A 253475-nucleotide genomic window follows, 5' to 3' on the forward strand; every position below is an offset into this window, starting at 1 on the left:
ATGTATTCTGGATACAAGTATTTTCATAAGTGTATGTATTGCAGATATTTCTTCTATTATGTGGCTTGCCTTTTAATTTTCTTAACAGTACTTAGAGAAGAACTGAAATTTTTAACTTTGATAAAGGCCAATTTATAAATATTTTTATTTTCAGATTAGTGCTTTCTGTGGCCTTTTAAGGAAATATTTGCCTACCCCAAAGTTATCAAGATATTATCCTATACTTTCTTCTACAAGCTTTATAGTTTTAGTTTTTATATTTAGGTCTATGATTCATGTCAAATTAATGTTTGTGCATAGCGTGGGGTAATAGTCCAAGTTTCTTTTTTTCCCACATTATCCTATATTTTCTTCTACAAGCTTTATAGTTTTAGTTTTTATATTTAGGTCTATGATTCATCTCAAATTAATGTCTGGTGTGCTGTGGGGCAATAGTCAAAGTTGATTTTTTCCCCATATGTTTATCCAGTTGTTCTAGCACCATTTGTTGAAAGACTGCCTTTTGAGGGGAGTAGGGCACTGGAGAAGCCCACAAGCAGGGGAGGGGTACAGGGAGAGGATGGGAGAGAATCTTAAGCAGGCTCTACACCCAGCATGGAGCTGGTCTTGGGGCTGGATGTCACAAGCCTGAGATCATGTTATAAACTGAGAGAAATCTCAGTTATAAACTGAAAGAAACATTACTAAGAGTCAGTTACAGCTGACATATAGTATGAAATAAAATAAGAGAACCAGGCGACAGACACACAGAGTCATTTTTTTCTTAAAACTTTTTAATTTTTTTGGTTATTTATTTATTTTGAGAAAGAGAGCATGAGTGGGGGAGGTGCAGAGAGAGAGGGGGGGAGAGAGAATCCCAAGTAGGATCCACACTATCAGTGCAGAGCCCAATGTGGGGCTCAATCTCACAACCCTGGGATTATGACCTGAGCCGAAATCAAGAGTTGGGTGCTTAACTGACTAAGCCACCTAGGCTCCCCTTGACTTTGTCTTTTTTATAATCGTTTTGGCCACACTAGTTACTTTGAATATCCATATAAATTTTAAAATTGATTTTTCAATTTTTACACAAAGAAACTGTTAAGATTTTTATTTGGGCTGAGTTGAACTGTAGATCAATTTGGGGAGAATTGGCATCTTAGCAATATCGTTTCTTTTTATATATGAATAAGACATATCTATACTTTTATTTAGAGCTGTCTTAAATTTTCTGTCATGATTTACAGTTAGTTGTTGGTGTAGAAGTCTCTCATATCCTTTGTTAAATGTATTCCTAACTACTTTATAGGTGTTTTTATATTACTGTAAATGGAGTTTTCAGACCTATTATTTTCCAATTGTTTGTGGCTACAGTATAGAAATCCAATAGATTTTTCAATAGTGACTTTGTAGTCTATGACCCTGCTTTTGGTTCTAGTAGGTTTGTTTGTATTTCCTCTCTTGAACATTAAAAAAAAAATTAATGTTTATTTATATTTGAGAAAGTGCACAAGCAGGGGAGGGGCAGAGAGAGAGACGGAGACAGAATATGAAGCAGGCTCCAAGCTCTGAGCTGTCAGCACAGAGCCTGATGCGGGGCTCGAACCCACGAACCGGGAGATCTGACCTGAGCCAAAGTTGGATGCTTAACTGTCTGAGCCACCCAGGCGCCCCATATTTTCCTTATTTCTAAATTAAGGGTAGGGGCGCCTGGGTGGGGCAGTCGGTTAAGCGTCCGACTTCAGCCAGGTCACGATCTCGCGGTCCGTGAGTTCGAGCCCCGCGTCAGGCTCTGGGCTGATGGCTCGGAGCCTGGAGCCTGTTTCCGATTCTGTGTCTCCCTCTCTCTCTGCCCCTCCCCCGTTCATGCTCTGTCTCTCTCTGTCCCAAAAAAAAAAAAAAAAAAAAAAAAAAAAAATTTAAATTAAGGGTAATAATTCCAACCTTAGGGTTGTACTGATGATTAAATTTAATGCATAGGTGCATAGTTGGTGCTCAACATTACTAATGTCTTTCTCCTTTATTCAAAATATTAGTATTTTCTCAGCTTATTGTGCCCACCATTGCCCCGATTTTACAAGTTCTGTTATTCAAAAGCCAAATTCAAAATGTTTGTTCTTCCAAAATGCTTGTGATAGACATCATGTACCATATCTGCAATTAGAAACTCAAATTTCCTTAATCTCTTTCCCCAGGTCTGATGGCATTTCCTATCTTCATATTATGGCTCCATCTAATATCTCCTTCTAGACCCTGACATATATAAGGGCAGAATGTGTGGCTGATTCATCTTTGCATCTTTCATAGCAGCTAAGAGTGCTTATATCTGTTTGGTGCAAGACATTTAATCTGTACCTATATCTCTATCTCTGTCTACGTATGTATGTATATGTATATTTGTGCATATGTATGTCTTCCTTTGTCCTCTGGCTTCCTCTTCAATATAGCCAATGTATACATACAAAGAGTGAAAATAGAGTTTCTTCTTTTTTAAATCTACGTTTTGATTTTATAAAATACTTTTAACATAAGGGATGCCTGGGTGGCTCTGTGAGTTAAGTGTCAGACTTCAGCTCAGGTCATGATGTCACCGTTCATGAGTTTGAGCCCTGCATCAGTCTCTCTGCTGTCAGTGCAGAACCTGCTTCAGATCCTGTGTCCCTTCCCACCCCCCCACCCCCACCCCCCCGTTTCTCCCCTGCTTGTGCTCTCTCAAAAATAAACATAAAAAAATACTTTTAACATAAGTTATCCAATTAAAAATAGCTTTAAAAGTTAAATTATAGAAAAGATTTTTTATGCTCAAAGTATTTGTAATAGTTGTGAACCTGTGACTAAAATAAGGCTCAGGTGAGCTACAAAAGAATGAATTGACAGAGGACTTCTGGTTAGTGGTATGCCCAATGGACTTTCTTATTTTCATGAATATCATTCATATCCTTTTTTTTAGATTAAAAAACCTTAAATATTTGAGTATAAATCATAACCAGCTAGCCAGCATTCCTAAAGAACTTTGTTTTCTTAAGAATCTTTTTGAACTTCACCTTAACTACAATCAGCTCATTTGCATACCTGAAGAGATTAAGTTCTTGAAGGAGCTCCAGAAGCTTCTTCTGGTCAGGAACAATATTGAAGTTCTGCCAAAGGTAAGCAAAACGTGGAACTAAATTTTCATGGGTAAGAACTCATTGCCACATGTTGGGGAGTGGCTATGGAATAGATTTGGACATCTCAATACAAGCCATCATTTGCTTTCCCTCCAATTAGACATAGTTAGTTCCCAAAGACCTATGACATAGGAGGGTAATAACTTGGATTATTCTACATAGTAGGGGTGCCAAATTTAATAAATAGGGATGCAGGATGCTCCCTTAAATTTGAATTTCAGATAAAGAATGAATAATTTTTTAGTATAAATATGTTCCAAATATTGCATGGGACATACTTATACTAAACAAAATTGTTCTCTGAAATTTCTATTTAAGTGAACCTTTTGTGATTTATCGGGCAACCCTGTGTATGGCATAATATGTAAGTACACTTTAGGTTTGGAATATGTGCTATCTGTCTTCCATTTTTCCTACACAGCTACTCTTCATCCTCTTCCAAACTGTTCTGTGCCTGGGAGACTGACCTCATGGGCATCAGTAAGCTTCTTTGTCCTCTGACTTCCTCTTGGATGTGGCCAATGATAGCCCCTAGTAGGATGTGAAAGGGAGGAGGAGAGTGTGTACCAGATGGTATTCCCCTGGTACCCTCCCTGATAGGATGTTGTAAGTTGCCTGCACACAATTTCCTGGAAGACCGTAGTTAGTAAGTATAAGGTGATCCTCATATGGACCATTACCGCCTCCCTTGGCTCTTCAGGCCTGTGGCAGTAAAGAACTCCCTGCTGTTTGGGGGAACTTTGTCAGAACCTTGCCAAACTTTTATACATGGTGGTTTTATTAAACTCTCCTCAAATTTCCCATTTTGAGAGTACTGTTTCTTGCTGGGAACCTGTCAATGGGTTTACTTTCCTTCCTTATGCAAATTAAAATTAATTTGATAGGAGGGAATGCATGTCATACAGTAAATTGAGGAATACAAAAGGTAGATCCATTCCTACTGTTTCATTTTTCTCTCAAGAGGATAATATTCCCTTTAAAAATTCTGTGCACACTGTAACGTGATAAATATAGCAAGGTGTATGGGGCACCTGGGTGGCTTAGTCAGTTAAGTGTCCAACTTCAGCTCAGGTCATGGTCTCACAGTTCGTGAGTTCGAGCCCTGCATTGGGCTCTGTGTTGATATCGTGGAGCCTGGAGCCTGCTTCGGATTCCATGTCTCCCTCTCTCTCTGCCCCTCACCTGCCCATACTGTGTGTGTCTCTCTCTCTCAAATGTAAACATTAAAAAATTTTTAAAAAATATAGCAAGGTGTAGGCTTTAAATAGGTATATTTCAAAAATGTTATTCTTGGGGTGCCTGGGTGGCTCAGTTGGTTAAGTGTGCAACTCTTGGTTTCAGCTCCGGTCATGATCTTGTGGCTTCATGAGTTCAAGCCCCTCGTCGGGTTCTGTGCTGAGAGCACAGGGCCTGCTTGAGATTCTCTCCCCCTCTCTCTGTCCTTCCTCGACTCATGCTGTCTATCTCAAAATGAATAAATAAACTTTAAAAAATTAAATTTTTTCTTAAGTTCCTTAAAAATCCTAATTTCTATAAATAAGAATATTTCCTGAAAGTACAAAGTAAATCTGTTAGAAGTGTAACTCCTTTCTTTGAGGGAAAAATAGTAACAGTAGTAACAGGATCATGGTCATGAAGTATTATATTATTAGTGTTCATAACTCTGGTATGTTGCTCTTCTTATTTACCCACTCTAAAATAAGGAACAGAGAGGTTAGACGACGTAAACACACTTTACAAAGGTCAGAGAAAGGGCTCAAATCCATGTCTGTCTGACTTAAAAGTCTGGACTTCCCATCAATACTCCTACTACAATTATTTTTTTAATCCCGAGGAGTTTGGACTCTAAAAATTTAAATCCTAGTAAGTCCTGTCCTAAGTTATTATGTAAAGAATGTCTATGATTATTTATGTCTTTGTACATTTAATCTGATTCAGTCTATCATTGTGCTTTTTGGTCTGCATTATACGTAAGGTATTCTAGAAAAACTAGTTTGTTTTGGTAATGAGCAAATTATGAATCATTTTCTGGTACATTATAAATTATGTGTGTGTCTGCACATGTGTGTGAATGTATATGCCTATTCAGTCACATTGGACATGTAGATAGAGACACTAATAAGTTTAATTTTTTTTGTATAAGGAAAGGATTGAGTGAGCACAGAGCTACGCCAAAGGTAGATGTGAAATAAATGCCTTTGGAATTGTTGATAGACCTTTTACATATGTTTTTCTGTTTCTCTAAGGTTCTATTTTAGTTTTAGTATGTTTACTGAGTTCTCTCACTATAAGGCCTTTCAGTAAGCACTTACTGATTAGTAACTTATTTAATCCATTCAATAACCATATCAAAGTAAGGGCTTCCATTACCATTTTCATTTTACAAATGGAGAAAATGAAGTACAAAGAGATTGAGAAATTTGTCTGTAGTTACATAGTGTTGGAGATCTGAGCCTACAAATAGTCTAACTCTTGGCCACCATGTTATGTTGCCCTGGAGTGGTCAGAGGTAATGGAGACCTTAGAGAATCTGGGACCCCAGGACATAGTAACTCCTCAGGGAGGATGTACTGAAGAACCGATCAGGTAATTAGGAAAGATGGTCCGTCCTATCAAGTTTGAATTTAGGAGAAATATTTATGATTCTACATACTAGATTTTTAAAAATCTCTCTTGTTTTCTGACCCAGGGAGTTTGTCGTCTTAAAAACCTAAGAATCCTAGACATAGCTGGAAATATTATTCAGACATTTCCATCAGGAGTAAGTAGAGCCTACTTCTATTATAACTAGAACATGACTTCACTTATGCTATTGAGATTAGAGAAATACACATAGTCTTAAAACCTGTAGTAACTGGAACCTTGGATTATACAAATGACTCAAAGATTTGCTTCGTTCTAGAATTTCAAAACCTGTTCTCTTCCATTCCTTCCTGTGTGTTCTCTGCCTAATGAAACTGTTTGAACTAAGTGAACTCTGATTGCTATCATAAATATTTTAATATATCAGTTACAGTTAAGTGTTTTTTGTTATATACTGCTTTTAGTCACCTCAGACTTTTTGAAAATATGACTTTTCAAAGCGTAAATTGTTATCCTTTGTAATTTATCCAAGGTGACACTTTTGTTAGTTGTTTTTGAGCCATAAACAATGAAAAAATATTTTTTTCCCATTTATAAATGAATTTTGACTTTACCGTATTTCAAAGAACTGAGAAACAGTTGGTCTCGACAAGTTTTGAATTTTGGGAAAGAAATGGCAGTTTTTGATATCACATTTTATATCTGAGCAAGTATGATTCCACATGCAAGGTAATAATTAGAAGCCCATCAATCCAGAAGGAGTACAATAAATAGTTTTTGATCTATTAAATCCTTTTCTGATCAAGTCCAAATTGAAATTTCAATGCTTTTTACCCTTAGAGAAATTGTTTGTACCGAAGGTGACTCAAATATGAAAAATAAGTATAAAGTCTATTTTAGAAAAAATGTAGCTATTGTTGTGTTAAAATATACATAACACAAAATTGATCATTTTAACCATTTTTAAGTATTTAGTTCTATGGCACTAGATGTACTCAAAATGTTGTACAACCATCATCATCTATCTCCAGAAGTGTTTTATCATCTCCGACTAAAACCTTGTTTCCCTTAAACACTACCGCCCCGGATAGCTGCCATTTTCTGTGTCTACACATTTGACAACTCTGGCCACCTCCTTGAAGAACAATATACATCATACAAACATACCATAATTTGTCTTCTTGTGACCATATTTCACTTTTAACATGTCTTCACGGTTCATCTATGTTATAGCCTTTGTCAGAATTTACTTTCTTTTTTAGGGCTGAATAATATTCCATTGGATGTATTCATCACATTTTGTTTATTCATTCATCTGAAGCACTTGGGTTGCTTCACCTTTTGGCTTTTGAGACTAATGCTGCTATGATCCTGAACATAGAAATATCTGTTTGATTTTCTGTTTTCATTTCTTTTGGGTATATACCTAGAAGTGGGATTGCTGAATCGTATGGTAATTGCACGTTTACTTCTTTTTTTTTTTTTTTTAAAGTTTTTATTTAAATTCTGGTTAGTTAACAGTGTAACATTAATTCCAGGTGTACAGTATAGTGATTTAACACCTCCATACAAAACCTGATGCTCATCATAACAGGTGCACTCCTTAGGAATTGCCAATCTGTCTTTCAAAAATACACAGTTTCGAATGTTTAATAATAATTGGATGTTGTTAATATTGACCTGGTAAAGGCTACCAAGTTTTTATCATCTTACAAGTCTTAGTTCAACTCTGTCTCTGCCCTGTGATGCCTTCCCTGTTTCCCAAAGCACCATTATAGTTTGTACCACTAGTAGAATAATCCTTTTCAAGTCTGTCTTGAAAAGCTACCATTAGGCTGTAAGCTAATTAAATTGCTGAGTATTTTAGTTCCTTGAAACAAATATTTTTAATATTTTAATTTTTATAATTTTAATATTTAATAACAAATATTTTTAAACTAAAAAAAATCTTTTAAGCAAAAATCTTTCTGTAACTCCTCTCTCCCTTAAGAGCACAGTTATTTTTCAAACTTCATTTATTTGAAGAAAAAGTTGACCTGATAAAACTGAGATAAAGTTTTAATGATCATCACCAGGGGGCATCAGGACATTTGTCTTTGATATGAAGTTTGTAACAAAATATCGTCTATAAAACATTTGCAGACCTAACAGAAAACTTCACATTTCTGTAACACTCTTGATCAGAACCCTCCATTAGCAATCTAAAACTCCCTGAACTATCATAACTGTACTTTTCAGATTGAGAAGTGGTGCTAAAAGTTGTATTTCTTTTTTTTATTTCTTTTTATTTTTTTAAATTTTATTTTTTATTTTTTTAAAATTTACATCCAAATTAGTTAGCATTAGTGCAACAGTGATTTCAGGAGTACATTCCTTAGTTCCCCTTACCCATTTAGCTCATTCCCCCTCCCACAACCCCTCCAGTAACCGTCAGTTTGTTCTCCATATTTATGAGTCTCTTCTGTTTTGTCCCCCTCCCTGTTTTTATATTATTTTTGCTTCACTTCCCTTATGTTCATCTGTTTTGTCTCTTAAAGTCCTCATATGAGTGAAGTCATATGATTTTTGTCTTTCTCTGACTGACTAATTTCACTTAGCATAATACCCTCCAGTTCCATCCACATAGTTGCAAATGGCAAGATTTCATTCTTTTTGATTGCTGAGTAAGACTCCATTGTCTATATATACCACATCTTCTTTATCCATTCATCCATCAGTGGACATTTGGGCTCTTTCCATACTTTGGCTTTTGTTGATAGTGCTGCTATAAAAATGGGGGTGCATGTGTCCCTTCAAAACAGCACATCTGTATCCCTTGGATAAATGCCTAGTAGTGCAATTGCTGGGGCGTAGGGTAGTTCTATTTTTAGTTTTTTGAGGAACCTCCATACTGTTTTCCAGAGTGGCTGCACCAGTTTGCATTCCCAAAAAGTTATATTTCTAAAGCAGTTCTTTGCAGTTATTAGTAATTTGCAGATTTGCAAAGCAATTTTGCATGTTATCAAATATTTGTAACAATTTGATATTGAATAGCCCATTGAAGAAGACAGATCTGGTATTATTAATCCTGTTCAGCACTCTGGAGAATTAATTTGGCTTCAGCAGTTGCCCTTTGACTTGAGAGGGCATCAGAGTCCCTGGGTGATTTGTGAAAAGGCAGAGGGCTGGGCCACACTTGTAGAATTTCTGATTCAGTAGGTTGGGGAGCCCAAGAATTTGCATTCCTGGTAAGTTCTCCGGTGATATTGATGCAAGTCTGGGGACCACACCTGGAGCACCACTGGCCTGAAGTATAGAGCAGTGAGAGAGTTTGAACTTGCACTCTGGATTTTCAGCTGCAAGCCCAGGGCTCTTCCCATAATAGAATGCTGCCTCTGAGAAAAAAAGAAATGCTGAGGAATAAATTCTTTGTCTCAGGAGTGACAGGCAGGGCCGTCTCTGTTATGCTACACAAATAAATGAGACATTTCTTTCATCTCACTGGGAGTTTGGGTTCTGAGAGTTTCCCTGTGCCCTCCACAAGGAACATGCCTTGAACAATACAATTCTTGTATATTCTGGAAGACACAAGCAATGCCTGCAAAGTTGGAAGCTGAGTTTTGTATGTTACTTACTCCTCATCAGCCACCCCGTGGATGTATTTGGAGCATGTGTGCCGTTGACGTAACTTCCTAAACGGTTATTCATCAGCCAATCTACACATCAAAGAGATTTTTAGCATGTGACTTTAAACACTAAATTTTATTTTTGGAGAAAGTTTGGTCAAACCATCATCATGTAACTTTTAATTGTTTCTGTGGTTTGTCTTTATAAAGTTTCCCATTTACATCAGGTGGTTGTATTTGGAAGTGAGGCTCAGGTCTAGCTACAATATTTACAAGGACACATATAAATATGAAACTTATGGGAAGGTGCTTTGCTGAGCATAGACATTGAACAAATATGCTTTAAAAGATATAAACCATAGCCAATGCTACATTTTCCACAGTTGCTGATTGCTTTCAGTTTCAAATTCATCATATTAGCATTCATTTGAAGCTGTGGCCTCCATAAACAGATTCTGTGTTGGAGTTAAGAATCTTGAGTATTTGTATATCCCTAAAGTCTGTAGACATATAGTGTTTTTATAAGAAAAAAATACAAGGAGAAAGAGCTTCATGCAGCAGTGTTGTCATGAGAAAAATATGCTTGGACTATTTATGGGATGGATAATAGTTATAGCACCTATTCCATTTTATCAGTGCCCCCCTTTTTTCCTTGAAGAATTTTTTGGTTGTCATAAATCATATTTGAGAACAGTGCTAACACTTTCCCCTTTCACAGTATGAGAAACATAGGAGGGAAAAAAAATGTAAGTAACTTTCCCAGAAACACAAATCATTTGAATGGCAAAGGGACTATTCAAATCCACTGTTCCCAAACAAAAATTAAATATGCCCAAGTTAGTAATTTATCAGTTGTGTGACCTTGAGCACATAACTCAATCACTTAGTGTTACATTTTTTTTTTCCCCTATGGAAGTTGGGCATATTAATAACGCTTACAACATTGTTGGGAAAGGGGTGACACAACACTTGGTGTTCAGCAAATATAGAATGAGTGAATGATTAAATGAGATAATACATATAAATCTTTTACTAGTGCTTGGCACATGATAGATAGCAAATGTTATTTTCTTTTTATTTTAAAGTTGGGTCTGAGCTACATGCCACTGAATCCATCCCAGATATAGGGACATTTTTGCAAGCCTTTATTTTATTTATTTATTTATTATTTTAAAAATTTTTTAATGTTTATTTATTTTTGAGAGAGAGAACAGGCACACATGCAAGTGGGGGAGGGACAGGGAGAGAGGGAGACACAGAATCTGAAGCAGGCTCCAGGCTCTGAGCTGTCGGCACAGAGCCTGACATGGGACTCAAACTCCTGAACCGTGAGATCATGACCTGAGCCGAGTCAGACGCTTAACCGACTGAGCAGCCCAGGTGCCCCTACATGCTTTTAAAGTCCTGAGAGCACCTGATGATTTTAACTATTTCAGATAGCAGGGTAATGGTTGATCTGTATGTGTGGGTATACTAGGGGGATACAGGTTTATTAGCAGTTTACTGTGCTTCCTGTTCTCCGTGTGTTCTTTACCTGAATAGCTGTTCCAAGTTATTTTCCTCTGTAGACCCATTTACAGTCTTCTGACCTACCTTGTTGAAGCAGTAAAACATAACCAACAGATGATTTCCCTGAAGATGGTCCTTCTTTCCCTCGATCTTCACTTGTGATTCTGTTTATTTCTGTCTCATCCTTTCACCCTATCTCTTGGCTCACTTGCTTTCTGATTGTCACACCGGATTACGCTGAAAATAGGACCCCTCATCACTGAACTCCCTTTTTCTAAGACCCTTTTCTCAAATTGTTGTCTATTACTTATCCTGAGGTCTTTTCTTTCCTCAAATACTTTCAGTTTAAAATGGTATCTCTAGAGGTGCCTGGGTGGCTCAGTCAGTTAGGCATCTCTTGATTTCAGCTCAGGTCATGATCTCCCAGTTCCCAGATCGAGTTCTTGCATCAGGCTCCACCCTGAGTGTGGAGCCTGCTTGGGTTCTCTCTCTCTCTCTCTCTCTCTCTGCCAGCTCTCTTTGTCTCTCTCAAAAACAGAAAAACAACAAAACAAAACAAAACAAAACAAAACAAAACAAACTTTCTCTACATATAGCCAATGCTGATTGATTTTGATCCATGCCAGTCTAAGCATGTCTTGCTGTAGTGTTCTTGATTCCAGACACTTGCCTTACATCTAACATGGCACAGATCCTGGCTTAGTGTCATTTCAGCCTCATATTTGTCTAACCCATAAAGCCTAAATATTTCACAAATGCTTCCACTGTCTTTTGTTTTACTTTTCTGTGGTTAATTCAATATCAAGTGAAGAAAGCCATGTTATTTTTTTTAAAGATATTTTTTAATGGTTATTTTTATTTTTGAGAGGCACAAAGCATGAAGGGGGAGGGACAGAGAAAGAGGAAGACACAGAATCCGAAGCAGGCTCTAGGCTCTGAGTTGTCAGCACAGAGCCCAGCACGGGGCTCGAACTCACAGACCGTGAGATCATGACCTGAGCTAAAGTCGAACACTCAACGGACTGAGTCATCCAGGCTCCCCGAAAGCCATGTTATTGTTGAATGACTTTCATCGTTTATAAATAAGATCACCTGCCTTCAGGAGAATGATTTCTGTATATGAGCAGTTGCATACACATATGTGCACTACACATAGGCCATTTAGCTTTGGATAAAGAGAAATATTTCTGTGAAACTGACCGAACATGTGGAGAACGGTTATATAAAATTTCAAAATGTCCATGATCAAAAGTGTCCTTGAGTGGTCAGAAGTGCGGTGCAATCGTGGGAAAGGAGATGCTTGGGAAAATGAAATTGTGATGTTTCCTTAAATCAAAACTTCTATCCAAACTTGTGGAACTCTGTTGCAAGATGATTAGAAAACAGCCTAAAAGTTTAAAACTGATAATCAGGGAAATATCCATGAAGCTGTGTTCAAGGACACTTCCAAATGTCTCCACCATCTAGTGTTTTGGTTTGAGGTATTCACTTTGTTCAATAGCCCATGAGAAATTTCAATCGTCTACCTTATCCTCTTTGCTTTTCTGCCTCTTGAACAGCAACATTAGAGACCTGCTTTGTTCTTGTTGCCGTATCTGTAGTTTATTTTCTGTCTCTGTTGAATATTAAGGAAAGGTCTACCGTATCCTTGAAGCTCATTAAATCCTCTTTAAAATTTGACCTTAATTTGAAAATAGTATATTTTCTTTGGTTGTTGGTGCTGCCTGCAGTGGCTCAGTTTATTAGGAGATATACATTTAAAACAACATTCAGTGACCTTTAAAAAAATGGGATATGGGCCAACGCTTGCCTAATGAAAACCCCTTGTGGCCTCTGTGGTTTTATGTAAGTGATGTAAGCTTAGCTAATAGAGAATTAGTGAGTTCCAAAACTTGACTAAATGCCTTGCCTGTCACTACTTTTACGAGAATGAGATCATGTTTTCTGCTCTTATATGGGGGAAGGCAAAAAGGAGGGTGTCGAATTATATGGTATTCTTCTTTCACCATTCTAATTCTAAAATTTCATGAGATAGACTTTTTGAAATGAAAAGCTTAGAGAAAATTCATAAAATATTGCCCTGGAAGCAGTGAGGGTTTTGTGAAAACTCTGGTTCAAAAATCGAGGGCTCAATTAAGTTATAGGTATAACTGATATTCCCTGCTTAGCTAAAGTAAATAACCTGAGTTCTGCCTTTTTACTTCTGTACGTGCGCGTATCAGAATTCAAGACGGGCTGGCCTTGGATTCCTGTAAGTGCCACAGAGTACCCTGTTCCACATGGTGGGGGTGGTTGGTGGACAAGGTTTAACTCTCATTTGTTACTCTTGGAAATTTTCTTGTTCTACCCCTGTAGCTAAAGACACTGAGGAGACAAAAGGGATGCTGTTTAACTTTGAAATGGAGATCCCCAAATTTAAGTAACACCCACCTCATGTGTTGAGAGAAAGGGAGCATAGGGTTATTTGCTCATAGAGTCAGAGTGAGAGGTACTATTTTTTTGCCTTGTGATAAAAGCTGATTTTAAATGATTTCAAAATGAGGGCCAGTACTTTTCAAGGGTAGTAAAAAATGAGAAAAATTTTAAAGAGAGACTTTGATTGACATTCAGTAATGCAGCCTATTTAAGCATTGATTTTTATTTAGATGATGACTTTTTTTCCACCCCCTATCCCCACTCCCAAATGTAAGCTCTTTGAAAGCAGGGATTGTTGTGTCTTTTCAATGATGTATTCCCAACACCTAGAACAGTGCCTCTAATGCAAACTAGGCACCCAGTGGATACTTGCTAAATAGACAGATGGTGGATAGGAGGATGGATTGGGTGGATATGGACTTTACCTAACAAACATATCTGCTTTGTGTTGCCCGAAAAATCAAAACTCCTGTGTGAGAATGAGTAACCAAAAAGTTGCACTAAGGCAGTAATTTTCAACCAGAGAAGACTGTGCCCTTCGGGGACTTTTGGCAATATCTGGAGGTGTTTTTGGTTGTCACCACTGAGGAATTGTGGTGGTACGATTAGCTAGCATCTAGTAGGTAGAGGCCAGAGATCCTGCTAAACATTCTGTCAAGTACGGGGCAGTCTCCTGTAACAAAGTACTGTCTGGTCTAAAATGTTGGTGTCTTGGTTTGGAAACCCTGGTTTTAAGAATTTACTGTTTATTCCTCTATGGTTTCCGGCTCATACTCCTTAGAAAGTGTGTAGCCTTATCACATGGATTTTAGAGTGCATGGGAATCATTAATGGTGCTTCTTACAATTTTGATGTCTTGGCTTCATGCCTATGTATTCTGAATTATGGCTAATAATGCTCTTTTTGCTTTAAAGTTGGATTTTCTCATATTAATGTGGCCGTATCAGCTACATCTATTTTGATTCATGTTTGCAGAATATATCTATTATAATTCCTTGCTTTCAGCCTTTCTATATCCTTAGGTTTTAGATACGTTTCTTATAAATAGCACATGACTCTTTATTTTAAAAAGCCCAATATGATAATCTTTGTCTTTAAATTGCAGCATTTAGTTCATCTAAATTTAATGTAGTTGCTGATTTATTTGGGACCGAGTCAGTATCTTCCTGTATATTTGTAATGTGTTCCTTTTTCTCTCCTTCCCTTCTTTGAAATGATTGGAGATTGTTTTTTTTATTTAAAAAAAGTTTTTAAATATTTATTTATTCTTTGAGAGAGGGAGAGAGAGCACGAGCAGGGGGAGGGGCAGAAAGAGAGGGTGACACAGAATCTGAAGCAGGCTCCAGGCTCTAAGCTGTCAGCACAGAGCCCAATGCAGGGGTTGAAATCACCAATCATGAAATCATGACCTGAAGCTGAAGTCAGACGCTTAACCTACTGAACCACCCAGGCGCCCCAATTGGAGATTTTTATGATTCCATTTTTTAAAAATTCTTTGCAAAGAGTTTGTATACAATTTTGTTATTCTTTTGATTTACTACCTTAAAAAAAAATCCTACTTGCTTTATGAAAGTGTATTATTAATACTTACACCCTACTCTTAGACAATAGGCAAAGAATTGTGCAAAAACTTTAGGATACTTTAAATCTATTTATTGACCTCCATTCTTAGATATTTTGTATGTATTATAATTTTGTATATTAAATAAAATAGTATTTTGCGGTGCCTGTGTGGCTCAGTCAGTTAAGCATCTGACTCCTGATTTTGGCTCAGGTCATGATCTCATGGTCGTTGAGATTGAGTCCTGAGTCAGGCTTAGCATGGAGTGTAGAGCCTGCTTGTGACTGTTTCCTTCTCTACCCCTCCCCTACTTGTGTCTGTGCGTATTTCTCTCTCTCTCTCTCTCTCTCTCTCTCTGGATAACTTTACAAATAAATACATAAATACAATCGTATTTTAAATGTAACTTTCTAGTTTAAAAGGTTTTATTATTATTTTACACGGATAGTATTCATTTAGATTTTTTTGCAGGTTTCACATTTTTGTTGTTCATTTCCCCACGTATCTTGCATCTTCCTTTGGGATTCTATATTTGCTTCCAGCTTCAAATCACAGTTTTTAGTCTTCTTTGAGAATGAGTCTACTTGTTCAGTTTCCCAGTTTTTGATAGTTTGAGTTAAACTATCATTCTTTTAACTTTATTTTTGACGAATAACTTTTACTGGGTATAGAATTTTAAGTTGACAGTATTGTATTTCATTACTTTCAAAATGTCCTTCCACCAGTTTCTAGCGTCTATTGTTGCTGCTTAGAGGTCTGGGAAAACTGTAGCTGTTGTTCCCCCTCAGGCAATCTGTTTTTCTTTTCCTGGCAGCTTTAAACATTGTCTCATTGTCTTTCATATTCTGCATTTCAAATATGATGTGTCTAGGTGTGAACTTCATTTAATTTGTCCGACCTGGAATTTATTTGGCTTCCTAAGTATGTAAATTACTATCTTTCATTGTTTTTTGAAAAATTCTTAGTTATTGTCTTTTTCAATACTGCTTCTGTCTCCCCCTTCTTTGGTAACTCTAATTTCCTATATGTCACAACCTCTCACTTTATGTTTTTTTTGTCTTACCCTGTTTTCTCTCCTTTTGTCTCTCTGTGCTTCATTCTAGATATTTCTTCCTATTGTATTTTGTATTTTACAATGTGATAATTTACTCTTCAGTTGTGTCTAATGTACTTTTAAACCCATCCATTAGGTTATTTCCATTTTATTCAGTGGCACAATTTTTGGTTCGTTCTTTTTCAAATCTACCATGTTATTTTCCATATTTTTCAGTTGTCTACTAAAAATTTTAAGTTTAGCTTTTATTTCCTGGAACGTGTTAAGTAGGGTTGTTTTAATGTCTGAGTCTGGTAAACTCAATGTTGGGAAGTACTTTTGGGTTGATTTCTGTTGTTTGTGTAGTTTATCTGTATCACTCAGAGTTCTCCAGAGAGATGCTGTTCAACCCAATGTACTATCTTTTCTTCTTCTGTGCTTAGTGATATATAGATATGGATCAATACTCTCTCTCTAAGTGTACACACACACACACACACACACACACACACACACATTTAATATTGCATTAGTTTCAGGTATATAACATAGTGATATGACAACTGTATATACAATGCTTGGTTATATTTGATTATATCCAGGACATCATATTTGAAAAATTATTTTTGAAATAGCTTGAGGTCCAGATGATGTAACTTCCTGGAGAAGTTTTGTTTTCTTTTTTCTTTCTTTTTTTTTTTTTTTTTTTTGGCCACTTTTACAGTAATGTAATGGCATCACTGTAATACAGTGGAAATAATAGTACGGTACCACTTTAGTTTCAATGCTTAAGAGTTACCTAGAATATTCAAAGTAGGGCTGCTATCTATATGGGGTGGATATTTTTTTTATTTACCCTTATTCAAATATGAAAATTTCTTTCTGGTGTCAGGGAACAAAAGTGGTTTTAAATGTGGGACTCATTTCTTTCAATATCTATCTGCTCCTAGATCATGTCTTGGTTTTTCTATTGGTCATATTAGTTCTTTGATACCTTGAAGATTTCTAATATATATTTATGTTTATTGAGATATTTTGTCTGAATTACCTTATTTTCTATTACTGGATTTGGAAGTTTTTGATAGATTTCATTAAGACAGTGAGAAAACTTGAGTGACTTTATTCTGAAAACCTCATTTGCCTTCTTCAGCAAGCAACACATTTCCTTTTCTTTAATGAACATTCACCTCTGCTCATTTCTAGGTAGCAGACTATGAAACAACAAAGCACTCTAACTGTGACTCAGTCAGATCATTCTCTTGCTGATGCATAGATACTAGATCTGGTTCTCTGGTTAAGTAGTATTTATGGTCTCCTTATTTCCTGCCTTTCTGAGGAAATAGTCTTCCCTCACCTCCCCATGCCTGGCTCTTTTGTATCATTATAGGTCTCTGGGTAGATATCAACTTCTCAGGAAATCCTTCCCTGGACACCTGATCAAAGTAGCCATCTCATTGTTATGTCAATTTAAAAAAAAATTTCTTTATGGTACTTACCACTGTTATAAACATTTATTTATTTGTTTACCTGCTTTTTGTCTGTCTTTATCTACTCTCCATTCTTTTATGCCCAAGGGAATATAAATTCCCATGACAGCAGGATACTTGTCTGTTTATTCATTGTTATGCTCTTATTGCCCAAGGGAGTGCTTGGCAGGTAGTAAGCTTTCAGTATGAATTTGTTGAATGAATGAATGGCCGATGGCCTGATCGTAGCCATCCTTTGATTTCCCTACTCCCTACTCTTCATCTGATGCCCATAAGTCACAAGCATTGGGAGGGTCTCAAGATTCTTCTCTGACTTTGAAGTCTGTCCCTACTTCCTACATCTTCCACTTTATTTACTTGGTCATATATTGCTTTCCTGCTCCATTTTCTTTAGAGGACTCTGTGTTCCTTAGTCTTACAAGACAACTCTAAGGTAAATGTCTGTTTAATAGCTGTGTTACTTTTCTTTTATAGTTATACTTGCTTTTTAACTTTAAGAGATAATTAAAGTTATACAAGCTCTAGTCTTCTTTTTGCCTTGGGTGCCAAGAAGTTCAGAACAGAACTGAGAGATTGAAGTTTGTTTGTTTACTTGTTTACTTTTTAAATATTTTATTTTTATGTAATCTCCATACCCGTTGTGGGGCTCAAACTCACAACTCCAAGATCAAGAGTCAGATGCTGTACTAACTGAGCCAGGCAGGCACCCCTGACAGATTACAATTTTAGAATGATCATCTTTTTCTATATTTTTGAGTTCTAATTATATTGCCCACAATTTATAAGTCTTCTACTATAAATCACCTAAAGTTCTTGGAAGATAATTGAGACTATATTAAAATACAAACCGAAGCAAAAATAAAAACCTGAGCCCTGGCTGAGTAGGTATCCCAGGAGACTTCCAAAGCTCCCTATATTAAATTGCAGGGCATTTAACATTTTATTTATAATCAGTAGTGAGGGTAGGAGGAAAGGAGGCCACTTTTCTCATTATTCATAAGATTTTTATGTGGCGAGGATCAAATAAATTTATGGAAAATTACTCATGTATAAATGTTAGCTTTCTCTTGTTTTTTTGTTTTTTGTTTTTTTGTTTTTTGCCCCTTTAAGTTTTTTGTTTTTTGTTTTTTTGCCCATATGCAAAAAATTACACTGATGTGCAGAGGAGATATAATGGTAGATAGGTACAGTGATTAGTGACAGTAAAGACTCAACATTCTAGAGCATAATGAAGGGGGAAAAAAACCCACCTTTATCAAGAAGACAACTACCCAGAAGTGTCAGGGAAGTAGGCCCAGAAAGTAGTTCTTTCTCTTGTTAGTACCTGGGCAGCTTTCCTTTAGGAAATTCTGGAAAGAAAATTCCGTGGACTAGATTGAGTCTGAGCATAGGGGCAGAACCATCAGGGTGGACAAATGCCATCATAGGAGGGGTGCTCTTCAGTTTGTGATATATTGTTGTATTGTTAGTAATTAAGGATTTCATCCACCCAGGTCATAGATGATTGCCAGAAATACTAATATGCTAAGGAGGATGTTTAAAAGTTACTGCGTAAAAACCAACCATGATAACTAATATTCTTTGAAAACTATATATTTGGTTTTGTATTAAGTACTTTAGAAGCACCATCTTATTTAATCTTTATATAGCTCTACGAGCTAGGTACTATTGCTTTTCCCATTTTACGTATGAGAAAACCAAGGTCTTGGGAAGAGATTAATGTACCTATAGCAGAGCTGAAATTCAAACCTAGGTCACTTCAAATTCCAAATACTCTTAATTACTGGTAGTAACTTATATAAATATACCATGCCTGATTATCATAGATGGTTCCTGTTTGTCACAATTGTATGTTCTTTTAATTTTTGTGGAAGGCATGGCTGAGTTGAACTAGCCGGAGATAGGACTGATCTCTGAATCCTCTGCCCCTGCTGCCTAGCTCCCTATGCTCCTATAAGCTCTGGCTAACTTTACAAAATTGAAGTCAAGACCCTTGAAATAGGTTCATTTGAGATAAGGAGTGGAGATTGGAAGTTGATGCTGCAAGCTCTTGCTGCAATGGGCTTTTTGTGCCTAGTAATTACGAAGAACAATTGGTAACATCTGAAGTCTCCCTCAAACGGAACCTCTAACCTTACTGCTGAGGGTAAGAAAACATACTGAGTTTGGAGCATATTTTTAGGTACATGTCAGAGAGTTTGTTGCTGGCATTCCTGGATTAAAGGGGGAACTTCAAAGAAACTGCAGGTGCGACTCTCTAGGAGGGTAGACTAAAGAGAAAGCAGTGCTATAAATCAAGGAAATAATTCCAGACAGAAGACACTGGGTTCGTACAAGGCTTAAGACAGCTAAGCAGTGCAGTGGATATCAGAGAACCAACTCACAGATGGGGAGACAGTGGGTGACATTACGAAAAGCTGAGTGTGTCACTGTGGGGAGACCGTGAGGCTTTTGATACTGTAGTTTTTTTTGTTTCAGAATACACACATTGTGCTTTTAATAATACGGATAATACTGGCTGTTGTAGTAATTGCCTGAGCTAGCAAGTGTAAGTCATTAGAAACCTAGCTAGTGCTTTGTGTTACATTAGTCCTGATTCCTGTCTTTGCCTCTCACCTTCAAAGCCCAAGCACTGTTACAGTGCCATGGGGTTGCCATCATTGACGTCAAGGCCTTAGAGAAGTTATGCTAGAAGATACCCCTCACTTTTTCCCCTAGGTTATCCCTTACATATCTAGGTGCCCCTTGGGCAGTCTGAGCCAGAGACGAATGATGGCAGGGGGTTGGAGGAATAATGGAAGAATGGGGTTGGAGGAAAAAAAAATATAACCTATGCATACCTGAGGTGTATTGTTGGAAATCTAATTAGTGCTAGTAATTTTTTAACTGGATGGCAGGAAGAACAGTTATAGTTCATGCTTGTGGATCAAAGATGCACTGCAAAGCAGGAACAAAACAAAACAAACATGTAGCTTGTGTTTAATATTACAGTGGAAGAGGCCACTTTATGAAATTATTTTACAACACTCCCATGCAATTTTTATTCAGGTATTCACTGTTTTGCAGTACAAGTTCCACTGAATGTCCTCTGGGGAATAACAAGTAGAGTCAGTCCAGCACTAACTGTCCCCATAAAAGGAACAAGAGGATTTATGCGTCTTCAGAGTAAGACCAGGACTGCCAACCAGGCACTGTCTTCCAGTAAAAGTTCTGCCCCTGCCCATTTTCATAGAGAGAGAGCTGGTCATAAATTCTGCTGTTCTCTTTCCCCACCTACACCTGATGATCTTGCCTGATTTGCTTGTTGAATAGTCACAATTTTTAGTTACTGTATTGCCCACCCTTGTTGGGCTGTGATCCTTATTCAAAGATTTTGAGATTTGGCAAGTGGAGAAAGCAAGAGGAGGGCACCATGCTGAAAACTCAGAGTCCCACAGAAGCAACAAAGTAAGGACAGCTCCTAGGGAGAGAAGGAAGGGTAGCTCATCTAAGTGCTTTCAGAATGAATAGGTAAGGAAGTGGGATGGGAAGGAAATATCCAGTGGTGTGCCGGTAAGTGTTTGACAACTAGCTCTTTTTGTGACATCTACCGATTACCATGGGGTAAAAACTCCCACCATAGTCCGTTTCAGATTACCAACATGATATCACCAGAAGCCAAGTTGAACACTGATGCTCATAATTGGCTTTCCTGATCTTGTACCAGTCAGCAAATCAATGGCAGTCACCTTGGCACCACTGGTTTAGAATTTAAGGAGATGGTATGTCTTTCTTTTGTGTCAGAGATTCATAAAACATTAGCTTTGCTATTTATAAGCTGTCTAATCTTGGGTAGAGATCCTACAGTTCCGTTAGTCACATTTCTTTACTATTAATTCATTTGTTCAGTATGTATTTGCATGTCTTTTGTAGGCTGGGAACTATTGTTCTAGGCATTCTGGATAAAGAGGTGAATAAAATAAACTCCTTACCCTCTTAAATCTCATATTCTAGAGGGGGAGACATAATACGCAAATACCTAAAATATAACTTTAGGTAGTTCATGAAGAAAGCACACAGGGCACTGTATGTCCTGGAGGGCACATTTTGTGTGTTTTGTGCACTGCTCTGTTTGCAGGCTTACAACATTGCAAGAACAAATCACAGTATAAAAGAGAGTCTGCTACTCATGATCAGAGGGACTTGAATGAACCTATGTGGCAGGTGCTGTTGGGAAGCTGGTTGATGGCTCCATCTCAAACCCTCTACCTTTGAACTCCTTTGTGGAGAGTGGCCATGTGTCACAGTTCTGATCAGAGAAAATCTTTTGGATGGGGTTTCTGGAAAAACTTTTATTATTGTTTTAATATTAACTAATGTCAATAGCTGTCAGTTGACACTTCTTCAAAGCTTTGGACACTTATATTTGAAAACAGAAAGTAACACAATGCTTAGAAAAAATCTAGCATTTTATAATTTTTTGTCTACACATTTGAGTATATGGGCAAGTTGTCGAAGAGTCAATTGGTTGAGTTTTTTAAAACAAAAGAACGTGTACATACATGTATGTGTGCGTATGTGTGTAATAAAAAAATAAATAAAAGTAGTGAATGCTCTAAGCAACCTGAGAGAGGATATGTGAAAAAAAACATTTGGGTTTTTTGTTCCTATAGCTGAACCAACATTTCTCACTATTTTTTTCCTTTTTTTTTTTTTTTTCACTATTGTCCTCCTCCTGCTAAGAGATTTTTAGATATTTCCCCCCTAATAATTCCTCCCCTACCCCATTAAATTTTAGCACTAGAGAGAGAATGTACATGTTTATATTGTCAAGTAGGATTGAGTTGTGAGGGCCGCAAGCAATTATAATATCTAAGATTGTTTTGCCTCCTCCATAAACCAATTTTCACCTCCTTAGGGATCATAACAGCCTTCACTATTGAAATGCATGAGCTGAACCAGCAGAGAACTTGAAAAAATACTTCCTACATTCTTACATTTATACTTCATGGGCCAGATATGTGGGAGAGTTTTCAAACTTCTGAGAGAATCTTAGAATCAGCACAGATGTTGAGATAGCTTTCTTGAAATCCTTGAAATACTTTTAGCCCTGGGAAAATTCTGTCTACTTTGGGAAGCTGTATTTTCAGTCCTTTAACCCAGTACAGGAGGCATCTATCTCCCATTGCTGCCATTCCCAAACACATCTTCTGAAAGTTTGCAGATCAGAAATCAGAATTAGGGTGATGTAAGTTTAATCATTTCAGAAAAAAACTTTCAAAATATCTTTTCACTGTGGATTACTTGGAAAATAGAGATAAGCAAAAAGAAAAGCAAAATGACCTATAATGCAAGCATACTGGGGCCAAGGGAAAGCGCCAGGGAAACCAAATTAACATGTTGGTTTATTTTTTTCCTATTCTTCCAGTTTTGTTTTTTTTTTTGGGGGGGGGAGGAGGGAGAGGGGTGTCTGTGAATGCATGTGTGTACATGCACATGTAGATTTTTTTTAATGGAATAGTCATACACGCTAATGTGTTATTATTAGTATTATTCATGCATATTAGTGTATTATTTATATATACATGTTTTATAATCTGCCTTTTCAATTTTTATTTAAAAAATTTTCCCATTTCTTAAAGTATTTCCCTACCTTTCTATTTCTTTCTTTCTTTTTTTTTCCCCATTGGGTATCTAGATTTATTGTGGACATTTGTGGACATTTGACTTAATAATTGAATTTTTTTTGCTTGGCCTAGTTTGTGTTAACTTTTTTTTGAATTACACTTGACATTAGTATCAGGTGTACAATGTTATGTTAGTTTCAGGTGTATGACATAGTGATTCAACCATACCTCTCTATTTCTAATGGATGCATCATATTGACATTGTTTATATTAAAGCAGTCTCCTATTTTTTGACAAGTAGGAGATTTAAACCTGTGTGCCACAATTAAGATGTTTCAATGAATATCATTGTAGCTAATCTTTGTACATACCATTAATTACTCCCTTAGGAAGGATTCTTTGAAATGTAACTGCTAGATCAAAATTATGCATACTTTAACTGCTTTGATGAATGTTGCCAAATTTTGCTTCAGAAAGCCCAACATTTCCAAGTTTTAAAATTGGTTCTTATTCTTGCTTTAAGCAATATTTCACATACCTCTTTAAAGATATTAATTATACTAATTACTTTAGAGTCTTGTTTTATTAGCTCTATTTCTTCTGGTATAAGTTCCTACCTCTTATTTTCAGGTAATTTTATTTTTAAACTTTCATCTTATTTTTGAATTTGGAACACAAGATTCCTGAGAGCTGGCAGCTGTCTTTGCAGTTCACCTTATGGGACAAGATAAAGTTATTACAGGAGTTTGTATTGGTCAATGACACTACAGAAATACTTAAAAATATTCCAGCAGGTATAATGCATTCTGATAGCTGCTTATTATTCCCTTGTGTTGCCAGCCACTCAGGGTCCCTCTTACTTCTTTCTATTCAAAGCACTGCTCCTATTAGGGTATAGGTGTGCAGGATTCAGGGAAAGGAAGTTTGGGGATAGGAGGTGGAGTGTAGCTGTGGGATAAGAATGGGTGAATGAGGGGCGCCTGGGTGGCGCAGTCGGTTAAGCGTCCGACTTCAGCCAGGTCACGATCTCGCGGTCCGTGAGTTCGAGCCCCGCGTCAGGCTCTGGGCTGATGGCTCAGAGCCTGGAGCCTGTTTCCGATTCTGTGTCTCCCTCTCTCTCTGCCCCTCCCCCGTTCATGCTCTGTCTCTCTCTGTCCCAAAAAATAAATAAAAAACGTTGAAAAAAAAAAAAATTAAAAAAAAAAAAAAAAAAAAAAAAAAAGAATGGGTGAATGAGCCCAGTGTCTACCTGCTTCTGAGAGAGTACAGTAATCCTCCTGTCTGTTGTTTCACTACCCATTCTTTTCTGGAGACCTCTACTGCCTTTGTGTACTGAGTTCCTTCATTTCTATTTGTGTGTGTGCGTGTGCATGTGTGTGTGTGTGTGTGTGTGTGTGTGTGTGGAGGGAATTTTTTCTGGGGTTTTCATATCATCCTGGGTTGATACTTCCTTCTTCAAATGATACTATCTACACATGATTTCTGTTCCTATGAGGATTTCTCTTCCTGTATTTAAGTGGCTATTTATTCTTTATTTTAGAAGGTATCTTTGTGTCATTTCTAGGATTTGTCGTGGGAGAAGGATATTGCTGATTGTGCTATCTTACCATCTTGAAACTGGAAGTACTTATATCAGTTTGCTAATACATTTGCAGCATGTGAAATGCCTTTACTTTTGCCTGGTAGAGCTTAAGTGAAGCAAAGTATTGGGGGTAAAAAAGGAAGACAAAATACTGGCTGATCCTAACAAGCCAGAAAAACAATAAACGTGACTTGCTAAATGGACTACATGTTGGTATAGTACCTAATTTTTCTAGAATGCTTTAAAGTTTATTAAGTATTTTATACTTCCTCATTTGATCTTCACAGTCATTGAGGGGGGTATTGTTATGTTTATACATTAAGAACAGTCTCAGATACTTTAAATGACTTGTACAAAGAAGTTGTGTGGAGGACTTGGATTTGAACCAGTTCCCGGCCTTTGAGGACAATGCTTTCTCTGTTCTACTACTACATATAGATTGAGTTATATGAAGAGCTTAAAAGAAAGGGTGTTTTAGTTAAAATAACAGTGACTTAAGAGAAGGTAAAGAAAAGCAGTCAAGAATTCTTGAAACATTGATATCTAATATGAATAAAGAACAAAGGTATGTTGAGTGGAATTAAAGGTGTTACACCTTTGAGGAGCTTTACTTAAAACCACATTGGGGCTTGCGTGGAAACCAAGGCAGAAGCTACAAATTGGCATTCTTTCTTCAGTTCTCATCAAGAATTTGGCCACTAAAATTTTAATTTCCTGTCAGAATAAAAAAATGGAAGACCAAAGATCTCACAATTGGTTTTCAAACCATAAACAGCTTTCACAAAATCTTTGAATATCTTTCTTCTGGTTCACTACTCTGAATTGTTGCCTGGTCTGAATAAATTTTAAGATGGAATTCTTCAGTTTAAATTGTAGAATATTTCAGGGCAGAGGTTGGGAACTTTGATTTCTTTGTTATTCCCCAAGGAAAGTGCCTTTTATAGTTTAGTTACTGCTGATTACTGCTTTTTATCTGTAACTAGGTCTGTGAGATTTACAATTATGGGTGAAAGAACATCACTAAGTATACAGCTTCCCTATCCTGTGGAGAGATACTAATTACATAATTTTCTTTCAAAAGCCTGAAACTGTTTTTAAAGAGTAATTAAGGTTTGAAAGTCTTAGTTAGATTGAGAGGAGGGAGAAGTCCATTTTTATGTTTTACAAAGAAGGATTCACATTAAAGTACCCAAGAAGGTTAGTTGGAGCAATTCAGAAACAGTGGAGAGAATCATTTATCTGTTGAAGGTGGGACAAGAAAATTCTATGACATATTGAAATTGGTATATGTGTTTTATTTTGGCTCTTCGGTTACAACATAAATAGAAATTAAAGTTACATAGAGAAGATGTAATGAAGAGAATTTCACAGGTATTTAAGAAGGAGCTACAGTAAGGCTGGGCAGAGCCCAAAGGTATTGGAATGAATGTTCTCAGCTCAAAGAGCATCTGGGATCTTCAGTGGCATGAACTATTAGGTCATCACACTTGTTGCAATTGGTTGGTATAATATTGGAATAATGTGGCCATATTCCAAATGCTGCTCTGCTTATACCTTGGTTCCAGTCTCCTATAAATTCAACATACACATAGCCTACTGTGGAGTCTCCAGGTCCTTGACGTAATAACTGTTCTATTCCAGCTTCCAGAACTCAATTGCAAATTATTTCCATATTTCTTGGTTTAAATTCCCAAGAGAGTATTTGATTAGGCAAGCCTGTTGGATTTCAGATGATTGGGTCAGGCCTATGATTAGCTTTCTTTGGCTCAAGAGTCAAGCCCCTGTTCAGATGTCCAAGTAGTAAAACCATACCATGTAAAATCTGTAGGTAGCGGACTCCCTGGGTAGTGGTGGAAGATGGGTGTTGGGGAAGCATCCGCAGAGTAGGAAAAGTTTGGTGGTCCCAGTATAAATTTCAGTGGAGCTGAAATTTAAATAAGGCAGTTTGATTCCGAAGTCTGTCGTCCTAAACCCATACATGTTATATACTAAGTCCTGCACTAGGAACTGGGAATATAATAGTGAGGAACCAGATGGGATCTCTGCTCTCTCAGAGCTGCAGTATAGTGGGAGACATATTAATCAAGTAATTAACATTATGAATGTATAATTACAAACTGAAATCAGTACACTAAAAGAAAGAACCCCCTGGTCTGTGAGAGAAAACAGAAGCCTGACCCAACAGATTGGTTAAGGAAGGCATCCTGGAGGAGGTGACAGCTGAGAGCTGAAGAGTGAGTAGGAATCAATTAAGTGAAAGGAGAAGACATATTTCAGACAGAGTGACAAGTATGTGAAAAGGGCTTGGAGGGAACATGGATGTTCAGGGAACTGGAGATAATTTAGTGTGGCTGGAGCTCAGAGATTGGATGAGAGGAGGCCATGGCCAAAGAATATAGGATATGGTAAGGATTTTGATCTTTATTTGAAGAGCAACACAAATCTCAAAGGATTTTAGGGAGGAAGTGACATAATCAGATTTGCATTTTGAAAAGATCATTCTGTCTGAAGTGTGGAAGCCGTACTGGAGGAGATCAGAGGGAACGTTGGGTGGACTTCTGGTAGTTCTTTACCAAAGCCAAGTAAAAAAAATTGTGGTAACTTCGTCTAAGGTGGTAGTAGTAGGAGTGGAAAGACCTAAATGGATTCATGGGATGTTTAAGAGGTAAATTTGGAAATGGTGATGGGCTAGTAAGCTTTCTGTGGTCTGGGATAGAAAACACTGGAAAAAGACAAGCCTCAGGAGAGAAGATCATGAGTTCAATCTTGAACGTGGTGAGTTTGACTTGTATTTAAGACATTCAAGTGAAGATTTTGAGTAGGCAGTTGGCTATCATGTGTGGAACCAGAGTCATTGGCACAGAGATTTAATTGAAATTGTGGATTTGGGTAAAATTGCCTAGGGAAGAGAAAATAAAGTGAAAAGAAAATGTGGTGAGCTCTATGGTGGACTCTTTCATGGTTGGGCAAAGAATGATAGGCCAGCAAAGAAAAAATAGAATTAATGTTGGCTAGCATACTGAATAGAGGAGAATTTCTGGCAACCACTAAGAGCATTTTGGAAGTTGGTGACTATGATTCCTGTGTACCCTAATGTGTGACTCTGCAAATGGGACTTCTTTATTTGGGTGCAGAGATAGGGAAAACTGATGGCAGGGATGACCCAGGGTTTTGTTTCCCTAAACACAGGGAATTAAAAGACAGAGGGCAGAGAATTCAGGTATGTCCTATAACTTACCAGGTCATTTTTTTTTTAATGTGGGAAAAGATTTTTAAATTTTAAATAATTCTGAGAAACATACTTTGTGTATAAACATTTGTTCCCATTTCAAATACTTATTTTGGGTGAATTCCTACTAGTAGAATTAACAAAGAGTAAGAATAACTTTTAGGCTTTTTGATGACATTGCAAATTTGCTCACAAACTGATTGCCTCAATCTTGTTTACATTGGGCCGTGGGTGTTCTAATTTTAATTTTTAATTTTTTCTGTAGATGGATCTAAGAAGCTACTTTATTTATTTTCATTGAAGTATAATTAACATACAATGTTATCTTAGTTTCAGGTGTACAATATAATGATTCAGCAATTCTGTACATTACTCAGTGCTCATCACCATAAGGGTACGCTTAATCTCCTTTATCTATTTCACCCATCTCCCCACCCACCTCCTAATTTTTATTGTTTGCATTTTGGCAGGCAGAATAAATGTATTCTCCAAAATTTTACTTTTTGTTACTCTCTTTCAGTTGCTTTGTGTCTTGAGTAATATTTTTGGTTAAGGTAGTTAGGTCATGCATGTGAGAATGCCTTTCCATTGTGTTTGTGCATTAATGAAAACTTTTCTGGCTGTTGCATCTGAACTCCTAAATGTATGATTCCATTTTATTCTGAATTTTAATGGTATGGACAAATATGAGACCAGAATGCCAAGAAGAGGTGCAGAATTTCTGGAAAAAAAGCCAACATTGCCAGAGTGGAGGGAGAAATAGAGAAAGTGAGAGAATGAATGCTCAGGGTCAAAGATGGTGCAGGGTCCAATCATAAGAATCATGTAAGACAGTGTCAGGAATCTTGTGTTTCATCTTGAGTGAGATGAGAACCCCTGGATGGTTTTGAGCAAGGGAGTGATGTGATCTAATTTCCATTGTAAGGAGATCACACCATTGGGGATGGAGCACACAGGGCCTCGTGGAAACAAAATCCTGTTTCCCTGCTGGTTCTCAGGTGGTACGAGGACAAAAGTGGGGTCTAAAGCAGGTGTGAGGTGGGGATTGTGAGAAGATAGAAACAAGCCCTTGCAGACCAGTTGTTCATTTTACAGTGATATTTAGACCAAGAGGCCTGACAAGGACTCTGGAGCCACTGTCCCATCAGCTTTAAGGCTAAGTGTAGTGAAGGCAGGCAGGAAGGGCCTTGAGCTTGGGGACCTTTGGTCGCTTCTCCCTGGCCAGAATTGAGGAAGGGGTGTGTGTGTGTGTGTGTGTGTGTGTGTGTGTGTGTGTGTGTTTAGAGCCTGGAGTTTAGTTATCTCCCTCCTTCCAGGCTTCTCTTGGCCTCCTCTCTTCTACTCCTTCTAAGGGTCTTCTCTTGGGACAAGTAACCAGCAGATACTAAAGGATCCTCACTTGAGGTCACTTTGTGCCTGTTTTCACTCCCACTTGTACAGGGTGTGTGAGACAAGGGTTCCCAGAAGAGAGTTTTTGGCTTTCTTATGTTCAAATGATATCATCAGCCTACTCATTACACAATTCTGATTAGATATGAAGTGTATCACTTATTTTCTTGAATTTCTCATTGGTCACAAATCTTATTCATGTCCCTTTTAGAATTGTTAACATATATTTTTTTGAATGCCATAGCCCCACACTTAAAATCTTTTCCTCTTTGCAAGTTAGGCTTTAGCTTATTTAGAAATTCTAATTCTTCCTAATGGGTAACCCCATGAGTTCTGAAATGGTCTGAAGAGTCCATAGTAATTTGCTGTTAGCCTACTTATCACTTCTGGTTTGGTTATTATTAAATCTCAGCCTCCTTTCTCCTTGTTTACGTTAACGGTGTTCTTGCTAAACCAGATCCTTCTGATCTCCCTCACTACTTTAGGCTAGTGGAAGCAACAGAAGGACTTGCTGAACGTATACATTGTTCCTGAGGCATGGGGCTTTGGAGGAACAGTTACCACAATTGACCCCTTGTGGAGAAGGAGGCCTTTGAAAATTTTGAGTTTCCAGGGAGAGCTGTGGGTACCTGGGGATATCTGAGAAGACATTTGTTAATATAGCAATTATTTACTGGGCATCAGCTATGCTCAAAGTACTGAATTTAGAAGTTGCATTTATAGGCACTTAAGATATCGTTCTTAAAGAGACAAAAGCCTGGTAGATGAAGATACTTTTCAACAATGATTATTTCATAGTGTTTGTAGGTGGTATGATTTATATATAAGGCCCAAGGAGTGGACGTGGAAACATTTGGCAGAAGCCAGAGAAGCTTAGGTGGGTGATATTTTCATTTTGAAGAAGTGTTCCAGGAATGGGGTGAGAAGAAGGCAAAGCATTAGTAATAACTGTGAGATAAGACACAGGCCTCTTGTGAGACCCCTAAGTACCTTGGGATGGCTGGCATGTAAGGGCAAAGGTTGAGCTTACCAGGATATAGGGTTGGAGAAACCAGCTGAGGAGAGCCAATTATGACATACTAAGGATTTTGAATTCATTCTGTGGACAAAAGAGAACATTGAAAATTTTTCAGCAGGATTGTATTATCAAATTCTTATTTTAAAAGACAATTTGGGCAGCAGAGGTTTGCATGGAGACTAATTTGAGTACTATTGCAATAATTCATGTAGGGTGAAGGCTTTAATCAAGGCAGAGTGTTAGTGGCTGGGGTCGGAAGTAGGAGGAGATTCTGCAGAAGTAGTGAGGAGGTTGGTGGGAGAGCGAGATGGAAAGAAAGGATAGATTCCAGAAGTTTCAAGAAGGTAGAACTGACAGAACATGGCGGGAGATTTGACGTGGCTGATCAGGAAAAGGAAAGAGGAAAATTTGGAGGAAACATGAGTTCAGTTTCAGATGTTAGACTTTTTAGTCATTGTGGGACTTCCAGCAGGAGATTTTTCATAGACACCCAAATATTTGAGAGAATTACTCAGGAAGTTCATTTGTAAAGGTGGTTGATACAAGCAACTTTCAGCTTGTGGTACCTGGGAGGCTCAGCCAATTAAGCAACCAACTCTTGGTTTTGGTTCAGGTCATGATCTCATGGTTTGTGAGTTTGAGCCCCATGTTGGGCTCTATGCTGACAGTGCAGACCCTGCTTGGGATTCTCTCTCTCCCTCTCTCTCTGCCCCTCCTCCACTCACACTTTCTCTGTCTCAAAATGAATAAATAAACTTTAAAAAAAACAAGGAATCTTCAGCACAGAGCACCTTGAATCCTTGATTTTAACGAGTTTTTCAGTGTTTACTTCAACAAACCACCTCCACTCTCACGTCTGGATCTTTTCTTCTTTTTTGTTAAAGTTTATTTATTTTTGAGAGAGGGAGGGGGAGACAAAGAGGGGGGCAGAGAGAGAGGGAGAGAAAGAATCCCAAGTAGGATCCACGCTGTCAACATAGAGCCTTATGTGGTGCTCGATCTCACGAATTGCAAGATCATGACCTGAGCTGAAACCAAGAGTGGGACACTTAACCAAACTGAGCCACTCAGGTGCCCCTTATGTCTGGATCTTAACATCATCTTCATCTGCTCTAAATTGGAAGAATTAAAGTCCAAGATGGCAGTTTGAGCACTGGTTCCTTCTGTGTTCCAGTTCCCTATTGCTTTATAGCCATATCTTTTCTTTTGGGTCACTGAGACTTCACATCCCTTTACTTCTCCTTTTACTCCTGGTTCATTGAAACATTGTACTATCATTTCTTTTTCTAACTAGTCTAGATCATAAAGTCCGAATCATTTGCTCTTTAGTACATGCAATGCATTCATTCCCTTGCTTTCTGATGCACATATTCTGTAAATTCTCAGTGTTGGATCTGGGCTACTAAGTGCTAAATGGAAGCACAAAATATATGGACAGGAAAAACCACAACTGTGTGGATTCCAGTAGGTCATCCCTCAGCACCTCTGTCTCTGGCCAGGTTTCTCTTCAAAAACCTGTAGCATAGTCCCAGCTTTCACCACCTTCTTCATGCCTTTTTCCACAATGACACCTTGCTTCACAACTCAGTTAACAGATGGTCTTACTCTTTATTTTTAAGACAAAATTGAAGGCATCATGTCTGATTCCTTCAGTGATCCAAACCTGCACCTTCAAACTTATACATGCCTGCATTTATACCTCCTTTCCTGTGGCCACAGAGGAGGAAATAATGCAAAGATGTTAGTATTCAAAGGTCATTCTGTGTTCACCTGATCGTTATTATTTCAATTATCCTTTTTTTCTCCTTTACATTAATCTATGTTGGCATTTACCTTCTACATGCTCAAGTGACCCTTATCTTTGAAAAGTAAAAAAAAAAACCCTCATTTTAACCTTTATTCCTCTGTAGCTGCCAGTCCCTTCTCCAGATATGACAGGTCAGTGAATGCTTATGATGTTCCAACTTCAACACTGCTTTGGACCTGGTAATTCTTTGTTGTTGGGGCTGTCCTATGCATTGTAGGATGCCTAGCAGCACCCCTGGCCTTTGCTAATTAGATGACAGCAATACTTCCCCTTACCCAGTTATGACAACCAAAAATGTCTGTAAATCTCTGTTGTGGGGGAGGGGCAAAATTGTTCCAGTTGGGATAAAACTCATAACTCTTTATTTTTATTTATTTTTTTTTTATTTTTTATTTTTTTTATTTATTTTTGGGACAGAGAGAGACAGAGCATGAACGGGGGAGGGGCAGAGAGAGAGGGAGACACAGAATCGGAAACAGGCTCCAGGCTCCGAGCCATCAGCCCAGAGCCTGACGCGGGGCTCGAACTCACGGACCGCGAGATCGTGACCTGGCTGAAGTCGGACGCTTAACCGACTGCGCCACCCAGGCGCCCCCATAACTCTTTAAAAAAAACTTTTTTTAGTGTCTATTTATTTTTGAGAGACAGAGACAGACAGAGCATGAGTGGGGGAGGAGCAGAGAGAGAGGGAGACACAGAATCCGGAGCAGGCTCCTGGCTCTGAGCTGTCAGCACAGAGCCCAACGCGGGGTTGGAACCCACGAACCGTGAGATCATGACCTGAGCTGAAGTTGGATGCTTAATTGACTGAGCCAACCAGGCGCCCCTTAAAAAATTTTTTTTTAACGTTTATTCATTTGTGAGAGGCAGAGAGAGACAGAACATGAGTGGGGGAAGGGCACAGAGAGAGAAAGGAAGACACAGGATCCAAAGCAGGCTCCAGGCTCTGAGCTGTCAGGACAGAGCCCAGCTGGGGCTCAAACTCAGAAACCACGAGATCATGACCTGAGCTGAAGTCGGCTGCCCAACTGACTGAGCCACCCAGGTGCCCCAAAACTGATAGCTCTTATTGTTTGAGTAAGCACGTGCAAAGAGACTCTGACAAGCTGTAACAACATTTTACTAATAGAAGATAATGTAACTGATTTTGCTACTGGACAAAAATATTGTTCTATTAAGTTACTAGGCTGATAGGAAATCTAGTAGTGAACAGAGAGAGAGGGTACAAAAAATGTTTTTTTCTGAATATTCTGGGGAATATTCAGAGTGGACATTGAGAGATTTTGTCACTTTGCAAAACACATACTAATGAATTTCAGTAATTAATTTCATTAGGATCACCTCCTTTTGAAATATGTGTGGTAAGTTAGCAAACTGAATAACTCATTACCATATATGATGGAAGTGTAGTGACAGGATTTGAAGGAAGAAAAGCATGATTCCATATAGAGAAACGTATGCTCTTTGAAGCACAGTTCAACTTGAAATGATGTTAATGATGTTTACATATACCAAGATATTCAAGTTTGTATCTGTTTTGAAAAAAGGGGCTATGAGTTTTGATATAAATTATGGACTGTTGTTCTTTAGGACAGAAAGGAAACTATGATGGTTCCATTAAGCACAGGGAGTGCTTTCTTCATTTCAACACACTCAGCACTGACTGGGGGCTACCATTGGATTCAACTGTCTAGGTTGCTCCCTCATGGTGGGCAACATAGGAAGCTGCGTTAGGAAAGGCAGAATGTCTGTGGTGGGACCAGGAGACAAGGTGATTCCAACATGGCCTTGAGCTCTGTGTTTTATTTCAAAATCTTGTCTGTGTTGTAGAGATTTCTGGAGACTTTTGAGACCTAGTGACATGACACCCTGGAAAGATGTTTTAAATGAATTATTTTAGTTTATTGAATGCTTGCTATGTTTCAAACCCTAGGCAGAATTCAGGGAACTATCTGTAACTTTCCTGTAAGTGTCAGACACAGCGGTGTGATGATGTCAGCGCATCCTGGCTCATAAGAACCAATTTTCCATATTTCTCCCCAGCTCTGTGTTTTGTGACTGTAATCGCCATGGTAGAGGTAGTTATACTAAGGAATAAGGAACCAAAATATGCCACAAATCAGGGCTTTAAAAAAATTATATTCTTTCCAGAGAACTGTTTTACCAGCACACACTAAAGATGGGTCTTCTTTTTTTTCCATTTCAAAGCTGAAACTGAAGTTCAGGAAAGTAATTCCCTAAAGTGAGTTTAACTTTGAAAACTGCATGAGTTTCTGGGAGGCAAGGCACAGTATTAGTATGAGAGAATCCCTTATTTTTCTACTCAAATGGTAGAGTCCAGTTGAGGTTAGGTTTTATTCATAGGGCATTTTGATTTTCCTTTGTTTCTCTTACCTTTCTTACTGAACATAAATGGGTCATGGTTCACAGTCTTTCAGACCTGCATTTTGGTGTAAATTAGAATGTTATTTTTCATCATACTTGGTTTTCTAACAAATATATTATTTGCAAAATATTCCCAGCATTTGATTATTTAACTAACCCCTGTTCTATTACTAATCAGTTCTGTTATCCTCAACAAGTTTTCTCTGCTGTCTAGTATTGGGGATGCCACCAGGGACCTCTAAGGTCAATGCCATTCATTCCAGCATGAAGACCTTTATGCTTTTAACAATAGAGTATTTCCATGTGAAAATATTAACATGGAATATAAGTTCTAAATAAAGTAAGATGAGCCTCAAAAGTGAAGTTTGTTATTTTATGATGAAACGAAGTTTTTATTTTGTTTTGAAAGTTTCAGAACCTGAAGCTGAGGGAATTCTACTGTGAAGGAAACCCTCTGTTCCTGAAGGAGCCAGTTACCACTGTACAACAGGATGATGTCTGGAGTCTACAGGTGAAGCCTTATACCATTTACACAGCTCTTGAAACTAAAGCTATGATTTAAGTTTTAAAGATTTTTCTTTTAAAGCATTCTTGCCAACTGGTAAATGATTACAGCAACCCTAGTCCATTGGCAATGTGGATCCTAGACATAATCTCTTTGACTGGCTTATAGAATCCAATGTAATACTGATATCTAGAGTGACCAAATTTGGAGAAATGGAAACATTTTATTGGATGAAAAGAAAAGAGAGGAAGTTGTTTTCACTTTAACCTTCCAAGTATTTTTTTAGTATTATTTAAAGGGTGTATTTGATTTGTTTTTACCATGGTTTTTGCCTCTTCCTTCCCATTTTCACTTGTCCCTGTTTCTAGTGGATAAATGAATCTGACCCAGAAATCATGTTCACTTTAATCAGACAAATTGATGATATTAAAATATGGAATAGAAAAGCATACTAGAGGACTCTCTTTGTGTGTTTTTTAGTGACAGATGAATTAAGATTGCAGATCTTCCCACAGTTGAGTATGAGTCTCCATCATGAATTTGGACTTCTCAGATTCTAAGTATTTAACAGGAATGAACTAATTTATGATTTAGTCCTCCAATAACCTTAAAAAGTAGTGCCATTATTGCCCCCCTTTTACTGATAAACTGAGATCAGAGTAAGTTAAATAACTTGTCCATGTTCACAGAGCTAGTATGTGTTAGTATGATGATGCCAACCTAAAAGCTGGGCTTCAGACTCCATGCTTGGAAAGCTCCATTGTCTTAGAAAGAGTCTGCTGGAAGGTGAGGGAAAGGGAAACAGGGCTAGTCCCTTTCTGGAGGAGGGTCTGGTTTGTGGACGGGACAGAATGAGCAGTCAACCCAATGTGGCAGTAGTCTCACTGGGATCCCTTGAGGGCAAGAATGTTGCTGTGTGTCCAGCATGAAGATGCAGAGTGAGAGAGCAGTATTTCTTCCCCCTTTTCTAAAACTATAACGACCCAGGAGCACAAGAATTTTATGCAGGCATGTGCGTGCATATGCACACACACACACACACACACACACACACACACGCACAGTTGACCCTTCAACAACATGGCGGTTAGGAGCACAAATCCCCAGGGAGTCAAAAATCCATGCATAAATTTTGATTCCTGCAAAACTTAACTACTAATAGTCTACTGTTGATGGAAGTCTTACCAGTAACATAAAGAGTTGATTTACATATTAACACATAACAAATAGGAGTTAATGTATATATGTATTATGTACTGTATTCTTACAATAAAGTAAGCTAGAGAAAAGTGAAGGTTAAGAAAATCATAAAGAAGAGAAAATACATTTATACTACTATGTTGTATTTATTGAAAAAAAATCATTGGTTTTGAAAAGCAGAGGGACTTAACATTGTGAGTTTTTATAATCAGTGGGGCTTAACTCCTGGAACTTTAAAAATCAGCAGCTTGGGTCTGGGGGAACCAAAGGGTGGTAGAAAACTGGTTCCTTGCCCTTAAAGAGACTGCAGTATAACAAACAGCCCCAATGATATGGCATAGAAGCTGCGGTTTGAAGAACACCAGGGGTATGGGAAAGCTATTTGTTTACTTATCTCAGAGCCTCTGCAGCAGGGGCAGGGATCTTTAGGAGACTTTTCTAAGAACAAAAGAGCTGACAAGCTCTATTTCCCTCCCCCACCCCCTAGCCTAGATACATGGAGACCAGCAGGAACCAGTACAGTGTGAACACTACCTGGCTTGCTAACAGTGTACCCCATACCCATGCAGTTCTGCAGACTCACCCCTCTAGCCCCAGTCTTCCCGGGAGTTTTCCAAAGTGACTACAGGTCCCCTGACACAGTGGACCTACACAAAACTTGCTAACACTGTGCACCCCACCCTCGCATTCTCCTATTGACCCACCCCCACCAACCTGTCCTCCACAGGAGTCCAGAGGTGTGCCACAAGTGTGGCAATGTGCAAGCAGCCCCAGTAGGGGCCAGCACCACTCCAAAGTGACTTCTGTCCCAGGAAGTGTGGAAGATAACCACACATACCAGTTGAACTACAGCTCCAGCAGCAAAAGCCTCCTGGGGGACAACACAGGGAGAGTATCCTGCAGTTTGGTGCAACTGCATCTCTGCCCAAGGCAGCCCCAGATTGGTCCATTAACAACAGGGACCAAACCTTGCCAACAACAGGGAAAGTGAGCCATTGTTGGCAATTCCACTGAAGACAAATGCAGCTCAGCCACAAGAGTAGGGTGCACAAAATATATATAGGAGACACCCTTGAAGCTCCAGATTCTGATGAACACGAGACATTGCACTACAGGGCATCACAGGACATTTCCTTCATAAGGCCATTACCTGCAAGAGCAGGAGACATAGTTGATCTTTCTAACACATAGATACAAAGAGACAAAATGAAAAGACAGAGAAATATGTCCAAAATGAAAGACCAGGACAAAATCATAAGAGAGCTAAACAAAATGGAGATGAGTAATATGCCTGGTAGATAATTTAAATTAATGGTCACAAAGATACTCACTGGGCCTGAGAAAAGAATGGAAGATCTCTGTGAGAACCTCAACAAAGACAAAGAAAATGAAAACCATTTAGAGATGAATTCAAAAGATGAAATTAAAAATACACTAGAGGAAATAGAGAATAGATTACAGGAAGCAGAAGCATGGATCAGTTGACCTGGAGGACAGAGTAATAGAAGGTAAACATGCTGAAGAGGAGAAAGAAAAAAAGATTAGTAAAAATTGAGAATACATTAAGGGGGCTCAGCAACACCACCAAGCATAATAACATTCACATTATAAGGATACCAGAGGAGAAGAGAGAGAAAAGGAGGCAGAAAATATATTTGCAGAAATAATAGCTGAAAACTTCCCAAATCTGGGGAAGGAAACTAGATCCGAATCTAGGCAGCACAGAAAGCCCCCAACAAAATCAGCCCCAGGAGGTCCACACCGAGAGCATTGTAATTAAAATGACAAAAAGTAGTGATAAAGAGAAAATTTTAAAAGCAGCAAGAGAAGAGAAATCAGTTACATAGAAGGGAAACACCATAAATCTATGAGCTGATTTTTCAGCAGAAACTTTGTAGGCTGGAAGGGGGTGGCATGTTATATTCAAGGTGCTGAAAGGGAAAACAACAACAACAAACCTTCCATCAGGAATACTCTATAGGAGAGTTAAAGAGTTTCCCAGGCAAACAAAGGTTAAAGGAATTCATCACCACTAAACCAGTCTTGTAAGAAATGTTAAAGAGGAATTTTGAGTGGAAAGAAAACACTATAATATAAGCAAGAGTAAGAAAGGTAGGATGGATAAAAGCAAAATTAAATATATCTATAAAAATCAAAGGATTCATAAAATCAAAGAATGTGAAGTATGACACTATATACAAAAGACATGGAGGGGAGAGAAGTTATATTTAGTGCTTTTAGAATGGGTTCAAACTTAAGTGACCATCAACCTAATATAGACTGTTATATGCACAACATGTTATATATAAACCTAATGGTAATGACAAAACAAAAAACCAGTAATAGATGCACAAAAAATTTAAAAGACAAAGGAATCTAACACTAAAGAAAGCCTGCAAACCATGAGAGAAGAGAGCAAGAGAAGAAAGGGACAGGGAACAACTACAAAAACAGCTATAAATCAAGTAACAAAATGTCAATAAATACATACCTACCAATAATTAATTTTTTTTCATGTTTATTTATTTATTTTGAGAGAGAGAGAGAGTGTGTGTGCACACAAGTGGGGGAGGGGCAGAGAGAGAGAGAGAGAGAGAGAGAGAGAGAGAGAGACAGAGAGACAGAGAGAGACAGGGAGAGAGAGAATCCCAAGCAGGCTCCACACCATCATCACAGAGCCGGCTGTGGGGCTCAAATTCATGAACCATGAGATCATGACCTGAGTCAAAACCAAGAGTTTGACACTTAATCGATTAAACCATCCAGTTGCCCTGGTAAAGGAATTCAAATATATCACTGAAGAAAGCCAGCAAACCATGAGACAATAGAGGAAGAGAAGAAAGGAACAGAGAAGAACTACACAAACAACCATAAAACAAGTAACAAAATGTCAATAAATACATACCTACCAGCAATAATTCGAATGTAAATGGACTAAACACTCTGATCAAAAGACATAGTGTGTCAGAATGGATTAGAAAGCAAGACCTTTCTATATGCTGCCTACCAGGGACTCATTTTAGACCTAAAGATACATGCAGATTGAAAGTGAAGGTGTGGAAGAACACTTATCATGCAAATCGAAAATAAAGCCAGGGTAGCAATATTTATATCAAACAATATAGACTTTAACACAAAAGTTGTAACAAGTGACAAAGAAGGACACTATATAATAATAATAAAAGGAGCAATGCAAAAAGAAGATATAACAATTGTAAATATTTATGCACCCAATATAAGAGCGCCCAAATATATAAGGCAGCTATTAACAAACATGAAGTAATCAGTAGTAATACGATAATAGGGGGGTAATTTAACATCCCACTTTTATCAATGGACAGATCATCCAAACAGAAAATCAATAAGGAAAGAGAGGCTTTGAATGATACATTGGCCCAGATGGATCTAATAAGAAATATTCAGAACATCCCATCCTAAACAGCAGAATACACGTTCCTTTCAGGTGCACATAGAACATTCTCCAGAATAGATCACATGAGGCCATAAAAGAAGTCTTAAAAAATTAAAAAAAAAATTGAAGTCATATAATGCATCTTTTCCAACCATAATGCTATGGAACTAGAAATCAACTACATTAAAAAATCTAGAAAGAAAACAAATGCATGGATGTTAATGTGCTACTAAACAATGAGTGGATCAACCAAGAAATCAAAGAGGAAATAAAAAAATACATGGAGACAAATGAAAATGAAAACACAATGGTCCAAAATTTGGGGGATGCAGAAAAAGCTGTTCTAAGAGGAAAATTTATGGCAATACAGGCCTATATGAAGAAGCAAGACAAATCTCAAACTAACCTAAAGAAGAAAAAGAAGAACAAACAAAAACAAAACAAAACAAAAAAGAAAAGAAAGAACAAAGCCCCAAGCAGTAGAAGGAAGGAAATAATACAGATTAGAGTAGAAACAATGGAATAGAAACTAAGAAAACCAAAACCAAATAAACAAACAACAATAAAAATACCCATAGAACAGATGAATGAAACCAAGAACTAGTTCTTTGAAAAGATCACCATTGATAAACCTTTAGCCAGATTCATGATGAGAGAGAGAGAGAGAGGGAGACAGAGAGATACAACTCAAAATCAGAAATGAAAGAGAAGAAATAACAAACAGCACAAAAATACAAAGTATTATAAGAGAAGAGTGTGAAAGATTATAGCCAACAAATTAGCCCAAAGGAGATGAATAAATTCCTAGAAACATACCTCCTAAAGCTGAATCAGGAAGAAATAAAAAATTGGAACAGACTGATTACCAGTGATGCAATTGAATCAGTAATCAAAAAACAAACAAACAAACAAAAACCAAAAAAACTCTCAACAAACAAAAGTTCAAATGGCTTCACAGGTGAATTCTACCAAGCATTTAAAGAAGAGTACCTAGTCTCTTCAAACAATCACAAAAAAATAGAAGAGGAAGGAAGGCTTCCAAATTCATTCTATAAGGCCAGCATTACATTGATACCAAAGCCAAATTAAGAAACTACAAAAAAAAGAGAGCTACAGGGCAATATCTCTGATGAACATAGATGCAAAAATCTTCAACAAAATATTAGCAAACAATCCAAAAATACATTAAAAAATTCATTCACCACAATCAAGTGGGATTTATTTCTAGAATGCAAGAGTGGTGCAATATTTGCAAACCAATTAATAGGATACATTACGTCAGCAAGATAAGGAATAAAAACCATATAGTTATTTCAATGGATGCAGAAAAAGCATTTGACAAAGTACAATATCCATCCATGATAAAAAACTCTCAACAAAGTAGGTTTAGAGGGAACATCCCTCAACATAATAAAGGCCATATATGAAAAATTCATAACAGACACCATACTCAATGGGAAAAAACTGACAGCTTTCCCCCTAAGATCAGAAACAAGACAAGGATGTCCTCTCTCACCTCTTTTATTCAACCTGGTACTAGAAGTCCTAGCTGCAGCCAGCAGACAAGAAAAGAAGTAAAAGACATCTGAATTGGTAATGAAGAAGTAAAAGTTTCACTATTTGCAGATGACATGATACTGTATATAGAAAACCCTAAAGACCACCAGTAAGCTGCTATAAATGATAAATGAATTTAGTAAATTCTCAGGATACAAAATCAATATACAGAAATCTGTTGCATTTCTATACACTAATAACAAAGCAGCAGAAATAGAAATTCATTAAATAAACACTTTTATTTATAATTGCACCAAAAATAATAAAATACGTAGGGCAAACTTAACCAAAGAAGTGAAGACCTATACTCTGAAAACTATAGCACATTAATGAAAAAAATTGAAGATGACATAAACAAATGGGAAGATAGTCCATGGTCATGGACTGGGAGAATAAATCTTGTTAAAATAGCCATACTACCCAAAGCAATCTAAAGATTAAATGTAATCCCTATAGAAATACCAACAGCATTTTTCACAGAACATCTTAAAATTCGTATGGAACCATAAAAGACCACAAATAGCCAAAGCAATCTTAAAAAAGGAGAAAAAACTGGAGGAATCTCAATCCCAGATCTCAAGATACACTACAAAGCTATAGTAATCAAAAAGTATGGTACTGGCACAAAAATAGACACATAGATCAATTGAACAGAACCCAGAGTCCAGTAATAAACTCATAATTATATGGTCAACTAATCTACAACAAAAGAGGCAAGAATATGCCATGAGAAAAAGACAAATGGTATTGGGAAAAGTGGATAGTTACATGCAAAAGATTGCAACTGAGTCACATTCTTACACCATTTACAAAAATAAACTGAAAATGGATTAAAGACTTAAATGTGAGACCTGAAACCATAAAAATCTAGAAGAGAGCACAGGCAGTAATTTCTCTGACATTGGCTGTAGCAGCATTTTTCTTGATATTTCTCCTAAGGCAAGGGAAACAAAAGCAAAAATAAACTCTTGGGACTACATCAAAATCCAAAGCTTCTGCACAGCAAAGGAATCAATCAACAAAACAAAAAGACAGTGTACTGAATGAGAGGAGATATATGCAGACAATATATCTGATAAGGGGTTAATATCCAAAAAATGTAAAGAACTTCTATAACTCAACACTGAAACAACAAATAATCCAATTAAAAATGGGCAGAAGACATGAATAAACATTTTCCCAAAGAAGATACACAGAAGGCCAAGAGACACATGAAATGATGTGCTCGACATCACTCATCATCAGGGAAATGCAAATCATAACCACAATGAGATACCACCTCACACCTGTCAGAATGTCTAAAATCAAAAACACCTGAAGCAACATCCGTTGGTGAGGAAGTGGAGAAAAAGGAAAACTGTGCACTGTTGGTGGGAATGCAAACTGGTGCAGCCACTCTGGAAAACAGTATGGAGGTTCCTCAAAAAATTAAAAATAGAATTACCCTATGATCCAGTAATTCCACTAGTGGATATTTACCCAAAGAATACAAAAACACTAAAACAAAAAGATATATGCACCCTACATTTATTGCAGTATTATTTACAATAGCCAAATTATGGATCCATTGATAGATGATAAAAAGATGTGAAATACACACACACACACACACACACACACACACACACACACACACACGTATCTACACACACAGTCGAATATTACTCAGCCTTAAAAAGGAATGAAATCTTGTCATTTGCAACAACATGGATGGATCCAGAGGGCATAATGCTAAGTGAAGTAGGTCAGTCAGAGAAATACTGCATGATTTCACTCATGTGGAATTTAATTAAAAAAATTAACAAAGAAAAATGAGACAAAAAAACCCAAACTCGTAAATATAGAGAACAATCTGGTGGTTGCCAGAGGGGCGGTAGGTGGAGATGGGTGAAATATGGGAAGAAGATTAAGAGTACATTTATTGTGGTGAGCTCTGAGTTATGGATAGAATTGTTGAATTACTATATTGTACACCTGAAAGTAATATAACTGTATGTTATACTGGAATTTAAAATAAATAGGAAGGAAGGAAGGAAGGAGAGGGAGAGGAGAAGGGAGGAGCGGAGAGGAGAGGAAAGGAATCAACATATGACTAGATCCACACAATTCAAACCTGTGTTGTTTAAAAGGGTCAATTGGGGGCACCTGGGTGGCTCAGTCGGTTGAGCGTCAGACTTCAGCTCAGGTCACAATCTCGTGGTCCCTGAGTTCGAGCCCCGCGTCGGGCTCTGGGCTGATGGCTCAGAGCCTGGAGCTTGCTTCCGATTCTGTGTCTCCCTCTCTCTCTGCCCCTCCCCCATTCATGCTCTGTCTCTCTCTGTCTCAAAAATAAATAAACGTTAATAAAAAAAAAATTAAAAGCGTCAATTGTACTTAGTAGGAAAAATGATTTTTACTTATAATATATTAATGATTTGGGTATTTTTAAAAGTATCTCTAAGATTTTTTTCTTAGAAATGTGCCAAATTTATTATACATTTCATATTTGTACTTATTCCTTTTTACTGGATATTTGGGTAATGTTACTGATTTAAACTACTTTAAAAAATATTTTTTAAGAGTTTTAATTTTTTTAGTAACCTCTACAGCAAGTGTGGGGCTTGAACTCATAACCCCTGAGATCAAGAGTCACATGCTCCACCAACTGAGCCATTCAGTTTGTATTTTTTAAAATTAATTAATTAATTTATTTTGGGGAGTGGGGGAGGGACAGAGCAGAAGGGAGAGGGAATCCCAAGTAGACTCAGCACTGTCTCCACAAATCATGAGATCATGACCTGAGACGAAATCGAGTCAGATGCTTAACCAAACTGAGCCACCTAGGTGCCCATGAGGTGCCCTGATTTAAGTACTTTATCTGTCAAAGAATTGTAGCGCTTTGATTTAGGCTATGCCTTGGTTAGGATTTTATTTTTAAGCTTATTTATTTATTTTGAGAGAGAGAGAGAGAGAGAAGAGAGGAGAGAGGGAGAGGAGAGAGAGTGCCAAGCAGGTTCCGTGCTGTCAGTGCAGAGCCCAATGCCGGGCTCAATCTCACGACCTGTGAGATCATGACCTGAGCCAAAATCAAGAGTCGGAGACCCAACTAATTGAGCTACCCAGGCACCTCTATTTTTTTTTTTTTAATTTTTAGAGACAGAGAGTGCACAAGTTGGGAGAGAGACCTTTATTTTTATTTATTTATTTATTTATTTATTTATTTATTTATTTATTATTATTTTTTTAATAGAGAGACCTTTATTTTTTTTTTTCCAACGTTTTTTTTTTTTTTATTTATTTTTGGGACAGAGAGAGACAGAGCATGAACGGGGGAGGGGCAGAGAGAGAGGGAGACACAGAATCGGAAACAGGCTCCAGGCTCCGAGCCATCGGCCCAGAGCCTGACGCGGGGCTCGAACTCACGGACCGCGAGATCGTGACCTGGCTGAAGTCGGACGCTCAACCGACTGCGCCACCCAGGCGCCCCGAGAGACCTTTATTTTTAAGAGATGTCCTAAAAAATACTGTTGGTCATGCCGATAGTATCTTACTTTATATATACTAGCAGTTCCAAGTAATAACTTTATATTTCAGTGGTATATGTTATTCTTCCAAAGTAACATATTGGCAGCAAGTAGGAGAATAATATAATTAATGGGTAATATAAGAGTTATCAAGAGACATATCAAGTGCAACAAACATGTTTGGTTCCAGAAATCATAAATGGAAAAAGTGAACTGTATGAATTGTGACCTTTTTATAGGTCCCATGTATTCCAACAAATTTTTCTACCATCTGCTGTTTTGGGGAGTGAATCCTCGTTTATTAGTTTTCTGCTTTATAGTGAGACCTAGCCTTTGAGTTCTGGTAGCTAAAAACTTAACCTCTAAAATCATTATTTCACTCTGAATCACACACTATGCTGTGTGTAAGTAGTTAAAGAAAAGGTGATAATAGGCATCTAATTTAGAAGTCCTGGTAATATTAGTGTGAAAGAGTAATTCTTTCAGAAAGGATAATCTTTTTATGTCACCATTCAGGAAAAAGAGCTAAAATGAGTAGGAGGTTATTCTGCTGAAGGATCAGACAGTTAGGGAGACTGTACATAAAGGCAGCTTTCTCAGTTTCTCAGATGCTTGTTAGGTGGAATGGACAGAGTAATAAGGAACAGGGAGACAGCAATTTATAGGATTTTGTTGTTATTTTTTAAGATTTTAATTGGGCACATGAGTGAAGATTATGTATGTACATATGTATGTATGTATTTCCAAAGATTCCTGTTAGAGCCTGTTGTGGACCATTTTAACACCAGTGGGAAATCTTTCACTTTGGCCAGAAAAAAACAGTTCCATAAATTATTAAAATTCATGCAATGTTTGTGGAACATTTATACAGGGCTTCCATGCTACCAGCACAAGAGGCTCAGTTAGCAGAGTAAATCAAATATTTGTTTTATTTGCTTGCTCAGTGAAGATTTGATTTTATGTATTATATAGTATTTTACTGTAAAATGACGACGTTGTTGATGGTCATGGCAAAAGCCAGCTTATATTTTCTAGCCACCCTTTTGTTATTTAATATTATAATTACTACCAAAAGTTAAGTTTCTGGACATGGCTGTGTGGATAGGTTTAATACAGATTGAATTCAGACATTTGGGTAATAGAAATCAGTGCTCTTTGCTAATATGACTATTCAGGTACTCACTGAAGTAGGTAACTTAGACCAGTGCATCTTAAAGTTGAACAGGCATACTGATTACCTGGAGAAACTTGTTAAATTGCAGATTCTGATCCAGTAGGTCTGGAATGTAGCTGGAAGTCTGAATTTCTAATAGGTTTCCAGATGATGCAGATTCTGGTCCTTGAGTCACAGTTTAAGTTCTAAGGATTTAGACATTAGTAAATATGACAGACTCAGTTATTGAGTCCAGTATGAATATTTGCACAGTCCTTGCTGCTTATAATGAGAGGTATAAAATTTGAACCTAAACTTTAATAATGTAATTTTTTTAATCTTGGATTTATCTTTAAAAAAATTATTATTGTTTTTATTTTGAGAGAGAGAAAGAGAGCAGGTGTGAGTTGGGGAGGAGCAGAGAGAGAGGGAGCGAGAATTCCAAGCAGGCTCCATGCTGTCAGTGCATAGCCTGACACAGGGCTCTGTCTTACGAACTGTAAGATCATGACCTGAACCAAAACCAAGAGTTGGATGCTTAACTGACTGAGCCACAGGCACCCCAATTATGTAAATTTTTAATAATTTGGATTCCTCTATGTAAGAGACATAGAAATATTAAGATGGAAGTAACTTCCTTCCTTCCTTCCTTCCTTCCTTCCTTCCTTCCTTCCTTCCTTCCTTCCTTCCTTTATTTATTTATTTATGTATGTATGTATGTTTATTCCTGAGAGAGAGACAGAGACAGAGAGAGAGAGAGAGAGAGAGAGAGAGAGAGAGACAGGGCATGAGCGAGGGAGGGGCAGAGTGAAAGAAAGACACAGAATCTGAAGCAGGCTCCAGGCTCTGAGCTGTCAGTCCAGAGCCTGATGCAGGGCTTGAACCCACAAGCCGTGAGATCATGACCTGAGCCAAAGTCGGACGTTTAACTGACTGAGCCACCTAGGCACCCCTCTTTTCTTATATTATTGAAAACTAATTTATAATGCCCATCATTGGCAATAAAATTCATTATATAGATTATGGAAAACTAACAGAAATTGTGAAGAATAAGCCAAAAATATAAATTAATATAATTAATATAATTTTTTTTTAATCTAGGAAATAACATCAAGATTTATAATGAATGAGCTCTCAGAAAAGAATCCTTTTGTAATGCAAGCTATAACATGGCACCCACTGGTCAAGAACATAATGTCTCAGAGAAGAAAATGTGCAATATGTGGAAAGTACTTTTTAACAATATGGCTGGAATGTGTTGAATTTGTTCCTCCATCAAAGGTAAATAGTACTTTTTGTGTGAGTGGAGCATAATATCTCCTCTTTTTCTTTGTCCTTCTCTAAGTGAGCCAATACTAACTAGATTTTTATCTAAGAATTGACTTGTATGATAGTATAATGGTTTTTATTGAGCTTTTGTTGAGATATGATTGACACATAACATTATGTAAGTTTAAGGCATAAAGCATGTGGATTTGCTACATTTATAAATTGCAAAGTGGTGTTGGGAAACAACAGATGGTGGGGAAAACTGGACAGCAACATATAGAAGAAAGAAACTGGACCACTTTCTTACAGCATACACAACAATGAGTTCAAAATGGATGAAGGACCTACATGTGAGATAGGAAATCATCAAAATCCTGGAGGAGAACATAGGCAGCACCCTCTTTGATCTTGGCCATAGCAGTTTCTTACTAGGCACATCTCCCTGAGGCAAGGGAAACAAAAGCAAAAATAAACTATTGGGACTTCATCAAGATAAAAAGCTTCTGTGAAGGAAACAATCAGCAGAACTAAAGGCAACCTTTGGAATGGGAGAAGATATTTGCAAATGACCTATCAGATAAAGGGCTAGTATCCAAAATCTATAAAGAACTTACCAAACTCAATACCCAAAAAAACTATATAATCCAGTTAAGAAATGGGCAGAAGACATGAACAGACATTTCTTCAAAGAAGACATAAAAATGGCTAACAGATACATGAAAAGATGCTCAACATCAGTCATCATCAGGGACATGTAAATAAAACCACAATGAGATGCCATCTCACACCTGTCAGAATGGCCAAAAGTAACAACTCAGGCAACAACAGATGTTGGCAAGGATGCAGAGAAAAGGGGATCCCTCTTAACACCATTGGTGGGAATGCAAACTGGTGCAGCCACTCTGGAAAACAGTATGGAGATTCCTTAAAAAAGTTAAAAATAGAACTACCCTATATCCCAGCAATTACACTGCTAGGTATTTATCCAGAGGATACAAGAATACTGAGTTGAAGGACACATGTACCCCAATGTTTATAGCAGCACTATCAACAATAGCCAATTGTTTGGAAAGAGCCCAAATCCCCATTGACTGATGAATGGATAAAGAAGGTGTGGTATATATACATGATGGAATATTAATCAGCCATCAAAAAGAATGAAATCTTGAACCATTTGCAATGGTTATGCTAAGCAAAATAAGTCAGAGAAAGATACACCATATGATTTCACTCTTATGTGGAATTTAAGAAACAAAACAGATGAACATAGAGGAAGGAAGTGAAAAATAAGATAAAAACAGAGAGGGAGGCAAACCATAAGAGACTATAGAGAACAAACTGAAGGTTGCTGGAGGTGTGGTGGGTGGGAGGATGGACTAGATGGGTGATGGGCGTTAAGGAGGGCAACTGTTGTGATAAGCACACCGGGTGTTATATGTAAGTGATCAATCACTAAATTCTTCTCCTGAAACCAATACTATACTATATGTCAACTAACTTGAATTTAAATAAAATCTTGGAAGGAGAAAAAAAAAAACCTGGGAGTGTCAGAAACTTGTGAGAAGAAAGAAATTGAAAAGGAAAATTGCTTTGCATTGAAACAACCACTGATCCTAACTTTATTAAAATAATTGAAAAAATTAAAAAAGTAACATTTAGTAAGTATGTGATAGTGAAACAGTATGTAGCATGGAATTAGAATAAGTGTATAGTAGGAATTTATAAATTATGCCAAAATATTAAAGATATTTAAAAATTGGATACAGAAAATTTAGATTGGGGAGGGGTGCTGGGTGGCTTAGTTGGTTAAGCATCTGGCTTTGGCTTAGGTCATGATCTCATGGTTTGTGAGTTCAAGCCCCTCATTGGGATCTCTGCTGTCAGCAAGGAGCCTGCTTTAGATCCTCTGTCCCCCTCTGTCTCTGCCCCTCTCTCATACTCTCTCTCGCTCTCAAAAACAAAAACAAAACCAAAAACAAAAAACAAAAAAATAAAATTTAGATTGGAATATACATTACCAGGTACTTAGCAACTGAAACATGGTATTTTCATGGGTTTGTTTAGTTCCCTGTTTCTGGAGTGAAAACGTGCACAAAATACATGGGGATGATAATCAGATTAACCATGTTGGCAAACAGTTGCTTTCATATATTTTTAGGATTTTGTGCTGCTTTTCCCAGTTAAGCAGAAAGAGATTATACAAAAACTAGTTTGCCTAGAAGCCTCCTTTTGTATTAAAAAATTTTAATATCTTAATTATCTTTTAAGGAGCTAAACTTAGAGAATGCTGACCTTTAGAGTAAATACTTCATCATGACGGGAGAGCCCATTTGATAATGCCAACGTCTGGTCGCTCTATTGTGCCTTACAGAATGTTCTGTCTCTGATGGAATTTGCCATCTGAAGGCACAGTTGAAGGAGGGTGACACGTGATGACAAATGGGTATTTATTCTTGACATAAAACAACTAGAAACAACCAAATATCAAATTGTAATTGCTTTTATTTAGGTGAATGTGAAATGATGTGGTACTTACCTTATGAAGTAGTGAGGTGAGGAAAATAGTTGAAGAGTTTTGCTCGATATCGAATATTATTAACCTTTACCATAATTCATCCAGATGCTTTTGTCTTTTTTCAAATGTTATAGCTGTTGCCATCTGAGTTCAGTGAGTCCTTAGTAGTGATAGAATTATCAATAATTTCAGTGTAATTGATATTTAAGTATTAACTGCTAATGATATAAATCTTTGAAATTAATCCTTTTTAGTTACTACCAACTTGGGCCATAGTGACTTAGAAGTAACCTAAATGGTGTTATAAAATCCATTCCAAACACTTGAGAGTGATCCTGAGCCCAAGATATGCATTTGATAGTTTTCATTTTGTATAGTTACATTAGTTGAACTTAACATTTCCCCAGATACCTTTAAAGTTGAAGAGTTTAGGGAGGGAACAGTTTGGAACATGAACTCTCAACCCTGTGTAGAATGATGTAATGTAATTAAAACTACCCTCAAAAGAGATTAGATTGAGTAAGTTTCACTACAAATGAATGAAAATGCTGATCTACTTTATGAAAATAAATGAAAATTTGCAACCTTAATTCCTTTTTTATGACAAGCTGCCAGTAATGAAACATAATATAAGATTACATTTAATAATTTTATTCATTACTTATAGAGAAAAATCTTACTTTGCAGTAAAAAGTTATTACTGTTTAGATACCACTGACATTCATTTATGAAACTGATCATTTCAACCAGCCAACTGTGAAAATGAATGTAGGTTTTAAAACATTTATGCAGTGGTTAGTCAATTTAATGTACATTAGGCACTAAGAGGATCAGAAGGCATCACATTTCTAATTCTAAACAGTCGTGAAAGTAATATGTATTTATTGTTCAGAAAAATTGAAGTGGTGTGAATGATCCTTATTATTTTATTCAGAAAATAACAAAACAATTATAGTATAAATTAACTCACACACTGTATCTTGATTACTTCTAGGGGAACTCATTGAATTCTCTTTTTCTTTAGAAAACTCTCATTGTTGTTGTTGTTGTTCTCCTTCTCCTTCTCCTTCTCCTTCTCCTTCTCCTTCTCCTTCTCCTTCTCCTTCTCCTTCTCCTTCTCCTTCTCCTTCTTCTGAGAGAGGGTTGGGGGGCAGGGAGAGGGAGAGAGAATCTTTAAGCAGGCTCCACACCCAGCTTGGAGAAGTGGGGCTTGAATCCTGAGATTGAATCCTGACCTCCCTTTTGTTCTTAAACTGCTGGGTAGAGTTACAGTTGTCTTCAATCTCTATGATTATTATTTTCTTCTAAAGAATCTCAAATTGCATTCAACTTCAGTACATTTTTCTGAAGCTATGTGTCACCAAAATGTTTGAACCTCCCACGTGAAATTCAAAGGACACTGGTTACGCAGAGGTGGTGCTTGAGAGCAGGGTCACTCTGGAGAGGAGAGAATGCTGCTTAGCTGGATGGGTGGCTGCAACATGAGCAGGATTTTCTTTCTGGTTTCTGCCTTACTGTAGTTCAAAGTGCCCTGTGGGTGGAACAGCCATATAATCTATTAATTAAGCCAAGATGCTTTTGAGAGTAGAAGTGAACATTATCCATGAACTGGAAAACCAGCAGGAAATCGGGACTGTCCTGGGCAAATTCAAATGTATGGCTATACTTTTTAAATGGTGCCATTAACTTTAGAGTAGTGCTCATTGCTGGCTTTTATCACTGTTGATGTGGAGGAGTTGTCATTCTGAATGTTTATCTTAAATTTTCAAATTGTTTTTGGTGGCTCCGTACATATTTGAGGTCCTGCTTTAAAAGGGAAACTCTGGGTGCTAAGTACAGTGCCAATAGGTGGGGGGGGGGGGGGCTGGTTGGTCCCAAATGGCTTAAAATCTAAGAGTTTAAACTCTAGAGATGCAAAAGACACTGGCAATAAAAACTAAAATGAGTGGTAAGAGATTTAGTGCTTCAAAGTGGAAGGTGAGATAATTGTAGGTTGTCTGGCCTGGGAAATGCCAGAAAGATTCTGGGACTTCACAAGACCTTGATACAGGTGGAATTCAGATACATGGAGAAGGAAGCACAGGGGATATTTTAGGAGAAGAGAATGACATGGAGGAGAATGAATCTTGTTCATAGGGCAGTGAATCAATTAAATTGGTTCATAGATGGAAATGGGAAGAGGAGACATTATTTAAAAAATGAGATCAAATTCTATGAAGCTGTCAAAGGATAGAATAAGGAGTTTGAATTTGATCCCATTTGGGAAATGGAGTCCTACTGAATATGTGGGGACAAACCAAGGATATAAAGAAAGATGTATTTTAGAAGGAATCATTTGGCAGTATTGTACAGGATTAATTGGAAGTTGAAGAGGAGGGAAGCTGAAGAAAAGAGATCTATTAGTGGTTGTCTAGCGTGGGTGTAAGACGTAGTAGTAGAAATGCAAGGAAAGGAACCTCCATGGGGAAGGAAGCATGACAGGACTTGAGTGTTTGGATAAGGGAAGCCACAGAAGGGTGTAAAAGAGAAAACCAGAAAACTCCAGAGGAAGCTTTCTGTGAGAGCAAGACCCCAGTTTATATCTCCGATATACTGTTACAAGTGATAATTCAAGTGAATATGTTTAGCCAGTTGGAGACAGGTTAGAACAGCGAAGCAGCGCACTTCTGCGCATTATCTGAAAATGTGTGCGCTTTTCAACAACTGTTCATTCTTTCAGAGAGTTCTGCACATTGTTATTAAACCATAATCAGAGCCCTCCTTTGGTAAAAGAAGCTGGGAGGCACGCTATGACTTAACGTGGATCGAGAGTTCGGTGAACTTAGATTCTAGTCTGGTCTCTAGCTTGAACTCTGAGGCTTAAGGTAAACCACATTCCTTCTCACTATATCTGGACTAATTTCCTTATCTGGACCACGAAGAGATGGGACCAAAGTCTCTTCTAGCTCCAGAGTGACCGAGGGGCGGTCACAGTCATGCTTTTCATGGTCCTGCTAATTTGTTTTTTTTTTTTTAATTTTTTTTTTTTTAACGTTTATTTATTTTTGAGACAGAGAGAGACAGAGCATGAATGGGGGAGGGTCAGAGAGAGGGAGACACAGAATCTGAAACAGGCTCCGGGCTCTGAGCTGTCAGCACAGGGGTCCGATGCGGGGCTCGAACTCACAGACCGCGAGATCGTGACCTGAGCCGAAGTCGGCGCTCAACCAACTGAGCCACCTAGGCGCCCCCTTTTTTTTTTTTTTTAATTTTTTTTAACGTTTATTTATTTTTGAGACAGAGAGAGACAGAGCATGAATGGGGGAGGGTCAGAGTGGTCCTGCTAATTTGGAACATGATACCAGTATTAGTTTCCTATTGTTTCTGTAACAAATTGCCATAAACTTGGTGTCTTAAAAAAATTCATTATCTTGCAGTTTAAGTAGGTCAGAAGTCCAACATGAGTCTTGCTGAGCTAAAATCAAGGTGTCAGCAGGGCTACATTTCTTTCCGGAGGCTCTAGGGGAGGATCCATTTTCTGGTTCTTTCCAGCTTTTAGAGGCCACTGACATTCGTTGGCTCATGGCTCCTTCCTCCGTCCTCACAGCAACATTAGCGGATCTGGTCCTTCTCATGTCACATCACTTGGATCTTCTCTTCTGCCTCCTTCTTCCATTTTTAACATCCTTGTGATGAAAACAAAGCAAAACAAAACAATCCTTTTGATGAAATTGGGTCCACTCAGATAATACAGAATAATTATGGGTCTCTCAAGGTCCTTATCTTAACAACACCTGTAAGGTCCCTTCTGCTATGTAAGGTAACATACATATTCACAGCTTCCAGGGATTAAGACATGAACATCTTTGTGAAGTGTTGGGGAGATACTATTCTGCCTTCTATGATACTTTTCCCAAGAAACAGGAAACCATCTTACTCTTTTTTCGTATTCTGTATGCTTCATGTAATACTGAAACCTTATTCAAAGCTTTAGTTTATACTGTGTGCTATACATATATATTTTGTGATAATTTTTTATTTCTCAGTTTAAAAGATGACAGTGACTATCACCGATAAGGCATGTGTTGAATGATTTTTTAAAAAAAATCTCAATTCCACCATTCAATAAATATAAAACTTAGTGAATATATGTTTTTAAATTTAAAGTACAGAGCTACTTTTTCCTAAAATAGGGAGAAGATGTAATCATATATTCATTTGCTTTATGAAAGAATGCATTTCACTATAAAGAGTGAAAAATTAGCCTGTAGTATAGCTTTTTTACATTTTAAAGCTTTTGCTACAAAGATATTTCAGAATAAAAGTATGTCTAATCATAGACCAATTCCTTTTCCTTTCCTAACCTCAACTCGACATAAAGGGGCTTTCAAGTGTTTCAATTTCTATCTGTAAACAGCGACCAAAGCAGTAGTTATCTTACAGAGTCCTGAAGTTATGTTAATTGATGTTTGTGAAGAGAGGTCCTCTGTAAGAGGGTGTGTGATTATTCCTTCGTGACATGCTCATGTCAAATGGACAGGTGTCATACTGGCAGAAAGCACTATCATGATCCCACAAGTGGACATAAAAATTTAAATGGTTATCAACAGGCTAGGTATTCGAGACTTTCTTTTTTTATGAAAACATTACTGAGTCCAGTGACTCTAGGTGGAAAAGTATATGGCCAAGGAATTATGTTGAGTTCATTTTTCTCAGTAAAATTTCCAGGAAACAGTTTATAGCCCTGAGAAATATTTTATCAGAAATAGTAATAATTAAGTTACAGAATAATTACAAAGTTTCACATTCAGTACAAAACTGATAATGGCCCTTGGTAAAATAAACTTCTAAAAAGTTAAATAAAACATTTTATTCTAACTAAACAGTAATACCCTTTTATTCTAACTAAACAGTAATACCCCCAAGTAGGGGAAAGAGGGATGCAGACACTTCGTATTGGCACAAGGGAAATGGCTAAAACCACAGTGGAAATAGAAAATACCATCCATCGTTTCTGTTGTAAACTTTGTATCTCATGGAGAAACTGGACAAAGCAAATCAGATTAACTGTATGGCTCCACTTGTTTCCTTGGTAAATGTTTGACTTTCTATAACCTCCTCTTGGCTCATGGCTCTACTCTTTGTTCTAACTTCTTAAACAGCAGCTAAGTGAAGTGTGTTAGCATGGCTTATTTTGATAGCCCTTAGTTCTAGATGATAGGTACTTCAGTAGTAAGCCAAGGTTGCTGGTGGCATGAGAGGCTTGTCTACCATATGCAAAGGGAAAAAACACATTTAGCTTTTGAGTGCAGTTTCAACACTTTGTCATTATAATCTAATCGACCAGTAGGATCTCTTGTCTATTTAAAATACTGTACATAATGTGTGTATCATTAGAAAACTGATTATGAATTCTTCTTCCCCTAGACTAATGTAGTCACATTGTTGATATCCCATGATTCAACATTTTATGGTCTATTTATTGTTTATACTGTGTTGTTTCCCCAATACAATATGCACATTCCTGAAGTTTTGCTCCCACAGCTCACTCTTTCTGAATGTCCTTCATGTCCTTTCTAGGCAGTCACATCCTAGTCATCCTTTAAAACTCAGCTCACTATTTTCTTATACTGTGAAATCTTGCTTAATGTGCAGCCTATGGTGGTGTCTCCCTTCTTGGAAATATCCTAGAACCTATCATAGTATCGAGTCTTTTGTTTCTAGGTTTTTTGTGTGTTTATGTCTTAGCTTTCCAACTAGATGCTGAAAAGATTCTTTGAGGAAGAGATTATTTGTTCTATCTCTGTATCCTTGGCATGTTGCTTAATGTGGTTCAAGTTTTAGGTTGCTTATAATTTTTCAGAACTCTTGGTTGCAAACTAGTGAAACCCAACTTACTAATAGCAAGTGATAAAGAAGGCTTAGGAATGGGTCTGGCTGAATATTTAGTCATGCTGGATCAGGTAACCCAAAGTTATCATGAGGAATCTCTCCTTCTATGTGTATTGTGTCTGCTTTCCTTGGTCTCCATTTTGCACTTATTGTAAGCTAAACTATGCCTTCTGGCAGTAGAGGGAGAGCTTCCCTCAGTAGATCCAGCAAAGCCCTGGGGCCGATGTTCATTGGCTTTATTGGACTGTCCTGGGTTATGTGTCCAGCTTGAATTATGTGGCTAAGTCTTCAGCCAAGGAGTGGAACAGTTGTCTTCTCTGTTTCATAACATACGCACTGAAATCAGTGAAAAGGTGGTTCCCAAAAGGAAAAGATGGGCTTTTGTGACAGCAGAATGGGGAATAGATGCTGGCCAGACAAAAACAAGATGCTTATTGGAGATTTCAGTAAATGTTGGCTGATTGATCAACTAAACCTCCTTCTAGGAATAGAGTCAGATTTGTAGAGATTCTATACCATTTTCTACCTTCATCCAAAATATTTTATCATTAGAATAGTGCCCTGTATCCTCTGAGCACTTCATAGTCACGGTTGGAGGTGGATGTGAAGGTGATATGATGTATGACTTGGACTCCCCACCGATTTGCCACCAAAGCTGAAAGGCTCTTACTCTCTCAAGGATGGATTAATAAATGTGCTTAGGTATTTGAACCTTTAAATGGGCCCTCAGTTCTTTTGTGGAAGAGTGAACAAAACAGTAATGAAATCTCTCACTGGGGCTTGTGATGATGACAGCCCAGTGGGCTCATGATAAAAGTAGCATTGTTGACCAATTAAACTACTAGTTGTGTGACTCTGTTTTGGATTCTCTTACTAATAGCTATGTTGACTTCAGAAGTTGTTTATAAAGAATGTAAATGGCAAGCTTTTGAAGTTGCCATTATTTCCAGTATTCGTGCTCAAGACATGTATACCAAGTTGGCTAAGAGTTCTGACTGCCTATTTTGTGCATGGAGAATGAAAATCAGAGATTTGAAGTACAAAAACTTAAATCACGCAGTGGGCAACTTGCTGAAATCCAGCCAATGAAAATCAACATTATGGATAGTGAGCAAAGAATACTAATTTCCATGGGAAATGGGTGATGGACAGACCAAACGAGGACATTCATTGGGGAGTTCAGTAAATGTCTGCTGACTGATCGATTTAACATCCTGTAGGACAGATGTCAGGTTTGTGTGGATTCTGTATTTTTACCTTCATTACAGACACTTTATTGCTAGATAGTATAATAATATATTTGGATAAGAGCATAGACAATCCTTTACCATTTAAATTTTGTTTAGTGTTGAATATGCCTTTCTTAGCTAGTTAATTTGTTTATTTGTGCATGAGAAAGGAGCACATCAAGCATAAATAGAACACTGTGCCCTTTAGAAATTAATGCTGTGAAATCTCTGAGAAAGCTAATATTTATTTTATTCAAAAATATTGGAATATTGCTTTAATGTTATTTTTAATCTTTACCTTTTAGAAATGGAAGATAAGCAGAAATCTACAGCTGGTACCTCTTCAAATATTAATTTGTTCTTACACATGTTTTAATCAACGCGGCCCTAACCTCTTTGGAATTGCTCAAGTGTAGAGCCGGTGAGAAGCTCATTTAGAGACTCACATGACTTGCCCCATCAGTTCTGCACACAAAGTCAGATTATGCCCTACTATGGTACCGTGCTGTCTCTCCTCTCTTTGCCAATACATTAAGCAAAGGAAGAAAAATAATTTACTTGTAAAGATCCCAACTTAAACACTATAGTCTACCGTTAGCTTGTTTAGACTCTAGGTGTGCTGTTTCTTCTTTGACTTAAAAACAAAATAAAGAAGGGAAAAATAAAGGTCTGTGTGGCAAGTGTCATTCTTCCCTGTCATTTTATGACCACCACCCTCCTTTTCTAGATAAGTGTTGAGAGATTGTGATGGGGACAAGGATTTATTTTATGCATGTTTCGCAATTGAAAGAGAATTACTTTTTAATGTTAGACAGTTGTATCCCATTTGTATGATTTCAGCTGAGCTCTTATTTTTTAAGAGGCACTAACGTCTTATTGACTAAAATAAAACCATTCCACTTAAAACGGAGTAGAAGGCTGGAAACTCAGGCTTGGTTACTCCTAACATCCCTTTGTTTCCACTTTTAAAGTTTTATTCTATCTTTATTTTTGTTTTTCACAAGAAACCTACAGAAGCCAGGGCAGTAGCACTGAAATGAGAATTTGACTCATTTTCTCTGAAGGACAACAGAAAAGTAGAAAAAGAAATTACGAAAATGTACAGCATAACATAGGCTAGTAGTCTCTTAAAAAAAGTTTTTTTTAATGTTTATTTATTTTTGAGAAAGAGAGACAGAGCACAAGCCAGGGAGGGGCAGAGGAGGAGGGAGACACAGAATCAGAAGCAGGCTCCAGGCTCTGAGCTGTCAGCACAGAGCCCGACACAGGGCTGGAACTCATGAACCGCAAGATCATGACCTGAGCTGAAGTCAGACTCTTAACCAACTGAGCCACCCAGGTGCCCCGGACCAGTGGTCTTTGGTTGTGTGGTTCTGTCCAGCAGCAGCCATATCACTTGAGAACTTTGTTAGAGTACAAATTATCTACCCCAGACCTACTAAATCAGAAACTGGGGGAGTATGACCCAGTAATCTGTGTTTTAACAGATCCCCCACGTGCTTTCAAGGCAAGCTGTCATTTGAGAACCATAGGTACTGATGAAGAGAAATTTGCTGTAGGTTCAGAAAAGCAAGAAACTTAATCATAATTTGATATTGACATCCCACTAGAAATACATTTCTTCATGTAAGTATTTGATGGTACTTCTGGTGGAAAGCTGAGCGGGTTCTCATCTTTCATATATTTTATTATCATGACACTTTCCTAACTAGGCCTTTTATTAGTTCACTTCGGGATGGAATCCTTTATGAATCAGAGTTGCCTTTGGCATACCTGGGAAGCCAAATCAATGGAGCGCAGCTGAAAGGCCTTCAGTCCTAAAGAATACAAGAGTTAGGCTCCACTGAGACAGAGATGGAGCCTCAAGGTAAATTTCTAAAGTCTCCATTAATCAAGAATGCATTTTTAAACCAAGATAAAAAGCAAAGTACAAACGAAAGTCATAGGAGCTCATTAAAAATGAGTTATAGGAATAAACACGTTTATTGAGGGAAAACCACTCAGAAAATTGATTTTGATTAAGGAAATATTTTTGTGCAGCATGTGCTGTTCAAAAGAGTGTTTTGTTTACCAGTTGAGTCTCATGACCTCAGCCACAGTTTATGTGCCATCTTGGTTCTGGGGAGAACATTGTATGCATTCATTCATCTGAGTACTCATTTGTTCAACAAATATTTCAGGTACCTTTGAAGCCCGGGTGACATGAAAGCAGAATGGTAACTCTCCACTTCCACCTTTTCACCCCATCCTCTTCATGTGTCAGGGTCCTGAGACCTGGTTTCTGCCCTCTGTTTCCAAACTGGTCTTTTGGAGGTTGTCAGTGACTTCCTTCCAATCCTGCTGCTGCTCATCTGGCTGGGCTTCCCTGCAGGTTTAAGCTCGGTTGACCATCTTCTGCCTCTTGGGACTATATGCTGTAGGTTCATTCATTCTTACTCTGGTGGCCTCTTCCCCATACCTTTAGCTGAATTCTCTTCTGTATCTTCTTCCCAAGAGAAAAACTCTGATACTAGAGAGTACCATTTTCTTCTCTCTTAGTGCTTTGTCTTTACCTGAAGGAGCTCATCTATCCCTACCAGTTTCATTTAGCTTCATTTATCACCCCTGCATGAGTAGCCACTCAATCTCTTCAGTTTTACCTGATATTTCCAAGCTCTGCCACTTCAACATTTCTAAAATAGGCCGGATTCTTTTCTTCACAAATTGTTGTCAAACCATTTATTCATGTAGGAAACACATGTGTATTGAGGCACTACTGTCTGCCAGGCACTGGTTTTTTGTTTTTTGGGTTTTTTGTTGTTGTTTTTTGTGTGTGTCTTTTGTGTTGTTGTTGTTGTTGTTGTTCTAGTAATATAACAGAACACACTGACAGGGCCCCTGCTCTCAGAAAGCTTATATTCTAATGGGGCAGGGGAGGCAAACAAGTGTAAATAGGCAAGTAATACGGTGATATGTACCTTGAGCTCTACAGATAGAATATAATGAATCAGAATAAGTTGAGTGTTTGAAAGTTAAAAAGCTCAGGATGATGCTAAAAGTGCCAAGTAACCAATGGCATGCTAAAGCAAAACCACGGTTCTGATGTCAGGAAATTTAGGGTTGCTGGATGCATGGTCATGTGTCAAATATCCGCATGGCAACCAGATTGGGGAAGGATGCATCTGCTTCTACCCTGTGGGGCCACCCCATGTTCTGGTTCATTGGTTAATTAAATCAGAAATTTAGTTCATCTTATTCCATGTGTACATGGGTGTGTATGTGCACATGAGTTGGTGATCTCTTTTGGCCAATCTGTAACCCATTCGAGACACTATCGGAATCTGAAACATTGCCAAATAGTTTTATTTCCTAACAATTACAACCAACCTTTATTTATTGAGGTGAAGTTGAAGCAGCTGAAACATTGATGTTTTGTGAATTATTTGGATTCAATTTTTTTTCCCTTTTTTGTCTCTTCTATGGGTGCTCTCTGGAATTTTTTTGGTTTACTCCCATTTGCCTCAGAAAGATGTGGGAGAGGAAAGAGAGAGAAATTACGTCTCTTTTACTGTTTTCATAAATTCTATCATCATGAGCTATGGGGAAGTAGTTTCCAACAAGAATATATATACACATATATACACATATATACACATATATATGTATATGTGTATATATGTGTATATATGTGTATATATATGTGTGTGTGTGTATATATATAATTTTAGGGTTATTAATGAATTCTGTTTGTCCCCAGTTACTAATTTCTTCCCAGTCTGTTCTATTCATATTCTGTTCTATTCTATTTTCATTCTGTTAATGAATTTCTATATGTCTCCAGTTACTATGAGTAATTCAAGCATAATCTCTGATTATTTATATTTGTATATCTCCTTTGTCTACACAGTCTAACATGGATTTTTCTCCCAGTATTAATTACCCAATATTTCAAACAGTTGTTCAGAGTGGTGTCAGTTGAGTCCAGTGGGCAAAGAATCAATAAATCTAGCTAAGTAATGATACTACTTTTGTATAATCAAAGCAATCAGCCATTAACAATATTTGCCTTTTTTAAAACCTTTTTGGTTAAAAAACATTGTTTTCTTTACATTAATGTTTACATTAAGGTTTATTAATGGGGATTACTGAGAAGGTTTTAGATAAAGGGAGATTTAGTTGTTTTTCATCTGATAACAAGCTTCTAAAAACTTGAGAATAACAGTTGGAACTCTCATTGGTATTTCTTCATAAAATACCTCTTTGCAATGTTCCTTATTGTCTAGCTTATTTCCCAGACTGCAGCTGTGAAAAAATAAATAGCTGGAGGTCAGTTGCACTTGCTAAGAAGAATTGTTTTGCTTCTTGGTGCAGAGAAAGTCCCCAGGCAGTTTAATCTGCAAACCCACTGCTGGAACTTGGGGAGCCTTCTGTAGACCACACAGCTCCAAATCACATGGTCTCCTGACTTGCAGTTCAGAAGGGACTTTGAGGCACCTAGACCGGCTGTGGCACACCAGGATTGACGAGGGGGACTTTTCAATAATCCTCATTCTGCTAGAGTGGGTATCCTGAGGGGCCAGAGCAGTCACCTGAGGTGGAAGGGAGTGCAGGATGCGTGCCCTCTTTCTACATCCAGGGTTGGAGTGAGTGAGGATAGCTAATAGGGCAACACCATTAGTGAACGCTGGGCTGGTGGTGGATGAGTGAGCTACCAGCGCTGAAAGAGGGAGGCTGCTTTAGAAGGTGGGTGGAAAAAGCAAAGGATCTGTCATGTTGTCTGGTCATGCCCTTCAAGGGCAGCTGAGAGATCGGATACATTCAAGTCCTGATGTCTGGGCCTCCCGAGGAGACGTGGGGCTTGTCAGCCTCACTGCGGACTCAAGGTGAGGACAAGCTTGGATCGCGGCTTGCAGGCAGATAGCATGGCGCAGGGGCCATGTGGGGCAGGGTGTTCACAAGATCTATTTTATGGTAAATCTCTGCCTTTTATTCCCTTAAAAAGTTGATAAAAATTTGGAGAGGAAAAAGAGTGTTTTGGAGGATGAGGAATATGGATGCAGGGAAACGGATCATAAATAGCTACCCTTCTCCTGGTAAAATTAGAAAAAGCTTCCAGTCAATCAAATTATGATCAAAACCTTTTATTTCTTTCTGGTGTAAATGAGGGGTTACACGTAATTTATTATTTTATCTGTCCAAACAGAAGACAAAATAGAGCATTTAAAATGTTTTAAAGCTTACCATTTAAAACGTCTCAGTCAAGTATGTGATATTGTCTTTAAAAGAAAAAAGCACTTAGACTAAAATATCTTATGTTCCATTGAAAGACTTCCATTTTATGTTTATAATTGCTCATCCAACAAATGTTTCTTGATACCTTCAATAGGGGAGACATTCTCTAAAGCTAGGAATGGATAAAGCCTTGTAGAGGTTCTATCTGTTCCTAACAAAACAACATCCCCCCACCCCCACCATCCCGCAGGGAATACTTCCTCGGCCACGTATTTATTTAATTGTAAGTTCCATCCCTGGCATGACTAAACCATTTCACTCCATAATTTCCTTACCGGTTTTATTTAGTGTCTGTCTCATTCGACTCTAATGTAAATTCCATGAGAGCAGGGCAGGGCTTTTCCCCTTAACATGTGTTATAAAAACTCTCGAACATTCAGAAAAATTGGGAGAATTTTACAGTGAACACTCATGTGCCTATCACCTAGATTCTAAAAGTCATATTTTTACTATATTTGCTTTATTATATATCTATTCATCCCTCTATCCAACCATGAATCTGTTTTATTTTTGATATATTTTGAAGTTGGAGACATTAGTGTGTTTTTCTTCCAACATTTCAGTGTATACGTCACTAACTAGAGTTCAATACTTGTTTCTTTTCTTCCCCAAAGTAAAATTTACATGCACGTGCTTGCATGCACAGTTATGTGACTTTGGCAAGTGCATTTATACACCTTTATTGACATATGCAGCCCTAACACCATCCCAGAACGTTCTTTCATGTCCCTTCCTTGTAGGGTTGTTAGATTTGACAAATAAAAATGGAAGACACCCAGTTAAATTTGAATTTCAGCAAAACAATAAACACATTTTTCTTTATTTTAAAATGTAAAATGTTATTTATTTATTTAATTCCAGTATAATTAACACACAGTGTTCTGTTAGTTTCATGTGCACAATAGAGTGATTCAGCAACTTTTTACATTGCTCAGTGTTCATTGTGATGAGTGTACTCTTAATCCCCTTCACCTGTTTCATACTTCCCCCCACAGACCTCTCCTCAGGCAACAACAGTTTGTTCTCTATATTTAGGAGTCTGTTGTTTCCTTTGTTTTTTTTCTCTTCTTTCTTAAATTCCACCTGTGAGTGAAATCAGATGGTATTTGTCTTTGTCTGACTTATTTCACTTAGCATTATATCCTCTAGATCCATCCATGTTGTTGCAAATGGCAAGATTTCATTCTTTTTTTAATGACCGAGTAATATTCTAGTGTGTGTGTGTGTGTGTGTGTGTGTGTGTGTGTGTGTGTGTGTACTGCATCTTCTTTATCCATTCATCTTTTGATGGACACTTGGGTTGCTTCCATATTTTGGCTGTTGTATTCAAATTATGTTTTTTGTTTTATTTGAGTAATACCCAGGTGGTGGAATTATTATATCGTATGGTAATTCTATTTTTAATTTTTTGAGGAACCTCCGTTCTGTTCCCCACAGTGGCTGCACCAGTTTGCATTCCTACTGACAGTGCACAAGTGTTCCTTTTCCCCACGTCCTCACCAACACTTACTTGTTGTGTTTTTAATTTTAGCCATTCTCACAGGTATGAAGTGATATCTCATTGTTTATAAACACAACTTATAGTAATGATCCACGCGAGTGCACTCAGTGGGAATTGAGTTAATGGAAGTAAGAATTGAAAATGTGAGATAGATTCGGATGACCTTTAGAGACGGAACCGACTGACTGCATGTCAAAGAGTAAAGTAAAGGTGGAGACATAGATACCTCTGAGTTTTTATTGCTGTTCTGCAAACCTAAGTCCTCTTTTATACTCGCCCTGGATGGGATTCTAACAAGTAAACAACTCATTTCCTTCCACATTACATTCTCAGGTAACAAAGATACGGGGACAGATGGAAAAGGCTCTTTTAGTGGTAGCGGGTCAAAGACACATCTGAGAAGCCTGTTTAAAAGTCAGAAATGGCAGTGTTTGAAGGGAACCACTTAATAAGGTCTAGTTGTGGCTGTGATTCTTTTCTTTTTTTTTTTTTTCTTTCTTCTCAAGGATTAAGAAGACTTTGACACTTTGAATCACTGTGTTTCAATTTGCAGTTTAAGGTGGATTATTTTAAGTCCAAAAACTGAGAGGAAAAAGATGGAGTCAGTGGGTGGCCATTATATTCCTGATTTCAATGCAAGAAGTCAGTAGTACGTGAAGCAGGGAAGAGAGAGAGAGGGGGGGAAGTGTGTATTGTCTGTCTTCCTTGTTTTGATTCTTTTCTACTGCGAGGCAGGAATTGGAGATCAGAGAAGCATCTGGCACTGCTACTGTCCTTTGATCTAATAAAAACTTCCTAGTCATAGTGCTGGGGCTTTGTGTCACTTTTTAGAGAATTAGGTGTATGTAATTTTGTATCTATTATTCTATATAATTTTGTTAGAGTGTGTTGTAACAAAAACTACCCAAGATTTCCAAGCTGAAAAGTCCCGTTGAGACATAATTACTCATTAAGAAAAAAAGAAACTGATCTGAGTTAATTATTTTCTCTGGATGTATTTTAAAATTACACAGGCAATAAATAAAGTGCTGTCTTCCTGGTGGAAGTAGTCATGGAATCAAATTCTTTCAATCTAACATTTCCAGGGGTTATTTATCTAAACAAGTGAATTTACTCACAACATGTCATTTGTATTTATGTTCATACAAGGGTTTGTATTGTGAACCACAATTCTGATACATTAAGTTTTTAACGAGGTATTTAGACAAACTGAGAGAATCTTTCATGTAATAGACACCACATGTCCAATTCCGAACTGACTACTGATTCTGAACTTGTCATCTCATGACAGGAATTCTTTATGGTTAGAAGTACTTTTTCACTGTACTTGCTGGGTTTTGTATAGTGCTAAGGGTATTCCCATTAGCTTAGCACTCATAGATTTTCCAGGGCGCGTATCCCAGAATCAGTTCTTCTGGTCAAACGTGTCTTGCTGAATTTCAGAAACATCTAAGCAAAGCACAGTGACCTGGCATGAGAGAAACCTGAGTTCCAGAATGCTTGTGTAGGTGACAGGAGGACAGAACTAGTGAAGATGTTGCCAGGCTTGCTAAATGGGCCTATTTTGTGGTGCTGGTGGTTGTTGACAGAAAACATCCACAGGATGCTAAATATTGGATACAAGAATCAGTCACTGCCTGTGCCTAAAAGGCTTATCATATATTTCTGTGAAGCCTCAATCAAAATAGAATGTAGATCTTTCTAGTCCTGTAATTCTAAGAAAGGTTATACATTTCCGAAGCTGGTGACTATTGACAAATTAAGATTTGAAAATTCTAGCTAAGAATGATGGGAATATCTCTAAGTTGGTGGAGAATGCCCTGGGTTTGCAAGATGCTTCTATGGTCTTGCCTGATTGTATTTAAATTGTTTTTAGAAAGATCCTTTGGAAACCCTGAGGATCATTTATTTCAGCCTAGTTAAGATGTATCAGGTTGACTCTTAAAAATATAAACCAGGGTGAGCCCAAAAGGAGGGAAGAGGAAATGTGAAGAGAAAAAAACAACAAAGAAGTTGGTCACTGGAAAAGACAGTGTGGAAAGGGAGGAGGCTGATTTCCCCTCAGAAAATATGGAAGAGGGGCACGTAACTTGATGTTGTCTCACTTTTGAAATAAATGTATTCCTGAAACCCGAAAAGGTATTAAAGTAACTCGTCTGAAATCACTCAGTGTGTCAGTTGAAAAGCCTTCCTGGTTAGTTCAATTTGTTTTATTTAAAATATGCCTTGCCCATGGAGTCTTCCAGAGAGCCAGGCTTCCTATAACATAGTATATTAACTTTCTTGTTGCTACCCAAGGCCATTCTTTGTGCGATTCTTTAGACAGTTAAATGTAGTTCTTGCCTTCCAGCCCCATCACTGTCCTTTGCTCTTTTCTCTTTTCTCTTCTCTAGCACCCTTAAAGATGATATCCAAATATGAGTTCTCAGAAGCATTTGCTTCTTCCAAATAGATCAGATAGCATAGGTAGAAGAACAGAGCAATAAGAAGATTGGATTTAATTTGTTTGCCGTGAATCTGGAATTAATTTTCACATTTAGCCTAGTTTAATTTCGTTCCAACAAGTATAATTCTCAATTCTCTGAAAGTTGCAGTGTTTGGTTTCTTCTTGCTCTTCAAAGCATGACCACCTCTGGGGGTGGAATGTTGGTCAGGAATATATTTTGGAGATTACTAGCTTTATAACTTGATTGGTTTTAATCAAGTCTGTTGGTCATATCACAAACTTTGCTGTTTAATTCTTGCTCAAAAGTGTTAAACCAATTGTTTTTCAGAGTGGCTTCCCAAAGTCTTAATAGTTGGTTTGTGTATTAGGAAATTCCCCTAGGTTTCTTAAGAAGAAGAATAGGAAGTAGACTAGTTGCTTACCATTAAGTCATTACTAATATATATACATATTATATATATATGTATGTATATATAATATACGTACATATATATACATACATATATATACATACATATGTAAGTTATATGTATTTGTACATATAAAATATATATTTACATATATTCATAATATATATATATATATATATATATATAATTATTACATTTAGGTAGGATTACATTTAGGTAGCTCCTCTGTTATTGTTTATAAAAATGCTGCAGAAAGACTTGGCAGCAGAAGGCAAGTATCTTTGCCTATTTTTCATTTGTATATTTGTGTATATTTTTCACTTGCTCATTCTCAATTCTAATTAGGTTATTGAGAGCCCAAATTTTGAAGTGTATGATGATCTTAAATAAGATAGCCAAATCTGACTGAGAACTCTATATTATTCAGATAGGAAATTATCGTGATTGAAAACAATCTTCCCATTCAGTGAGTAGACATATTATGACCAAGCTGTCATTGTATTGCTACTTGGTTTTCTCAGACACATTCAGATAAGCGGTGCACTCAAGGAAGAACATGTCATTCCTTTCCTCACCTGACTCACATGGATGAGTTCAAAGAGACTTTGCTATGTCACCTGTTAACTTCAAGTTTACCGTTTCTTCTAAGAGCAGTTATTCATGCCCTACAAATAGACATGCCATGAATTAGTCAGCTGGATTCCCAGCTGTGCAGGAGCTGAAGGTCCTTCGAGGATTAAGTGGTCCGACTCTGTTGCTAGACCTGGGATTTCTACAAGGTAGAATTGTGTCTTAGCACAATTGTGTCTTAGCACCTCTGGCCATTGAGGGCTTAGTCCCCAGATTCTGAAAATAAGCATCAGGGGGAGAAGGAGCAATGAGAGGAGTTGGAAGGAAACATCACAGGAGATATATTCTTCCCTCATGTTTAGGGCTGACTTTGGGGACACTGGCATGCACTTTCTAATAAATTATCCATGTGCATATCCTTACTCATTCCAGTCAGGAGAAAAAGAGGACATCAAAATTCCTAGCAGTCTAGGAACATTGTGAAATAATGTCAGCCATGAAATATTTATGAAAGATTCTGGATGAAGCAGAGTCTGGGGAAGGAAAGGACTGGGAAACGTCTGGGAGACACAAATATTTTGGTAATTGAGAATCATTGTCTGGGGATTTAAACACGTATCTAAAAAAAGATTGGTTCTTTGAAAGGACAGATTCCTAATGGATGTCTAAGATACATATATTTCTCATACACACACAGGAAAAATTTCTAACAGCCATTGATTAATAACTCTTAAGTCATATTTGAGTTGATATATTATCAGTTTTAATGCCAAGTTTAGTTAATTTAACCATTTCCTGACCACTAGTATTTTGGTTTGGAACTTCTATAATGTTCTCATAAAAGAAACAGATTAAAGAGAATCAGAGTAAAATCTCGCCCCAAAGCTACTTGGGATTCTTAATTTCTCTTGACATTTCTCTTGCAAGTGGAAAAAAACTTCACTATTCATTACTTTTGAAACATTTTACTTACATACATAGCCCTGTGAGCTATAAATCTCTTATCTCTTTGGGAGGCCCTCAGGACAGAAACTATAGAATATATCTGGAGTTGACACTGGTCCCAATTAATACAGAAACAAAATTTGTAGTATATTTATATCTCAATTTGAGTTTTGGGAAAATAGTATCTTTTATTTTCCCAAAGAAAAGCGTAGATCCACTTGACTGCGTGAGAAAGGAAAAAGAAACATCTAACCTAAATAGAAGGAAAAAAAAAATTGAGTCTGGTAATTGAGCAAGCCGCAAGCTTCAGATTTCCAGCTCTCCCCACCTCTCCTTCCCCTTCTGCTGAGGTTTCAGAGAATAATAGTCAGAAGAAGCCGTGAGAAGTCCAAAATCCATTTGAGTAATTTCATAATTCAGGCATCCTGGGCAGCAGGAACTTGTTTCTGTAACAAAGTATGTTTGATTGTCAGATGAAGTGGGGAAAAGCAGCAAATAGCCAATATCTTCTCGATGACAGGGCCCACATAATTTTGAGAAGATAAAGTGAGAAGAATTGATGCACTATACTACAGAAAATATTAATTACCATCAATAGTCATCCCTGATGTAAATTCGGTAAGTTCTGCGCAGGTAAAAGCCCTAGCAGTCTTTATCTAAGTCATTATTGACTTAACAACCACTAGGTGTCACTGTTGCTTCACCGAGTTAACGCAGGACCCTCCATCAACCGTGTTAAGTTGTAGAGGAAACACTATTTATATTTGTCATAAACATATTCTTTATAGTTTCAATATGAATATTTGATTTACCAGCCTGACATGGAACTAATATTCATTGTCAATATTCCTGAAAACAGTTTTGACAATACTACTTACTAGATGAAATTTACACATGCTAGAGTAAAAGAAACTACTGCTGTTGCTGCTGCTAAACACCGACGTCTAATACGCATCAGCTGCTTAGTGTCTGACAACCTTTGTGCTTAGTCTTTTAGGTAAATTGTTTTATTTGATCCTTCTGTCAGTCAAGCTTGCTAAAGATGCCACAGCTGAGCAGTAGCAGGACTGGAATTCCGACCCCATCTGGCTGCTTCTCCAGCCCCTTCCTTAACAGATGAAGTGGCCAGTCACCTGGTAGGTTAGTGGCAGGGCACTACCTGAGCTCTGTCACGGTATTTCCGACCAGTTCTCTATATCAGAATAAGAAGGTCTAGGGAAAATTAGTTAGAGCACGTTTAACATACACATAATATGGTTTCCTTTACATTATTTTTAGAAGCTATTTTTGGGAACTCATATTTGTGAAAAAACTGTGTCTATTTGATATACCCGTTAATGTTTTTATTCACAGCAAATAACCTTAATTTAGGATTGCTGCATAAAACACAGGATCCCCATGTACATTTGTGTTTCAGATAAATGACTTTTTACTGTAAGTATGTCCCATGCACAAATCTGAATTTCTGACCAACAAGAGATGCATTTATTTTTTTGCATAAGTCTGTTCCAAATATTGCATGGGGTATATCTATATTTTAAAAAAATCATTCTTTGTTTATCTGAAATTCAAATTTAGCTAGGTGTTCTAGATTTTAATTTGCTAGATATGGCAACATTGACTTACCTAGTTAGTTTGGGGCAGTTTAACAAAAACTCAATTTCCTTTCTCTCTTTCTTGGACTTTCTCCCTTTTTCTGTATCTCTCCCTTCCTTCCTGTCTGAGGAATATGCATTTAACCTTTTAGAGGATGATCTTGTGATCTGTGCCCTTCATCCTTTTGCTTCCTGCCTTTTTCCAGACTTGCCCCATCTGGTATCATGCATGTTTCATTTTCACTCCCCCCTCCCCCTGACCTTGCCTATAAAAGTGATTGGAGATTTCTGTATCAAAGAACCTCAAGCTTCTTCTGCATCCTGTTTGGTTATACTTCTTGAAAAAGTTGCCCACCATTTTCTTATCATTTCTTACTCTTCAAATGGCTGCAGTTTGGTGCCTACGTCCATTACAATAATAAAACTTCTCTCCTGAAAGTCATTCAACACTTTTTTAATTGCTAAATTCCACACTTTTCTAAGCCCTCATCTTTTCCCCCTCTATTTGATGGTGTTCCATCTCTAATCCCTTAGTTCAGTTCTCCATATTACTTCCCATGGATGAATCATCACTTTCTTGGGGTGCATTCTGAGATTCTCAGTCTCTGCCTCTATTGTAATAATAGCATCACTATAGACCCAGACAGTAGACATATTTGTCTTTGACATTTTTTTTTAGCCCTGATACTTTTGTTTTATTATGTGGCTACTGCCTCAACTGTATTCTTGCATCTATCCATTCCTTCTGATATTTAATCTGATTATATTAATCAACCAAAGGAAGGGGATTTTTCAAAAGAATTTAAGATTAACGGGAAAGGAATTGTATTCCATATTTCTCACTTTCGTCTCCTTACTTAATGATTATCCTGGGGTGACAGGAATAAAATTTGTATTCTTGTGATGGGGTTCTTTATTTTTCTGGACTTACAGATAAGTTGATGAGCTCTCTGCTTTCAACTGGTTGCTTTTGGGCAGTGATTCCTTGGCCCATGAAAATAGAGATGGGAGATGAACTGCTTCTCTTGTACCTGACATCAGGTTCAGAAATTGCTTTATTGATAAATGTGATAGAGGCACTTTCATTATATTCACTGTTTTGAACATTATCTGCTCAAGATGTGGTCAAGTATATGGGAAAGAACATATATACAATTCGCCTTATTTGTAATCTCAAGAATCAATTCCAGAAGGCACTTTATACCTTGAACTCTTAAATCTTTTGTCCTTGGTTTTACGATCCTAATTATGTTAGGTCTCCTAAAGTATAATGCTTCCTCATTCTGAGACTTCCTCGGAGATGGGTAATCCATGGAGATATGTCAGAAAACATGCTGATCATCTGCATAATTTTGAAAGCAACCCATTAAAACAGTGGCTTCAGATAATAAGAATGTTCATTGGATTGGAGACTTTGGGACCACATATTTAATTAGGTGGAGATTTTCTTTTAAGTACAGGTTAGTAGACTGTCCATCAAAAATAATTTCTTCTCCATAGACAACTAAAAGAATTGATAACATAAGTACCATGTGCTACTAAGCATATTCATCACTTTTTACTTTGCACTAAGTTTAAATGTCTAAGTGCAATAAAACCTTGTTTTTTATAGATTGGATTGAGACTCACTGTCAATTTATTAAAAGCAATTGTAGGTAAAAATATGAGAAAATGTTTCTTCTAGTTGTCTTAAAGAATTGCCTTAGATTAAAAACTCCTAGGGCAATAGAGCAATATAAGTTTACACTGCATGGATGGTCACTCCTGCCAATGCCTATGGAAGACATTGCTGATGGATCTTTGCAAACTTTCTGCTGAGTATGGATGCATTGCTTTAGATTTTTTTTTAACTTCACATTTCAGTAATTTGACTGAGGAACTAATTCATCTCTATTGACATAGGATACAGATGGCCTTTTGTTAATTATACTCAGAATATAGAGGATAAATACCAGAAGATAGAGTCAAGAGTTTAGGAATGTCAGGAACACCTTGAGGACATGACAAAGTTTAGGATCTGAACAGAGAGAGTGGAATTGACATGTCGATTTCTAGACTAGACAGACGGGAGTACATGACCATGTTTGGAGGATAAATAATGCTGTACCCAAGTCAAAATTTCAGATTCAAGTAAGGCAGGTGGAAATAGATTTGGGTTGTTACTCAGTTTGGAGGCCAAGTAGACTGGTTTGCAAAAAATTATAAACCGGATAAGATTGTCCATTCCAGAAGAAGAAAACATTCCATTCTAATTGAATAATGATGGGAAATAAGACATATATGGTGTTCTTCTTTTAAGCTTTTAATGCATTAAGGCATATGAAAAGCTCAATTCAAAACTGTTGAAATACCCACACACACTGTTCAAATCATCTTAGCAACCAGTGAAAGAGATTTATAGGAGTTAACAACTAACATTTATCAGTGCCTCTCCCATATCCCAGGCATTGTCCTTGGTACTCTACTTATCTAAATCCTCCCCTCAAAGACCTTGAAAAGCTAGCATAGAATTTCAGCTTTGCCTGCCAATGGGCCGGTTGGTTGTCTGGCTCCATAGTACAGCACTTCAAATACTTCTTTTTTGTTGTTCTCCTTTTGACACAAACAAAAAGCAAGGTTCCCCAGGGTTTGGTTTATCTGCTCTACTATATATATAGTGGATATGGTGCAAATATCATTGCAATCTATGTGCAGTGTAAACCTTGCAGCTTCTAGTGTAAATTTCAGTAATGCCAGTAATTGGGAGAATGAAAACTCTGGTACTATTCCCTATCTGCTACTTCTTGAAGCAAAAGAAATGCTTTATGGAAGGCCTAAAAAGTCCCTTGAAGGTTTGAATTTTCAATAAACTAAAATGGTTTGGGTATTTGTTTACATTTTCCAATAAGTGATAAATTTGTAATTATTAATTGTTTCTTTCTCCGGCTCCACTCCCAGAGTTCTGTTTAGCTACCCAATTTGACTTCCTAAGGACAAATAAGCTTGAGCACTGAGAATTTCTGAATATTATTATTTTTAAAATATTTTATTTTTAGTTGAAGTATAGTTGACATGTAATATTAAATTAGTTTCAAGTGTACAACATAGTACAATTATATACATGATGAAATGTTCAACACAATAAGTATATTGTAATATTATTGACTACATTCCATATGCTCTCTGAATATTATGTGTTTTTGGTAACATTAGTGGTAGCCCACATTTGAATTATGTTGTCAGATATGGAATGTAAACCAGCAAGTAAAAACTATCTCAAAAGAAAAATATGTTCCATGGCTTCAAGGTCCCAAGAAATTCTAAGCATGGTGCTTTAAATTTTTATTGGAAAGTCAATTGATCCAGAAAACTAGATATCATTAAGTGTTGTGTAAGTCAACATGTGACAGATCGAAGAATGTCCCAGTGAGACCACTCAAAAGATGAATTTATTACAGATCAGGGCTGGTGTAAGATGTTAACCCAAAAAAGTGCCTTGGAGCATGGGAAAAGTATCCACCAATAAAAATGACATCATTGGTGATGATTCTTTGCCAGTTAGACCCTAATAATTCTACTTCTAAGGAAATAATCCAAGACTTGGCTTAAGATTTATGTCCAAAGATGTGTATCCCAGTGTTACCCGTAATTTTTTTTTTTAAAGCCTAAAAACTGGAAGAACCAAAGTGTCTACTCCTAGGGGATAGGTATGTAAACCATGGTACATGAAGGAATGAAGGAATATTGTATAGTCATTTAAAAAAATTGGTCTCTTCTGAGAGTTTTCTATAATATGATAAAGGCTGATGATATACTACTCAGTGAAATGAAAAGTTATATGTACAGTAATGTCTTAACTATGTAGAGGAAAATTTTTCATGAAAAAAAAACCCAAAAAACTAGAACAGATATACCAAAATTTCGATCACCAGTATGACTCTGGGACATATTGTTTTTTTATTTTTTTTTATTTTTTAACACTTTTCTATACTTTACAAATTTTTCTATTTCTTTTTTTTTTTTTAATTTTTTTTTTAACGTTTATTTATTTTTGAGACGGAGAGAGACAGAGCATGAACGGGGGAGGGTCACAGAGAGAGGGAGACACAGAATCTGAAACAGGCTCCAGGCTCTGAGCGGTCAGCACAGAGTCCGACGCGGGGCTCGAACCCACGGACCGTGAGATCATGACCTGAGCCGAAGTCGGACACTTAACCGACCGAGCCACCCAGGCGCCCCAAATTTTTCTATTTCATAATAGTAATTTGATTATTTAATAACTATAAAAATGAAAAGAATCTTGAAAAATAATGACTTCTGAATTCTTGTCAAAGTGTAAGTGCTTTTGCATTTTTCCCTATTGATCCCTGACACAATGTATATACAAAGCCATGAGGTTGAACACAGAAAGTAAAAGGAATGGAATGAGTAGGAACTTGAGCTTTAATTTTTGATATTTTAATGCATACGTATTTATGAGACCAGTTTGGTTATTTTTCAGTTTTGTAAGTTTACTCATATTTCATGTACACAATTAATTACCTTTTGATAAAAACACTTCTTGGGGTGCCTGCCTGGCTCAGTCAGAAGAGCATATGACTTTTAATCTTGGGGTCATGAGTTTGAGCTCCAGGTCGGGAATAAAGATTACAAAACAGAACAAACAAAACACTTCTTGTTGCAAGTAAGTGAGAACCTAAAAGTCGTCTTGCATCTTAGAATAGTCCCCTGTTTTGTGCGTTAAAAGCTGAGTGACTGTCTCTCAGGGAATGCTATAAAATTATTTTCACACTACTTGGATCTTCTTCATTAGGGATCATCTCTAAGTACTATTTCAACTTTAAGACTTAAAAGTGAATAAGGTTAGCATTACAAAATCCACACTAATATTGAAATTTCACTAAAAGTAATTTTATAAATTTAACACTGATAATATTGGGGAATAATGTTGATAATGTTGGGGAAATTTACTTTTCTGGACTGATCCTAGTGCAGCAATATAGGCTGTGTGGACTGTTTTAGCTATTTTTCTTCTAAGTAACACAACAATTCCAAAAAGCCAATTTTTCCTCTGATATTATGATCCCTTCTAGATGAGGACTGTGCCCAGAGGGAGAGTCTAATGAAACTATTAGACAAATTCCATGATCTCTTTTAATAGAAATACTAGATTGAAATGTTACATTACTACTAAAGACATAGTATATTTGATTTCAGGAATAAGTTTGCTATATAGACTCTTAAGACACCTTTTTGGACAAAATGAAAAAAAAATACTATTTGACTTTTCTCAAATAATTCCTACTAAAGAATAAATTTTAATCTGAAGGAGTCTAGTAGATGTGTCTGGTTTTTCTTATTCATTGATTTGAATAAGGGCACATAGGATGCTTAACCAATTTCTGGGTAATGCTATGGCCTGAATTCTGTCCTCTGCAAATTTATGTTAGAGCCCTAACCTCCAGTATGATGGTATTTGGAGATGGGGCCTTCAGGAGCTAATTAAGTTTAGATCAGGTCATGAGGATGGGGCCTTTCTGATTGGATTAGTGCCCTTATAAGAAGAGATATCAGAGCTTGCTTATTCTTTCTCCCCCTGCTATGTGAGTAAGGACACAGTGAGAAGGTGTATGTCTACAAGGTAGGAAGAGGGTCCTCACCAGGAATCCAATTGGCCGGTACCTTAATCTTGGACTCTCCAGTCTCCAGAACCATGAGAAATAAATTCCTGGGGTTTCTAGAATAAGCTACTTATTCTACAGTATTTTTTTTTTCAACGTTTTTTTAAATTTATTTTTGGGACAGAGAGAGACAGAGCATGAATGGGGAAGGGGCAGAGAGAGAGGGAGACACACAGAATTGGAAACAGGCTCCAGGCTCCGAGCCATCAGCCCAGAGCCTGACGCAGGGCTCGAACTCACAGACCGCGAGATCGTGACCTGGCTGAAGTCGGACGCTTAACCGACTGCGCCACCCAGGCGCCCCATTCTATAGTATTTTTTATGGCAGTCTGAGCTAACTAATACAGGTAACACGATGCTTGAAGGAATAGCTAATATGTTGAAGTGAAATATATAATTATCAGTATTAACAATGACTGGGTCAGATTCAGAAAGACTTCGGCAAAATTAATTGAATGACCAGATTCAATATATCAGATAAGGTTTGATGTAAAACTTGGTGCTTAGATTGTTATAAAAAGCTCCTACATAAAAAGAATGGAGAACATATCATTTAACAGATTGGTTTGGAAATAGTTAGAATTTAATCATATGGTATTGTTTACACTTTTAGTCAGAATACAGCTAAGCACTATTAAATTCTGGTATCACATTCTAAAAGGAAAATTGGAAGCTGTAGCAAATGATATGGAAACGGTCATAATGGTGGGCTGCTTGAAAGCCATATTACATGATGAATAACTTTTATGTCCAGCCAGAATGGAGTAGTAGGGACTAAACTTACCCTTCTGCCTGAAACAAATAAAAAACCTGACAAAGTATGTGAAACAATACTGGCAGGAATTTGGATATTAGGCAACAAAGGACAATAATGGAGATATTGGAGACAAATTAAATGAGTTCAATGATTGTCCCAGCTTACTGCTAGGAAAATTTCCAAGCCATGGTACAGCAGAGCATGGGGGTAGGTGGGAGCCCAGGAGATGGTAGTTTCTCTAAGCTACAGAGAAGGATCTGGGAGTCTGGGGAGGCCAAAGCAGATAGATTTCACATGGCAGAGTATGAGAGAAAAGAGTGACACAGAGATAGAGTCTAAGAAATCTACACATGCTGAATATTCAGCTAAGTAAAGATCAGCACATGAATGTGAGGAATCTATAGACACTAGGTAAATGGTTAGAAGGAGCGATCCTAGGGACTCACACAGGGTCAGGAATAGTTCATGTTTCCATTAGCCAGAGTGAAAATCTCATGATCCACAGAACATCAAGTAGCGAATTTGGTTTTGTCTCAATAGTGGGAATAAATGTTCCTGTGGTCCGACCTACCAGTATAATGCTTTTAGGTCTTGCTTTTGAATTCCAAGATGAAAAACACACTGGATGGAATTAACAGTGGATTAAACACTACAGAATAAAAGATTAGTGAACTTGAAGACAGCAGTAGAAGCTACCCAAAATGAAACGTTAAAAAAAGCCTGAAATAAATGTACATAAAAGCATCTGTAAACTGTGGGAGAATATCAAGTAGCCTAATATATATTTATTTGGAGTCTCCAAAGGATGTAGGGCAGAAAAAATATTTGCATAAGTAATTGCCAGACATGTTTCAAATATGATGAAAACTGTACACTCACATATCTAAGAAGCTTGACAAACACCAAGTATGTACATCAAGAAGAACAAAATAAGTTGGGAGGAAGATGCACCAAGATACATCATAAAGAAACTACTTAAAACCAGTGGTAAAGACTTAAAAGATCTAGGGAAGAAAGGCACATGTACAGAAGAACAAAGAAGATGACAAAAAATTTTTTGTTGGAAACAATGCAAGCTAAATGTGAAGCAATGTCTTTAAAGTGCTAAAACAAACAGAATGCAACAATGACAATAACAACAAAGAAAACCCCTGCCAACCTAGAATCTACAACAGAATGGAATTATCTTTCAAAAACAAAGGTAAAATAAAACCTTTTTCAGATATATAAAACCTGAAAGAATTCATTTAGCAAACCTGCGCAAGAAAAAATGCTAAAGGAAATACTTCAGGCAGGAGAATAATAACAGATGAAAATCTGGGAATATCCAAGGAAAAACGAAGACCAATGGAATGGTAACTTCATGGGTAAATATAATAGACTTTTTAAATTATTTAGCTGTCTTTAAAAGATAAGCAACTTTAATGGGGCGCCTGGGTGGCTCAGTTGGTTAAGCGTCCGACTTTGGTTCAGGTCATGATCTCGTGGTCCATGAGTTCGAGCCCCGCATCGGGCTCTGTGCTGACAGCTCAGAGCCTGGAGCCTGTTTCAGATTCTGTGTCTCCCTCTCTCTCTGACCCTCCCCTGTTCATTCTCTGTCTCTCTCTGTCTCAAAAATAAACGTTAAAAAAAAGTTTTAAAGATAAGCAACTTTAAGACAGAAAGTAATAATATATTTGGGGGTTTATAACACATATGGGCATGAATATGTGACAATAATAGCACAAAGGAAAATAGAAGTGTATAGTTATAAGGTCCTTATACTAAATGTGAAGTGATATACTCTCTTTTGAAGATAGACTTTGATAAGTTAAAGATGTGCAATATAAACCCTGAAGTGATCACCAAAATAAGAGCTATAGCTAATAGACCAACAAATGAAATAAGAGTCATAGAAAGTAATCCAAAAGATGGTAAGAAGAGAGAAAAATAAAGAACTGATGGAATAAGTGTAAAATAAGTAGCAAAGTGGTAGATTTAAATCCAACTATATCAATAATCACATAAGTATAAATTTGCCTTCAAAGAAGGCGTAGATTGTCACATTGTATTAAAAAAGCAAGATCCAACTCCATGTTGCCTACAAAAAGCCTACTTTAAATATAGAGACAGAAATAGGTTAAAACTAAAAAGATGAAAAGCACATATGGCAAATAATTGAAGGGACTGAAGACATGTAGCTGAAAAACGAGAATACATAAGAGAAGCCCAATCACAATTTTCCAATTTACATATATTTCCTTTAACATGGGGGTTAATGTTTCTAGAAATAGGACAGCTAAAGGAGTAGTGAAAGATTCACAATCATCAAGTCCTTAAAGGGGTGGATTTCTAGCACTGCACTAATTACCCCTTTTGGCATTTTCAAATCTTGTTAAGTCATGATATGCCCCCAGCCATAGTATATTTCACTTACTGTATATCAGTTGTTGGTCAGAAATGAGAAAGGGCTTTTACTAATTCTCAATGAACTATTTTTACTGTTTCCTTCTTTCCTTTTCCTTCCTTCTTCCTTTCTTTCCTTTCTCCCATCCTTCCTTTATGTCTTTTTCAGCTCAGGCTGCTGTAACAAAATTACCATAGGCTGTGTGACTTAAATAACAAACATTTATTTCTCACAGTTCTGGAGTCTGGGAAGTCTAAGATTGGGGCACTCAAAGATTAAATGTCTGGTGAGGGCTCTCTCCCTGGCTTGTAGACAGCTGCCTTCTCATTGTATCTCACATGGCTGAGAGAAAGAACTATAGTCTCTTTTTCCTCCTTAAAAAGACCTAATCCTATCATGGGATCTCTATCCTCATGACATCATATAAAACTAATTCTTTCCCAAAGGTCTCACTTCCTAATACTATCCCATTTATTGTTAAGGGTTCAACATAAGAATATTGGAAGGACACAATCATGTGGTCCATAGTATCTTCCTCCCTCCTTTTCTCCCTGTCTCTGTCTCTCTCTTTCTTTTTTCTTCCCCATGTATTTGAAAATGCCTTGGATCCTTGTAAAATATGTATTTGATACCCCCCCCCCCATGCATTTTTTTTAAGTTCCACCAGAGCTATCTCCTTTTGGCCGCTTTTATAAGTCAAAATAAGTCACAGAACACAAAATATTGGCAGAAGGAAAAAACATGGTAAAGAATACAAACTGGGAAGTGCTATTTAATCCAAAGAAAGCAAAGTAAGGTACATTAGTAATTGACACTGAGAGCACAAGATTTTGTTCACACTACTATAATGGTTTGTGTGTCATGAGTAACACAGAATGTTAACTGTACTGCTCAGGACTGGAATTGACTTGTATGTGTGCATCCACATTTAAATTTTTTTTTAAGTTTATTTTTGAGAGAGAAAGACAGAGCATGAGTGGGGGAGGGTTAGAGAGAGAGGGAGACACAGAATCTAAGGCAAGCTCCAGGCTCTGAGCTGTCAGCACAGAGCCAGATGTGGCGCTCGAACTCACAAACCGTGAGATCATGACCTGAGCCGAAGTTGGACGCTTAACCGACTGAGCCATCCAGGCATCCCCAACCCCATTTAAATGTAACAGTATTTCTGAAATAAATAGCACCAAAAAAAAAAAAAAAATCTGAACGCTTTTGGGATAGCACTAAATGAATTAGTCCTAAAGCTGACTGATTGTTAAGTGTTACAGGGATTAGGGCAAATACTAAAGAGTGAACATTTTCATGGGGCGCCTGGGTGGCTCAGTCGGTTAAGTGTCCGACTTCGGCTCAGGTCATGATCTCACGGTTCGTGAGTTCGAGCCCCGTGTCGGGCTCTGTGCTGACAGCTCAGAGCCTGGAGCCTGCTTCACATTCTGTGTCTCCCTCTCTCTCTCTCTGCCCCTTCCCTGCTCATGCTGTGTCTCTCTCTGTCTCAAAAGTAAGTAAATATTAAAAAAATTTTTTTTAAAAGAGTGAACATTTTCAGTAGCCCATCTTGGCACAATAATTGGGAAACAGATGTTTTAACAATTAGAATGTCTGAAGATTGGAATGAGCTATTGTTCTAAGCTGTTTCAGTCATTAGAAGAATTAAGACAGAGGTTGGAGTCAGGGCTGTGCCAGCCTATATAAAATTTTGGGTGAATTAGGAAAAGGTTTCCTAACCTAGAAGATGACTTAATAGAAGTTGCTCTCTTTGTGTGGTTGTATCCCCAGGCCAGTTCTGTGGCTTAGTAGCAGAACATGGCCTTCATTTCACAGTCTCTACTTTCCTCCTCAGATGGGAACCTTTTAAAGTGTCCTCTTGATAGAAATGCTGTAGATCAACTTCTTGAAGCAGGCATGAGTTTGGAGTGATGCCCTCTGAAGTTGATGAGTCTATATTTCCAAGTGTAACCTGGATATAATTCAGTGCTTTAGGTGTCCCGGTCGCGAGCTAGATCACAAAGAAACATAATACTGTAATCAAAAGTAACACAAGATTTTTAATCTTAACTAGTGTCTCTCAAAACCCATTAAATGTGGTCCAATTTATAGCCTGTACAACATTTCTTAGAAGGTTCTTTCCTCATTCGAGCCTGACTCAATTTCCTCATACTTCAGACTTTCTTCAGAGGCTCTTCTTACAGTCTAACCCTGTAAAATTCTCTCTGAAACCCCAGCACATGAGGTTTTCTATCTTTGCTTTTTCTCCTCCCTTTCTCTTCCACTTACTATCTAGTTTGTCTTCCTTCTGCTCCTAGACTCTATAATATAAGAAAAAGGAATTGTGTTGAAAACGATAGAACTTTCCTTACATTGTAAGAGAACTGTGAGAAGGTGAGCAACATAGGATCTCTATTTTCCCCACTATCTCTTACTCTCTTTCCCCCTACACCGATTTTCCTCATTCTTTAATATCACAGTCTGGAAACCAGGCTGAGATAGGCTAAATAATTCTGGGGTAATTTCAAGAGTAGGGCCATTCATATGTTAATACTTTAGTGAGTGGATCCTATGTACGCTGAACTTTCTATTAGATCCTAAGGAAAAAGGCAAAGCAAGTTATTTAAATAATCCTTACTCACAAGGAATTTACGATCTCATGAGCCACATGGACTACAATAAAATCAAATAGATTTCAAAGAAGAAAACCAATAGAGGACAATGACTACAGCTGTAGGCCCATAAGTAGCTTCGGGGTTACCGGGGTGTTGGATGTACATCATGAACAGAAGTATGGGGAAGCCAGGGAAGGTTTCATGGAAGATATAGGTATTGAGTAAATGTTTAGATGAGGAAAAAGACCATAGAACAAGGAAAACTAGTATAGAGATCTACTGAAGAGTCAAAGTAATGTGCCATAAACAGTGGCTATACTTACCTGCTGGAACAGAGGGTCTGAGTAGGATGGGAAGCCTTTTTTTCTCTGTGAGCATGCAATTCTCCCTTCTCTGGTAACCATAACATTCCTTGTGCAACCTGTTATTAACTTATCCCATTCTGCTTTGAGTGAGTTAGTTACATATTTTCTATTTCCTTCATTAAATGTTAACTCCCAGACAATAGAGACAATCTCCCCTTACCACCACCCTACTCCACTTTTATGGCACCTCACACAGAATCTATCAAATTGTGGTTATTCAATAAATACCTACTGAATTGAATGGAGGTGATGAGAAGCTAGTCAGAGTCCATGGATAGGGGAGTGGAGAAGGGTCACATGCTTGTGCTAATGAGTTTGATATTGGAGATCAATGGAAGTTCAAACATGTCAAGGATGTGATCAAAATGATATTTTAGGAAGAAGAATTTTTCTGTCGTTCCTCATAGGAGGTGGAAGATATGTTCATCTTTCTAATTGTCTCAGTGTTGCCTGGACATTTGGGAAAAGATGTCTCCTATAGATGATACACAGTACTGAACTTTAAGCTGATTTTAGTCATTGAATCTTTTGAATAAATATATTTAGTCTTCTTGCATTTTATGGGCTGGGTCTAACATACTCTGAGAATCTCATGGGTGTGAATAAATTTCTTCATAAGGGTTTTTGGTATTGTTGATTATAAATAGGAGTGACATCATGCTCTGGGGTGAGATTTTGGCATGTTTTAAATAATGTGCAAACGCACAGAATTAGAAAAAAGTCTGGATATTGGAATTCCAGATTTACACTTCAACGAAGATTTGGGGGGGGTAAGGTTTATTGTAATTTTTAAGTGTTTTTTGATTGAAAGACAATGGAACCGTTTTGTCAAACTAATTTCTCCTCCTTCCTGGTCTTAGGATACTTTAGAACGATTGCTGGCACTAATATATATTTAGGTACTTCTATACAGATTCATCTAAAATTCTGAAAATCCATTCATGTGAATTCTTTGTTACTAACAAACATTTAACACATTTTTAAAAAATGATTGAAATTACACAAATCATAGCTATTGCTTGTGATTTCAGTCGAGCTTTCATTTTTTTTTTCATTTTGTCAGTATAGATTTGAATTTATGATCTAGCTATGTTTTGAAAAAATATCTTTAGTGTTAATTTTGATTGTAAAAGTAATACATAGGATAGATAGATAAATATAGATATATAGATATATGGTTTCTGAATTACTTTGTTTATATCCTGAATGTAGTCTATAAAACAAAACCCAAGATTGCTGTTTGTGAAGGAAAAACCATGTAGCGTCATTATTAAGAGTGGATTTGGTTATCTGGTTCTACTTCTCACACCAAAAGAATAGGGTTAAAGTACTACAACTCAGTCTGTGATATCTAAACTAAGGAAAAGTTTGTAAATTTAACACGATGCAAACAATCAGAAAAATACAAAGCAAATTCTATTCTGTACATATGAATGAAGTATACATACATTCCTACATATTTAGGATTCGTTGGATTTATAAAGAAAGGTAGACATTTTTGCACAGATAGAAAGCAATGCCATCTTTGGAAAGCTGAGGGAACAAGTCTCCACCTTAATTCAAAAAACAATGGAAAAAGGTCCAGCAGAGGACCTTTTTTATTCAAAAGTTCAAGTACTTTTTTATTCTGAAGGCTTTCAGAAACCAGATTTCTACTCTCTGGACACATAGGTATTAAAAGGGCTGCAGTAAATTTATACCATGATATTCTTTCTCTTGGCCTCACAATTTTAGTTAATATATTGGCTTTTTGGTTTAATTCCAATGGCACAACTCATAAATGCAGGCTTTTTCTTCTGGGACAGGGGGAAACAATCATAAACTAAAAATCTTTGACAGCCTGTCTGTTCTATTATAAAATGTAACACCCTATTGAAAAAAGAGAAATCTCCCAAAGGTCGTGTGAAAAGAGGGCAGCACCACACAAAAATCTGGGTATACTTCAAACAGTAGTTTGAACAATACATTATTCCTTGAGAAATTCCAGTTACTTAGCATGAGTGTGAGAATTATATGGTTTGGAGAAATCGAGAAAACTGAATGAACGATTTCAGAGACAGGGAAGAACTATTGCCACGAATATTTGTTCATAGTTCATAGTGATGCTTATTTTCTCAGCCCATGAGATGAAATTTCAGTTTGTTTATGAGACTGGCATTCTGTTCTCAGGCTGGGCAGTGGCCGTCTGAATGTTTCTGTATGAATGAAAAGCTCATCTTCCAGGGAATAAAAAAGATAAGGACATTTAGCAACACCTTCTTATTTTTCTGAATTTTGTAGAACTTGTAGTCGTCTGATGTGTTGAAAATATGCACGTCCTCAAAAAGTAAGGCTAGATTGTCTGAATATATTTTGTACTATAAACCCCTCTGGCAGTTTTATGTTTTTGCACAGCTTGTAGGAGAGAGACTGGACTGGCTGAACGCTTCCTGGTTTCATTAGCATAACCCAGCCCACCTCCAACACACGCCCACAACTACCTCATTAGCCATTGGGAATGGAGCCAAAAACATAAGACTACAGTGAATATAAGGGGAATTACTGGCGAAAGAGCTCTAGACCAGCTTAACACTGAACCCATTACTTTTCCAAGATCAGAAAAATATTAGACTAACAGGAACCATTTCCCCGTCTTACTCAGATAAGGATTCAAGGTTTTAATCTATAGCTTTTAATCTAGACTAATTAGCTTCACCATAATAAGACATACAGCCTGGCTGCGTATATTTAAGTACTTCTGTTAATCTCTTTCCCTTTCTCCCTCTTTTATTGATTTATTTTTCTGGATAGCTTTGACATTGTAAACCACGGACGAATTGGAGCCTGGCATTGAAAAGAGGTGTTCTGCAACGATTTTTTTTTTTTCTTGTCTAAAGAAGTTTACTTCTACAAGAGAGAATCTGAAAAATGACAGGGGCAAAGAGGAAAAAGAAAAGCATGCTGTGGAGCAAGATGCATACCCCTCATTGTGAAGACTTTAAACAGTGGTGTAGAAGGCGGCTACCTATTCTGGAATGGGCACCACAATATAATCTGAGAGAAAACCTGGTTCCAGACACCATGTCTGGGATAATGTTGGCAGTTCAACAGGTGACACAAGGTAATGTACTGCATTTGATTTTCCTGTTTTAAGCAGAATAGATGTCACTTTGCTTTCTTGGAAGAGTATTATGACCCATGATCTATAATTTTGCTAGTGAAATGGACACTTAATTAATTGTGGGAAAATAAGCGCATTGACTGTCTATATACAAAAGCTTTCCTAGTTGTCTTTTTTTTTCTATTTTTTAAAGCTATTAAACACTGAACCAATTTTTGAATGGTAATATTACATATTTGCAATGTTAAAATTCATACTATATAAGTGTAAAAGATCAGTAATTGTGGGAGAATGAATTTTTATAGCTTGACCTTACTGATACAGTTTGTTACTTTCACTGAGTCAAGCTATAAAATATCTCCTGGCTTGAACATATCGTTTGTAAACCTAATTAGCAGCACACAATTACCTGTTGTAGCCTTGAGAGTCGCTATAAGCAAGGAACAGAGCTTTCTGTACATAAAGGAGGCTCTTTGCCAAAAACCATTATTTGCAAAGAGAATCCTGTGTGTCCTTAGAGCTTGTATTTTACTGTGCATGTTGATTTAATTCTGTATCACATTACATACTGTATTTATTTCTCAATAAGAAATTTAAACTGGTGAGAAGTCTGAGTTTAACTTTCCCAAAACAGATTCTAAGTGGTATTCTGGATTTTGATACATAGGTGTTTCTCTTGGTGAAAGCTTTAAGTTAAGTAATGTGTACATGTGTGTGAACATGTGTGTGTGTGCATGCGTTTTCCTTAAAGATATATTTATTGCATTATTATTATTATTTTGCTAATTCAAGTAATAATTTCCTACCTGTAGCACGGAAGGGAACCAATTTCTCAACCTTGAAAATTTGGAACACTTTCCTTGGCATAGACTCTGTAGATTTATATTTCCTTGCAGTTTCACTACATCCCTAGCTTGAACTATTATTCATTCTGTTAAATTATAAGCACTCTTTTAATTGAATTATTCTGTAGCTGGAACAAACTGGTTTGTGTATTTGTGTTTTTAGTATGATTAGGACCATCTGCACTGGTGGCTTTACTTTAAGATCCATAAGACTATCATACTTTATGGGATTCCATTTCCCTGAATAGTCTAATATTACATTTTTTAATGACCATTTCGCCAATAGTGAAACATGGTAATCTTTAATAAAACTGCAAAGTAAATAATAGGTTAGGGCATTCTGAGCCCTGTTTTTATTCAGTTTTAAATTCAAAATGTGACACTACTGTGTACTTTGAATCTAAGCGATTGACTTCCAAGGGCTTTTTCACCAGATAGTTTTAGTATAAATTTATAAATTTATTTTGCTTTAATGTAATGTAAAGTGAAAGAGAAATCTATTTTTAAATAGTTTGCTTTGTCATCTCTATAGAATATCAAGTTAATAAGGAAATCTGGGGATATGATAAAGATGTCTGTGATACACCCTTAGCAAGAGTATTTATGTGTAAGTCTTTGGTAGTTAATTGTATGGCTTTCATTTAGATAGAGATTTTGAGGGATTTTGTTTTATGAGTCATATATTTCATTGGTTATAAAGAAACACATTGGCCAGCCCCTGACTGATGGGAAGCACAAAGCTTACTCAGCCCTGTGTCTTGAAAAGTTATGGATCTGGCTGTTGGTTCTCTTGGAAAGCTACCAGTGATTGGGCAAGGCTATGCCGCTAGAAAGAACTTGAAGGTTTTCGTTGATGTATGAAAAGACAGATTCTTCAAAAAGTACCTATTCTTTTGAAAACAGTTCTCTTCAACTTTCTCATGCTTACCCACCATGGAGAGATAAAAAGTGAAATATAGGTTACCATTGTTATAAGGGGCACCGTGCTAAGCCCCTGTGTTCATTGTCCTCCCCTTTCCTAACAAAAGCCCAAGAGACAGCAGTCTCTTCTTCATTTTCCATATGAGAAAATGGAGGTTTAGAAAAGCAAGTAATTTTCCCTGGATCTCATACCTGATAAGTGGTAGAATGAGGGCTTGATTCCAAAGCCAACACTTTTAACATTTTATACTTTATGTTCTACACTGCCAAGATAACTAGACTTTTTCATAATACCAATGTTATTGGTAATAAAAGACATTCCTTTGGAAAGGTATGAGTATTCCTCCCTTCAAATTACTTTTTCATTTAGGTTTCATCCCTGAAGATTTTAGACTCAAAGGCGAGTGACGAAGAAAATAACTACAGTGGAATATACAGTAAGAATGGCATTTAGATATCATTAGCTTCTATTTATGTGAGTATAGGCACTCATTACCAGCTCCATTTCTTTAGGAAAATTGGAAGAAAGGGGTAATTTTTGCTTTTGCATCATAACACAATAGAAACAAATACCTGTTTTCCCTCTGCTGATCTTGGAAGCAGCTTTTCAGTTACTCGGCATAGTTGAATTATGTGAAATAGTTGAATCAAACATTTTTTGACCTATAAATATGGAAAGTTATATGGTTCAATCCAGTAGTTTTTCATTCTTCTCTCTCTAGAAATGTCTTTAAAATTGAGAAGGATAATGGAAACTAACATTCGAATGTATTCTATATGTCAGATATTTTAAATTATGTACTTTAAATTGCTTTACTAAAGATTTCCCAATTGTTAAATATCGATGATTATCAGTCACTATCGTATTTGACTCACGTATAGCATTTTACGTATTGAGTATACTCCTTCTAAGACTTTCTTCTCTTGGTTTTGAGACATTGCTCTTTCATTTTTCTCCTACCACGTCTCTGGCCTTCTCTTCTTGCGAGCCTCTGCAGCTTTTGCCTCTTCCTCAGTCCACCCAAGCATCAGTGTCCAGGAGACTCAAACCCTGGCCTTCTTCTCCAAGAAGGCCTTAGGCTTTTTAATCTGCATAAGAGGTTTTAACGACCGTCAGCCTGCTAATGAAACTTTCTCCTAAACCCAAGATCCACATCTCCAATTGTACAAACATAGACTTTTCTAAAAGCACTTCAACTGCAGCATTTAGTCTTCTAGAACAAACCGAATAGCACCACCATCCTAACTAGAATTATAATAATTAAAAATAATAACAGTAATTTTCAAGCACACATGTAAACGGTGTGGTAAGAACATTTGACATTGTATACAAAACTGAGACTCAGAGAGAATAAGTCACTTGCTTGAAGTCACACAGCAAATGAGTGGAAGAGTTAGGATCGGAACTCAAAAGAGTCTGGCTCCAGGAGTGTCTTATCTTACACCAGACTGCTTCTCATAGGGGGGGGGGTCTCAAAAGTCATTCCCAACTCTTCGCTCTCTTTTGCCACTTAGCTCGTTAGCACACAGTCAGCCCCTAGGTTCTGTTACTTCCAGTCGCTGATTGTCTTTCCAACCACGTAGTCTTCTGCAGGCCTCCTGCTGCGGCCCTAGTTCACTGTCTGCGCCCTTGAAATCATTTTGTGGCCCTTCCTTCTCTGTCTCCTCCTGTAGGCCATGTTGCATACTGCAGCCAGAATGTGAACATCTGAACACATGGCTTCTCTGTCCAAAAATCTTCAGTCCTCTCTTTCCTCTTGGATAAAAGGCCAATTCTTCAGAATAATTTATTAGATCATTAACAATCTGGGGCCCTTGATACCAAGGTCTACTCAAAGAGGCCTCTCCTCTGAAAATCCCTCCCAATCTCCCGGGAAGATGCATTATTTTCTTCCCTCCTACTCCCTCTGTACTTTTTACCTATCTGCACGATAGGCCTTAGCAGATTGAGTTACAATATTTCGATACAACTCTTTCCACACTGGTCTGTAAGCTCTGGAAACAAAGGTAATGTTTCAATCTTTACTTTTTTACCAACTTGCGTGTTGCCTGTTGCATAGAAGTATGTTTTTAATAAATATTTGCTGGAAGTATTAAAAACAGTTTAGCTCCTGCAACCTCTGATTATTCCATAGTAGCATAGTGCCACTCGAGGAAGGAAATTAAATTTACATTTTTAGGTTTTCAGAAGAAATGCAACAGAGATACTAAGAGTAAGGAATACATTAAAAATATGAGTGAGTAATGTCTTCCAATTCCTTTTACTTTCCTGAAGTTACAAACTTGCAGCCCTCCAGACAAATCTGGTAAAAGATATATTTCCTTTCTTCCAAAACAATGTTAATTTTTTCTCCAGCCAACATCAACAAATATGAACAGTTCCTATATAAATCCAGATGCTTGACCTCTCTTGAAAAAGGCGAATACATGGCCATACGGGGCCCATATTCCCATTTGGCAAAGATCTGCTGGGCCTTCCTAGAGGCCACCCCCTTTAGACAGGGCATGCACTTTGCATTTTGCCAGTTTCTTCATCACTCACCCATTGCCACCCTTCCGGCTAGTATTCCTGTTACCTGCCCAGCCTGTGTCTGAATTTGTTTCGCCTGCCAAGACGAAACAAATTCAGACGTATGTTTTGTCAATGGTTTTGTCAATTTGCCTGATATGCCCCTAACTCATCCCTAAATAAAAACCTTTACTGAGAGATTACATAAGATTAGGTTCTTAACTTAGATCCACAGAAGGTTTTTTGTTTTTTTTTTTTTTGAGAGCGAGAGGGCGCAAGTGACTGGGGGGTGCAGAGAGAGAGGGGGAGGGAGGGAAGTGGGGCTCATCCGAAGTAGGGTTTGAGTTCAACGGAAGTGGGGCTCGGATTCACAGAACCTTTAGGTCTGTGAACCTGGATTTATGTATTCCAATAGACTTCATTTCTTTATAACCCTTTGCATTTTCTGTTAATTATTTTTTAATTTTTTAACGTTTATTTACTTTTGAGAGAGACAGAGCACGAGTGGGGGAGGGGCAGAGAGAGCCGGAGTCACAGAATCCGAAAGCAGGCTCCAGACTCAGCTGTCCGCACAGAGCCTGACACTGGGCTTGAACTCACAAGCGGTGAGATCATGACTTGAGGTGAAGTCAGCCACTCAACTGACTGAGCCACCCAGGCACCCCTCTGTTAATTGTTTTAAAAAAAAATTCTGGGAAGGAGTTCATAGGTGTTGCCAGACTGCTAAAGAGGATTACACCTCCCCAAAGTAAATAAATAAAAGTATGGATGTCCTCATTTCAAAGGAAGAGAAACCTTAGATCACTCTTTCAGCATATTCAAATATTTCTTTGAAACAATGTGCATTTTAAAAAATCTTTAATAAATCTGGAAGCCCTCATCGCCACCAGCAGGTACAAGGCATTATAATCACATCTACCACAATAACCTGTAACTGACATTTTGGGGGACCTCACTACAGAATGTGTTTTGAAGATGAGCAAACATCCTAGAGAATGTCATTAACTTAAAACATATCGCAAACATGGTGGGCAACCTGAGCAGTACAAGACTGTACTCCCTAGAGTACCTAGTCCACATTCTAGCCTGAACAAGCACTTGGGGGAAATAGTTTCTTTGTTTCCAACCTGAAAACTCAAGCACCGAGACAGGGAGGAGACCTAAATGCACGACTTGCCATGTAAGAAGCTAATCCACTGAGAAGGAATATGAGAATGTTTTGCCTTGCATTCCTAAGGGATCACCTAGAAATTTTGTTCCCAAACCATGAAAATTTTATGCTGCCATAGGGTTGCCTGATGTTCAAACCACAGTGTTCTGGGCCGCAGACAAAAGATGGATATTCCTTATAATTATGCAGAATGTGTGGCATTGCTGGCACCGAAACACATGTGTGGAAGCCGAGCCTCGTTGCACTCCTGAGGGCAGCTTAGTGACATGTGGAACAGTAAGTGGAAACTCCTGAAGCGTCCTGCATTGGGAGGATGAAAGGCTTGTCTGGGAATTTTCCCCTGCGTGGTCTCAGCTTTGAGGATACAGAATCCTAGCATTAGTGATATCTCTAACCTAACGCCCTTAGTCACTAGTTCTCCCTGCTAGTAACTTTTCTCTCCTCCAGAACAAGGGGCAGCAAAATATTGCCAAGCAAGTCTCAAGTATACTTGTCCTGACCCTTATGAAAATACGCCCACCGGTTAGTAACACTTTGCTGACTTTTCTCTTCCATTTCAATCTATGCCCTGACCTCGCCTCACAGTATAACTTCAGGCTTCATTTGACACTCCTGGTTTTCTTTTTCTTCTTCTTAAATGTAAAGTGATGATGATCTGTATATTAAAGGGTCATTTACATACTTCTGCCCTTAGAGGAATGCTCTTTATAGTGTTTAGAGTTGTTCCCATGGCAGAATCATGACCTTTCCTTTTAGGGTGTGGAGAATTTAGCAAGGTTTGCAACAAAATAGATTGGCAGTGAGTGTGAAGATGAAGCGTGTGGCCTATTTGGAGCAGACTTCTGTTTTTGCCAGCTGGGATCCATCCTTGCTCCTGTTAATGACTATATCTTGGATTGTTTTTGAAGAAACAACCTCTCTTCCATTTTTAGTATATGTGGTTTAGTATATGTGTATATGAGGTTGTAATTTTGGCTCTAGTGATGGAGTCTAGGCTCATCAGTGGGTTAAGTCCCCCTCAACCAGGATTCTCAAACCTGTAGATCTGTTGGCGGGGGGGGGGTGCCTGGGTGGCTTAGTCTGTTAAGTGTCTGACTTTGGCTCAGGTCATGATCTCATAGTTCGTGGGTTTGAGCCCCACATCGGGCTCTGTGCTGACAGTTAAGAGCCTGGAGCCTGCTTCGGATTCTGTGTCTCCCTCTCTCTCTCTCTGCCCCTCTCCCACTCACCTCTGTCTCTCTCTCTCTCAAAAATAAACATAAAAAAAAAAAAAACAACCCTGCAGATCCATTGGAATCACGTTAGGGCTTAAAAGAATACTGGTACCTGGGTGCCATTGTCAGGCAATTGTCAAATTTCCTGGGAGTGGTTTCCAGACATTGAGACATTATGTTTTTTCCTTTTATAAGTTGTCCCAGATTCTGTTGTGTAATGGTGTTGAGAACTGGGTGCAGACGCAGTGATTGCCCCGGTGAGAGCTTGTGGCTCAAGTCTTGGTCATTGGTACAATCCCCTACATCAGGCCAGGGACTGGTTCATGGATGAGATCTGCCACCTAGGCACAAGGGCACGGATTTACTATGCCACAAGTCAGTCACTTTTTGTTTTAAAATGGTAACAGTAATACAGATGACCTGATTGGTCCATCAATCTGGATCCCAGGGCATCCTGGGATTGTAGTGGGGGCAGCTGGCAGTGAGGATGATGTGCCTTTATAGCTTCCCAGGACCTCTGCAGCCTGAAAATGAAGCCAACCCAGCAAAGAGCATAGCAGAGAGAAACAGTCCTGAAGACAGCTAGCATACCCTGAACTTTTTACTTGCATGTGCAAATTGCTTAATTAGTGGGGGTGCCTGGGTGGCTCAGTCAGTTAAGCATCTGGCTTTGGCTCAGGTCATGATCTCGTGGTTTATGGGTTTGAGCCCCACATCTGGCTCTGGGCTGACAGCTCAGAGCCTGGAGCCTGCTTCCGATTCTTTGTCTCCCTCTCTCTCTGCCCCTTCCCCAGTCGCGTTCTTTTTCTCGCTCTCTTTCTCTTTCTCTCACACAAAAATAAACATTAAAAAAATTAAAGTGTTTAAGTTGAGTTAAACTACACATTTGAGAATTGTTACAATTTAAATATTGCACATTTTTTTCTAATTCTACAGAACCTGGCAAGATAGATATCATTGTATTTTATATTTTTCTGAGAAGGGGGGGTTTGAGGCTCAGAACACTAGATCACTTGCCCCCAGTTCTAGCGCTGCTTAAGAGGGGCTCAGGCCTGATTCTGCCAGGCTCCATCCCTCATCCCTCACTGCCTTCTGTTCCCCTGTTAGTTCAAGTATAACAGATAGAGGACCGAACGTGGGCAAAAGAATGCCCGAGCCTCCTTTCAGCCCCTCAGGTGCCCCTACCCATGATAACACCTTGCTTGATAAAATAAAACCCAGAGATTCTGGTTGAGAGTGGAAGAGGGCTCTGCCACTGGGAAGAAATACCCGGACCAGGGCTCCTGCTCTCTTCCTTCAGAGCTTCTCGCTGCCCTCTGTTAGACTTGCTTCAGATGAGAGAGGGAGAGGACACGTGCTGTAACACTGGCCCGAGCATCAACGAACAATGGCTTTCACCATGTGGTGGAAGGAACACACGGATAAGCTGTTTGGATGAGACTTTACTAAAGGCTAAGGGGCAATAAAAGGGAAAGACAGAGTGTCATGGGTTTGTAACCAGGCTTACTCGTCTTCACTCGGTTTATTCCCCTTCATCTCAGCTCTGCTCTCCTCCATCACAGTAGATGCCGTCTCTAACCCTCACCACCCCTGCCCAGAGCACCACGGTGGACATTTGTCCTTTGCCATTCTGAGTCTAAGAGAAGGCCTACCTAGAGCTCTTCTAACTTTTCTGACCTTGGAGATGTCTGCCCACCAGGCATGACTCTACTCCCTCCGTAGCCATGAGCTCAGAGGCATAGGTCTGTCTCAGCTTAACACCATTTCTATAAATAAAAAACACAAAAGCGTGTTTCTCTAGTCTTTGTTCTTGATCAGCTTTTCCCCGTACATTTTGTTTTTCATGAGCTAATCCATTTCCATGGCTTCAATTGCCACTTTTCTGCTGGTGAATTGTAAAAATGTATTTCTAGCCCAAGTTTCTCTTTTTAGTTCTAGCTCTAAATATCCGGCTGCATATTGAACACCATCTTAATGTCTCCCAGGGACATATTTACAACTGGACACATCATTTTCCCTCTCAAAATCAGTCCTTATCCTCTGTTCTGCATTATACTGAAAGTCACCCCCATCTACCCAATTGTCTATGCAGGAGTCTGGGGACGATCCTAATTGCCTTTTCCCCTTCACAACCGTTATTCAGTTAAGGAGGTTCTCTAAATTCTTTCTTCTGAATGTCTCTCAAATATACCTCATGCCCACTGTCCTTGTGACAACTTCCTCAGTGTTAATAGATATTGTAACATTTGTGGAATGCTTAAAATAATGCCATAAAGGGTACTAAACTAAAGGTGTATTATATGAATCGATCTTCAGAATAACCTAAGAGTTTGAGACCATTATTATCTATATTTTACAGATGAAGGAAGGAGAATTAGTTTGCTTGTAGTGCCAAGTAATACAGTTTCTATAAAGCAGAGGGAGCATCTAAATGCTTGTCTTTCTGATCCTGAGCCCATGCTCTGATCTTCATTAAAAGCCACCATCATTCCTTCCACGCCAGTTAGACGGTCTTCTTGTTTATGGTTTTGTGTCTCTGTGATCGATTTCAAACTGCCCCAGAATTCTTTTTGAGTTAGATAGTGGAGATCTTTGTCTTAAGTTGCTTCAGCCGCACCTTTGCTGATGGCTTTTGGACCTTTTTTGGTGTTTCACTCTATACAGCGTCCTTGCTTTACACCATCTTGTTGGTCTCTCTCACTTCCCCTCCCTTCCCTCAGCCCTTCCCTCGTGGCTCCCTGGAACTCCAGATGCTTCCCTGGAACCAAAACCACAGGTGTGTTTTTTATTGACATGTATAATGTTGGGAACCGTCAGTTAAATAACAGAAGACTTTGTTTTAAAACTGAGTGGGTGTTCCCCCTGTATTGAATCTAATCATCTAATAACAAAGGGCTCATATTCCTGACCGGAAACTCCTAGGCTGAAGCTGATTGGTGCTTGCACCCTTTCTGTGGGCATGGACTTTCCAACTTATCACATTCCCCAACACTCGCTATCCTTTTATATCAGCACCACTTGGTTCTTGTTATTCATCCTTTTCCAATCCAGAGCAGGACGTTCTCAGATTCGGCTCAAGGACAGCTTGGTTGTCCAAATTCATGACAGCATGCAGAAGCAGTATATATTTAATATAAAAGCAGACACAATTTAGAATGTAGTTAGGTATATAAATAGTCAACTTTTCTCTCATTAGACAGGAGTAGACTTCTGAAGATGTTTATCAAAGCCCTTCAATGTCTGGAACTTACTTTTGCAGCCACATCTCTTCTTTTTCACCCTGTGTTCCCTAATTTACCTACTTAACTCGCAATTGCATTTGTTTTTATATTTGATTTCCCCCCTCAGTTAGGACTCTTTATAGTCTAAGGTGACCAACTGTCCTGGTTTCAGCAATGAAAGTCCTGAGTCCTAGGAAACCCTTTCAGCTCCTATCAAAGTATTTGGCACATAGTAGGTAGGTACTCAAATGTTTGTTGACAGTGAAAAATCATAATTGAGATGATAGGACAGAATTTTCCTGGGTCCACTCTCCTTTTGGTGGCTACTCTCCCCGTGGAAACTTTCAGTCTCTTACGGTTTCTGATATTTAAGCTCGTAGGTCCGTTGATCCTGAAGCTTCTTGGTCCTGGTAATTCTTTATTTTCACGTTTGTGAGCTACTACCTGTGTAAGCAGCCCTGGCATAACAGAACGATGTAATTTGCCTTAACCCCTCTAGTGATTAGAACCAATGATCTTTGATTAACGATCTTTGTCTATGAACCTAGAGAATGTGTGTCTATGGGAATTTTGTTTGCATATAGTTGTGGTTCTTGAACATATGTAAATTGACTCTGGGAGACCCATTTGTAATATCGCTGAGCCCTGAGCCCACTGATGCTGTGAACCAGACAGCTGATTATACTGTGGTTTGCTAATAACAATTCTAAGACCACCACAAACCAGTTACCGGAGGGAAGTAACTTTCATCATTACCCACACAGTTTGGGTTTGATTTCTTATGTGTAGTTCTTGGAAGTGCCTAGTGCCACCTAATTATTTTGTTTTCAAGAATACTAATCTGTCTTCCTAGGGTGCTTTATTCATTTCTATTAAAAAACATACTTGAAAGACTACGCAGTATTTTGCTATGTTCTTGGAAAGAGACAGAGAAGTATAAGACAACACTCCAGCCCACAAGGGCCTTATTATTTTTTCCTTCCTCAGAAATTCGTACGAAGTATATGAGAATATGATCTTGTTTTTCAGCCTTGAAGATCTCAATCTGGTGTGGCTATGTAAGGGTGGGAACATTTTCTTAATGGAAGTTTGTAGAGTATTGGTTTCAGCCACTTTCTGCTGTGAGTAGGTTGCATAATCTAGGCAGCTGCCAAAGAATTCTGTATTTTTATTTAGGAACATGAAAAGTAGTACCAGCCCATCTATATAACAAAACATGAAATGAAGAGTTGGTGGTAAAAACTGGGCCAATAAAGAGACCAAAGTGGCAGTCTTGACAAGCTGGCAAGACTGGATTAGTACAGACATATGGCATTATAGGAGTTGGCACTTTAAGAAATCAAGTCCTGCTAATCACTCTTTCTCTGGAGAGGATCGCAAGGAAACTATATACACAGGTAACATTTGGGGAAGGGAAATCAGTGACCTGCTTTATTAGCTGCATTAGTGTTGAGTGTTTAAAGCATAGCTCTCGCTAAGCTGGATTGTATCAAAAACAACTTGAACCTGAGATCAAAAAGGTCTTCTGTCTTGTAAAGCTAAGGTTTGGATGTGCTTGTGAAAAGAGAGTGAGAGAGAGGTATGCCAGAACTTACCTTGAGGCAAGCCCTGGTCTTTTTGTCATATTAGCAGCATGGAGGAAGAAATAGTGGAAGAGAAAAAATGTACATGTGTGAACATACCTTTACCCATTAAGCGATGTGGCCTCAGGTTAAGAGTACACTTATTACAATGAGCACTGAGTAATGTATGGAATTGTTGAATCACTGTATTTTACACCTGAAACTAACACTCTTTGTTAATTATACTGGAGTATAATTTGTATAATTAAATACTGGAGTATAATTTGTTAATTAAAAACAAAAGGAACGAGGCCTCATAAGAGTGTTCAACTCTGGCCTCTCCAATTAGCAGCCCTCCTTTTGGGTGGGGGAGGTGGAGGGTGGTAGGGAGAAAGGGTCTGGGAACTTCTGCTCTGCCCTTTGAACTGAGGTTGTATCTGTAACCTGGGAGAGGTTGGATAGACTCAGGACATTTGAGAAGGTAGGATTGAGGTCAGGCTCAAGAAGCTTAGTTAAGACATACAAATTCATCCTGGTAGGTGTAAAGTTTAGTACCTGGATGTCAACCAGTGGGAGCAAGACATAAAAGGTCAACCTGGGAAATAAAGTGTCAGAGCTAAGATAAATACAGGAGCAACTCAGGATTAGAACCTGGGTCCAAGATTCTGGGTAGAAAGGGTCTGAGTTACAGTCTAGGAAGCCAGCAGAATGGAGAGATCTCAGAGTCTTTTCTAATTTTCTTTTTTCAAAAAAAATTTTTAATGTTTATTTATTTTTGAGAGAGAGAGAGAGAGAGAAAGAGAGAGTGCATGAGTGGACGAGGGACAGAGAGAGAGGACACACAGACACTGAAGCAGGCTCCAGACTCTGAGCTGTCAGTACAGAGCCTGGCGCAGGGCTTGAACTCCTAAATGAGGAGATCATGACCTGAGATAAAGTCGGACGCTCAACTGACTGAGCCACCCATGCTCCCCTCTAATTTTCTACCCAGTATATGAGCAGGCTTCAAATTTTGGTGGGTGCACTTGAGCCCATGGGAGGCAGTGAGAAAAGGCACTTGGCTGGCAAAGACAAGTAAGGGAAGAAGCATGAGCCAGCATTTAATGTAAAGTGGGAAGAAAGTTCTTGTCTCTGCTGCTTCCTGGCCTCGTGTGTTGTCTAGAGGGGTGTTATGGAAACTTGGTCCTCAAAAAAAAAAAAAAAAAAAAAAACAAAGACAAAAGAAAACAACACTGAAAGATGCCAAGGGGCAATTCCTGTTCAGATTTACTCAGCTAGAGTGTTGAAGGGGAAGGAACATCAGGACCTGTGAGAAGTCTTAAATCTCCCAGTCATACTCTGCCCAGTGTGGTCAGTACCTGCTAAAAAACTGGGCTTCAGTACCCTTGGGTTGGTACTGGCCTCTGCAGTGAACTGTTCAATAACCTCATTTCCTGACCTGTTTACAGTCTTCTTGACTACTTGACCTTGTTTATGCCTTCATCCCTCTGATAACCAGTGTCTTTCTTTGTCTTTGATTCTTTGTTTCTCTCCTCATACCCTTTGTTTCTCTGGGTAAATGTATCATTTCATTTCAAGGACCCTTTTGGTCTTTATCAGATCCCCAGTGAAAAAGATCCCAGTATTTTGCTCAACACATAATAGTTTCCTTATAAATGGAAATATTTCTTATTATGTTCCTTAACAATAGATCTCACAATCTAATTCAAACCTAGACACAAAAGCACTTATACTAATTTTGGTAGTAGTACAAATAAAGAATATACAAGTGTGGTAACAGCATTGATAACGTGATCAACTCTCACTGCAGTGGGATTGAGGTTTGTAGTTAGGGAAAGTTTCAAGAAGAAATTACACTTTAACTGGATCTTGAAGGCTAGATGAGAGTTTCTCAGGTAATTTATAGATGAAGGGTGCTATGGATAAAGGAAAAACATGCAATGATAAGAATAAAAGAACACAGTTTGTTTAAATACTCATCAGTAATTTAATTTGGTGGGAGTTGTAGCTGGAGAGGGTAGCAGGGCCCAGATCACAAAAAGCTTGAATAACATGGACAAAGTGGGCTTATTTTCCAAGGTGATGGAGGGCCTTGGTGGATCTTGAGGTATGCCAGGGTGTGACAGAGGTTTGTGTTCTTGAATAATCACTCTGGCAACAGCTTATGTTACATGCTTGACAAGGCAAGAAACTAGTTAGGAAAGACTCGTTAGGAGAAATTCTATTCAGGAAAGGAAGCACTGTGGTCTGAACAGACCAAGGCAGAAGTTGTGGCGGGAAAATAGAGAGAAGGGACAGAGTTGCCAGTGTTAAGTGGAGTAGGTGCAGTTTGCTCCGTGCTCTGTGATGGGAGGGTGAAAAAGAGAACATTGTTGATAATTTCTAGATTCTTGAATTGGAAGACTAATGAAGGTGATGCCCTTTTCTGAAATAGGGCATAAATAAATAAGGAATGCCAGTATGTGATTTTGTTTTGTGTTTAATGCGTGTTGTTCTGTCCTTATGGAGGGATTGGTGGTGGGAGGGACCAAAATAAACAATTTCCATCTTGGATTTGTTATGTGAATGCCTGTAGAATCTCTGGTTGATGTCCATTTGGGTCTGGGGTTTAGGAGAGATATCACTAGCGTGTATATATTTGAAACAATTGGCTCTTCTCCATGTCATTGTGAGGGGTCATGATGTATCTCATCAAGAAAATCACAAGGCGTACAAAAATGTTTTAGCCGTTGTAGAAAGTGGGTAAAAAAAAAATCAGTTTCGTATATATGAGGTGGTTATAGTCAATGGGATTGGATGGGGATAATTCATTAGTTTGTAAAACAAAAAGAGGAACCAGAATGGAAGCAACTTTGGGGAATCTGACATTTAAGTGGCTGAGAAGCTAGCCAAGGGGAATGAGAAGATGTGGTCCCTTAGCATCATGGTGCTCTGGGAGCCAGTGGGTAAGAGTTCTAAGTGTGGTTGATGTGATAAAATGTATGTATGAAACATAGAGTTCCCAGGACATGAAGAATAAACCAAAAATGTGAAACTTTATGAGAGCCCTGGAAAATATTTTTAGTAATAAACTCAGGTATACCACAACAAAGTGCTTTGCAACTCTTCAGGAATGCGGGCAACTTGCGGAACAAAAAAAATGCTACCTATCCTCAACTCCTACTTCAATTAATTCTTGCCTTCCAGTAAAACTTTTTGTGATTTTGGCTCCCGTATTTTTCTATCTTCTCTGAACTTTGACCACACTGATCATTGTATAAACTGCACATATAATTGTTCAATTGTTTCAGGCAAGGGCCTTCTAATTCATATCTCATGACCCTTTACATGTCTAATGGAATTGATGGTGGATTTGGGTACACAGTAAAAGGTTACAAGTACTTATAGAGTAACTGTCAGAAAGACCTCAGTTTTGAATTTCAACTACATCACTTGGGCAACTTCTTTCACTGCTGTAAGGTGAAGTCTTCCTAGGTGTAGAATAGGAATAATAACACCTAGTAGATAGACTTACTTTGGGGGTCAAATGAGAGAAAATCAAGTGCTCAGGACAGAATCTAGCACAAAAGAGGTGTTCAATAAATGCTGTTATTTCAATGCTATAATTGCTACTTTCTATTTCCCATGAGAATGTAAACTCCAGAAAGGTGGGGTTTTTTATCTGGGTTGTTCATTGATGTAGCTCAAGTGGCTGGCACATAGTAGGTGTCTCATTGTAGGCAGATGCTTTTCTACATCTCATTTTAGCTCTGCTACTTGAGGGTAAAAGGAAGGTAAGAAGATGGAAGATACCAGTTTTGCCTGAAATCTCCCAGAACAATTAAGCTAGAGGAATTCTAGGCATCTTACAAAATGTTAAAGGTGCCCTCCCAAATTTGCCAAGAGGGTGCTTCAAATCTTAGTTCTAGATGTTACTGGTGTCATTTGCTAGACAGATATCATTTAACATCTGCAGGTACTCTGTGCATGGGTGTGCTAAGATTCTCTCTCTCTCCCACTTATCTCTCCTCCCCCCGCCTACCTGGTTAAAAGACAGAAATAGAAGTGAAAACAGACAAATCCAAAAGGGAATGGGAAGAGATGCCAAATAGCTGAGTTGTCATTTTAGGCTCATTGTATCATTCTCTTTGGGTCTCAATGCCTGTGAGCCAGCATGTTTGTCCAAAACTGGGTAAAAGAACATTTCAATGAGTATTTGTATCCTATGGGTTCATGATCACTCTGCTTTCGCTTGTTGTGTATAAACTGGGGGTATTGCTGGAAGACGGCACTGTGCAGACAGCAGACAGAAGGATCATCATTATTGCTTTGGTACGATTTATGTGGCCAAGCCGCCTGCGTCTCTGAGGCTGCAGTATGTGAGCAGGGAGTGCCAGCCCGGACCGCGGCTGTCGGCGCTGGTCTGCACAGACAAGGGCTCCTCAGTTTTGTCTGGAGTCGGAGATTAGCGACGGGTGCCTTTCCTCTGCTCAGCATTTCCTCATTTTCACGTGGGCCCTACTGTTTGCTCTTAACACACTTAGCCACTTGAAACTGGTGAGCTAATGAATCCTTTCCGGAAGTAGCTGGATGATCTTTAAGTAGTGAATTAACCCTCTCAGAGCAGGGTGGCTGCACCTAATCCATTTTTGAAGCGACTGAGGCCATCACAACCTGAAAAGTGTTGCAATCTTACGTGCATGGTCTGATGTTTACTTACATAATTATGTCACTAAAGCTAAGGGACTACTTTTTTTTTTTTTACTCTGAAAATTACAATTTTGAATACAGTTAGGTAACAACTCTTGTATTAAAAATATTAAAAGATGGGGGCGCCCGGGTGGCTCAGTCGGTTGAGCATCCGGCTTCGGCTGAGGTCATAATCTCACGGTTTGTGAGTTCGAGCCCCACGTCAGGCTCTGTGCTGACAGCCTGGAGCCTGTTTCGGATTCTGTGTCTCCCCCTCTCTCTGCCCCTCCCCTGCTCCTGCTCTGTCTCTTGCTCTCTCTCTCAAAAATAAATAAATAAACATTAAAAAAAATGTTTTAAAATATTAAAAGATGGAAGTGACCTGGAGAAAGTCCTTCAGATTGACCTGCTTCAAGACCAAGAAACCAGGGATCTACTGTTTCAGTCTCCTTCTCTTCCTAATTTGTGGGTCTCACACTCCAAAGTAAATACAGTAAGAAGAAACAAAGAAATGACATGTGTCATGTATATTTGAGTTTATACTTGCACACTTGCCTCTGGTTCCTGGGATCCCTGATCGCCACATGAAATCAGGCCCTTTCTTTATCATCTCTCCTCTCCCTTCCCTTCCTTTAGTCCAGCTGTGTGTCTCCTCCTCCCTGGCTGGTACTTCCAGTGATAGATAGCTTTGCGGCCAGCCTTTACAGGGCATCCTTAGGAACTCTGCTTCCGTAGGGAATAAAATCCACCCTTTCAAAATGATTGCAAGGTACTCTCTCAGCCTGTTTGCCTTTTTCTTTTTTTACGGTTTTATTTTATTTTATTTTATTTTATTTATTTATTTATTTATTTATTTTTACTGTTTATTTATTGAGAGAGAGCGTGGGGGAGGGGCAGAGAGAGAATCCCAAACAGGCTCCACACTGTCAGCGCAGAGGCTGACCCGGGGCTCGATCCTCTTGACCCTGAGATCATGACCGGAGCTGAGATCAAGAGTCAGATGCTTAACCGACTGAGCCACCGAGGGACCCCAAACTGTTGGCCTTTCTTAAAAGCCGGCTTCCTCACTCAAGGGCATTATCCCCCAGACGCCCCTCTCCAGTGAAGGCTAATCATGCTCCCATTACCCTTGGTAATTTCACATACAAAGCACATTATACTTGTATTTACATGCTTAATATCCACCCTGTTCAATACTGCATCTCTATTTGCTTGTGCCTCTTCCAAGGTCAGTTGTCTTCATATGGTGATGTATTTTTGTAAAAATTCCAAAGCGAGATATTTTACCAGAAGTTGATTAAGAATACTGCCTCTTCTCTTGGGGCGCCTGGGTGGCGCAGTCGGTTAAGCGTCCGACTTCAGCCAGGTCATGATCTCGCGGTCCGTGAGTTCGAGCCCCGCGTCAGGCTCTGGGCTGATGGCTCGGAGCCTGGAGCCTGTTTCCGATTCTGTGTCTCCCTCTCTCTCTGCCCCTCCCCCGTTCATGCTCTGTCTCTCTCTGTCCCAAAAATAAATAAAAAAAAAAAAACAAAAAAAACGTTGAAGAATACTGCCTCTTCCCTACTCAGCTTCCCTTGGGTCATGCCTCTTATGTCTGGTGGCATTGGAGTGGCTGCAGATATTTTTGGGATCCGGCTAAAAGGAAGTTGCCACAAATGGCTGGCACTGACAGAGAGCAAGTAAAACTCATCCGACAGCAGTGTAACAAGGGCATTTTCAAGAAACTGGTTAATTAGTGTTGGCAATTCTCAAATAATATTTAAGTTTCTGCACGAGAAAACTTGAAATGCCCTGAAATCTTACAGCTTTCAAGAACCTCAAAAGAGTCTTTAGTTTGAATTACACATAATATTAGTAACTAGTCATGAAGCTAAAATAAAAATTTCTAATCTACCAGTAATAAAAAAACAAACTTAAATACACACTGATATTTTAGTCTGCTTCCCCAGAAATTGGAACCTGAGTCAGAGGGCTTCTGTGCAACTTTATAATTAGGGAATGCAAGCCTGGAGGGCCGGAATGAAGGACTCTGAGGATGCCTGGTAGGGGGCTGGTTACCTCCAAGGTGGCAGGCACATGGCTGTCTCATGGGGGCCATGGCCCCAAGAAGGTATCAACTGAACCTCCAGGCCATCTTTCAGTGGGGAGAAACAAGGAGACGTGTATTCACTAGTTTACTTTGTCATTGGTCAGAGACGCACCCCTTGGGTACGCCTCTGAGCTGACACGCGAGAGTCTGGGCATTCACAGAATCCCAGAGCAGGTGTCGACAGAGAAATGCTAGGGTAAGAAAAAGAGAAGCTGTCAGATTGCACTGCATGAAGTCAGACAGCTCCTGCAGGGCTACGAGAGACGGGCGAGGCCAAGAGCACTTGACATGATATATGAGAAATGTGTGATGTGCAAGAGGAGAGCCAAATTTATCTTTCCGTTGTCTCTATAGAAAATGTTACAAAAACTATTTTCAGGTGAAGAAGTGTTCAGAGCATATACAGCCTGCAATTATAAAGGGAAAAAGAAGTGTAGAGTTATATCAGGAAGTTAATAAAAATGGTGTATTAGTTTTTGTGGGTATTTGATCGTGGAGTTTGTCAGATTTTTATAATTTAGCATGATTTCTCAGTGTGAATAAATATGCACCTTTGTAACTAATTTTATGCTACTTCTCAGTTTTTTTTAATTCACTTTGTTAATTTAATTTAATTCAATTCACTTTCTAAGTATTTTTTCTAGGAAGCCTGTCAAAATGTGTAAGATCTAGGGCTCATAAAACCTGACTGCCCAAGTGCTCATATGTGTCCTATCTTAAAACTAACAAGAAAATAAACGAACTCCACTTTCTTTGACCCCCATGTCTCCATCTGGCACCAAGCCTTCTTCTCTTCTCTTCATTAATAAGGATTTTCAGGGTTTGGTTCGTGTTTCCTGCCCCTTCTCCCTGCACTCACGTCCATTCCTTAACCCGCGCACGCTTGGTTCCTACACCCTCTTTCCCCCAGGACCTGCTCAGTCTAAGGTCACCACTGGCCCTTCTGTTATCCAATTCAAAGGACATTTTTGTTCTTTGTCATGTGTACTGTTTCTGTGGAATTGCCACAGACTTTGGCCTTGACTTCTTTATGCCTTTTTTCCTAAATCTCTTCCCATGCATCTGGCAATTCCTTTGCTTTTCCAATTTTGGCGTTGACCAGGCCTTCAGGCTTCTCACGTTTACCTGTCCACTCTCTTTGGGCCTAAAGCAGGATGTTCGCTGTCTTTTATGAGGTTCCTGTCATGTCCACTCATATCCGGTCAGTCGCCTTTGACCCTGTGACATGTTCTGGGAAGAAAGTGTTCTGTGCTAACGCCATAGGCCAGGGAACTGATTTGTTTTGTCAACTGTGTGTGTAATGGCTATTTATATGTGGTGGAACCACATTTTCTTTGCCTACTGCTACTACTTGGATATCGGCAGTAGTTTTCTAACTGTTCCTTCCACCCATCTTGTGTGTTTTCCACATAACTGCTGGACTAATTTGCTGAAGAAGCGCCTGGGTGGCTCAGTCAGTCAAGTGTAAGACTTCTGCTCAGGTCATGATTTCACGGTTCTCGGGTTTGAGCCCCATGTCGGGCTGTGTGCTGACAGCTCAGACCCTGGAGCCTGCTTCAGATTCTGTGTCTCTGTCTCTCTGTCCCTCACCTGCTTGCACTCTGTCTCTCTCTCAAAAATAAACGTACATTAAAAAAATGTAAAAATCAAACCTCGTCACCTTGCTTCCATTAGAAAAAGAATCTAATGACTTCTATAACATTCAGGATAACGTTCAGGTTGCTTTTAGAAGTCTCTATCAAAAGTGTGTAAGTTGGATAGGTTTATGAACAACATACAGGGTGAAAAAAGTTTCAAAAATGTGTAAAAAGATGTGGAATCTCCTGGGATTTTTGCATAAAGTATTACATAAAAAATATAAGCCTACAACTTGTTTGTCCTATCTAACAGTATATAATCAACATGTCTCCAGATTAGTGGATATGGATCTAATCCATTCTTTTTAAGAGCTGTGTAATATTCCATAGTACTGTTATACTAAAATTCATCTAATTGTCTCTATATTGATGACTATACAGGTCATTTCCTTGCATAGTTACTACATAAGTTATTTTAATACAAAGAATTAGGTATATATTCTTAGGTAGTTATGTATTCATTAACAATTCTAATAAAAGTGAAATGGATTTTCATTAAGCATGAAGGTATCCCATGTCCTTCTCTACACTAGATGCTTTGGGGAAGGAATGCAAATCTCCAATTGGCCAGGCTGAGCCATGTGTCCCCACCTAGAGCCTGGGGTAGGAGGCAACTCCCCTTTTCTCAGCCCATGTTCTTTGGGTGGAAGGAGGGACTTCCCGAAGGAAATTGGTGTCCTGCTACCAACAGAAGGGAAAATGGAGATGGGTGGCTAAAAACAGCAAATGTTGTACCACGGAAGCCAATGACCTGTTCAACCAGAGTGCAGGTGGTAACATTATCCCCATGTTGTAGACAGGAATTTCATCCTATGGGAGTAGAGGAGGAACAAAAATATGGAGGCTTTGCAGTGTTCCATAGGCCCCTCCTTATCAGTGAAATCTGACTGGGGACATTATTAGATTTATAAATCTGACTGGGGAATTCAACTGGCTTGAAGCTGTGGTGGTTGGTGGCTTTGGTCAGCTTGGGGCCCGTGTCCATTCGTTTGCTCTATGAATGAAGGTTATGTGCCCTATCTAAAATTGAGAAGCACATATTCTCAGCAGTATGTAGGAGTCACGGAAAGTAATCAACTTAGATTTTGAAGGACCCAGAGGTTTTCCCTGCTAGAATCCATGGATGGAGTGAGGGCATGTCTAGGCTTTGCTTCTCTTGAGGGCCTAAATGTTGGTGGTGTGTGTGACATACGAAATTCCCTTTGTTCAGCTGGCCAGTAACCCATCCAGAAACATTCCACACTGTGTGGGAGTCCTGACTTTGCGTGTGTGTGTGTGTGTGTGTGTGTGTGTGTGTGTCCACATATTTTAAATTAGTTTTCATTATTAGATTTGTAAATGTACCAATTCTGCTTTTACTCCTGGGGCAAATGATTCATCATTTGAAGAGGAAATACAACGTGTAGCTAATAGGCCATTTGTAGTGACTCAATATTCTTATCTTCCCACTGCTCCAATGTTTTGATTCCAGATATTTTTACCACCTTAGAAAATAGGAGATCATTTTAAAAATAGAGAAAGAGGAAAGGAGAAGTTTGGGAGAAGGAAGGGAGGGAGGAAGACAGGGAGAACAGAACTGCAAGCCACCTTATATCATTAGGCAGTGATTTCTCCTTTTTAACTGTTAACCTGTAAAAGTACTTTGGGTTCATCTTACTTTCCATTTCCTTTATTCTATAAGCTGCCCTTTCATTTTCATTAAAAAGGCTCCTCATAAGAACCTTAAGTCAGTGATTAAGGACTGCGGCACAGGATTGAATCTTTCATTTCCTTTCTTTGAGCCTTATTGTTAGTACTTTCTCTAAATTCTGAACACTTTCTCTGACTCTCACGGAACTATTGACACTTAGTCCTTACTCCTTGGAATGAGAACTTTAAGTGCTTCTATCTTTAGCCATTCTGGGCTCAGAATAAGTTCTGAAATGAACACAAAAATACTTCTGATGCTCCATATTCATGACATCTTCCACTCCCAACCCCTAGGCATTTATAAGAAATAATTAAGCTTTTGTTATTGGCTTTTGCTCCTATGAAGTATCTTTACCGAGGGGTGTTACTTGGGTAATGCTATAATTTATTAAGTGATGTGACTTATTAGGATAAGAAGCTCAGCTTTGCTTTTAAAATAAATATCTCAAATTCTAGAGTTCCTCCCTCAACCACACCTAAATGCAGTAATTCGTCTGTGGGCCCAGCACGGAGAACTGAAAAGTAATGTTTGATTTCTCCTTGGCAACTTGAAACAAATTGAATACAGTGCTTTGACATGATTTTGAGACATGCATATTTTCGAGACTGAACAAACTAAAAGCTTCCATTTTTGCAGAAGATAAGGAAATCTTTCTATGCTTTTCTGGGGAGCAGTTCCTCAGACACAGGTCACAGATAAGGTGGGTCGATCATCCAGCAGGGGGCACCTTTATCTCGTTTGCATTTAGTGCTGAGTGATCCTGCAGAGGCTTCAGTTAGATGAAGCCTGGGAGGAGCCTCTGGAGTCTTTGCATGAGCCCATCAGCCTGGGTTCACTCTTGATATTTTTGTAAATATTTTCTTTCTGATATACTGGAAATTGGAGAGATTAATGAGGCAATTAAATTGTATTACTTCATATAAAAACTCAATTCAGGGGCACCAGGGTGGCTCAGTCGGTTGAGCGACCGACTTCGGCTCAGGTCATGATCTCATAGTTGGTGAGCTCGAGCCCTGTGTCGGGCTCTGTGCTGACAGCCTGCTTCGGATTCTGTGTCTCCCTCTCTCTCTTCTCCCCTGCTCACACTGTCTCTCTCTCAAAAATAAATAAAGATTAAAAAAAAATTAAAAAAAACTTTTCTAAAAAAAGTTTTAAAAACCCCAGTTCTAAGGGGAGTAAAACCAGTGATTCTGAGTCCTAGCTGCCTGACCTTAGAATAAACAGGTGAGGTCACTGAGCCAACAAAACATAGTCTCCAGCAGTGGCTCTCCACGTGTAACCCCAATACCCAATCCCCAACTTCCAACACGTTATTTACTTACTAGACACGATCTTCTGCAGTGTCAGGTTTCTTTGATTTTCTGAATAATTGCTATCACGTAAATGCAGATAAGACTGGGCTGAAACAGAAAACAAAATCTGTATCTTAAAGTATAAAACAGTTCTGTGATAAACAGTTCTCTTTCTCACCGGTAGTGACCGAGTGGCTTTCTAGGCATCTCAGCAGAGAAGTTGTCGTAGGAGCAGAGGTAGAGACTGAGTTACCTATCTGCTTTGGTTCTTCGTCTCCCTCGGGGTCAGGCACTGTGTTTAGGGAAGCCATTCGCACGGCACTGCAGCCTGCCTGGGTTGGAGGGGCAAGGGACTGGTCGGCAATGTTTGACTTTGTGCTCAGGGGCCCTTGAAATTTTGGTAGTGTTTGCAAGTCCTGAAACTACTGATGATATTGATGTGGGAATATGGAGTCTATCCTATTCCTGTACTGTAATAGTCATCACTACACCTACAAAACATGTTTTCTTAAAAACTGCACCTTTCAAAGCCTTCAGACAGTGACCAATATATGATTTTTGATCTTTAAAAATAATCGGCCCTCTAAAGACCTTAAGGTTTCGGCTCCCTCCTCCAATGTCTCTCTGTCTCTCTCTCTCTCCCCCTCCCCCTCTCCCTCTCCCCCTCTCCCTCTCCCTCTCTCTCTCCCTTTCCCCTTTGCTCTCTGTTTCCTCCATATCCCCTTTTGGGCACCCTGTGGCCTAATACTTACTTTGTTTTTATTTCTTGATCCTTCTTTTTGTTGTCTTGCTTCTCCTCCAATCTCAACTAGATTGGGTAATACAAATATTTATTGGCATTTGAAGTTTTTCCTCCCGAAATTGGAGAGTTAGAGGGCTGTAATTCTGCTCTTAATTTATCGAATACCCTGTTTTAGAAACATGGAGAAGAGTGTAGATAATGTGGCTAATTTGTAAGTGACTCAAGCCAGTTAATACTTTCACCTTTTTCGTAGTATTTAACATATTTAGCTGGGTTAGTGTGTTGTGTATGAAAATATGTATGTGGCTTATGTTGTGATCCAGAACAATAAATGAATCAGAATAAGGAAATTTTATCCAGCCCCCTGTGCTTTTGGAGGTATGTGTGGGAGGATGGCTTGGGTTTTATGGTTCTTATTTGTGGAAGGAGTATTTGAAGTTTTAAAGCACTATTTATCTACATTCGTCCATTCCTCTTTTATTTGGGCCATTGTTCACTGCCGTCTTAGCAGAGAAGCAGATTCTGGCTGAGGGTGAAAGACACTGTTGCTTAAAGGGAAAGCTCAATGTCAGTATCCGATGAAATGAAGGAAGTGTCTACAGGATCTCTGGTCTTTGAGCTTGTTTTTGTAGAATCTACTGAAGTGATTGTTTTGCACATATGGGTTTAGAGATCTCTTAAAGATTTGAGTTAAACATGTTTTACACGATGGTGCCCATTTTAATTTGGTAAGAATATAAGATCCAGAGAAATTCTGTTTTTGAACTGATTTTGCTATATATAGATTTGGGGGATGGAGATAGAGACAGACAGAAGGAGAGAGAGGGAGAGGAAAAGAGAGGGAGGGAGGGAGGACAAGAAAGACAGAAAGATATAAAACAATAAAACAAACAGATAAAGAGGTAGCTATTCACGAGGCAAGAGGCAGGATCCCACTGCTTCTAGCTTGGTCTCTACATTTGCTGCTGCAGGTAGGATAAAAATGTGGTCAAATAGGCCAACTCCTATCTTGCTGAGATTTACCACATTTATCAAAATTTAGCATGCATATGATTTCATCCAAGATGCTTTTGTTAAAGATGCTGCATGCAATTTCCCTATGCCCCCATCATTGATTTAGTAGATCTGGGGGATCTTCTGAAATGTGGGTCATGTTATTTCTTACCTGGAAACACTCAGCATTCTGTCTCTTGATTGGTAATTTTTTTTCAGGTAACTCATTCTGAAAATGAATGAAAAAAGTTATTTTCTAGCTTTCTGCATGGCTGATGCAATGTACGCTTTTTACAAAGTTGCATAAGCTATAAATGCCAGGAGGGGCTTGTTGGTGGGGCGGGGGAAGACTTAACACCATCCTTCCCAATAACCAGCGTGCTGCCTCTCATCCTGTATGCCTGAAATTCTAGAACAGCCTCTGCCACTGACCCTTCTATAATCACTTTTTATTTATTTTCATCAGACATTTAAGAAGACATTGTATGTAAATAGCAATCCAGATGAGTTTTTAAAAATAAATCAGGGACTGGTCATTGGTAGCCTTTTATGTATTTTAATTGAAGGTAAGATGTCTTGTAGGGTTTGAAAAAATATCTGATGTGTAACTAGAGTTTACATATTTAAAAAGAAATTAAGCCTAATTTTAAAAGAGTAAAAGTTAAACAGTAAAAAGTATGATCTTGGAACCATATTGTTGGGCTCCATAGTGTGAATAATGAATTTACCTCATATTTGGGTAATCTGTATTCTAACACCACTCCCGTCCTCAAGTCTCTTTCTACCTTATTTATAGAGTGCATTATGCTTAATCAAATGCCTATCAGCAAGTTGTGTAGACTTGAATGGAAATGTCAGAACCTCGCTTAACTAGCCATTTAATGCCAAGGACCAGCCACAAGCAAGATCAATCTAATGAGCTCACACTCACATATATTTCGGTCACGTTTAAACCACTTGTGGTCATTTAGACATGTCTGAGAAAGTTTTCTATGTGTATGTAACATACACACTACATAGACAGTAGTGTCTATGAGGAATAAAAATGAACAGCTATGAGTTACTCCTTACTATTTAAGTAAAAAGTTGTTTTTCACTCTAAGAAACTATATCTGAAATGGGCTGGAGTCCAGGATGGGAAAAGCACGGACTCACACACTGCCCTGCCCCTGTGATACACAAGGTGAGGCCGGCCAGGAAGCCGCCAGCCAGGCCCCCTTGAGTGCGTGTCCTTCTTGTCCCAGCCTTCCTGACCTTTTCATCTGTCATTGGTAATACTACCAGTCTTACCTATGCTGCAGATGCTATTGTGCCAATAAAATAATACCAAAAGTATAGAAATGGTCCTCAAAGTGTGTGTGGAGATATTTTGCTTGTGATGTTATCACTTTTACCAGGAAGACTCTCTGAACCAACGTTTCCTTATAGACATCTCTGTAATCAAGGGGAAAAGTAGTGGTCCAAAAATAAGAGCTTTTGGAATTGAAATTTATTTATTTATTTATTTATTTTTTTAATTTTTTCAACGTTTTTTTTTTATTTATTATTTTTGGGACAGAGAGAGACAGAGCATGAATGGGGGAGGGGCAGAGAGAGAGGGAGACACAGAATCGGAAACAGGCTCCAGGCTCCGAGCCATCAGCCCAGAGCCTGACGCGGGGCTCGAACTCACGGACCGCGAGATCGTGACCTGGCTGAAGTCGGACGCTTAACCGACTGCGCCACCCAGGCGCCCCTGGAATTGAAATTTAAAGTAAATAAGGGAGTGGTCTGTAATTGAGGATCGTAATGTAGTCTCTCGTTGAGCAAGTAGAATAATTAAATCATAATCCCTTTTGTCATTAAATAAACCGATATCCCTTCTGCTTTGTAGTGGACTGTATCTTGGGGTTATAAGGTGATCCTAACTACCTGGGTCTGCTTGACAGGGTTGGCCTTTGCTATTCTCTCATCTGTGCACCCCGTGTTCGGTTTATATGGGTCTCTGTTTCCTGCCATCATTTACGCCGTATTTGGAATGGGACGTCATGTTGCCACAGGTAATAATTTCTGTCTATGTTTATGCTTCTCATGTTACTAATGAAAGCGACCCAGAAGTGCTCATTAGTTACTGATTACATTTCAAAGCAATTCTAACTTTACTTCTGATGACCTCAGCAAATATTAGGACAAGACATTTATCTCTTTGTGCCTCAGATACTCGACCCATACTGTAATATATTACTATATTATTATGTAATCAAGCTTATTTTAAAGATTCTTTGCATTTTTAGGTTGTAAAAAGGTCATAAGAGAAGGCCATATATTTTGAATTTACAGTGAATTGAGAGAAATTATACACTTTGAGGGAAAGAAAATACTGTATAGAATTTAGTTACTCAAATTTTGAAAAATATTTTTTTATGTAATCGATATTTGGACTGAAGGATCTTTTAGGTTTCTTCTCAGTTAGATTCTATAATGCCCTTTAATTAGTATATCTGTTACCTTGCCTATCTCTGCATTACTAAATAAAAGATGAAATATCACAAATAGTCATAATAGAGCCAGCTGGTTAAAAACCTGGGTTTTAAAGTTAGATGGTCCTGAGTGTATGTCTCATTTGTTGTTTGCTATCTGCATGACCTTGGACAGCACTTTAAAGGCCTATTTTCTGCTTTCCGGATAGTGAAATAAAAAAAAATCATATGGCTGTAGTGAGAGTTGGATGAGATAGTTGATGTACAGTGTCTAACTTAGTACTTTCTAGAAAAGATTTAATAAGTTATTATTATTACAAAAATGATACCTTAGTCTTTTTTTTTTTTTTAATTTTTTTTTAACGTTTTATTTATTTTTGAGACCGGGAGAGACAGAGCATGAACAGGGGAGGGTCAGAGAGAGGGAGACACAGAATCTGAAACAGGCTCCAGGCTCTGAGCTGTCAGCACAGAGCCTGACGTGGGGCTTGAACTCACGGACCACGAGATCATGACCTGAGCCGAAGTCGGCCGCTTAACTGACTGAGCCACCCAGGCGCCCCGATACCTTAGTCCTAAATATTAAATTAAAAATAATAAATCTACTTTTAACCATAAATATCCATAGAGTTCTATGTATTTTGTACCCTTAAGATCTCAGCCTCTAAGTATGTGTCTATTTCTTCAGTGGTCAGTTTGTGTTATTGATTGTGTTGGTTTCCTATTTCTGATGTAACAAATTACCATGAGCTCAGTGGCATGACACGAGATAAGTTTATTATCTTTCAGTTTTAGAAGTCAGAAGTGTGAAATGAGTTGTACTGGTTTAAAATTGAAGTGAATGAGCTCGTAGTTAGCTACTGAGCCTACTGAGGTTTTCATATTTATCATCTCACTTATATTTCCCCCAAGCCCTGAAAGGTAGATATTATGGATAGGCTTTATGGATGAGGTAATGCAGACTCAGAGTAAGGTGCTTTAAGTCACATTATTGATAAATAGAGGACTGACATTCAAGTCCAGGCCATGATCTTAATCCCTGCCCTGAGGACATTCTCCATGCTCAGAGAGGTGGGAAATTATAAGGCCTGGGAGGGAAGAGCAAGGAGATTGGTGTGGCTGTGTGTTGAAGGAAAATGTGTTTATGTAGGGAAGTTTGTTTGTTCTGTGGAGAGAAGGGTGGATGAGTCGGGGTGCTGAGAAGAGTGTTTCCGATAAACCTATCTGGTTTTACGCCCAGCAGATGGATTCAGCTTTAATGGTGGAATCCAACCATTGTTATCGAGTCCGTTACTAACAGAAGATTCCCCCACCCCCACCATCACTCCCTTTTAGGCACCTTCGCCTTGACATCCTTAATATCAGCCAATGCAGTGGAACGGCTTGTCCCTCTGAGCAGCCAGAACCTCACCACGCAGAGTAACACAAGCATAGTGGGTTTATCTGACTTTGAGATGCAAAGGATTGGTGTTGCTGCAGCCGTTTCCTTCTTGGGAGGTGTGATTCAGGTAAGTGGTGCTGCGACTTGGCAATGAAGAAAGGGAGACAGTGGAAGGACAGGCAGTTGGTGGTTTATTTTTATTAGTGTTCATGTCTTTGTCTCTCGAGATGGATGAAGCCCAGATGTGTTTTATCTTTATGGGAATACTGTCTACTATAAGGGTAGTTACTCTGTAAGTGCTAGTTGAATAAATGAATCAGAATCAAGAAATCGAAGTTACAGGGAAGTAATTGTTGACTTTTCAAAAACAAGATTTCTGAAGAATGTTTTACAAAGTGGAATAGGCTTCCTTATAAGGCAGTGAGGCAATCCTTGTGTTCATACAGTGACTGGATCATCACTGCAAATAGAAGTTCCTGCAGTGGGAAGAGACATGACTAGATTTCTAGGGTCCTTCCCGATTTTCAGATTTTATGATGTTACCGCCTATAGCGGTAACAAGTGGTGTTTCATTGGTGCCACACACTGGCTGGTGTGAAGTCTTTCGACTCAGACTGGCACCAGCCATTGCCCCTTTCAACCTCAGGCATCTATTTGGTTGCCAGGCCTGCTCTAGCCTGTCTATTCCTTCAAAATATCAGACTGTGTAGTTTGCTGTCTCCAATCAGTTGTCAGAATTAGGTAATTCAGAAGTGAGTATAAAATGAATGTGGGGGCGGGGACTGACTACTAGACATGGAATTTGTCTGACAGCCATTTTGGCTTTTTCCTCTGCTTTCTCTTGAGTTACATGTACATAAACTTCCCGGGTGGCGGTTTTCTGGGTTGGCAGAGGCTCACTGTTACAGTGTAACATTATTTACAAGGTCAAAGAAGGTATAAAGGTCAAGAAGGGAAAAAAGGGTAGTTGATGATTGCCTGGAATTGGAGGTTTAGAAGAAAAGATGTGATCTCGAGGGAAGGATACACATTGTTAGAGTTATGTTGCCTTCTAGCTCTGTAAAAAGTGTGGGAGAATTGAAGATGTAAGACCAATAGTAACTCCACTCTTCCTAGGTCTTTAGTGAATAGATCATCTGAGCAGCAGTTTTGCCTAGGAAACTACCAGACTGGAAGGCCAGTAGGTATCTTTTATGGCCATAGCGGTGCTTTCATGAAATACAAACTGGTTGAGCATCCTGTGACCTTCATTATATATTTTAAACATGGATGATGTCCATGTATTCTGACACTTGCACAGGCAGGCTCAGTGGCCTCTTCTGCCTTGATGGGCCACTGTGAGGCCTTCTAATGGACATGTCATCTGCGTCCACCTCAGAAATAATGAGCCATGTGAACTGATGATTCAGAAATTGATATGTTGCCATAGATTTAGTATAGGTCTTCCTTGATTTCTGTTCATTTAAAATAAAATAAAAATCTCTGTATTAGCACAACAAAGATAATACCACTACTCCTTCTGGTCCCATTATTTTCCATTCATGGCTTTCTTTGAGTTTATGGTTTTTACTAGGTTTGGACTTCCTCTTATTCTATTAAGCACAGAACAGGTAGTTTTAGGTGTATATTATTGCCATTTTTAAAAATCCAAGAGAGTAAATAATTAACAATAAAACCCAGTAGCCTTCTGGTTAGTCTCATTTTAACCATTTTCCATAGTTTAAAAAACAATCATCAGGTATTTTGTTATTATCTAGCATATTTGGATTAAGAATTCAAATGATAATAAAATATAAAAGTAAAAGCCAGGATTCAAACAACATAAAAAATTAATGTTTCATTTCTCGGAAAGAAACTCCCTAGAATCACAAGAGTAAAACAGGATATTATTAAAGATAATAAAAATAATTTGGTTTTCATGGACTTTTATTACATGTAAAATCTGGTCCAGAGAGTTGCATGTTTTGTCTTATAACTTCATCAAACATCTGCTTTCCTTTGTCTTTAGCTCTGATCCTGGATATGTGACCCACGTTTTAGCCAATTTTTGAACAGATGGCTGGACTTTATTTGACCTCCAGACTCATCTGTCCATTGTCAACCAGAACCGTAGGATCTGTTTGGTTCTGCTGGATCCAGCTTTTCGGTCATTTTTCCTTTCCTCCTTCGGATTTGAAACCTACCGAATAGGAGGGCACTACCAAGGTGTCCAGCTTCTACAAACACCGATGGTGTTTGTTTACCTTGTCTTACTTATTTTTAATTCCAGCTGATGGAACTAGTTAGGTGAATAAAATTATATCGTTAAGGTGCTTGAAACCGTCACATCCGATGTGGTTCACAGATTGTGTATCAGTTGGAAATGCTCTCAGCTGTAAGTAAGCGATGACCCTACCACCAGAGCTTACACTATGTAGACATTTATTGCATTTTGTGTTACAAGAGGTCATGGAAACAGGTTCTTCAATGTCTGGCAACCCATTCAATTGATGAACTGGTCTGCTTTTTTGTTTTTTGTGTTTTGGTTTTTGTTTTTTCATTAGATAGTAAGGTCTCTGAGACTTAGTGCTTTTCCTTTTTTTTCTGCTAGTTCACCAATAACGTTCCCCCCTAAGTTGTTGCTTTTATTTATTTAACTTCGTTTCCCTTTCAACTGTTTCTCCATTTCTTTACTCGACTTACATCCCTCAATATTGTTTTAATGATGCTAGTATGTCTTTCTCTTTAACTTTAACGTGTCTGATGTTATTTTTAGGAGAAACTATGGCATGAAACAATAAGGGAGTTAGAATTAAGATGTATGTTTATAGCAAATGGTTTTCATACCATAACATTTCAGATTTTATTTTGAGAATTGCTCTTTTTCGCCTTTCCTCCAACTTTCTGTACACCCATAATATTTTGGTTTGCTTTGTACATTAGATGTTATTTGGAACACAATGTTTTTGAGATTAATTACAGTATCTACATCTGTTTTCCAGTCTTCGTAGCACTTAGCATAGCACTCTGCACATGGTAGATTCTCAGAAAAGTTAGTGCATTAGAAAATGAACTATTAGTTCCGAATCTGAAAACCAAGAAATAGCAGGCATCATGCCAGGTAATAATTTTGTGATTTTAAGAGAATTGAGTCTGACATTTGGTGACTTTAGTTACTATAACACGAAGAGACTATGAAAAACGGTACATTCGGAGAACTGTCATTCTCCCCAACTCATCCCCATTTCCCCCTGTGATTTCCGCTCTATTTTAACCCATCTCCTATGGGTGACCTGTCTCAGTCACTTCTGGTTTATACTTTTACAAAATGAATATTTTCTTATCTACTCTTCTTTCTTACATGAAAGATAATCTTTTGTATTTGACTTTTTTCACTTAACAGTAGCATATCCTGGAAATCATTCCATGTCAGCTCCTAGAAATGCCCCTCATACTTTTTATTGCTGCATAGTGCTCAACTGTATGGCTGTGCCACTGTGTATTCAACACATCCTCCTCTATTTGGGCATATAAATTGACTCCAGTATTTTGCAGTTGTAAGCAATGATACTGTGAATGTGCATATGTATTTTCATAATGTTGGTAGTGTCTAAGGTGAATTCCTAGCATGGGATTCCTGTCTCGAAAGGTCAATGTAGTTTTGTTAGATATTTTCAAATTCCCTGCCAAAAGGGTTGTAGCCATTTGCAGTCTGACAGAAATACACGAGAGCACCCTCTGCCTCACCAACAGAATGTATTGTCAGACTTAAAATTTTTTAATGTTTATTTTATTTATTTATTTTGAGAAAAAGAGAGGATGTGCACACGTACACACACACACACACACACACACACACACACGCACACACACACGAGTGGGGGAGAGACAGAGAGAGAAGGGGAGAGAGAATCCCAAGCCGGCCTGCACTGTCAGCATGGAGCCCACTGGGGGCTTGATCTCACGAAGCATGAGATTAAGATCTGAACAGAAATCAAGAATTCCACACTTAACTAACTAAGCCACCCAGACGCCCCTAGATTTAAAAATTTTAATCAGATAAGTGAGAAATGTTATTCAAGGGTAAGTTGCATTTCTTAAATTATGAGTGATGTCAAATTATAACATCTTCGCATATATATTTTGTAACAGTTTTGTGGATTATGTGTTCATATATTTTTCTAATTTTTGTATTAGAGTTTTGTTCCCTTTTCCCTCAAATTTTAAGAGTTCTTTATATATATGGATATTAGCCCTTTACTGTGATATATGCTGCAAGTGTTTTAATCTAATTTGGCAAGATTTTACCAGGCAATTAAAAAAATTTATGTAGTCAGATTTATCAATCATATTTTTAATTGTCTCTGGACTTTGTCAATATTAGAAAGCTTTCCCATGGGGCGCCTGAGGGGCTCCGTTGGTGAAGCGTCTGACTCTTAGTTTTGGCTCAGATCATGATCTCACAGATTTGTGGGTTTGAACTCTAGACTGGCAACGTGGAGCCTGCTTGGGATTCTCTCTTTCCTTCTCTTTTTGTCCCTCCACATTTGCACTCTCTTTCTCTCTCAAAATAAATAAACTTTGTTAAAAAAAAGAAAGCTTTCCCTTTACACTAAGTTTATAGTAGAATTCACCATATTCTTAAAATTTTAATTTATTAAGTTCTTTTAAAAATTTTTTTAATGTTTATTTATTTTTGAGAGAGAGAGAGAGAGAGAGAGAGAGAGAGGGAGCAAGTGGGAGAGGGATAGAGAGGGAGACACAGAATCCGAGGTAGGCTCGCTCCAGGCTCTGAGCTGTCAGCACAGAGCCTGTCATGGGGCTAGAACTCATGACCTGAGCCTAAGTCAGACACTTAACCAACTGAGCCACCCAGGTGCCCCTAAATTATTTTCTATTTGATTTTCTTTTGCATTTACTATCCTGGTCAGTGTGGAATTTATTCTTGTGTGCGGTGGGAGATAAGGATCTAATTGCATTCTTTTTCCAAGTGGCTGCCCAGTTGGGCCAGTGACGTTTATTAAGACGCTCACCTTTGCTACTGTAGTTTGTAATGCTACCTTTACCATTTCCATACTTACTTAGACCTACTCTTTTCTATCCTATCCTATCCTATCCTATCCTATCCTATCCTATCCTGTCCTATCCTGTCCCGTCCTATCTCGTCCCGTCCCGTCCCGTCCCGTCCCGTCCTGTCCTATCCTATCCCATCCTATCCTGTCCTGTCCCATTCCATCCTATCCTATCCTGTCCTATCCTATTGGTCTGTATATATATTCTTGAGGCAGTAGCACCCTGTTTTAATTATTAAGACATGTAGTTTGGTTTGATCTGGTAGGACTAGTTCACCTTTGCAGTTTTTATGTCTTAGTATGTTTCTGGCTATTTCTGCAAGTTTGTTCTTTCTTCTGAACTTTAGCATCAACTTGTCTAGCTCCATTAAAAAAAAAAACTTGCTGATATTTTTATCAAGATTGTGTTAAATTGACATCTTTATGACATTGAATTATCCTATCCAAGGACAGGGGCCTTTCTTTTTGTCGCAGTCTAATTTTGTCAGACTTGTTAGTCTTTCAGGAGTCTTTCCTCTCACGGGTTTTGTGCATTTATTCCTGAGTATTTATTCTTAAGTATTTAATCATCTTTGTTACTGTTATGCCTGGGGACTTCTCTACCATTATGTCCTCTACCTAGTTATTGTTTCTGTCTATAAAAGCTATTGATATTTTCCCATTCATTTCTTTATTTAACAAATGTATCTGTTAAGATGCTTTCAGCTGCAGAAAATATAATATCCACACAAAAGTGTCTTAAAAGATGGATTTTAGTGTTTCATATAACAAGAATTCTGGTGGTAGCAAAATTTCTGGTTGGTTAATTCAGTACCTGTAAGTTCATCAATGGCCTGTGCTTTTTCTATCTCCCTGCTATGCCATTCTTGGCTGGTTACTTTTCTTCCTGGGTGACCCCATGCCCCATAACTGCATGATTCAAGATGTTGCCATCGTGCCAGGCACATCTCCTCACATAATCACAGCAAGACTCAGAAAAATGGCCGTTTCTCCTTGTACATTGTTTTTTCAGGAAGGAAAACTTTCACTAGAAAGTTCCCATCCGACTTCTCATGCTTAAAAGTATCACATGCCCATTCTTAAATTAATTGCCAATGAGGTGGGGGTAATATTACCATGATTGCCTTAGACTAATTAAAATTCACCTCTGGGGATGGAAAGGCATTCCTTCCTTGAATACCTCACAAAAAGAAAAGTGAACAAAATTGGAGTGTTAAAGAACATGATAGTTGCTAGAAAGATTAAAATCAGTGCCAGCCACAAAATAACTTATTGGGTCTCTACCCTAGCCAGATATCCCTTAGACATAGGGACTACAGGAGGGAGAGAATGGGCTGAGGTCACTTTTCATAGAAAATACAGTCTGGTGGGAAGAGGCGTAACTGAACATGTCATTATCAGGAAAGCATAAATTATTTTTGGATGAAGAAAGTGAATAAGCAAGCTCCGGTACTGTGTACGTGTACATATGGAGTGCTTTGGTCTATTAATTCTATATCCTGATACCTTATTGAGTTCTTACTGAGTTGTTGGTTTTATTTATTTATTTTTTTTACTATTTAAATGAGTTTTAGGGGCATCTGGGTGGCTCAGTCAGTTAAGTGTCTGACTCTTGATTTCAGCTCAGGTCCTGATCTCACGGTTTGTGAGTTTGAGCCTCACATAGGGCTCTTAGCTGACAGTGCGGAGCCTGCTTGGGATTCTCTCTCTGTCTCTCTCTCTCTCTCTCTGTCTCTCTCTCTCTCTCTCTCTCTCCATCCCTTCCTGCTCCTCCCCTTGTCTCTCTCTGTCTCTCAAAAAATAAACTGTAAAAAAGTTTAAACGAGTTTTATTATTCATTAATTTTCCAGTATTTTATAAAGATATTTTTACTTCCTTTTTTTTTTTTTTACAAAATAATATAATTTGTGATTTCCCTTGTTCAGTTTCATTAGATGATATCTGTTATAATGGCAAATAATAGTGGAAACTGTGGGCTTTTTTGTCTTTTCTTGAACTTACTCAAAATGTCATCTCTGTGAAGATACTGGCCTTGAGAATGGAGTGTGTATATTTTACCATGTTAAGAAATTATTTACTGCTTTATATTTTTGAATTTTAATAGAAATTAGAAAGAGTATTGAATATTTCTATAGGTTTTTCCAGCACCTATAGAGATAATCATATTATTTTTTCCTCTGAAGTCTATTATATGTTATATCATATTAATGGATTTCCTAGCATTGAACCAACCTTAATAATTTCTATTAAACATTCAAAAATAAAATTTAATAATTCCCACTTGATCATGGTGTATATTATTCTTTAAAAGATTTTTTTTTAATGTTTATTTTTGAGAGAGAGAGAGAGAGACAAGTACAAGTTGGGGAGGGGCAGAGAGAGAGGGAGACACAGAATCCGAAAAAGGCTCCAGGCTCCGAGCTGTCAGCACAGAGCCCGACGTGGGGCTCCAACTCACAAACTGTGAGATCGTGGCCTGAGCTGAAGTCAGATGCTTAACCAGCTGAGCCACCCAGGCACGCCTGGTGTATTTTATTCTTAAAGTGGTTTTGGATTCTGTTTATCAAATTTTTATCTAGTACTTTTACATCCTTTTTCTTCAATGGTAGTGGACTACAGTTTTCTTTTTTGTGCTCTTTATCAGATCTAGTTATCCATATTTTACTTTCTTCCTAACCTTTTATCCTCAGTTTTCTTAAGCACTACTGATGGGTCTAGTATTAGAAGGTTTGTAGAATCGTCCTTTTAAAAATATCCCATTGAAATAATCTGTTTCCTGGTGCTCTTTTTGGGGGTAATTTCTTGATAATGTTCTCTATTTCTTCTATAAAATCGGTCAGTTGCAGGACTCTGTCTCCAATATGGTCAAATTTGGTAATCTGTATTCCCTAGAAAATTATCCTTTTTATCTAACTTTTCAAATTTGTTTGTACATAGGTCTTTGATTTCTTATGATTTTCAAACAGTTTCTTGTTTTAATGTTTTCTGCTTTGACATTTTCTCATTTTATATTTGTGCTTTTATCTTTTTTTCTCAATAAAATTAGCTAGTGGTTTGTCTATTTTCATTCTTTAAAAAAAATAGGATTTTGAAATAGTATGTCTACTTCTTTCTATTGCTGCCTCTGCCTTTATCTTTATTGTTTCCTTTCTTTGGCTATTTTTTTTTTTTTTTTTAGTTTATTAGTTCTTTTTCTGGTTTTTGAGGTGGGGATTCAATCATTTAATATAATTTAAAAATTTTTATTGATAAAAGCATTTAGTGCATTTAGTGAATTTTCTCATGCTGATTGCTTGAAATGTTTTCTGTAGATTCTGATAGTGTTTAACTGTCAGTATTTTTTAGACATTCTGTACTTTTCAGTTTATATTTCCCCCTTTCACCCAACAATTATTTAGGAAAAGGTTATAAATTTCCAAATGAATGGGTCTTTTTGTTTTTCAATTGTGCCAATAATTTCTGGTCTTATTGCACTGTGGTCACAGAGTGCTGTTTGTAATATATCTACACTTTCGAATTTTCTGATGTTTTCCCTGTAACCTAACATATGCTCAATTTTTGTAAATATTTCATGAGTACTTGGGGAAAAGATGGCATAGTCTGTTAGTATATAGCTGTAAGTTCTGCCTTATTGGTTATGTTTTAAGTTCTCAATACTCTTATTCTTTTTTGTTTGTTTGTTTACTTGGTCTATCTTGCACTGAGAATTATGCACTCCTTACTGTGGGCTGCTTTCATCAGAGTAAACAGACTTGCTTAGGAGTGATGTGATTACCTTTTAGGTAAGCTGTTTATATTATGTCATAAACATAAATGCATTCAAATATATCTCATTCATTGTCATTCAGGCAAAGAAGTAATTCCTGTCTCTCTTCTCCCTTACCATTTCGTTTATATTGCTAGTATAAAGTGCACGCATATAACCACAATAATGTAATGTGACAGGTTTCCATGTTGTAGATTAGGTAATGGGCCCTTTAAAAACAATTTTATTGAGGTATAATTGCCATACATAAATTCCCCATATTTAGAGTGTGCCATTTGACAAGTTTTGACATACACACATACCCATGAAGCCATCACCACAGTCAAGATAGTTGTGACTCCCCCAGATTTTTCCTTGACACTTGACCTTCTTCTCACTACTTTAGGACCCCCACCTGCCATCAACCATTAATCACTATAGATTAGTTTGTATTTTTTAGAGTTTCATAAAAATATACTCACTGTATTATTTTTTGTCTGGTTTCTTCCCCTCTGTATACCTTTATTGTTGTTGATTTTCTACATTTTTGTAATAACATAGCAGGGACCCCTGTGATTAGAACTTATGCAGTATCTGATTGTAACTGAGCTTTCTGGTCGGGGAATCTTTTTGTTTCCATTTCTACTATCTACCTCTAAGGTACATTATATGTCTCATTTTGCAAAGGAAATGTTTCTGCTGTAACTGACACAATTTTGTGTTATTAGTGTTACTTTTCAAAAAAAAAAAGAAAAAAGAAGAATTTTGTAGCCAAGAAACAGTAGCAGCCAAGAAAGGAATTACTTGCTCACTCACAGAAATGGGGTGTTAATTTCCAGGCAAAGTGGCCCTGTTTAAAATGCCAACATCAGTAAGCATTTAGGTTGGGGAAACAAACACTCAGTAATAGTCAAGGCACTTTTAAAACCATTCTTCTCTTCTCCCTGTAGCTTTTATTATTCTCATGTTGGGCGTTTTGCCCATTCCCTTTTCCAAGAACTGAGAGGGGTCTGGGATTGTCCCCTGCCCATTTACTTCTGGAAGCTTTCCCAAGCTCTACTTTTCTGAAGCAACCATGGAACAGGATTTCTGCCCTGGAGGACATGGGGATATACAGCTCCTTTGTTTGACAGTTGCACAAGCATGGGGTGACACAGGTGGGGGTATTTAGTGCCAGAGCCTTGTATTATTGTACTTGGTGCATTCTGGAAATACAGTCTTGTCTTCAAGGATGATAAAAACCAACTGCAGACCCAAATAGGAAATTTTCAGTTACTTTTGGTTTTGTACTAAACATTTTTTGGGAGTATATTAAATAAGGGGATCGTGAGTGTAGACAGGGTTTAAAATACAGGCTAGTTTAACCTGCCTATTCAACACATCATATGTACTCCTTCCAGAAAAATCATTCACTTCATTCTTTTGAAGTGCAGGGGGAGGACAATCTGAAATCTCTTTTGATGATGTTACACTATCTCACAGCCATTTTATGACTAAAAGTCATTACTTTGTTTAATCTAAATCTTTCCAGCTGTATTTCTACCTAGCAAAGCTAAGAAGTAATACATGTAAAATTAGAATTATAATCCTTAAGTTTATAAAAATGAAAATCCTTCACATTAAAAACAATAATAATATTTATTACCCTATTATATGCCAAGTTCTGTTCTCATTTTACTACATTTATTCACACATTCAGTCCCCATCAACAATTTATGAAATAAGTAATATTATTCTTCCCATTATACAGATGAAGGTACTGAAAGGTGAAGTGACTTATTCAGAATCTTATAATTAAGACCTGGGAAAGTAGGAGTTGGATTCCAGTATACAGTCTCCTAACTGCTACACTACATGGCTTTCTAAACTCATACTGAGGCAGAAGCAAGGAACTCAACCTAGTAACTTTTTTTTTCAAGTTTATTTATTTATTTTGAGAGAGAGAGAGAGAGAGAGAGAGAGAGAGCAGGCAAAGGACAGAGAGAGAGAATTTCGAGTAGGCTCCACACTGTCAATGCAGAGCCCGGCGGGGGGGCTGGCGAACCGTGAGGTCATTACCTAAGCTGAAATCGAGAGTCAGACACTTAACCAACTGAGTCACCCAGGTGCCCCAACCCCGAAACTTCTAAGGCCAGGCATTTTGTTGGTTCTTTTCCACATTTCACCTCCTTAATAGTAGCAGCAGCCTATACAGAAGGCATGAGTTGAGTACTGGGGCAATGGCCTTGGCTGTGAAAACTGTGTACCTGCAATTCTCCAGGCCCTCACGGTACTTTTTCACATCACCTGCATGTCCTTCAAGGCTCGGCTTAAATGTAATCATCTCAGAGAAGCCTTTTCTGATATCTCTGTACATGGTTATAACTGATCCCCCCCACTTCCTTTGGTGAGACATTGCTCAGGATTTGCGTGATAGGATGCCTCAGACTACCAGGAAATATGTTCCACATATTTACACCTCCCTTTCTAGACTGTGAGTCTCTAGAGCAGAGACTGTTTATAATTCCAGCAGCTGGTATTTAATAAATGTAAGTCGAATAACTTGAATAAGAAAAAGGTCAATTAAATGTTAATGGTATCACTATGTTAAGTAGCCAAAATTGAATTGAGATTTTTTTCTAATTTACCATTTTCTCCCTTTATCCCTGCCCAGAAGATAAGGAATGTGTTTTTATATTGTTTAAACTATAATGCAGTTCTTGATGAAAAAGGAGTAAGAAAATGTGTAATAATTTTCTAATTTGATTATGGATTTTGCCAGATCTGTCCAGCTGAAATGTGAAGACATAGTCAATGCAGTCTCCTACCTCTTCCCACAGCTGTCCCCCGGCCTCCACCCAATGAACAATGAAAATACAACCACTTCCCATGCCCCTGTGTCTGTTAATACTGTCATGCTCCCGTTGTCCCATCATACAACATTGTCGTTTTCTATAGCTGGGGCAGGAAGGAAGGCAGAAGAGTCAAATCACTGCCCACCCCTAGCACTCTTGATTCTCACTGCCTCTTGCATTAGAGGATTTTTTTTTTCTAGAAAAGTCTGAGAAATGAAAAGATTGTGATACTTCTTTCAACCACAGAATTCCAAATAAAGATAATTCTTACGCCCCGTGAGTTTCTATATTTGACAATAAAAAATCAAATGAACAATAAACTGTGTTTCCTGGACATATGATTAGTTTGCCTCTAGGTAGTCCAACGCGCGGCTCATTTCTGTTCTCTGTTCCTTCTGGGTCCAGTTGAGGTGTTCTCTGTCTTTTTTCCTTTGGTTGCTCCTCTTCCACTAACATTTTAAATGGTCAGTTGTTCCACATTTTATTGTCAGATTAATCCTACCAAAGCCTAGCTCTGATTTTTGAGCCAGTGTGCAGCACACCTCTTGGCAAATTTAGGTGTTTAATAAATGTATGCGAGAGTGATGTCACTCACTCCTGCAAAACTCCCTTTTCACTACTTTTAAGGTGCTCCATATTCTGACTTCAAAATGTCTTGCTTTATTTTCTATTACTCCCTGTTGGCTAGCTGTGCTCCTTCTAAACTGGCAGCTCTGCGTACTCTGAACATATCCCGTGCTGTCCTGCTTTGTACTCATATTCTTCCCTTTTTCTGGAAGGCTGTCTAATAACTTCTCTCACTTGGATTCCTGCTCATGTGTCAAGGCACAAGTTTACCCCTATCCAGAATAATTTCCTTCTCCCTCTGAAATCTGTGGCACATTTTCTTTCTCTCGCTTTTATTTTTTTTGAGAATGAGATAGAGGGTGCTCTCCCTTGTAAGTAATTTGGGGAGCAGGGGAGGGGAAGAGAGAGAGAGAGAGAGAGAGTGAGAGAGAGAGAGAGAAAGACTCTCAAGCAGGCTCCACACTCAGCGAGGAACCCGATGTGGGGCTTTATCGCACAATCCTAGAATTGTGACCTGAACCGAAATCCAGAGTCCCACGCTTAACTGACTGAACCACCCAGGCACCCCTGTAGCACCTTTTCTGTTCCTCTCTTTTATGTGTGTGCACGCTTGTCTTAGTGTGGTTATTTATGCAAACGTCATACCTCTGAAGCCCGGCTATCTGAAGCTCCTCTGAGGGTCCCTCTTTTCCCTTCTGCTCATGTGTGCACAACTCAGGTGCCCGCCATGCACAGCATACACTTTGGGGAGAAATGTGGTCTTACCTGAAGATTCTGTGGAAGAGGTGGAGAGGTACTTTTCTTTCCCTTTTTAAAAACGCTTTTGTTTTATAATAATTTTGGATTTCAGTAAAGTTGCAAAGAGGGTATACAGAGTTGCCACCTGCCCCATCCACCCAAATTTCCCCTATTAATGTAACGTCTCACGTTAGTATGGCATATTAGCCACAGTTACTGAACCAGATTGATGCATTGCTATCAACTGAAGTCCATGTGTTCTATTCAGCCTTTTTTAATTTTTACCTAATGTTAATTTTATGTTCCAAGATCCCATCCAGTATACCACATCACATTTAATTGTCCTATCTCTCTTTTGGCTCCTCTTAACTATGAAAATCTCTGAGATTTTTCTTGTTTTTGGTTATCTTCATGGTTTTGAGGACTTCTGGTAAGCTTTCTGTAGAATGTCCCCCCAGTTGAGATTTGTCTGATGTTCTTCTCATGATTAGACTGGGGTGATGGATTTTTAGGAGGAAGACCAAGGAGATAGAGTGACATTCTCATTACATCGTAGGAAGAGTATGGACTGTCAATTTAATTTATAACTCTTGATGTTAACCTTAATCACCTGCCTGAACTAGTGTTTGTCATGTGCCTCCAATGTAAAGTTTCTCTCTTCCCTATCCGCTCCCCCCACCCGCCCCCCCGCCTGACACTTTCCACACTGTATTCTTTGGAAAGAAGTCCACAGGCAGAGCCCACACTTAAGAGGTGGGAGTTACCTTACATGAGGAGTTGAGATAAGGAGTGAGGAGTGTCTAGGTAAAGTTTTGGAATAATAATTAACTTACACAGGAGATTTCCCAGCTCTCTCATTTTTAAGCTGTAATCAAGTATTTATATCAATATGGACTCAAAGATATTTATTTTATTCTTTGGGTTATAATCCAATGCTACTTTATTTATGGTGTTCCTCAAATTGTTCTAGCTTTGGGCATTGGGAGATACTTCACTTGGCTCCTGTGTCCATCCTTGACATACCCCCGTGTATTTGGTTCTTTGTTTTTGGAGCATTTGCTTTCTTTCTGGCACTACAAAATGATACAGAATCATATGTATATTTCTTTGCCCCAGGCCTATGGGTGACTGCTTAGAATCACCCACTTCTCCAGGGAACCCTTGTTCCTTTCATTGGAGAATGGTATCCAAGGTCAATATCTGGGTGCTGCGTGTGCTCATTGCGAACAGGGTGTTATTGCTTCTAGCCCTCTTGGCTGACTAAGGACATGTATGTGTATATATTAATCCATGTATATGGACATTATCTATCTGTCTGTCTATCTATCTATCTATCTATCTATCTATCCATCCGTATCTATCTGTATCTTTTTAAACCTTTTCCCCCCAAGATACTCTCCCTGTTGTAAAGGCCATAGCCTTAATGTCATCTGCAAAAGTTCCTTCATAAATTAGTGTTTTTTTTAAATAATGAGGGGTGGGAATTTGGGAAAGCATTTTGCCTACCACAGTGAGTTTATATTTCAGAACTGCAGTGTGCATTTTTCAGGTTTGTTGGCTTTTGAAAGTAATACAATGAGAAAATGCTTTGCATGGTCTGCTAAATTTAAAAAATCAAAGGCTGATCATCTATATCTGTCTTTAGACATGAGTTCCTAGATACCAACTGTAATCCCTTACCATATTGATCATCCTAGCCTAATGCCCTTTGCTGGGCTTCTCCAACAGTGGGAAACTTGGCTCCCACCATTCACCATCCATCTACTTCATTTTTAAATTTCAGTATATATGGATAGTGGTTTCAGGATTGTTAACTCCTATCCCCATGGAAAATAACTTTATCAGCTGGAATATAGTGTCTCTTTTTCATCGTTGGTTTTACAGACTTTACTCATTTCCAGAGTTCTTCACATGAGCATTTAAAAAAATAATTAAGTTTATTAATTTACTTTGAGAGAGAGAGAGTATAGGCGGGGAAGGGGCAGAGAGAAAGAGAGACAGGATCCCAAGCAGGCTCTGCACTGACAGTGCAGAGCCCGACATGGGACTTGAACTCAAGAACCTTGAGATCATGACCTGAGCTGAGGTCAAGAGTCGTATACTTAACTGGCTGAGCCATGCGGGTGCCCCTTTTGTTTGAGAACTAATGAAGACATGCTAACTAACTTGAATGGATTGAGATTCTCAGTTTCCATTATTAATTGATTCTGGAAGTGCAGCTCATCAAGGAAGCACACACTAATAGAACACATGAAAAACTGCCATTAATTGCTAAGAAACGTGTTGCATTAATATAGGGTGAACATACATTTTTTAAATTTTTTAAGTTTATTTATTTTGAGAGCAAGACAGAGAGAGAAAGCAGGGGAGGGGCAGAAAGAGGGAGGGAGAGAATCCCAAGCCAGCTCCGCAACGTCAGAGTGGAGCCTGATGTGGGGGTTGGACTCATGAACCATGAGATCATGACCTGAACTGAAACCAAGAGTCAGATGCTTAATCAACTGAGCCACCCAGGTGCCCTACACATGAGCAATATTTTTTTTTTTGCCACCCCTTTCAGTGAGGTTATTTCACCCATTTAGTCTGAAAAGTCTATATATTATATGATGCCATTTAAATGACACTCTGGAAAAGGCAGAGTTTATAGAGATAGTAAACACATCAGTGGTTTTCAGATTCTTTGTCGTATTTTAGTCTGGGATCTCCTGAGCTCCAAGTGATTTTTTTTTTTAATTGTCATACACTAAGGCTCACTCTTGTGTTGTAAAGATCTATGGGTTTTGACAAATGCTTATGTTATGTATCCACCGTGACAGTATCATATAGAAGAGTTTCACCAGACTAGCAAATTCACTGTGTTTTACTTATTACACATTCTCCCACTCCTAAGCCCTTGGCAACTACTGATCTGCTTACTGTCTCTATAGTCTTGCCTTTTCCAGAATATCACAGAAATGGAATCATTCAGCATATAGCTTTTTCAGACTGTCTTCATTCACTTAACAATACCACTTAAGATTCATCCATGTCTTTGCATGGCTTGATAGCTCATTCCCTTTTAGCACCGAAAAGTATGGAGTAGGGTTTTATATTTTCAATTCCGCAGCATGCAACTTCATTAGGTATCCATTTGACATTTTTTGCTCTTGGGTTTTCTGGCCACACAGACTTTTTTTTTTTTCCCCATACCCCCATGCAGCACTCAATTGTTTTCCTATCGTCATGAGCACTTTAGCTCTCTTCCCCAAACCAGCATACTCTGCTCAGTGAAGAATACAGCTCCTAGCATTTTAGCTCCCACCCAAAGAGCTTCTCTGACTTTACCTTCCTAGTAACACCTACACTACAGTAACACCTACGCCAACTTGTAACATTGGTGTAGTTAAAAGTGCCCCCTTCCGGGGCGCCTGGGTGGCTGAGTCAGTTAAGTGTCCAACTTCAGCTCAGGTCATGATCTCGTGCTCTGTGAGTTTGAGCCCCGCGTTGGGATCTGTGCTGACAGCTCAGAGCTTGGAGCCTGCTTCCGATTCTGTCTCTGCCTCTTCCATGCTCATGCTTTGTCTCTCTCTGTCTCTTAGTAAATAATAATAATAATAATAATAATAATAAAAACATTAAAAAAGTGCCCCCTCCCAATATCTTCATTTCACCTCTTTTTATGTTTTTTTTTTTTTAATATTAACTGTATCTTTATGTCTGTATTCTGCAACAATGCGTGCCTAGCCCCTTATAGGTATTCAGGAAATATTTATTGAATGGACAAATAAATGATTTGGTGTAATGTAAAAACCAGATTGCAGACAAACTGAAAAAAAAACAAAAAAAACCCTGAAATGCACGCTGTATTCCCTTGGGTAGGATAGTTGATTACTATATACTTCTTTTCCTTTTTCACTATTTGAAGGCCACTTGCAAAAAATGGCCTGAAATCTGAGATACATTCAATTTATATAGAACACATGGTGTTTATAGAAACGTTACCCAATAGTGTCACGCTAGTGAACCTTGATAATGTGTGTCACAGGTTTTCAGCATTAGCCCAGATCATCAGAATTACTGCAAACAGCTGAAATATATTGATTGTATAACATTTATTTTCTCATAAAACATTGCATGGCCAAAGTTTGGGAGTTGGCTAGCCAGATTAGAGTTATTGTCATCTATATTATTGTAAAAGGAGCTGAAGTGGTGGTTTATTAAGTCATTAACTTTAAAAAAAAAAAAAGTCCTTAACATTGGTGTAGAATCTAAATACTGGGCCTACAAGCAAAATAGTCTAGAAGGATCCTCATCTCACATATTTAAGTTCTAAGATAATCTTGGAAGCCACATCCGTCTGTGGGTGCTTCTAACAAAACCTGCGTTGCATGGATATTTGCTACATGCAAGCTGTGTACGTCAGCCTCTAGATCCTAGAGCCTTAATTTTGATGTGGATGAACTGTTAAAATGTGAGTAGTGGGGAAAGAGGAGTTCTTAAATTTCTCATTCTTCTCTTTCTTATTCTTCTCTTTCCCTTCTTCCTCGTCCTCTCCCTCTTTATCCTTAAAATATCCGCCATTGTCTTGGGTTCTGGAGAATATTGTCATCCAGAAGAGAGTTATTTCTCTTCAGCTAAATCTCACATGTTTGCAATCATCCTTCACATACCCAGTGGTTTGTGTCAGAAATGAGCTCTTCAGGGGCTTGTTGACCTTTCAGAGTTGAGAATTCTCCATTTTAGGGATTTATCCCTTGCCGGGAAGATTTTCTTTTAAGCATAAAAATGTGTACAAGTAGAATATTACAAAAACACTTTGAGTCTTTAGCTAAGTTTAGAGGAGGGTACTCCATCTTTCCTGCTCTCTGTTGCAAGGTATGTGTATGTATTTTCAATATGTGGAGTGGCTGAACTCTTCATGTCTTGTACTTTCCTGGGCCCTTCCATTTGTAACATTAAGGTCATGGAAGTAACTAAGAAGCTGCTACGAGTAGACAGTGGTTAGCCAGAAGTGGTTGATGAATGACTTCAGGTTAAGTGACCTTTGTTTCTCAGGCACGAAAAATCATTAACTCCTCTAAAAAGATGATAGAATTTAGGAAACAACTATTAAACAGAAGGTAAAATGATGATGGTTCATACAAGGCTTCCCAAAAGAGTTTGCTTCTCAAAATAAGGTAAGATTTCCTGGCATACAGATAAGAACTTTCCAGCATTCCATGTATGCATAAAATTCCACATATGCAAACAGGTTTCACAATTTCAAAGATTTGGATTGCTTGTCTGCTGCATTCAGATGAATTGAAAATCCAACTCTCTGGTGTTCATCTTACCCCAATAATATGCTAATTTTGTCCTTAGGGCCTGTAAGAGTTAATGTCATAAGTTGGAATTTACTTACTAGTAGATAGATGCTTGGGGAAAATTGGTTCAATGTTTTTCTTAACTGATTGTGTTTTCAGGATGAAAATCAACAGACTATGAATCAAGAGTTGCCAAGAAGATCAGTGTGTTCCATTTGTACCTATACCATTGATTGCATATTTCCCTCAGGACATTTCTACTTTGACAAACACACACACAGTTTCTTAAAAAAAAAAAATGTTACTAGCTGGAGTTGCTGCTCGGGCTTCCTCTGTTGGCAGAAACAGAATGCCTGATTTCCATGTTGGCAATCCAGATTATTTTTTATTCTATATTGAATAAATGGGGCTGCTAAACTGCAAACAATTCAAATACATTTCTTTCTGCACCTATAAATTCTTTCAAGTTTTCCTGAGTTGGGAAATGTGGTGAGGCCCCTTCTACGTGTTCAAAACTGTGGCTGGTTTCTTATGATGAGTAAATATCCATGACATCTCATGATGTTCCTGTGCCTTACATATTTTGCATGTTTTGCAAGTTTTGAAGTCCTTATATTATTTCACATTCACTTTATAATGATTCTACAAGATAGATAGCATAGACTTCAGTCTAATGGCTTATAGATGATGATGAGGCTCAGAAAATTTCAGCAGGTTTTGTACAGTCACAGAGCTAGGACATAGTGAAGCCAGGATCAGAACTTCAGTTTTCAGATTTGAGCCCAGAAAACTCTACTCTGATGCAAGTTCAGAGCATTATCGCTTTTGGTCAAAGGACATTGCAATATGATAGAAATGATATATTTTGCAATTTACGCTCTAGTGTTAACAGCACTTTATACTTCTCTTTTTCATCACTGTCACCTCTTCACAGAAGGAGATCTCATTGCTGTTCTGTCCTCTGATTTCTTTAATAACTAATCTGATTTTCCAAAAAGAATTTTAAGACATGACCTAAATATGGTAATTAGCACACTGAGAGGATATATCAACATGACCCGCTTTGTGTCCCTTTTCCAGTGTGGATACTCATGAATATAATTTAATGTTACTTTCAAAACACTGAATTTTATGTTTTGTAGTTTAAAAACTTTTTTAATGTTTATTTATTTTGAGAGAGAGAGACAGAGTATGAGTGGGGGGGGGGGGGCGAGGAGCAGAGAGAGAGAAGGAAAGACAGAATCTGAAGCAGGAAGCAGGCTTGAGGCTCCAAGCTGTCAGCCCAGAGCCCATTGCGGGCCTCCAACTTACGAACTGCAAGATCATGACCTGAGCCGAAGTCAGTTGCTTAATTGATAGAGCCACCCAAGCATCCCTGTTTTATAGTTTCTATGACTGAGTTTACACAGTAGTATTCAGTCAAAGGATGGGCCACCTTCTAAAAGCTCTCTCACTGGCAGAGGAAGAACACTAACCATTGCTATGTTAATAGGAGAATTTTGGTTCCTTTGGTCATCTTTTGCCCAGCAGAACTCAATGCACAGCTTCTACTCAAAGTTGATAATTTTGTTTGGTCATGAAGCACAGCGGTAGGAGTAGCAAGGAAATTTTTAAGGAAAATGACTTTTCTGCCTATTCTTGGGTTTCTGAATTCATATCCCTTTAACCTAGCCCTATCTTTTGTTCTTCTCCGCCTATAAATAAGTCCTGATATCTTCTTCTTATTAGTGGCCATTTAGAACTACTTGAGAGAGTTTCTAGTCAAAAAAGTGTTTCCGTTTCTCAGGACTGGGGAGAAACTCAGGAAATGGGTTTTTTTTTTCTTCATTGCTTTTGAGATTTTAAACCTACTGGGTGTGGGGTAGTGAAATTCTGAAATTTCTTTTAAATTCTGAAATTTTTTTTAAAGTATGATAAATGCAAATTTAATTTTTCTCCACAGAGCCCCATATATGAACCGATTCAAGTATATTTCCCTTTTTTATGACTTATATGATGAGGAATAGAGAAAAAAGGAAAAGTCAATATTCAGGGGAACAAAACGTGTTCACTTTAACTGAAGCAATTACACTGTACCCAATAACATTTGGAAAGCCTTGGAACCTAGTTATGTTCTCAAGAAAACTCAAGATACTGGATATATACAATTTAAGAAATCTACTTCACATCAGTTCTCTATGTCTGTGCGAAATGAAAATGAAAACGTGTCAGGTAGTAATTCCTCTAGGAACCTGGGGAAATGTCATTTTCCTTTGTCCTCTTAGGTGGCCATGTTTGTGCTACAGCTGGGCAGTGCCACATTCCTGCTTACGGAGCCTGTGATCAGTGCCATGACAACTGGAGCTGCCACCCACGTCGTGACTTCACAAGTCAAGTATCTCTTGGGAATGAAAATGCCATATATCTCTGGACCACTTGGATTCTTTTACGTGAGTTTCCCGTATGTCTTTGTTCGTGTGTTTTGGGAGTGTGTTTCACAAAGTAGAATCTGGTTAACTCTAATACTGTGTTGAAGGACCTTGGGTTTAAATACAGTCTTTTAGGATACGTGAAGTGTGATTTAGGATACAAAACTAGTTGAACAAATTCTACTGATTTTGGAAGAAATTCTGTACAACAGTTGAGTATGGTATAATTTGGGGTCATGATTCGGAAAAAATAACTGGAATTTTTTTGAGAGTCAGATATGTTGCCAACTTCTCATGGCAGCCATCTACTGGGGTTGTGGCCCAGTTTAACTACAGTACGCTCGACCACATTCATTCAGTGTTGTGAACTCTGGTTTGGCTCAAATCACAGGCCTGGTCAAGAATCGGTGGCCGAAGCCCCAATAGCAGACAGTTATTAAAAGTCATTTGAACAGAGAAAGGAACCTAGGGCCAGTTTCAAGATGTTCTCCTAATACTACTCCATTGTTTTTGTGTCGTTTTGAAGCTGACCTAAAATCTGTGACTGCTCAGGAAGTCACATCCTATGGGAGCTTTAGAAGAAAATGAATGTCTGGTTAGTAAACTTGAGGGCAACGAAACTTCCTTTTACTTAATTTTATGTGGTAGAGGAAGAAAAAAACATTTCTTTCTACTCTCTAGGTTCTGAGCTGTGGGCCCTCTAACAAAAAATAGATTAACAAGAGAAAACCAACAAATTTATTACCATGTATATCTCATACATACATGGGAGAAACTCAGAGATGAGTAACTCAAAAGAGGGGGCCAGAACTTGGGCATAAATACCATCTTCACCTAAAACCCAGGAAGAGAGTGTGGGGAGGCAGGTTATGGGAAGGGGACCATGAAAAGTACTATAAACAAGGATAAGGTTTGCTGTGCAGATGCTAAGTTGCACCTTCTCCATTGATAAGAGTCTCTTGTGATTTAGAGTCCTCCTTTCCTTCTTAGTACCCAGAGAGAGAGACCTTACAAAGGGACATTTCCTTTATAAATGTAAATTTCTCTTACAAAAGGGTAATTTGTACTCTTCAGAGCTTCCTTGCGTCTGCTGTTTCTCCAGATAATAAGCTGAAAATAATCCTTATGTCAAAGAGGCTTATTTTGGGGTGGCATATTTGGAGCTCCCACAGTGTAATACTGTATGCTAAATAACATTAATGTTTTATAGTGAGGGTATTCCTACCCTCAATTTTCTTGATCTTTAAAGGCTAAATGTTAACATATGGAAGTACAGTCATTTCTTTATCGAATCCCTGATGTTGAGGTGGTTTGTAGTGTTTCACTCTTATACACAGTATTATACACACCCTTATGAGGATCTTCGTTATTTGTCTGTTATGATCTGTATCACCAATTATTTCATTAGGATAAATTCCTAGTGATGGAATTACCGGATCAAAAGGGTGTAATTTGTTTTTTTCTTTTTTTTTTTTTTGCCAAATTTCAATCTAAAAAGTTGTGCTAATGAATATTGCACTCTCATTCTATCATCATCAACTCTGATTGTTACTGTTTTTAAAATTCGCCATTTTGGTCTGTGAAAAGTAGGAGTATTTATCTACTTAAATGTGTGTTTTTCTGATTAACTGGTAAAGTGGTCAATAAACAATAACAATTGGCAAGACGGAGCTGGGCGCTGGTCCCGAATTTTTGTTATGTAGGTAATATCCTGCTCAGTGATTCATTCATTATAAGAAAGCTTAAAACTGAAACAAGAACACTGGAACAGAGCCTGGAGGCAACATAATTCCATGCTCCAGTACAAACAAGAGCAGACCAAAGTAGCTGTAAGCTGTCAGGTGACCGGTGGAGTAAAGAGTTGGTGACGCCAGGTCTACCCAACAGAACCGCATCAGCACTAGGTTCTGTCTTGACCTCCTTGAATGGGGTGCTCCTCTGTGCACGTGAGGTGAAAGGAAATGTGAGCGGGTTACAAATTGGCCTCTTCAGTCACTATTCACCTACACAAATAATCATCCTTCCTTTTCCTGGTTCTGTTCACGGAAGCAGGGTAGCCGGATATGGGAATGACATTTAGCCTTTCAGCTTGCTCTTCTCACGGCAGTGTGCCTAAAATGCTACCTTAAAGGGTTTTGCGTATGATTTTGTTTCCCATCCTGTTTTCTTGTGAGGAAAACTGTAAGCGAGTTGCTCTTTACTTTGTGGGTGAAATACCATGTGGCTTTTTGGGGCGGGGTTAAGTTCTCACAATGAAAGAGAATCAGATCTAAAAATTGTTGCAGGTGTCTGACTTTAAATTCACATGATTCCGTTGGTGGAAGTTGCTGTGCTGTGTGTTGAGGGAAAATGAAGAAAGTTGCTCTTGCTTTTCAATGTCACAGAGTCCTCCAGCGTTTAGGCTCCTAGGTTGGAACGGTGCCTGGATTCTTCGCCGGTGTTTCGAAATGAATAGGGACATTTTAACGTCAAAAATCGTGGCAGTCTGAGCTTTAGATCAAGAAATAAATTGTGCATCATGTGTAGGTTATACTGGGACATCTGCAAAGTGAGCTTTGGTGTAGTTAGGCTGAAGAATCTGATGATGATGATGTGTCCTCTGAACTCGCCCCTGCATCATGTGGGTGGGATGTGAAGGAGCAGAGCTGCGCTCAGCGCAGAACGATAGAACAGAGGACAAAATGGAGGCCTTGGTCACTTGGTCAGAGAACCCAGAGGAGAGCGATTAACACAGTTGGGGGATTTTTCACTCCGACTGTGCTTCCGACCTCTGAGCTTTTGCAACTGTTATATCCTTTTTGAAAGCCTCAGGCTGATGGGAGATAAAGATATCATTTGGGACATAAATTAATATCTAGACTATTTGAGGTTCTTGCACAAGGAGCCAGTTATCACTGCTAATTTTCTCAGCTAGAACCCTCATCTTTCTTAAAAGAACGCAAGTTTGGCCAATCAAAATGTTAATTCTGGTAGTAGCGATCCTTAATATCAGCTTTGAGAGAAAACACAGCCTTCTGCCCTTATCCTGTTCTGAGGTCACTGTAAGTTTGGCTTCTCAGTGTCTTTTACCTGGGCGATGCCTGATTCTGTGCAAAATCTCCATCCCTTTGGTTGCTCTGGGCTGGTTGATGTTCTTGCCTCAGCAGAACATTTTTATTTTTATTTTTGTAAGTTTATTTATTTTGAGAGAGAGAGAGAGTGCAAGTGGAGGAGGGGGCAGAGAGAGAGAGAGACAGAGACAGAGACAGAGACAGAGAATCCCAAGCCGGCTCTGCACTAACAGTGCAGAGCCCCGTGTGGGACTCGAACTTATCAACCCTGAGATCATGACCCGAGCCAAAGTCAGACCCTTAACCAACAGACCCAGGCGCCCCATGCAGAACACTTTTAGAGAACAATTTGAATCAGATACAGGTGCTGGTACCGTGCTCACTTCTGCCCTGTCAGATTATAGGAAAGGTCTCTGGCAGGTCTTAAGAAGGAGATCTGCCCTAATGCATTTCCGTTTTCTGTGTCTGTAGATCACATGCGACCAATGCTAGCTAAGCTCAATAGTTAGACCACTTTTTCTCTTCTACCTGAAAACTGTTACCCAGCTTCGTAAGATGAGGGGCTCTCCCAGAAGTGTTAAACCCCACTAAAGCTTTTTGAGTGCCTTGGAATTTCTAGGGTCTTTCTATGCAAATGGATCCTCTGGAACACTATTATGATGCTCCTATATTTCCAATAATAAGTGGATGGAATTAGTCCTAATTCGTCTTTTTTTTTTTTTTTTTTGCCTTCCTAAATCCCTTCACACATAATGCTTTACTTTTCCCTTTGTTCTGCAAGTTTTATCTCTAAATTCATATACTTCTAATGAATTTAAATTATGGCTGTTTCTTAATGATCTTTAAAGGAGTGGGTAAATACCAGTTTTTTTCTCTGATTTAACTTTTAGCTCTGGTGATTTTATTAGGGCCCATACAATCAAGTAGACACTAATTGATCTATCTTTTCTTTTCCTTAGAAAGAGGCAACAGGAGAAAGAACTTTAGAATTTTAAAAGCCCAGATTCAGATCAGAACTCTGGCTTTGACCAAATGACTAAGTATCTTTGGCTCCTGCTCTGTAAATTGGTGATAATTATACCTATTGGGAGTCATTCCCTAAATGAAATTTCTGGAATATAATAAGTGTTCATTAAATAGAAGCCATTATCTTTATACTAGTAATGCATATTGGATATAACTAAGATTTTTTTTAAAGTGCTACTTATGTAATATATACTGTTATCTATTAATAATAATAGAATAGTAATAGATACTTTTCCTATAATCTGCAGAGGACTCAAATAATCAAAGCTAAATAGTAAAACAAACTTACTTCTCTTTTTGCAACTTAGAAATATGACTTCGAAATTTATAAAACTTTAAAAAAAACTGTATCTGCTCTTAATAAGGGTTAGTCATCAGAATTGAAGAAATTCTGTTTTTTAGTTTATTTTCATTGAAAAATATTTCCATCTATTCAGCTCACCATCCCCAACAGTTATAAACTCGCTTAATAAATTATAAACACTGCTGGAATATATTTAAAACTAAGCAGAAGCAATAAGATTACAAAGGTCAATTCTGTCTTGCGACTCTGGCTCACCAGTTACATTGTTTCATTCCTGTTGTTCTTAAGATTCAAATATTTGACTGATAGTTCGTTCCCCAAACAGATAAGAGGGAAAGTTTAATTCTTCTCTAGAATAAATTTTTTTAACTGAGAAATGATAATGTATCCTTTTATTAGAAAGGATGTTTCCCCAAAAGGCACAATAAAAATTACAAAAATTCCTAGTTCATATTAGCACATGTGGATTTCTTTGAGATGGCGCCAGTGTCTCGGCCTGTAGCAACATATGATAAATTTGGCAAAGTTAGTTTCACTGGCATGGCTTTATATGAGTACTGTTCTAAATAATTACGTACAGTTCTGCACATTAAACCAGAGAGCACAAGTCAAGCTTGGCAATATATTCAACTACCCTTTTTGGAAGTTTTTATTTCCTTCCTTAAATATGAGGAGTTTCAAAACTGAAAAGCAGTTTCATCCCTGCCCCCATCCCTGAAGTACAAGCGAAGCACTTTTCTAGTGTGAACATCCCTGAAGGCTGCAAAGCAGGAACCAAGAATGTTAATGAAATGGGATAGAAACGTCAGAAGGAAATCGGAGCCAATGAAACTTTTTTTTTTTTAAATAGAGAATAAGATCACAATTAAATATGTACAAATGAGGTTTATATGTGGAGAATAAATCTACTTTGAAGACCTAAGCCCTCTGGGAATTCTGAATCAAGAACACACTTTGGTGGTTTATGAAAGCCTATGTTTTCTCTGCAGTTATTGTGACATGTCTATTGTGAATTGCAGGGATGTTCAACATACTCTGAAAAATGGACAGAATAAATTGAAGGGAAAGAAAATGAATGTTCATCTGCAGCTTGATTCAGTCAGCGATGCAGGGGATAGAAAATGTGGCAGGTTTAACTTGGGTACAGAACAATTATATGGGTATTTGCAACAAAGGTTGCTTTACAATTCTCAAGCAGAGGGCAACTGTTTTTGCCACGCGACCATCTTGGGTTAAGCCCTCTCTATCCCCCACAATTTACTAAAAAATGCAGCAGTCCAAAATCCATGCTCAAGTAATTCAACTTAAACTTAGTGTTCTAAACAAGCGATGGCTGGATGCCACCTGGGCTGTGGCAAGCTTGGTTGTGCATGTTGTGAGTTTCGTGTACCCAATGTTGTCTCTCGTGTCTAACACACCATACTTCCCCTAGTTCACGTTTTGGTTGCAGACTTCATTTATCCCTTAAAGCAATACTGAATGGATTTATGCCCAGTGTGAGAAGCACTTATTGATGAGAAGTCTGCATATAATTATGTAAAAAATAATAGAGTGCTGTGTTTTCTTTCTTCCTTTTGAGGTCTTGTTTGTCCTCATGAAAATACAGCCTAGGGTTAAATTTTCAGCTTCATATTTCCGTTGTTTTTCTGTTTGTGCTACTTTAGGATGTAGAGGGATTTGAGGCATTTGATTTAACAATGCTTATCTCAAAATGTTTAATGATATAATGATATGCAGGCAAAGTTTATAGGAGACATCAAATTCTTAAGAACAGGGAGAACGAGTACCAGCATCAATTTTGGAGGGATTGGAGATGGCTTTAGGGATCCCTAAGCAAAATCTATATCTGCTTAGAGGTGGGATTCAAACATAATAAAGTTGAAAGTGAGTTGGAGCAGGGAGAGGGCATGTCTGGGCAATTGTAGGTCATGTTTAAAGGTCCCAAGGAGGTGAAAGCTGACTTTAAGAACAAAAGTCAGAAAAAAAAAAAAAAAAAAAGCCAGGGCTGACAGCAGACTTCAGTCTCGTCACCTGCCAGATGGGAGAGTTGGACTAAGTGTGAGGCTTCAAAATCAAAAATGTTCAACAGACTAATCTGGGGAGATTTTCCAAACTACACGTGGATGGGAAGAGATTAGTGTGCATCCTTGAGTCAAGAACCACTAGAATTGATTTCCTTAGTAAATATTAACTAACTGCCTGATAGGCATTGAGGATGCCTTTGAAAAATAATATTCCTGTTCCCATGGAGTTTTATTGAAATACTGAAAGGGCAGGAAGTAGGGCAGGAATAGGCAGACTGGTGAACAGAATCATCTCAGATAATGTTAATGAAGGAAGCCAGGTTGTGTAATTGAATGTGGGTAACGTGACAAGTGAAGGAGAAATGATAAGACTCACCTTTTATTAATTGGGAAGTTAAATGAGTCATTGCACATAAGATGGCTAGCCTCGTGCCTAGAAATGTTAATTCTCCCACTCTTCTAGAAAGTGATGATATTGAAACAGTCTCTCCCATTCTTTCTCCCACAAGTTTCCCTCCCCACATCGCTTGTGATAACAAAAATGTGAAAATTCCTCTCCATTTAGGGTGGTAAGAAGGAGTTAAGGTGAATGCACTGTATGGATGCAAGGAGACTTTCACCAGATATGCATATGTTAAGAAAAAACAGTCGTGGTCCCTGTACTCGCAGCTTTTAGAATCAAGTTGGAAGGCTTTCTCACTTGCCTTGCATGATTCTGCTACTGATGTCAAAGATGCAGGGCCAGGAGTGAGAAGGGTTGGTTTGCCTGAGTTGCGGCCAGGTACCTCGACATCCCACCACTAACAACCAAAATCAAAGACTGCATGTGCCATGGTGGTCTCCCCTTCAAAGGGGTGGTGTTGCCATTCCAAGGAAAACAGGAAGCACCAGGAAAGTTTGGAAAAATTGTATGCTGGACTGGAAGAGAGGAGTAGTGAGTGAGTCACTGGTAAACTGGTAAATGGGCTGGTCTAGGCTTTGGGGCATCTGCATCGCAGCCCCGACTCTGTCACTTGCAAGCCAAGTCACCTAGTAAGTCATGAATCTTTACAGCCTAGATTTCCACATCTACAGAATGAGTCTGTTCAGCTGCTTGATTATTGAGGCCTTTGGGGCTCTGACAAGTGTCTTCTAAATACTGCCTTTGTTAGGCACTTTTGTTGAGATCCTTACCACAGCTATCCGCCATGCCTTGTTATCTGGGAGAGATGCTTACATCAGCTGGCTGTCTCTCTTAATGGTATTAATCATGTAGTGATTGTTACTAAAGCTTTCTGTTTAGTTTCACTTTCTGTCTTAAAAATACTTCTATCTTAGTTAACTGGAAGAGAGGGTGATTAACTAGGGTATATATGAAGTTCCAAAGGGAAAAGATCTGAGTCACGCATACCTCTGTGGCAGGCTGCCAGGGCACCTGTAACAAGCCGCCACAGTTAGATGGATCAAACAACAAACGTGGGTTTTCTCACAGCTCTGGAGGCTGGACATCAATCATCAAGATGCCAGGACAGGTGGTTTCCTCTGGGGCCTCTCTCCTTGGCTTGCGGATGGCCACCCTCTTGCTTCTTCACCTGGTCTTCCCTCTGTGCGTGCATATCGCTGGTGTCTCTGTATGTCCTCATCTCCTCCTTTTATAAGGACACCAGTCAGATTGGACTAGGGCCCATGCTAATGGCCCCATTTTCATGTAATTACCTCTTTAAAGGCCCTCTTTCCGTGTATAGTCACATTATGAGGTACTGGAGGTTAGGGCCTCAGCTTATGAATTTTAGGGGAGCACAGCTGAGTCCCTGACACCCTCTTTGAGTTGTCTCAGCAATGAGAAGCGTTTGACTTGATAACTATGTTAGTGTCCTGTGAAAACTATTGCAGTTTACCAGGAACCTGGTGGCTTAACCACAGAAATCTATTCTCACATTCCTGGAGTCCAGAAGTCCAAAATCAAGACATTAGCCTGGCCATGCTCTCTCTGGAGGTTCTAGGGGGAACCTAGAACCCATACATTCTAGGGGGAAACCTTCCTTGTCTTCCAGCTTCTGGTGGCTCTGCACATTCCTTGGCTCCTGGATGCATCACACCACACTGTGCCTCTGTTACCACAAAGCCTTCCACTCTATGTTCGTGTCTTCTTCTCTTCTGTCTCTTATAAGTGCGCTTGATGGATTTTAAATATATGTCTGTGCACAGATAATGCCACATGTGTTTTCAGACCACAGGCTGAACACATGGTAGCAAGCATTTATGAATGTTACTATTTTTTTCTAGACGGATTCTTGGTTTTGTGCTTAATGATAGACTCAAAGTCATATAGGGGGAATCAAGACCCGTGGATTACAGATTAGTACTTTCTACCTGTTATACAGTAGCATACTGACAGATTTATTAAGGTTTGCTGATTGTACTATCACTCTGTTGTTTCTGTAGTGAAACATAAAGTGATTTATGACAGATTCCTAACACAAAAATAGCACAGGAACAACAAATAATAGTACTAAAGGGTTTATATATTCTTTTTGGCATAGAAATATATATTAGCATATTCCATGTGGTCCCTTTGTAGATAGTTCAGAAATATACTCATTGCTGCTACTGAAGAGTTGTCGATGAAGCATTATATACTTAAAACATTAAAATCCTTTTTTTCTGTCATGGAGATTTCATTACTGCAAAACCTAAAGCAACCAGAATGCTGGCAAAAAGGATATTTTGGTTGACTGAGTTTTCTGTTAATTGGTTGATAGAATTTTCTGGTTAATTGAGTATTGCACAGAAAGTCCATTTAGTTTGTGTTTTCTTAATTTTTTAAAAAAATGTTCATTTATTTATTTTGAGAGAGAGAGAGAGAGAGACAGAGACAGAGACAGAGACAGAGACAGAGAGTGCGAGTGCAAGCAGGGGAGGTACAGAGAGAGATGGAGAGAGTGAATCCTAAGCAGGCTCCATACTGTTAGCCTGTAGCCCAATGAGAGCTCAAACTCACGAAGCATGAGAACATGACCTGAGCCAGAATCAAGAGTCAGATGCTTAACCAACGGAGACACCCAGGCATCCCAAAAGTCCATTTAGTTTTGAATACTATTAGTATTTCTAAAAAGTTAAGATCTTTCTCTTTGCCTTATTAAGTTTAACAAAATGGATATAATTTAGATTTTTCTTGATTTATAAGTATTTCTTTACAGGGCCTTGTTCAGAACTTCAGTAACAGTTGTATAAATGTGAAACTGTTGAAAGGGTATGACCCCCTTAACTAAATCCTGAATATGAATTTTTTTTTAGCTTTAGATTTTGCTTCATTCTTATAAAAGTGGAGTTATTAAAAATCTGATTATCGGGATCAGATAGCAGATACAAAAAATCAATTACTTGAAATTTACTGCAATGGTAGCTTTAACATTTAGACCCAGGCCTTGTACACAAACATGTTGACAGAATAAATAAATGATAACTACAAATACCCTTAATATGATGTAGATCAGGTATTGATGGTGAGGAAAGAAGAGTCTGGGTTTTGCCTCTCTTTGTCATTCTGCTTATTCAGAGTAAAATCTCCTCTTTACAGATTTATGATTATTTTTACTACATTAGGCCAAAGTATTTATTCATTCAACGATATTTGTTTAGTGTCTCTCAGCCAGACACTATTCTAGAAGTTGAGAATCCATCAATAAAACCTTAAGAATGATCAGATCAGATAAAAACACATTATATAAATAAATTTGAGTGTGTGCGCAAATGTTTAGTGAGTGCTTCAGTAAAGAACATAAGAAACAATAGGTGTATTATGAATAGTCTATTTTTATTCTTTAAAATACCTCAAAATGGATTTGTTTATACATATGGATATTTTTCATTTTTATTCAATATATGAAATTTATTGTCAAATCGGTTTCCATACAACACGCAGTGCTCATCCCAAAAGGATATTTTTCATTTTATGTCAAGTTATAGTAAATGGTCCATTTAGAGAACTAGTATTATAGTTTCAAAATGAGCTAAACTCCTATTTTATTAAACAGTTTGGTCAGCTGTGATAAAATAGCTTATTTACTTATCTGTACACATATAAACTGTCTTTGATCCTCAGAGGTCTGAGAAGTGAAGTTGATCTTCAATAGGAATTTTTATCTACTGAAGCTTAGTGTGTGATAGCATTCTAAGATGACTGGATTTATATGAGAAATGAGAAATTTTAATGTGTACTTAGGATGCCTAGACTTGCATTAAATGAACATATGTAAATATGTGTAAGTATGTGTGTGTATATGTGTATCCCTATCCCTATTCCTGTCTCTGTCCCCATATGCCACTCGTTGCCTACAAGCTGACTTTAGCTGTGACTTCTTTGTGTGGGTCCACATGACAGTCATTAGATGACGCTCCTCATCAGCCTGCTTTTCTGTTGTGTTCTTCATGCTGGTTCTAGCAAAACTTTGCCCGCCCCCATGTTCTTCTGGAGCATCTTGTGGGATGTGCTTTGTTCTACAAGTTGTAGTTTAACTCAGACAGACAATAAAAACCCTGGTTTTTGTTGTTCTTGTTGTTTTGTTTTGTTTTTGTTTTGTTTTGTCATTCCTTTCATTCTGGGGTGGTCATTTTTATTACTGCAAACACATGTTCTCAAAACGCACATTACAGCAAATTTGGTATGGCTTGGAGTTTAGTAAATTTCTCCCCTTTCTTATATAGGCACTCTCATGGCATACTTTTATTTTTTTTATTTTTTTAATTTATTATTATTAGTTTCTTAATATAATTTATTGTCGACTTGGCTAACATACTGTGTAAAGTGTGCTCTTGGAATGTACCATGGGTAGATTCCTGTGGTTTATCGCTTACATACAACACCCAGTGCTCATCCCAGCAAGTGCCCTCCTCAGTGCCCATCACCCATTTCCCCTCTCCCCACCACCCCCGTCCACCCTCAGTTTGTTCTCTGTATTTAAGAGTCTCTTATGATTTGCCTCTCTCCCTCTCTGTTTGTAACTATTTTTCCCCTTCCCCTCCCCCATGATCTTCTGTTAAGTTTCTCAGGATCCACATATGAGTGAAAACATTTGATATCTGTCCTTCTCTGACTGACTTACTTCACTCAGCATAATACCTTCCAGTTCCATCCACGTTGCTGCAAATGGCATGATTTCATTCTTTCTCATTGCCAAGTAGTATGCCATTGTATATGTAAACCACACCTTCTTTATCCATTCATCAGCTGATGGACATTTAGGCCCTTTCCATAATTTGGCTACTGTTGAAAGTGCTGCCTTAAGCATTGGGGTACACATGCCCCTATGAGTCAGCACTCCTGTATCCCTTGGATAAATTCCTATCAGTGCTATTCCTGGGTCATAGGGTAGATCTATTTTTAATTTTTTGAGGAGCCTCCACACTGTTTTCCAGAGCGGCTGCACCAGTTCGCATTCCCACCAACAGTGTAAGAGGGTTCCTATTTCTCCACATCCTCGCCAGCATCTGTAGTTTCCTGATTTGTTCATTTTAGCCACTCTGGTGTGAGGTGGTATCTCAGTGTGGTTTAGATTTGTATTTCCCTGATGATGACTGACATTGAGCATCTTTTCATGTGTCTGTTTGGCCATCTAGATGTCTTCTTTGGAAAAGGGCATACTTTTCATCCATGCATAAAACAGAAGGAATAATCCTCTGTTTTAAAACATTTGGATCCTTGTGTTTTTCCTTGACAAATCATCTGAATGATATTCTCAATTTTATCCTTTAATCATCAGAAAGCTATGTATTTGGACAAAATTTTTTTAACATTCCCCTAACCCCATCTCCTATAGAAAATATTTCACTGAGTAGCATTTTGGATTTTAGTCCTTGACATTGAGTAAGGGGTGACTATGGGAAGTGGAATCTGCTCCTTCACTTGCTGTAGGAATTCTGTGAGCAATTACCATCCATAGAGACAGAAAAAATACTGTCTGCACCGCAGGTAACTATGAGATTATAGTACCCTCAGAGTGTGGGATAAAATAGAATACTATGAAAAAGATAACAGGTAAAGCTAATTATTCCTTATGTATCTGATCATTCACGTAATGTTTTGGTTTTTTCTGTTGTTTTGTTTTTAAACTGTGTGGACAAAGGGGATTCTGGATTACCTACATTATACCCTGGTCCCTTTCACTTAGTGAGGCTCCATTTTAACTGAGTTTATTTTACTTATTTATTTGAAAGAGTTACGGTGTTAATGGTAACATTTAACATATTGAATTGAGGTTCAGCTAGCCTGATGAATCTCCTTTACACCTCCTTTACAACATCCCTCATGTATGTTCCTGATCGCTGGACCAGAGGGTCCTGTAATTAGGAAACCTGCTGAGCAGAATTTTAGGAGATGCTAAGGAACATAGTCTATGTAAGCTCTTTTGATCCATTACATACATAATATTTTGATCCAGTGTTTTTAGTTGTGGTCAAATTATATTTGAGATACTAAAAAGAGAGGTCAGAGTATCAATCAATAAGTTGGGCTACCGTGAGAATAGCGTGTGAGCTAGAGTGAAAGCTAATTTAGATCACCTGAAATGACTTGAAGAATTTGTTGTGGACAAACAGAAATGAGCTTATAAAAATTATAGCATGATCCAGCAGAAGGAGGAGTTAAGGGACATGTTGAAGATAAGCATTTAAGGTCTGTTTAAAATCTTTAAAATTATACAAGTGCTATATCTTTGCAAGAGAGAATTTGGAAGACACAGATAAATGCAAATATCTCCTTATGCAGAGCTATTAACTCTCCAGATGTATCCATAGATATTTAAAGTACGAGTGCATGTTTGATCCTGAAATTTGAGGAAGAGCCTATGTCCCCTTACTGCTCTTACTGATGAATCTGCATGTAGGTAATGAGTTTTAGCACTCTGCCCATTGAATTGTCCTGGGAAAGACTCAGAAGAGTCATTCTCTCTAGCCATGTCCTTATGTAGGAAGGAGCAAACACTGAGTTTAATGGGAGAATCAAGGGCAAAGCAATTTTGTACATGCAAATGTACTTGCTCTGGATCAGCACTGGCCACCCTTTACATCCCACGTTTCCACCCCCCCATCCGTTAACATATTTTTGTGAAACATCACTGAGTTCATTTGGAGCCAGATTTCAATGTTGGTGTATTGTGGATGACCCTGAATTTTGTTTGTATTTTTCCTTATCACTGTAGATCTATGCATATGTCTTTGAAAACATCAAGTCTGTCCGACTGGAAGCACTGCTGTTATCCTTGCTGAGCATCGTGGTGCTTGTTCTGGTTAAAGAGCTGAATGAACAATTTAAAAGGAAAATTAAAGTTGTTCTTCCTGTCGATTTAGTTTTGGTAAGTATGAAATCAACATTTAGCCTTCTGCCTTACAGTGCTTGCCAGTTGTTGGGGTAACCTGCAGAGGTTCACTCTATTGTCTACAGTAACCCACAACTATTCCTGTCTCTCATTAAAGTCAGGCTAATTTTGCAGGGCTATACATTAATGTAAGAACAGGAAACATTTTGAGTCCATACTTTTTAAAAAAGGAGGCACACATGTTTTCAATTTACACAGCATTTCTCATATGCTTGTAATTTTTTTTTACATAAATAATAGAACATATAGCTTCAGATTTTATATAAGAAGACATTTCTAAGGGTGAGACTCAGAAGATCTCAGGAATGATTCTCCCTAAAAGCTATAAAAAGTGATACCCCATCCTACTAATGTGGCATCTGTATGATATGCAGAGAAGTATTATCAGTTGACCAATGTCCATTAGTGATTGATAGAGTTATTAACACCTTTTTTGCTGACCTAATTTTGCTTTATTGAAAGGATACTCATGATTTTCATGGGCCAGGCCTGGTTCTCTAATATATTTTTCATTGTTGTACCTGGCAAAGCAATGAATTATGCTTTACATTAAGGTTTATGGCATTACAAACTGCATTTTGAAATTTTAAGAGCCTCTAATGAGGACTCTTAATTAAACAAAGCACAAGTTGAAAATGAAATATTAGCACAATCACAGCCTACTAACCTATCATTAACTGACTGTAGTTTTTTAATGGTCTTTGGGTTATACACGTACAGGACAAGAGGTGTCCAAATCATTTCACCTCTTGAAATATTCATTCATATTGCTGAAGTGGTGTAGGTTTACATAAACATGTAAGCTTAGCACATTGGAAGCTCTCTGAGGACTATGACATATTTCTGTAGAACTGAGATGGATGGCCTCTCTCCATAGCTAGACCTTGGATGATTCTATACTCCTGATAATTTATGGAGATGCGTGTAACATATGTGATCAATATAATGTGTGTGTGTTTGTGTGTATTTCAAATAAGCCATAAAAGTGGAGGGTACTATAATTATTAGTTTTCACAGCAACAACTGTGAAACATACCATTTTATTCCAAAGTCCTATAAGTATTAAGAAATCTTATTATATCTTGGGAAGCTTTATTACTACATAAGTTGCATGAAAACAAAAAATTGAAACCAAACCTTAGGTAACAAGGCCCTTTAGCTGGTAATAAAAAAAAAATTACTTATTCAATGCAAAACTAGTAAGAAGTATCTTTTATCCATATATATATATATATATATATATATATATATAGAGAGAGAGAGAGAGAGAGAGAGAGAGGTAATTCTTACACAAGGTTCCTCCTAATATTTGCAAGAGCCAAGGTAAAAGTGCTAATTCGGGCCTGAATACTTAAAAGTTATAGACCAACGTGTTAAAGAAAACAGGTTTTGTTTTCCTAGTTTGACTAAAACGCCACAGTGATTACCTTGAACAGAATAGAGAATTCTCCCATTCCGTCCAGTTCTGCCAGAAGAAGGTAGCCTGGGGAGAGCCAGCCAGCTCTTTGGCCTGCCCCTCCTCTTCCTCCTCTGACTCTGTCCCCTGTAGGTGGGACAGAGATTTGTATGTATATGTGTGGCTATTCCTGTCCCATTATCTAAACTCCAAACATCCTCACTCTTCCACACCAGAACTGTCCCTTGGCCTTTTCATGGGCCACGTTGGGAGGGTGAATCTGGGGGAGATACTCCAAAAGCAGGCATGGGCCATTTGGGCAGGAAATCATCAATTCTTGAGTATCCAAAGTGCCGTCCAGAAAGACTGGGACAGGTGAGCTGGACGCATCCCTTCATCCCTACAAAGCTCTCCTTGTATGAGAAGGGCAACAGGTTGTGGAGGGCCAGATTAGAACCCTCTAAAGCACTGGACCTGCCTGGACATGTATCCCATGTTGCCCAAGTCTAAGGGCAGTTCATGTCTTATACACACCTATAATACTAAAATAATATTGAAGAGGGACCAATGACTTGGCTGATAAAGGAAGTTGAATCATGTCAAACAAATACAGTGAGGAAATAAGATGTTGTCTGGAAGCCAATTCAGCGGCTTAGATTCCTTGATTTTAATATTGGCTACAAGTCCTCCATCTTGTGTGTTCTTCCAGTTTCAAGAAGGAACCAATATTTTGTGCCTATGGTATATTTTCTTTTATATCTCATAGTATTTTCTGACCTGATGTAAATATTTCTTGGAAATTATTAGCAATTAAATTTATTAATTGTCTTAGGGATTTTCGAATACGTAAATACTTCTGATTCTAACCTAATAGGCCTGACTTTTTAACTACTGCTATCTTCATCAGAAAACACTATTATATCACAATATTTATTATGTTTAACAGTATAATCTGCATAGTTTTATTGCCTTTTAAACACATTCTCAAGGCTGTTTTGCTTTGTGAGTCTACTTGTTGTTTTAAAACCCTCTGTAAATTTGGTTAAATATCATCACAGAACAGAAATACACAGGAAAAATCCCTACAAAATAATATTATTGGGCATTAATTTTCAAATATGCCTTAATTTGCTAGTGTGGTTTTGTTAAACCTTTTTTCTGGCCATGTATATGGTAACTTTGCACTTTAAATAGATAATTGGTGTGCCTCTTTTTGACAAAAAAGAAAAAGTGTCGTGTATAAGATCTAAACTGATACCATAATCATGTGAAATTTCTAGTACCTACTAAAATTATCAGAAGAATGACAAGAGAACGTGAAAATGGATGGAAAACATGGGGGTGGCATGGTAGGAAAAACAAAGGCTGAACTGAGTTCTGAACATACCTTTTACAGGTGATTATGCACACAGGCAGAGGAGACCTGACCTTGCTTATCATATGTCATATAGCAGAGTGTAGGGCACCTGAGATTCCATGGAGGTGACTTTAAAAACAGTGAGTCCAGCATGTTATTAACTAGTATATTTTGCTTCAAGAAATAGTGAAAGCTCAAAATTAAAAATTTCCCAAGGAGACTGTCAATCATCGCTGACAACTAACCTATATAGGAATATTAATGCAATATCTCAAACTCCTGAGAGGTTGGTGTCATGGAGGGAAATCGTGCTGTGTTACAAGGCATTCCCTCACGTCCTGAGACACAGGTATTTAGGTTGGTTGTGGTATCTGTACACACACATACACGCCTATATTCTGTTCTGTCCCCCTTCAAAATCAGACGTAATTGGATAGACACATCAGGAAGGATATTAGAAAAGCCATATTGTTGGATGCCATTTAACTTTTGAGGCTGCAAATCAAGTGCTCACAAATTTCGGAGGGATTTTTTTCATTTTTAAAATTTTCTTAATTTTTAAGTCTGTGCAACTGCAACATGACTCTTAACAATCATGGGGCACGTGAACAATGTTTACTTTTAAAAATAGTTTCAAGGTGTTTGAGAGGCCAGTAATAATTTTCTTTTTCTTTTTTCAAATGGAACCACACAGATTATTGCTGCATCATTTGCTTGTTATTGTACCAATATGGAAATCACATATGGATTAGAAGTAGTTGGTCATATTCCAAAAGGGTAATGTAGTCTTTTTCTTTCTTTCTTCCTTTTTTGTTGGTTTGTTTGGTTTTGATGAAGGAAAGGACTTGGGGTAGGTGGCTATGGATTTCATTTCTTTCAAAGGCTCTCTATAGGACAAAATTCTAATTAATTTCTGTTTGAAAATAATAGGAAGAAATAATACACATATGGAGAAAAAGTAACTTCATAAACTGTTTGCCTATTAGTAGGGAAGTTGATGACTGTCTTATACAGCCTTACTTCAGGTGAAAGATTTGTAAATTATTTACTAAAATATTATTTGGGGAAAAAAGGAGGGCATTGAATTTTCAAATTATGGTCACACCCCTGGGATTTATTGTTCCCTATTCCACTCACATATTCTTATGACTATTTTTATTTCACTTCATACATAGTACAAGTACAGAAGCATCATCTGAAATAATAACCCCGCACATAGGCCTAGGTGGTATATAATGGTGAGGGAGGGTGAAAGCGGAGAAGGTTTCTTAAAGCCTTCCTGTGGACACTAAGAGGAAGGTTAACGTGAAATGTTGACCCTGAAGGGCAAAACGTGATCCAAATATAGTCTGAAGGAACATAAAGACATCTTAGGGAAGAGAGGGGTGTGTTATGGGTTATTCCCTCTTAATGGGCTATATATACACCAGTGTTTATAAATGTCCAGCAAAGTTACAGTTGTTGAGTCCTCTGTATTTTTATCTTCCAGTCCAAAATTTTGGTTTCTAATTACATTAAAATGGAAGAACATAGAAAAATTCTCAGAGGTTATCAAGATAATTAGAAAAAACAACTATCTTTAGCCTTTATGTAGATACAGGTTATTATTTAAATCATCTTGGGTTTTCTACAGGATTCTCTACTTTTCCGCCTTCAAAAGTCAACTTACTGTTTCTTTTGGGTCAGCTTATTGTTGTTAATAATTAGTCAAGCTCAGTTTTTAGAAAACAGAAATTCATATACTCTGAAATGGCAATGCTTTGTACATCATATTAAGATATCTTAGGGCCTGTAATGTTACAGATCAATTTCTCTTGGGGGTAAACTTCAGTTAGTGGATAAAAAAAAAAAATCACGCCTCTCCCCCGCTGCTTTTTTTCTCCTTAATTTTGAATGACCTTTCTAGACCCATTCTCTTAAGGAATCATAGAAGGAGTGTGGCATTGAAAAGAGATGGTGAACCCCAGCTCTACCATTCGATTTGTGACTTATATGCATTACCTAAACTTTCTTAAAATGTTTTCTCTGCCAGAGTGCATGAGTGGCGCTTGGTCTAGGGTTGTGTAGACAATGAAACTGCTAATTGAAAGGGTTGAACATTCCGCTTTCATGCTAGGTATTAAGTCAACATCAATTATCTTCCCTTTTGTCCCTACTTTTTCCCCAGAGGGATTTTTTGTTTGTTTTTGAAGAGGAAGTAAGTCTTCCAAAGTATCATCAGGGATATAAATCAACAATGATACCTTGGCTCAAGTGCTTTTCAAAACACAGTAATACAATGGCTGGGTATTAGTTGAAAGAAATAATTTAAACAGTTCTTTAAAACTGGGAAACAGCTAACTGTGGCCTGTATTTCACAACGGAGGGTAGATGGAGCCTTTATCCACATTTTTCTTCACGTATGTGATGCATAGTGAAGTGTACTGTGAAAGGATCAAGTTAAAAACATAATTAAAATTATGAACTCAATGGCGAAGTTAGGGATTAGCTCAAGAATTATAGCTCACAATAAACCATTGTTTGTACAATACTGTAGTACTCAGGGCAGGAAGTACAGTCTCTAACGCCTGCCAATTAAATATTTGGAAAAGTTCGAATGAAAGAACACTCCAGATTTGCTTTTGTTCTGATACAGAACATTTTCCTTGAGTCAGAGTTTCTGTAGTGTAAAACCTGAATTCCCTGGGCGTAAATGCCTCATGGACGCATGGAGCTGTCGCCATGGCGATCCTTGTGATTTTGCTTTTCTGCTAAGTAATATTGAAAACAAAGGGCTTCTCAGGGCAAGGCTGCTTGGTTTTCACACGGGTGTTTCACTTTTTCTATGTAAACTTCATAGTCATTATTACCACAGTTGAATTCATTGCAAGTTGTTACAGAAATTACATGAAAGTTGATGACTTCAGCATGGTTTTTCTGTCCACAGAATCCCTCCACCTAGAGCTCCCCCAATGAATGTCCTCTCTGCAGTAATCACTGAAGCTTTTGGAGTGGCACTTGTCGGCTACGTGGCCTCCCTGGCTCTTGCTCAAGGATCTGCCAAAAAATACAAATATTCAGTTGATGACAACCAGGTGGAGTATACCCCAGCCCCTCTCCCCAGCTGTTGTATCATGGTACTCTTTACTCAGATCCTGAGAATGTTGAACTTAAGAAAAATGTCACTTTCCTAAGTGTATAACAGTAATGGGTAGAACACAGAAAATCTCAAAAATCATCCATAGAAAGCTGAAAATCTGGCCCTCATGGGTTGGTTTATAATTTATCATTTTTTCTCCTAGGAAGAGGGACATCTTGATGTCCTTTTTGATTTTAGGAGGGAATCTACATATATTTATCGTTGCATTCTGACTTAAAAAAAAACCCGTGAATTTCAAAGTAACAAAAACACTAATATTACTTATTCTTTTTTTTCTTTGCCTTTCTATTTTTTTAAATATATAAAATTTATTGTCAAATTGGTTTCCATACAACACCCAGTGCTCATTAATATTACTTATTCTTGTTAGTAAAAAACTAAAGGGTACAAGGGTTTATTCTAAGAATACCAAAGAATGAAAATTTTATTGATCCTATTTCTGAATCTGCTCGTGCTAGTTTCTTCTTTCAAGCCTTATGGCCCTACATTCTTGCACAGGTCGACAGGGACAGCTGTGGAATAGTGGTTAAGAATGGCAAATTACCTGTGTCTAAATCTCACTCCGACACTATGTGCCCTTAATTGTTTCTGTGTCCCAGTTTTGTCATCTGCAAAAAAGCAGATTTATTCATTTAATGGATGTGTATTGAGCTCTACCATGTACCAGCAGGCACTGGTCTAGGAACAAGGGACACAATGCTGTATGACACAGACCATGTCTTTCCCCATCTCAGTCCTCCCAGGCCTTCCTTGGTACACCAAAATCTAAACACCAGATTTTTCCACTTCCTTCTCTGCTCTGCTTTTCATATTATTCTTGTTTACTGTCAGCATCCCCTAATCAGAGTGCCGGCTCGCTGGGGACAGGCATATGTGTCTGTTTTGTTGGCTGGCAAGAGCAGAAACAGGTAACATTAGGAGGCCGTTGCAATAATCCAGGTGATACTTGATGACTTGGATGTAGCAGTGCTGGAGACGAGAAGTAGACAGATTATGGATTGGTTGTGGATGCTGTCTGGGAAAAGGGGAAGGAGTCAAAAATAACTCTAATGCTTTTGGCCTAAGCACCTGGAACTTGAGGTGGGGAAGAATGTGGGAGGACACGACTGGGGATGGTAGACAGCAATAAACCAGATTCAGTTAAGTTTGGGATACCTGTCAGCCATCCAAATGGAATGCCGAGAAGCGGGTTGGCCATATGAGTCTGGAGTTCAGAAGAGTGGTCCAGGCTGGAGATGTAGACTTGTGAGTTGTCAGCATATATTTGGATATGTAGGATCAGAGAGAGAAATGCTCCCATACTTGTGATTGGTTTGGTGAGAAGGAACCATAAAGATAATTGAGAAGGAGTGGTCAGGGAGATAAGAGGAGAATAGAGTGTGAGGTCCTAGAAGGACCTAGAAGGAGCCTTTAAGGAGGAGGAAGTGAGCAACTATCTCAGATGCCACTTTTAGGCCAAGTAGGTAAGATCTAACCACTGGATTTAGCTTTGGGGGTGTCATTGGTGGAGTGGTGGGGGCAAAAGCCTTGAACATCGTGACTTAAAAGATGGAGGAGAAATGGGCAACAGAGACCATAAATCCTTGTACTTCCCTATAAGGTGGTTACAAGCATTAAATGAGTAAAATGCTTGCAACAGCTTCTGGCTCATTGTAAGCACTCTATAAAAGTCAGCTATTTTTGCAGTGATGGTTAAGTCACAACAAATGGGGAGAACAGAAATGGGATACAAACAAGCCTCATCCTTTGACAGGATGGACCTGTGGTCACCAAAAGTTGATTGTGATTGAGTAATGCTATATTCTCCTATTACCCATCTTGTAGGAATTTTTGGCCCACGGCCTCAGCAACGTGATTCCTTCATTTTTCTTCTGCATACCAAGCGCCGCTGCCATGGGAAGGACGGCTGGCCTGTACAGCACAGGGGCAAAGACGCAGGTAACCTCATTGTTCAGAATGGGTCAAAGCACTTCTGGTAACTCTCCCTCTTGGACAGTGGGAAAATTGAGCTTCTCTCTAAAGACCTGGACGTATTTTCACTTCTTCAATTTTTTTTTTCTCTAACTGGTTTCGAGAAAGTTTGTCTGTCTGTCTGTCTGTCTGTCTCTCTTATGAATGATCCTTCCAGAAGCAGAATGACTAGGCGAGCAGTCAAAAATCCTGTACTGGTGGCAGCTTGACTGTTGGCAACGTTTGAATAAAGCTCCCTCTAGTGGTGCTGCTGATTTTGTTTTTGGCTAATCTAACCAGTCCATTTGAAAAAACTTCCATTTTTGTTCATTTTTCCTTTCAATGAAATGAAGTCAATTATAGGCAAAATCGGTCCTTGAAGCTGACATTCCTGTCTAGAGAGAGGTACAGGTAGATAAATGAGTAATAAGTCATCTGTGCACATTTTAGGCTAAAGAAACAATCAGCATACATTTGTAGGAACTGAAATCGATTCAATGTTTGTGGACAGCCTGCTGTATACCTGGCATTATGCTGGGTACCAGTAAGCTGACGATGGCGATAATGAAGGTGTTGCCATGATTTTGATGACGATGGCGGTAGTGTTGGTGGGAGCATGCGTTGAGTTATGTACCAGGCACTGCGCCTCATACTTGTTATATGTGAAGTCATTTAACCCTTTAGGCAACTCTGTGAAAGAGGCATAATTATTATCCTCAGTTTCCACACGAGAAAGTTGAGGGAAAGAGGGTTAAAATAACTTGCTCAGGTCACAGAGCTCGTGAGTGCCAGAGCTGGGATTTGAACCCAGATAGATGCACCTCACCTCTTGCACTTTTAAGTACTATTTCATATAAGAAAATTTATGTATATGTTAATATAAGAAGTTAATATTAACAGCTAACCATTTTTAAAACAATACACATTTATTTAGCATTGGAATTGAGTGAGAATTTTTTTTAAGTTTATTTATTTATTTTGGGGTGGGGGGGAAGGGAAGCACTGAAGGGGCAGAGAGAGAGAGTCACAAGCAGGCTCGACACCATCAGCACGGAGCCCGAAGTGGGGCTCAAACTCACAATGCATGAGATCGTGACCTGGGCCAAAATCAAGAGTTGGATGCTGAACCAACTGAGCCTCCCAGGTGCCCCCAAAATCTAGGATTCTCTACTAGTTTCCATCTGGTTTCTCATGAGGGGTCGTATATTCAATTTCTGCTCTTCATATTCAAGGTAGATAAATAAAGTGAGTGGCTAAGGGCATGGATTCTAGAGCCTGGACTTGTTTGTGTTCTGGCTCACCACTAGTGGTTGAGTGACCTTTCTGACCTAACTGGACTTGGGCTTGGCTGTTGAAGTATTTGTTATAAAGATTATATGCTTTTTGGTATAAAATATACATGCTTACTTAGCCCAAAGCCTGAGCACTAAATAAATACTCGTTCATTGGTAACAATGTTCATTGACTGTGTTGTTATTATCGTTAAATATTTTTATTAGAATAAAATCTTTCCAGAACCTTTTGTTTAACATTTTAATATTAAAACATCCTGGTTTGATTGGTGTGCAGTAAGGCAGTTTCTATTCCAAGCTGCCCCTCCAACTTGCTGGGGATGTTGAGTAGGTTAGCATCTCCATCCACCACATGGACAAGAGAAGGTTGGTATAGACTCTGTGAGGTGTCTTCCCCCTGAGTATGTACCATACCTAGAGTTTCCTTAGGCATCTACTGCTTTTCCAATGACTATTCTGGTAATAACAAAACTGTCTCATGAATCTCTGTAGCTTTAAATATTCAGTGTCTCAAGGAGACAATACATTGAGAAAACATGTAGTTATTTTTAAATCTTGGACTTTTTTTTCATTTAAGTTGGGCATAAAGTTGCTCAACTAATGGAGTGGGGATGGAGAAGCACCTTTCTCTGTTCTGCAGGCCACATGTTTGAATGATAAGAACAACAGAACTTTTCTAAGGACTTTTCAGAGTTATTTTTCTGCCTGGTACTTTTTTCTGGACTTCAGAAAAAATGAAAGAAATCACAAAACACAACTTCAGAGAAATAAACGAAGCTTAGCAGGAGATTATTTTCATGCTGTTCTGCTTGTTGAGACCGTCACCAATCTGTTCAACAATTTCCATTAAACTGCACAGAGAAGGAATCTGATTTAATGTGCATACCCAAATCGAAGATGCTTTCCCATGGTAGTCATTTTAGACCTTTAACACTGCAACTGTTAAGTTTATGTGGGTATAACTGATAACTGACATGATTTGAAGAAGGCACTGGGGAAGCCAAGGCCTTAAAAGTTTTTCTTTTTAAATAGGCTATTTGTGAAACCAGTCTTCTGTGGGACAAGGCTTCACAAAACAACCCTTTAAATGCCTCTGTCTTTTTTAGGAACTAGAGTTATCCCCAGCAAATTAATCAAGAAGACCTAAAAACTTTTCAACATTTAAGCTAATGATAAGTAATTAAAGGAGCAGTGGGAACCACCTTCCATTGTTAATTATTTCACTAACTTTTTCTTATTCAGAAACATTATTAGGCGGCACCTGGGTGGCTCTGTAGGTCAAGGATCTGACTCTTGATTTCAGCTCAGGTCATGATCTCACAGTAGTTAAGACCAAACCCTGCCTCGTTCTGCGCTGGGCATGGAACCTGCTTAAGATTCTCTCTCTCCCTCTCTCGCTGTCCCTCCCGTTTGCACGCATGTGTGCATTCTCTTTCTCTCTCTCTCAAAAAAAGAAACATTATTGATATTTCTCTGTAGAAGGTTATTTTTTTTTAATGTAAACATGATCTTGTTACGTCCTCCTAAAGCCCATAGAAGGCTTTGCAGAGGTCTCAGAATTCATACCTGTATTTACCTACAAGGTTCTGGGTGCTTCCTTCTATAGCCTCATCTTGGATTCTTCTCTTCCTCTTTCTCAGCCCTGGGGCTGCATGGTCCTCCTTCCTTCCTGTGGGCCACACGTGTCTGTGGCTGCCTCCCCTTCCCCTCTAAGTGAAGTCCTCCCGTCCTTCATATCTCACTGCCCCTTCTGGCACAAGTGTTCTTCTCCTCAGGGTCAGTTGTACACAAAATGTTTGTCAGTGCGATTTATATGATTCATGCCTACCTTCTATCCTTGACTTAAGCTCCTAGAAAACAGCGTCCTTGGTGTCTAGCCCAGGACTCAGCACCTAGTAGGTGTTTGGTAATTATGTGTGGAAAAAAATGAATGAAAAATGAAAACATTAGATAATATTAAACTAGTCCGTTTTGCTGACATTAAGCAGGGACAGGTGAGGGGTGCCTGGGTGGCTCAGTCAGTTAAGTGTCCGACTCTTGATTTCAGCTGAGGTCATGATTTCACAGGTCATGAGTCTGAGTCCCCATCGGGCTTCCCACTCTCAGCACGGAATCCTGCTTGGGATTCTGTCTCTCCCTCTCTCTCTCTCTCTCTCTCTGCCTTTCCCCTGGTTGTGTGTGCTCTCTCTCTCTCTCTCAAAATAAATAAATCACACTTAAAAAAAAAAGGGACAGGTGAATACATGCAGTTTGTATTGGGACTTATAGTACATTTGAAATCAGGAAAATCCCACTTGAAACCAGGCTCAGGGTCACAGACTTTAGAAAAGTGCTGTCCAGGGGCACCTGGGTGGCTCGTCGGTTAAGCATCAGACTTTGGCTCAGGTCGTGATCTCACAGTTTGTGGTTTTGAGCCCCGCTTCGGGCTCTGTGCTGACAGCTCAGAGCCTGGAGCCTGCTTCAGATTCTGTGTCCCCCTCTCTCTGCCTCTACCCACTCACACTCTGTCTGTCTCTCACTCTCAAAATTAAATAAAACACTAAAAAAAAAAGTAAGAAATAAAAGAAGAAAACTGCTGTCCAGTAGAACTATAATACGAGCCACATAGGTAATTTAAATTTTCTAGTTGTCACGTTTTAAAAAGTAGAAGAAACTACTAAAATTAATTTAATAATACATTTGGATTTATCCAATGTAGTCAGAATATTATTTCAACAAAGAATCTGTCCAAAAATTGTCAACAATATGTTTTATATTATCTTCTTATTGTACTAAGACTTCAAAATCTGGTGTGTATGTTACATTTACAGCCTATCTAAATAAGGACTAAACACATCTCAAATGCCCAAGAGTCACATATGGCAATATTAGTGCATTTAGGACCATTTTACATACAAAAGAGTTGATGGTAAAGCCTTTCATTGCTTCCAAAAATCAAATTAAAATGTTTGCATTGAGGAGCGCCTGGGTGGCTCAGTCGGTTAAGCATCCAACTTCAGCTCAGGTCACGATCTCATGGTCCGTGAGTTCGAGCCCCGCATCGGGCTCTGGGCTGACGGCTCAGAGCCTGGAGCCTGCTTCCGATTCTGTGTCTCCCTCTCTCTCTCTGCCCCTCCCCCGTTCATGCTCTGTCTCTCTCTGTCTCAAAAATAAATAAACGTTAAAAAAAAAAAAATGTTTGAATTGAAATAACAAAAGATACCGAGTATTTACTACCAAGTGCCACAGTCAGAGCCCAAACACAGTTCTATCCTCCACACGTTGAGGCCCTTTTTACAGTGATTCCCTTAAGATCTGACATGCTGAGCATGGATGTCTAGGAATAAGAAGGTCTCGGGGCTGCCTGGACACACCAGCACAAAGCAATGTTGGCAGGTCTTGCTTCTGTCCTTCCCTCTGAAGATCGGTAACCATGGGAGGGAGCACACAGTACGCCCTGGCTCTCTCCCCTTTGCTTCCAACAGAGTAGCTACACTGGTGCTCTGCGGGCAGTTTGGGAGGCTTCACAGAGCCATGAAGGGTGAGAGGCAGCGTCGGCTGCGGGCAAAGCTCGGTCGGAAACGACAGCTGGCGTGTTTTCCTGCAACACTCAGATTGCCTTTGGGTTCTAATTGCCAAGCTCTGTTCCTTTATTCTTTCGAATTTGCCTTATTGCTTCCAACGTCTTTAAAGCTGTCTTCGTCTAGCCTTCGTGACCCAACATCCACTCTCTCCATCTGCCCTTTCTCGTCACTTTGGCCATTCCCCTACTTTCCACAAAACTGTGCATATAGTGCGCTCTCAACCAACTTTGCATCTTTTGGCAACCATTTAGGAAGGAAATGGCTGGCATCTCACTCTTCTTCCGGCCATCTAGATAGGTAGGGGTAACACTAATGGTTGCAGAGTGCCCTCTGTAAGCAACCTACAACATATATGGTATATGTAATAATGTAACAAGAAGAAATGTAGATTTCATTATCCTTTATACAGAATTAACTCAATATGCATAGTTAGATTTTAGAGCAAAAAAATGTCTCTAGTTATTTAGTTAGTATGACCCGGAAAGAACTGAAGAGTAGCACACCTAGACAGTGTTTGCCCTGTACATGACTAAGGGTGCAAACACTTGTCCTTACTAGTTACAACCTAAGCCAACTTGAAACTTACTAAGAAGAGGACACTTAAGTGGTGTTTGTTTTCTGAGTTAAAAAAAAAAAAGTAACAAGGTTCTCTCTTGTTTTGAAGGTTTATTTATTTGAGAGACAGAGAGAGAGAGAGCAGGGGAAGGGCAGAGGGAGAGGGAGAATCCCAGGTAGGTTCTGCACTGTCAGTGCAGAGCCTGACGCAGGGCTCGATCTCACAAATTGTGAGATCATGACCTGAGCCCCAAATTGAGAGTCCAACGCTCAATGACTGAGCCACCCAGACACCCTGGTTCTCTGTTGTTTGGGTTGCAACTTACCTTTACAGTTTTTCTCTTGGTAGATAAGAGAAACATAAAAAGCAACATTTCATATGCAAAGTACCAGATATTCAGAAATCGGGTCATACTTGAAACTATAGCTCAACTGTGTTCCAGAAACCTGAGGTTAGACAAGTCTATGATAGCACCGCAAATATCTGATCTTTGTTCAGCCTCTTTGCACAGTTACTGAGTGGGCCATATATAAATGATGATTTGGACTGCATGATCTCCAAGATTTTTACAAATCCATGTTTCAACATCTGCTGGTCTTCGCTATGGAGACAACGAATGTCAGTATTTTGAGAGCTTAGAGGGAAGGAACTATTATATCATTGATTTCTATGAACTAGAGACACTGGACAGAGCTGATAAAGATTTCTTGTCCAATTAGGTACACTTACCTTATGAGCTAGGGCATCAACGTTTGGTGAGGCAAAGTGCATTGAAGGAGCCAACACAAGCCATTTGCTTCTGTGGTCTATTTCACTGTATGACTTACCATCAGACCTACACAAATAAACTTTTTTACCCATAGTTTATCATCCTTTGCAAGTAACATCCATTTAGTTCTCAATTCATGTTGATAGTGACTGAAATCATAGTTCAGTGAGTGCACAATTTGATTATTGATGTACATACAAAGAATCATGTGAACGAAAGATCAGTTAAATATTTGAGAAAAGCCCAAAGGTAGTTGTAGTTTACTGTTTTTAAATAAAATTATTTAGTTAGGTCTTAATTTCTTTTTTTTTTTTTTTAATTTTTTTTTTCAACGTTTTTTATTTTTTATTTTTGGGACAGAGAGAGACAGAGCATGAACGGGGGAGGGGCAGAGAGAGAGGGAGACACAGAATCGGAAGCAGGCTCCAGGCTCCGAGCCATCAGCCCAGAGCCTGACGCGGGGCTCGAACTCACGGACCGCGAGATCGTGACCTGGCTGAAGTCGGATGCTTAACCGACTGCGCCACCCAGGCGCCCCAGTTAGGTCTTAATTTCTATAGCAGCTTCAGTGAATTATAAGGTATTTAAGAACTTTAAAATACATTTGGCTTTATGGATCCCAACTTGGCTCATAATCCACATGCCTTCTCACTCCTGAACTCTATGATCTTGGCCGAGTCACTCTGCCTCCCTGTGCCCCAGAGCCTTCCAAAGGGGTTTAGACTATAGCTGCCAAAGTTCACGTCTGCAACTAAGACGAAGGGTTTTATTTTTAGGTACATTGTAGGTATATGCGTGAAGAGGCCCACAGAAGGGTACATGCTTTCGTTATCCTTTGTCATGAAATACACTTTAGCATCTGGTGTCCTTTTCTTTCCATAAACATGCTGAGTCACTGAGCTAGTCGGAATGAATTCTCTGATCTGCTCTCTGATCTGCTTTCTCCAGCCTAATAGAATGTCAGACATATTATGCTGTTTAAAAATTCTTATGCAGTGGGTGATGGACATTGAGGGCCTCTTGGGATGAGCACTGGGTGTTCTATGGAAACCAATTTGACAATAAATTTCATATTAAAAAAATTCTTATGCAAAATCACCAATCATTCCTAAATGATCAGTACTATAACAGTTTGGTATACTGTGATTTGTTTTATGAGTGATCTTAAATCCCTAATGACTTGTTTCCTACAGAAGGATTTTCTTTCCCCTTTATATGCTGGGGAGTGTCAGAGATGAGTTCCACTAAATATGAAAGGAGCCAGTGTCTACTGTCACTTAGCTTAATGGTTTTGAGTTTCATCTATGCTGTTGCCTGTATTAATTATCTGTTTTTTTTATTGCTGAGTAGTATTCTATTGTATGGATGTACCATTATTTATCTATTCACCAATTGGTGGGATTTCACTTATTTATCATTTTTGGTGTTTATGAATAAAGCTGCTATAATTATTTGCATATAGGTATTCTCATGGGCATATGTTTCATTTCTCTTAGGTAGTTCTGGGACACATGTAAGTGTATGCATAACTTCATAAGAAACCATCAAACTCCTTTCAATGTGGTTTTACTATACTGTGTTCCCACCAGCAATGTCTGGAAACTCCAGTTGCTCTAAGTCCTTGCTGACCCTTGATATTAATAGACCGTTTACATATTATTTTTTATTTTAGCCATTGTGATAGATCCTGCTTCCCTTTCCTATCTCCATAATGATATTCTGGGCATCTTTGTGGTCCCACGAAAGCCCTCTTTTCTCCTGTTAGGCTGACAGTTTGGCCAAATGTTTTTATTAAGTCGTGCACATTCACTTCTGTGAGATCAGGTTCTCTATCAAGTGGAGCATAGCTAGGGGTCAGGTGTTCTGAATTGCCTTTTGTCAGCAGGTTGAGTTGGTTGGAACACGACACTAATGACTCTTCAGGATTAATAAAATTAAGCCTATTTCACTACGGAGACTGCTCCTATAATCCCGTCTAACTGCTTCATCCTAGAACCCTTCCTAACAAAGAACTCCAAAGAGAATAAATGCTTCGGTGGAAATTTATCATCAGCAGAGAAAAAAACTCTAAGCTGCATATTCAGTTATTATTCAAACTCGCTACGAAATGAAGAGAGTCAAGCTGAACAACAATGGGCTAAAGGACTTTTAATTGAAATGTCACTTTCACTATTAAACAAAAAAAGCCATTGCTGTGATGTGTGATAAAAGTTGATGGTGTCCTATTTCTTTGCGTGGAATTGCTTTTCTCTCATCACTGACTTAATTTGATTGCACCAGTTTGTCAGCTGTCACGTTTGGGTTTCCTCTGCTGCAAAATATAGATAATGGTAGTCTATGCAGTTTAACAATCATGCACCAACATTTGGTTTCTTATAATCAAGATGAACTAAGAATTATATTTCCCCCATAACTTTGGAATAATAAGAAAGTCCAACACTTTCTTTTTTGTCTGTCTTGTACTTTACAGGTGGCTTGTTTAATATCTTGCGTTCTTGTCCTGATAGTCATCTATGCCATAGGACCTTTGCTTTACTGGCTGCCCATGGTACAGTAGTCCTTTTTCAATATCTACTTGTCAACATTACTTTTAATGAAATCATTGTATATTAAAATGTCTTACGAGAGTGGATTCAATGATCCTGCATATGAAAGCCACGTGACATAAGTAATGATTGAATGAAGGGAAGGTGGACAGAGGCCACCTGTGATGGGGGAGGAATGGGAAAGGACCGTGGCTGTTTTCTATTTCTTAGGCTCACGTGTAAACGTGGCATTGTGGAATTAAATTTATTCCGGGCTCATTTGGAGGGGAGAACTGGGCAATCTCTGTTATAAGAAATAGGCTTTGGAAGAGCTTTATCAGAACTTGGACTGTTGGAAAAAATGTGTGCAGGGCAAAGGAGTAGGAAATCAAATACATCTTGCCACCTTTGATACATCTTTATACAAACCGATTCAGAACACCAGTGTTAACCAGTGTTTACCTTGTTTTTCATAAGCCTGGGGCACCAATGTGACCCAAGTAAGTTCCTGGTCTTCTGGGGGCCAGAGACCATCTCAATCCTGTCTTGTTCTAATTCTTCATTCATATAGTGAGAATAAATCATTTCCACAGGAGGATCATCTAATAATCAAGTTCACTTTTCCAGAGAGTTATAAATATCTTCAGGTGAAACCAGATAATTGATATTGAAGGCAATTATCAAGAGATATATAATATAAATATTTAATTTTCTGCAACAAGTTTCAAATGGCAGTAGATAATTAAAGAGTACATTCAGCTATATAACATACACCCTTATTATTCATGACTTTCCTTTTTTTCTTTCTTGTGTTTTAGAATGGCGTTAAGTTTTACACTGTGATTTTCTAAAATTGATAGTATATTCCTAAAGTGCAATAATAGGTTGGTTCTAAACAAAATGAGTATTGTTTTAGTCTTCTAAATGGTGATTGCTTTTCTCTAGTAAGTACTTTAAAAACAAACAAAAATACCTTGGTCCTTTTAAATTCAGATTAAAATCTTTATCTTCTTCATCAACTTATTTCCTATTTATAGTGTGTTCTCGCAAGTATTATTGTCGTGGGATTGAAGGGAATGCTAATACAGTTTCGGGACTTAAAAAAATACTGGAATGTGGATAAAATTGATTGGGTAAGTAGATATTTGACCTAAAATTACTGTCTTTGGCTTGACCATGTATTGCAAAATCAGCTTTTAATATTTTTATTTGCAGAAAAATAGTTTTGGCCATTTGAGACTTGTCCGCTACTTGTAAACTACTGTTTATTTTTTTCAGACTGTTGAGGCATTAAAATAGAATATGTCTTTATAAGAAACAGAAGTGGAATTTTGTCCAATTTTGATTGATGTTTTGTTTGAGAACTTTGAAGTTTATTTATGTATTTTGAAAGAGAGAGAGTGCAGGCGGAGAAGGGGCAGAGAGGGGGAGAGACAGGATCCCAAGCAGGCTCTGCACTGTCAGTGCAGAGCCCAACATGGGGCTTGAACTCAAGAACCGTGAGATCATGACCTGAGCTGAGGTCGAGTCAGACACTTAACCGACTGAGCTGCCCAGGCACCCCTTTTGCTTGAGAACTTATAAAGAAATGCTAGCTAAATCGAATGGACTGGAGATTCCATTATGAATTGATTCTGGAAGTGAAGTTCATCAAGGAAGTGCACACTAATAGAAGACATATGAAGAACTGTCATTAATTGCTAAGAAACGTGTTACATTAATATAGGGTGAATGTATATTTTTAAAAAATTTTTTAAAGTTTATTGACTTATTTTGAGAGAGAGACAGAGAGAGCAAGCAGGGGAGGGGCAGAGAGAGGGAGAGAGAGGATCAATCCTAAGCAAGCTGTGTGCTGTCAGCACGGAGCCCTACACGGGGCTTGAACTCACGAACCATGAGATCATGAACTGAGCCGAAACTAAGAGTTGATGCTTACCCGACTGAGCCACCCAGGTGCACCAATTGGGAAAGAAATAAGGTTCCGCCAGGAAATTGTGTGGCCCTACGTTTAGCCCTTGCCACCCCCTATAAAGACTCCTCTACCTAAAGGAAGGATAGCTTCATACGTTTGCCAGCAAAGGAGGGACAAATGGATTTGAAAGCCCCACTCCGACAACAAAGGAGTGTATCTGTGGGCACAGGTAAACTTAACAGTGACCATATTCCTTCTAAACATAAAAAGTCTCATTTTAGTTTTAGAGGGGTTACATTGAGAGGAGCATTATGTTAATTGGGTTTTAGGGGATTAAATCATACTGAACAATGATAAAGTGTGGCTTCTGCTAACAGAAATGTATGACATACTAATTCTAGAGAAATGTGTCCGTGTGGGAGCATCCAAAGTTCGTTCTCTTTCCCATATGGGTAAAGTATTTCGTAAGTACCTTCTGTTTATTATGACATTCATCATATTGAAATGCAATTAGCTATATATCCCCCCTCCTTCAGAATCTTTGTTCCGACTTTGGGTGCCTACTTTGTGATGGTGCCTACTTTCATAATACTTCCCTCAAGGCTCAGTACCCTCCCGCAGTACAATGCTGGGTGCTGCCGGAGTCCAGCTCCAGCAGGTCCAGGGGTTCCTGAAGGATGAACGGCGTCGGCAAAAAAGTTAAAAAAAAAAAAAATAAAATAAATAAATAAATAAATAAATAAATAAAAATGGGCACAGACAACAGTGGCGTGTTGAACTGGCTGCTTTATTGTGGCAAACGTGGCATTATATTTGTTAGCAATTTCCTCGTAGCGTACGTCATCTATGTTTTCTGGCATTACCTAATTCTAAAAATGTGCCAATATGTAATCACCCTTCAAGGAATAACATGGTTATTTTCTCATAATGTTTCCTCCTGCCCTTCACTTATTAATTTCTTCATATTATTTTCATTATGTATCTACGTTTATCTATAATCTATAAAGCGTTTGCTTTGCTGTTTTCGTGAAAAGCCATCTATCTCTCAACACCTCAAGTGGAACAGTTACAGGGACATGACCTCTTAGTTGTTTTCCCAAACCATTTGTGGTTTGAGGAACAAAAGGGTTCGCCTTGGTCCGAGGTGCCAGGAGGGGGCCAAGAGGGCCTTAGAAACCCACGCCTTATACATTCTCAGAGAGACAATGCACCTAGGAACTAATGAACCATTCTGTACTTTAACCGTCTAGGTTCAATCATCATCTGGAATGCCTCCTGGGGGCCAAGTGGGCCTAGGGGATGGAGTTAACCTGTGCCCACAGATACACTCCTTTGTTGTCGGAGTGGGGCTTTCAAATCCATTTGTCCCTCCTTTGCTGGCAAACGTATGAAGCTATCCTTCCTTTAGGTAGAGGAGTCTTTATAGGGGGTGGCAAGGGCTAAACGTAGGGCCGCACAATTTCCTGGCGGAAACTTATTTCTTTCCCAATGGTTCTTTTCCCAGGGGGCCTGTCGAGGGCAATTCCCCAACAGACAATTCCCCAGGTGCTTTTATTAAGGCCAAATTACATAAAAGCGGGAGCACGAGAAGCTTCACTGTCCGTGGGCCGCCCTGCAGTCCCGATCCGTCCACCGCCTGGGCCGTGCCATCAGGCTGGTTGGATAGCTCGGCTTCCAGCAGGGTGCCATGAGGAATGCAGAGATAAATAAGAACTACTTGTCTCCTCCCGACACTTAACATTTGTGCAGGAAGCAGACATAGAAACATTAACTTACTATGAAAGGCATGCTACAACATGACCCGGAAGCAAAAATACAAGCTTGGGGGGGGAGGGGGACACCAGGGTGGTTCAGTCAGTTAAGCATCTGACCTCAGCTCAGGTAATGATCTCACGGCTCATGAGTTTGAGCCCCGCATCGGGCTCTGTGCTGACAGCTCAGAGCCTGGAGTCTGCTTGGGATTCTGTGTGTCCCTCTCTCTCCACCACACCCTCACTCGCACATGCACATGCGCTCTTTCTCTCCCAAAAATAAACATTAAAAATATTTTTTAAAATGTACAAGCTCAGAGCTGGGAAAAAAATGGAGGCCGGACCATTTAGTTTGGACTGGGTCAATAAAAAACACTCCGACAGCAGAGCTGAAATGTGAATTGAGACTTGAAGGAACTGTATTTGATCGGCAGGCCAAGAGGTTAAAATTAGCCAGACTGCTGGAGGATCATGGCTTTTTAAAGGTGATATGTGTGAAGTAGCACATGGAAATAGAGAAATTAGAAGATGCAGACTGAATTACAATTTATTTGGTAACTCAGATAAAGGTAATCCTAAGGAACTCATTAATTACATAAGACGGAGCACATTACCATATTGGAAGGGAAGAGATGCCAGGGAAGGCTTCTTCCAGGAAATGATGGGTAGAACATCTAGTAACAGATGGGATATAGAAATCACCGAAAGGAGAAATAAGAATGAGATTTGTGTATTAGAAGGATTGCTTGAGTAATTTAGGGAAGGTGGATGAAACTGTGTTAGTAAGTCAGGCAGATAAGTGAGGAAAGCCTGGAACAAAACTGAGACCAGGAGGTTCAAGAGGAAGAAATAAGCTTGAAAAATATTTAAAACATTGCATTAATTGGTCCTCACCACCAATTCATCATATACAGTGCATCAGTCTAGAACTACTTCTGAGTTTCTAGTTAGGAACATCATTGCAGGAAGATGATGTCATTCAGTTATAGAACATGGAAGATTGTTTGAAGGCATTTAGTGGTTACTTTTAGTTAGTTGTTTTTGTTTTTTTTTTTAATACAGGTTCTCATTCCTGAGTTATTTTTTTCAATTCATCTCTTTGTTTTCTGTATGTCATCAACAAGTAGTTTTTCAAGAAAGGCTCATGTGTTTTATATTCCCTTTTTTTTTTTTTTTCCTTTCATAGTAGAAGGAAGTTTTTGACTGAGTCTAACATGCTTCCCTCAGGACTGTTTAGACTTGGCACTGTCTTTGGGTATTGAGGGATAAGGCAGAGAAATCACAGGTCAACATGTTTTTTTTTAAGTTTATTTATTAATTTTGAGAGAGAGAGAGAGAGAGAGCAAGCATGAGCAGGGGAGGGGCAGAGAGACGAGGAGAGAGAATCCCAAGCAGGCTTTGCACTGTCAGTGCAGAGCCCCATGTGGGGCTCAAACCCATGAACTGGGAGATCATGGCCTGAGCTGAAATCAGGAGTTGGACACTAAACCAACTGAGCCACCACGTGCCCCAACATGATTTGTTATCTTATCTGAATTAGTTTTTCAGCATGGATGCTCAGTGAAAGTCTTACCTGCCCATGAATTTGGTGATATTATCAGAATATTTCTTGTGCCTGAATACCCAGTATCGAATTCCTATGAGAGTGACATACATTTTTTATCCCAAAATTAAGGATTATATACAAATTTTTTCTTCTAATATATTTTTGAACATTTTTTTTCAAACTAGATGTTCTTTTAATGAATTATATATTTTCTGATTTTATTTTGTCTTTTTGTATCTATACATTTTCCTATGATTATTTTTGGGAGTGTGTATGTGGTTTCTCTGGGCTATTTACTGTGTCTCTGGTTATGGATTTCTAGTTGTGATTACCCTTTTTTTTTTTAGCTTTATATATGGATTTTATCTCTAATGTTTTTATTTCCATCCACATCCTTTTCTGAATTCTTCCAGCTTATTTTTTAATCTTTCAGGTTTTTTTTTAAATACAGTTTTTCTTCTTTGACCTTTCAAATCTATTTATGTGTGTGTGTGTGTGTGTGTGTGTGTGCGTGTGTGTGCGTGTGTGTGTGTGTTGTATGTGATTATATTGCCTATTACATGTCTAAATCTACCCTCTGTCTCTGTTTCATTGTTTTCTTTCTTTCCCCCATTTCTATGAATAAGTCCCTTGTTGATTCTTTTATGATTATAGTGCATTTTTAGTGGACCTGTTTGCTGAAAAATAATGTGGGAAGGGCACTAGAGCAGCCCACGGCTCTGATGTAGGTATGTCATCAGAAGATTTGGCCCTTGTTGAAACAAAGCCTCACAATCACGGGCTCTCTTGTGACCTGACACTCGCTGCCTTCTCTCCATTCTTCACCTGGCTCCACCTCTGTCAGTCTCCTACTCTTAGGAAGCAAGGATGCAAGCAATACAAATGGCATTTCATTTTGCTGCTCTTCTTTCTATGGTATCAAATATAGATTAGATGCATGCATTTCCTTCTGTGGTGGCCCACCATTGCCCCAAGAGCTTAGAGCTCTCATCAGAAGATTACTATATAGAATTTAAAAAGCCGTTACATTCATTTCAAGAAATCTATAATTGATTGAAATTTGGGGATAAATGTGTTGGCTTCCAGTGTCCTCCTTGATATCATCCAAATTTCACAGTATTTGTCAAATCTACACCATATTTAAAATTTTTGTAATGTTTATTTTTGAGAGAGAGAAAGAGCATGAGCAGAGACGGGGCACAGAGAGAGGGAGACACAGAATCCAAAGCAGGCTCCAGGCTCTAAGCTGTCAGCACAGAGCTGGACGTAGGACTTGAACTCATGAACTGTAAGATGGTGACCTGAGCTGAAGTCGGACGCTTAACTGACTGAGCCACCCAGGTGCCCTACACCGTATTTTATAGTTAAGAGTCGTGACCATGTTCTTGTTTCATTGAAACTGGGTTTTCCTCCCTATACATTCATTCTTTATATTGTTTTGGATGGATTTTAATAGAAGGTAGTAGACTAAAAATGCTTTTAATATACTATCTAAATCTGCTATCCAAATCTATACTTAAAAATATAATCCTGGCAGCGGTATGGCAAATGGCTTACAGTGCTGATAACAAAAGCAGGAAGTTAAATAGGCTGTCAGAATAGTCTAGGCAAGACATAGTAAAGTGTGAATTAGGGCAGTCTCAGTGAATTGAGAAGATGGTATGGTTTGAGATAAGTTTTTATTAATAATTGATACGACTTGGGAAGTGATTGGACAAGTAGATAAAAGAAGAGAAAGTAAATATGATTCCATGGTTTCTGATTGTAGTGTCTTTAAAAAAATTTTTTTTAATGTTTATTTATCATTGAGAGACAGAGAGAGACAGAGCATGAGCAGGGGAGGGGCAGAGAGAGGAGGAGACACAGAATCCAAAGCAGGCTCCAGGCACTGAGCTGTCAGCACAGAGCCTGATGCGGGGCTCAAACTCACGAACTGCGAGATCATGACGTGAGCCAAACTCAGACGCTCAACTGACTGAGCCACCCAGGCGCCCCTCTGATTGTAGTGTCTTGAAGAATATTAGTAATAAAACAGAAAGAACATTGAAGGAAGGGGAGATTTGCGGGGGAAGTTATTGAGTTTGCATTTGGACATACTGGGTTCATTGATGGTATTGGTAGACAGTTTGATAAATGGTTTAATAGCTCAGAATTGGTAGTCTCTATGTAGAGGTGATAGTTGAAAATTTGGAATAAATAGTATGGTGTGGGCAAAAAGTATGGTTGAGAAAGGTGACGAGGATATAGCAAACGCATGATGGTTGAATGAAACATTGGGTTTAGCTTGACAAAGCCCTCCTAAGATTGAAGTGGACAGGTATCTCTTAGTTGCTAAGGAACAACAGTGAGAAGCCGTGGATGACCTGGATATGATCTGGGCAGAGCACTTATTGTCAGAATATTACACAGACTTTTTGGATATAGGTTACATTACCCAAGGTAGAATACATCCAGATTACTCAATAGATAGAATATATCTAAAACATCATGGATGTGGAGTTACCAAAGATGTGTGTATATGTAAAATAATTTGAAGGTTGAAATTTTAAACAGTCACGTGAGGGGCACGTGGGTTGCTCAGTCAGTTGAGCATCCGACTTCGGCTCAGGTCATGATCTCACAGTTTGTGAGTTCAAGCCCCGCATCGGGCTCTGTGCTGACGGCTCGGAGCCTGGAGCCTGCTTCGGGTTCTGTGCCTCCTTCTCTCTTTGCCCCTTCCCCACTTGTGCTCTGCCTCTCTTTGTCTCTCAAAAATAAATTTTAAAAAATGTAAAAAAAAAATTCAAAAAAAATGTTTTGAAAAGTCATGTGAGCAGTCATCACATGAAAAATTAGAAATTTTTATTTCTTTAAAATTTTTTACAGTTGAATACTGATTCCACTTTGAGTTATAGATCAAAACCCTGAGGTAATGAGGGAATAGGAATCCAAAATGACGCCTGACTCATTAGCTCAGAGCTGAGTTTGAATAACTGAACAGTGAGAATAGAATTCACAGCTACAGAAATATAATAATGTATATCAATCACCAAAACAGACCAGGAAGAGGTAAAGCGATTGAGTAGCTGCTCAATGGGGCAAGGGTTTATGTGTTTATGTGTTTTCGACTTGAGGTCAGCTTTAGGGTTAACTTGTGTTTAGAGGCTATCAGTGCCAGTAGAGGAGGGATCAGGTGGTAACACATAATGAAAAAATAGGGGCCTGAGAGTTAACTAATTCCTTATAACTGAAAAACAACACTTGGATCTTTAGTTGAAATTGTTACAGAACCATGTGGGGACTTACTCTAACCAATGGAACTATTTACTGGTCTATGTTGTTAATTTACATTTGATATTTTTTTCAAAACTATAAATGTAGCCCTGGGAAACAACTAAGCAATGGGAACCTAACTCACAATAGATGATGTTGTGGGAAAGTAAATATGCTTTAAAAATAGAACCAGATGGTACCAAAATTTTTGGTTGCTTTGATAAATCAAGGCCTCTGGGCCCTGCGGTTTTTTAAATGGCAGGGACCAGGATCCTCAGTTCCCTATGCTATATTGAATCACGGAGGTTGGCCATGAGGAATTGGGACTTAGAAGCTTTTGGTGAGGTCTTGTCCTGCCACACCCAGGCGGTTCAGTCAGTATTAGGAGATGAGTAAGAAACAAAGCAATCATGGCAAATTGAAGTAATGGTCAAAAACTTGCAGCCTTATTTTGTATGGGATGAAGCATACTGTAATACACTAGGGAGGAAAAATTACACTTATACAAATGAAACTCAAATGACTGTCTTTTTGCCTGACTAGAGGAAAAACATCTCCGTGTCTACCTATAGGATGACAGGCTGAGGATGATGTCATAATAAGTGCTAACTTAGCATTACATTTCTTGGTGATGGATCTGAACATGGGAACACTTCAGATATATTTTCTTGGGGCACCTGGTTAGCTTAGTCAGTTAAGTGTCTGACTCTTGATTTTGGCTCAGGTCATTATCTCATCATTCATGAGATGAAGCCCCGCATCTGGCTCTGCACTGACAGCATGGACCCTGCTTGGGATTCTATCTCTCCCTCTCTCTCTGTCCCTCCCCTTCCTCCCCCCCCCCAATAAATAAATACATAAACTTAAAAAATAGTATATTTTCTTTTTTACTCCAGAATGGTTGTTTCTTCTATATCAAAAAGAATTTTCTAGATAAAAACTTCCTCCATTTGTGTCCAATGGTTTAGGTTTTCAAAATAACCCATCGTGAAAAACAGTTCAAGCTCCATTTAGATAAATAATACAAAGGAAAAGCATTTTGAGTAAAAAATGCTATTTAGAAACATTTGCTTCAAACTGGTCTCACCCAGCACCACAAGAATCTGTGCTATAGTCAGATTAGATAAAGAAGTTTCTAACTTTTTCATTTGCAAATAAATTGAATTAGGTTGTTGAAGATGTTTTAAAGTGATAATATAGACATTAGGACAGAAAGAAGTCAACTTGGAATTGTATGCATAGGTAAAGTAATGCAGATAATTTGGAGGAAAGAGAGAGTTTGAATATTTTGTTGATCTACAATTTGATAAATGCAGGATTTTCTGTTTAAAAAATATAACCTTCTGGACTTCACAAATTATTTTGCTTTTAAAGATTTTTTTTTTTTGTCAGTAACAAACTTAGAAATGTCAACTACATACAGTATTTGGTTGCTGATTATAACTTCAGGTGGTGGACAAAACTGCAATAATGTTGGAATCCCAACTAAAGGAGAAAAAGATCTTTCTTGCAATCTTCTGAAATATTTCCAACGGCTAAGTTGGCTCAGATTTTTTAGCTTTCAGAATTTCATAAGAAATTGCCTCTTGCAAATAAAAGTATAATAATCTTTAGAGTAGCTGATCTAAAGGTGGCCTTGGTAGTATTTGAGTCAGTTGTTTTAACCATTAGGGCTTGAGGGTCTTACTACATTAGTTCTGTGTATAGCAATCCTAGAAAACAGAAATTGTTGGGAATGACCAAAAATCTGCTAACAATTGCTTGTAGTATTATTATATTAAACGAGAAAACAGTGGAAAATTATGGCAATGCTTTTGAATCATACACATCAACCAATTATTTACAGATATTTAAATAAAGTGTTGTTGGGGATTGAACTAAGGGCTGGCAGTTTCTAGATATAAAAGAATGTGCCTTTTCCCCACCTTTGCCTGCTGAGAGTCTCATGGGACCAGGATTTGTTTCTGTGTTCCTGGGCTTCTGTTCATCACTTTTTAAATAATCTGTTCTTGCTGAGGGTTTTGTTTACAGGAATGCTATAGAATAAGATGGTGAGAAATTTAACGATCATAAGAGGAGAGAATACCAAAGGACTTGCATCTTCGGTTTCCTGTTTCTCTTCTAGGGCATCTGGGTCAGTACATACGTATTTACAATATGCTTTGCTGCCAACGTGGGGCTGTTGTTTGGTGTGGTCTGCACCATAGCTATCGTGATTGGTCGCTTCCCAAGGTAAGATCTTACTTAAATGCTGTTTGTTTTGACACAGTAGCAAAGTATATGGTATTGCCAGTTACTTTGATTTGTGTGGAATATTTAGTGCTATTCTCGTGTTTTACTTGGCATCAGAGAATTAGAGATGAAAAGAAAAGGTTTTATCTATGTAATGATACATAACAGTATTGGTTTTAAGTAAGAGAAATATCTTGTCCACACTATAGAGTATATAAAATCTTGATATCAAAGTAAATAAACTCACAGCCAAACTATATCATGGAGCTGGTTTTTCTTTTTTTTTTTAGTCAAGTGAGGGGGACATATTATTCAATGACCATATAAAATCTAGATCATTTAGAAAATTAAATAACTTCAGTAAATTTAATTTTTCAGAAGCCAGATTTTTATACATATAAAGATTTCTTCTAGATAATTTACTGAAGAATTCTAGATCATATATTGAAGATTGTTACTGCACATCTGTAAGCCATTCCCCTATTTTGACCAATTCTTTTTTCTACTTTCTCAGTGTTCCTCATCTGATAATGCTTCTACTCATGTCTCATCCTTCTCTTGAAATTCTTTGTGAAATAATATACTTCAAAAATTTTTACATTTTATCTGTGTAGATTCTATAAAAAGATTTCTGTAGAAATCTGTCTGTGTAGATTCATCAGTATCTGGTCCTATCTTGCCATTGACTCTCTCTTTACTTCTTTTTCCCCTAAAACAAGATTTCCCCAAACACCATATACTCTCTTATAATTCTTTTTGTCAATCTGCCTCTTATGGCTTATAGAGATGGGGCTCTGGGAACCCAGATGAGGTCAATTATATTTATTAACCTCTATTCAGATGTCTCTAGTGTTACACTCTATTCCTGAGAATCCCAGAGAAATAGAGATTTACCCATGTTTTATGCACAAATGCGATATAAAATTTTAACTATTATGGGTATGTTCTAATTGTTAAGATAAAATGACATCCTTTTTGCATTTTCATTCTTAATGTAGTGATCAGGAAGTGACATTTTATTTTTTGTCTGCCTGAATTCTAGAGCAAAGACTCTGAGTATAAAAAACATGAAAGAAATGGAATTTAAAGTGAAGACAGAAACGGATGGCGTAAGTTTAGTTTTCTTTTCCTTTGTGTAATTATTAACAATATTTGTAGTTCAGATAGCTTTAAGGTACCATAAGTAAAGTATGACTTTAAATACATGATTATCTTATTTTTAATTAGCATGAATTTTCAGTGGTATGTGTGACCACCATACGTGTGGCAGTTGACATACAACTAATTTAACAAACAACAAAAAGATCTTGTGTTAGCATTCAGAGAAGATGATAGCATGGTTTCTAGAATTATATCTCACAGTGGAATCATGGCCCACATTAGTTGAGGCATTGGAAACCTCTATTTTACTAGCTAAGTTGCATAAAATAGTCAAACTAAACAGTCTATTCCTAATTAAATGATGGAAGAAGATACGGAATAGGGAAGGAAATAAAGCAAGTTGGGATCATGCTATTGCTTTTATTATTTTTAACACAGTCAGTGAGACTGTATTATTAGCAGAGGGTAATTGAATGGTTATGGAGTGCCAATAGGATTGGCTTCTTGCACAGAGGCCATCTTTTTAAGGAAACAGCTTATGTAAATTGTCTTGCCCTGTCCAGGCTTGGGCAGGCCAGTTGTGTTTGAGCTCTAGTTTCTTGTCCTGAAGGATGACCAAAACAAGTTTAAAGTGAGGAAAAAAATGTTGACTTAAATATTAGCAATTAAAAAATTGGCCTCACTTTCAACCTGCTTTGTAAGTGCTTGGGTAACCTTTTTTTCCCCTCTATTTTTCATATGTACTTGTTTTGGTACCTCATGATTGCCCTCAGAACAAAGAGAACTGGGCTCCCACCAGAAGGACCAATTGTCAGAGTACTTCTGAGTAGATTAGAAGTAGGAAGTAGCACCGGGAGTCTTTCTGTGACACCCAGGGAAATGTGTGTGTGTGTGTGTGTGTGTGTGTGTGTGTGTGTGTGTGTGTATTTAAATTGAAGGATAATTAACATACACTGTTGTATTAGATTCAGGTGTACAACATAGTGACTCAATATTTGTATACATTATGGCTGTGTTTTTAGATTTCTTTAACATTTCTTCATTTTTGAGAGACATAGACAGAACATGAGCGGGGGAGGGGCAGAGAGAGAGGGAAACACAGAATCTGAAGCAGGCTCAGATTCTGTGCTGTGAGCACAGAGCCTGATGTGGGGCTCGAACCCAAGAACCGTGAGATCATGACCTGAACCAAAGTCGGATGCTTAACCTACTGAGCCCCCCAGGTACTCCTGGCTTGTGTTTTTACTAAGTGTGAAAAAGTTTACTTCATAGAGGCCTACTAGAGTTCAGAGCCCTAAGACAGTCCCAGGTTCAAGTTTTCCACCAATGATACCTTTCTTTTCTTTTCTTTTCTTTTCTTTTCTTTTCTTTTCTTTTCTTTTCTTTTCTTTTCTTTTCTTTTCCTTTTTTAATTTTCCACGAGAATTTAGTGCTCACAGAAAGTCCCAAACTGGCTCTAGGGTCCCTAAAGTCTGTATCCACCCTACACGTACAGCTGTGTACATTAGCCTTGACATTGTTAGGTTTGAAACACAATTCGAGTTTGACCATTTTTCAGCTTAAAGATTACTGGTTAATAAATTCTATCTAATCTGTACCTTCGTCTTGGACTAAACATGTGGGAAAGTGAACGAGGGGATTTGTAGGAAGAAAAACATGCCAAAATTCTTCCATATCTTTAAACCTTGACTATTTCCAGTGTTGTCACACACCTGAATCATAACTGTCACATGGACAGCTTAATTTTATTAGAACACTACAATTCACTAACTATTTAATGTTTTGTATCAAAAATAGGAGGAAAAGAACACTAAGAGCAAGATTGGAACATGAGCTGTTAGGTGGGGTTTTTAGCTAACTTCACGCATGGCAGTGCTCTGTCACTCCTCTCCTCCATCCGTGCTTTCCACCTTCTTCACATGAAACACACGTCTGAACTTGGGACACCTCTTTGGGGGGGTGAACTCAACCCCATTGAGAGTTTCTTTCCTGACACAAGTTGAATCTCTATTCCTCAACCAATACGTGCTATTTAAACAAATTCTCTTAACTCAAAACAACATACTGGCCAAATCATGTGATGTGATTGGTGGGTCGATCTTAAGATGTGGGGCTTTGTGATAACTAAATATGACAAGCCCAAGAATAGTTTTATTTTTGGTTTGTGAGAGATTTATTCTTTTTTTTTTTAAAGTTTTTATTTAAATTCCAGTTGGTTAACATACAGTGTAATATTAGTTTCAGGTGTACCTACAGTGATTCAACACTTCCCTGCGTCACCCGGTGCTCATCACAACAAGTGCACCCTTAGTCCCCATCACCTATTTCACCCAACCCCCACCTCCTCCCCTCTGGTAACCATGAGTTTATTCCTTACAATTAAAAGTCTGTTTCTTGATTTGTCTCTCTCTGTAAGAGATTTACTCTTGATTAAAAGTTAATTTGATAAGTTTTTGTTTTCTGAAATTGTTTACTTGTAGCAAATCTCACTTTCTAGAATTTAATCAGTTGTGTAGCTATGGAAACTTTTTGAGATTATGTAGTTTAAAATTTTACCTACTTTAAAAGATGAGGAAGCTGAGAGTCGTCAAATGAATTGTCCAAATTCACATACCTAATGCTGTGTTTTGTTTGTTTTTATCGTTCTTTATCTGCCTGTCTGCTTCATTAATCCCTGGGCTTTCTCTTCTATGCAAGTACTAAAGCCTGAAGGAGTATTGCTTTATTTAGTTGGTAAGGAATTATTCGACAGAATTCACCATCTTCTCCATTTCTAGGTCAGACCCCTGCCCCCAAATGTCGTGGAGAGCATGGTCTGAGTTGCATGTCAACAATTGCTGCCAGGAAGACCTGGGAAATGGCCAGAACAGGCACCTTTTGTTTGGAAACTTTCCTTCTCCCTTCCTGCATCTCTTACCTGCATCCTGGCAACCCAGTGTAATTTAGGCCTGCCCAAAGTGAAACTACCTTCCAGATACTATCTCTTGGTTTCTTTCTCCTAATTAGTACTGTCAGTCCCTTGTAAGGTTATAATTCCAGCCAAAAGAAAGCTATATCATTATGAGGCAAATGACTGACAGTTGATCCTTTAGGACATATTTTCATTAAAAAAATACTGATGGTTAAGTGAATGAATTTTTAGTTTCTAGATTGTATGGAAGAGGTACTTTTGGAAGAGAAGGTCTTCCTGGTACTCTTTGGATATCTTAGGGTGTTGCCTCCCCCAAATCAGTGGGAATAAATGCCATTTTCTGAAAAGATGCAGACTCATCTCAAGGTTATTAATATTTCTTAGGAAACAGGAAATACATATTTTTCTGAAGAAGCATGATAGTATATTAGCTTTTCCAAATAAATTTTAATAATGAAAACCTTGGCTAAGAGATTCTTCCATCGTTGAGTGACATCTGGATTTGTAAGATTTAGACTGTTTGGATAGACTTATCCTCTTTTATTTCAATCAGAACTCTGAATTTATTCCTATTCTCCTCCAAAAGGAAACTCTTCAGCAGGTGAAAATTATCTCAATAAACAACCCACTTGTTTTCCTGAATGCAAAGAAGTTTCATGCTGATCTAATGAATATAATCCAAAAGGAAAATGCCAACAACCAGCTACTGGATGATATCAGCAAGGTAGGAAAGCTAGTTCCTATTACTGTACTACAAATAACCTTATATCGTGATACTAAGATCTGTATCATGGAATATAATACAAGAGTCTTTGGAAACCACTCCCTCATCAAAACTTATATTGTATTATACTTTTTATTTGGTTCTTATAATTAGTTTTTAGGTAATCACTGTCATTCATTCCTTTGTTCATTTATTCATTCATTCAACATACATATAGTGGACATGTGTACTAGGTACTATAACCCTGAGAAAAACAAAAAGACAAATCATTTATTTTAAATGACCTTTTTACCAAGAGAAAGAAGAGTCAGATCCAAATTTAAAAGAGATAGAATATGATAAATGACCTCAGAGAAGCATAAACTGTTGCCATCATTATATTATTATTATAAAAAACTAGCATTCTTTATCTCCACAAGTTATCTTAATTTACAGAGTTATCTTAATTTACAGGATGATTTTATGTAAATAGCTACCTGTAATTATTTGAATCCTTAAACCCCTTAGCACGGACTTTGGAACTAAGCTGCTTGAGTTTGCAAGAACTTAACTGAGTTTATTATTAAACCCTCTGTGATTCAGTTTCCTTATCTATTATTAGGATGATTAAATGAGTTAATATATGGAAAGCACTTAGAATACTGCCTGGCCTACTCAATACTATAAAACATTAGTTAATGTTACTAGTTTGACTGAATGCAAATAATAGCCTCTCCATGAAGCTTTCCATGACTACTCCAGATCACAAACATCTCATTCTCTTATATCCTTGAGTGTGTATTATCCCCAGTCACTTAGGTACATAGGAGGCACTAACTCTCTCATTTCTAGTGGCTCAGGAGCTGTTTAGTAACTCATTCCTGTTCCTTGCAGCTTTATGCTTCTGTCTCTGGGCCTCATACCGATCCATACCATAGAGGCCCTAAATACAGGATCAGTTATAAAAATTTGCTGGGTGCAATGCAAAATGAAAATATGAGTTCCCTTGTTCAACAGTTGCTAAGAATTTCAAGATGGCAATAGAGAGCATTAAACCAAGAAGACCCTTCTAAGCATAGGACCCTGTGTAACTACACAGGTTGCAAGTCCACAAGGCTGGCCCTGCCTGTGTATCTCCAGCCCTGTCTTTTCCTCTCACTGTGCTCTTTAGGATGTCACTTTCTTCAGATTATTAGGAACCCACCTGTGACTTTGGATTGAGAAGAACTTGCACTCATGCCAAAGGTAGATATACATTCCTAGTTGTTCACGTTGGATATGAGGCCTCTTTTTTATTTTTATTTTTTAAATTTTTTAAATGTTTATTTATTCTTGAGAGAGAGAGAAAGAGAGAGAGAGAGAAAGAGGGAGGGAGAGGGAGAGAAAAAGAGTGTGAGCAGGGGAGGGGCAGAAGAGAGGGAGACACAGAATCTGAAGCGGGCTCCAGGCTCTGAGCTGTCAGCACAGAGCCAAATGTGGAGCTCCAACTCACGAGCTAGGAGATCATGACCTGAGCCGAAGTCAGACACTTAGCCCACTGAGCCACCCAGGCGCCCCACAAGGCCTCTTTTTTTAAAGCCTTAAAAAAGTACATTTTTTAGCTGTATTATGAGATAGGTAGGTTCCTGTGGCTGACATAAGCTGACAACCACCATGCACAACAGTATTGTGGGAAAATTTGTCCGGGCTTCCAAATAACCTAATTAACCCACAAGAACTTTGTGGTCTTCTTTTGCCAAAATGTAGATTTACTTCAATGTATCAATGTATGATTCTTTGTAGGCCTTACCATGTCTAGTGGAGTATCTGATGTGAATATTCTTACAAGTAGTTATTTTTTGATAGTTGACAATATTTTCCTTAGAATATTCTCCTGCAAGACTAAAGTTGTTCCAACTTGTTTTTAGAATCGACAATCAGCATATGCTCATCTTGTAGCATATGAAGTCAGAAATAAACCTCACTGACACAGCCTTCTGTGAGGAGGTACCACATACATGATTTTACCAACTTGGGACTTCAGAAATTTGAGTCTGATAATCCGGTAGAGTTCGTTGAATCTGGGTTACTGGTACATAATGACATCCAAAGGGATTCTTTCACTCAGAACTACAATGATAAGGAATGATTTCTTGAGAGGACATTTCACTATGAGAATAATGCAAATATTGTGTGTATTTACATACTGTGAGTTTCGAAGGGTACAATAAACATTCAGATGGTAATCTGGAAGGTCTGATATCTGAGGAATCACGAATAGACCTTTCTTCAGAATGGTTGAATGGGTGGTCTTGGGTAGCATGGATGCTCTTTGGGGCATCTCATATTATCCTTGTCACGCGCTGTCCACCTAGGATATCAACTTCTTGTTTAAGGACCATGCACCTGTTCCAAGTTCAGTTTACAGTCACGAGTCTGCATTAATTAATTTCTACTGCATCTTTACTCCTTTTATAGGGCTCTGCATAGTGGTCCACAGTTCCTAAAGTAGGGTGCTCTGCTGGGGCCTTGGTCTCCTCTCACAGCTACATTTTCAACAGATGGTGGCAATGGAAGGGCATTTAAAACATCCTAGGGCAAGAAGAATCGCATCATATTCAAAACACAAACTGAAAAAGGATTTCCTGTTTTGTTATACTGCAACAATATACTTCCTATATATCATTATTAAATATCTTCCTGAATACGGAAGCTCAGGAGGATCTCAGAGTCTTAGTGTTTATTGGATTCATGTTCATCATTGTATAGGTTATTGATACTCCCGTAATAGTCATCATTTTGTGACCTCACTTTACAAAGCAAGTTTCAATCTGCTGTTTATCCAAAAGTTTCTTTTGCTTAAACAAGGTTTTTTTTTAATAGACTTATTTTTTTGGAAAGCTTCTAGACTTACAAAAAAGTTGAGAAGTGTTAGTACAGAGAATTCCTATATATCCTGTACCACACAGTTTTTTGCTGTTATTAACATCTTGCATTAGTGTAACATATTTGTTGCAGTCAATGAACCAAAACGGATACATTATCATTAACTAAAGTTCTTGCTTTGTTCTGATTTCTTTAGTTTTGCCAAATGTCCTTTTCTGTTCCAGGATTCCATCCAGGACATCGCATTACATTTAGTTGTCCTGTCTCCTTAGATTCTGCTTCCCTGTGACAGTTTCCCAGACTTTTCTATTTTTGCTGACCTTGACAGTTTGAGTAGAATTGTTCAGGTATTTTGTAAAATGCCCCTCTACTGAAATTTAGCATGGTAAGTTCAGGGATATGGGGTTTTAGGAATAAAACTATAGAGATGAAGTTCCATTTTCATCATATCATGTCAAAGGTATATACTATCAATATGATGTAGCTCTGTTGTTAGCCTTGGTCACCTACCTGGGGTAGGATTTGACAGGTTTCCCCGGTGGAAAGTTACTCTGTTTCTACCCTTTCCTTATGGTAATCTTTGGAAGCAAATTGCTATGTGCAGCCCACAGTTAAAGAGTGTGGAGTTAGGCTTCACCTCTCTGAGGGTGGAGGATCTACATAAATTACTTGAAATTCTTTTGCACAGATTTCAGACAGGATTAAACATAAGAGCAGGGAAAGGAAACTCACATTCTTTGAATGTCTCTCAGAGGCTAGTCCTTTTAATTAGGCTGTTACTTAATCATCACCAGCCCCATGATGTAAGTGGCATTACGTGAATGTTACAAAAAAGGGAGACTGGGACTCAGAACTGTAAAATACCTGGGGGAAATATAGCTGATAACTGTCAGAGCCAGAATTAAAGTATATGAGCTGCATCTCTGGGTATCAAGAAGAGAAAATAGATGTTCTCTAGTCAGCCTTGAGGAAGAAATGGATTTCGTGTGAGAAGCAGTAGAATGTAGTGGTTGGGAGCCTGAGGTTCTGAACGGAAAGGTAGGAGCTTTGGTTTTAGCCCAGGTTCTCTCTCACTTTGTGACTTTGGTCAAGTTATTTAACCTTTGCAATCTTTAGCTCCCTCCTATGGAAAATGAGATTAGCAACTCCATAGGATTGTTCTGAGGATTAAATAATTAACATAAAGTCCTTGGTATATAGTAGGTAGTCAAAAATATCAACTGCTATCATCGTCATCATCATCAACAACAGTAATGACAATAAATCTTTTGAGAAGTAGGTAGCATGCGATCTCATTAGAGGCATCAAATATTGACAATTTCAAAGAACTTTAATTTTAGAATAAAGGATTATTTTCATTTTCCAGCATTTCCATAGATCAATAATGTTTCTCAGGCATTTTCATGGAGCTGCCGGTGAACAGTTAACTCTAATATAATATGAAATATATGGTCAATGCCTCTCTGTTAGTGAATGTTGTGTTAATGAGGTTAATTTCTGATTGGATACACTACACGAAAGCACATGCACACATTTAACTTGATCAAAAATCAAAACAAACTTAGTCTTGCAGAAAATGTTCTAAACAAGATAGTCTGACTTGGTAACATAAATTATCTACCAAGTTAATAAATACTTAGAACCATTGATTATTTTATTATTTCAGTTTGTTGTATTATTCTGAAAAAAAAAAAAGACTAATGGAAAATATTATCAGAGCCTAGTTTTTTGTTATTTATGGAGAAAAGAAAAATGTGCTGTTTTCAGGGACAGAAATGAATTTTTATAATGTTATTCTTCCTTATATTTATTTTCCTTTCAGTGTGAACAAAACACGTTGCTCAATTCTCTATCCAATGGCAACTGCAATGGTGAGTTAGCTTAAAAAAAAAAAATTAAAGTGTTCTGACTTGAATATAGACCAGAGAATAGGTCCTCTTTCCTCTTCCTGCCACTGGACCTCCCTCTACTGTCCTCCTCATTTCCTTCTCTCTCTGCTCCTCCTCCTCCTTTTCTGCCCTTCTCCCCACACCTCCTCTTATTTCTACTTCTTTCTCCTTCCTCCATTTTCTTTCTCCTCCCCAGCTCCTCCTTCTCCTCTCCCTTCCTCTTCTCCTCCTTCCCTTCTTCATCTTCCTCCTTCTATCTCACCTCCTGCTTTCTTGTAGAAGTAAATTTTAAGTAAAGATGTGTATGCCTACACAGAATGAAAAGTGTAAACTTTGTTACAGGGTATTAAAAATACTCGCAATACTTAAGTAAATGGTGTTTATTAATAAATAGAAGCAAATTACAATGTCCATTAGAATGCTTAGTATTGAAGAGATGTCAGTTTTATTTATGTTGAATTTATTTATAAATATAAATGTAATTCCTATTAAAATTCCACTAGGACACTTAAATGGCAATCGACAACCTTATTCTAAATTTTGTCTGGAAACTCAAAAGGCCAAGAATAGGCAAGACACTCATGAAATATGTGAAGTGTATGAGAGAACGTTTTCTTAACTCTCAAGATATGTTATAAAGCTCTAATAATCAATGCAGTGTGGTACTGGTTCCAAGATAAATTAACAGATCGAGAGGACAAAGGAGAGGGCCCAGAAGGGTAGAAAAATCTCACACTTATTGATGTTTGATTTGTGACAAAATGGCATTGCAGAGCAGTAGGGAAGGGATAGTCTTGCTAATACACAATGATGAGACAATTGTGTACCTATAATGAATGAAATCATTCACTGTAATTCACACACCATATCTCCATGTCAGTACCCAGTGAATCAAAGTCCTAAGAGTGGTAGACAAAATGTAAATTTAGAGGAGAAGATAGGAGAAAATACACAAGAAATACAAAGCATTAAGCATAAAGAAAATGACCATTAAGCTTTACTAGATTATTTTTAAGTTTTTGTTCAACAAAAGCCACCATATAAAGCATGAGAAGATAAGCCAGAGTGGAAGAATAGGTAGAACACATAATGTGGACAAAGGGCTGCACTCCTCTACAAATCAATGAATAACGAAAGGTAGATGACCCAATAGAAGTGGGTAAAATACGTGAACAGCCATTTTCAAATTTACCAGTAAACATGTAAGAATATGCTTGACTGTCATTCGCAGTAATTACTGGAGAACTAGGGGTTTAATTTGCATTTATCCACTAATATATACATGTATATGTGCGTATATATCTATGTGGTTTATTGGTAAACATTTAAAAGTATGAGGATGCCAAGGGTTCCTGAGGATGTAGCACAAAAAGTCTCCTACAATGCTGGTGGGGGTGTAAACTATTATAACCGCCTTGGAAAACAGTTTGGCAAAATTGTGTAAAGTTAAAGATATACCTACCCTCTGACCACCAATTCCACTCCTACTCAGACAACCTGAAGAAATGAGAGCCTGTATACAGCAAATTACAAAAACAAGAATATTCACAACAGTAGTATTTGTAACTGTCCAAACCTGAAACCAACCCATATTTCCAGAATAGGTAGCAGATGAACACAGAAATTGTGGTGTATTATGCAATTGAATTTTTATTTGATATACTTATTATTTGGTATACTTATACAATAAAGGAAATTGAATGTCTTATATAAAATGTAGTAGGGTAAAGAAGAGCAGTTCCATAAAATTCCAAGTCCATTTACATAAACTCAAAAAACAGAAGATGCTGACATATTAATTTTTGTACTTCTAAAGACAATAGGAAAAGGTATCTGTTAATATTTGTATCTGGAAACATATACAAGATTGTATAAAGAAGGATAGGCTTTCTTTATAATTCCCCAAATCTAGAAACAACTGAAATATCCATTAACAGTACAATGGAAAAAGAACATGTAGAATGTTTATATAAGAGGATAACATAATATTTCTTATATTACCATATAAAATATACTCTGAATGAATATATAACATATTGAATGGAATGAAATAAATGTTATATAAATATATGAATCAATGGCATTGACCCATATCAACATGGATGTAGCTCAGATGTCAGCTTCTCTGGTCTTTTTTTTTTTTTTTTTTTTTTTTTTTTTTTTAATTTTTTACTGTTTATTTTTGAGAGAGAGAGAGAGACAGAGTGCAAGCAGGGGAGGAGCAGAGAGAGAGGGAGACACAGATCTGAAGCAGGCTCCAGGCTCTGAGCTGTCAGCACAGAGCCTGATGGCGGGACTTGAACTCACAAACCACGAGATGGTGACCTGAGCTGAAGTCGGACACTTAATCAACTGAGCCACCCAGGCACCCCTGGGCTTTTCTAACTTTTTGTGGTAAATGTACTTCATCCTGCCTCATGTCCTCAAAGAATGCCTACATAATACTGGTATAGTACTTATTTAATGATCATTTATTGAATATCTTATTCTCCTGCTTATCTGGTAACTTTAAAAAAAATTCTCAAAACATTTTTGAGAAAGAGAGAGAGAGAGAGACAGAACATGAACGGGGGACAGGCAGAGAGAGAGGGAGAACAGAATCCGAAGCAGGCTCCAGGCTCCGAGCTGTCAGCACAGAGCCCAATGCCAGGCTCAACCCCACAAACCACGAGATCATGACCTGAGCCGGATGCTCAACTGACTGAGCCATCCAGGTGCCCCTGGAAACTTTTTTTTTTTTTTTAATTTTTTTTTTTTAACGTTTATTTATTTTTGGGACAGAGAGAGACAGAGCATGAGCGGGGGAGGGGCAGAGAGAGAGGGAGACACAGAATCTGAAACAGGCTCCAGGCTCTGAGCCGTCAGCCCAGACCTGACGCGGGGCTCGAACTCACGGACCGCGAGATCGTGACCTGAGCTGAAGTCGGACGCTTAACCGACTGAGCCACCCAGGCGCCCGCCCCTGGAAACTTAAGAGTGTTGTCACCTCTGCCTCACTAGGCCAGGCCCATTTTTCACAGAGCAGCAACTGATGGGCACCATCACTTTTGCTGTGTCCCTTCTGTAATAGTCAGAACTAGTTGATCAGAATGTTTCTTCTAGCGTCCTCCTCCTGTCCTCTGACACTCCAGAGTATCCTCAGTCCTCCTATTTCTCCTTCTTGTTCAGAAACACCATCCTGCCCTTCCCTCCCTGTGCTTTATTTGTTGTTGTTGTTTATTTATTTGGGGGGAGGGGCAGAGAGAGAGAGAGAATCCCAAGCAGGCTCTGCACTGTCAGCTTGGAGCCCAGTGCAGGGCTCAAACTCTGGAACCATGAGATCGTCATGACCTGAGCTGAAATGAAGAGCCCGACACTTAACTGATTGAGTCACCCAGATGCCCCACCTCCCTGGGCTTTAATTAATTACTAAAATCTATAACTCTTGGTTTTTTTTTTTTTTCAACATTTTTTTTTTTTATTTTATTTTTGGGACAGAGAGAGACAGAGCATGAATGGGGGAGGGGCAGAGAGAGGGGGAGACACAGAATCGGAAACAGGCTCCAGGCTCCGAGCCATCAGCCCAGAGCCTGACGCGGGGCTCGAACTCACGGACCGCGAGATCGTGACCTGGCTGAAGTCGGACGCTTAACCGACTGCGCCACCCAGGCGCCCCTATAACTCTTGGTTTTATTACCTTTAAATTTTCACCTCTGCAACTCTGATTCTGTCCTTAACCATGTTCAAAATGAAATAGAATTTTTTTTTTCCTGCCATGAGATAGTCTGGGTTTTAATCCATGGATAGAAAATACCCAGTGTCCCATGCTCACCTCAGACAGAACTATAGGTCAAGACGCTTCCTCCTATGAGCCAAGGTAGCCTGAGAACTTTTCCACACAAGGCTGCAGGAAGCTACTGTGAATCTTGGTGTTGACATGCAAGCTGAGAGGTAATTGCCGTCCTGACTTCATTCTGTCGTGTAATGACAGATGAATCTTAAATCACCTTTACTTTAAAATCTGTCACATGATTAATCGTGAAGTTTCCCTTCTGTAGGCCCAGTGCCCCCTCCTCAGCCCTTGAGGGCACCTAAACCCCTTTCTTATCTTCTTATACTGCTTTCTCTTTCATTCCACATTACACAAATCCTCTATCCAAGTTAGATAAATCAACTCACGGCCCCCCGGTATCTAATTCAGTCATCCCTGGCTCCGAGCCTTTATTTGGATTCTCCTGAACAGAACTATCTCCTCGATCTGCCAATCCAGACCTTATACTGTCTTCAAGAGTTAACAGAAAAGTAAAAAGAAAATTGAAGGACACACTGCTTGGCAATCCCAGTAAGTATAAAAAGAAGTCAACCAGACCCATACAGGGGAACGTGCTGTCAGCACAGCCTGGAATTCAGTATCTTCAGCTGTGAAATGGAGATCATAGTAATAGAAAAGCAGAGATACCACATGCTTCACTCAGTCACATATTGACTTAAGTGGTTATAGGGTTTGTTCTTTTTCTGCATATTTTCCTTCTAACTAGATGTTTAAGGCAAGAAATACATTTTAACTTTTCATCGCGTTATCCTTCTGTGTTCAATGAACACTTGGTCAGTGAATGAAAATTGTAAGGATAGGCAATATCTGTATAGCATTTGATAGTTTTCAAAGGACATTCCTCTTTATAACTCTGAAATAGGTAATTAGTAAATACTACACTTCCGCTTTCAAATAGGTGATAGGATACTCTTCATGTTACTGATGAATAAGTTGGGGCCCATAAGGGATAATTAACTTGCTCTGAACTGTGCAGTTAGGGACAGAGGCGGGACTTGGGTCCCTGTTGCCAGTGGGCATGCATACAAGAAGGGATGCTCGAAGCTGGGACAGGAGAGACTGGTCTGAAAGCAGTCTGCAGGAAGAGTGCTAATGGTCACAAGGTTATGACAATAGAGGGAGAGGATGAACTTGAAAGAGAGTTCAGCATGTCATGAACACTGCTGGCACTGTTTGGGTGTTGGAGGAGGGGAGAGGGCAAAACAATGACTCTGAAGCTTTGTCTCTCTCACACTGGGATGATGTGGAACCTGAGGGGGTGGGGAGTGAAAAGGGAAGGTAAGTTTACTTTGGAGAGTGGGGAATATAAGACGTCCAGGAGACGCCCAGAGGGTTTGCGGGAATGCTAAATAAATCTGGAAGTAACTAAACCAAAGAGAGACAAAGCTGAGCAAGGGAGTGGGAAACAGGGGGGAGAATTAAAAAATCTATGCCCTCCCGCAATAATTTACACAGAAGGGGAAGATTTGTCGTTGAGCACATGATTGAATAATCAAAATATATGAAACAAGCTACATAAATTATAAGATGGCAAGCACCATATTTATCTGAATGAAAACACAAATTGCTCAAATGTGAAGAAATCTTCTGTTACCATGTGTAGACCGTGTCCCCAAAGCATTGTAGTCACTTGGGAACGCCCCAGAGGCACTCCTGCGCACATCTCTCTTCACGCTATGGTTTGCCAGCTTTACCTTCACCTCCTCCTCCAGATCTCCCCTCATGTGTTCTGTTGTCTCATTCCTGCGTTAATTAGTTAATGTCCTGTTGCCTCAGCACATGTTTCTTGTACTTACTGAGCATCTATTAAGTCCCGGGCACAATGACCAGTGCTGCGTGTTCAAGGGTGAAGATAGCAGGCATGATTTCTGCTCTCACGGATCCCGAAGTCTAAAACAAATTCCCTGCCCTCACCCACCACCTCTCCTCACTCCCCAAAGCAGCAACCCAGGTACACTGATTTTCTATTGCTTCTGTCACAAATTACCACAAACTTAGTGGCTTAAAACAACACACATTTATAGTCTTAAAAGACAGAGACTAAAATGAATCCCACAGGAGAAAATCAAATCTTTGTCAGGGTTGTATTCTTCCTGGAGGCTTTAGAGGAGAATCCATTTATTTCCTTGCTTTTTCCAACTTCTGGAGGCCATCTGCACTCCATGACTCCTGGCCCCTTCCTCCATTTTCCAACCAGCGGTGTGGCATTGTCAGATTTCTCTTTGACCTCTTCTTTCATCACCACAGCTTCTCTGATTCCCACCCTCCTGTCTCCCTCTCCTAAGGACCCTTGTGATTACATTGTGCCCCCCCTGGATGACCTAGGTTAATCTCCCTATCTTAAGGTCCTTAACTTAATCAAATCCATAGAATTCCTTTTGCCATGTAACAACAAGTTTACAAGTTCTGGGGATTAAGATATGCACATCTTTGGGGGGCATGATTCTGTCTACCACACCAGGTCAGTCCTCTATGTCCTTAACACTTTCTGCGTGATTTTTCCGGCCTTCAGAAAATTTCAAATTACTAATTCAATCGGCTGACTTCCTGGTGTGGTTGTGTCTATTGAGGGCAGGGACCATCATCTGTCTTGTTTACCACTCTCCTTGCCTTACTTAGGACAGCACTCAGCCCAACATATGTCTGTATTGACTGACTGCTTGAATGAATGAATGAACAAATGAGTGAAGAACAAATGAGATGCTCGATAATATGAGTACATGTTTTCCAAAGAGAATGTTACAGTTCTAAATATTTCGTATCTCCTTGGTTTTTTTGGTGAAAAATTAGAGATGTAAATCTGCTTCTCAATAGTTAATTGATATCAACAGAAAATTCCTTCTCTTAAAAAATTATGAGTGACTCACAGACTGTCAAGAACCTTTTGAAGTATATGAAAAGCACTCCTAAATTATGCAACTATGAATACTTTTTAATTAAAGGAGTTAATGAATATTCTACAGGAGAGAGCGTGCTTCCACAGTCTGGAGTTAATTGCCCACCCACACCTGATGGTTAATTTCTTTCTGAAATGTTGTTTTTTGTAGATAAAGCCCATCATTTACCACATCCCACATGGGTATAGATTAGTTGTCTCCTTTGCACATGCTCCAAGCCTACCTCATTTTGCTTAAGGCAGGATATTAGCTGTGAATTCACTTTACTCTTTTCTACGACAATGTGATTTTTATTGCACTGGTTGATTTACTTAGAAGCTTAGAACACAAGGTTATAGCCATAAAATCAGTACAATAGCAGAACCGAGAGGGTACTGTGTAAAAGAAAACTTCACTTGTTTTGGAAAGATTTCAGAAGTGTCCGTTCTATTTAAATTTTCATTTGAGAGAATTGGTAACTTACCATTAAAGATGTCTTCTTTATTTGGAAAAGGCATTATGAATTGCTTCCCTTAAAATAGCTTACTTAAATTATCATCTACAACTACATGGCACGATTCTTTTGTCTTATTCTATTTTGTTTTGTTTTGAATAGCCTGCAAATATGCCCATATTTTGATTAAAGGAACAGGAAAGAGGAAACTGGATGTAAAGTGAAAGACAAAGCAAACCGACTGAGACAATAGAAGGGAAATTTTTGTATGGCTGTTGATACAACCCAAACATTTTTATAGTTAACAATCTATCACCGCTTAAATTATAAAATAACCAAAAGAAAATATAAATAGTGACAAGTACAGTTTACAAGTGAAATTAGGTGTTATAGGATAGGGAAGAAAAAAAAAAACTTGGTTCTTAAAGAATTTTCTGTACCTTTTACCATCACTTTCTGGTCGTTTGGATCCAGTGATCAATCCCTCTAAATAACATCTGCATAGATTGTTTTCTCATTGTAGTATTAAGTTCAGACTGGCAAATCAGCTTCTTGTGAACTAGCAGTGGCTTCCTGAAGCACCAACTTGATAAAAATTGTAAAAAAAATACTGTGATTGATTAGCCATGTCTGTCTGGCTAAGGGATGGGGATGATAGAACTCATGCCATTCTGTAATAGTTGTAGATAATCATTTATGTAGCTTCTTTTAGGAAAAACAATGAATTAACATGCTTTGGGACATTATGTCTCTGTACCTCTAAACAAAATGAAATAGCAGTATCTATACTCCAATTATTCTAGTGCCAACCTGTGTGTGTATATGTGTGTGTGCGTGTGTGTGCGTGTGTATTTATGGGACTAAGAGGTAAGAGGAATAAATATCATTCAACATTCCACTATTTGCCTTTGCTTTGGATATGAATTTTTCTTTTTCCTGTGATCTTAATCCCCTCCTATCTCTGATCATGAGCAGGGCACATTATATCTAAGGATATAAATAAGAGCCTCTGCATTAGTACAGGTAGGTCCCGTGTTTAATTAGGCAAAGAGTGAATGGTAATGATTACTACTGAGTGGTCCATAAGAGCAAAATTATGGTAGCTTTTAGGTTTAAAGTTCTAACTTACCATTTGGGGCCAATGGTATGTAGCCTAAACCTATACTTGTTGGCCCTCCTTTCTATGAAAGAAACAGGAAAACAGAAGGCGCTGCTGGAGTGCCTGGCACACATTAGGTGCTCAATATATGTTGGTTGCCTGGGAGAAGGAGGAGTTTGAAATCTCAAACTATCATTAGTGTTTAATTACAGCTGTCCATATAGTTGTAATAGTCACAGTGTGTCTTACTTTTTGGAATCCTATACATCCTGCAAGGCTCCTTTTGCATGAAGCCTTGAGTGATCACTCAAGGGACTTCTTCTTGTAAATTCCCATTCTTTTTCATTTGTCATGTCATTTATATACCAATCCTACCCTTGGCACTCAAGGATGAGCTCCTAGAAGAAAGGAATAGTATTTTACTTAGATTTGTATCACCCAGTACAGTGTTGAAACCTTATAGTTTGAACTATATTTGAACTACTGTGTTCAAAAAGTTTCCTAAACATAGTACGTGCTCTATAGTTGTCATTTCAGATAATAAATATGTATATAAATCTGAAGCTGAAACTTGGAAACAAATCCTATAGCTGAATAACTTTGTAGCAGTTCTCTTTTTTCTAACAATTACTGCTATATATAAATGTTCAATGTTTGACACTCTTTTTACCTCTAAGCAGCAGTTTTCAAAAAATACACAATTTCCCTTCCACTTCCCTCCAATGCTGAGAAACAACCATATTCCCACATTTTTGTAGCCACGCTAGGGGGAAAACATGGGTATTTTAAATAACAAAACTATTCCAATTAAGAATTTATTTCTTCAGAGGGACACCTGGGCGGCTCAATCGGTTAAGCATCTGACTCTTGGTTTTGGCTCAGATCATGCTCTCACAGTTCATGGGTTGGAGCCCCATGTCAGGTTGACACATGAGGAGGCTTCTTGGGATTCTCTCTCTCCCTCTCTCTCTGTCCCTCCCCCACTTGTGCTGTCTCTCTCTCTCCCTCTCTCTCTGTCCCTCCCCCACTTGTGCTGTCTCTTTCTCTCTCTCTCTCTCTCTCTCTCTCTCAAAATAAATAAATAAACATTAAAAAATTATTTATTTCTTCAGAGAATTTCATAATAATTAATGAATTGGAGTCTATCTGATAGAATTTGCCTACTAACCATAGAAGTATCTTACCTCACATGGTCTGCTCTGAGAGCCATATCAGTCCTTAGAGGGACCTTGTCATTGCTTAGAAATAAGTCATTTCACACAAGGAAACTGTGGCCATCAAGGCGTCGGCAAATAAGAGGTCTTGATCTCCTACGTAATTTTTTTTCCCTATCGGGTACATTGAGAGGCAGATTTACTGTGAACCAAATCAAGCTTAATTTTTAGGGTCCCTCACACACATCCCTTCCAAGCCCAAGACACAAGCCCCAGCAATGAATCTCCAGACACCACAAAACAGGGCTCTACCTCAGGGCATACCCGTGAAGGAGCCTGGGTGATATTGTGGACAGAGTGCTATTCAGAAGGCCTGGAGGCCTCGACTCTAGTCTGTGGTTGGCCCAGACTTGCCACGTGTTCTTTCGAAATCACTTAAACGTGCTGAGCTTCCGTGCGTCTCTCTGTAATTAACCTATCCCATGTTCCTCTCGGAGTGATGTAAGAATTACCTGAAAGAGCGTTCAAATAATTAAAAATTAAAGATTTCAGAAGTCATTAGTAATTCACTGAAGAATAAAAGACCCGAAGAGTGTTTGGAACCAGTCTTGTTGCACATGAGGCCACCGTTACCTTTCCACGGTTCAACAAAGTCTGCGGCTGAAATCTCGAATTCTCTCTAACCCAAGTCTCTGTTTCTCCTACAGAAGAAGCTTCACAGCCATGCCCCAGTGAGAAATGCTTTTTAATCCTGGATTGCAGTGGAGTAACCTTTTTTGACTATTCTGGAGTCTCCATGCTTGTTGAGGTATTGTGTTTGGACTGATTCTTTCCCTTTTCTTCAGTAATGGGGGTTTTCACCACCTACTGTCTCGGCTCTGGGGTCTTGAACCCACTTGTTTTAGTACTCATCTCACTCATTCTCCCCAAGGAACATAGAACTTTACAACTCCCACTGCCATAGATTTGTGTTCAGGTGATCCCATCAAGCCTCTGGTGTGTGTGGGGGGGGGGGGGGGGGGTGGGAGGGGTATCGGTGGGGGATTCACGTGGGGTAGTCAGAGAGAAGAGAACGCAGGCTTGAGATGTACTGAGCACAGTGCATTTTGGGAAGTCAGCTTTCGGGCTTCTAGAAAGAAAAGACCCCTTTGTGAGAAAGTGGCCTCGGTGATGGCAGGATGTTTTCTCTTACCCTCCTGGGGGGTATAGTTTGACCAGATACCATATCTGATTTCTGAAACAGCCCCCAGTGCACAGGCTTTTCTCCATTCTATCAGATGACGGTGCTGACTTCTCTACCCTATGATCTTCATGGTGTCTCCATGACCCTGGTGTGCAAAAAATAAAGCTGCTTATTTCTTCAAAATCAATATAGCTCACAAGACATTCCAACAGATGGCAGAGCACCTAGTTTTTCCAATTCAAGGAAAACTCAGACACTTCTGGATTTTTTTTCCTCTACTTTTTTGAGTAAATGCTATGTCAACAGGGAAGTTAGCTCCTTCTCGTTTCCATTTGTTCCCTCCCTCAGTATCCTAAATTTGTTGGGGGAGGCTCTTGAGGATAGAAAAACATCTGTTCTTCAACAAGCCTCAGCCTTCTCCCAGGTTCTGCGGCCTGGAGCTCAGCTTACCTGTCTCTGGGTGTCTGCTCCCCAGAGATTCCCTACCCTCACCTACTAGTCTCCCCCATGGGTAGCTTTGTATTCTGCCAGAAACTTAATCAAAATCCTGTGGAAATTTCGGGAGCTCTTTCTCTGCTCATCTCCCTCATTTCCTCGACTCTTCCCCACAGATTTCACCCACCTAGCCCTTCCTGAACTCCAGTTCTGACTGTGTAGCTCAGGGAAGCTCTTGCATTTTACTAAGGCCTCCATCATGCTCTGGCCCAGAAGCTGCTTTGTGCAGAAAGCTGAGATACTGGAGAACTTGCTTCATGTCTTTCTTTGTTTCAGGGAACTCAGTCCTGTGCTCCTTGTTCTCACCATCTGAAAACAGTTGTTTGTATATTTTTGGTCGGTCGTCTACTTATTTATGGAGGATAAGATAGTCTTATATTAGTTACTTATCAGGGAAAGACGTAGAAATCAAAAATGGACTTTTAAAGAGTTAAGATCAGTAGTTTCCAGTTTTACATTATGGGTGTTGGTTGTTTTCCGTGGCGTTGCGTAATTGTACCTCTATTCATTTATAAACATAAATTTGCAGGGTCCAACCTTCCAAATTCAAGATAGTGCAAAAAAAAAAAAAAAAAAAAAAAAAAACCAAACCCGAAAACATAGTGCAAAGATCACCTTTAGTATCGCTTTCCTATGGAGATAAGGCTGGGACTATGGGGAGGGGAAGATGCTTAGTGTGTGACTGTCAGAGAGTGTAGTCCCAGTACTGTCACACTGGCTACAAGGTGTTATCCAGGGTTACCTCCTGGATCACTGTATTCATCTTGTGAAAATGATGGGATGATTTTGTTTCATTCAGTATGAGCAGATATTTAGAGAACAAATTGTGCAAAAACAATTGCATTTTAAATATCCTAGGCCTTAAATCTAGTGGCAACTTTTGGTATGTCACCCTTTTGCCTAATTAATATGCTTTTATTTTCTCGTTGTTGACTATAAAACCTTTGCACAGTTTGGCATAGAGTTCAACCTGAATATGTCATGTTTTCCTGCATCTAAATCTGGACTGTAGACAGATATTTCTTCACTGGGGCGAGGAGGTGGGTAGGGGGTGGGTAGGGGCTCCTTGTGTTCGGCATTTCTGTTTCTTCTGTGTCGCCAGGGTCTGGAAGCGTGCTCTTAAATGTGTGTGCAGAAGACTAGACTCACTGGGGGTGCTCATCTACAATGCAGTCTTCTGGGTCCTAGTTTTGGTCCAGGAATCTTTATTTAAACAACCACAGGTGATTCTGAGGCAAGTGGCCCAAGATCATATTTTGGGAAACACTAGATTAGGATTGATTGTCCATTTACTGGGAAAGACCAGTATGTGCAGTTTTTGTTTACTAGATTTTAAATTTATTTTGAATATGCTCAAATGTTCATTAGCTGCTCTCTCTAGACATTGCACATCAGGATTACAGTTTCTCAAGAGGAGGAAATGATTACCTATTCCCACAGAGTGGGAATTCAGAGGAATCCTAATAAAATTTGGTACAGGACATATTAAGAAAGGTGGTTTTTTGTTTGTTTGTTTTTGTTTTTTTTTTTTTACATTCATCTTCATGGTCTTAAAATACTACATAATGGAATTATGGGGCAAATCAACCAATGCGTTTTATTTTTAAATTAGCAGAAAATACCATTTGCCCTTGGCCTGGTTTCTTCCATCTGTGTATAAGAACATCATCAATTTTGTGTCCATTTGCCCTTTTTAATTTCCTTATTACTACTTAAGTTTACTTCACCATGGTTACAGTAAATTGTGATGTATGTTAAGAACGTTAGCTTTAGGGGGCGCCTGGGTGGCTCAGTCGGTTAAGCCTCCGACTTTGGCTTAGGTCATGATTTCATGGTTCGTGAGTTCAAGCCCCACATTGGGCTCTGTGCTGATGGCTCAGAGCCTGGAGCCTGTTTCGGATTCTGTGTCTCCCTCTCTCTCTGCCCCTCTCCTGCTCCTGCTCTTTCTTTGTCTCTCAAAAAATAAATAAATGTTAAAAAATAAAAAGAACATTAGCTTTAAAGATAGATACATTATGATGTATGTTAAGAACATTAGCTTTAAAGATAGATAAGTCCTATCCAAATATTAGCCATATAGCTAGTTGCACGATCTGGGCCTAAGCATTTGCTTTTCTGTGAACTGGAAGTAGAAATACCCACTTCATGAAGTTGCAAAGCTTAGCAATGATGTATTGCAAAGAAAGCACACAGCCAAGTTTCTAGAAATTAATAAGTACTCAGTAATTCTAGCTGTTATAATTTGTTCTCATTTTGAAAAGTCATTTCTTAAAATGCAAATAATATCCTTGTGACTAATATCATTTCATAGTTCCAGCCACTGAAAGAGGGTCCAGAGTAAAGAGCCGCAGAGTCTCTTGAGCCATGCCTGCGTGTCTTCCCACTTCCTACCATTCCTGGATTATTTCCTTAGTCACTGCAGTGGTAGGAACATTCCCCTAGGAGTTATACAGGTTGAAGGAAATGGAGCAAGTTCTATTTATTCTTCTGCTTAGGACACGGGGAAGGTCAGTGATTATGTTTATCAACATCAACAAACCACCTGCAGCAATGTGTGTGTGCCTCCTGCCCTCCAGAAAAAGTCAAACACTGACCAGTCACCTTGAATTAATCCTTTTCACTTACAAAAACAGGAGCCATTTACTCAATGGCAAAGTCTCAATCCACATATAGTTTGTTTGTTTGCTTGTTTTTTCATGCTCAGAGTGACACATCCGCCATTATTCTACAGTTGTTCTAAAATATAACTGCTTACTTCTGGAATCATATAAGGGAATATTTTTGGATATATCATGCATATTCTTATGTGTTGTAAATGCAACTTTCTATATTTTATATGTAAGATATATCTCTATTACATAACCAAATCCATCCTAGAGTTGCTAAAACTTCTCAATTTATTTTCACTGAGTTTCATGGGCTGACTTTGGTCTGGGTGAATTTAAAATGAGAGCCTTCGGTAAGGTGTTCCTACCTGATATTTCCTAGGACCTGAATGAGGCAAGACTCTAAAGTACACCAACCAAATTAGTTAGGATCTCTCAACTTGATGGACTTTTAAAAATGGAAGTTGGGCAATCAAATTGGCCTTCGATTATTTTGGTTCTCAGTTCTCCATCCATACATGGGATCTGAGAGTACATGAATATGCACAAATTGTTGTAAAATATTAAACTAAGCAGTGGGTCAGCAGTGTTCATCACTTTTGTAAATGGGTCCTTCTGATAAGAGAAGGTTGAGAACAATTTTGTATCATTCTTAAAGGGAATCAAATGTGGTCTTTTAATTTTTATTAAATGATGTTTCATTTATTAAATGAAAATATAAGTAGCCAAGCTTAGTTGCAGTAAAGGTTAAATACCCTAGTGCATTAATCTTAGTTGGCTAAGGCAGTCTCTTTTACAAGTTTGTCAGGGGATGCCTGACTGTGTAACAATGCCTCCCTCTGGTGGTCTGACATCATAAATATTGGCTTTTTTTTTTTTTTTTTCTTTTAAACTAGATACTCTTTTGTCTTAAGTCTGCCTTTTTCTTTCCTGCCTGCTATGATGAACTAATTGTGGGTATACTATTTTAATTCTTCCAGGTTTACATGGACTGTAAGAGCAGGAGTGTGGAAATATCATTAGCCCATTGCACAGGTAAGGGAGGATTCTTGGCTGGCATTGAACATGATCCTTCTGCTACTCTATCTTTACATTACTTGTGTTTTCTTGTAGCTTCCTTGATAAAAGCAATGAAGTACTGTGGAAACCCAGACTCAGAGAATCCAGTTTCTTTCGAATCAGTATCTGCCGCTTTAAGTAACATCTGTTCAAATAAGGTGAGCCACGCAAGTTGGCATTCAGGAGTTATAAGAAAAATCAGAATGTAGAATCAAGGGCTTTGCATTTTTTTATATTAATCTATTACCCCAGTGGTATAGAAAATATATTATAATTTTCTCCCTCTCAGAGTCCTCTGCTACAGCAAAGGGATGTTCCCATTCCTTACTTGGATCAGTCATGAACATTGTTTAATAATTTGGGTCTTCTAACAATATCACTGTTTAGAGGATTTGGGAATCACCTATGAAGTGCATTCTACTTGCTTGTAAAATAAATGCTTCTTCCAGGATCCATGATCCTGGGAATTTGAATCCACCTCTGTCGAATGCTAATACTTTGGACTTAGCCTTATAGCTTTTTTTCTGCTCCGATACCCTTGCCTCTCAGTTCATATTGCCATCTTTGGAAATATTATTTGCAGAGTCCAGCGCTCCTATGATATGAAGTGTCAAAATTATCTTCCAAATACTGGCCTTTATGGTTAGTTTTAGAACTGTTCCCAAAGCTTTGACATCCTGCAATTTTTCATTAGCTTTGAATCATTTTGCTTTCTGTCATCCCTAGAACAGCATTCGGTGCTTCCCAGAGTCATCCCTATTATATTCAGTCAGAACAGTATGTATTTGTAAAATAATAATAATAACACAATTATTATTATTACTATTATTATACACCTAACATTTATTGAATATTCATTATATTCCAGAAATATCCTAAGAGCTTTACCTGTATTAATTCATTAGATCTGGAACGTAGATACTATTATTTTTTTTTAATGTTTTTATTTATTTTTGAGACAGAGACAGAGCATGAGCAGGGGAGAGGCAGAGAGAGAGGGAGACAGAGAATCTAAGGCAAGCTCCAGGCTCTGAGCTGTCAGCACTGAGCCTGACATGGGGCTCGAACTCACAAACTGTGAGATCATGACCTGAGCTGAAGTTGGACGCCCAACTGACTGAGCCACCCAGGCGTCCTGTAGATACTATTATTTAACCTGTTTTTAGAAATGAGCAAACTTAGGCCTAGCTGGAAGTGATACCACTTGTAAGTGGGAGAGCTGGTTTCGACATCAGCAGTCTGACCTTGGACTTGGAGCTTTAAACCACTGTACTCTGATGTGTGGTAGAATGTCTATCTGCTTAACTTGGCTGGGCAGCTTGCATGAGTTGCTCCTATTCTTTGATTGTGGTAGCAATTTAGGAGTCGAACATGTCCTTTTTTCTTCCTCTCCTATTTTAGAATTTGAGCAAACTCAGCGATCACAGTGAAGTCTGAGACCCTGTTGCTATAGTACAGCTCTTGTCTTAGCAACTGCCCTGAAGAGGCCATACTCTGACATTTTGCACACCCTTTTTTGTTGCTGAGATCCTACAGATGACCTCTACTATAAGTTCCATGTGACTTAATAACTGCATAGCCACTGGTCAAGATTCACCAGGAAATTTCCTTAATCTTTGTTAGTAAGTAGGTTATCGTATAGTTATTTTGTAAAAATTGGTATGCATTTAGTTTTTTCTGTACTGAGACGCAAATACGAATTTATTTCCTTTGCAATGGTATTTTGTGTTGTTTTATGTCTGTTTTGTTGTAAGTTAACTTGTAAAACTGAGAAATACTTTGTCATAAGAGATTTAGAGCATTTGCAAGCCATTTGTAAAAACCCGGTATCATCTGTAACTAATACATAAAAACAACTTAGCTAATGTGCCATTTTCCCCTCCAAAAACATAAAAAGGCCATTAAACATCAATAAGATTAAATGTTTCTTTATACAATATGATATGAAATTCACAGAGATGAAGTCAAACAAAAACAAATGACAAACTAGAATCCATTGTTCTCCATATCTTTCCATGAAAGGAGGTCTTCAGCATTATTTTCAAGATAACTGGTATCCCAATGACCAAGTTCTCGAAATTAGTCCGTTTTACTACGAATATTGGAAATGCTTAGCCCAAATTTCTGCATTCCAACCCCAGAAAGTCTCTGTTTTACCTTAGGTTTTGTTGGAGCCAGAGCATATGGAAGTTGCATATTTTATACTTTTTCACAAATATGATTTTTAGATGAGAAAATAAATACCACCAGTAGAATAGCTTTGTCCTATTCTAATACAATTAACTGTGGTAATTTGGGACTTTCCTGTTTCAGAGATACAATCAATATAATACATTTATCTCCTTCTGTCCAGATAGATAGATAGATAGATAGGTCTCCATAGGATGTTTTTCTTTTGTTAGAGTAGGACTTGGATATGTGATTATCTGTAAATCTACCAAATCAGCAGGGTAATTGACAAACACCACAGGCCAGGGTGACCTGAATGAATTATCATTTTCATGCTTGTATATATATCTGCAATCATACAATTACAGAGGTTCATATTTTTATCAGGTGATTTGATACACTTATGAAGAAACTCATTTTAAAAGATAGGTCTAGGGGGGCGCCTGGGTGGCGCAGTCGGTTAAGCGTCCGACTTCAGCCAGGTCACGATCTCGCGGTCCGTGAGTTCGAGCCCCGCGTCAGGCTCTGGGCTGATGGCTCGGAGCCTGGAGCCTGTTTCCGATTCTGTGTCTCCCTCTCTCTCTGCCCCTCCCCCGTTCATGCTCTGTCTCTCTCTGTCCCAAAAAATGAATAAAAAACGTTGAAAAAAAAAATTTAAAAAATAAAAGATAGGTCTAGGTATATAATTATGCCTACATTTGAAAGTGTGGTAACTGTTCTTGAAATTGCCAGTGTAACAAAGAGGCAGGAACTTTAAAGTGCATTCGAAAAGTAGGGTGAAAACAAAATTTAAAGACTGGCCATTTGGGTATTTTTGTGGGCATCTGTATGAAACTTCGACTCCCTGCCAAGTGATGTAATGGTCCCTAACAAATGTGTGGTAACCGTTCACATGGCCCTTAATTTTCACATTAAATCATAGGTAGCACAATGCGTTAAAATGAAAGGGAATAATAAATGTTGTGAATCTCATAACTTACCCTACCATTTCAATTTCAGTTTTTTTTGGTTGACATGAACTAAAAAGAAAAGTCTTTGTCCCAAAGGAAGCCTCAATCTTTTCATCACTAATTTGGATCAAAATGAGTGAGGCCAACCTTCATTCTCATCAAATATGGTTCCAAGAAAAAGACGGGGTAAGAATTAGAAGGAAAATGTCCTTAGAGAAAGGAATTTCACTCTGTTTTGTCCATTTAAATTATTCCAATGGTGGATGGTGGCAGCTTTTACCATCCGAAATCCATTGGTGTTGGCATGTAAACATAAGTCAAGGAAAGTTAAGAAAAGAAAAAATATTTTTGCTGTGTCCGAATCAATATTTTGCTCTGTAGCTTTGGCCTATAATTAAATTCATGCACTGCAGGAATTTTATAATTTGTTAGAGATTATGGACCATGGATGCCCTTCAAATCATTATGGTTAATCAGTGGGTGGATTGTTCTATTTTATTGTTAAAGCTGATGCAATACTGTCTGGGCAGGTGTATTTGAATGCATTTCTATGTTTATACTAGAAGTTTAATAGATAAAACTTTAAGCCAATAACTTGAGTGTCAAATGCTAATATTATTTTTAACGTAAAGGAAGACCAAACCATACACCCTGTAAAGCTCTTTGTTCTAAGTCTTCTTCTGCATCCCAAGGTCGCAATGACCGTTAACATGGAAGAATTCCTTGCAATTGAGTTCTGAGAGCCCAAAGTTGAATTTTAGTTTTATACACACAAGATTCTAAAATATACATATTTATTTCAAAGCAAGCGTTAACAAAGGAACTATAAAGTTATCTTGATGCTAGAATGTTTCTAGTTGTGCTAAATTATTTTTATGAGATCACCTTATTTTTATATATGATAAACTACTTCCATATTACTTATTCTGGTAAAATAAAATTCGAAAAAATTAAAACTGACCTATAAGAGTGTTAAGGACCCAATAGAGTGACATATATAAATTAAGCATAAAATATGAAACCAGGAAAAGACCGTTAACATTACATTTATGCAAATTAAATGCCCTTAAATTTTACCATTTATCTTTCATTTTAAAGGTTATTTGCCCCCGATTATATGATTCAAGTGTTATAAGGTCTAGCTTGAACTACTTTGCAATAATTTATTTGACAGCTCTCTATTCTATAAATGCGTAATGTAATGAGGAAAGAGATCTTTCTTTTTTAATGAAAACATTAATGTGTTAATACCCTGTATGGATAATGTTTGACATTTAGTGGTTACCAAAATATATTAGTATGTTGTTGAACATACATATGCCTTAGAAATGCACGTTCTGTATTCTGTGGGAGTTTGTTGCCAGATTTCAAGTGAGTTCAGTGGTGCCTTCATAATCCAAAGATTTTTAGTTAAAAATCATGTAGTCTAATATGCTGCACTTATTTTTCTATATTTTTCAATGCATTTAATCATCTGTTTTATAATTCTTTGTACTAACTCAGCATGTAACAACCAATTTACATGGAAATAAATTGAAATATGATAACTATTATGCTTGACTGGATCCTGTGTCCATTATTTCCAAGTATTTACTCTCCTGCAAAGCAAATAATACATATTGCTTTCTTAGACTGACCACCATGTGTTGAAAATTCCTGGAAGTATCTATTGTTCTTGGTAATTTGTTCTTATAAAATATCAACGTAGGATTGTAAGATATTATGCTTTAATTTATGGACTGCTAATAAGGGTACTTTTTGCTGCAAGACAACATTTGCACGATCCTCTTTGACCAGGTTTACATCTTTTATGTTCTAATTTTAATGTGTATATGTATATGTTAATTTTTTTATTTGTTTGGGTTCTTCCTTTATATGCTGTTGTTTGTCTTTCCTGAGTTTCTGGTGTTTTATACTATTTCTAGTATTCTAGCACTCCAAGTTCAGTATTCTTTAGCATTTTATTTTTTATTTTTTATCTTTTTTCAAGTTTATTTATTTATTTTGAGAGAGAGAGGGAGAACAGGAGGGGCAGAGAGAGAGGGAGAGAGAGAGAGAATCCTAAGCAGGCTTCACAGGGTCCGTGCAGAGTCCGATATGGGGCTTGAACCCACGAACTGAGGGATGATGACCGGAGCCAAAATCAGGAGTCAGAAGCTTTAACCAACTGAGCCATTGTAGTGCTCCTAGTATTCCTTAGCATTTTAAAGGTTACTGCTCCAAAGACAAGAAGAGAAGGCATGCTTCTAGGTATTGAAGACACAGCAGGGAATAAAACAACAAAGAAATCCCTGTCCTCATGGAACTTACATTCTAACAAGGGAAAACAGGAAGTAAATGGATAAACTTAAAATACACTTATCATAAGTTTGATGATAATATGTGCTAATAATTAGAATGCAGCAAGGAAAGAGGATAGGAAGTATAGCAGAAAGTGGGTGCTGTGTCCTTAGGGTGGCAGGAACAGTGACTAATGGGAGTGTCTTAGTCCTGCCGGGCTTAACATATAGGCGTTTATCTCTTAAATTTCTGTAGGCTGAGAAGATAAGGATCAAGGTGCCAGTTTCTTTTTGAGAGCTCTTTTATTGGCTTGCAAATGGCCACTTTCTTGCTCACAAGGTGGAGAGAGAGCATGCTCTCTGGTATCTTTTTTTTATAAGGAGGTCCTATAAGCTTAGGACCTCACCTTTATGCTTTATGACCTCATTTAACTGTTATTACCTCCTTATAGTCCCTATCTCCAAATACCATATCTCACATTGGGGGCTAGGGCTTTAACATACGAAGTTTGGGGAGGGGACACAATTCATACCATAGCAGGAAGTTACATATTTCTTGTACATTTAAAATTTTCCTTTTTTATGTCTGAGAAACAGGCTTAGTAGAATTTTGTGTTTAATATAATGTAATGTTTTTGCATCAAAAACATGATAATCATGAACAAAGAATTCCAGTACTAGAGACAGTAGGTCAGCATAGACATTACTAACAATATTTGGCCACTTAGATAAGGTTCTGAGTGAAGTGGTCAGAAATGGGTTTGCAATGTACCAGTGGCTGTTCAGAAGTTGAGCCGTATATTTTGATGATGGATCCTAATGACTAGCCATCTAGTTACAGAAGACAGAATTGAATTACTTAATTTTCCTTTAGCTATCATATTGCGTTAAAGAAAATTCAGAGACATGCATGATTCTACCAGTTGTCACAGAGACTGGCACAGAGCAGTTCAGATGCTAACTTCAGTGAGAGGGCTCCATTTTGGTTTTTTTGGTTTTTTTGGTTTTGGTTTTTGTTGTTGTTGTTGATTTTTTTTTTTTTTTAAGAAGGAAAGGATGCTAGGTTACTACAAACTAGCTAAGTGCTCTGAAATGATCTCCATCAGAGAAGTCCTTATATACAAATCCTTACTTTGTATTGATTTAGCAACAGGAAGGTCATTTTGTTCAAATGTGTCTCCGTGTGGTTCTAAATTATAAAAGATCACTCTCACTACTAAGTATAGGAAGCTTGGTAGTAGTATTTTTCCTATTTGGAGCCTCTGGTTCTTATGGCCACATTTATAAACTGGCTAATTAATAATTCCAGTAAGAATATATACCTACTAATTGATACGGTAAAAAAAAAAAGATGCTTCAATAAAAAAGAAATAAAAATAAAACTAGAGTTCTATCATGATTTCCTTTGCTTCTAGCTTTTTTTTTCCTTCTTGGTTTTGAAGTAATTTCTGCCTTTGTGAGGATAGAAAAGTAAGGAAAGAGAGAGACTCTTTGAGACTATAATGTGTTTTCCAGATCAACTTCCATATTTAAGACCCCTGTGTCTACACTTCCTTACTCTTTGATTTATATCCTACAGGGTTCCCAAGCTTCCCTAATTTCTTAAATTTGTAGTAAGCGACTTATTGTTTAAATAAAGGTGCCTTTACCTAGGCTAACAAAGCCTGAGAGAGTGCAGGGAAGGGAGGGCAGGGAAAATATGCCCAGGCAGTAGATAGGTTTGGAGGAGAAAGAAAAACGGAGGGTGAGGGCAGGTTTGCACAGGTAGTGCGTATACGAGGAAGAGGTTGGCTGACATGATTAACCCTATGGTGGGTATGATTTCAGGAGTATCTTGATGTCTCCTGAATCGAGTTATTTGCTTCACCTATCTTTCACGGGGTCTGAAGTTCTTATCATGAGTCATCCATTATAGTGATAAGAAAGGAAAGATACATGTAAGCCATTGCCATGCGTTGTGCTAGCCTTAGGAAGGACCAGTTCATCTAATCAGCTTATAAGACTTTGTCATAATTTTGATGAGGAAGGCTGGTTAGAAATTATTTGGAGCTCAGGGTGCTGCTGAGGGCAAGGTTGGGAGTGGGGGTGTGGTGTTAGGATGCAGGCTGGTGTGGTAAGGAGGACCAAACAGTGATGTTGGGGGCTAAGCGATATGCCCCAGCATTCTTGGATGACCAGGGCCCTCCTTGTCCCTCACCCCGAAGACACACACACAGTGGAAGTGGGGTTCATGAAGCCAAACAATTCTTTCCACATAGCAGATTTTCCTGGGGCTTGGACCTATGCCTTTTGCTTTGGCTCTGGAATTAAAATTTGAGAATAGCAGCGCGACTGCCAAAAACAGGATTGACATACAATTCCTGTCTTGTGTAAACCTTTTCTTTTCTTCAGTTGCCTCTCTCCATACTGCCAATGAAAATACTGAAGTAGTAAGGGTCTCGCTCCACAGGGTAGAGTTTTAATCAATTAAAACCAATCAGATGATGGTTCCAGCTTTCTCTTAAACCTCAGTTGAAATGTGATCCAGAATCGCCATGAGTATTGGCTAAATATGCAGATTCAAGCACATTTATTCAAGACCTAGGGGGTCAGAGTTTCTTTGAGGTGGGCTTGGAAGTAAGGATTTTTAACAATCATCTGCTTTAGTTTTGCAACCTACAGTTTGGAATTACAGTCACAAAGGCTATCCTGAGTCTGGTAGTTGAAAGACACCCTGTGCTCTGTTAGGCACGTACATGTTCATCACTTGCTCTGTTTGGGCTTGTGCATTGGTCGGTATGTATACCCAGTGGATCTGTGTTGCTGTTCCTAAGCAACCGGGACTGGGCGTATAGTTAGGTCACGTGGCAGAGGACCATGTCAAAGTCACCACAGCTTTTGATCAATATGAGTTTGTCAGAGTCAGAAAGTATCTGAAACGTGCGATCCCTATTCATATATTCCTGGGTGAATTTCCTAAGACCGGAAGTTTGTATTTAATATCCTTCATCAAGAAAAATGTTTCTTGATGTTTCTCCTTCCCGTTTCACAAATTTATACCGTATTTGACAGATTCTGATGCAGTCATGTGAGAAAATGGCCCCATCCTCCAGGTTGCTCCTCACGCATAGCCATTAGAAACATATTGTAAAAGAGGGAGAGAGAGAGAGAGAGATTTCCCTTCTAGCCTCAGGCTCCATGGGTAATTATTTTCTTTCAACACCTTCATTGAAATTCCCTGTGTAATGCTACCAGAGTGAATTATAGTTAAACCTTTTATTCTGCACGTACGGAACTGGGATAAAAAGACGGTGCCAGCAATATTACTCAGCTACTTTCAGTTCAGGGATTGAGGCTGATGTAAACCATCATAACTAGAGAGAAAATAATATTCAATTATGAATCACTGCCAGATGGGTGAATGTATGTCTTCGGGTTTCATTTTTCTGCAAGGTGCTTACTGTAGTACATTCCTCATCTACTTTTGAAGTCATTCTCTTTCTATGGGCAATAGATTTAATTGCCCTACATATTCGGAAGATCGAAAATTAATAAGCTATGTATTTGGACTCCATCTCACAATAAAAAAAAAAAAGGAAATCAGAAATTGTGTTAAAGTAAATGTTACGTAACAAGATTCTGTAACCCAGGTCCCGGTGGATCTGTGAGGAGGGGGTCCCACTGCACAATGTCCCACTTGCCCAGGGCCAACCGTCCAAGTTGATGCCAGTGTGAGGGAAAGAGAAGGTGAAATGAAACAGGACGTAATAATTGTTAGAAAAAGTGCTTGCAGTCTGGGTAAAACCGAAGGGGTATCTAATGTGTGTGGTCTTGACATCCTGGACCCCAACCCTTGCGGTATACACAGACCACCAGATTGTTGGGTAATCCAAAGAAGGTAGCTGAAAGGTGATCACATTTCTGCAGATTGGTGTCTCTGATAATTTCCAGTCTCTAGCCCGAGGTGGGGCTTAGAGCTCCTTGTCAATGCTTTCACTTCTCTGTGCTCAGGGATTCTGCCATCCCTGTTTTCCAGCATTTTCAACTCTCACTACAACCTTAATCTCCCTTCTAAATCCCATTCCTATGGATCTTCCAGAGGTAACCATGCCTCCACCTTTAGCAACCATTATGCATTTTCTCTATCAATTTCCTACTGAGCCTGGCCACCTAAAGATACATACATCAAACACTTACATACTTGTATTGTTTGAACATCACTGGATGGATTTTCTTTTAGTCAATATTAAATCTGTCAAATGGAGTTTTTCTCCTCCCCACCTTGCTTTGTTCATTTCTTTTCTTTTTTTTAATCAAAACTTTCACTTTGCTTTTCCACCTTGTTCTATTGATTAATCCCTCTTTCCAGTGTCTTCAACCTCTTTTATTTGATTGCATGTAACCCTAGTCTATAAAGAAATCCTTGTTGTCTTATTTCCTTCCCTCAAAAAAAAAAAAAAAAACAAAAAACAAAAACCAAAAACCAAAAAACAGTCCTCACTTGGCAGGGCTTCCTTTTCTGCCTTTTCTTACTGCTCAGCTTCCGCATCCCTGAATAATCTCCACTCCAATTTGTTGAAACGGTAGTCAACATTTGCTGCCTCGACTTGTTCATCTCTTGCGTCTGCAATCTGACTTGTTTTCCCCATCACACTTTTAGAGGATTCTGGAAAAAAAAATCCTCATTCACTTCCAAATTCCCAAACTTAGTGGCTACTTTTCAATCCTCCTCTTACTGATTTTCTTTGCTTTTCATACTCAACCACTGTGTCCTTCTTAAAATCCTAATTATAATCTTACCCTTTATGAGCACCTATTTTGTGGTCATTCTCTAGAGACGAGATGGCTACCCTTACCCGAAATTTGGTTCAAGCCTGATGATGCCACACAGGCACCAAGAGGATTTTAAAAAGTTTATTTACTTAATAATCAGCTTTCTGGGGAGAACAGGGCAGGCCTCCCAAGCTGGTCAAAAATGATTTGAGAGATCAAGGGAAGGAGACCAGTCTGAGATTTTTGTGGTGGTTAGGGGGTGTGGCTAGGGAAAAGGTTGAACTTCCCACAACAAAGGAGGAAGCACCAAGCTTTCTTATCAGCTTGCCCAGATGTGGGGCAAGAGGGAGGGAGTGAGATGTAAGGCTTAAAAGCTGTCAGCAGTAGTCAGACATCAAAAACAGATTTAGATTCTTTATTGCAATTCATCCAGTGTACATTAGATGCCCACTTGTTTTTTCCTCTAATAATTACTAAATATTTTTAGTAATATTTTACTAAATTGTTCATTTATATGCTTTTAAAAGCATTGGCTATGTAGGAATTATTATTGTATTCTTGCCCCATTAACTGTTATAGTTAATATGTGTTTGTTGAAGGGATGAATAAAATGGTCAATCTAGCAACACTAAAACTATATGAAGATATTAAAAACCTAGGAATCAACTAAAGAAAAGAAGTTGGCATCTATCTTTAGAAGACCCAAAGCCAGGCTGCACAAGGTCAGTGACTTGACGTAAATTTGGAAACGTAAATAGAACTTTCCTCATGAGAAAGTTGCTGTCTCTGTTGAACAATTTAAACTTGCCAGTTTTTAATCACAACTACACTTGCACTTTCCTAACCTGACCTCCTAGAGAACTAATCTCTACTTTCAGGTGGAGTCAGAAGGTATCTCTAAGGTGCCATCTGGCCGGGGGCAGGGGTGGGGGGTGAGGGTGGGGGGTGAGGGTGGGGGAATCAGAACCTTCAATTCCCAATACCTTGCCAATTTGTGACAGTTCTCAATATGTCTACTGATACAACTTTCTGTTCTAGGAAAGCACTAATTTCATATGTCTTCAGTAAAAATACTATACAGTATCCCCCCTGCCTTATCAATGGGAGATATGTCCCAACACCCCCAGCGGATTCCTGGAACCACGGATAACACCAAATCCTATAGATTTTGGTTTTTTCCTATGCATACGTACCTATAATAAAGTTTAATTGAAGAAGTAGGCACAGTAAGAGATTAACAACAACTAATAATAAAATAGAACAATTATAACAATACATTGTAATGAAGATTATTTGAATGTGGCTTCTCTCTCAAAATATCTTATTGTATGTACTCACCCTTCTTGGGATGACACGAAATGATAAAATGCCTACCTGATAATATGCAGAGAAGTGAACAACGGCGGCATCGTGATGTGGTGTTTGCTACTCTTGACCTTCTGAAGGAGGAGGTTCTGCTTCCGGACAGCGTTTGACTACTGGTAACTGAAACCGGGGAAAGTGAAACTGCAGATGAAGGGGGGCTACTGTAATATAAAAAGAGGAAATCAACTCTTAACTCACTATTACAATTTACTATATTTCATGACCTATGAAAACCCCTGACCTGGGCAAATAGAACTTACAGGGCAGTAGATTTTGGATCAATAGAAAGATGACCTTTTGAGCAGTGTACGAGAAAGTTTCTGTGCTATGTTAATTATCCATTTCTTCTTAACAAATTACTCCCCAAAAGGTTGAGTTATCATTTCTCACAATGGCGTGAGTGGCTGGACTCTGCTGGTCTCCCCTGGGCTCACTATATTGCTGCACTCAGCCGGTGAGCGAGCTGGGGGCGAGGCTCACCTGGGATGTACCCAGTGAGTGGGCTTCCTCACCCAAGCCGTCTGCACTTGTGCTTCTCATCAGCCTAGTGGTGTCAGGATCCTAAGAGAAGGAAGGCAGCAGGCGCAAGCCCTCCGGAAGCCTTGACTCAAGAGCTCGAAACATGTAACTTCCACAACTCCAGTCCGGTTTCAAGCAAAAGGAGAAATGCACTCCGTCCATGGATGGGAGGAACGCCAAAACCACTGTGTGAAAGGGAGGTGAATAATGCCATGGCCATCAAACAGTATACCAGAGTCCACCTCTGCTGACACAAATTATTCACGTTCTGGCAACATGAAGAATATGCTCACTCTCCTCCAGGGACCCCAAAGGCTCGCACCAATTATGACACCTGGCTTAAAGTCCGGGACCTCACGACCAGGGTCTCGTTCGTTGTGGGGGAAGCTCCTTAGAGGCAGCTTCCTTTGATGCTGAAAGATGTGAACTAGAAGCACGAGTGATCGTCCAGCTACACACTCAACATAAAATGGTAAGACGGGGGCAGAGTAATCACAGTAGACACCTGTGCTCAAAAAACAGTAAGAATGGAGCAGGGAGCACACCCAGCCCTTGGGTCTTGGTTCGCAATGCCATCATCCAGTAGAGGGAACCAGGGCCCCTTGGAGAAACGGGCAGATTCTCCGTTAGACAATCCCATTAGGGCCGGAGCAGTGCCACCATAAGAAAAACGCCAGAAGAGCCCAAATTGAGGGTCAAAGACCTCTAATTTGACTTTAAAATACCTTCTAAACAGACCTCAAAACCATCAAGGTTATCAAATGCAAAGAAAGATGAAGATGCCGTCACAGCAGAGGAAGCTAAGGAGACGTGTTGGCGAAATGTGTTGTGGTATCTTGGAGTTTCCCGACACAGAGCCTTAGGACAGTAGGGAAATGAGGACACGAGGGGAAAAGCAGTGTAGACTTTAATTAATGGCAATGTACCAATATGGTTCCTTAGCTGAGACAAATGCTTCATGGTTTTGTAAAATGTTAACAGTCTGGGAAACATGCATGAGGAGTACATGGGAACTCTCTGTATTATCTTTGCAGCTTTCCAGTAAATATGAAGACTACTCCAAAATTAACAATATATATATTTAAATGAAAAGTAAAGAAGGGGAAGCATGTAGCGGTCAGGATTTTGCAGTAATTCTGAAAAGCAGTTGGGCACCCATCACCAGTGTTCCTTCACCCGGACAAGGCTTGTTCCTTGATCAGGGTCTTGTGCTGCAGCCTGGGGGTGACTCCTGGATCCGTTGGTCTCAGATCTTGGTTCCACCCCCTGGCCTTTTTTCTGTTCTCCTTTTTGATCAGAAGTAGCTGGTATTTGCGGCTGAGTACTTGTCTCAGCTTCTTTTTCATGGAAGGTTGAAGGTCCAGGGGCCTTTTTTTTTTTTTTTTCAACGTTTTTTATTTATTTTTGGGACAGAGAGAGACAGAGCATGAACGGGGGAGGGGCAGAGAGAGAGGGAGACACAGAATCGGAAACAGGCTCCAGGCTCCGAGCCATCAGCCCAGAGCCCGATGCGGGGCTCGAACTCACGGACCGCGAGATCGTGACCTGGCTGAAGTCTGACGCTCAACCGACTGCGCCCCCCAGGGGCCTTTTTTATTGTTATTTAAATTTTCTTCACCACGTCTGTTCCTTTTGGCCCAAAGAGCCAATGTTTGCATCAGTGCCATTCTCTTAAAATGTTCGTGAATCTTACTAGGATTGATGTCATACCCCAAAGGTGACATCCATAATTTGGGGAGGGAGGAGGGCGACAGATCCCTATAACTCTGAGCATATAAAAATGCTGTGGGACAACACACTTTCAAATTTCAAACAACATCTTGACTGACTAGAAGTCTATTAGCTACCATTTGAAGTCTTTCTGAGATCTTAAAGGGTTTTATAACTATAGACTCAAATACATCTTTATGCAAAGGCCATTTCTCACAATGAATCTTCTATGGGTTGGAAATGGGAATCAGTTTTATATTTCAACCCAGCAATCCCTAGTTCTCCTACATTTCCTCTAAATTCTGCTTTCAAACTGAGAAATTTTGTCTTTGTTCATCTCTCTCTTCACCTCATCCGATGCAGCTAAAAACCAAAACCAAAAACAAAAAAAAAAACAAATGACATGTTTAACAACGCCTGGCACTCTCCTTAGCCAGACCCATAAATGCATTTCCTAATGTTCCAAGTTGCTGGGCAGTAATGCCTCAGTTGTTCTGTCTGCATATAACTGAGTTGTCTTTTTACCAGTCTCTAACCATGTTTCCTCACTGATCTTCCAGCTATACCACTAGTAAGCGACTTTCTGGCCCCCTTTTCCCCTCTTTCCTCTACACCTGCTGACTCTCACTCCCGGATACGTGGCCTAAACAATTAGTTGCCTCTGCCCTATCTCACGAACTTCTTAGCAAAATTCTTTGGCCAGGATATCTGCATTGTATCCCACTCCCTTCCCTGACAAGGAATGAAAAGGCACATCAAAGAAAAACAAGTAATAATAATAATAATAATACCCTAACTTAAGCCACTGTTAAAGGGCAATAAAACTTGTCCAGAGGGGTGCCTAGGTGGCTCAGTGGGTTAAGCATCTGACTTCGGCTCAGGTCATGGTCTTGTGTTCATGAGTTCAAGCCCTGCGTCAGGCTCTGTGCAAACCCGTCCAGAGAGTATTCCCTCATTCACCTTAATCTTCTCTAAGAGGAGGGAAAATAGACATTGAAAATGTCTGAACTGATTGAAAATACAAAGAATCTGGTGTATTCTTAGGTTATAAGGCAAACCCTAAGGGATTCATTTTATAAAAGTGTCTAAAATGTGAAAATGTGAAGTATTGATGACCTGCTATGGCAGCATTATTTTAAAGACAAGTATTATATAATGTAATGCTTAAAGCAACTCTGTAAGGTAGAAAGTCTTATTCAGAGTTTATCTTTTTACACAGTGGTTAGGATGTCCAAAAAGCTGAACATTCATCTTTAAACATTTCAGGAAGATCCACATTTTCTCTGTATTTACGTCTATGTGTATCTATGTGTATTCTAAGGGCAAAATTAGCTGGACTTCTGCATGATTTTGCTTTAGTTCACACTTTTCCCCCTTCCACATAATTGGTTTATATCTGAGACCAATTTCTAAAAGTCGTGGAGTCACAGAGCTTGAAATCGGTAGTTTTTGAAGCATAATGTACCAATTCAGAGATAAACTTCTTGGACTATTAGGGGAGATAAGAGCGTATTTAAGGTCTTTCCTCCTGCTCATTTTCCCCATAGTGGTGAAATAAAGATGAGATTAGGGAAAAAAAAAAAAAAAAGGAAATAATATAATATTGTGGTGCAGCAACATGTTTGTGGAAACTTTGTGATATTTCCTAGCATAGAAATCTGCTTGGGGCCCGTGACACGGGTGATGCTGTGTCACCAAACAAATATTTAGAAGCCAAGGTACAAGTAGTCTACAGGTTTCTTTAAGTTTCCCAAGTCTCCCAAAGCTCAATGACTAGAAGGAAGATGATTTACCATAAGGACATGACCAAAAAGTGAAAAAGAAATGATGTCATGGGAAATAAGAGCTAGTAATCACACTTACCTAGTTTTATTTTTGATGGGAGAAACTGTCTCAGTCGGCTTGAAGCACCATAACAAAATACCATTGTTTGGGGGGTTTAAACAAGAGGAATTTATTTCTCAGACTTCTGGAGACTGGAAGTTCAAGATCAAAGTGCTAGCAGGGTCAGTGTCTTTTGAGAGCTCTCTCCTTGCACTACTGATGACTTCTTTCTTGTAATGTCTTCATACGACCTTTCCTCAGTGAATGAAGGTGGTGAGAGTGAGGGGGAAGCAAGCTTTCCCCTGTTTCTCCTCATGAAGGCACTAATCCCATCCCGAGGGCTCCACCCTATGACTTCATCAAAACCTAATGACCTCCTAAAGGTCCTGCCTTCAGGTATCACCACATTGGAGGTTAGAGCCTCAACATGTGAGTTTGGGGGAGACATAATTCAGTCCATAGCAGAAACTACAGCTTCCTTTTTCCCTTTCTCCTTTCTTGTCCTTCATTCCTTCGTTCGTTCCTTCCTTCCCTCCTTCCTTCCCTCCTTCACCATGGATCATAGTAGCTGAAAGGTAGTTAGAAGCTCCAGTGAAATTGAATGATCATTCCTTCTGGGTTCCAACCAAGTCCCCACCTAACAAAGCCTGTGGCTTTAATCCACCCGCAGGTGTTAGAAGAGGGTGAGGTTTTTGTTCCCTAGGCTTGTACACAACTAGAGCTACAGATCTGGTGGAAACGTTTCACCTTTTCCTTGCCTGATGTGCTTGACCGCAAGTTGCTGAAGAGCTCGGAGGCTGAGTGTAGCTGATGGACGCCTGAGAGCAGCAGCGCTAAAGTAGCACTGAAAAGGTGGCTGTTGGCCAAGATTGTGGAAGAGACTTCAAAATAAAAACCACAAAACAATCCTAAAGGTCTAAAGCAAATGGATACTCCAAGTCTGTGAGATCTGTCAGATGGGCAAGTCATGGTTAAAGGCATGGTCTGAAGTCCTATAGAATTGGTTTTCGATCTTACCCAGGCGTTTACTCTCTGTGAGGCCCATGGTGTATTGTCCTCAGTAAGCGAACAGGAAGGTCACTCATTAAGTGAAAGAATTAATTCAAGGCATTTAGTACATTTTGTCATCCAATGAATGTTTATTGAGCACCTGCCTGTAAGCCAAACTGTTGACCGTGTGCTGGGTAGAGATCAGTGAGTGAATAAGAAGAAGCTGGAAACTGACTTTGTGGTGTTTTACTCTAGTAAGGAGGAGACAAAAGTCGGGCAAGTCAACATGCAAATAAATGCTTGCAAATCGAGAAAGTGCCCCGAAGAGCTGATACGGCAAGGCACCACTATGGTAGAGAATAACACAGCCAGGAAAAAAGAGGGTAGAGGCGGGATTGGGGGAGACACTTGGGAACTCACTCAGGCTAAGGCACTCCAGGAAGGATTCTTAGAGGAGACAATTTTTAACTAGGACATATGGGAGGAGAGGATGACATCCAAACAAAAAGCAAGGTTAGGGTGAGGGAAGCAGACCCCCGGAGGATCCCAAAAGGGGAAAACTCAGGCACAAAATCTCAGCAAGAGGAAAGAGTGTCAACTGGCTGAGGGAACAACAGGGTGGCCCCAGGGTGATGGTGGTGATGGGGAATGGTGTGAGCCTGCGAACAAAGGCTGGCAGCAGGGAAGCGTTTACAAATGCTTTTGGTTTTCAGTCTTGAGGTTTTTATGAGGGAAAAATAAGACAATGTACTAAAAACATCTAGTCTACTGCTTGAGACATACTAGGTGCTCAACCAACAGAATTTACTGTTGTTTTTGTTATGTTTAGTGGTACAAATAGCTTTGCTATTTTCTGAGAAACAGATCACACTTCGAGTGTCTCCTTTTCATATGGCTCTTCTGTATCTTTGTTTCTGTCACAATCTCTGGTTCTTCCTTGCAGCTTTTCATCCTTACCTTCAGGCCAACCATAAGCTGTCCCTGCCCTCTACATATTCCATACATATTTGGTAGCCCCTTTGGAATATTCTTCAATATATTTGCGTCATTTACTGCAAAGATTTTGTTTGGTTTGTTTGCTAAAATATTTTTTTAAAGATAAATGACTAGGGGCGCCTGGGTGGCTCAGTCGGTTGAGCCAGGTCATGATCTCGTGGTTCACAAGTTTGAGCCCCATGTCAGGCTCTGTGCTGACAGCTCAGAGCCTGGGGCCTGCTTCAGATTCGGTGTCTCCCTCTCTCTCTGCCCCTCCCCTGCTCGTACTTTGTCTCTCAAAAATAAATAAGCACACAAAAAAAGAGAGAAATGACTAAACAAAATAATTGAAAGCACAGGTTAGTTTGATCAACTACCGTCCATTTGGTATTGAGAGGAATAATCATTCCTGTGACAATCTGGAAAAAAAAAAAAAAGGAAGTCCTGAACTCCATGGGGTTCAAGAACCCTCCTCCTCCCCAAAAATGTGCTTGTCCCTCTCCAGCCATAGAGAGGGCTTGTTACTCTCTCCAAACTATCATGAATGATTGATTTGAGATTCTGGATCCTTCAGAGCTTCTCCCAAATGAACAAAAGACAGTCCTGCTCAGAGTCTCGGTGGCTGTTAGTCAGCCCTTTAATGTGATTCTAATGGTTTGTGTGTGTGTGAGAATTCACAGTAAATTCATTATGAAAACCCATTTACCACAGGGTTGACACCAGCAAAAGCCTGAGGCAGCTCAGGGAATTGTGGGACACGACATCTGTTTCAGTGAACATAACTCAGACATTCCACATCCGTGCTCGCTCATTGGTGTTTAATAGCTTCTCGCACAGCCCTTTCTCTCCTCAGGACATACACATTCAGACACAGAAAACCATAAAGGCCAAATGTCTTCTTTAATCCTCCAAGGCTTAGCTAGCTAAAAGGAAACTGTCAAGAGCCATAGCAACCAGCTATGTGGACAGAAAAGAATAATAATAATTATTAATAATAACAGTAATTGGAAACAAAAAGAAAAAAAGAAGCTAATTTGCTGATTTAATTCATGTAAGATTCTACCTTTCTCTATTTTGCTGTTTTTGTGTCAGATTTTTATGCATATTCAAAATAGAATGTATAATTTGATCATACCTACTTTGTTATGATTTACTGTTAATAACTTTGCTGAAGTGTAAATGGCCTCACATGCTAATTGGGTGTGCTTCCTGTGACATATGCAAACTGACTTAGAAACTAACATATGCTGTTATTACTCATAATAGATCAGCTTTGTCTGAAATATTTGTGCCCAAAATTACCATTTGGCATGTCTTCAAATTCAAATCCACCTTCTGCCCTGAGATGAAATTCAAGGATTTGTTTTCTGCTTTTTTTTTTTTTAATATATTTTGGATAGGCTGCTTTCACTGCTACAATAAGGAGTGTTCGGTGTTTACATTATAATGACTATTTATGGGGGTTTAATATGTTGCTTGTTGCAAATTGCATCCGACGGAAAGTTGGCAAGATGGCACAGAGATGTGGGACCACATTCAACTATATTTAACATCGTATCAGGCGGTTGATCTTTTGAAAATCTATGGTGTTAAATGATATTTAGCATAATCTTACATACTCTTTCCATCTTTTGCTTTGTAGAAGTTAAAAATGGTGCTGAGTCTTACAGTAACTTTACAGGAAAAAAAATGCGTTTTCTTGTGGCCAACAGTTTACTAAGGTACGAAACGGGAACAATGAAAAGCCCTAAAAATCAATCTACTTGTGTTGGAGCTATTAATGTTTTGCAGATTGTTACTGGATTTTTATATTTTTGTACCTGTTATTATGCGCTCTGAGACTGAGTAGGAGGATAGAGGCAGAAACAGATCTGTAAGAAACGTGTGTAGATGTTGCAGAGACACCCAGTGACTGGAGTGAGATGGTTAGTTTGTATCACAAATAGCATTTTATTTTATTTTATCTTTTAAAATGTTTATTTATTTTTGAGAGAGAGAGAGAGAAAGCGCACAAGTGGGGGAGGAGGCCATCTGGCCCTCAGAGAGAGAGAGGGACAGAGGATCCGAAGCAGGCTGCGTGCTGACAGCAGCGAGCATGATGTGGGGCTCAAACCCACGAACCGTGAGATCAGGACCTGAGCAGAGGTCAGGTGTTCAACCGACTGAGCCACCCAGGAGCCCAACAAACAGCATTTTATACACTTCTGTACCAGTTTGAAATGTTGCACTCAATTGTAGAGGCTAATTAGCTAGACAATTCTGGATAGGTGGGAATGGAGGAAGTAGGTTCCTTATTATTTCACAATATTAATTTGTAAAAAGGTAAAATGCCTTAGATTCTCAAGACAGTTAAGATCATTGAATCAGAATCAGATGATGTAAACAATAGTATCTCCAGTTAATGCTTAACTTCAAGGAAAGACTGGTTTCTTGAAAACAGCATTGTTAGGGAAGCAGTTCATCATGAGCCCTGATTATTTATCCCTGCATGTCCTTGGATATAAACTGCAAGGTGTATCAATCCCCTGATACTGAACAGTCTTCATAGCCACATGAGCCACTAAGCTGGTGCGGATGACCACATCATGACCTCCGTACAACTGCTCACGCTCTAGTGGAGGGGACTGGCTTGTTTGCGGCTTGCTCAGGAATTGCTGGTCCCTTGGTTCTGGGTTCCTCAGCTGCAGTACAATCCACTGCATGTGTAGCCTCCATCTGGGCCCATGGTGTCACCGTGGGGCTTGGAGACCTGGAATCTGGCATCACTATGCTGATGCTCCTGCTGTGTGCTGTGCTGTGAGTAACACGCTGTCTCGTCTACATTTGGCATGTAAGGGATGGTCTCAGATTTATTCCCTCCCTTCTTGTCTAATTAGGCTAGGATTCTTCCCTGTCAGATATAAAGATCCTCCAAAAATTTGTTTTGATTCTCATCATTTAAAAATTTTATATTGGCAAACAAAGTGTAATAAGCAATGGAAGATATTTTAATTTTTTTTTTTTTTCAACATTTTTTATTTTATTTTTGGGACAGAGAGAGACAGAGCATGAACGGGGGAGGGGCAGAGAGAGAGGGAGACACAGAATCGGAAACAGGCTCCAGGCTCCGAGCCATCAGCCCAGAGCCTGACGCGGGGCTCGAACTCACGGACCGCGAGATCGTGACCTGGCTGAAGTCGGACGCTTAACCGACTGCGCCACCCAGGCGCCCCTGGAAGATATTTTAAATAGATAGTACAGAACACTACCCTTATTATTAAAAATTATTATCAACTTATTAGAGCAATGTTAAAAATAACTCCCATTCACCAGCATTTATTATGCACATTTGTCTCATTTATTGTCTCAACCGCCTTATAAGGTCTGTGTTATTATGCTGTTTTTCACACCAGGGAAATTAGGCAAACTTAGTGCAATAACCTGGCCATGTTAGATAGCTTTTGAACCCAGCTCTGGCTGGCTCTAAATTCAGCGTCTAAATTCAGACCGATGACTGCTGTAGGTATTTGATGATTAGCTTTATTTCCTGATATAAATTTTATATGCTAAAACATTTATTATTGGAAGTATAGTCTTCTACCTCCAGGTGTGGCTCTTCCAGACTTTTCACTCTATTGCATCGTTGTTCTGAAATCCTAAGTCATGCACTTGGAATAAAATCAGGATTTTAAGTCATAATTTGAGCCTGGCTTGAATATCATGGGACTTGCCTGTTTCTAATAAATAAGATGAGATGTTTCAAATAAACTTGATTGTTCATACTAGTAAATAACTAGATAGCCCAAAAAGGTTGAAATTACTTTAAATAAACTGAATCATGGTGTATTTAATTTGCCTTATTTTTTCATACAATAGTGTTTAGTTTTGCCAGACTCCTTGACGCTATAGATAAATGAGTAGAATCTAGGCCAAGCAAAGGACCAGATGGCCTGAAGTGACGGGGAGGAGTAGTCCTGTGGGGTATTTTTGATATCTTACGTTTAGGGTTTTGTGTGTGTGTGTGTGTGTGTGTGTGTGTGTGTGTGTTTTCATTTCTAATGCCTCTGGCTACTACAATAACAGTTACAATAAATAAAGCAAAACCAGCTGATTTCACTAAGTCAATCTGATTACATTTACAAAACTTTATTTACTATCAAATTTTCTAACTGCATGTTAATAATTAATACATGATTGAACATCTATTGGGGCTCTGTCGTATTTAGGCCAAAACTTTATAAAATAAAAACAGACTCTAAAATATACTGTGGGAAATAGCAGGGATGTACTCCTGCGAACAAATAAGGATACTTCCAAAATGTTCCTTTGGAGAATCACCGTCTTAAAATTGGAAAGTTTTGAGCATTTGCAATTCTCAAGCTAGGGCCTGAAAAAAAAGAGACGTGGGAGTTCCAGTTGCATAATATGGATTCTGACTCTGCATACAAAAATAGCCCAGGCCTGCTTGGTGGCTGGAATCTACTGCCCTCAGGCATTGCAAATGGGGAGAAGGCAGGTCTATGCTCCAAGGGATCTGGAGCTTAATCTTTTGGAAGTGCCAAATCTTTAATTCTGAAACAGATTACAAAATTAGAAGTGAAAATAGATATTTATTTAGAATGACATGAAGAAAAATGAAATCACATTTTTAAAATGTGGCCAAACTGACAAATACCACAAATCCCCTCAAGACTCAGCAGAGTAGTATATTATTTTTAATTAATTCACTTCTGGATTTACTTCCGGCATATTTTTTAAAACATTTTTTTAATGTACTCTTTCATCACCTCTTCATATGACAGCAATTATGTAACATTTTTTAAAGAGGAAAAAAGAAAATTCACTATTGCCCTTCGCATGGTTGAGTAAAATTTGTCTTTTTGTGTCGATAATATTTAAAGTACTTTAGATTCCCCATTTGGTATCACTAATGTCATGTGGACATTTAGCGTAGCTGCCAAAGTTGTGAAAATGTCTACCAAAATTTCTTCCGTGGGTCAGCTGTACTATTTCGGGACATTTCAAGTTTTCTTGTGCAACAACTACTTTTATGTGGTCCTTGAATTGACCGTTGGCATTCACCGGTATGTCACTGGTGTTCTTCTTGTAGTGCAGTGTTCCAAGGATGTTAATACATTTAATTTCATTTAATTTTTTGCAAATTGGCCTTTCTGTTTACTTCTCACTTTGTGAAACTGTCCTCAATTTGTGGATGTAAGCAAACAAATTTCAACTCTGATTGCTATGCAAAAGAACGAAAGGTCATCTGCTTTGCGATGAACTTTAAAGTTCAGCTGCGCCCCAGCAGCATGCCATACATGAGAAAATTGCTTACTGAGCTACAGGTATTGAATACTGGAAAAACTTCACAGTGTATTATAATTTATCTTATTTAACAATCTAGGGGGTTCGCAGCCATCAGCAGCTGCCGTGCAATTGCGGCTGCAACCAGGAATACAGGAATCTCCGTGGAGCCGCTGGTGCCGCGAACCTCGTAGGTAAAGCACCTGCATACTTTTGATAGCGCATGTGAAGGGATGTCTCTAAAATTGACTTCATAAATCTCGTTCTCAGCAAATTGACCTGGGCCACTCAACATGGCTTTTATTCTGGATGGTAGTGCGTGTGCTCTTTTGACAAAGAATTCACGACCGTGCAGAGTCGGGTTAAGCATCCACCTTCCGTGCAGGTCGTGATCTCATGGCTGTGGGAACCAGCCCCATGTTGGGCTCTAAGAGTCTTGCTCTCCCTCTGCCCTTTCCCCACTCGCGCACTCTCTCTCTCTCTCTCTCTTTCTCAAAAAAATAAATAAATAATAAATAAATAAATAAAATAAAGAGCAAATAATTAATTTTAAAAATGTGTCACCTGATTTACTTCTTTTCGTTAACTTGATTTTCTTTTCTTTTCTTTTTTTTTTAAATTTTTTAATGTTTTTATTTTTGCACAGAGAGAGATAGAGCATGAGCAGGGGAGGGGCAGAGAGAGAGGGAGACACAGAATCGGAAGCAGGCTCCAGGCTCTGAGCTGTCAGTACAGAGCCCGATGCGGGGCTTGAACCCACAGACTGTGAGATCATGACCTGAGCCGAAGTCGGACACTTAACCGACTGAGCCACCCAGGCGCCCCGATGTTAACTCGATTTTCAAACAAACCAAGGGCCTGCTCACCCTCTTTACTGGGAAATGAAATAAATGAAATGAAATAAAGAAATAAAATATCTCTGCTTTTGATATTATGTGAGTTTTTGTTGGGCTGCAGCTCGGTTGTCATCGTAGGCTCTTTTTCTTCACCTCCTTGCACATGTTTTTGCTTCTGTTTCCTGCGCCACTAATTCTCATCTGGGTTTTTAAACTTATTTAATACGTAAATTTTAAAACAAAAAATATAAAGCCCGATTTTCTGGAATTTCCATTTGTTTTATTGAAACTTTCCAAAACATCCCTCCAGATGTCATTTCATAGGGCATAGCCCCAACCTAATTTCTCCATAGCCAGGTCCCAAAAGGTAGTCATGGCTTGCTGACCTGAACTGCCGCATGTGAAGTTTGATGAAGGAGTAGCAGGCATGGAAGGAGGCACCAGTCTTAATCAGTTGAGGTTAATATGTCTCATTTTTGAAAATGTTGGGAAAAAAAGTTCCATCAGTGAACATATGGCAGAAATCTTTCTCAAGCACTTTGCAAGGACTCTTTCAGGTACAGGGCTCTGAAGGTTAAGCTTCACTAGCTTCATGGGGCCTCTGCTGCCCATCTGAGGATAGATCTAGCCATGAGCCATCCCAAGAGCATGTGGGCTCTGAAGTTGTACATGGCTTCCATGATAGAACATTCCCGAAACTTAGCCTTGCATGGGACTGGGAGAAGGGCAAGGGAAGGTAAGTTAGGCCGTGTCACTAAGGACTGGTTCAGATTTGAAGACTGGAGAGGGTGACAACTTGGACTCAGCTGAAGAGTGTTGTCCCTTCTATTTCCTACTAAAGAAACCAACAGTGCAAAGAAAAAAAATATGTGGGTAAAGGGACATCGCTCCTCAATGTTCTCCTACTGCCTTGCCAAAGACAGCTGAAGCTCACTACTCAAAAAAGCCAGGGGCCTAGAAGCCTCTAATCTTCCCTCAGTTACCCCCAGGAGGAGTAACTTCCACCCTCAAATGCCCAGCGCTCCATTGAGCCTACTGCAGGCTTGACCTACTGTGGCTCTGACCACGGAGAAGAGAGAATGGGCCAGAGTCAAGGCTCCTAACACCAGCTAGGGTGGCCCCTGGGCCTGGCTTTTCTGAGACTGAGGGGCTTCCCAGGATCTAGTTCTCATGCAGTTAAAATCAGGAGAGTCTCAGGAGAACGGGGATGATTGGTCACCCTAAATCAGAGAGGCTGATCCTCTAAAGGGAGTCCTATGTCACAATCATTCCTAAAGGTCAGAACATGGATTGTGGAGAAAGCTAAACTGAGTTTGAATCCAGTTTCTAGTCATAGATCTTGGGCAAATGGCTTCACATTTCTGGGCCTCATTCTGGTAAACTGGAGATGACAATGGCTGTAGTATAGAAGTTTTGTGAGGAATAAACTACTTGCTAGGTGTAAAGATCCTAGTACAGAGTCTGATACTTTCAAAACCAGTGGTTATCAATATCACCCCCATCATCACCATCCAAGGAGTTGGACCTGGTGGGTGGACTCAGCAGTGGTTTCCAGCTGGCGGTGATATTTTCAGCCAGGTAAATTGCAGCATCAGGACTCACTGAGTCTTTCCAAATGAAAGCAGGGTCTTTGAAAATGTCTTGAGAGTATTGAAGAGCAGGCTTCAGTCTTGGGGAAAGGAACTGGCAAGAACCAGGAGAGGTAAACATGTTGGAGCAAATGGGCTGGTTTCAAGATAGCACATTAGCTGCATCAGGGAATTAGAACCATAACCAGAAAGCTGACGCAGGTTCGAATCTTGGCTTTGTGTCCTTGGACAACAAATGCTTCTCTGTATCTATCCTATAGAAGAACTTTTAAACGAAGACTACTACTAATGGATGCTGAATTCCTAGCACTGAGCCTGACTCCTGAAAGGCACTGAATAAGTGAGTGCTTCACACTTCCTTGCTGTAAGTACAGGATGATACAGACGAACTACCTTCACCCTAAGTAAAGCTTAGGGATCAGGTACCCCTCCTAGAGCCCATGACAAGTGAGCCAGTTACCCAGATGCCTTAGTGCAAGGCCTGCAAAGATCTCCTCTGCCAGCTACACATGGGTCCATCTATTCTGTATTGCCAATCTGAGTGTCAGAGTGTCTGAGACCAGATCTGCTCCCACAACAAAATCTTAAGATAAAGTGTCCATATTGCAGTGATCAGTTGGGCTGTGAGACCCAAGTGGGAGTGCCAATCAGAGCACCAGGAAACTCTAGGCCTAGATGGATTGAGAAAGTCCTAAAGCAGGTGCAGTGGTAGTGACATAGAAGTCCTGAGCTAAGCTATATGTCCCTCAAGGGCAGGAGTTGTGATATCTATCTCAACAGTAGCAGCTCCATCCCAAGACGACAATAGTCACTTACTGGCACTGCTGCTGGTAGAAGGTAGGTTCCCAAGTGTCTTTTAGAAGCTGAGGAAGGAAGGAAGACGATCTGACTTTCACTGGACAGATGGTTGGCTTCATGGGATAATTGGGCAGAGTAAATACACAGGACTCCACAGATATGTTTAGATAAAAGGAATGTCTTTTGGTTCCGTTGTGGGAACCATTTTGGATCTGGAGGGGAAATTGGGTGGGCAAGGTATCAATAGTGATAAGACAGTTATTCCTACTGCGGAGTAGCAATTGTCCTTATTGGGGTGATGAGAATGCCAGAGAAGCACGCTTTTGGCAAAACTGAGGGAACCACTTGTGTCAGAGAGACCTGTGCCCTCTCAGGGAAGAGAATTCCTAAGGCCTTTGGGAAAAAAAAAAAAATGTTCGCCAATGAACCTGCTAATTTATAAACTTCAAGAGACTAGGGATAATGTCTGGTTTGTTCTCTACATCCAAAGCCCTACCTCAAATATCTAGTATGGTGACTAGCTTAACGAAGGGTCCAATCAATATTTGTTCGATGTTCGAACAAAGAAATTAATGAACAAATGGCTATATTGGTTTTCAAATGCCCTGGGTAACTTCAGCTGCCTTCAGCTGCAGGTTCTCCATTCAGGAGTCTGTTAAATACCTACAATATCAGAAAATTGGACAAAATCATGACGTTGGAGAAATTAGAGGGGAATTACATCCCAACTCAAAAGGCAAACAGTATTTCTTAGTTGCAGTTCTTAATTGTTTGAAAGCGATCGAAAGAAATAGGTTGGCTAAAGCTACCGCACAGATTTGGAGCTGAGGGGTGTTTTCACTTGAAATTATTTTGGCTGATTCAATGAAGCTTTGTATTCCCCACAATGAAGAAGCAATAGCTGGTGTTTGATGTGTCTAAGAGAGCAAGATGGGTTTATGGTATGTAAAGTTTTAGGTAGCACAAGTTTATAATGTAAAAACTTACCCCCTGTCTTGCAATTTTTTCCCCAAATGGTCACATTTTAAAACTTTAAGAGTTAAAAAGGGCTTTGCTTTATGCAACTTCCTCACTGCTGTCTTTTATGAGGGCTTCTAATATAATATTTTCTCTTAGAGAAAAACACAAACTTTCTAAATTAATTTAAGCTATCTGCTTTATTGTTCATCACCTTTGGCACATCATGTAGCAAATCTTATACTAAAAACCAGCATGTGGAGCATTAGTACAATCCACAAAATCCTCTTGGAGGGAAAAGAAAATATTTAAAGAAATATCCCAGGGCATAACATGCAAAACCACTTTTCACTAATCAAAGACTCATTGCGGACTTGGCTGACAATCCTATAATAAATTATCTTCATTGTTGCTCAGAAACTTATATGCTCTGTGAATACAGCACATTCCACATTATCTAAAATTCAGTATTGAGGTTTGAGGCTGTTTTTAGTCCAGTAAGGGAATGAAAGACGATTTTTCACTTAATTCCCATGCCCTGGAACATGCCCCTAGCAAAATTGTTGACCTTTCTGTGTTTACATTCATAGAACAGAAACCCCAACTTGATTAATAAGGATGCAAAAAGAATTAGCTTGAGTTTGTGATTAATTCAGCTGCATCAAGTTACTTTGCATACACTAAACCAGAGAAATTTAGATAGCCTGATCTGTCATTTAATACAAATTGACAGATTTCTAAAATATGTGCACTTGAGTTTTTTCTAAACATTTAGAAAATCTATCCATAATCCTGGTCAATTCTGGTTTTGTATTAAAGACTGAGGATATTAAGTAGATTATATCACCAAGAAACCACTTTTTTCTACAGTTATTTTTAAAACTTAAATAAGAACTTTTCTTGTCTATGGTCAATATACTTAAAGGAAACTCACTCAGTAAGTGGATCACTTTATCTACTCAAAGATGAGACCTGATATTACTCTGAAATGAACTGTAGAGCCAAGGTAGGAGTTTTGGAGGACATATTTTGAATAAATACTTGGAAACCAATATTATTTGCATAGGATGAAAATGATAAAAATATATTTTTTTAAGAAATCAATCAACCTCCTACAAAAAGAAAGCTTAGGAGAACATCTGTACCCCAGTTGGCCTAACCTATAAGACCATGAGTGTATCCAAAAACCCTCAGGAGATGAGAGGCCACAGAACTTGGAGAGGGTACCACCATGTCACACAACAGCTAAACCATCTTCTGGTTCAGTGCCCCTCTCTGAGAACAGTGTGGATGGACAACAGTATTGTCGATGCCTGGACAACTTTTGTGAGAATTGTCTTCATGAAGAAAGCAACATGTTAGAAAAATATGTCTAAGACAATATTATTTATGCCATGTTTCACTATACTCCCTTGGATTCAAATGATTCTTCTTTCAAAGAAGCTCGAACTCCTGCAAATATAATCCATATTGTTGATTGGACTACAGAACAATCATTTAAAGATACTGGCTGGTCATTCACTTATTTAACAAATATTGACTGAGACGTAACGAGGTCAACTAAAAGGAAGACATTCAAGATGCTAACAGGTTGCTGTTTGGAGAAGGCCTCTCAGGAGAGTAAATTGATGAGCAGTATATGTCTGGCTTTTGGGTTTGTAAGTCCAGGAATTCCATTTTTCAGTGTATCTATAAGTAATTTGATTCCAGAGGACAGGTGCATGAGACATATTATAATCAAAATCAAAGAAAGAATCTTGAAAGTAGCAAAGGAAAAGTGACTCATCACATGTAAGGTAGCTCCCATAAGATACTCAGAACATTTCTCAGCAGAAACATTTCAAGTCAGGAGGGAGTGGGATGATATATTTAAAGTGTTAAATGAACAACAACAACAACAAAACAAAACCTGGCAACCAAGAACACTTTATTGGGCAAAACTGTCCTTCCAAAAATGAAGAAGAAATAAATCCTTCCCAGATTCAAAAAAAAAATCTGAGGAAGTTCATCACCCCACTAGGCATGCCTTACAAGAATCACTAAAGGAAGTCCTTCAAGTTGAAATGAAAGAATGCTAGGCAGCAACATGAAAGGGTATGAAAATATAAAGCTCTCTAGTAAAGGTAAATATACAGACAAATACAGAATCTTCTAACACTGTAAGGGTGCTGCATAAATCATTTTCAATTTAGGTATAGAATTTAAAAGATAAAACCATAAATATTTCACTCTAAAACTATATTAATGGATACAGAATATTAAAAAGGTGTAATTCGTGACATTGATAACATACAATGGTGGAGGGAGATGTAAAAGAGTAGAGTTTTTATGTGACTGAAGTTAAGCTGGTGTCAGTTTAAAATAGACTGTTATAACTATAAGGTATTTTGCATAATCTGCATGGTAGCCACAAAGAAAATACCTTTAGAAGTCACGCAAAAGAAAATGAGAAAGGAATCAAAATATGTCATCACAAAAAAATCAATAAAACACAAAGGGAGATAGCAAGGGAGGAAAAGAACCAAATAATTATACAAAATAGAGAATGACAACATAAGGTCCTTCCCTGCCACTAACTACTGCAAATATAAATGGTTTAAACTCTCTAATCAAGACATAGAGTGGATGAATGGATAAAATAATAAGGTCCAGATATACGCTAAGAGACTCACTTTATTTATTTATTTATTTATTTATTTATTTAATTTTTTTAATATGTGAAATTTATTGTCAAATTGGTTTCCATACAACACCCAGTGCTCATCCCAAAAGATGCCCTCTTCAATGCCCATCACCCACCCTCCCCTCCCTCCCACCCCTCATCAACCCTCAGTTTGTTCTTAGTTTTTAAGAGTCTCTTATGCTTTGGCTCTCTCCCACTCTAACCTCTTTTTTTTTTTACCTTCCCCTCCCCCATGGGTTTCTGTTAAGTTTCTCAGGATCCACATAAGAGTGAAAACATACGGTATCTGTCTTTCTCTGTATGGCTTATTTCACTTAGCATCACACTTTCCAGTTCCATCCACGTTGCTACAAAGGGCCATATTTCATTCTTTCTCATTGCCACGTAGTACTCCATTGTGTATATAAACCACAATTTCTTTATCCATTCATCAGTTGATGGACATTTAGGCTCTTTCCATAATTTGGCTATTGTTGAGAGTGCTGCTATAAACATTGGGGTACAAGTGCCCCTGTGCATCAGTACTCCTGTATCCCTTGGGTAAATTCCTAGCAGTGCTACTGCTGGGTCATAGGGTAGGTCTATTCTTAATTTTTTTAGGAACCTCCACACTGTTTTCTAGAGTGGCTGTACCAGTTTGCATTCCCACCAACAGTGCAAGAGGGTTCCCGTTTCTCCACATCCTCTCCAGCATCTATAGTCTCCTGATTCGTTCATTTTGGCCACTCTGACTGGCGTGAGGTGATATCTGAGTGTGGTTTTGATTTGTATTTCCCTGATGAGGAGCGATGCTGAGCATCTTTTCATGTGCCTGTTGGCCATCTGGATGTCTTTTTTAGAGAAATGTCTATTCATGTTTTCTGCCCATTTCTTCACTGGATTATTTGTTTTTTGGGTGTGGAGTTTGGTGTAAGAGACTCACTTTAAATATAATGCCATCCACAGACTGAAAGTGAGAGAATAGAAAAAGATATTCCATGAAAATGGTAATCAAAGCAGAGTGGATGGATATCCTAATATCAGACAAAATCAGTCAAAAACTGTTACAAGAGACAAAGAAGGACACTATATAATCATGTATAATCAACTCACCAGGAAGATATAACACATAAGTATATATGTACCAAGCAGCAGAACACGCAAATGTATAAAGCGAATATTGACAGAATTGAAGGGAGGACTCAGACAGTAACAAATAACAGTAGGATACTTCAATACCTTTAATAATGGGTAGATTAGTCAGATCAATAAGGAAACAGAGGACTTGAATCTCAACACCATAGACCAATTGGTCCTGATAGACATACACAAAGCACCCCACCTAACAAGAACAGACTATTCTTCTCAAGCACACATAGAATAATCTCCATGATAGATCACATGGCAGGCCACAAAACAAGATAACCACCATCTCCTTTCTGCCCCCTAATCTAGCAAAAGAATCTCCAGCCCACCCCAACTGAAAGTACACAGGCGAAAGGAATCCTGGAAAATAAACTTCAGTCTACTCAAGTGGGCTCATCACATCATCTTCTAAGTCTATAAAATCATGTACTTTGTTCTCTTCTTTTCTCAACTTACATATTCTTCTGCTACTATATCCCTCTCCATGACTTCTATGTGAATATGCCCCAGCTTTATACACCCAACTCGGCTGGTGTCTTTTGAGCTATCTACTTAGATATTTAAAATACCCCACTGGACATCACCTTGATATTTCACATGGCCCTCAGCTTGTTCAAAATGAATTCATTCTGGCTAAGGACACTACTGTTTACCTAGCATCCAAAGCAGAAATCTTTTAGTCATTCTCAATAGCTTTCCCTCTTGGATACTTTTAATTAGTAAATACTAATTTCTATCTGTTCTAGTTCTCCTGCATTACCATTGCTATCGTTCAGTTCAGGGCATTCTCATCTTACACGTAAATAATCGCAACCATCTCCTGTCACCCCACTCTCTCTTCCCTTACTCTATCATTGTCTGTGCTCTAAGTATGGAGATCTCATCATATTACTCCCCAGTTTAAAATCCTTAACTTGTTCCCTTTAACGTACAGGATGAACTCCAAGCTTTGTGTAGCATAAAAGATTCTCAAAGATCTGATCACAACTTACTTTTGTAACTATGTTATCTGTTATCCTGTTGTAGCTCTTATATTCACTCCCTTTTATAAGACTCAGACAGGACCTATTTTATTAGTCCTTCCATGGAAATTCTCAATCTGAAGTTGGCGTTTCTCTCTGTTGGTGGAATGGGTGGTATGTGAGTCTTTCCCTCCCTGTGGTTGCATTCTCTACCCTGTGGAGAAAGCCCTCATATAGTGAGAAAGATTCATAAAATGCAAAACGAAGCAGAGATTAGAGACAGAAAGAAAGAAAAATGGAGAAATAGAACCCTAATAAATTGGATCCCACTGGCCCAAAGGCTACCTTTGCTTTCAAATCAACAGGTTTCCTTTTTATGTTTAAGTTCATTCGAGGTATACTTCTGTCTCTTGTAAAAAAAAAAAAAAAAAAAAAAAAAAAGGAAGCACTGACTCATACAGTCCCCACATATACATTTAATGTTTAGTCATACTGCACCACATTCACAACCTCCCATGTCTCTGTGTCTTTGCACAATGCATCCCTTCTCAAGGATGATCCTCACTGAAGGATCATCCTTCCAGACTCCAAACATCACTTCTTATCAAATTTTCTCTTGATATCTTCAGATTAAGCTGACCATTAAGCTTTGAGGACCTCAACCTAGCTATAGAATTTACCACCCTGTGGGGCGCCTGGGTGGCGCAGTCGGTTAAGCGTCCGACTTCAGCCAGGTCACGATCTCGCGGTCCGTGAGTTCAAGCCCCACGTCAGGCTCTGGGCTGGTGGCTCGGAGCCTGGAGCTTGTTTCCGATTCTGTGTCTCCCTCTCTCTCTGCCCCTCCCCCATTCATGCTCTGTCTTTCTCTGTCCCAAAAATAAATTAAAAAAACGTTAAAAAAAAAATGGATTTACCACCCTGTATTTATGTATGTATTTCTCTTCTCAGGTGGTAACATTTTCAGGAAAGGGACCCCACGCCCTATTCATTTTGTATATGTCATCAATCACAATGTCTGATGTAGAGAAAGTGTTCAATTCCTATTTGTTAAATGACGGATGATTTCACGATTTATGCTTACTATCTTGAAGGAGGGTGTCTTTTTGTGTTCAGAGAAAAGTCTTACTGATCTTGGGATAGTACTTGTTGAAACTTTATTTTTTCATTTCATGTATACTCTAGCTGAACAAGGAAAGGAATACATGCTGTTGTTTCTATTTGTTTTCTATAAATGATGTAAATAAGTCAGTTTCTAGTATTTTTCACCAAAAATATAAGTTAACGAAAGAAAGAATAAAACTGAAAGGAGATTTCCTTTAGGACTTGGATTTCTGGGCAGTGTGAAAAGAGATTGATATTAACATGCAGCAATCCAGTGGAGACTCAGCCAAGTCCTGAGGCAAAGTTTTCAGAATAAATACCCTTGTGATTATCAGCTTCAAATTTGGTATGTATAAATGCCTAAGAGTTAAGCTTCTCATTCATTTATTTTCAAAGACTAACAAGGATAAGTAAGTGTACCTATGTACAAGTGTTCGAAGAAAGCTCTGTAGCATCCCAGTTTTGATCAGTTTCCTAATATTCAAAACAAAACTCACATATACTCAAAATTGCATCACATAGCCTCTGTATTTTATTTTCAAATTCTGTTATAGACCCAAAGAAATAATTTAAGTGATTTAATGCTATTTTATTGTACTTGAGATTAATTAATTTCCAAATCGATAAAGAAGTATATATAATTCTAGGCAACTAGATTGCGATTAAACTGTACATTTTCATTCTAATGACAGCATTCTTACATTTTTTTTTAGCATGGCTGAAGATATTTTTGGCTGGTAATACATTACGATGCTCAGTTCAATGGAATTATAACACAAAACTTTTTTTTCATTGAACTGCAGGAATGTCCTGAATCAAACCAGTACCTTCTCTCATCTGTAGTCAACCAATAACATCCCTATTCTCCTTTCTTAAGGGGTTTTTAGCCAGGAAAAAGATCTAGGTTCATCCAATTTCCATCCCATAGGCAGAGATGACCATTTGAATCAATGAACTCTGATTCTTTTCTATAGGAAAGCTGGAAATCTTTGGACAATTCTTTACAAAACATAATGTTGGAGGAGGACTTCTTCCTTTTTGGTCTTATTCTCCAACTGCAATTTCTCACGAGAGAACTATAACAGAGCTGACTGTTCTTATACGTTTTAACTGGGCTACTGCAGCTCAGGAGAAGTGGGGTTTTTTTCTTTTCTTTCTCTCTTATCATTTTTCTTTTCTCTCTTTCTCTCTCTTCTTTAATGTATGTGAAATGTCAGTGAGCTAAAAAGAGCTGAGTGAGCACAACTTCTTCATTTGATATTCTTGCCTTTGGCCAACCACTTCTATTTTTCTCTTTCAGGAAGCGCAGGAGGAGTTGATGAAGAGTGAATCAAATTTTAGAACCCTCAAGAAGAAACTGAGACCAGCTCTCTTTATGTCTTTAATATTTTCCAATAGTGACAGAACCATATGATAAAGAAATAGATATTAGAGACAATTTTGTGATCATGCTGCAATACTGAAGGAAAATCCCACTCAAAATATTATGCTGTGAGTCATACAGATTGGACTTACTTTGTATGGGGACAAGCAGGGTTGCAAAGGATCTGTAGATAGAAAAATGAATCTTGTTTTTGTATCAGCCATTTCCAAAGATGTTGTTTTATGTGCTAAGTTATTCTCAGAGATCATTGCTGAGACTTGCTCATAGTGGGCACTCAATAATTATGTATTGAGTGATCTCTGATTGAAGACAGGAACTATATTTTTATATAAAATGTTTTTATATAACATTTTATATAAAAATATTTTATTTGAATCTTAGTCACAGAAGAGAATGAGAGAGCAATATAATAATTATTACTATCTATCAAATGCCTTCAATTTGCCCACCGTTGTAATGTGCTTCAATTACTAGATATTTAATCCATAATAATAGGGCTTTCTAGAAGTCTCAGTTAATTTCTTTAGAAAAAAGTGAATGATCAGCAAGCATCTGTTATCGATACTCTAAAAGTTTGATGAAATAATGATATTCCATTAGTGATAATGTTAGTTTTGTTTGCAAAATAAACTTACTTTAAACGAGATAACCACATAAAAAGCATTTAAAAGCCTAAAAAACCTCACCATCCAGAAAGAAATGTTTTGAGTTTGCTGCAGTAGTGAGAAGTCAATCGTGAAATGTAACATTTCCTATATTTTATTTCTTCCTGTAAGTAAATTTTAAAAATTGCTTTATTAATGCAAATGATTGGCTACCCTCAACTGGCAAATCCTGATTTTAATACTGATGGATATGATAGAGAACAGTCTTATGATTTTTAAATATTTGGGATGAACTTTAAAAACTGGATAGGTCCTAAGTGATAAAAGTGAGCCAGTGTTTTCTCCAAGGTTCGGGGGCTCAGATGAGGCACAATGCAGCACAGACTCATGACTAGCAAGATAGCAACCTACCACTTTTTGAAAGCTGGACAATAACAAACTGGCAGAGATGGAAAACATTCTTAAAGTATACCACCTATGGGTTCAGAGAAGCTCCTGTTTTGTCTATCTAATCCAATGTCCGTAACCTTTAATTCACAAAGGATGGGATGTGGACCGCAGACAATGTTAGTGCGTTGTAAGATGGAATCATGGGAGCAGCCAAGACATTCGTTGAAATGAAGGATTTCGTCTTGAAGCAGTCGACATTGATGTTGTGTTATAACAATTTTATTTTGACTGTACCAAATGATGGATGAAGATGCAGTTGTCTGGTCTGATGGATGTGATACTACGCAAAGGTGCAATGCTCTGTGCTTTCTTATTGAATACTTCAACTTGAATTTTTCCCCAGAGAGTAACTAGACACGGCATTTTCTTTTTTTTTTTTTTTTTAATTTTTTTTTTTTCAACGTTTTTTATTTATTTTTGGGACAGAGAGAGACAGAGCATGAACGGGGGCGGGGCAGAGAGAGAGGGAGACACAGAATCGGAAACAGGCTCCAGGCTCCGAGCCATCAGCCCAGAGCCTGACGCGGGGCTCGAACTCACGGACCGCGAGATCGTGACCTGGCTGAAGTCGGACGCTTAACCGACTGCGCCACCCAGGCGCCCCTAGACACGGCATTTTCAACTAATTTACTGTCTCGAAATTTTCGATTTAGTTGGCAACATAATCGTGGTTACTTTATTATCAAATAAGAAATAATTTTGTATGAAACTGTAGTAATTGTGGAACTGTAGAAATTGTAGTAATTGTTAGATAGAATTCGGTCAGCAATTTGTCTGTGGGGATGGTGCCATGTGAGAGTACATGGGGATCTGTTATGCACTGAACTGTGTCTTCCCAATTTTATGTTGCAGTTCTAACTCCCAATTGTGACTGTGTTTGGAGATAGGGCCATTACGGAGGTGATTAAGAAATGATGAGCTCATAAGAATGGGGCCCTGATCCAATAGAAAAGTGTTCATAAAAGAAGGAAAGAAGACATCCGGAGTGTGCATGCATGGAGGAAAAGGCGATATGATGACACAGTGGGAAGGCAGCCATCTGCAAACCAGGAAGAGAGGTCTTACTAGAAACCAACCCTGATGACACCTTGATCTTGGACTTCCAGCCTCCAGAACTGTGAGAAAACACACTCCTATTGTTTAAGTCACCTTGTCTGTGGTATTCTGTTATGGTAGCCTTGCCAGACTAGTACAGGGTCGTGTAGGATATCGACTTCAGAGTGTTGCCTACAGCTTCAACTCTTCTTAAGTTCCCCGAGTAACTAGCTTTGGACTAAGGATACTAAATATCCTTGTGATAAGGTGCTTCTTGAGCTTCTTGAGATCTATTTTCTAGAGGTACCATCTCTGATTTAGTGAATTAGATGCTCGCCACCACAATAGACATAAAAGTAAATTTTTATGGCGGAAAAATATGCATAATGTAAATTTTACCACTGAAGCTATTTCTAAGTGTACAGTTTTATGGCATTAAATATATCCATATCGTTGTACAACCATCACTTGTACAACCGTCCCCCCCATCCATCTCCAGAACTTTTTCATCTTTTCCAAGTGAAACTCTATACCGTGAGACACTAACTCCATATTCTCTGTCCTTTTACCTCCTAGTAAACACCATTGGACTCTCTGTCTTTATGAATCTGGCTGTTCTAGGTAACTCATGTAAGCTGAATCATACAATATTTATCAATTTGTGACTGGCTTATTTCACTTAGCATAATGTCTTTAAGGTTCATCTATGTTTTAGCATGTATCAGAATCTTCTGTTTTAAGGCTGAATAATACGTTTAAACATTCATCCTTCAATACACACTTGGGTTGCTTCCATCTTTTGACTATTGTGAATAGTACTGCTATAATATGGGTCTACAAATATCTGTTCAAGTCCCTGCTTTCAATTCTTTTGGGTACAGATCCACAAGTAGAATTGCTGGATCGTATAGTAATTCTATTTTAATTTTTTTGAGGAGCCATCATACTGTTTCTGCAGTATGCGGCCCCATTTTACATTCCCACCAACAATGCACAAGGATTCCAATTTTCACCACTATTCTCACCAATGTTTGTTGTTTTATTATTTTTTAAATAATATCCATCCCAATATGTGCAGAGTAGTATCTCATTGTGGTTTTTATTGGAATTTCCTTAATTATTAGTGATGTTGAACATCTTTTCATATGCTGGCTGAAGATTTGTGTATCTTCTTTGGAGAAATGTATATTCAAGTCCTTTGCCCATTTTTTTTCAGTTGGGTTGCTTTCTTATTCTTGAGTTACAGGAGTTCCTTATACATTATAGATATTAACCCTTTATCAGATATATGGTTTACAAATACTTTCTCCCATTATGTGGGTTGTATGTTTACACTGTTTATAGTGTCCTCTGATGTATAAAAATTTTTAACATTGAGGTAGCTCAATATATTTTTTTGTTGTTGTTGGCCTGTGCTTTTCGTATCTTCACTGATAAATCATCACCAAATCCATAGTCATAAAGCTTTTTCCCTTATGTTTGCTTTTTAAGTTTTGTAATTTCACATCTCAGTTTTGGGCTTTTGGTCCATTTTGAGTTAATATTTGTATATGGTATTAGATAAGGTTCTAATTTTATTCTTTTGCATGTGATTATCCAGTTTTCCCAATACTGTTTGTTGAAGAATGTCCTTTCTGCATCGAGTGGGTTTGGCACTCTCACTGAAAGTCTTTTAACCATAAGTGAGGGTTTATTTCTGGATTCTCTATTCCATTCCACTGGTTCATACGTCTGTCTTTATGCCAGTACTACCGTCTTTTGATTATTCTAGATTTGCAGTAATTATTGAAATCAGGGAGTATGAAGCTTCCAGCTCTGCTTTTATTTCAAGGTTGTTTTGGCTATTAAAGGTCAATTAATATTCCATTTAAATTATAGAATGAATTTTTCAAGTTCTGCAAAAAAAAATTAATTGGCATTTTGATAAAGATTATATTGCATTCATAGATAATTTTGGGTAGTATTGACATCTTAACAATATTAAGAATTGTCATAAACTGTTCCATAAACACAGGATATCTCTCCTTTTAATGTCTTCTTTAACTTTCTTCAGAAATACTTTATAGTTTTTAGTGTACAAGCCTTCTGTCTCTTTCTTTAATTTTTAAGCATTTTATTCTTTTTTTTTTGAGAGAGAGAGAGAGAGAGAGACAGAGAGAGAGAAAATCTTAAGCAGGCTCCACACTCAGTGTGAAGCCTGACATGGGGCTTGATTCCGTGACCCTGGGATCATGACCTGAGCTGAAATCAAGAATCAGTTGCTCAACTGACTGGGCCACCCTGGCGCTCCTTAAGAATTTTATTATTTTTGAGGCTTTGGTAAATGCAATTGTTTTCTTATTTTCCTTTTCAGATTGTTCATTGTTAGTGTATAGAAACAAAACTGAGTTCTGTGTACTGATTTTGATTTTTTTATCTTAATATGTGCATGCTAAATTCATTTATTGTTTCTAACACTTTTTGTTGAATCCGTGGAATTTCTATATATAAGATCATACCATCTATAACAAAAATGATTTCACTCTTTTTCTTTCCACTGTGGGTTCCTTTTATTTCTTTTTCTTACACGATTGCTCTAGCTAGGACTTCTAGTACTATGTTAAATAGAAGTGGCAAAAGTGGGCATCCTTGTCTTTTGTTTTGGTTTTTTTTTTTTTTTTTTTAAGGAAAGGCTTTTAATCTTTCATCATCGAGTATGATGTTAGTTGTGAGTTTTTCATAGATGGCCTTTATTATGTTGAGGTAATTTCCTTCCACAATCCCCCCCCCCAATTTTATTTATTTACTTTTCAATAAATTTAAATCCTTGACGTGTACAACATCACATGGTTTCTGTGTCCAATGGTCTTAGCAGGAAGGTTGCTTGGGAACTTGGTAGGAACCATGCCACTGTTTCAACCCTGTAGTTGGGGTTGGGGTCTAAGGTAGAGTTTAGGTCAACTGGAAGACAGAGAGTCACTAACAAACTAGAGGCAGAGGCTCTTTGCCAGGAAATGTAGACTATTTCACTATTTTAATGGCTGGCATGGTCATACCAGTGGTCCACCTGAATATCAGTCTTCTTCTTGTGTATCGTATTCTATTCTAAAGAGTCACGCATAATATTATATGAACTGACTTTAAATAGTCTTAACAATGCCAGTCAAAATAACGACATTTTCTCATAAAAGGTAGACCATATGTGAGCTTAATTTTTGGTAAGTTGATCTTCTTTTATTTAAGAAGAGCACGTAAGACCGGTCATGTTTACCAACAATAATGCATAATACTTAAAAATTACTTACTAAAATGATCTTCAGATTTCAAGCTAGATTTGCAATCATTTGCCTCTGAAAGATAATTTAATCACACATTCTCTTTTTTGGTGATTAGTTATCTGCCCTTAAAAGTTAAAAAACCTCTAGACTGGAACTGCATCAAAATTGTCCAATTTTATTTGCTGCATGTCTGTACCCAATGTTTTTTCTTGATTCATGTTGCTTTTATACATTCACAAATATTATTCTAAATGTGATCATAGTTATATATTTTTATAACTTTACTGAGACATAATTCATTTACTGTAAAACTTGCTTGTTTAAAATATTCAGCTCAGAGGTTTTTAGTATATTTACAAAGATATACAACCATCACCACTAACTAATTTTAGAACATTTTATCACCTCAATACCCCTAACTGGTCACCCCCTATTCCCTAGTGCCTGGAATCACTAAGCTACTTTTTGTCTCCATAGGCGTCCTTGTTCTACCCATCTCATGTAAACAAAAATATACAGCATGTCTTTTGTTACTGGCTTCTTCCAGTTACCTTAATGTTTTCAAGGGTCATTTGTGTTGCAGCATGTGTCAGTACTTTATCATTTTTATTGCTGAATAACATTCTATTGGGTGAGCATGCTATATTTTGCTTAACTATTCATGAGTTGATAGATACTTGTCTCCATTTTTTCTACTATGATTAACCCTGGTGTGAACATGTAAGTACAAGTTTTGTACGGGCGTACGTTTTCTTTTAAGTCTATGACTGGGAGTGGATTTGTTGGATCAAGGAAAAGGAAGTTTTTAAAAAAAATTTTCCCAACTTTCTGCATGATTAATATAAATTTCAGACTGTCTGTATATGTGTATTTGTATATATGTGTATATATGTTTATATATACAGATATATGTATATATACACATGCATATGGATGTATATTTATATATGCAATCTTCAGCTTTAAAGAGTGTGGAAATATTTCTTGAAAATTACTGAAATAAATATTTAGACATTGCATTAGGACAACAGTGCTATCTCAATGCTATCTACAGAATATGTCAAAATCCTGGATCACGAAGCATTGACTTAGACATTTGTAGTATTAATCTATTTTTATGCTTTTAAATGGTAACTTCTTGTTCCCATTGGCTACTATAGTTGGAGTCTTCATCTCTAAAGCAGTTTTTAATAGAGCAGATTGATCAAATGAACACCGAATCTAGAAAGTTTAGGATGAGCTTAGCATATTTTAAGCCCTGAATACATGACATCTACTCTTTTTCTTCAGTGTATTTCCATCTCATTTATGAGTTTCTTTCTTTGCTGTGAAATTTTGATAAATTATGGAACCAGCAGTTGGTATTTAGTTTAAATGGGGTAATCATCAAAGGCATTCTATTGAATTAGCTATTAAAACACTTAATTCTAATCCCTAATATGTCTCGTATGTACAGAGGCAATAAAGACAAAAATAACTTTATGTCTCTTATAAATTTTATTCCCCAAATCAATTGCTATCAATGTCAGTAATGACATCTCTATATGTAAATTTGATTCTCTATTTTTTAGAGAATACAAAATGTCTTTCAGTGTTCATAAATTTGGATCCAAATGCAGTTCTAATAGTGCTCTTTGAAATTAGAATAATCTTTTATCCCATATTTTAGAGCAAAATTACAAAGCATCGGCTTAAAATATCAAAATCATATGTAACGCTTAACTGACTTTTGAATCATTCTCAAAATTCACATATTAGAGTTGGCTTCCTTGCAAGTAGGTTATTTCTGTTACTCTTTTTCTTTTGAGATTCATGATAAAACAAATAAAAACCTTCAAGCACTCATGTAACCTTTCATGGTTGCTGTGTGCTTTAAAAGATAACTGCCCCTTCATGCTTGCATGGGTGTTATTTCTGAAGAGGTTTAAGCCCCCTTCCAAATCTCCAATCGTTCATAGTTGATATTCTTTTGGAGCCTGCAAGTAAAGCCAGCACAGTGAGCATAAAAACATTAACTAGCAGGAAGGTACCGTTGGTCAACACTTGTAATTCCTTCCTGCAATGAGGCGGCGGGGTGGGAGCTTTATGAGTATAACCTAGAAAGTATCTGTACAGCTTTTAAAAAGTCACTGAAATGGGGGATAACCTTTTGAGGCAGAGCTCAAGCAGAAAGTTGTTACTGCCGAGTTTATCCTGTGACTTCTCTGCTTAACTCCCCAGTGACGTTGCCAAGAGAGGCAAGAGACCACAGTCGGCCCTTCGCAGCCAACTGGAGCAGACAACTTCTCCAGTTGAATATGGACGTGCTAACATTGCAGTAAAAAATGGGACCACAAACCGGAGATGTTTCAATCTTCCTGTGGAAGACTTTGTCTTTAAAAGTTCCGAAGTGTGAAGAATTTCAGGTAGATGCCAAAATATACCATAGTTTCCACATTTATCCTGATACGGTGAGTAATGGAGGACAGAAAAAGAGAAAGAGGGGCTGAGAATGAAGTTGGCTCATGACGTATTCAGTGACTAGTGCAGAACTGGGTGAATGCAGGAGGAGAAAGGCAAGGCTCAGGAAGGATGAAATCTCCCAGCTGTTCCTATCTGATGGTTTCATCGTTGCCCGAGTGAGATGGGACTAGATTCTGAGATTAAATCCTGAACCACTCTGTGGTTAGATTTGTTTGATAAAATTTCAAAGCAGCAGAGTTCAAATTCCGGCTCTTCCACATATGAAAGTGCAAGTTACTAAATTTTATGGTGCCTTGGCTTTCTTATCTGTAAAATGGGGATGATCGCATTACTTCACCAATAACGGTATCTCATCGGGGATATTTAATTCCATCAGTTTCTACACATGTACATGCAATGCTAGAATTCCCATGCTCATTCTTAAAAATTTCCTGCTCCAATGATTGCAATGGGCAGGGCATGGACTTTTATTCCTCAGCAGAGTCATTAAGGGGTTAGGAAGGAGAGTCATAGGGCACCTTGGCACTTATCCTAAATGAAACAATAATGTGAATCATAACGGCAATTCGTGGTGTTAGAATTACCTCAGACTTGATACAAAGCACATACAACTGTGTTGACACATAGTAACATTTATTAAACGTTAGTGATCATATTGCGTCTGTTTTTAATTACTATTTAAGAATCAGGGTAACCTCGCTGAATGATGTGAGTTCATTCTCAGCAACTGCTAACAAATCACGCTGTGATCATTATGTAGTTCTGATCTAAAAGTCCACTTCAGATATCGTCACGGGATGTTATTCAGATTGCCTGTTCCCAAACCAATGATCATCCTCAACATTATTGCACTCCCTTCGAGGGCTGGCCAGGTGAGCAATGTCCCTTGCAGTCTGCAGCAGAGTTAGTCAAATTCACCCCTTCCCTCCCGGTCGAGCCTTACGCTAGCAGGACCACTGGGACTGGGATTCATGCTCATTGCCTTGGAGTGGCGGTTCCGCCACGCATGTTTCTTTTTACGGTCCTCAATTTAACTTTCAATCTCCATCTTCCTTTGGTGGCGAAAAATTCTTTTTATGGTTTCTAGAATATTGCAAGATTACAGGCTCCGCATTCTCCAGCAAGCAACGTTTCACTCATCCATGCTAGGCTTTCGTTTCTTCCAGGATTGACTATTTTAATTTGTTCCTGGTGGCATTCCAGATTGTTTGCTAAACTGGCTGCAGATGGTTTTGAATGCTGCTGCTGCCAGCGTTGTTACTAGGACTTGATCTACAGATCATATTTCTCCCATCTTACAGTCTCTATCTTGGCTGCCTCCTCGACAGCATATGGTTTTTAAAATCCTTTTAATGACCTATAAAGCTCTCAATAGCCCTGATTCTGTTTACCTTTCTGACCTTTTAACTTTTTTACACTGCGGCACAGACTCTTTAGTCATCCAATGAGATGTTGTCTTGTGTGTAACTGATGCGAGTGGGCTGGTAACTGAGTTACAGTGCAGGCTGCTTCAGCCTGTCCCAGGCACCGGAGACCAGGATGATTTGAAGAGTGCATAGAAAGTGGAGATTTTTGTGGCTAATACTTTTACGAGTATTTAATGACTAAGCAATTCTCTTGAATTCTTACCTTATGGCATTGTGAGGTTTTTAGTTATTTATTTAAGTATTTTTTAAGGTTTTTGTTTATTTATTTTTGAGAGAGAGAGAGAGAGAGCAGGGGAGGGTCAGAGCGAGAGGGAGACACAGAAGCTAAAGCAGGCTCCAGTCTCCGAGCTGTCAGCACAGAGCCCAACACGGGACTCAAACTCAGGGACTGTGAGATCATGACCTGAGCCAAAGTCGGATGCTTAACCTGCTGAGACACCCAGACACCCCAATATTTTTTTTTTTTAATAATCTAGCTGGAAAAGTTAAAGAAATGCAAAGGCTGCTCAAATGAGTACTTAACTGGTGATGATTAGAGTTATTATTGAATCAAAGTGCTAGAAGAAGACTCTGCTGTGTGTAATGACCTTAGTTGTCTGTAGAAATAAAACAAAGTAACACATTGATTTGCTGGACCCACACACTATAAAATTGTAAATTGCAGCAAGGCATTTTTGGGCACCATTGGACTTGGTGGTAGGAAGGGACCATCAGGTTATTCTCTGGGCAGTGGAAGAGGAGAAAGAACTAATGAGTCCTCTTTTACCATAACTAGCAAGCAGGATTTGTTTGCGTTTCTTTGGTTTCTTTCTTATTTTTTTCCATAGCCCCTCGTGTAAATTTAGCTAGGGACTAAATGGAAACCCATTTTTTAATACCCGCTGTTGTGTTTTTGCTTTTTCTTTCGGGCCAGGGTGGGGTCAGGTGGGTAGGATGGGTCACTATTCTTTTCCAAGTTTGGAAAGAAATCGAGAAATAAGACATAGAAAACAGAATTGGAAGCCACATTTCCATTTTATCATTGACAAACCTGAGCAAAGTGTATGGCTACAGATCTGTAATAAAATCCACCTGCGAATACTGTCTGTTCCCCTAAGTCTGGATTTTAGAGCAGCCCACGTGAGGGAGACTTCGGTCTTCAGGGCCATCACCCATACCCAGAATCACTGCCTCTCCTTGGACTTGGGCTGAGAAAGAATAGGAGAACAATCCGCTTCATGATTTCAGGTTTTTAAAAAATTCTTTGTAAGAATTCTATTTCTGGGAACGGTGAGTTAGATTACTTGGATTACCTCCTCTTGCTGAAAACAATAAGATATAGTTGAATGATATGCTCATTCCATATATATTATATATTATGTATATAAATATGTATTTTATACAAATATAATATAAACAGGATCATATACATTATTGATTATATATTTTTATAAGGATTAATTAAAAATTTTTAATGTATATTTTTGAGAGAGAGAGAGAGAGAGACAGAGTGTGGGGGGTTGGGGGGAGGGATGGCAGAAAGAGAGGGAGACACAGAATCCCAAGCAGGCTCCAGGCTCCGAGCTGTCAGCACAGAGCCCAACGTGGGGCTCAAACTCACGAACTGTGAGATCATGACCTGAGCTTAACTGACTGAGCCACCCAGGCGCCCCAAGGATTAATTTATATGTAATATATTAGTGGGGAACTGCATATAAAATTTAAATATTTTGGGAGAGTCTAAGCCTTGAAAAGTGAGCAGATGAACAGAATATCAGAGCACTAATGCTGTTTGTTTATTTGTTTTGTGTTGAGGATGTGTGAAAGTAACATATTCTTGGGCCTCTTGGGGCCAGGAAAACAGAAATTAAAATCAAGTTTCTGTTTTTATGTTTTATAAAAGATCCTCTCCACAATTTATGACTTTTTTTTCCCCACATTAAGCTAGAACCCAAAAGGGTTTCACCCTGATCTCTTCAGGCAACCCATAATTAAAACTATCTTTGTGTTTCTTCCCAAACCCAGAAAAATCTGCTTTAGGGAGCAGTGAAGTAGGAGAATATGAAAAAAAGAGAAAGATATCTTCAAACTTAAGCAACTCTTCCCTATTATTATTATTATTAGCCCCAGGTTTGAGGTGATTCTCAACAGGTAATACCACTAGATGTTTCTAGCAGAGGACACATTTTTCCTAGGATTTAGGACATCTCTAGGTAATAAAAACAAACAAAACCAATGGCCATTATCCTGCCAAAGATAAATAATTAAAAGGAACCAAGGCACTATAAATAAGAACCAGCAGAGAAAAGAGATTTCATAAACTTATCCAAAGTTTATAAAACATCTATATTTCCTATGTTAAAAGAAAATAATGAACAGACTTCTGTTTTTGATTACTTCTACAAGACTTACTTCATCATTGTAAACTATGAGAAAAAATGTATCAAACCATTCTTTTCAGATGTTGAACAATAGTTCAGACTCTGTGTTTTGCGAGGAGGGAAACCAAGGTAGTGAGCCCTGTACTATGTGTCTGCAACTATGTGTCTGATGGCAATTTCTGAATTGATCGAAAGGTAGGGAACCCAAATGGTATTCAGCACATCTACAAAGCTGAGACAGAGACTTTCAAGTAATAGTATCATAGAGGAGAGAGCCATGCAGAGAAAGAGCTACAGAAATCTGCATAGAGTTCCTTCAGTCTTTGTCTTAGCACCCATCTGTGCACATCTAAAGTGAAACTCCAAAGATCATGCAAAACAAAGATACAGTTACCAGGGAACAGTAAACTGAACAGTCTTAAAAGTCCACAGAGACTGGGAGTCATTTCAGTTTCCACTAGTTATAGTGAAGAGACCGAGATGAATATGTCAGCCTCTAAACAGAAACGTTAAAAGGTCAAACATTAGTGTGGGACTAAAGTAAGGCTAGAGTAAAGCTACTCTAACTTGGTTCTAGAAAAGTTTAAAAAGAATTCTGGAAAAGATCAAGCTGATTCACAAGTACCGTAACTCCTTGACAGAGCAAAGCCCATAACTCTAAAGGAATACGACAAAATCTAGTATTCAAGAATAAGATTTAAGATGTCTGGGATCTAATGAAAGTTACTAGACACATGAAGAGGCAGGGAAAAAAAAGACGCATTACTAGGAGAAAAAGCAGTCAATAGAAACAGACCTAGAAATGACAGAGGTGATGAAAGTAGCAGACAAGGATTTTAAAAGACTTCTTATAAACAAGCTCAGTGAGCTCAAGGATTTAAAGGAAAACAACAAAAACGTACCAAAGCAAAGTATACTTGCAAGGCAATAGGAAATTTAACTCTGGATACTTATTTGATCATAGCAAAGACTTCTAAAGTTCAAGCTGTGATAATATTCTTGCAGTTATTTTTGAAAAATTCTTTCTTTTAGAAAAACACATTAAACTACTTACAGATGAAGTGAAATGTTCTCTGAGAATTGCTTCAAAATGAGCGGTCTTCGGGGCGCCTGGGTGGCTCAGTCGGTTGGGCATCCGACTTCGGCTCAGGTCACGATCTCGCGGTCCGTGAGTTCGAGCCCCGCGTCGGGCTCTGTGCTGACGGCTCGGAGCCTGGAGCCTGTTTCGGATTCAGTGTCTCCCTCTCTCTCTCTGACCCTCCCCCGTTCATGCTGTCTCTCCCTGTCTTAAAAATAAATAAACGTTAAAAAAAATTAAAAAAAATGTTAAAGGTATGGGATAGGTGGGAAGAGAGGTAAATGAAGTAAGACTGGCTGTGAGCTGATAATATTAAAACGGTGTAGTACGTATACTGTATTACTGTAGCCACTTCTGTCTAAACAGTTAAAATTACCAGAAAAACATCAATGGAAGTGTTTAGCAGCAGACAGGACAAAAAAACAAGAATGTGTGAACTGAAAAACTGATCAGAAGACTTTACGCAACTGACACATGGAGAGGCAAACAGGATGTAAAATACAGAATAAGAAATGTGGAGGAAACTCTAAGAAGGTTAGCAGCATTTCATCAGAGTCCTTTAGAAAGAGGAACAAATGTAGCACTTGAAGACATAGTGGCTGGGAAATTTTCAGAAATGAGAAATTATTCCATTTACAGATTGAAGGGGCCCACAGGATAAAATGAATTTTAAATTTCACACCAAGTCATACCATAATAAAATCACATAAAAATAAAGAGAAAGAGGAAAAATCTTGAAGAATTTGAAGATACCAAACCAAACCTGAATTCTGTTTAAACTACTGACAAATGGGGGCACCTGGGTGGCTCAGTCGGTTAAGCGTCCGACTTCGTCTCAGGTCACGATCTCGCAGTCCGTGAGTTCTAGCCCCGCGTCAGGCTCTGTGCTGACAGCTCAGAGCCTGGAGCCTGCTTCCGATTCTGTGTCTCCCTCTCTCTGACCCTCCCCTGTTCATGCTCTGTCTCTCCCTGTCTCAAAAATAAATAAACGTTAAAAAAAATTAAAAAAAAAAATAAACTACTGACAAATGATTTCTCAACTATAAAAAAAGAAGCTGGAAGTGGAATCATATTTCCACTTTGCTAGGGAAAAATGATCCCCACTTAAACTTTCACACCCATAAAAAATATTTTTTAAGGATAAATATAAGATAAAGATATCTTCAAAGATATAAATCTGAAAAAACTTATTAATAGCAGTATTTCAATAGGATATGCTAAAGATGTTTAAGAATGAAAGTGATACCAGCTGGAAGGGGTAAGATGCAAAAGTGAATTAAGGGGGGAAAAATATACATGGGGGCAAATGAAAATGAACATTGATTGTACAGAATAGTTAGAATAATGTCTGAGTTAAAAGTTATTGTGTTAAAATACCTGGAAAATTATAAAATGCCAGTCAAGGAGACTGAAATGGAGCTAAAAACGTTCTCAGGCCCTTGTGCTATCTGGGGGTGGGGTGGGGTGGGGGGTGGGGGTGGGGGCATATGTTTTAATTAGTTTTGCTAAGTATGCATGTTTTAATTCCTAAGATACTCACTAAAGGCATAGAACCTAAAAGGACAAACAAACGAACAAAACACCCCAGCAAATACTACAAATATTTAGCAATACAAAAGTAAACAATAGAGATAAGGAAAAAAGAACATTTATCAAGCAGGACAACTGCATGATAGATATAAGCCCAAATATATCAGTATTCATATAAATGCAAAGAGAAAAAATATTAAAAGATACAGATTTTCTGAATGAATTTTTTAAAAAATCCAATTACACCACTTAAAATAAAAACACTTAAAGCCTAAGAGTATGGAAAGGTTGACAATCTGAAAGTATTTATATACTAGGTAAATAGTTACCAACAGAAAGTTTTTGCAGCTACATTAATAATACACAAAATAGATTTTAGATAAAAAAAATCATTAAGGGAGATAAAGAGGCTCACTTCATACTTATGAAAGTATTAAATTCATCAAGAAAATATACCAATTTAAATTTGTATGCACCTAATAATATAGCCTCAAGATACATAAATCGAATTTTTCCATTTACTGAGCCCTAACAATTTCACAGAATTGACATCAGATAAGGACTGTTATCTGGTAAAAGGGCAAATAAAAGCTGAAAGTCAATATCAAAAAGAGAACTAGACATTTCCCAAATATTTGAGAATTAAATCTTCCCTGAGTTAAAAAAGAAACAAAACTGGAAGTAACATAGTTTCCACTAAATGATAACCTATCACATGTAGAAATACGTCTGCTGGAAACTACAGTAGTACTTAGCAGTTTAAAGCCTTAAATCCCTATACTAGAAAATAAGAAAGGTGAAAATAAATGAAATAAGTCTCCATCTCAGAAGTTAGAAAATACATAGTCGAGGTGCCTGGCTGGCTCAGTTGGCTAACCGTCTGACTCTCGGTTTCGGCTCAGATCAGGATCTCACAGTTCATGGGCTTGAGCCCTGTGTCAAGCTCTGCACTGGCAGCACAGAGCCTTCTTGGAATTCTCTCTATCCCTGTCTCTGCCCTCCCCTCCCCTCTCTCTTCCAAAATAAAGAAATAAAGTAAACTTAAAAAAAGAAAAGAAAAGAAGCAGTAAAAGAAACCCAAATAAAGTAGAAAAAAGATTGCACTAACCAGAAAATAGTGACATAGAACAGGAACGTAACAGTGGTGAACGTCAACAAGAACAGGAGTTGGTTTGAAACACAGTGTATACAATTCACAAATATTTGGTATATATAAAACATATCAGTCACGGGACAACCATACCAGTAATTTGAAAATTTAATATAAAAGATTAACTAGCCACAGGGTATAAACTACGAACAGAGGTAACTCTAACCAGTGTAAAGACAGCCCAGAGCTGAGAGGAGTCACCCAAGGAAGGAAGGAAGGACCTTGGAAGAGCGTTCCCCTCCAAGGATGAGGTTTAGACCTCACGGAGCGGGTGTGGCTGTGGCTGTGGCCCACTGCATGTCACAGACATTTGCTGGGGGGCCATAGACCAGGGTAGGCAAATAGGAAACCACCCCCTGAGGTGCCACTGAGTGTCATCAGGTGTCCCTGATGCTGCTGGAGGCTGTAAGCCACAGGAGCAAGAATCAGAAAACACCTGAACCAGGAAAAAAACAAAAACAAAAACACCTTCTTCCTTCAGGGCCCCCCTAGGGCTCTCTACTCACAAAGCTTAACATTGTGCTAGCCAGTAAAGGAGAAATAAGTGCAAGGTGCAGTTCTAGTCTCACAAAGCTCGGACAAGGAAGGGTAAGAGATACGGTGAGTCAATAACTAGCATACACAGACTATCATATGGCAATAAGAGTAAAGACATTGCAATTGGCCATAACATCTTTCAAATATAAAGTTACCTTAAAGAGGCAAATTACAAAGAATGTATATACTACAATCTATTTTATATTAAGTTGAAAAACAGCGGTGGATCCAAAGTCTAGCAAAAACGTAATTGCCATAAAATCATTGTCATATCTTCAGGAGGGAAGGAAGCCACTGGGATCAATAAGAGATGCAAAGGGGGGCGCCTGGGTGGCTCAGTCGGTGAAGAGTCCGACTTGGGCTCAGGTCATGATCTCGCAGTTCCTAAGTTGAAGTCCCACGTTGGGCTCTGTGCTGACAGCTCAGAGCCTGGAGCCTGCTTTAGATTCTGTGTCTCCCTCTCTCTCTGCCCCCCTGCCCTGCCCCCACCACTCATGCTCTGTCCCTGTCTCTGTCTCTCAAAAATAAAATAAACGTTAACAAAATTTTTTTAAAAAAGAGATGCAAAGTAGCTTTGGCGGGGGGGCGAGCTGTATGAACAATACTCTCTTCTTGATCTGGATGGCGGGTACAAGGTGTGTACTTGGTAATAATTGGTGAAATTATATTTATATGTTTAATAGTGTATTAACACAGCTACCCCAGCTTGTTGTTAAGTGTTCGCCCACTTTTGTCTTTTCCATTCTTTACTCTCAACCATCTCGCATGCTTAGATGTGTTAGATCTCTTGTCTAGAAAGCTCAGGGGTTCGCCAAGGTGGTGCCATGAGCCGGGTGTGGGGAAAAAAGTGACTCCTGGGAACAATGCTAACTCCTTATTCTGAGGTTATTATACTTTCAATGATGAGTCTCTGACTCCATGCTAGAGCCTATGAAGTTTAAATTGCTTGCTGTATATGTAAACTGGAACTCAGAGCTAAATAATTACCACAAGGACCCATGACAATGAGGGTCCTGGACCACACAAACCTCCAGGCTGTCATTTCAGGGCTATTACTATTACTCCATAATATTTTACATGTATTTTACACATTATATACGTTCATAGGATGTATCCTAGCACCAACTGGAGTTTAAATGGAACAAGCGTCGATCCTATGTAGCTCTACGTGGACTTTATATTCTGAAAAGTTCTGGACAGGCTTCAGAGGGGCAGTCTACTTGGTAACTTTCACCTTTCAGTCCAGCAACAGAAATACGCATGTATACATTTTGTCAGATTAGATTGCAACTCTTGGAAGTGAGTGCCACGTTTTCCACTTACATTCGTTCCTCCTCAGGGACTATCATGACATCGCATCTGAGGAAGAGTTTCCTTTCTTCGTATTTATAGAAAAGCAGGCATGTACTGTGTGAGACCTGAGGAGTGCATTTCCACATGCCTTTTCATTTCCTTTAACCTGAGAATTGTGTCCATTCTTTAGGTTTGTAGTTCTGTTCAAACGGATACATTCCTTACCACACCTTACTCCATGTGGTCCTGTCTTGGCCTAAGATTTTATATATTCTGTATCTCTGTAGGATCGTTTGGAGTGGTATATTCAAATGGATTCTTTTTCAAAAAAATCTATAGCCGATCTGAACTAAATAGTAAAATTATTGTCTCTTGAAACTTCAAACTCTAGGAATAAAACCTATACTTCAAGCATAGCTACATCCTGGAAATCAGAGATTATCATTAAAGTACTTTCTCACGGGCTCTGCTTGACTTCTTTCCCAGGCAGGCTCTTTCCATGTAGCGGTCATGGGACTGGAGTCCCAGTTAGCTCAAGAGAAAAGCCTTAGGAAGTACAGATTGGCTCTCATAGAATCACGTGATCATATTGCAATGACCAGCTTTGGTTTGCACTGTGTCTAGACAAAGGTATGGTAGTTTGAATGAAAGCCTACTGGGGCCATAGGGATGAGAGACAGGTTATTCTCTGAAGGAAAAACAGGCTGCTATAAGCCAAGAAGGGGAGCAGGAGACACCCTGTGATGGCAGACATCGTAACTTTCATAGTCCGTTATGGGGTTAAGATTACTGTCCTAGCAAACATGGTCTCATTTTAGGGCAGCCCATCTACATCATGCAAAGAAACGTATGAAGAATAATGTTAAAAACAGTCAGTTGGAAGGAAGATTGCTTAGAAAAAAACATACACTTTTTGACCTGTAAGATCTTTTTTAAGTTTATTTATTTATTTTGAAAGAGAGAGAGCATGAACAGGGGAAGGGCAGAGAGAGGGAGAGAGAGAGAATCCCAGGCAAGCTCCTGGGGCTCAAACTCATGAGCCGTGAGATTATGACCTGAGCTGAAATCAAGAGTTGGACGCTTAACTGACTGAGCCACCCAGGTGCCCCTGACTTGTAAGGTGTTATAATATTTTACACAAGAATTTGGAAAAAAACAACAACAACTCTTGTTCTGAGGTGTTCTTAAAAATTTTTAATGGAAATTTAAATTAGCATAACATATCTGGAAAACAATTTTGCCTTTTGGTAACCAAGAGACATAAGAGATCTCGTAGGGTTTAACCTAGGTATTTATCTGCTTCTCGGTATAAATCCTAAGGAAATAATTGGAAATTATGATACATGAAAAATTATGTATGAGAATCTCAATCATGGGAGTATTAGAACTGATGAAAATCAGGAAAATTACATGTACTACAATAGAAGAATGGTTTAAAAACGTCACGGCATGTCCAAATAATAGAATATTATGCAACCATTATAATTGTAATGATACGAAAAATGCTCAGATGAAGAAATCAGATTCAAAATTGTATGCTCACTATAATCCATGTTTCATTTTTATACGTAGGTGTATTTACACAGTTATAACAAGATGGCAACAGCTTCTCTCTGGGGAGAGAGATTACATGTGATTCTACATTAATATTTATACTTTTTTAAAAAAAATTTTAACGTTTATTTATTTTTGAGACAGAGAGATACAGAGCATGGACGGGGAAGGGTCAGAGAGAGAGGGAGACACAGAATCTGAAACAGGCTCCAGGCTCTGAGCTGTCAGCACAGAGCCCGACGTGGGGCTGGAACTCACGGACTGTGAGATCATGACCTGAGCCGAAGTCGGCCGCTTAACCGACTGAGCCACCCAGGAGCCCCCATACTTATACTTTTCTAAGTAGATAATCTATTGTCACCGTAGATTCTTCAGAAAAATCTTTATCTGCTGACTATATCCGAGTTAACTTTAGCGATGCTATTAGACACTATCAATTAAGAGTTCCAAGTGCTTTGTCATTAGCTGGGCTACAATCCCTCGCTCCTTCCCACAGAGCTCAGTGCAAAGAACAGCTGAAAACTTCTGAGACCTCGGAGTAAGCAACTGTATTTGTCAACGAGCGAGGAAAAGCCACTTGGAACACCTGGAGTGACATAATAGAGTCAGATTCATCAGCCATCTCCCTTTATTATCCCTAAATGGTGCTAGAGGATGTAAGCTTCCTGTAGGCAGGACCTGTGTCCGCTGTCCCCAGCAGAGTGGCACACAGGATGCTCGCGACATGGTCATCAGACACATTGTTTTCTCACCCATGTAAATAACAACTAACTCTGCCAGACGGCTTGGAAAACACTTTCTCGCTCTCCACCTCTGTCTTTGAAATGTTTCACTGTTGGCACATACGAAGAGAGGCTTGTCAGTTTGTGTTTATAGAGAAAAGAACTATGCCACAGGAGGCCTGGAGGTTCTCCAGGTGATTCCCACCCTCTCTGACGCTGTGAGATGATTGTCATGCAAACGGCACTGAAACAATAACCGAACAAGCCTAACATCAAACAAAAGGAGCCCCTGGATTTTCTGACAAACCAGAAACAATTTGCCAGGTGCAGGCAGCACACTCATGCTGGCATTTGTAAGTTCGTACATTTGGCAATAAATATTGGGAGGGGGCCGTGTCAGCAGTCTTGGGGGTGGTTGAACTGTAGTTGTTTGATTTATGGTGTTCCAAATCAGAACAGAAACTCCTTCCTTGCCCCAAGAACACGCAGGGATTCTTGGCAATGTGTATGGACGGAATGGAGCTTATCTAAACCTGCTTTCCATTGACTTTTACCCTTGTATTTGCTTCTGCTAAGAAATCGAAAATGACTAAAGGCAGCAAATAAAACCTGTGGCCAGCACACAGCTCTGCGATTGTTTGGCAAAGGTTAGGCACACGGAGCGAATAGCAAAAGATAAACAACCTAGGAATCCACAGATCGAAAAGATTTCAATGCATTTGTTACAGCATGTACCCTCGAATGCCTCCTAATAGAGCAATCTCTGTGCAGGGGTACATACTATCGGGATATTATGTGTATACAACAAATAGGGGAAATTTCACCAAACCCTTCTCGGACTAAAGCCCAGTAACTCTTCTCTGTATTTAACGGATTCTCAGTGGGCACAGCAGTGCTGAGATGTCTCAGCCATTGTGTGCCAGGGAGGCATCACTTAGAGGTTTGGAATAGAATTGAAAGTGGGATCATTTGAAATCAACAGGGTGTGAGCAAAGCAGATCGCACTGGCTTCTAGCGGCACACTGCTCAATGCATGACCCACATTTAAACCGCAGCATCCTGCTGAAGTCAGGCCATAAGGGGGATGCCTGGAGGAAGACTGAACAGGAAGGGGTGGGAAGGTAGGAAAGAGATGAGTGCATAATGTCCGGAGTCAACAAAAGTTAATTTTCTCCAAAGGCTCACAGTCGCGAGGCAGAGCGAAGAAGGCTGAAAGCAAAAGGGGAAGTTACCTTGGCAGGCAATGAGTCATAGGGAGAAATGCATCACGTTCCTGTAGGAATGCTGCTTCCTGAAGGGGACTCCTGAAAACACCTGATGGTCACTGGAGACCCTGTGGCATTTGTCACTCAGGGGATGTCAATGCA

At 38.6% G+C, this 253475-nt stretch overlaps 2 protein-coding genes across 5 annotated transcripts in view; both read left to right on the forward strand.

Annotated features, from left to right (window-relative positions):
• LRRC69 (leucine rich repeat containing 69) overlaps positions 1 to 57225 on the forward strand; it is a 79150-nt gene extending 21925 nt beyond the window's left edge. Inside the window, exons 4-8 of the mRNA XM_058698527.1 lie at positions 2930 to 3125; positions 5836 to 5907; positions 34765 to 34866; positions 46787 to 46966; positions 56875 to 57225. Coding sequence (XP_058554510.1) covers positions 2930 to 3125; positions 5836 to 5907; positions 34765 to 34866; positions 46787 to 46966; positions 56875 to 56985 — 661 coding nt within the window. The 3' untranslated portion in view covers positions 56986 to 57225. The remainder of the gene's footprint in view (positions 1 to 2929; positions 3126 to 5835; positions 5908 to 34764; positions 34867 to 46786; positions 46967 to 56874) is intronic.
• Positions 57226 to 83592: 26367 nt separating this feature from the next.
• Positions 83593 to 203068, forward strand: SLC26A7 (solute carrier family 26 member 7). Of its 4 annotated transcripts, XM_058698524.1 has the most exons (20): positions 83593 to 83726; positions 83863 to 84172; positions 110655 to 110765; positions 112521 to 112693; positions 133048 to 133212; positions 146774 to 146926; positions 150398 to 150480; positions 152630 to 152777; positions 154667 to 154780; positions 163443 to 163520; positions 164535 to 164630; positions 174084 to 174190; positions 175233 to 175299; positions 178789 to 178926; positions 183593 to 183641; positions 193761 to 193861; positions 198318 to 198372; positions 198451 to 198554; positions 199798 to 200994; positions 201238 to 203068. In XM_058698524.1, the coding sequence occupies exons 2-19, from the start codon at positions 83980 to 83982 to the stop codon at positions 199831 to 199833; spliced, it is 1971 nt and encodes a 656-aa protein (XP_058554507.1). In that variant the 5' UTR covers positions 83593 to 83726; positions 83863 to 83979; the 3' UTR covers positions 199834 to 200994; positions 201238 to 203068. The 4 variants fall into 4 exon arrangements, with proteins under 4 accessions (XP_058554507.1, XP_058554508.1, XP_058554505.1 ...); XM_058698525.1 differs by having other exon boundaries at positions 83593 to 84172; positions 201234 to 203068; XM_058698522.1 differs by having other exon boundaries at positions 83593 to 84172.
• Positions 203069 to 253475: the final 50407 nt, after the last annotated feature.

This window comes from Neofelis nebulosa, chromosome 14 (genome assembly GCF_028018385.1).
Source record: "Neofelis nebulosa isolate mNeoNeb1 chromosome 14, mNeoNeb1.pri, whole genome shotgun sequence".
NCBI lineage: Eukaryota > Metazoa > Chordata > Mammalia > Carnivora > Felidae > Neofelis > Neofelis nebulosa.

Bases quoted from the DNA above. Each gene is read 5' to 3' on its own strand.
- SLC26A7 (XM_058698525.1), top strand. From the start codon at position 83,980: ATGACAGGGGCAAAGAGGAAAAAGAAAAGCATGCTGTGGAGCAAGATG. The intron at 163,521-164,534 runs GTACAGTAGTCC...TCCTATTTATAG, and splicing joins TGCTTTACTGGCTGCCCATG to TGTGTTCTCGCAAGTATTAT. The intron at 178,927-183,592 runs GTAGGAAAGCTA...TTTTCCTTTCAG, and splicing joins TACTGGATGATATCAGCAAG to TGTGAACAAAACACGTTGCT.